This window comes from Lathamus discolor, chromosome 12 (assembly GCF_037157495.1).
Source record: "Lathamus discolor isolate bLatDis1 chromosome 12, bLatDis1.hap1, whole genome shotgun sequence".
Taxonomy (NCBI): domain Eukaryota; kingdom Metazoa; phylum Chordata; class Aves; order Psittaciformes; family Psittacidae; genus Lathamus; species Lathamus discolor.
The window spans coordinates 280,808-557,280 of record NC_088895.1 but is presented as its reverse complement, the minus strand read 5'-3'; the positions used below and the strand labels follow the sequence as shown (position 1 = coordinate 557,280).

At 53.0% G+C, this 276,473-nt stretch overlaps 9 protein-coding genes and 1 long non-coding RNA gene across 28 annotated transcripts; 7 read left to right on the top strand and 3 right to left on the bottom strand.

Moving 5' to 3' along the window:
- Positions 1-11,234: 11,234 nt before the first annotated feature.
- LOC136021081 (uncharacterized) lies at positions 11,235-12,677 on the bottom strand. Its single transcript, XR_010615667.1, has 3 exons — positions 12,561-12,677; positions 11,933-12,317; positions 11,235-11,388 (listed from the first exon to the last, which is right to left on the bottom strand). It is a non-coding gene; the product is annotated as an uncharacterized LOC136021081 (long non-coding RNA).
- Positions 12,678-57,183: 44,506 nt separating this feature from the next.
- On the top strand, positions 57,184-68,399 carry PRODH (proline dehydrogenase 1). 4 transcript variants are annotated; one of them, XM_065692498.1, is made up of 15 exons: positions 57,346-57,430; positions 57,662-57,870; positions 62,928-62,962; positions 63,287-63,436; positions 63,566-63,630; positions 64,012-64,128; positions 64,248-64,327; positions 64,570-64,651; positions 64,903-64,995; positions 65,227-65,373; positions 65,535-65,710; positions 65,801-65,899; positions 66,047-66,135; positions 67,200-67,375; positions 67,495-68,399. In XM_065692498.1, the coding sequence occupies exons 2-15, from the start codon at positions 57,713-57,715 to the stop codon at positions 67,921-67,923; spliced, it is 1,896 nt and encodes a 631-aa protein (XP_065548570.1). In that variant the 5' UTR covers positions 57,346-57,430; positions 57,662-57,712; the 3' UTR covers positions 67,924-68,399. The 4 variants fall into 4 exon arrangements, with proteins under 4 accessions (XP_065548571.1, XP_065548570.1, XP_065548568.1 ...); XM_065692496.1 differs by having other exon boundaries at positions 65,984-66,135; XM_065692499.1 differs by lacking the exon at positions 67,200-67,375 and having other exon boundaries at positions 57,184-57,430; positions 67,495-67,775.
- Positions 68,400-70,665: 2,266 nt separating this feature from the next.
- SCARF2 (scavenger receptor class F member 2) lies at positions 70,666-87,951 on the top strand. Of its 2 annotated transcripts, none has more exons than XM_065692670.1 (11): positions 70,666-70,874; positions 75,935-75,993; positions 77,642-77,743; positions 78,024-78,543; positions 78,861-79,079; positions 79,458-79,586; positions 80,955-81,058; positions 81,141-81,258; positions 82,533-82,654; positions 85,545-85,697; positions 86,043-87,951. In XM_065692670.1, the coding sequence occupies exons 1-11, from the start codon at positions 70,693-70,695 to the stop codon at positions 87,245-87,247; spliced, it is 2,913 nt and encodes a 970-aa protein (XP_065548742.1). In that variant the 5' UTR covers positions 70,666-70,692; the 3' UTR covers positions 87,248-87,951. The 2 variants fall into 2 exon arrangements, with proteins under 2 accessions (XP_065548742.1, XP_065548743.1); XM_065692671.1 differs by lacking the exon at positions 70,666-70,874 and adding an exon at positions 77,005-77,047 and having other exon boundaries at positions 75,942-75,993.
- A 4,683-nt stretch (positions 87,952-92,634) lies between these two features.
- On the top strand, positions 92,635-97,024 carry LOC136020821 (protein DGCR6). The gene is made up of 5 exons (XM_065692359.1): positions 92,635-92,798; positions 92,924-93,084; positions 93,595-93,695; positions 94,954-95,094; positions 96,495-97,024. Exons 1-5 carry the CDS (start codon positions 92,674-92,676, stop codon positions 96,576-96,578), a joined length of 612 nt encoding a protein of 203 aa, XP_065548431.1. The 5' UTR covers positions 92,635-92,673; the 3' UTR covers positions 96,579-97,024.
- Positions 97,025-99,462: 2,438 nt separating this feature from the next.
- On the top strand, positions 99,463-110,820 carry SLC7A4 (solute carrier family 7 member 4). Of its 5 annotated transcripts, none has more exons than XM_065692310.1 (6): positions 99,463-99,500; positions 100,642-101,669; positions 101,768-102,444; positions 102,938-103,046; positions 103,185-103,238; positions 103,488-105,020. In XM_065692310.1, the coding sequence occupies exons 2-6, from the start codon at positions 100,685-100,687 to the stop codon at positions 103,682-103,684; spliced, it is 2,022 nt and encodes a 673-aa protein (XP_065548382.1). In that variant the 5' UTR covers positions 99,463-99,500; positions 100,642-100,684; the 3' UTR covers positions 103,685-105,020. The 5 variants fall into 5 exon arrangements, with proteins under 5 accessions (XP_065548382.1, XP_065548379.1, XP_065548383.1 ...); XM_065692307.1 differs by having other exon boundaries at positions 103,185-103,265; XM_065692308.1 differs by lacking the exon at positions 99,463-99,500 and adding an exon at positions 100,202-100,290 and having other exon boundaries at positions 103,185-103,265.
- A 1,262-nt stretch (positions 110,821-112,082) lies between these two features.
- On the top strand, positions 112,083-121,801 carry P2RX6 (purinergic receptor P2X 6). Of its 6 annotated transcripts, XM_065692702.1 has the most exons (12): positions 112,083-112,276; positions 112,369-112,519; positions 112,593-112,664; positions 114,709-114,784; positions 115,268-115,361; positions 115,624-115,704; positions 116,742-116,883; positions 117,065-117,174; positions 117,637-117,730; positions 119,854-119,919; positions 120,603-120,680; positions 121,388-121,519. In XM_065692702.1, the coding sequence occupies exons 1-12, from the start codon at positions 112,152-112,154 to the stop codon at positions 121,424-121,426; spliced, it is 1,128 nt and encodes a 375-aa protein (XP_065548774.1). In that variant the 5' UTR covers positions 112,083-112,151; the 3' UTR covers positions 121,427-121,519. The 6 variants fall into 6 exon arrangements, with proteins under 6 accessions (XP_065548774.1, XP_065548777.1, XP_065548776.1 ...); XM_065692705.1 differs by lacking the exon at positions 112,593-112,664; XM_065692704.1 differs by lacking the exon at positions 119,854-119,919.
- A 402-nt stretch (positions 121,802-122,203) lies between these two features.
- Positions 122,204-123,764, bottom strand: LOC136021076 (transmembrane protein 17B-like). The gene is made up of 4 exons (XM_065692885.1): positions 123,647-123,764; positions 123,310-123,413; positions 122,888-123,001; positions 122,204-122,518 (listed from the first exon to the last, which is right to left on the bottom strand). The coding sequence occupies exons 1-4, from the start codon at positions 123,762-123,764 to the stop codon at positions 122,204-122,206; spliced, it is 651 nt and encodes a 216-aa protein (XP_065548957.1).
- A 2,692-nt stretch (positions 123,765-126,456) lies between these two features.
- Positions 126,457-160,874, bottom strand: AIFM3 (apoptosis inducing factor mitochondria associated 3). 2 transcript variants are annotated; one of them, XM_065692411.1, is made up of 20 exons: positions 160,816-160,874; positions 152,284-152,424; positions 147,377-147,590; positions 144,585-144,694; positions 142,736-142,845; positions 141,902-141,946; positions 140,630-140,726; positions 139,889-140,001; positions 138,261-138,347; positions 135,781-135,872; positions 134,051-134,181; positions 133,311-133,426; positions 132,892-132,963; positions 132,508-132,571; positions 132,169-132,245; positions 131,425-131,542; positions 130,050-130,148; positions 129,587-129,662; positions 127,134-127,238; positions 126,457-126,575 (listed from the first exon to the last, which is right to left on the bottom strand). In XM_065692411.1, the coding sequence occupies exons 2-20, from the start codon at positions 152,312-152,314 to the stop codon at positions 126,536-126,538; spliced, it is 1,797 nt and encodes a 598-aa protein (XP_065548483.1). In that variant the 5' UTR covers positions 152,315-152,424; positions 160,816-160,874; the 3' UTR covers positions 126,457-126,535. The 2 variants fall into 2 exon arrangements, with proteins under 2 accessions (XP_065548483.1, XP_065548484.1); XM_065692412.1 differs by lacking the exons at positions 147,377-147,590; positions 152,284-152,424; positions 160,816-160,874 and adding an exon at positions 146,190-146,277.
- Positions 160,875-162,836: 1,962 nt separating this feature from the next.
- LOC136020735 (caspase recruitment domain-containing protein 8-like) lies at positions 162,837-171,115 on the top strand. Of its 3 annotated transcripts, none has more exons than XM_065692127.1 (10): positions 162,837-162,963; positions 163,485-163,549; positions 163,914-163,991; positions 164,755-164,816; positions 164,899-165,119; positions 166,068-166,327; positions 166,910-167,035; positions 167,673-167,817; positions 169,580-169,621; positions 170,179-171,115. In XM_065692127.1, exons 1-10 carry the CDS (start codon positions 162,912-162,914, stop codon positions 170,436-170,438), a joined length of 1,311 nt encoding a protein of 436 aa, XP_065548199.1. In that variant the 5' UTR covers positions 162,837-162,911; the 3' UTR covers positions 170,439-171,115. The 3 variants fall into 3 exon arrangements, with proteins under 3 accessions (XP_065548199.1, XP_065548200.1, XP_065548201.1); XM_065692128.1 differs by having other exon boundaries at positions 170,169-170,375; XM_065692129.1 differs by lacking the exons at positions 167,673-167,817; positions 169,580-169,621; positions 170,179-171,115 and adding an exon at positions 167,152-167,658.
- Positions 171,116-172,290: 1,175 nt separating this feature from the next.
- Positions 172,291-200,461, top strand: POLE (DNA polymerase epsilon, catalytic subunit). Of its 3 annotated transcripts, none has more exons than XM_065692125.1 (48): positions 172,291-172,568; positions 172,702-172,782; positions 172,863-172,907; positions 173,052-173,144; positions 173,815-173,969; positions 174,866-175,007; positions 175,318-175,398; positions 175,694-175,801; positions 176,214-176,324; positions 176,601-176,686; positions 177,217-177,336; positions 178,121-178,253; positions 178,896-179,009; positions 179,637-179,849; positions 180,709-180,816; positions 181,433-181,561; positions 182,406-182,508; positions 182,603-182,749; positions 183,335-183,480; positions 184,161-184,309; positions 184,695-184,787; positions 185,033-185,177; positions 185,672-185,829; positions 186,947-187,142; positions 187,856-188,070; positions 188,346-188,448; positions 188,641-188,721; positions 188,802-188,924; positions 189,010-189,228; positions 189,568-189,777; positions 191,053-191,196; positions 191,490-191,630; positions 193,615-193,768; positions 193,851-193,957; positions 194,730-194,906; positions 195,278-195,501; positions 195,650-195,870; positions 196,229-196,433; positions 196,910-197,083; positions 197,249-197,374; positions 197,939-198,071; positions 198,188-198,371; positions 198,481-198,612; positions 198,709-198,902; positions 199,077-199,277; positions 199,565-199,690; positions 199,815-199,904; positions 200,089-200,461. In XM_065692125.1, exons 1-48 carry the CDS (start codon positions 172,329-172,331, stop codon positions 200,200-200,202), a joined length of 6,894 nt encoding a protein of 2,297 aa, XP_065548197.1. In that variant the 5' UTR covers positions 172,291-172,328; the 3' UTR covers positions 200,203-200,461. The 3 variants fall into 3 exon arrangements, with proteins under 3 accessions (XP_065548197.1, XP_065548196.1, XP_065548198.1); XM_065692124.1 differs by having other exon boundaries at positions 198,185-198,371; XM_065692126.1 differs by lacking the exons at positions 199,077-199,277; positions 199,565-199,690; positions 199,815-199,904; positions 200,089-200,461 and having other exon boundaries at positions 198,185-198,371; positions 198,686-198,774.
- The last annotated feature ends 76,012 nt before the right edge of the window (positions 200,462-276,473 follow it).

Here is a 276,473-nt window from a genome sequence, read left to right as displayed (position 1 = left end):
ATGCTGATGACCCATGGGATTAGATTTTGCACTGCAGAGGGCAATGTTTTGCCAGAAGAGGAATTTGGAAGAGGCCAAGGAAGTATTTCATGTTTATAGACAAACTTTGCTGGATGCCTTTCATTGCACACATGCCAAATGTCAGAGGCAGGGAAGCTGCAGGAGGTGAGCTCACAGCTTTGTTTCCTTGTCAAACTGGCACATCTGCAAATCTGAGAAAGGGAGGCCACAGGAACCTTGTCTCCAAGACGAACCCAAGGAGCCTCATGGCACTCCCTGATGGCAGAACACTCCCACAGCTCCGATGGATTACCAGGCTTTCTCTTCTCCCTGGGTTATGCACCCATGTGCTGTCATTCTTGAGAGCATCAATTGCATGAGGGCAGTTCAGGACATTGGTCACTCGAGACCAATCTCCTGGTCAAGGTCGCCCAGGAGATGACAGTCCTGTTCGGAAACATCCTGAATGCCTAAGCAGCCTTTTTTCCAGACAGATTTGCCTATCCCACGTTGCCTTTAGTCATCGTGCTTGTAGTAAACATGGTTAAACCCCTTCTTAAATCTTCGCTCGCGGAGCCAAGCCATCAATCCTCTTGTCTGGTCTTGGCATCTTTCTCCCTTGGGTACCATTCACCAGCATTGATGGTCATCAGCCTCCGACAATGCAACCAAATCCAGGTTGTGGAGCCATGTTGCACCATGGCCAGCACTGAGTGCAAACCCCACAAGAAGTGAGCTGCAAGCTCTATGCTCATCCCCTTATTTTTCAAGCCAATGTGAAGCCGAAACATAAATATGAGGCCTCTTTAACAGAAACACAACTTTTCACATGGATGCTATTTCCCACTGGTCCATAGCTGGCAGAATCAGGAATTGACTAAACACACCAGACAGCAGAGATGCACAAGCACCATGGAGCCACAACACGCACAAGAGGTTAAGCCTGCTGCAACCAATTATGTTTGGGTGGTAGCAACCTTCACCAGTGGAGTGATATAGGACTCTGGGAGACAGGGTTTGCTAGAGTCTAACTACTGGATGATGTTACACAAGGCAGAGTGTAGCCCACATCCTGAGGGTACACCCACAGGACAATACCTCCCCAGGCTCACCAGCTAGCCCATGTTTAGTATGCAGGCTGTATTTACTAGAAGGGTTCTGAAGCTGAGATGCCTGACACCATAAACCAGAATGTGAATACTGACAGTGACCAGACCTGGCCCTTAATTCACTCCTCACCCGCTGTGCTGTCTCCCAAGTGCCTGCACTTGGTTTAACCAAGTGACCTCTGGTGGAATTCACAATCTTCCTATTTCCCTGATTTATTTCTTGCAGCCTCTGTGCCTGATGCTGGGATGGTCTGAGCCCAGCTCTGTCGCCTTTGTTCTACATCTATGGCAGGTTATTTGTTTATGACAATGGCTGATAATAAAAACCACACTGTCACACTTACCCAGATCTTATCACCATGGCAACAGTGATCAAAGGTGTAAGGTTTTCCTCAAAAGAGTTTGCTGGGTTTGGCTGTTTATGGAGAGCTCCGTGTGTGCCTGGAGTGAGGTTTCTGGTGATGTATCAGCACAGAGTTTGTCAGTGGAGTGCATTCATTGGTGGAACTCAGCTGCTCTCGTCTGCATCTCTGCCCATCTCTCTCAGCCTCTGTTCTTCCCCACTCTCCTGCACAGCTCCCTGGACACAGACACCTCTTCTCTCCCCACCCGGCTCCTGATCTCAGGTCACAGCTTCCCTTCCAGCCCTGGGCTGGACTATAGACACAGTGACATCCATCCACCCCCAGCAGAGCCACCTCCCTCCGGAGGTGAGGGCAGTGCCTGGGTGTCTCACAGTGAGATCTGGGATGTGCTTCAAGCTACATGAATGGTGCATGGGGCTGGGCACTGCAGATGCTGCAGGAGGGGGCTGGAGTGCAGGGTCTGAGAGGCATGGAGGGAGGCAGAAGCTGTTCTGCGGGTTGTCTCACCCGACGTGCTGTCAGTGTCTGCATAGCATGAGACTTCTTGCACCCCTGTCCTCACTCTGGTGTCTCTGGGCACACAGTGAGGGATGCTGCACTGTGGATGTAGTCTCAGGTACGATGGACTTCACCCTCGGTCTCAGGTCCCTGTAGGCAGGTCTGCAGCATGAGGGAGTTTGTCACCTAAGATCACATCAAGTGTTGCCAGTCCAGAATAACTTACTCTTTAAGCACCATTTGTTTTGGCAGTGAAGTTTTGGAGTCTCACCTCTTGATTTCTCTTCCTTATTATTATCACTGCTCACTTTACACTGGTGCTTTATCTTATGAATATTGATTATTTTGTCTCACTGGTTAGCAATTGTTTATTCTAGACTAACATTTTCTATTCTTACATTTCTGCACACTGTGGTGATTTATAAAGGCAGTAAAACAAAAAGCGCTTGTTGCAGGTAACTCAGAAAGCTTTCCTGGGAATAATAAATCAAAACTAACCTTGAGTCAGAGTGCAATCCCTGCTGCATTTGCCCTCAGATGGAGTCATCCAACCACACCATCCAGAGCACACACAATCCACAGGACAGCTCTGTCTGCCCTAAGCCTGCAAGCCAGCAGGTTCCCCCAGTGTCAAGGTTTAAACCCAGCCACACAGCCCGTCCACTCATTCCCCCACTTTCTTGCCCTCTCCCTACACCTGGAGGGATGGAGAGGAGAATCGAAAAGAATACAGCTCCCACGGGTTGAGATAAGAACAGTTCAGTAACTAAGGTATAACACAAACCACTGCTGCTACCACCAATGATAATGATAAAGGAAATAACAAGGGGAAAGAATAGAGCACCTCAGCACCAGCCGACTGATAACTCCCCCACCCCATCTGACTGAGCACCGATCGATACCTAGTCCACAGTCCTCGCCATTCCGGGTAACTCCCCGTTACATCCTGGGCATGACGTGCTGTGTTATGGAATACCTCTTTGGCTAGCTTGGGTCAGGTGTCCTGTCTCTGCTTCCTCCCAGCTTTCCTTCCTCCCTGGCAGAGCATGAGGCTCAGAAAGTCCTTGGTCAGACTAAAACATCTGTGTTATCCGCTCTGTTCCCAGGCCAAAAGTCAAAACACAGCGCTGCACCAGCTACTAAGAAGGAGAAAAAGAGACTGCTACTGCTGAACCCAGGACACCCAGGTATCTTGTGGTCAGACTCTCCAGGGTGATTTCCTTCTCTGCGCATGTCATTCACCACTGGAAAAGCAAAGGAGGGGCCGGACCTCCTGCAGAGGAGCCACAGCTGCATGGCTGTGACCTCAGAAGCATCCGTTGCTGCCTTCACACCGTGCAAAGACATCCTGTCAACTCCTGCAGACGTGCCCTGTCTGCGCACTCATTGCCCAGGGCTCAGGAACTACAGGCAATGGCTGCTGGAATAGAGGTGCGCCCCGCTCAGGGCAGGACCCAGCCTCTCTGTGCACCACAGTGGGCTCCCAGAGCTCTCTGCTTTTTGAGAACCTCCACGTTCTGGTCTGTAGTGTGCATGCACCTACCCACGTTTGCATTCAGCAGCCAGGGCAGTGCTGTGACTGCTGAGGAACAGGAAAGTAAATGCTGCTGCTGAAGACACAGTTCCCACTGCCTGTCAGAGCCACGCTGCATCCTCTAAGGTCACCAGACCTTTGCTTGCTTGAAGTCCTCTGCACTCAGAAACCCTCTGCCTTACTCAAGCCAGTGGTGTGCATTATGTCCATCCATCAGCTGCGGAAGTCTCTATCTACATCAGAAGCTGCTGTTCTCCTGAAGGCTGATGTCGCGCACAGCCAAGAAGGGCTCTGGCCGAAGGGCTCTGGCCAAAGGGCAGGTGAGAGCTCCCAGCCCCGTTCCAGCGCAGCTTGGTGTATGGGATACAAACCGAGCCTGGGGCAGAGCGCAGAGAGCGCCACAGCCTGGAAGGAAGCTGCCTCCTCTTTGTAGGGACCAGGCTGGCTTGAGGCACAGCTGCAGTTAAGTGGTGGGATGTGCAGGGGCTGCAGGAGCTGTGTGCACAAGCACAGGAGGCCACACAGCCACAATAACAACATTCCTAAAGCTGAAGCATCAGGGAGAAGCAGGGGGAATGATGTGGTTCCGCAGCTGATGTAGAACTGGAGCGCAGCCCAGCTCGCTGCAGCGCCTCCGAGGTGTGACAGCAGGGTCCAGGTACCTGCTGCACCAGAAGGAACATAAACACCTTCATTGCCTTTTCTGTGCCTTTATCTCTGCGGGTGCTGACCCGAGGGGCGAGCCAGCCACTCTTTAACCTCCAGGTACCAGCATCCAGGTGTCAGAGCGCCGTGTGTGTGAGTGCCAGGGGATTCAATGCATTGATCAAGAACAGTGAAGGGCATGGCTGCATAGAAACCAGTACAGCTGTGCTGTGTCGCACGGTATTGTCTCTTCGATCCCAGATACACGTTCACCTGCATGCACACTTGTAAAGCAGTGGTGATGGTAGGAGTCGAGAGTAGCTGCCAAAGCTGGCATCCCGGCTAGAACAGGCTGGTGGCTGTGATAAATGAAGGGTGATTCAGCCTTCGCTATCAAAACCTTTCCTCAGTGAAAAACCCAAAAGATTTTGGAAGAAGAATAACTGGAGGTGGGAAACATGCACTGTCCTTGAAACGCTGTCACTGTAGACAAGAAAACCCAAGAAAATCATCAGCTGAGTTGGTTCTTTGAAGCTTTCTGGAGATTTTTTTATCCCAACGAGCAGAGATCCAGGGAATTCTTACTTGTACAAAATGTTGAATTTGGAAAATTAGTCCCATTCTCACTGCTGATGGCACAGGAAGCAGCAGACACTCGTCCCACGAGAGCTCCCCCCAGGGTTGCTGCCAACAATAGCAATGGCTCTTCGAAGGAGGGGGTATCACTCCCAGCTTCCAAAGCTGGGAATGACTCATCTCTACCTCATTGAAGCAACCAGGCTCACGCTGTAAGCCTGGTGTCCGGAGTTGCTGAGCCTGTTCCATGAACAGGCAGGCTGCAAAGCTCCTTCTCATCTCCCCTTTGCAACAAGAACGCCCCTGAGGATCTCCCCTGGCTGAAGGGAGGAGTAATGGCAGAGAGGGCAAAAATCAGGACCACGGATAAAATGCAGAAAGCTGTGTCCTTTCCCTGGGCTCTGCAGATGTTATTGAACCATCACCTGAGGCAGGGTCCTTCCTGCTCACACCTACACAGCTTCTAGTCCCAAGCATGCAAGTAGAGCCCGAGGGTTTTGTTTCCATGCAGGCATTAGAAGCAAACCAACTCCAGTCTCTGGAGCTGCTGTGGAACAAAGTCACTGTCCTGTGGCTTTGCCAAGGAACCTACCAGAAGGCCCAACCCTGCCTTAAGTGTATGCATCTCTCCCCTCACTGCAAAACCCAAAGGACATGTCATCACTGCACCAGGTAATGGTGGTGCTACCCTAGGACCAAGCAGCAACTATAGATGGACCCATATAGTGGGCTGAACATGGAGCTGCAAGGACACAGTGAGCAGCCCTGACACACCTGAAACGAGGTGCTCTCAATTACTATCACATCATCCCCATCAGACAGGCACATCTCCTGTTTCTCTAAATGCCCCACTCTTTTCCTTGCTTGTCTGAGCTCCCAGTGTGTAGTTCCTGGCAGCCTCACAAAGGAGACAAGCCCTGGTGGGAGCAGAATGAATATTCATGGTCACTGTGTCTGGAGGCTCTCAGCACATCCACAGGTGAGCAAGACATCCATCATACGATTTACATTCAGGGTCTTATTCCTCCGCCAGCATGAAATATTTAACAACAGAAACTTTCAACTGTCTTCACAACGTAATTACGGTGCCAGGAGGAGCATCTTCATCTGATCAGCCCCAGCCCAGCACCAGGATCAGAACCTCCAGCAGCAGCACTAGGGTGACCCCGAGTCTCATCTGCAGTTCCCAAGTACTTGCAAGGATAGGCTTGACAAAGGATAAATTGTTGTAATATGGAGAGAGACCGCAGAAGCAGCACAGATGTCTGGGAGATTTAAATGGAAGGAAAGAAAATTCCTCTTGCACTAATATAACAAACCCTATGGTGATTTGAAGATGGGGAATCTGGAAAGAGGATGTGTACAGTTTCTCAAGGACAGTGAATCTAAGAGAAGAAGGAGCTGGACCCAGAGAAGTGCATTCAGTGCCATGGTCCCCCACAAGCAGTCAGATACACACCTGGACTCGAGAGCAAGATAAGGAGAGAGGCACTAGACCATCTTTAAGGTCTCTTTCAACCCTAACCCTAAAATGAATCTGTGATTCCCATGGCTTTGTAGTGGACTTTAATTTTAGTAGCCATCAAGAGGTGAACACAGTGTGTGGCTAATTCCCTTTGGCATCCCAGAAGGGAAACAGATTCCACAGTCCATGCATCAGAACTGCAATGACCATCATCCAAGAGAGAGAGCTTCTCAGGAAACACTGGTTACACACTCCAGCAATGACATAAGACCAGTTACACCCTTGGATGCTAACAAAAATGGACAAAGAGGGTCAGATTCAGTATGTCACTGGGTGAGTGAAGGAAAGCAGGGGTTTGCTTAGTATAAATCAGTGTGTCACAGCTGCATTTGAAGGGTACCCGTCTCCAGAGATGTTGGTCATTGGCAGAGAAACAGCAAAGCTGATACAGGATCTAATTAAGAAAGAATTGAAGGCTAGGAATATTATCACGTCCAGCCAGCATGGTTTTATGGGAAGCAGCCCTTGCTCAACAAGACTGTTCTCATTTGCAGAGGACAGCACACATGTGGCTGATAGGATAAAGTGCCCAGGCACAATCAGGCTTTACAGCTTTGGATTAAAACCAGTTCTAGCCAACACTGGTAAAGCCCATGTGTAAATATGCTGAGTGTTGGACAGAGGTGGCAGATCTCAAAACAAGGAGGGAATTCTCATCAGACAAGAGTGTGATGAAAAGAGCTGGCCTTGCTAAAATCCTAACCCTGGGACCACAGGTCTGCCTCATGGTCTCCATGTTTCTCTTGCATGGATCAGCAGCTGAGGTGAGCTGGTATCTGTATAAATACGAGGCCTGGTTTTGCCTCATCATTAACAATCCTGCTCAAGTCAGTGAAATAAAAGCTGATGAGAAAGACAAATCCTTCTCCATTGCCCAGACTCAGCTCCTGGCAGCAGCTGCCTTGCTCTGCTCTCACCCCTTGACAGCCCTGGTTGCATATTATTGCTTAATTATCATCACCTTACATCAGCCCTGGAACATTTAATATGGGCTGTGCTCTGCCTGACATTACTGTAAAGCAGCTAACAAATGTATCTGCATGTCTCACTAACCGTACTAAACACACCATCACTATTCTGTTAAGAATCCTGCTAATGAATAGGCGTGAACTGCAGCTCCTGAGGATCCAATGTGTCCGTCTCTCCTACCCCACCTGAACTCAGACCACAGCAAAGCTGTTTCAGGAGGACAAGGAGGAATATTTGACATACAGCAGCCTCTGAGGCACTCAGCAGAGTTCATCCTCTTGACAGATCACCCACTGGAAACTGTGCCATTCTACAGCCAAGGTGTACATCACAGGGTTTGCAGATTCACTGCTGGCAGAGGTGAGGATGCAGAAACACAGCTCACATAGGTGTACACAGCACGAAAACACATCAGGTACATTCCTTCTTGCGGACATGGTCTGAACCTGGCCCTGCAAACCTGCCTGAAGTGGAAGTGTCTGTCCCATACAAATCCCCACAAGTGCTTTGCTGCCAAGTTCCTCCATGCACAGATCCTGAGTGAAGCAGGCAGCATGTGAATAGGAACCTGCCATCCAAGTCGGATCCAGCTTCTCCAACCTTTCACACCTCTACTGGGAAAGCTGCTCTTCCTAGGATGTGTGCGAGGAATCATAGAATTATAGAATAGTTACAGTTGGAAAGGACCTCAAGATCATCCAGTTCCAACCCCCCTGCCATGGGCAGGGACACCTCACACTAAACCATCCCACCCAAGGCTTCGTCCAACCTGGCCTTGAACACCGCCAGGGATGGAGCACTCACAACCTCCCTGGGCAACCCATTCCAGTGCCTCACCACCCTAACAGGAAAGAATTTCCTCCTTAGATCCAATCTAAACTTCCCCTGTTTAAGTTTTAACCCGTTACCCCTTGTCCTGTCACTACAGTCCCTGACAAAGAGTCCCTCCCCAGCATCCCTAGAGGCCCCCTTCAGGTACTGGAAGGCTGCTATGAGGTCTCCACGCAGCCTTCTCTTCTCCAGGCTGAACAGCCCCAACTTCCTCAGCCTGTCTTCATACGGGAGGTGCTCCAGTCCCCTGATCATCCTCGTGGCCTCCTCTGGACTTGTTCCAACAGTTCCATGTCCTTTTTATGCTGAGGACACCAGAACTGCACACAATGCTCCAGGTGAGGTCTCACAAGAGCAGAGCAGAGGGGCAGGATCACCTCCTTCGACCTGCTGGTCATGCTCTTTTTGATGCAGCCCAGGATACGGTTGGCTTTCTGGGCTGCGAGCGCACACTGCAGCCGGCTCATGTTCATTTTCTCATCGACCAGCACCCCCAAGTCCTTCTCTGCAGGGCCGCTCTGAATCTCTTCTCTGCCCAATCTGTAGCTGTGCCTGGAATTGCTCCGACCCAGGTGTAGGACCCTGCACTTGTCATGGTTAAACTTCATAAGGTTGGCATCAGCCCACCTCACAAGCGTGTCAAGGTCCCTCTGGATGGCATCCCTTCCCTCCAGCGTATCAACCGGACCACACAGCTTGGTGTCATCGGCAAACTTGCTGAGGGCGCACACAATCCCACTGTCCATGTCAGCGATGAAGATGTTGAACAAGACTGGTCCCAACACCGATCCCTAAGGGACACCACTCGTTACTGGTCTCCAGCCGGACATCGAGCCATTGATCACAACTCTTTGTGTGCGGCCATCCAGCCAGTTCTTTATCCACCGAGTGGTCCATCCATCAAATTGATATCTCTCCAATTTAGAGAGAAGGATGTCGTGTGGGACAGTGTCAAACGCTTTGCACAAGTCCAGGTAGATGACATCAACTGCTTTACCCTTGTCCATCAGTTCTGTAGACCAAATCGGTCAGGCAGGATTTTCCCCATGCTGGCTGAGGAACAAGATGAGGTCCTTCTGTAATGGAGCAAAGGGCTACAGTTGCTAAGCCTTATTCTTGCTCCACTTGGGTTCGCTCTTTTAAAGTCCTCACAACCTGGTTTTTCCCATTTCCCCTTCTGCTCCATTGTATCTCTCCTTTTCCATAGTGCAAAGGAAGTTTGCACTATGAGAGGTGCTCACATCCACATGCTTGCCAGTGCAAGATGACATCAAGTTTATCCTCTCCATGCTAGTTTCTGACTGCACCATCCTGAAGCGGATATGCTGTGTGATCCACAGAAAAACATATCAAACTATTGATAGCTCTCCCACAAGAAAAAACAAGACTGCTATTGAAAACAGGGAGTAAGTTACTTCCTAATGCCCAAGTAAATGACAGCAGAAACAGAAATGTTGCTTAAATATATCTAAAACTTGTATTCATTGATGGATATTACACAATAGCAATGGGTTTGACACAAAGATAAAACACCACTGATATGACAGCACTGCGCAGTTTTATGTTTGCAGTTTAATTTCAAACCCTTTCTTGTCTCTGCAGACAAGACGCCCCTTCCTCAGCTGTCTGGAGGCTGCACAGAGCATCCTTGTCATGGGATTGGTTTTCTCAGCCCTGGCCTGCAACAGAGGCACAAGAAACACGAGCCCCTGCATGTTCAATGAAGTACAGCAGGGTCTGTGATATAAAGCTGCAGGACCTGAGCTGCGTGATGCTGCTCAACACAGCGCTTCAGCCTGTGCAGAAGCCTAGAGCAGTGCTCAGGTCACTGGTACTGAACATCAGGGCTGGCAGTGAGGTCCGGAATGAGATGTTACATCAGGATGCTCAGGGAGGGCTGACCTGCAGCTCATGGCTGCTGCTCCTCTGGGTTTTGCACAACCACAGTGAAAGCAGATTGGTTTTTCTTTCCTAATTCAATCTCCACCTCAAGCTTATCACTCAGTGTCAGCTCCCATATTAACGCACCTCATGTTCCACACACAGGCAGCAGCTTGGTGCTGGAGGTGTTAATTCCACATGTGAGTTTGCCCGCATGTTGTGAAACTGCAGGAAGGTAAATGATACTGTGAAACAAATGACAAACAGCAAAGCCTGTGGGTGATGCCAGACCCACTGGGCAGTGACCAGAGTGCAGATTTCAGGTATTCAGATGTGCCATGAAGCCAAGTCCTCACCCAGCTCAGCTAAAACCCCTTTCTCACCCATGCAGAGCTGGGCTGGGGGTGCTCTGGGCTGGCTTTTCCAGGCTCTTCACTCTCCTGTAAGGCCAGGTTGGATGTAGCTTGGAGCAACCTGCTCCAGTGGAAGGTGTCCCTGCTCATGGCAGGGTGTTGGAACTGGGTGAGCTCTAAGGTCCCTTCAGCCCAAACCATTCCATGAGTTTATGATCCTGTGATTCTCCACTGTTTTGGTTATTCTCTATTGAAGGAAGCTCCTCCTGCCTAAAGAGCCCCAGCCCTGCCCTGGAGGGGTCTGTGAGGTCCCACAGGGAAGATGGAATGATGCAGTCTGGCCCCACAGAGGGTCATTGTTCTCAGACTTCATGTGGGGACAGGTTGAAGACAGCAGTAAAGGGGAGATTTCAGCTGCCAGTTAAGGAAGAATGAGGATCAATGCAAACCCACTGTATCAGTGTCTCCTGGGTGGAGCTCAGTCACGACCCACAGCCTTGCTGGGCCGTGGAGCAGCCCAGTATCCCGTGTTCCCTGCACAGCCTTGGTTCTGGCTTTTCCTAAATCTAAGTGCCTCACTCTGCAGCTCCCAGTGCATGCTGTGCCCAGGGAGAATGAGCACAGACTTGCTCTACAGCCATACCGCATGGGGCTACGCTTGAGCAGGGGTCAATTGTGCTGCTTCTGAGCCTCCACCTGGGATGTGCCTGGGTTCAGCTGTAACAAGAACAATGTGTGCAGCCCTGACCCAGACCCTGAGTTACTCTTCACCCATCAGTGTGATGGGACATGGTGTTAAGGAATTGCCAGGCAAACCTTTCAACCATTCTGCTGAAGAAACTGCCCCTGGAAGGGCTGTTATCATTTCTGGCTAAGCAGAGCTGTCTCAAAAATCCTTTACCCTCATGGCTCTATTGTTAAGCTGCTAACCCACAAGAAGAGCTGCAATAACGATGAGAAAGAAGCATAACAAGGCAAAGTGCGCTGCAAGAGCATGCTCAGTCCCATGCTTAAAGATTGTGTTATTTATGGCATGATTTTCTTCAGACGTGGCAGTGGTTCATGACCCGTTTGAAGCTACGTGCAGGGCAGACTGAAAGTCCTGAAATGGAGGGTTTAAATTACACATCACAACAGAAGGCTGCAATCTTCTTCAAAACAAACCAGAAACTGTGCATTTGTTCATTGTTACAAAGCCAAAACCTGCTGGACAGGGGGGTTTGCAGAGCTTTTCAACACTCTCTGTTAGGAGAAAACTGAGGGCAAGAAATCTCAGCCCAAGAGGACATCTAGAGATATATAGAGATAGAGATAGAGATGGGCTGGAAGGAGAGATCACTACAGAATTGCACCTGCAACCTCAAGTCCCATCCATCAACTGTACATGCTGTTGGTCTTGGCCGAGTGGCTGCACATAACAGTGGGATCAGAGCTCCACAGAGAAGCACAGTGGCAATGGGGAGGAGGAACCACGTCCCTTCGGGCTCCCAAAAGTCCAGGTGACCTCGATCCCTCTGCCTGCCCAGGAGGTGTTTGGAAACAGTTCACTCCAGTTCACCTCTCACTGATGGGCTGGCAGGGATGGCTCCTGCCACTCAGCTCCCCATTAGGGCTCTGCAAAATGCCCTCAGGGTAATCTCATTTACCTGTCTGCTCTTTTTACGATGCAGAAGATTCACAGGAATGTGTCTACAACTCGGATGTGCCCTGGTCAGAGTGGGGGCTCTGCCATCCACACCCTGGCTTCTCTGAACACCTCTTGAATGTTACAGGCATCGAAAAGAGCAAGCCAGGGAGGAACATGGGCATGACCATCTCAGCCGGAGCAGCCTTCCCAGCAGGCTCACAGGCTGCATCCTGGTGAGGAGTTTGCTGTCTAGAGAGTTTTAACATCATTTTTATGAGCAATGCACATCCTACGGGCTGCTGCAGACTGCTCTCACTGCCCCCCGCTGCGTGCTGTACTCCATCCACAGAGGGCTGGACAAGCCCAGCCATATAATCCTGCTCCTGGCACATATCAGCTTCAGCCTGTGTGAGGGGGCAGATGTAGAAATGCATGAAGTTTATGGGACTTTAGAGTTTATTCCTCAAACATCCGGCACCCTTCACAACATCCTTCAATCCCATGGTTCTGTGAACAGTAACAACCCTGGAGTATCCTGTGTTACTTGCAGGCCAGAGTGTTCCCATTTGGCAGGTGCACCTCACCCTCTCCCACACCGAAGCTGTGGCCATGTCCCAGCTACTAGAAGTCAAGGAGAAAATCCTTACCCCATCCTGGCTGGGGAAGCCCACAAGAGGAGAAAGAAGGCACCACCTCCTGCCATGAGAAGCATCACGACCCAAGCACATTGCAGACAGAGATGCAAATTGCACCCAGTGCATGAAGCTTCCTATGCACAAACACCCCTGGGACAAATCAGCAGGCTTTTCAGTGCTCTTCCTTACCCATCACCTCAGTCCCTGCTGTGATTCCTGCTGGCAAACAGCACAGATCTGGTATTTGTTGCAGCTGTCAATATGCAGGTGCGAGTGTTTAGGGTGATGATGGGCAGATTATCCAAGGGGAACAGGGCAGATCACAAGCCATTTTTTCCTGCGGCTCCCTGGGAGCATGATGCAGGAGGCATATCCTCCTCTCTGTAATGTGACATGCAGCTGGCTTGCTCCCCTCATCTGCTCTTTCCTGCCTTTCAGGAGGCTGGAGCTGTCCTGCTCTGGAAGTACAACAAAGGGGGCATTTCATTCATCTGTGATGCTTGCAGTGTGGGGATAAAAGCATTGGCTGAAACTTGGGAAGCTCTCAGTAGTGAAAGGAGCTGAACTCTTGGGACCACAGAGATCCTGGACCCAGTCGTGTCTGGAGGAAGCTGTGATAACGATGGCAGTGACTGATGGAAGGAGGCACTGCTGGTGGACGTGGTGGGTCGGGCTGCAGAGCAGCAGCTGCTCTGCCCTGGCCCTCCAGAGACATCGTGATAAATGGCACTGGGAGTGTTTGTCATCTGCAGGCACCAGTTCCACTCCAAGCAAAGGAGCAGCCTCTCCTTTGCCAGCCCAGAGGATGGGTCTGGGAAGAGAAGTGGCTCACTGGGGTCTGCTAAAGAAAATACATCCTGCACCAGAGCCTGGAGAGCCCGCAAGGAGTCCGCCTGTGGCAGATAAGTGCAGGGAAGAGTTAAAGCCCAGCACCAGGCTTCAGCACAAAGGAAAAGTTGCTCTTTCCTTTCTTTGCTTTATTATTTCTTTTCCCCTCACTCACAAAAATTGCTTCATTTTCACTTCAGTGAAGCCGGAGAGGCAGGAAATAACACAAAGGCTCCTCACAAAGATGGGTTCTTTCTTCTGTGGCATCTGTGCTGGTAACAGCCTCTGCTCTCTCTTCACAAGACTCAGCTTCATCAAATATTCTCTCTCTTGAGGCCGTTTGATTGTGGGATTCCCTCTCCCCGCCCCATTGCGTTTCCAGTCCCACGGAGCTGCTTCCAGAGCTCAGGCAAACAGGAAGAGCAATTCTGCTTTGTTTCTCCCAGGGACTGAAGGACGGGGCTGTGGCTGCAGGTTTGCTCCCTCCTGTCCACTGTGCCCCTGGGAGGCCACGCGTGAGCAGATCATGAACACAGGGGCCCCAGCCCAGAGGGCCCTGGTGACAGCCCCATTTCCCACCCGTACACTCATCAGGTCACCATTTCCAGGGATGCTTTAAACCCCTTTGGATTGTTCTCATACAAACAATAAATCAGCTCCAGGTCCTCTCTTACTTGTGCCAGGCACATATGCGGGGGTGGGTTTGTCCCAGGGCAGCTCCTGCTCCCCTTCTGCCCTGCAGGCACAGCTCCCTGCTGGTCCCAGCATATCCCACCAGCAGCTCACCAGCCATGCCTTGCTTTAGGAGCTCATCCCGGGTCTGGCAGAGGTGAGGGCTCTGCCTGTGTCTCCCCACTGCTCCCCAGTACCCCCCACTCCAGACACGGTTGCAGCTCTGCTCCCGTGAGCACAGTGACATCCCTTTGTATGGCAGGTGATGATGAGTCCAGAGCCATAGAATCACAGAGTCACAGCACGGTTTGGGCTGAAGGGACCATCCCACAGCCTCCATGGGGTCCTGCACCCAGCTCTGCCATCGAGGTGACACAGCCAGAGCACAGGCACAAACCAGCTCAGGTGGGAGAAGTGGGTGCAAAAGGTGCAGCACAGGAAAAAGTGTCTCAGGTGTCCTTCAAGGCACCAGACACTGGGGAGCCAATACAAGGAGCAGCCACAGCCACATGCCGAGAGCGCATCCACTCCTGCCTCATCTGTATCACAAGCTGCGTCCTCCTGCAATTACCTAATGCAACAACATCACCAATTATTTACGTATTTATGGAGTATTTACCCCAAACCTCATAATACCACAAAAACTTGCTCCTACAGCTTGTAATTGAAAAGAAAAATGGTTATTCATCCATTCTCATTGTAATGTCACATGCCACAAAACATTACGGGTTCAGGAAGCAGGCAGAGCTCTGCTAATAATTAGAATACATTACCACTTTGATGAGGCACTTACACAACAGTGCAGAACTGCCTCAGAACTGCGCGATGCTCCCAGCACCCCAATTAGAATATGTCAGAGGCTTTTGTTTATGCAGTAGATTGTGCAGCATAAATTGCAACTTCTGCCTAATTCCAGATACTTTAGACACCACTAGACATACGTGCTGTCACCTCCTGGTCCCCATTGAATGCCTGAAGGTGCTTTGAGCTCACTCAGCACAGCCAGTGTCTTCATGGGCACGATGCGTTACCGAGTTTCACAGGGCCTCTGCTCAGAGGGTGTGTAGAGACAACAAGCTATGCAAGTACCTGTGATGGGCCATGGCGGGTGCAGAGGGTCTGGGTGTGACTGAGGACCGAGGGTGATGGATGGGCAGAGGGCCAAGGTCTGCAGAGAGCAACGCTCCCAGGGTTAGACAGGTCCACACTTCCTCTCTCACCTTTGCTTCTTCTATCCCTCCTGCACAGCCCTATTTCCACCTTGTTTCCCTGCTACAGTCTCTGCTACTAGTACTGACTTCCCTCATATATCACTTTCTACTGCCCACTGATCCCTTCACAAAGGCCCTCCACCAGGCATCCCATCTTCTTCTATCCCACAATCAGGCTTCCATCCCACTCAGCCCTATCCCAGCTGTATGTCCCCCAACACTCAGCATCAGACCAAGTAGCAGAGAGTCATGGCTGCTCTGCTCCCCAGGCAGACCTCATCTCTCCTGGGATGGCCAGATACCAGCAAAGTCAATAGGAACATCCCCTCACCCTGTTCCCACCTCCCACAGTGCCCTTGGGCCTCTCTCAAGTGCCTGTGTGGAAAGTGGAGATCCAGGATCATAGAACTATAGAATAGTTTGGGTTGGAAGGGACCTTCAAAGCTCATCTAGCCCACACACACGCACCACACCCTGCACACCCACACCCCCCACACCCCCCCCCCCCAGTGAGCAGGGACATCTTCAACTATCTAGGGTCCAGTCTTGCCTGGCCTCTCAGTGATGTGAGCAATACAATGGGGCTTTCCCCCTGAGAGCTGGTGTGGTCAGGGCACCCCATGACACTCTTGCTCTCTGCTGACTAATCAGGTATTGCTATACCCACCACAAGTAAAGCCTTACAGCCCTCCTATTTACTTGATCACTTATCTCGAAGGCTGGGAAATAACTCTGTCTCTGCACAGGCTGCTGCTGAACCCAGCTTTTGGGTCAGCCCAAAGTTGCCCACCTTCTGCACCAAAGGGTGTCAAATACAACACCCCACAGCCTGCATCCCAGATCATCTCAGCAAGGCCTTGCAAGAGCACTGTGCAGGAAGTGAGACTTTGGGTGGAGAAATGGATTTCAGTGTTGTCACTCCTTGAAGGAGCAATTATAGATGACAGGCACTGCAGCAATGAGCTGTGAAGTTATGACAAATACCCCAGCAGCACCCCCCTAACAAATAACCGGGAGGTGAGAATGCAGCAGGGAAACCAGCAGAACAGGGAAGCGTGCCTGTGCCTCTGGAAAACACCTTTCCTGCCACTGGACTCATTACGGCCCTGGCTTTTCTTAATGCTGTTGGAAGCCAATAGCACTGGCTCTCGGGAGCTGCGCATCTCAGCTAACCAGCTGGCAGCACCACCTGGCTCTGCTCCTCTCCATGTGCCAAGCTCATGCCCCCAGCAGCACCAGGACACCCAGGCAGAAGGAGCTGATGGTGCCCAGGGGAAGGGATCACTGGTGATACAGGGAGTAAAACAGGGAAGCAACAAATGGCCAGCGCAGGACGGAGCTCGGGGATGCCCAGGGCAGCAAAGCCAGGAGATCCCACGGGCGGTTTGAACTCAGCTGGTGGCTCCACGCTGCTGGAGATGCAGCCTGCGGATGTGCTGCTGCTGCTGCTGGTGCGGAGGAGCAGGGGGCTCCTGATGCTGTGCAGAGAATGGGCTGAGAGCCCAAACCCCCATCTCACAGGGGAACAGCACATCCCCTGTGCAACTGCTCTCCAAGAGAAGGGCTGGTGCTGGAGGCAGTGGGGTGAGAGACAAGGACATAACAAAGCACACCCTTGAGCAGCCCTGGGTTGTAGAACCATAGAATCATGGAATCAGAGGGGCTGGGAAAGACCTTTAAGACTGCCAAAGCCACCACAACCTTTAAGCCTGGCAGGTCTTGTGGACCACAGCGAGGGTCCAGCACCCTTTTGCTGCTCCCACAGCATGATGTGGCAGTTCCCAAAGGTCTGCCTGCTCCTGCAGCCTCATGAGAACACTTCACGCCACAGTCAGAGGAGATGGCAGCCATAGGGCTGTGACCCAGCAGCAGTGACAGTGGGCAGGGCAGGAGCTATGGGAGGGCTCACACAGGACCCATTGCCTGCCTGAATTGTGGAAAGGTCAGGACTAAAATAAACGTTATAGGAAATACCTGAAAGGAAACAGGAGCTTAGCACTGAGTCCTGCAGTGTAACTTTGCAGGGACAAGTCTCTTCAAGGGGTGGGATCTGTGCAGGCAGGTCTGCCACAGGACAGGCAGTGCACCCTCAGTTTCTATTACGTGCCATTTCCCTCCCGTACCCACACAGTGTCTGTAGCTCTGCATTTTGCACCTCTGCTTTGCAGAAGCCACATCTCCAACTGCCTTTTGTGCTATAGTGTGAAAGCAAACCATGCAGCATTGTCATTAGGGGCTGTGCCTCATGTAGGAGTTTTTTATCAGGGTCTTTAATTGCACATTGTAAATGTTCCGCATGGGACTAATGACTCCACAAGAAATCTCAGGTCAGAAGGAAACAATGGCACTGGTGCCCTCTTAAAAGCCACACTCCTCAGACACAGGAGAAGCACTATACCAAGAGAAAAAAAAGATTAGAAGACATTTAAGGTTTCTAAAAGCCTATCTTTAGAAAGAGAGAAAAGCTTTATTTAGGCTCCAAAGGATGACCCCAAGGATCCTCACCCGAAGCTGTAAACTACATCATGAAAGACAAATAACTTTTACCTAGGCTTGCAATGAAATAAAAAAGCCTTCCTCTTCCTTTCAGGAATGTTCCATGCAGTGTAAAAATGACTTATTGAAATGAATTCCTTTCAGAAGCATCAAACATCTTCATGCCTCAAATGTTAAGTCGAACATTTAGAACTGGAGAATGTATTGCGCAAGGCCTTTCTTATGCCTAACTTCATGTTTCTGCTTAAAGGTCAACACCTTTCTGGGTGGTTTTTTTCTTGATAAGCTCCTTCAGAGGTGTTTATTTACAAATGATCTTGTTCCATATGTGAGCCTCCTATAATAACTCCTATTGCTTCCATTCACTGTGAAGGACATGAATGTGTGCAAGTGTAGCAAGGTCATTTGGTGTCATCATTGGGTCTCAAAGCAGCCACTGAGTACAGAACAAGGCAGAGGTGGGCCCAGCCCTGACCAGAGCGGTGCTGTCTCACCTGGCACAGACCTGTGCCACTGGGGCAGCCTTGGCGGGGTGCCAGAGTCCATTGGCTATTTGGGGACATGAATGCGCACAAGTCCATGGGACCTGATGGAATCCATCCGCGGGTCCTGAAGGAGCTGGCGAATGAAGCTGCTATGCCACTGGCCATCATATTTGAAAAATCATGGCAGTCAGGTGAAGTTCCCCATGGCTGGAAAAAGGGAAATATAACCCTCATTTTCAAGAGGGGGAAAATGGAAGACCTGGGGAATTACAGACCAGTCAGTCTCACCTCTGTGCCTGGCAAAATCTTGGAGCACATTCTCCTGGACAGCATGCTAAGGCACATGGAAAACAACAAGGTGCTTGGTGACAGCCAGCATGGCTTAACTAAGGAGAAACCCTGCCTGACCAATTTGGTGGCCTTCTATGATGGGGCTACAGAATTGATGGACAAGGGTAAAGCAGTTGATGTCATCTACCGGACTTGTGCAAAGCGTTTGACACTGTCCCACACAACATCCTTCTCTCTAAATTGGAGAGACATCAATTTGATGGGTGGACCACTTGGTGGATAAAGAACTGGCTGGATGGCTGCACACAAAGAGTTGTGGTCAATGGCTCGATGTCTGGCTGGAGACCAGTAACGAGTGGTGTCCCTCAGGGATCGGTGTTGGGACCGGTGTTGTTTAACATCTTCATCGCTGACATGGACAGTGGGATTGAATGCGCCCTCAGCAAGTTTGCCGATGACACCAAGCTGTGTGGTTCGGTTGATACGCTGGAGGGAAGGGATGCCATCCAGAGGGACCTTGACACGCTTGTGAGGTGGGCTGATGCCAACCTCATGAAGTTCAACCATGACAAGTGCAAGGTCCTACACCTGGGTCGGAGCAATCCCAGGCACAGCTACAGATTGGGCAAAGAAGAGATTCAGAGCGGCCCTGCAGAGAAGCACTTGGGGGTGCTGGTCGATGAGAAAATGAACATGAGCCGGCTTCAGTGTGCGCTCGCAGCCCAGAAAGCCAACCGTATCCTGGGCTGCATCAAAAGGAGCATGACCAGCAGGTCGAAGGAGGTGATCCTGCCCCTCTGCTCTGCTCTTGTGAGACCTCACCTGGAGTACTGTGTGCAGTTCTGGTGTCCTCAGCATAAAAAGGACATGGAACTGCTGGAACAAGTCCAGAGGAGGCCACGAGGATGATCAGGGGACTGGAGCACCTCCCGTATGAAGACAGGCTGAGGAAGTTGGGGCTGTTCAGCCTGGAGAAGAGAAGGCTGCGTGGAGACCTCATAGCAGCCTTCCAGTACCTGAAGGGGGCCTCTAGGGATGCTGGGGAGGGACTCTTTGTCAGGGACTGTAGTGACAGGACAAGGGGTAACGGGTTAAAACTTAAACAGGGGAAGTTTAGATTGGATCTAAGGAGGAAATTCTTTCCTGTTAGGGTGGTGAGACACTGGAATGGGTTGCCCAGGGAGGTTGTGAGTGCTCCGTCCCTGGCAGTGTTCAAGGCCAGGTTGGATGAAGCCTTGTGTGGGATGGTTTAGTGTGAGGTGTCCCTGCCCATGACAGGGGGGTTGGAACTGGATGATCTTGAGGTCCTTTCCAGGCCTAACTATTCTATGATTCTATGATTCTATGACCTTCCTCTACTGGTCTCTGATGTTCTTATGCAGGAGTGTGTGATTGCAGCAGGACAAAAGTCACACCCAAAGATTTGAACAGAGAAGACAGCAATGTCTGTTAATGGGTGATGAGCATTCTGCTTCATAACACTCTGAAAATTGTCTCAAAAAGAGTAGTTACATTGAAGAATCATAGAACAGAGTCTCCAAGCAAAGCAAAATCATAGAATCACAGAGTGGTTTGGGTTTGATTGGACCTGAAAGCTCCTCCAGCCCCAACCCCTGCCACGGGCAGGGACCCCTTCCACTGGAGCAGCTTGCTCCAAGCCCCTGTGTCCAACCTGGCCTTGAGCACTGCCAGGGATGGGGCAGCCACAGCTTCTCTGTGAGAGAAGAGCTCAGAGGGTGCGCCTCAGCACCCTCACAGGGAAGAAGAAATGTCAACTCCTTTTAACTCCTGATGAGCTCAGGGGGTATTTTAGAAAGGGGACAAACCAGAGAAGCGAACTCTCTGAAGATGCTGTGGGACTGTCCCAGCACAGCTCCAGAAGCTAACAGGGGTTTACACTGCACACAGAGGTTCCCCTTATCCTTGACCATTGCAGGAGAAAGCATCCAGCCAGGGGAAGGATGACAACTACATTTTTATTGTAGCTGATGCAGTTGGGTTTTTTTCAGTTAAGCAGTGACCAGACAGCTAAAGCGGAGATCAGTGAACAAAGAGGAGTCATGACACACCAGGTTTTTAACGTGACACACCACATTATTTCTTCAGCACTGGGAGCAATAGGAAGTTGTCAATGTTCTGGCAAGGAATCAGAGTTAATGTATTCTCATAATGAATGTAATGGGATAATGAGATGCTGTTGTAATTGAAGGTATTAACAGCTTCTCCTGTTAAATACCAACTTGCTTAAATCATGTGTTCTTTGAGAAAAGACATGAGCTAATCTTGGTAAACAGAGCAAAATAGTGGGATTTAGTTCAGTTTTAGGACTCTCAGTATCCAGACATTTGCTGGTTTCCAAGACTCCTTTGAGTGACTTCTTTTAAGTAGTTGATTTAAATGCTTTCTTTGGCTGCATTGGATTTAGGAGAGATTGTTCAACTTTGCATATGCAGATACCATTTAGACGATGTGAGGTATGCAAAGAGGATTTTCCAGCCCTTGAATTCAGCTATTGCGCCCTTCTTTAAGCTCCTATAATTGTCTACAAAGCATAAGGGAGAGCTCACCAGCAGCTCCAGGGAAGGATGTGCTTGATCCTCTGCTTGCAGGAGGAGAGGGACCCACCAGGCACACATGCTCTTGTCCCACACATCTCTATTATCAGCTCCCAGCAGAGGTAACAGCTATACTCACTGTTTGACATTCATGTTCTTTCATATTCTCTCCTTCCCTTAACAATCAAATAGTCATGCTTTCCAACTCTCACTGGGTGCCTGAAGGCTGATTGCTCTGAGAACTGCAAGTGTTAGAGGTCATGCCTGCTTTTGGGAAGAGTGGGAGTTCTGGTCTTCTGAGGGAGGCTGCTCTACAGTCCATGGAACATCACCAGCTGGCTGGAACAGCCGTACTTTGCTCTTCCAGTTTCCTGCCATGAGTGGGACGAGGTGGTATTAGATTTCCATGAGGACAGGTTTGACATGCTTTTGTTGGAAGTGTGAGTTGAAGCAACTGGGTTTGTATCTCCAAGTGACAGTTTCTATAGGGGATCATTTGGAGGCATGGACAAGGCTGAGCCAGGGCAAGATTTACTTGCAAGTTGAGCAGGCAGTTGAAGACCTTTAGGAGACTGGATTTCTCAGTTTCACCATAGGAAGATGACTTCCTTCCCGAGGTGATTTCCAGCTCAGAGCAGTCTGGGTGAAGAGGATGTCCCTGGCAAGTGAAAATACAAAACCAACAGGTTCTGTAAAAGCCTATAAAAGTGAAGAGCAAGCATTGGCACTGTGTGTATGCAGGCCTCACAGGGACACTCAGGCTCCTTATGGGGAGTCGCTAGCAGAGAGCTCACAGCAGAGTCCCATGACAGTGTCTTCTCCATGAGCCAACAGCAGGAGCCTGGGAGGAGAGTGGAGCGGCTCCATGTGCTCCGGTGGGCTCCCTTGGTCCCTTCCAGCTCAACCAGTCTCCTGGCAACCAGGAGCTGCTGAGGGAGCTCCAGGATAAATGAGCTGCCTGAACCTCATTTACAGCTCTGCAATTAGTTGTTTGGGTGGCAAGCACACAGGCCATTCACTAGAGCCTGGGACTGGTCTATTACTCTCTCTTCAGTTTAACACCATGTTCTGCTGAATTACGGTACTTCTGTAGGTCTTTGCTCAAAAGGAGAGAGTTGGAAGAGCAGGGAGATGTGGGGAAAAGCTGCAAAGTTGATTTAAGGGCCAGGAAGAACACCTCCCATGCAGAGATTTAAAGGCTTCAAGCTGGTTAGCTTTTAAAAAAAAGAAGACTGAGAGGTGACTTCCTCATTGCATCTAAATGCCTTCAGGGGGAGAAAATACTGCGCAATAAAGGCTCTGTGACTCCACTGAGAAAGGCAGAACAAGAGCTGGAAGCTGAAGCCAGCACCATTCCAATTATAAATTAGACACTTTGTGAGCAGGAAAGCGTCTAAGCACCTCTGAAAGTGGCCTGAAGAGATCTTCCTGAAAGATGTGTTTCAGTCAAATCCGAGTCAGTAGATGCACTACATGATGAACTCGGCACAAGGTAACGGCCTGTGATTTACAGGAAATCAAGTGTGATGATCTAATGCATCTCTCCAGTTTTACACCCTATGAATCTATTAAATAAAAGCATCACACAAGCTGCAAACCAGCAGCAAATCCCTTCCTCTTAACACACACCTGAACATGAGGATGTGACTGGAGCTCTCCTGAAGGCATACACTGCTCCTGGGAGAGACAGACAGATCCCTGCAATGCCTGGAGTAGGAGACGGGGGGCGGAAAAGTCTTTTCCGACTTGCGTCAGCTCAGTGCAGTTTAGGCCTGATGAATACATGGCTGAGATCAAAGATCCTCGGCAGGTTTTGGAGGTTTCACAGCCATGGAGCTTGGTCCAGAAAGAAGAGCTGTGGACGGAGAGTGACTCGGCAATGCCACAATCCCACTTGGGAGCTGTTCTATGGGCAGAGACAGGGTGGAAGGACACAGATAAGGCATCCAGGAATGCTCTTCGCTTTGGGCTAACCTCAGTGTGTAGTGGTGGTCTCTCTGGAGACAGCTGAGCTGGAAGGCTGGTGCACACTCCACAGCTCCCAGGTTGAGCGAGCTCCAAGACCAATGCCAGAAACACAACCTGAAGCAGTGGCTCAGTGTCTCCTGGTAACCCGAGATCGGGTCCAGAGTTTGGCAAAGCCCGACCCGCATCCCCACTGCCCCCCGAGCGAAGCGGGTAAGCTCACCAAGAAAGCCACTTCCATGGGTAGGAGGCAGAGGACGGCTGTTAACCCAGCCACTGAAATCCACTGGTGTGATCAGTATTCACAGCACAGCCCAGGTATTTATAACAGAAATTTTTCATTTTGAGTTCCAAGGTGTAACAAGGTGGTTATAAAACTGATTTAGGGATGGGAAAGTTTGATTATAAAGGGAAATTATTCGAAGGTTTCAATGAAAGGAATAAGTTGCTATGAAATAATGGTCCTGTTACAGGGAAGATATGCATCGAATAAAAAGCTATTTAACTGTTCCCTTGCCCTGTGCTCAGCCGTCACACAGCCCTCATGCTGCAGCAGGAGCACAGAGGCGCTCCCACTGTCTCTGAGCTTACTGCAGGGCGGGGAGGGGGGGCAGAAATGAGCTTGGCTCCCAGCAAAGGCAGGATCTGAAGCGTGGGTGAGCATGAGGGAGACAATAATTATATGAACTTTATGATACAATGCCTCGGAAATGGATATAAAAGTGATGGAGTGGCCCCTGGAAGCAGGCAGCAGAGCAGACAGAGCTCAGCCGCCTGACGGGATGGGATGGGAAGGGATGGGATGGGAAGAGGGGGGGATAGTTTGCAAGCCAGGAAAACTCTGATCTCTCACTGTGTCAGAACCTGTTTTTTCACACCCCGGTGCACAGCCCTGGGTGCCCTTCCTGAAGGGCAGAGGTTGCAAAAAAACTGTCCCCACCCCTCTTCACACCAAGGGTCCCTCTGCTCATACCCAGCTGGAAGCACTGGGACATGACTCAGTGCTCGGGCTGGCAGGGTCAGTGAGACACAGTCCCCAGTCACAGGATCATAGAATGATGAAATGGTTTGGGTTAAAGAGACCTTAAACTCCTCCAGTTTCAACCACACGCCATGGGCAGGGACACCTTCCACTAGAGCAGGTTGCTCCAGCAAGTACACAAATTGATCCCTGCTGTCCCATGCCCATCTCCCTGCCTGAAACCACCTGTGCCTCATTCCAGCTACACCAGTGCTGCAGGGTTTTTGCAAGTGACAGATCAGGCTTGGTTTCCTCCAGAAATGAAGTTTGCAAGATTTGTCGTTAAATAAATACTCCTTTTAACAAAAAACACTGCCTGCACTATGCAAGGGATCAACACGCCATTTCATTGATACCTTCCTGACATGGACAAAGTCCTGGATAGAGGACACTTCTGCCCTTCTGCTGGGAGAAGCCTTGTGGTACTCAAAGCCCTCAGCCACATTGCATTCGCTCCACAAGGCTACAAGGGAAGTGCGCAGCTGTATCCCTGTCTCTTCCCAGTCTGTGGCCATGCAGACGCTGTTTGAATGCATCCAAGAATGTGAAGAGGCTCCCCAGGGCTGGGCACAGAACCGGGTGAAGACACACCGTCTCACATCCCCAGACCCAAGCTGCCTTTTCTTAGCCATGGGCACCTGCCAGGAAGAAAAGCAGCTTGGCTCAGCTCAGCTGCTGTGAACCCCAATTCCTTCAGCAGCAGCTCCTCTGTGCAGAGCACCCCAGCTTCAGATGTGGACAAGGGTTTATTTCAGCAGTCTGGTCTCTGGCGAGCAGCTTCTGCAGCCACATGTGCCGGGATGAGACAGAGCTGCAACAAAGGACAGGAGGATGGGAGTCCATGGTTGTGCCAGAGGAGACAGTGGGGAGCATTCAGGGATTCCAGACCCCTGATAGTGTCCATCAAAGGACTCTGGGCTCCAGAGAGAAGAGCAGGAGTGGGTGCAGGGCTGGACCACAAACTGGGAAGCACCACTAACCAGGAGCAGCCCTACATCTCTTTGGAATGGAGATAGGAACAGATAGTGAGTTCCCACTGGAAAAGGAGATAGAGGATTCATCAAAGAATACAGATCAGCAGGACAGTTATTAGAAAGAGCTGATAAAAATTGCTAATAATGAGGCAGGAGCAGAAACATTCATGTGCTGTGTGGGAAGGAATCTGAGGATGTGCTGGTGCACCACAAGAGCTGTGCAAAGTTTCCCCTTGCTGCTGTGGAGGTTTAAACTCAATGTCTTTCTAAGGAGCACTCCTAAACTAATCACACCAGACAAGGTTCCCAGCACCCCATGGGCTGACAAGTTGATACCTGGCCTTTATTAATTCTGACTACATCAGAGACAATAGGGAGCTGAAGAAGCTGGTGAGAACACTGGCGTTTTATTTCATCGCACCCTGGGAAGGAAAGCAAGGCTTTAATCCCAAGTCAGGCACAGAAATAATAGGAAAACTAGCATGAGTTTCAGCTGATAGAGAATTAAATCATAGCATTAACAGCAATCATCGTAATTGCTCTCAGGTAACTCGTTCATGGCAGGCTGCATGGGAAAGGGCAGGAGTTATACCATTGCTTTGCAGATTAGAGACACAGACAGCACCAGAAGCCAGCATGAGGTCTCTTTGCTTCAAGGCAAGCAGTAGGTGACCTGGGCTTGCTGTGAGCTGATGTGGCCAGCAAATGGCGTGTGTGCATGGATGGCTGCAGCAGGAGCAGCTCCTCACCCTGCCTGTACTGGGTTCATCGGGGGGGAAAGCACTGGAGGGCATCGAGACAAACATCAGAGCTGGCTCTTCATGCAAGGCAAAAATTAAGGACATGATAAATTCACTTTTTAAGACAATCAAATCTCCAATTCCCACCATTAGACTCGATTGCAGATGATGAGGACTTGGGTTAATGTGACAGATCAGCCACTGTAAGGAAATGAACACATTTATTTTAGCTGTGCTGACAGGTAAAATTCACTTTAAATCACATAACAGGCAATTTGTCTTCATCATCCATTACCTGGGAGTTCGCAACTGAAAAGCTGTCAGCAGAGATGCAGCCTACACTTGTCGAAAAGTTCAGGACACCCCATGGTTTTGTGCCACAGGCGCAAATGTGCTCTGTGTCCAGCAAAGCAGCACGAGTGCTGCTCTGTGCAAAGCACACGATGAGGGAAGACAGCTTGTCCTGCTCACCTTCTGCCCCCATGGAGCCAGGCTGAGAGAGCTGGGCTGGGTCAGCCTGGAGAAGAGAAGGCTCCTGAAGGGGAGACCTGAGAGCAGCTCCAGTGCCTGAAGGGGCTGCAGGAAACCTGGAGAGGGGCTTGGGACAAGGGCCTGTAGGGACAGGCCAAGGGGAATGGCTTGAACCTGCCAGAGGGGAGACTGAGCTGAGCTCTTAGGCAGAAGCTCTTCCCTGTGAGGGTGCTGAGGCGCTGGCCCAGGGTGCCCAGAGAAGCTGTGGCTGCCCCATCCCTGGCAGTGCTCAAGGCACAGGGGCTTGGAGCAAGCTGCTCCAGTGGAAGGGGTCCCTGCCCGTGGCAGGGGTTGGGGTTGGATGAGCTTTAAATCCCTTCCAACCCAAACCAGGCTGGGATTCCATGATCATCTCTGCTGTACTATCTCCCATGCCCTCTGGATTCTCAACCACATGGCTCAGAGCTGACATCCTGTCCACAGTGTGATCGTCAGCTTTGCAAGCACCATCTTGCCAGACCCTGTCCCTGTGTGCTACGAGGTCAGGAAGGAGCCATCCTTGGCATGTACCAGATGCTGGTGACATCAGGCAATTTTCCAAATAGCCATTGTATTCCAAATTTCAGGAAGATTCCTTCCATGGCGCAAGCCCCTTCTGTCAGCATCTGGACTCCCTCCTTCTCCTCCCAGTGACCAAATTCTCCAGTCCTGGAGATCTTTTTGTGAGCTGTGGCTGTTTTGTCAAGAATTACAGCTGGGGCTTCTCACACAGCATTTCTTGCTTCCTTTCTCCCTGTATTTCCTCCTCTTCAGATCTCAGTTGCAGACTTGTCTTTTATCAGAGCCTCAGCAAGCCCCCAAAATTGCAAGATTGGCTGCTCTCTCAAGATCAATCGCAAGTAATCCTATGATTTTGTCTTATTTGTGCGCCCTCGGCTAAAAAGCATATTGCTCATGGGTTTATTTTCTACATGGACTGCAGCACACCCCAATTTTCTGTACTACAGCTGGGTGCACTTAGCCTCTTCCACTTGACTTGCCTGAAAAATGTGAATCTCTTCAGAAGCTTCAGAGGAAGAAATTGCCAAGAAAAGCTGCCTTCAAACTCTTCTTTTTTCCCTAGTAGCTGTTTCTCGAAGCAAAATGAGCAGTGAAAGATGCCGCAGCATCCTCCATTTGTTTTGAACTTGTTCATGCAGCTTCAGTTCTTGTGACGCTCTGAATTGCACGTGATTTACAATATTCAGGATGATCCTGATACAACAGGAGATCAAAGCTGGTGAGGACAGGAAACTGTAAGTCCAAAAAGGTCTAAGCCTTAAGTTCAGCAGAGGCTATATATCCACTGCCTGGTGTCTGCAGAAACCTGCTCTGAAGAGCAGAGCACTGGAATAGGTGGTCAGGAAAATCCTCCCAAGCAGGGATTTGTTAACACTTTGTTAGGTGAGTTTCTGTCAAGCTGATGTGCTGTGGAGGGAACATGGATAGATGGGCTCATTTCACCTTTATTCTATATTCTATTTCAGCTGCCAAAAGAGGTTTATAGAGTCCCCTTCAGATATATGCACTCAGTGGCAGGGTACTTCAGCTTCACATCTATTTTTACTGAACAAGTGTGAGCGCCGACAGTACTGAAGCAAGTCCAAGATGCTCCATCACTTCCACATCATGTACTATGGCTATTTCATTTGAGCCAAAGGGGTGGAGGATGGTACCGTCACTCTCTGTGTGCTAGAACTGGTCCCCGGGGGCTGAGCATGTTGTAGGGATCAGGAAGGAGAGAAGTGGTTGCTCCCTGGCTGAACAGCCATAGTTGTATTCACAGGCTGTATCCCACTGCCAGACAGCATCTCCCCTTGTGCACACAATTGGCACACCCAGCCTTGCTCCCACACTTTGTTCCAGATATGAGTTATTCAGTGAAGTCACCCTCAGAGGGTCCCATAATCTAAACTTTCATTGGAAATAAAAGTCTGTAGGATTGATCTTTGCTGGAGAAGCTTGCAAATGTGAATTAAATGCAGCAGTCTCTTCCCTTCACCTGAAAGCAGCCTAAACTAATAGGTCCAAAAGAGCCATGAGCTGCCTATTAATTGGACAGGGCATTAATTGCAAAAGAAAACAGTCTGACTCGTTTTCCAGCTGATTTATTCATCACAAATGGAGAATATGCCTGCCTCAGGACCAACAGTTGCAAACGTAGGTGACAAAAACATCAAGTATTTCCCATTGCTCTGTGCTCCCGAAAGAAAATTCTCTCATGGATCCTTCAAAGTAAATACAAATAAATGTCTCTTTCTGGTAGGTTGTTTTTCTGCTTCCTTTAATACATTGCAGTAAATATTTCCCAAGTCTTTGCATTTCGCAGCCCTTATTGCCCTGAGTCCATTAATGATATTTCTCTTGCCCTCTTGGGGACGTCCGAGAATTTTCCTATTTGCATGACCTTTAATTGCAGTAACTCCGTTGGCACTCATTTACAGGTGCTTCCACCTTCATTGCTAAGAGAGATTTCTTTCATTTGGACAAGCAGACATTTTGTTTTAGCTTTTAAAATGAAGCTTCGCTACAACCCTACTGCAGAACCAATAGAAATCTCTTCCAAAGTTCACAACACCCGGCTTCCCACGGCTGGGGAATTAGGGGCATCCTGATGTGTTCAAAATGAAACACAGACACCTATTGGAGCAGAATGCTTTCAGGTGCCAGCAGTAAATACTCTTTTATCCTGCTGGTTGCAAAAGCAGACCTGCTAGAAAAGCAGAATCAAAGAATAAATAGGAAGAAAGTGGCTCATCGCCTGCATCAGATTAAGGGGTGACCTATTTGAGGAAAGCCAGGCCAAAAGGGATGCACTGATTTGAAACAATGCATTGACAGAATGTCTACGAAATCAGCCTGGTTTCCCCTGGATCACATTAGAAGATCTGAGCTTGGCTTCTTTCCTTTCCAGGCTGTGTTTGTTTACTGAGTGCTTGGTGGGTACCAGCCCTTCTGCTTTATCTTTAGGTAGAAAGGCCTCATCTTTAATTTCTAACGAACAAGGCTCATTACTATGTGCCCAATACCCAATGACCATGCACTGTCATAAAGCCCTGGGCCACTTAAGATGGATCATTTTGAAGTGCCTTTTCATACCTCACCTCTGAAGCCCACACACAGCTTTGCCTTGGCATCCTGTGTCTTTCAGTTCTCATGCCAGTCTGGATTGAGCCAAAATGGCATCACATTATTTGGGCTCTCAGGGCTGTTCAGCCCTTCCTAAATTCCCACTCCAAATTCCCAGTGTTGGGATAATCATCAACCCCAGTGACATGCCACACTGGAGCTGTGCCAGGGATCACAGCCCTTGTACTGGTCCACACTGGTTGTGTCCTCCCCAGCCTTGGACCAAGCAACTCGTCTTCTCTAGCCATTCTTGGCTCTTGCCCCCTGATGGCTATTGTCCACCTCCTCCCATAGTAGCCCTACCACATTTGTGCTCTCTTGAGTTCTAAAGTCCCTCCACTGAGTCCTTTCGGCATGCTGTGCTTGTCACACACTGAGTCCTTCTTCCCTGTTAGGTGTTTTGAACTTCCCAGGTGCTTGTGCCCTACTTTTGAAGGGAAGGAGAAGGATGATGTTTGCCACCACATCCATTTGCCTCAGAGTCTCCCAGTCCCCCTCCTATGGCACGTGCACAGGGACTGAGGTCTGCTCTCAGACAGCACCGAAATTCAAGAGCTGCTGGCACATGGTCTCTGCCCAGCTCGGGGTTTGTGACAGCTTTTGTGCATCAGCCCCATCCATGGGTCCACCTTCCAAATGCAGACTGTCTCTTAAGGATCAGTCCCAAACCAGCCCTGTGGCCTGGCAAGCATATCCACAACACCTCACACCCCAGTCCCAATGGTTCTGTAGCACAAATAAACTCTGGAATAATCACTTATGAGGCTGGCGCTCATCAAGTGCCGAGTGAAATCCAGGCTGCACCCATCCCCATGCAGAGCCCATCCGGCTGGTCCTTGGCTCTGAAACACTCTCCCTCTTTATGGACCACTGCTCCATCTCCAGCTGCCTGCACAGTGCTCAGACTCATCAAAGCGAAGGACATCTGAGGCTTCACCAGGAAGGTTTTGTGAGCCTTTCCATCAAGTGTTTTATCCAGGCTAAGACAAAGTGCATGTGCTGCAGTCCCTCTGCCTCCTGACTTCGTAATGGTGCCAGGGAAGGAGAGGAGACCCGGGCTGATTTAGCAAGAGAGTGAAGGGCTACAGGGGGGTGTGATAAGGACAAGGCTCCCTGGCAGCAGCAGGACGCATGCCATCAGGGTCAGGGTGAGAAGAAACAAGGGGAATCTCTGGGGAAAACTGCTTATAACGTACACTGCTTGTGAGTGACAGGCTCACTGTATAAAGATGTTTTAAAAGCGCAATGTGTGTATCACTGTCAGATCAGCCACAGAGATTGTCCATCACAGACATCGAGTCATACATTGCCCTTTATTGTCTTCATATAGGAGATGTGTTAGCAAATAATGGGGTTTACACATACTTGTGAAGGCTCCCAAGCATGTTGACGTGAGGGGGGCAACTCTGGAAGAGCAGAAATGCTTTGCCGTGCACTTTGTGATCCTGTCACAACTGGCAATAAAGGAATTGGCTGCATCTGGCAGGCTTTGTTCCATGGGCAGCCATCTGCTTCCTGCCTTGGATTTCATTATGATAATGGGATATTGATATGATAATAATGCCTCGCTCCATCATGGAGCCATATGTCTGCCTGGTGTTTGGCACACACGAAAGGGGACAGTTCCTGTACTGGGCAGTGCAGCATCGAAAGGAGACAAGAGGCATAAGCCGATGGTTCCTCTGGATGCAACAGGGTGGCCTGAAAATTGTTCTGGGGCTGGCAGAGAGCCTTACCCTCTGACAAAGTCCCTTGTAGCTCACACATGGGGCCAGAAGGACCTGGGTGGAGGAATCTAAGGATGCCTCAATTGTGCTATGGCATGCAGGAGCTGTGCAACAGACACCACCATTGCAGGAGTAACTGTGACAGGCACTGGGAGTTACACAAACAGCAGAGAAATGACACAGGAGCGGGGCCATGTGCAGTCACAGGATGGCTGCTTCCTGCTCCACTGGGCACTTTGGGAAGCCACAAACCCACACAGTAACTTAAGCTGCTGCAAAGGTCTATGGGATCACCCCAACAATTTATCATACGGCTTAGATGCATGAAGCAAAGCTGAAGTGCTTGTCAGGGAAGGGTAAGAAGAGGCAGCATGACTGCAATCACCCAGCAGAAAGAAAACACAGGCTCAGCTCCTTCTTGCTACTCTAATCCCTCAGGAGGCAGCGATAAATCCCAGGATTTGGTTGCCATGTAAGTTTGCAGCATTTCTTCTTATTTTCTTAGGAAACAGGGATGCCAGAGGTTTTGGACAGGCTCCTGGTGCCAGGGTGCTCACTGTGTCCTGTTCAGACACAGTCCATTCAGTGCAGCAGCCCAGACCCAGTAAGCTGCTTTCCTGCACGTTAGCTGCCAAAGGGAATGCAGGCACTGAGGATGACCCCCTCTGTGAACACTGCAGCCACGGAAGGACTTGAGGAGAAGTCCTTAAAGCAGCAAAGAAAACAGATTCCCTGCTCTGCAAGCCCCAGAGCATCCAGCAGAGCTGCAGGCTCCCCTGAAGGCAGGAGCCAGAGATGCCTCCCTAAGTCTGCTTTTAGTTACTTCCAACTGTACCCATCCCACCAGCCTCCCGTTTCAACCCATGCTCTCTGCCTAGGGGTGTATGCACTGTTAAAAACAACACAGCCATGTTTGAAACAGCCTAGGAGACAAGATTGTGAATAATTTAGCTGCTGTCCTTCCATCCCTTTGAACAACAGTAATGTCAGATGCACCCAGTATGAACCTGAAAGGTAATACGATGGTAGACGGTCTGTAAGGGAAATGTTATTTTGTGTCTCAGCCGATGTCTAAACAAATTTTCCATAAATCATGAACTCCGAAAAAAGATATGAAGCTACAAAAAATGAGTGAAGTGTGGAACTGCAGTGATGGCTGGGGCTGGAGGGGATTTCCTGACTCAGAAGCACCAGGAAAATTTCTTATTCCCCATGCAGCCCTAATTCCAGCATCCCCTGTTTATAGAGTGTTGGACACCTCAGCCAAGGCAAGCAGTGCATTGTATGGAGCACAGCTCCACAGGGTAGCAAAACTCCACGTGAAGAAGCAGCTGGGGTGAGCAATTGGCTTTGCACTGCGCTCCTCTAGAAGCCAAGGGGTCTGACTTATAAGACCCGTGAGAGATATGTGATTTATTTCAAACCCATTTATAGCTCACATAAAGCTGTAAGATGGAATTGAGCTTAGGATTTTGTTTCTATTTCATTTTATTATGTCTGTACATTGTAAATGTAAAGGTCTGGCCTTAGTGCAGTGGGTGGAAATCAGGGTAGCCCCTTGGAAGCTGGCGATGCCACACTGACTTACACCCACTGAGGATTTAGCCAATCACTACTAATGTATGTCCTGTTACACACAGATTTATTTGTGGTTATACTACTTGGGCTTTGCAAGGCTGCCAAATGAAGAAATTCCATCCAGAGGACAGCAAAATACTGCCTTGGCATGATGGTTTTCAGCCCCCAAAACCACTTTGAGCAAGCACATAGAGCCCATCTCATCCTCTGAGAAGTCTTGCCAGTAAATATCTCTCCTCACGCAAGGCAAGATGTGGACCTTGACTATGCTGAAAACCCTGGGATGGTTTGGAGGACTCATAGGGAAGTAAAAGGTCTCAGAGGAGCAGCAACCCTACCAAAATCCCCCCAGTAAGGTTTTTGGAGATGCTGATAAAATGTGCAGCCAGCAGCAGAACGCTCCTGTCATATCAACACTGGCAAAGTGAGCTGGTTGTGCACCACTGCAGGCACCAGGATGAGGTTTCTCTCCTTGGTGTGGGCACTGCAGCATGTTAAGCTGCCTGGTTGAATAGGAGGTGCTGTCTTTCAAATAAAAGCTGAAAAAGAGGCCCTGATTCCTCATGGATATTAAAATAATCAGGAGTTGGGGGGGGAGTTTGTGAGAACAAAACTGCTGTTTCTGGTTACTGCCCCTTTTCTAGGCCCATTATTAAATGCTGCCTGTCTAAATTCCCTCTGTCTTTCAGCTGGATGTGGTGTTCTTCATCTGCCCTTCCAGACGCGAAGGTGCAGAATGGCTCTGTGTCTTGCCTGGGAACACTCAGCCACCTGATGAATGGTGAGGTGATGTGCATTGCTGTTGTACAGCAGAGTATATGCATGTGGCAAACGTAGAAATAAATGCTGCTCATAGGATGCTGGAAAATCAATGGCACAATTTCTGCTACAAGGATCTCAGTAGGGAAAGCCTGTTGGAGATCACTTGTGCGTGCGGTTCTGTAAGTGGCTACACGGTATGTGCACATTCCAGCAATCTGTCACTGTTCCATTACAGGAAAGAAACCAGACCTGTCAAGAAACAATAAACAAGCTGGGAAAAGTGGACATAGATGTGGAATCCACCATGTTTTTGTTTCAAACAAAACCCCTGCCTGACACAGAAGTGCACCTGAAGCTGTACGTCCCATGATCCGAGCACGTTCCATCCCAGCCAATGCGGAGACGGAGTGGAGATGAGGGGATGGTGGAGTCTTCTGCAGGGCTGGGTTTTGCAAAGGAGCTCAAAAGAACCAGGCACAGAAATCATACTGCAACGCATAGTACCTACAGGGACATGTAGAGATAGGATAGATGAGCTATATGGTCCCTTCCAACCCAAACCAGTCTGATTCTGTAAATAACCACTCAGCCTATGGAAACACAGGCAGAGTGACTGTGTATTGCTGCCATGGCGCAGTACAGCAACAGAGTGGCAGAAATGCTGGTGCTGGAGACCTGGGCAGCAGAACTCGGCAGCAAACCTCCTGCCAGGTTTCTCCCTATGGAAAGGTTTCCTGGTGTCTATGGGGAATCCTCACACACAAGAGATCTTTTCGTATTCCTAAACGAAAACCAATCATGAGAGTGTATCACAAGCTGTGACCTATAAATTCCAGGTGGATGTATAAAACCTCCTGTAAAAGGTGAAGAATTACTGCCTGCATTGTTGCATCTTTCCTGGGATGACACAGCATAAAATTGCTGGTGGCATGAACATCTCTCACTTGATAACCTGACCGTGCTCACTCCTGCTGAGCTGCTGGGGCATGACGTTTGCACAACACTGTGCTTAACTCTCAGTAGAAGGAACTGAGGGCTCTTCCTTACCTCGGCATTTCCTCACCCCTCTTGCTGCTCCCTGACGGACCAATGCGTTAGCCCAAGGTTCAGACACTTTACATGTGTCCCCTACTGAAACCATGGATGAGCTGCCCAGACCCAACCAGTCACACACAGCATCCTTTACAGAACCGGGGACTGTGACCGCACTGTACTGCACTGGAGGGCAATGAGGCTTCTGTGTGTAGTAACAGTCAGACACACACCAGCAAGGAACAACATGGGTTAGCAGTCCTCTTCTGACACATTTTAGAGAGGAAGGGTCCCCAGGGGAAGTGCAGCCTGCACCTTCTCCCATTGCCCTGACATCTCCACAGTCCCTTTTCCTACAGAGACTTTAAAAAGAGATCAAATACAGCAGGAAGGAATATCAATTGCTATTGAAACTATAGTCCAATACTCTGTGCAGAGGCACGGCTGTCCTGGAACATGGCTCTGGGAGAGCAGGAGGCTCTGCAGGGAGTTCCGTCGTTGGGATGTTCCTTTTCCCTTGCACTTTTGAGGGAGTCTCAGTGAGTCCCAAGGGTGCAGGATCATGGTGCCAGGTCCTTCAGACTCCATTTTGCCTGTTCCATGGCCCCGGGACAGGTTGGTGCTCACAGCCCATGCTGCCAGGCTCCCAGCAGGGCTGGTGAATCCACCAGTGGTTCCCATCAGCATGGAATTCTCTGCTGAAGAGCAATGACTGCAGGAGGCAGCGCGCCCTGCCTGGGCTGAGATAGAGCTCCCATGCTCTATAAACCAGGCACTCCGCACTCCCAGATAGCTCTGCTGGGAGATTTACAGGCAGCTGAATGGTTGCAACCAGGCCTGTGGTCTGATGAGGAGATGCTGGGTTACCTGTTGGACAATCACCTCTCACAGATCACAACATGCACGGGTGGACTGGGCAGCCCTGGCTTGGAGGTGATGGTTGCAGTGCGTGCATGTGCGTGCACAGCAGTAATTCAGTGTGTGAACAGATGCAGCATGTGTATACGTGTAAATCAGTCTCTGCGTGTGTTTGCATGAGCATCCTCCGTGAGGAGCGGGAGCAAGCAGAACACTGTAAATCCCGAGAGTTCACACAGTTAATGCTTGTCATGAGATGTAATTTTCAGACCTCTCCCTTGATGTTTTAGGAGGGTGTAAATATAGGAAAGCAGCCCATAACTTAGAGGCAGGAATGTGCTAATTAAGTGTGCAAAAGGAATGATAATGAGGAGATAGTGAGCGGGAAGGGCACAGGAACTGTGTAATCCCAGGAAGGGCCCATGAGTCACTCCATCTCTGCCTGGGGTAGCTCCAGGGGGGCTCCAAGGTCGGTTTACCTACGGGCTGCTCCAGTCCTACCCAGGAGCAGTCGGGAGGTGACGGGATGCAGGGCACAGCCATGGAGCCTGGCAGCCTGGTCTGGCAATGGCCAGGCAAGTTACCATCATTAGAGCAGCCTCTGGGTACCGCAGCCAGAGGCTGCCTCATCAGGGAAGCTCAAAACCAAATCTGTCACTGGAAGTTGAGGCAGAAAAGAAGGATTCTGCCGCTCTGCTGTGCTCTGGGGAGACCCCCTGCAGTCCTGATCCAGCTCTGGGGCAGCCGCACAAGAAGGACATGGAGCTGTTGGAGCAAGTGCAGAGGAGGCCACAGAGATGCTGCAAGGGCTGGAACAGCTCTGCTCTGGAGCCAGGCTGAGAGAGCTGGGCTGGGTCAGCCTGGAGAAGAGAAGGCTCCTGAAGGGGAGACCTGAGAGCAGCTCCAGTGCCTAAAGGGGCTGCAGGAAACCTGGAGAGGGGCTTGGGACAAGGGCCTGTAGGGACAGGCCAAGGGGAATGGCTTGAACCTGCCAGAGGGGAGACTGAGCTGAGCTCTTAGGCAGAAGCTCTTCCCTGTGAGGGTGCTGAGGCGCTGGCACAGGGTGCCCAGAGAAGCTGTGGCTGCCCCATCCCTGGCAGTGCTCAAGGCCAGGTTGGACACAGGGGCTTGGAGCAAGCTGCTCCAGTGGAAGGGGTCCCTGCCTGTGGCAGCGGTTGGAGCTGGAGGAGCTTTCAGGTCCCTTTAACCCAAACCTGTCCATGATTCTCTGATTAAGTTCAGCCCTTTCCTCTCCAGAGAGAGGAGATGTGAGCAGGAGCAGCACCGCAGCCATCCTAAGAGACAGAAGCTCAGAGCTGCCTGAGCGCCTGGTGCCCACTGATTGCACCAGGCTCCTGTCCCCAGGTGAAGCTGGCGCTGAGAGGCATCCCCACACTGAGCAGCAGAGGCTGATCGCAGCCTGGCTCTGATAACAGGGCAGGAACAAGTGAGGGAGGGAGCTGCAGTTCCCCAGGGTTGCAGAAGTGCTGTTTTCCCTTTCAGTGTGTGAACAATGGTCAAGAGTCTCACATCTCCATGCGCCGGCCTCCCAAACGAAAGGGATTATGAGTGTATCATTAATATCACAGTGACCTGGCAGCAAGTCGACAGATTTAATTTGGTGACAAGATGAGTGGCACCAGAATTCTCCCATCTCCCCAGCAAATGAGAAATAGGCTCTGCCTGCTACTAGTAAATATTGCTGGTAAGTGAATCAAAATTCAAAAGGGAAAAAGCAATTTTCCTTCTGCTCATATTGTGCTTAGTTCTCAATACACTTCATACAAGAGGCTTCCCCGGCTGATGGATTCCTCCTAGATTATATCATGCCTTTAAATTTATATGCCCTGGCTCTTTAAAAGACTGTTTGCTAAGGCCTTTGCATTCTGTGTTAGTCTGGTAACTGCTGACATTTGAAAGATGCCACAAAAACAAATCCAACCTGGTTTTCTAAGTAAGAAAAGGAGACAGACCTGGCAGGTGAAAGGAGATTAAAGATTTTGTCAACAGCTGAAATCAAAGTTTTCATGAAGTGGTAATGTCAGGAAAAGTTTACAAGGCCCAATAGAGGGCTCACGTGTCATGAAAACCCAAATCAGGTTTGGGTTGGGGTTTTTTCCTCCTAGAACATCGCATGAATTGTTCAGGGCTCTGGAACAGCAGAGCAGCATCACAACACAGCCTGGAGAGAGCTGGCAAAGGCAGTGAGCCACAGCAGTCGGGAAGAAGCTGCTTTGAGCTCAGATCCACATCCCTCCAACAAACAAAGGAATGGCCCATATGTGGCCACTGAATTTGTATTAATTTTCTGCTTAGAAGGCTGTTATCTGCCATCAAACCCTGGAAAAGTACAGCAAATTTTCAGCCCTGCTTTGAGTTAATGTCTTTGTAGCCCAAGGCATCACTGTAGTTCTGCCAGCCACCTTTTGGGTAGTCCTCTCCAGTGTGGGGCTTCAGCACTGAAATCAGGTTAAGCTTCATCCCTAGAGGCTTTATGTTAAAGGGTGGAGACAACAAACTGGGGCTCAACACCACTCCCTCCATCTCCCCTGAGCCTGCGGGCCTGAGCAGACAGAAAGCAGGGACAGATGCGAGGGATGGTGGATGTCCCCTGGCACAGCGCGCATGGCTTTGCAGGCAAGGCAACAACGTGAGACTCCACACATGGAGAGCTCCCAGGGAAATGTGTCCCCCCATTCCTTGGAGACTCTAGCATTCCACCCACCCACCTAAGCCATGGTCTTCACTGCCCAACCCTCGTATGGCCAAGGCAGACCCCAAGTTTGGCTCATTCCTCAACTCTGCAGCAAAGCTCTGCCTTCCTAACACATCATTCCCTTCCTGGTCACCTCTCTCTCCTACTCCATCCAGCTCACTGGCCCCACAGCAAGAGGAGTCAGCAGAAGAATCAAGAGTCAATGACTGGCACCAGGTTGTGCGGTGTCATGGGACTGCCATATGAACATCCCCCTACACTGAAAGTTGCCACCACCACAAGGTATATTTTTAATGCTTAACTAAAAGCCTCATTACTAGCAGTGCTCTACTCCTATCTCTCTCCTGCCTTGGCCTGGGCTGTCCAGTGGAAAATGTAAAGGTTTTTCTACTTAAGATGAATTAACCCTCTCCAAACACTATGATTCAAGGAACAATTCCAAACCTGAGTGATGCTCCTGACCTAGAACTCCATAACAATTTGACCAATTTTAGTCAAACTTTGCAAGAAACCCCTAAATAGCTTCCAGAGCACACTCAACAGTCTCTAGAGCAATGGAGCTGTGTGAAAGGCTGAAAACAGGACCTTGAGGGAGACCTCTTTTAGGCCTTACAGTGAAGGGACGTGACACTGGTGTTGCAATACATGCTGCTTCATGGGGTCTGTGGGGCAGGACAGTGGATGTCATAGTGAAACTGGTGTGAGATAATATCCTAAACAAAAGGTTACCTGAGCCCATCATGGGGTCTGTCTGACCATCCAAAGGGTCTGATCCCTGCAAAGCCGGGTCCCACCTGAAGCCCTGGCAAGAGTCCTGCATATCCTCTTCTCCAGAGGGGAACATCTGCCCTTTATGTATCGTGGCTCTTGTCTCTGATGTGTGCTAAGTCCCTCTTGGGTCTGGGGGTGAGCATGGGCACTGCTCCACGTGTGGAGACCATGCTGCCTCTCTCCCAAATGCAGTCACAGGCTTCCTCCCACCGTCCTGCACCCATCCCCACCACACAATGAATTCACTCGGAGAAGTTATTGCCCTCTTGGGTCTTTATTCAAAAGCAAAAGACTAACTGAACAGCTATCTGCCAGCATGGAGAGATGAGTGCTGCCCTGCTCTAAGCAAATGCATCAGCCAGCCAGGACATTCGACATGACAGGGGCTGTGAATTGTCTTTAATTTCTGTATTCATTTAATGGCATTTGTTTCAGAAGAGAAATAATTGTGTTACTTGGCTGGAGTCAGAGGGCGGCAGACCCGTGTCTGCCATGGCCACGAGACAGCCGAGGCACTGCAAAGCAGGGCCTGATCCTAACTGCTTTTAACAGAGCTATTAGTTCTAAAACTCAGCCAGCCTATTCATGTAATTCCCTATTATGCTCAAAGAGCTGACACCATAAGCACTTCCATGCTTAAATGATGTCCAATGAGGGCTGCTGCCTGTTCAACACTTGTCTTCCTCAGTATCAGAATGATAGGAAACTCTTGGTACGGCCTTTGGGGTGAGCAGCTTGCCCTCCCCACCTTCCCCAGACCTCTGGCATAGCGGCCTCCATGTCCAGGGACTTTCGGAGCGCTGATTTACTGCAAGCTGTGGAAGTTTATTCATCACTTGTGTTCCAGCCCCTTGAATCACTTGTTTCCTGATGATCATTTTCCTGCTCTCAGCCTGTGGTATTTAAACCAGTGGCAATGTTCATTGCAGACATGGGGATCCAGCCAAAGGACTACACTGGCCTTTCCCCCAAGCTCTTTATCTAGTCTTTGCCCTCCAGAGACTCAATTTGCAAAAGACTCCCTATCTTTGATGTGTAAATATCCCCAGCCTGCTGACCCGCTGGCTATGCAGAGGGAAGGTGATGTACCAGGTTTATACACAATCAGATGGCCTCCAGCTGCTGCCTACAGCCCCTGAACCTGCTGCTTCCACCAGGCCCATGAAGAGGAAGGACCTTGCCACACCATGGCAGTGCCGTGCAGCTGAGGTTGTGCTGGCCCAGCTTCTCACCCGTGATTTCTGGTGCCTGCTTCTCTACTGGTGACGCCCTCACTCCTCCTCCTGGTTCCGCTGGGGCAGGTGAGATGGAGCTGCCCCACTGCCGTTCCTTCCCTGCTGCAGCTGGGTAATTGCCAACGACACTTTTCAAATCACTCTGGGGAGGTCTGATGAAACAAACTGGATGGAAAATCAAATTCCAAGTAACAGGTAGGAAATTGCAAAGAAAGATGTTTATGGAACAATTTTCTTTGCTTCCTTGAATGGTGGAAACTGTTACTGTCACTCATGAATTATTAATTTCAGCCGGTCCTGTTCTCTTTGCAGGCTCCCGAAGAGCAGGGGCCCAAGAAGTGCTCCAGCTTGCTGGAGATGGCAGTGACTCTCCCCAGCTCCAGAATGGTGTGGGGGTGTCTCTGCTTTTTGGAGGGGGCCAGTTCTTCCATATCAGTCCCGTGGGGGCTTTTATCTGTCCACTCTGATGTCAGTCCTGGGAAAAGCAAACAGCTTATATCGATGGCAAAACCACACACAAGGTGGGAACAGGTTGTCCCTGGCACCTGTTGTGACTGGAAATCTGCTTCTAGATTAGTTAATTTGGCTGAGAGGTACCAGCAGGAAGGTGGTAGGAAAAGTCATTGCCAGGGTGAAAGTGGCTCAAGGACTCCTGTAATAATCATGTTTGTACAATTACTGGGAATGGAGCTAGAAGGGACTCTGGAGAAGCAGAGCCGTGCTCCTCCCTAGCTCTGTGGCAGACAGAAGGACCCACAACCAGGAGTGTCTCCCCTGGTGTTACCAAAGGAGAGCACCTCAGCAGGCAGGTGACCTGCAAACAGAACTGAGTGGGAACCACAAACCACTGACAGAAAAATGGGAGTGAAAACAGGGACTTTTTTCTTAGAGGGCAAGAGCCATAAGTGCAGAATCAGATAAGAGGCCGTGTTTGGCCAAATGCCATCATGTTCAGTGGTGAAATGGAGGCAGCTACTAGAAATAAATAACACAAAAAGGACTATATAACAAAAAGCAGCATAGGGGGAAAATAGAGAACCATTGATTTTGAATTAAAAGTTATGAAGTACAGAAAATTGATACAAGACACTACACTCATCCATTAGAAATGCACAACTCGGTGACTGAATGGCAGTGAGAATGCAATTGAAACACTCTGTGAACAGAAAGAAGCAGTGCAGAGACTTTCTTTACAGAGATGACCAAACTTTTGACAGGGCAGAAATGCAACAAATGTTTGTGGGCTGCCTTTGTGTTAGTATTACAAGAGGATGCTGAAAAACTGAGCAGCAGTTTAAAGATCCAGAATGGTGTTAAACAGCACGAATGGCACAATGGGCAGGTCTGGAGAAGGCTGATCGGGAGCATCCCCCATAAATCTTGGGCCAGTGGGGAAGCTGCCGTCCCAAGGGAGACCCCAGGCTCTGCGAACTTGCCTCTGAGCACCAGAGATGGTCAAAGCCAAGGGGAAGTGATGCAGGAGTCAGTTGAAAGGAAGCTGGAGAATTAATGCAAATCTATATGGTTTTATGGAAAAGTGTTCTTGTCAGCCTTTATTGCATTCACAGAGGAGATTACATGTGCAGTTGATAGAAGTAACTGAATAGATATGATAATGATTCTATGAGGTACTTCAGCTTGGGGAATGTGCCTGACTTAGTGCCTCATGGTTGATTAAAAATGAGCACTCGACCGCGTCAGGGCGGAACACATGAGACAGGCTGAGACTCAGGCAAGAGCTCACACAGAGTCATGATGAAGAGATGTCATCAAATCTGTTTTTCTTACAATATTTTGTAGCAGAAGGCTTTAAGTAGTCAATATTCTCATCGATGACTCGAACATACATATTAAAAACTCATTCTTAAGTTTGTGGCTGACACAAAGGATGCAGAGATTGATAAATCACATCGAGCTCTTGGCAGGGCTGGGGAGGTGCTGGGATCACCCAGAGAACTCGGCCCTTTCCATAAGTGGATTGTTACAGCTCAGTGCTTCCCCAAGGAGCCCTACAGGTCTGACCCACTGCAGATTGCCTGTGGGTCACTGTGAGTGCTCCATTCCTGTGCTGCTGAGCACAGCAGTGATTCTGGCAGAAACTCTTCACTAGTACCCTGGGAAGAAGCCAGGCTCTAGCTCTCAGAATCCAGAATTATCCTACACATGCAGCCCCTGGTGCTGCACCTTCTACTGCAGCATCTGGTGGTACCCCACCATCCCTGGAGCTGCTGAGGCTGGGAGGTCCCTGCTCTGACACATGCTATAGCCTGCAGTCAGCACACTGACCATATACTGCAACATCTGTCCCAATGGTTCTCACTGCTCCCTCCATTGCTCAGAAAATGTCACTGGGATGCAAAAGTGCTTCCAGACATCAGAGCTCTGCAGAAAGCTGCCAACAAGTGCCCCTTACTGGTTAGTCACTGCGTGGCTGCCTTCCTAACCAGTGTGTGGAAGACAGCACTGTCACCCTGGTGTTCTGGGTGATGTGGGTGACAGCCCCTGGGTCTGCTCACATCCCGTCTGCAGGCGCTGAGCCTCACAGGTTTGCTCCAGCCTGGCCAGGAGAAGCAGGAGGAGCACATAACTGTTACCAGCATCCCCCAAGCACTGCATCCTGAGCACCACAGCTCCAGGGCTGTGACAGACAAGTCAATAAACTCAAATTAAATGACAAATAGCAGGGTCAGTGCCTCCTCTCACAGGCAATGGGCAGGTTAATGGAGGTTCCCAACCCACAGCCCTGCGGCAAGGACACTTGCCACCAACTGGTGCTACCTTTCAGAAAGAAATGGGGGAGCCAAATCCAATGCACCATGGGCTGGAGCACAGAGCACTGAAATGCCCTTCAGGCTCCTGAGGAGCAGAGATGGCATCTGCAGGAGAGGTAAGCTCAAAGGCCTGTCACACGAAGCAGGTTGGAGCTGGAGAGCACCTACAGCTCCTACAGCACAACCCACCCTGTGAGGGCTAACCACAGTGCAAAGGGCTCAGAAGAGGGGATGGAGAGAGGTCCCCCTCCTGCTCCACTCCCGTCTCATCCATGGAGACCAGGGAGATTCTCTGGTAAAAAAAACCTTTTCTGAGAAGAAGGCACTTTGATGCTCCTCCTGGGCTGTCTTTGATTTGTTTCTCTAGTCAATCCTGCCCAAAAATGTTTGCTCTTGGTCTTGACTGATCTCATTTTCCCTGCTAGCATTAAGCCCCCAGCAGCGCTGGCCAGATGGCTGCTGATGAGGTCTAACTCTCCGAGCTGGTCTGTGCCCAAGGTTATATTTGTTCCTGCTGACGTCCAGTGTGAGGAGTTCCTGAGTCCATTAGAACTCCTGGGGAGCAGCTGACCTGTGTCTGCTCAGCCCCAGCTCTCAGGTGGGTTTCCCAGCCAGGCTGGGCCATGACAATGCAGAAGTCTCCAGGCATGGGTAACCCCTTTGTGTGGCAGTCTGGAACAAATGCCGATTTCATCCGTCTGCCTGCAGTTATGGCTCCTACAGTCATGGTTATGGCTCCCACGGTCACGGTTATGGAACATTTCGGGTCTCCTCCACCTCCCTTAGCCATTCCTCCCACTCCTTCCTCGCTTCCAGCCCAGCTCCATCATGACCTTCAAATGTCAGTCCCATTTCTGTCATCCTGCACTGTCCCCCTTTCTGCTCCTCATCTCTCACGTGGTTCCAGAGCTGCATGTTGACAATTCAATGCTCAGTGGTGCCTTGCCTGGGAAGTGTCCAAACCCAGCAGATGCCATAAGACATCTGGAGTAGGCTCATTGCTGGTTGAGTGGGGCTTTGGTTTTTCATCTCTGTTTGCCAGCCCCATCTGAATCCCACACACTGGTGTCCTTCATGGACAGGAGGTGAAGTTACTCCGGAGTCATGGACTAGTGGCTCCCAGGCTGGGTGCAGGATACTGCTGAGCACATTCCCTCTGCTCCTCCACTGGGTGGTAAAATTAATCCTTGTTTAATACAACACCCCTTCTTCAGTACTCACTGAAGGAGCAAACCCATCATCACAATAATGCACTGACCTGTGTATTTACTTCTGATATCTGACCTATCAGGCAGCTGCTGAATTACTTCCCCAATTAATTTTCCCATTCATGAAGGATATGACCTTCCTCTCCAGAGAGAAATACAAATGAGCAACTATTTCTTGAAGGTAACTAGTCATATGGAGAATAAACAGGGACACAAAGTTCTGCTGTTATAGCAGAAATAAAAACATTTTTCTTCAAGGCTTAACAAATTTTCTACATTTTGAAAATAGGGAGAAAATATAAAGAGAAATATGAACATATCCTGCTCTTACTACCAGTCTGGGCTGTGTAAATCAGTGTGGCCAAGAAGGAATGTCTGACTCCAGTTTCTTTCTCAGCTGTGGTTATTAACTCCAAAGACAGCCCCAGAACAAATGCCCACCTCACACCTTCCTGCTCACAGAAGCTGTGGCAGGGCCATGCCAGCACCAGCAGTTGTCCAGAGCCCCACAATCACCCCCTGCTGCTCCTGGCCATGCCGCTTGCATTGATGGCTGCTGTGGCTGACCTCCATGGACAACCAAGAAAAGCTCTTGAAGGTAAAGGCTCAGCCAGGTTGCTTTTTCTTTTTCCTTCTTCAGCATTGAATATGTGGCCTCCCAGGCCTGCTGAGCCTCCACAGCTTGTGGCACCAGGTCTTCCACTCTGAACACAGGCAGGATCCTGACTTATGCATGAGGGACACCTGCCTGAAGCCATTGCCCGCACCACAGAGGTACCGCATGTGACAAGGCAGCACTTCTCCCACCCCTGCCCTGGAACCATCCACAGATGAGGCGTTCTTTTGTTCAGGGCAGCAAAGCACTGCAGTGAGAATGGCACCTGGGAGGATGGAGACCAGGGCACCACACCTGCCTCCTTTGTTACCTTTTGTCACGGCTTCATCAAGGAGTCTCCAAACAGTCTCCATCCCATCCCTTACCCAAGCTGTCCTGTGGCACTAAGCACTCTTGAAACAAGGATGGGGAAGCATTGCCCCTGCAGCCCCCAACTACCGTCTGGGCCATGCTGTCACCCAGCCCCAGTCAGGGACTGGACATTCGTAGAGCCATAGAATCACAGAATGGTTTGTGGGGGAAGGGAGCTCGATATCATCCAGTTCCAACCCACTGCCATGGGCAGGGACAGCTTCCACTAGAGCAGGTTGCTCCAAGCCCTATTCAACCTTGCCTTGAGCACTGCAGGAGATGGGACAGATACATGCTCAGACATGCCCACGTCTGGTGTGTGTTGTGTCGTGTCATGTCATGTTGTGGCATGTGTCTCCCATGTCAGTAGCAAAGGTACTGTCTCTGGGACAACCTGCAGGTGCCACAGGAGATGAGGACCCAGCGCAGCTCTGGTGTGCAGGGCTCACTGTGCTCTCTGATTGCACCAGCTCTGACATCCCTCCTGGGTAATTTTTTATTAAGATGTAAATAAAACCACCCCTGCAGCCTGGAGACACGGCTTGTCGAGAGCACCTTTGACCCTTTCTTAGTGGCATGGCCTGATCGCCCCTGTTACCATTGGGAAGATATCACATGGACTGGAACATGTTCCAAGCACTGTAATTGCCCAATAAAACCATGTTTCTTCACCATCCAGTTGAATTAGTGTCTGCAATATGTTTGAAAGCTTTATAGCCCAGTTAATTGTAAGGCAGTAACTGGAAGGGGCATTATGGCTTCAGAGAACACAAGTTGCATCTGTATTTAATGATATTAAACCATAAGAAGCCTCCATTCGAATAAAGTGATGACTGCTGTAGTGCCTATAAAAGCAACGATCTCTGTGCTCAGCAGAGAGGCTCAGCCATGGTGCAGCAGGAGCAGGGACACTGGTGCTTGGGGCAAGGACCTTGCACAGCTCCTGTGGCCATTCCTGGTGTATGTGGCTGAGTCCATACATCCCTGCACCCCAAAGACCTGCTGGGTGATGATGTACCCTGTGCCTGCTCCAGCAGCCTGCCTCACACACTGGCTGTTATTCACAGTTCCCCCAGGCAACACGTCCCACATCCCTGTGAAGGGAAGCATCACCATCCCCATCCTGGCCACTAGACAGCTCCCACCTTCCCTGCGGGCTCTTGCCACTGCCAGGTACCTCCCCGTCCAGGGACATCCTCTCACAGAGTCACAGAATCAATTGGGTTGAAAAAGACCTTTTAGCTCATCAAGTCCAACCTCTACCACAAAGAAGGTCCTGGCCAGAGGCACTTCTCCATTCCAAGCAAGAGAATAATCCTCCTCCTTTAGAAGCCCCACTATCCCTGGAGCAAGCACGAGGCTATGGACACCAGCAGGTTGCTGTGGTGGGACACCAGCTCCCAGAAACCCACACATGCTGATGGTGGCTGTTTGTGACAAGCCTGGCACTAATCATGAGCTTTCCTCTAGCAGGGCTTCAGTGAGCAGAGGACCAAGAGCCATGAATGGAAACCCTTGAAAGCATCATCCTCTGCAGAGCAGAAGTGTTGTCCCCTTTGTGTGCAAGGGGTGAGTACTCAGCACTGCACTAAAGGGGTGACACACAGGTGACGAGCCGGTGACTCCATCAGCTTTTATGTTTGCAGTATGTGGACTGTTGAGGTGAACTCAACGCGCAGGCAGGGGAGCAAGGTGCCCGGGGCTCATTCACAATTAGGTGTGCAACCAATGGAAAATTCACACACTCAAGTTTCAATAAAGGTGTTTAATAAAAACACCTTTGTGCAAGTGGAACATGAAGTGCAGCTCGGATGTGCTGCTCGAACGTGCTGTTCTCAGCCAGGGAGGTGTCTGTGCCCGGGCACCGTGCACGCACCCACCTCCGTCACCGCAGTTCATTAGCAGACTCTAATTGTGCATTTATAGTTTACAGAACTTTCAGCTAATTACAGCAGGCCTCTCGAAAGCTGCTACAAGGCCTCGCTGGCTGTTAATGGGGCACTGGTTATTACTGAGTTACCCATAGCTGTGTTTCAGAGAGCAGTTAGCAGATCTGCTGAGGAGCACAAGCCTCAAATCTCCTTGCCTGACATGTTAACTGCATGCAGGGACATTTCTGCTTATAGTGCAGTCAGGAAGTGGAATGGAAAGGACCCCAACTGTTGGTTTATGGCATGGATTTGGACAGAAACTGCCCTGATTTCCCAAAGCGATGTGTACAGCCTGAGCCTGGGACCCAGCCACGAGAGAACAGTGATAGGACACCAGCAGCTGCTCCCAAAACCGCCTCATGACCCATTCCCAGGAAGTGTCCTCGGGCCATGGGGTAAGCACCGGTGTTCTGAGAGAGCAGGACTATGAGCGATGTGCCGGAGGAGAGTGGAGGTGCATGGGGACATGCGGCTCCAAAATGACATGGACACGGGTGCAGGCAAGGGGAAGGGATGTGGAGGAACAGCTCCACCACCTCCATGCACCCCAAACACACAGGGTTTAGCTCACACCATCTCTCACCCTCTCTCCCCACTGACCTCAGAAGACTGATGCAGAGACCCAAGGCTCCTTGACAGCTCTCCAGGAGATTTCAGTGACACCAAATCTGACACAACCTCACTTGAGCTGTTCATGCTCTTTGTTTCTGGTCTGACCCATCTTAGTGTCTGTTTCCACTTCAGGCTCTTCTCTCTGTGCTGTCCTGTTCATCCAGATGAGCATCTGTCCCTACCCAGCACTGCTCTCCCAAAGCGAGGAACCCTGCACTGCGGGCAGCCCACCTCGCAGCCAGCCCCTTCACCTCCCAGGTCAAGGCACGTTTTCCAACCCCTCTGCCCTTCCTGCAGCTTTTCTGTGGTCATCTCCAGTTTGTCATGCCCATGCCAAAGGGGGGATGCCATCCTTGGCAGGCAGATGCAGCCACCGCCTTGTTGGAGCTGAGTGCGGCCACACCACGGTGCAGGTGGTCAGTGGCAGAGTGAGGAGGTGAAGTTAAGATGAACATTGATATGACGCTAATGAATTGCTTGCTGGGGAAAAACAGCACTGGCTGTCACTTGCAGAGCCTGTGCATGGCCCTGAGCTGGCAGGATGCTCCTTGGTGTGAGGAGGAGAATAAACCCATACAGGGCTTGGAGGAGGGGGGTCGGCATCGTAATGCATTCAGTGTTCCTGAGCTAAGTGATAAAAAGCCCTACTCAGCGCCCATCTGAGCATCAGACATCGCAGGGACCGGGCAGCAGGACCTGGGCCCTCAGTAGCTTCCAAAAGGGCAATAAAAACAGAACTGAGAGTGTTGCTGTGGGTTTATTGCACAGATCCCAGCATGAGCTGCAAATAAACATAGTATTAGGTTAAATAAAAATAAAATGCATTCTAGAAAATGTTTGGAAATGTATCACATAATTAAGATATTAATTTAATGGTCTTCATTATTTGCGTTGGAAATGCATGTGGGTCTTCATCTCATTCCCTTCATTGAACAACAAGCTCATCAGGCACAGTCATTATGCATTTTCATAAACATTTGATGAACAATAACTGTGAGAAACATAAAATATTGGGTTTGTCCTTCAACTGTAATGACCATATGGAGATGCGTTTGCATTGGAGTCAGCAGCTGTGTCACATCCTCATTAATAACATCTCCTGATATTTTTACTGTTCCAGCACAATGAAGCCCTTTATGGTGGGGGAAGAAGGATTTAATCCGTGGGGTCTTTGCATTGATTTGTAAGAGGTGCTGTGCCCATATCCCTCTGTGACTCTGTGGAAGCTGTGATTACTCACTATTCTGGACAGCTCTCTCACAATATGTTAATTCACGGGTAATGGGAGTAAAGGTGGCGGCTGGGGATGGCTCAGGCCTCTCCCCTGAACACACGCATGGAGCTTCCTTAGGTTTGCAAAGGCAGTATTTCACAGGGCATTGGAGTGAGGTCTCGCACTGGCAGCAGGGATGCTGGAGCGCTGGTGCCCAAGGTATCCTTGACATCCGTTGCTGGTTTTCATGGGCACCTCGTTCTGCTTGTGCTCACCAGGATGGGGATCGAGCCCTTCCCTCAGGCTCCCCTCACCCCAACTGAGCCATGTTTATTCTTGGACAGGGGTTGACATGGAAAAGACCCTGGTGGGGCACAGGACAGGAGGCTTGGTGCCTGCCCTTCCCTCCCAACAGCCCCGCTCTTCTGCCCATAGGGTTCTCTGGAGCAGAAAATGATCCGGTTGGAGCAGGCAGGAGAGCCTGCAAAACCAGATCTGGGTGTCCCAGGACTCAGATGTACCGGGCTCACCATGCGGAGCATGAATGAAGCTTCTCCCAGGGCAGGACACAGATTCAGACACAACATTTCCCCTTCAGCACCGAGTCCCGGGCCGCCGTCAGCCCCGCATGGATTTATGGCTCCACCCGCTCATAAATGCCGGCACTGCAGGTGATGAATGCAGGAGTTGGGAAGCGCTTCCCCACCATCACCTTCAGGAGATGTCTTGATTTTTTTCTGTTCTTTTACAGCAGCCATAAAGCAGCTGCTGATTAGTGACGGGGCTTAAAACTTTAGGCAAAAGCTGTTGGAATCAGCTTTAAGTACTAAGCTTCTCCTGAAGCAGAGCAGCTTAGAGCTGCCCTTTTGAGGTCACATCTGTGACGTGTGGCCCTCCGAGCTCTGGACGTTGCAGCACCAGGTCAGGGACCTGCTCCGCCCCATGTCCTGCCCCTAGTGCACATCAGCACATGTCCCCAAAGAAGACCAGTAGCCCTGGGCCATAGAATCATAGAATCCCAGACTGGTTTTGGTTGGAAGGGACCTTAAAGCTCATCCAGTTCCACCCCCCTGCCATGGGCAGGAGAACCTTCCACTAGAGCAGCTTGTTCCAAGGGCTTCCTTATACCTTCCTTATACCTAACCTGAATTTCCCCTGTTTCAGCTTACAACTTCCTTGTACCTAACCTGAATTTCCCCTGTTTCAGTTTGATCCCATCACCACTTGTCGTATCCCTGCAGTCCCTAATGAAGAGTCCCTTTCCAGCATCCTTGTAGCCCCCTTCAGACACTGGAAGGCTGCAGGTGGAATCTGCTCAACTGTGGACCTCCATGGGCTGCAGGGCACAGCCTGCCTCACCATAGGCTGCACCATGGACTACGGGGGAATCTCTGCTCTGGCACATGGAGCAGCTCCTCACATCCTGCACTGACCATGGTGTCTGCCATGCTGCTGCGCTCACATTTTCTCACTCCTCTCTCTGGCTGCAATTGCACAAGGGGTTTGCCCTCCTTCAATACATTATCCCAGAGGTGTTGCCACCATCACTAATGGGATCAGTCTTGGCCAGCAGCAGGTCTGTCTAAGAGCTGGCTGGCGTCAGCTCCACCAAACACAGCTTCTGGCAGCTTCCCACAGCGACCACCCCTGTAGACCACCCACTACCATAACCTTCCCATGCACACCCAGTACACAGATGGAGGGATGAAAGGATGGAAGGATGAAAGGACAGAGGGAGGGAGGGATGGAGGGATGGAGGGATGGGTGGACAGACTGACTCTGGCAGAGCAGTTGTATCGTTTTGGGCACACATCCTCCTGGTGATGACTAATCTTTGACCCATCTCTATTGCGTTCCCACCCCATGACCCTCAGGGCTGTCAGACCTCAGTGTGCCCATGCTCAGCCCTGGCAGTTCCCATCACTCCCCTGGCAGGAGGAGGCTCTGTTTTCCTGCAGGATTTCTGCATGGACCATCTGTCCCGCACCAGGGCTGGGCACGTTCCCTCCCTGTCTGCTGCTTCTCTCAGGAACAGAAGTTAGTGAAGATTTATCATAGCACTAAACTTCCAATTGAGCACATTTGAAAGAAGAACAATTTATTCATCAAAAATATAGCTTCATTTTATCTGCAATTATTCTCAAGTTAAGGCCTCATTCAGCAAGCATTTGGCGGAATAAACAGCAACTTTTTATATCTAAACCATCTCATTTTGACATTCCATCACAAGGAACCAATGCAGGAGGACACAGCCTTACCCAGACAGCATTTGGAATGTTCCCTGGCCATTCTTCCCTTTCCAGAGTGCTGGGACTGGGGAGGTGGATGCAGGCAGCTCTTCCAGTCATGCAGCTGAGCAGTATGGAAGGACCAGCAGGGCATCATGTGGGGCACAGCTATCACTGACAGCATCGTTCACTGGGTTTGACAGTAAAAGAAATAGAGCATCCCGAAACAAGACAGTATCTGCACAAACACAAACTTAACAAACCTGTGGGGATGCTCCACCAGCAGCAACAGCCCCTGGAGGGGGGGGGGGGAGGGGGCATCCTGGAGGGAAAAGACATCCAGGACTGAGGGAAGTTACTAAAAGAGAGTCTATCAGGTTCACAGCAGCTAAACATTCCTGGTGCAGGGGAAGCACAGGACAACAGTAAAAGGCCAATATTGCTGCATCAGGAGCACTTTAGTGTCCTGAAAATCAAAAGAAATCCTGTAAACATGGGAATGAGGGTCTAAGGATGGGTGTAAAGGGAAAGCTCAAGCGCATGGGGGTTGATTGAGAAAGGCTGAGGAGCCAAGTGAGTTATAGCCAGTGAGGAACATAAAAAACCAACAGAAGTTCCTGGAAGTGTAATGGAGAGAAAAGAGAGGCAGCACTCGTGTCTTGCGATGGAGAGAAGCAGCAAAGAGGTCAAATAGAGAAGGAACCAGTGCTTTCCACACCATGGTTTTCACAGCATAAGGCTGTAACCAGTATCTAGAACTATTTCATTACCAAGGGGGTAGGAGATGAGGTCAATGTCAGGAAGGAAGTAGTTACAGGATGCCAAGATCAAGGTATACAAATAGTCAGGGGTCAAGAAAAGCTACCCTGAGAAATGTAAGCAGTATGGGAACAGTGAGCAGCAGCTTGTGACAGATTCTGAAAGCTCAGGAGGTCCCAGAGAAGTGCAGAAGTGTCTGTAAGGGAGAACCAGGAAGCTGGAGACGTTGGGGAGTTCCAGATCAGCAGCTCCTCAGTACTCTGGGAACAAATTATTGAAGGATGCATTTGTAAACACCAAGAGGACAATAATGGGATAAAAGCAGAGTAAAAACCTGCCAGCACCGTTTACCAGAACAAATCATGTCAGGGTCATCTGGTTTCCCTCCTCACCAGGGTAATTGGTGTAGTGGAGGAAGCGGCAGCAGTGCATGGATATATCTTGGGCAAAGCCCCCCATGCTCCTCTAGAAGGTGCTCCTGTTCACTCCCATAAACAAGGTAGGGAAATACAACCTGAGTGAAAGCTCAGGAGATGGGTACAAGTGGGAGCTCAAAGCCAACACCACAGGCTTGGAGCAGGCTGGGGGGCTCCAAGGGTCCATCTCGGGCTGGAGGGATGCCTCTTATCTCCTCGGGGCTGAGCAGGGGACAGCAGGGCTAGTGGGCACATCAAATATGGGGTGACACCTGGGGGATCCACAAAGCACCAGGGATGGGGTTTGGAGCACCCTGGTCTAGTGGAAGGTGTCCCTGCCCGTGGCAGGGGGCTGGAACTGGAAGTTTTAAGGTCCCTCCGAGCCCGAACCAGTCTGGGATTCTATGATTCACTGGATATTTCAGGTGTTTGATCCACCTCTGCTTCCTTGTTTCCCCCAGGACCAGAGAAAATTCCCCATTCTCTGAATGAAATATCACAGAAAACCAAAATGACACAACTTTAGAGCTCAGCACTCTGCATAGAATCGTAGAATCAGAGAACGATACGGGTTGGAAGGTACCGTAAAGCTCATCTAGTCCCATGCAGCCCGTCTGCCTGAGGAGCGCTGCCGGTTTGGACAGGAGGAAGGTGCAATGCTGTGGTGTTTCTTTGGAGAGGAGATTAAAAACAAGGAAGAGCTTTTATTTTTAGCAGCTTTAGCAGCCAAATTGCTGTCAGGACGCCTGTGCTGAGCTGAGCACCAGCACTGCTGGCCACTGCCAGTGAGAGCTTTCTTACCGAGCGAATGTCATGACAAAAGCAGGTTTATCCCAGCCCCTTCCCGAGAAAAATGTCAAACTTTGGACCATTTGTGTATTGTTTATCGTCTGGTTTGGGACTGCGATCCAGGAATGGGGGAAGAAATGTGGCACCAGGCCCCAACTGTTGTCTCTGTGGGAACATTCTGTGTTTGCTGTTGATGCCCTCTGGTGATGCTGAGCAGCAAAAAGGAGGTCTGGGAGATGAGTTCTTCTCATCCATCTCCCACCACCCCCAGCCTGGCCCTTCATTGCTGTCCATCCTCTGCAATCAGAGATGCTTCCAAGAGAAACAGGAACAAGTGAGGACTGTCTTTTGGGCACACAGCATGTGCTGAGGCTTTGCTGAGCCCGTCCTTGACACCGACTCCCAGGCACATCACAGGGAGAATTTATTACTTCAGATCCCTCATAAATGCCAAGTCAGTGTGTGATAGATGGGCTGGAGCTCATCTCAGGATGCTCTCCGCAGCAACTCCAGCCACTCTCCCTTGGAGCAGCAATAAAATGCCATTGATAGGATGGACAAGCCCTTGAGCAAGCTGCTCTAGTGGAAGGTGTCCCCGCCGGTGGAAGGGGTTGGAACTGGATGAGCTTTAATGTCCTTCCCAACACAAACGAGGCTGGGATTCAAAGGAGAGCTTCAGGGTGTCCCAGAAGCGGAGCTGGGGATGGAGACAACCCAGACAAAGCGAACACAAAGCAGGACAAGCGCCTCCTAGGCTGCCTGAGCTTGGGCCCACGGCAGCACAGCCACTCCAAGGCTGCTGCGGGCTGACACTTTGGTGAGACACCCCGCTCTGCCCTGCCCTGTACCGGGAGGTGCGGCGGGGGCACCGGGGGCTGTGCGGGGCCGTGACCAGAGCAGGGGATACTGCGGGAACCGAGCAGCGCTCACGCACACCGCAGCCCGGTACCGGCACCACCGGCACCACCGGCGGCACCGGCACTGGTGGAGCCGCAGCGACGCCCAGCGGCAGCAAGACGCTATCGCCTCCTCATCTTCCTCCATGCCCATGTCAAGCGCAGACCATCCCCGGCCCCATCCCTGGCAGTGCTCAAGGCCAGGTTGGACACAGGGGCTTGGAGCAAGCTGCTCCAGTGGAAGGGGTCCCTGCCCGTGGCAGGGGTTGGAACTGGAGGAGCTTTAAAGTCCCTTCCAACACAGACCAGCCTGGGATTCCATGTGACCTGAGGAGCAGCAGGAACACCTATGGACCATCCCACCCACAGGTGGTTGCATCACCTCTGCTCCCTGACATGGGTGCGTTAACCTCCTGAGCGATGGGCAGCTCTGACCAGCCCCTTCCTGACTGCACAAGGGTTCTGGTGCATGCCCTGGAGCACAGAATTATAGAATATCAGCTTGGAAGGGACCTCAAGGATCATCTGATCCAACTTTTCTTGTAAAACCATGACTTAGACCAGATGTCCCAGCACCCTCTCTAGCCAATCTTGAAAAGGCTGGGAAAAAAAGGAGTAGAGGGGCCCCTTACTAGTGTTATAGAATCATAGAATCAATCAGGTTGGAAAAGACCTTTAAAATCATCAAGTCCAACCATGCCTCAGCACTGCCAAGGCCACCACTAACCCATGCCACCACATCCCATCAGCTGGGAGGAAGGTGGAGGTTGGTGAGCTGTCCTTGGAGGCACACACCTCCAACACCTCCTGCTGTCCCTGCCCAGGGCTGCCCCTTTGCTCCCACCCCTCTCTCAGGGGGCCATGGCCATGCTCTGTGGGGATGCAGAGCTCAGCAGCCCCTTCCCTTCACCCAGCCCCTGCCTCCGCCTCCAAGTGCTCCTCTCCCTCGAGGCTCCTCTCCCTCACTGATTTCCCAGGAATGCTGGCCAGGCACGAGGTGTTTAATCCTTTACAAAGGGCTGAAGCCGCGCTGGCTCTGTGCGGCACTCTGGCATCCCAGCTTCATGAACAACCACTGCTGAGGCAGCCAGCTCGGAGAAAAGGCTTTTTGTGCCTGTTCCCGGACCTCATTTGCACAGAAACCTTTCAGCACAATCATTCCTCAGCTCTAAGTGCAGCAAAACTCTTCCAGGCATTCACTGCCCTTCCCTTTCCACCAGGCACACTCGTGGACATCTCAGATGAGCCACTTCTAGTTGCAGATGGAAAACCAGGACGACCTTCTGCAAAAGAAACAATTACCCAATGTGGGAACACTGATGGGGTTTTCTCTGCCCGGGATATTTCCCAGGTGCCATTTCAGAGGCAGCCTTTTTTATTACGCTGAGCTAGGTACCAGCTGAGGGTCTGCACTGCTCCCCAGTCCCTGCCTGCTTGCTGCCGGGGGAGAGATGTCCCTCCCAACATGCTGGCCTGAGGTGGAAGCACTTTGGTGCTGGACATGAGTCAGGCACATGATCAGCATGAGAAACACCCGGCACAGGAGGATCTGAATCAGCATTCTCCAGTGAAACTGCAGAGGATGGGTGCTGGGAGTGGGGCACGCAGCTTGGCAGGGGTTGCTGCAGGGCAGAGCTATGGACGGCGAGGATCCAGCCCTGGTCCCAAGGATGGGGCAGGATTGGCCTTTCCTGAGCACTGGGCTGGAGGAAGATGAGAGAGAGGAAGGTTCTGCAGAGGGGTCTGAACAGGCTGGATCCATGGGCTGTGCCATTGGGATGAGGTTCAACAGGCAAAGTGCCAGGTCCAGCATTTGAGCCACAACAACTCCCTGCAACGCTCCAGGCATGGGAAAGAGTGGCTGGAAACTGCTCATGGAGAAGGACCTGGGGGTGCTGATTGATGGAGTTGAGCACAAGCAGCTTGTGCCCAGACAGCCAAGAAGTCCCCAGCATCCTGGCCTGGATCAGCACCAGTGCAGCAGCAGGGCCAGGGCAGGGACTGTGGCCCTGCACTGGGCACTGGTGAGGCCGCACCTCGAATCCTGTGTTCAGCTCTGGGCCCCTCACTGCAAGAGAGACATCGAGGGGCTGGAGCGGGGCCAGAGAAGGGAATGGAGCTGGTGCAGGGCCTGGAGCCCAAGTGTGATGGGGAATGGCTGAGGGACCGGGGGGGTTCAGTCTGGAGAAGCGAAGGCTCAGGGGGGACCTTATCGGTCCCTACAAGTGCCTGATAGGAGGATGGAGCCTGAGACTTCGTGCACATAACCTTGTTGCAGCAAGGAGCTGAAGCAGAATCATTTTGCTCTCAGTAGCATGAAAGAGTTAATGCAGCACACGGAATATGTTGAAAGAAATAGATGCTTTCCCATAGCGGGCTTGTCACACAGTTCTGTGAGGGGTCAATGCCACTAGCTGGCTCTAGCCATGGGAGGATGGGACATCTCGAAAGGAAACCTTTCAAATGAGTTCAGGGAACCTCCATGTTTTCACTGCTAATTACAGCAATGCCAGTGCTGGGCATGGAGGAAAAAAACATTTACTGTAACTATTCATGTGCTGCTGACCCTGAAGTAGCTGTTGCTCACCCAGACAGGGACTGACGTTCAGTGGTTGCCGTTTGCTGGCCTGGGTGTTGATTCGGGACAGGTAAGTTTCACATCACAACTGCTGGAGGTGCTCAAAGCTTCGGGCTCTTCCTCCGCCCCGCTCAGTACATGGTTTCCCACCCCAGCAAAGCTCGCAGGTTGCTGCCTGGCGCTGCTTCTGCCTGCGCTGAGCATCCTCAGGCACAAGGTGTCACTGAGGAGCTGGGCTCGGGCCCCTTTTGGGGACCCTATGGTCCTCCAGCAGTCAGGAGCCCCTTATCCCTGCAGGGTTGGCCCCAGTACTCACTTCGGGCCCCTTCAGTGGGATGGGGACCACTTCAGGTTCCCCCTCGGAACCTCCATAGCACTCCCTGGGGCTCCTCAAGGGCACGGGTCTCTCTTTGCCCCCCCCCAGTCCCCCCCAAGGGCATGGGGCTTCCTTCAGCCCCACCCAGGGCACCCTGGGGTCCCCTCCTGCCCCTCTGTGCCCTGCTCGGGAGGGATGGAGCTGACCGAGGGGATGAGGAACCGGGCGCGCGGGGCCGCGCGGTCCCGGTGCCGGGCGGCGGGGCGGGGCGGGGCGGGGCGGGGCTGGCGCTACTTAAGGCTGTGGCGCGGGGCGGGCGGGCCCGCCGTGCCCATGGCTCCGCCGCTCCGCGCCCGGGCGCTCTGCGCTGCCGCCCGCCTGCGCGTGCCCCGCCGCCCGCGCTCCGCACCTGCCGCCGCGCCCCGCGGAGCCGCTCCGCTGCCGACTGCGGGCAGCGGGACCCGGCGGGAGCTGCCGCTGCCGCCTCCCCCGCCGTGGGGCGCGGGGCGGGACCCGCCGCCTGCCGTGGATTTCGGGGACACGCGGGAGGCGTTCCGCAGCAAGAGCAGCGCCGAGCTGCTGCGCGGGCTCGTGGTGCTGGGGCTCTGCGCCGTGGGGCCGCTGGTGGAGCACAACCGGGAGGTGAGTGGCTGGCGCTGGTCCCCGGACACGCGGGGCGGAGGGAGACTGCCGGCCCTGGACCGGCGGAGAGGGTGCCGGTCCCGGAACGTCCCCGGAGGGAGAGTGCACGCTCCGGGATGTCTCGGGCCCGGAGAGTTCTCGTCCTCGGGGTTGCGCGCTCCGGGAGGTGCTGGTCCCGGGGGGCTGTCGGTGCGGGGCTCTCCCGGTCGCTGATCTGCCGTTGCTCCGCAGCTGCTGCGGCTGTGCCAGCGGGTGCTAGGGCGGGCGCTGTTCGAGCGGCTGATGAAGATGACCTTCTACGGGCAGTTCGTGGGCGGGGAGGACCAGGAGGCCATCAAGCCGCTCATCCGGCGGAACCAGGCGTTCGGCGTGGGCGCCGTGCTGGACTACAGCGTGGAGGAGGACCTGAGCGCAGAGGAGGCCGAGCGCCAGGAGCTGGAGTGAGCGAGCGCGGGGACCCGGGAGGAGGCGGTGGCGGGACAGCGCGCGCGGGGCGCGGGACTTGGCCGAGCCGCTATTGGCTGCACCCGCCCATCCCCCCCGCTCCTATTGGCTGCGGGATGCTGTGCGTCACGGCCACGCCGCCCGGGGCGAGCTCCCCACCGCCAGCACCCCCCGGGTGCCGCCAACCGCCCCCCCAGCACCCTCCTGGGGTTCTGCCCCCCCCATTGCCCCTTCACTCCTGGGGTTCTGCCCCCCCCCATTGCCCCTTCATTCCTGGGGTTCTGCCCCCCCCCATTGCCCCTTCACTCCTGGGGTTCTGCCCCCCCCATTGCCCCTTCACTCCTGGGGTTCTGCCCCCCCCCATTGCCCCTTCACTCCTGGGGTTCTGCCCCCCCCCATTGCCCCTTCACTCCTGGGGTTCTGCCCCCCCCCATTGCCCCTTCACTCCTGGGGTTCTGCCCCCCCCCATTGCCCCTTCACTCCTGGGGTTCTGCCCCCCCCCATTGCCCCTTCACTCCTGGGGTTCTGCGCCCCCCATTGCCCCTTCACTCCTGGGTGCTGCCCCCCTATTGCCCATTCCCTCCTGGGTGCTGCCCTGCCGTGAATGCTTCCCCCCTGTGCACCCCAGGCAGCATTCCTGGCCTCCCACCCTCTGCCAAGGGCAGGCTCCAGCCCAAAGCCGTTGGCAGTTTTCCACACCTCGGGCTCCACTTGATGCAGCTCCACCCACGGGATGGCTGTGTCACGGTCACTGGGATGATGCAGCACTCCCTGGGCAAGGCTGCAGCAGTCCCGTGTCCCTGTGTGCAGCGGGGGCACCATCCGGCTGCCATACTCTTGTCACCCGTTAACAATACAGCACAAAGGCTTTTGGGGTGCCTGGCAAGTGGGGTTTGGGTCAGTGTGGGGGTGCAGATGCTGCTGTGTCTTCCCAGACACTGCTGGGAACCTTATCTCTGCTCCCCACCTGGGTGCTGCTTATCAGTGGCTCTCTTCTTGCCGCTGCTTGCCAGTAATCCCCATCTGTGTGAGCATCCTGCTTACCCATGGTGGGAGCAGTGCGCAGGCCGCTCGTGAGGGCAGCACTGGAGTGGGAGGTGCAGGGGATGCAGGGCTGCACCCATTCAGCCACTTCTTGCAGATTGTGCTTTGGGAGTTTAATACTTAAATGCTTCCAAATACATTGCTGCAGCCTGCGGGCGAGTCTTTGGAAGGTGACGAGCTGTGGTGTGTTCAGGAGCAACTGCTTCTTCCCCACAGATGTTGTCCATCACCATGGGGCTCAGCTGGTCGCAGTGAGCTGGTGCTGCCCTCCCTTGCCTGGCTGTGCCTATGGTTAATCACCAAGGGCATCTGCATCCTGCCCAGGGATGTCAGTGGTCTGGGAGGTGCTGGTCCTCCTCCTGGAGCAGGTTTGGGGGTTGCATGTGTGGGGCTCCTTGCCAGGTGAGCTTTGCCTGTGCTGTGTGGATCATTCCCACCCTTGGTGGGAATTGGACCCCATTCCCTCTGATGCTGCCCTGCCTAAGCCCCAGTAGGGGTTACTCCAACAGATGGTCAGTAAGGAATGAAAAATGCTGTCCTGGAGATCGTCCAGAGATGTCATGGAGAAGGGATGAGCAGTGGGTGGCATTGGAAAGGCTGTTGGACCTTGGCCCATGCCAAGCATCACTCTGGGTCCTGCTTGGCTGTGTTCAGGGGCAACACCCCAAACTCTGTCAGTGCTGCTGAGCTGGGCTGTGGGAGGCTGAGAAGGATGCGCAGCCCCAGTTCATGGGTGCGGGGCTCTGGAGCTGCACCCTTCCCTCCTGCCAGCACTTGGGGTTTCACTCTGTGGCAGAGGCAGAAACCAGATGCAGCCAGCAGGCTTTTTGGCCTCCTGGTGCTGTCTGCTGTTGTTTCCAGCAGGCAGAGCCATGCTGCGTTTCCCAGCTCTTGTGGAGCAAGCTGGAGATGGCAGCAGGGAAATGCCCTTCTCCTGCCCCCAGCACTGGCAGGTGCCCTGAGTGGCTCTGCCATGCAGTGTGTGGACTTTGCTCCCTCTAGAGAGTTCTTGTGTGGAGAGCTGATATCTGTCCCATGGGATTACAATCCTGCCTGGCAACCAGCCTCCTGGAGCTGACACCTCCCCTCCTTGTGCTCCCAGCACTGCTGTCATCTGTGCCCAAGCACACTCATGTGTGTGCTGTGGGTCCCCAGGATCACAGGGTGGTTTCTGCTTAGTCTGAAGCTGTGCAAGGAGGTTCTCGGCTGGTGCATGCTGGCAGCTCATGCATGGACAGGCTTGAAGCACTCTTCTGCCAAGAGCTTTGCTTCATTCCTAGCTGCACAGTTTCACCCATAGCCCCAGCCTGGGCTTCATGTGACCAGGGGGTTTTCCTTGGATGTGGTAATTGAGGGACAACTTCTCCCTGGTGTGCCCTCATCTGCTTTGCCAGACCGGTTTGCTGATGAGCAAAGCAAATGCACTGTTCTCATGGCACCCATGGGTGAAATGGACTATTCCTGCTTAGTTCTGACAGAAGGATCTTTGTGCTTCTCCTGAGACTCTTTATTGGCGCCTGATCAGAAACTTCCCAACAGCTGCATTCTGCTGTGTCAGCTGGATCACGCCCCCCCCCCCCCCCCCCCCGCAACCCCATGGGCTGCATCAAGTCTTCATCACCTGCTTTACAGCACTTGCTTTGTGCATGGTTTGGGTGACTGTGAACTCCTGGGTCCTGAATGTGGCTCCTTCCTGGTCACAGCCTGCCAGGAGCATTTGGGCAGTGCCTGGAGATGTGCCTGCTCTCAGTGTGCAGGAGGGACGGGCAGGTATGAGCTGGGTTATGTGGCACTTGGCTAGTGCAGGAATAGCTTTGTTGGCCAAGACTAACACTGCAAAGAAAGCAGATGATCTCAAGGAATAGCTGTTTCTGCAGCTGGAAGGAGCTTCCTTCATTCTGCTTGATGCAGAACAATAAAGCAAGCACCATGGCACTGCCTCGAATGCCCCCTTCGGGGAGCAAGGGCTCCATGCAGTCATGCCGCAGGAATGCTGCTGGAAAGGGTGTGTTTGGCTTCAGGAGCAGAAACCACTTCAAATTCAAGGGTGATGTTTGCTGATCCTGTGGCCAGCGTTCACCCCGGCTAGGCCAGAGGAGGTTTTACTCACTGCAGCTTGTCCGCAGCATCTTGGATGCTGCACACAAGGTGTGCTTTGGGGTTCACAGCTGCTGTGCTGCAGATGGGACCTGCCTGCAGGACCCATCTCTCTTGGCATGTTCTCAGTCACAGCAGTGTGTCCAGCTGAAGCCTTCCCCTGTGCCATGCTGCTGGCTTCACAGGGACCCTCCATCCCTCTGCTCTGCTCTCATGAGGCCCCATGTATAGCACTGGGTGCAGCTCTGGTGTCCTCAACATAAGAAGGACATGGAGCTGTTGGAGTGTACAGAGAAGGCCAGGATGATCAGGGGCTGGAGCACCTCCCATATGGAGGCAGGCTGAGAACATTAGGGCTGTTCAGCCTGGAGAAGAGAAGCTGCGTGGAGACCTCAGAGCAGCTTCCAGTGTCTGAGAGAGGCTACAAGGATGCTGGAGAGGGACTCTTCATCAGGAACTGTAGGGACAGGACAAGGGGTGATGGGTTCAGACTGAAACAGAGGAAGTTCAGGTTGGATCTAAGGCAGAAGCTCTTCCCTGAGGGTGCTGAGGCACTGGCACAAGGTGCCCAGAGAAGCTGTGGCTGCCCCATCCCTGGCAGTGCTCAAGGCCAGGTTGGACACAGGGGCTTGGAGCAAGCTGCTCCAGTGGAAGGGGTCCCTGCCCGTGGCAGGGGTTGGAGCTGGAGGAGCTTTAAGGTCTCTTCCAACCTAAACCATTCAATGATTCACATGGACTTCACTGTCTCTTCTTCCACCCTCTGTATTTGGGGGCAGAAAGCTTCTCGGCCTGTCTCCGGGGAGCAGAGCCTGCTGGACACGGTGCCTACTGCTCCCCACAAGCTCCAGCTGCTCCTGCCCCAGTTCACACCAGGCTTTGCTGCGCTTTGAGCGATGTGGGGATGTTCCTGGCTCCAGGGAGCAGAAGGAAAGGGCTTGTCTCCACTTGTTTATGCTTCCAGCAGCCCCTAATCCCTGTCACAGGGTTTCCATGTGGGAGAACACGTTCTGAGACCACGTCATGCGCCTCTGCTCTCTTGTGCAAGTCCTCTGGCTCCAGATGGGTGGCTTTGCTCGCTGTGTTCTTTCCCACTGTTGGGTATAAGCAGTTTTGGGACAGTGACTCCAAGGTAGAGATGTCTTGGAGGAGATGGCTCTGCTGTCACCCAGGGCTGCCGTCCAGGGGCTGGCAGTGCTCCTGGGTGAGACCCAGGGTCTGTGGGCTGGATGAGGGTGTCATCAAGAAGGCTTTGCCGCCTAAGGAGGATCTCATGACTTGGCCAATATCCCCCAGGCTGTCAGAGCCCTGTTATCGCTGTGGCAAAGAGCTTGGGCTTGAAATTACATCTGAGGTCAGCTGAAGTTGAAGCTGAGTCTGTGACTGGCTACTGCCAAGGCACAGAGGAGCATGGGGCAGCTGAGCTGAAGCACAGGATCCACAGCTTGATGGGCCCTGCATCAAGCTCCCTGCTCCTGGTCTGGATGCTGCTGCCTGCAAAGTGGGAGGTGTCAAGTTGAGTTTGGTGCCACTCAGTGAGTGGTTTGCTGGAGATGAGCCCTTGGCCCCACTGAGGCTGACCTTGTCCTTGCCACGGGATGGGCTGTTTGAGAGCAGCTCTGGACCCTGGGACAGAGCATCCTCCCTGTGCTGCCTCAGCGCCTCCAGGTAACACTTGCCTGGATGGTGAAACCCCCTTGCTTTCCACGAGTTTGTGGCATCTGATGGCATTTGTGCCATCTGACCTGGCAGTAGGGCTCAGGCTGAGCATCACTTGACCCATTGGTGATGGGATGGTGAGGGAAATGCAAGGTCCAGGGCAGCAGCTGGCGAGCCTCAGAGCTGCCCTGGCCACCAGTGTGGGGTTGCAGGGAGTTGCTAACCTGGTCCTTATCTTCCCTGTTTCTCTTCTTAGCTCCTGCACCTCTGCAGCGGAGAAGGAGATGGGAGGTGAGTGACCCAGCCTCTCTTGCTGATAGGAGATAGCCTGAAGGCCCAGCTGACAGGGCAGGGCATGAGTGGTGTGGGGGAAGGACCCAGCTCCTGCAGCCTCAAAACATGAGCTGGATGAGGAGCATCGTGGTCCTTGGCCAGATGAGCAGACGCTCATCCTGTGCTTGGGTAGCAGGGCAGGGCGGGTGCTCTGCAGCCTGCAGGGGCTCTGCCGAGGTCCAAGCCAGAGCCTCTCTCCCCAGCACCCACGGCAGAAGTCCCTGGGAGGTTCCAGGAGCTCGGTAGGGCTGTGGAGCCCATCTCCATCCTTTTCCCCTCCAGGAGCAGAGCAAAGGGAGAAGCAATACCGAGCCCATCCGGGATTTGGGGACCGCCGTGGTGGGGTCATCAGCGCCCGCACTTATTTCTATGCTGATGAAGCCAAGTGTGACCAGCACATGGAGACCTTCCTCCGCTGCATCGATGCCTCAAGTAAGTGCTCCACATGTCCTGAGGAGCCCTGCTGGCCCTGGGGACTGCAGGGACCCTGCAGCCTGCCGCCATACTGTGGTGCCCCAGCACCCTGCCTCGGGTCAGCTCTGCTGCTGTGACTCCATGCAGGTGGCAGCTCTGAGGACGGCTTCTCGGCCATAAAGCTGACAGCACTGGGCAGACCTCAGTTCCTGGTGAGTGCCAGGGCTCTGAGCAAGGTGATGTGGGGCAGAGCCAAGGCCATGGGTGATGCTTCTGTGGGGCAGGTACTTTGGGACACCAGGCTTGCTGCAGCGGCATCTCTACAGATAGCAGAGGGCAGTGGACATCAACAGACTGTCCCCCGTGTGCCCAAGACCACCCTGAAGACCCTGCCTCAGCTTTTGGGGACACAAGAAAATCTCGGAAGTGTAAAGTTCTGAGGGCATGGGGGTCCTGTACTGCTGGGCTTGGCACCTGCTTGGCCAAGGTGTGCTGCTGTAGGGTCAGGGTCTGCCTTCAGGGTATGGTCTGGCAAAGCTGTGGCAGGATGGGGTGCTCCAGGCCAGGTGCCTCAGCTCAGGCTCCCTCCACAGCTGCAGTTCTCAGAGGTGCTGGTCAAGTGGCGGAGGTTCTTCCATCAGATGGCTGCGGAGCAGGGCCAGGCCGGGCGGGCAGCGCTGGAAGTGCGGCTGGAGGCAGAGAAGCTGCGGGTGAGGCGGGTGTTGCCCGAGGGAGGTGGATGTGCTGCCGCAGAGACCTGCACCATCCCTGAGCCTGGAGCAGTAAGAACACTGCAGCCCCATGGCACTGATGTTCCTTCTGGTGGCAGGAGGCCCTGGCCAACCTCGGCATCGCGACCAAGGCAGAGACCCAGTGCTGGTTCACAGGCGAGAACCTGGGCATAAGTGGGTAAGCTGCCTGTGACCTGGGGACCCTGGGGGCCCTTGTCTCTGTTCCTCAGGCTGTGGTGCAGCAGCAAAGGGAGGTCTCCAAAGGGCAGCACTGGGCTCAGCGGCCAAGCATAGAGGAAGTCTGGGTGTAGGTGACAAGACAGGTCAGGGTGGCACCTCACTTGCTGGAGGGGTTGGGAGCTCGTAAAGACTTCCCTACCCCTGCAAGACACCAGCACGGAGCCAGCTCTCTGCTCCCAGCACCGTGGACCTACTGGACTGGAACAGCCTGATTGACAGCCGCACCAAGCTCTCCAAGCTGCTGCTTGTGCCCAACATGCAGGTGGGTGTCCATCAGTGGTACCCTGGAGCAGCCGCAGTGGGAGCAGGGTGCAGGTGCATGGGCTGGTGGCTGTGGTGCTGGCTGCTCTCTGTGCTAGCAGAGCCTGGTCACACCATTGACCCACTGTGTGCAGCCACCAATCTGGCAGGGTGGGTGCTGGGAGCTGGGGTGGCAGCAGCCCCTGGGGGCTGTTTCTGCCCCATGGGCAAGGCTGGATGCAGGCAGGGTGCCACAACCTGTTCTGCTTTCAGACTGGGCAGCTTGAGCCTCTGCTCTCGTGCTTCACTGAAGAGGAGGATCTGCAGATGAAGAGGATGCTGCAGCGGATGGATGTCCTTGCCAAGGTAAGGGGGAGCTGGGGTAGGGGAAGGTGGGCACAAGCCCTGACACAGAGGGAGTGACACAGAATCAGAATCCTTTGTGTTAGAAGGGACCTTAAAGCTCATCCAGCGCCAACCTCCTGTCATGGACAGGGACACCTTCCACTAGAGCAGATTGCTCCAAGCCCCATCTAACCTGGCCGCAGGTACCAGGTGCCCCCATGAACACATCCCACATGTCACTCACCCCCCCAGAGAGCCACCGAGATGGGCGTGAGGCTGATGGTGGACGCGGAGCAGAGCTACTTCCAGCCCGCCATCAGCCGCCTCACCCTGGAGATGCAGCGCCGCTTCAACAGGGACCGGGCCATCATCTTCAACACCTACCAGTGCTACCTGAAGGTAAGGTCCAGCTGCAGGCTGGGCAGGAAGGACCTGCCTCATGGAGACCTTTGGTTACTGAAGCCACGGTGATGCATAGCTCAGGGCTGGTTGCCTGCAGGCACAGGGCAGAGGTGGCACTGGTGCCATGACCTTGTGCCACCTCTTCCCCCTGGTCCCAGGAGGCTTATGACAACGTGACGGTGGACGTGGAGCTGTCGCGCCGGGAGGGCTGGCACTTTGGTACCAAGCTGGTTCGTGGTGCCTACATGGAGCAGGAGCGGGAGCGGGCAGCCCAGATCGGCTATGAGGATCCCATCAACCCCACCTATGAGAAGACCAACGAGATGTACCACAGGTAGGGGCAGCCCTAGCCATGGTCCTCCCACTCATCCCACCAGGTACAGGCTCCAGCGGCCTCACCATGAGCCCCTGTACTGCCTTGCAGGTGCCTGGACTATATCCTGGAGGAGATCAAGCACAGCCGGAAAGCCAGTGTGATGGTGGCATCTCACAATGAGGACACAGTGAAGTTCACCCTGCGCAGGTGACTGCTGGGCAGGCATGGCAGGGACTGGGGTCCAGCAGAGCTGTAGTGAGATGTTTTGTCAAGTCTCCTGTGCTCACCCAGTGGGATGCTGCCCCGTGTGCTCTGCTGTCTCTGCTGTTCCTCATGCCGGGGCTTGGCTTGCAGGATGATGGAGCTTGGCATCCACCCCTCGGAGAAGAAGGTGTACTTTGGGCAGCTGTTGGGCATGTGTGACCAGATCACCTTCCCCCTGGGTGAGTGCCGCAAGGGCACGGCAGTCGTGTTCCTGCCCCATGGAGTCACCCCTGGGGTCTGCAGGATGGACAGAGCCAGGATGTGCCTGTGAGAGCACCACTGACTGAGAACAGTGCCCTGTGGCCTCTATCATAGAATCAGAATGGTTGGGGTTGGAAGGGAGCTTCAAGCTCACCCAGCTCCAACCCCTGCCACGGGCAGGGACCCCTTCCACTGGAGCAGCTTGCTCCAAGCCCCTGTGTCCAACCTGGCCTTGAGCACTGCCAGGGATGGGGCAGCCACAGCTTCTCTGGGCACCCTGTGCCAGTGCCTCAGCACTCTCAGAGCTCAAGCACACACTGAAGCTGGGTCATTAAGGAGCTTCTCCTACCAGCACCCCCAAGTCCTTCTCAGGGTTGCTCCATCCAGTCTCCCTCAGCCTGCATCTGTGCTGGGGCTGGCCCTGACCCAGGGCAGGACCTTGCACTTGGCCTCATTGAACTCCATGAGGCTTGCACGTCCCATCTCTCCAGCTTGCCCCTTCTCTTTCCCAGCTGTGTGGAATGCTGTGACTCCTGCATGGGGTTTGGGCAGGATGTAGGTGGAGAATCACATCTGTCTTTTGGAGGTCCCATAAGACCATGATGGCTGTGCAGGGAGATTCCCACTTTGGTCTATGAGCAGAGATTGGGTTGTCTTGAGGCAGGGCAGAGGCTGGTCCTGGCAGGCACAAACCTCCCTTGTACCTTCTGGCTCTGATGGAGCTGCACACCAAGAACTGGGCAACCTCCTCTTGTGTGACCTTGTCCACTGCTGGGGCCAGGACCCAGGGACGCGCAAGGGTCCAGGTCAGGGAATGATCCCCCTGCCCGCACTGGTGGCCAGAGCAGAGCCCTGCACCCAGGGGAGCTGTGAGAGGCAGAGGGGCCATTGTCCAGCCTGGCCACGGCTCTGCCCCAGAGCTCCCATCGCCAGCGGGGTTTGGCTGCAGCCTCCTCTGCTCATGCTGCAAAAATGTGTTAACTTGATGTTTCTGGTTGAACGCTTCTTGCCTTGGCCCGGCCCCGGCTCCCAACATTCCCAGGGCTCCTGGTGACCTCGGCGCCTTTCCAAGCTCCCTGTGCTGAGCAGGCTTGGCCTCATCCGGCTGCTCCCAAGCTCCCCTCCCCAGTGCTGGACCACAGCCTTCAGCCGCTGCATCCCTCCCACCTGCATCCTTCGTTCATTGGCACAGCCCGAGGGGCACGGGAGGGAGGGGAGGTGAGGGGGGAGGCTTTAGGCTTCCTTCTCCCCTTCTTTCATCTTTATTTTTTCTCTTTTTTTCCTTCCTTCCCTCTTTTTTGGTTTTCTTGGTCCTTTCCAACCTCTCTCTCCTACAGGTCAGGCTGGCTTCCCTGTCTACAAGTATGTGCCCTATGGGCCGGTGCAGGAGGTGCTGCCCTACCTCTCCCGCCGTGCCCAGGAAAACAGGGGTTTCATGGAGCGGGCAAACCGGGAGCGGGACCTTCTCTGGAGGGAGGTCAAGCGGCGGCTCCTTGATGGCACCTTCTTTAGTTCCAGCCACTAACCCCAACTGTGCCTCCAGCCCAGCACCTCTTGTGCCTTCACCCATGACCACTACTGCCATTCCCCAGCCCAGTCCTGCTGCAGTTGCCCTCCCAGCACCCTTTTCCAGAGGAGGGGACATGTCCTTGTTGCTCTTTGAACTGAAACACCTCCTGGAGGTCACTACTGTAGGACTGCCCCAAGGGATGTCCCCCCTATCCCAGGGCCTTGATCTGGGCTGTCTCAGGGGCCGTGTTGTGTGAGCGCTGCCCTGGGGTTTCCCATAGCAGCACCAGGTTTGGCTGCCTGCTGCCTGCCCTGGGCTTGGGGACAAGCTGGTCTCCAGCCTTGGCCAGGGCTGGGGCTTGTTTTCTTCCAGCTCTGTAGAGGCAGTGCCACAGTGAACTGGGCAGGGGCACGCTTGGTCCTTGCTGCCTGACCCAGGGCAGCTGCTACCTGGCTGCTCCCCAGCTTTGCACAGCCCAGCCTACTGCGCTCAGCAGAGCCTGGGCTTGTCCAGTGGGGCAGGAGGAGCGGGGAGAGGCAGCCAGCCCCTGCCCTGCGCTGTCTGTGCTCCATCCCTGAGCCATCCCTACCCTGCTCACAGTCCGCAGCTCCAGTCCAGGGTCAGGTCTGTGTTGCAGGCAGGGGGGAGCACCCAGAGCTTGGAGCACAGCTCAGCTGTGCTGTACACTGGATTGGTGGAGAATGGTGATGATTAAATCGCAGCTGTTCTTGCTCTTCTCTTCTGTTCTTCACAAAATCCCAGCCTGGTTTGGGTTGGAAGGGATTTAAAGCTCCTCCAGCTCCAACCCCTGCCACGGGCAGGGACCCCTTCCACTGGAGCAGCTTGCTCCAAGCCCCTGTGTCCAACCTGACCTTGAGCACTGCCAGGGATGGGGCAGCCACCCCTGGAAGTTACTGGGAACCATCTGTCCCTGGGCTGTGCATCACTGCCCGGGGCCTGGAGGGGGGGTTTGTGCCTGCTCTCAGCCCCCTCCAGCTGCACACTTTGGCCAGGGCCAGGGCTTGAGGAATGGAGCCAGAGACAGGATCTACTGAGTGAGGCCAAACTTCCTGGGAATGAGAAGCTGTGGAGCTCTGCAATGGGCTTGGAGGGGACCAGGAGCCCTGGAGCATCCCCCAGGCTGCGGAGTGGGGATGGGAGCTGCGGGAGAGCCTCTCCCCACCCTGAACTCTGCTCCTGGGGCCATTCACACTGAGGCCACCACTGCCTCGAGCTAGGAGCAGCTTTCCCTGGGCTTGGCTGGAGCTCTGCAGGACCACAGGCAGCTCTGGGCTTCCCTGCCAGGCAGGCAGGGCAGCAGCTCAGTTCTTCCACTTCTGGTGAGCCACCCCCAAGCCAAGGGGGGGAGTTCAGGCTCTCCAGAGGTGCTCCTCTGCTGTTTCTCCAACTGGGACTCCCCTGACTTAAGAACAGGCTCAGGGGGCTGCCTCCCATTCACCTGTGCCACTGGCTGCCCTGCCACCCCACAACCTCCATGTTCCCAGCAGCCTTGATCCATGCTCAGCCACAAAAGAGCAACTGCCCTTTCTATATCTGGGTGCGCTGACCCAGCTGAACCCTCGCTGTACCCCAGCCTTTTCCCTCCCTGCTCGGTTTGAGCTCTTGCTGCTGGAAGCTGCTTTCTCCTTGTCCTGAAGGAAGAGGAGGTGTCAAGTGGTGGCAGCTCTGCCGGTAGCCCCACACTGAAGCACATGTGCTCGAAAGGCCTGAGGCCTTCAGAAGGGACTGCAGATGGTATGTAATGGATGACATCAACCACGCTCATGGGGCACTTTCAGTGTTGCTGCACTGCTGGACTGAGGAGAGTCACTGAGCAGGCTGGAGCTGCTGGGGGTGCCCCATGTGTCCCCCAGGTCCACAGATGTGTCCTTATGGTGGATTAACCAGTGACTGCTCTGAAGCTTTCCTGTCCCTGTTCAGGGTAAAGGTCCCTTGGTTTCACTATTGTGAGTACCACTTGGCTTCCACAGGACCCTTTGTGGGTCTCAGCAGGCTGAGCCCAGCACTGCCAGATGCATGGAGATGTCAGACACCAGGAGATGGACCCTGGGACAGCAGGGCACACAGAGCACAGAATCCCAGCCTTGTTTGGGTTGGGAGGGACCTTAAAGCTCATTCAGCTCCAGACCTCTCCCACGGGCAGGGACCCCTTCCACTGGAGCAGCTTGCTCCAAGCCCCTGTGTCCAACCTGGCCTTGAGCACTGCCAGGGATGGGGCAGCCACAGCTTCTCTGGGCACCCTGTGCCAGCGCCTCAGCACCCTCAGGGAAGAGCTTCTGCCCCAGAGCTCATCTCAGTCTCCCCTTTGGCAGGTTCAAGCCATTCCGCTTGTATTGCCCCTACAGGCCTTTGTCCAAAGCCCCTCTCCAGGTTTCCTGTAGCCCCTTTAGGCCCTGGAGCTGCTCTAAGGTCTCCCCGGAGCACAGCTGGAGCTGCCACATCCCAGGGCAGATGGATCCTGGGGTTGTTGGCTACCTGAGAGAGCCCAACCCCCGGGCACTTGGACACCAGGGCTGCCGGAACCCCGGGTCGGCTGGGTCCCGGTGCTGCCGCACTTCTAGGGCTGCCACATCGCAGGGGCTGCCGGACCCCGGGACCATCCCCACGCCGCGGCCGCGGGGACTCCCAGGAGCTATCGGATCCCCCGGCTGAGCTGGGCGCCAGAGCTCCGCATCCTTCCCTCGGGGATCCCTCCGCACATTCCTCGGCGCTGCCCACCCCGGGGGACCCGTGGGCCCGTCGGGGCGGCGCTGCCCGCGGTGGGGGACGCGGCCCCCGGAGCCTGGCCCGCCGTCACGGGAACCAATGCGGAATTTCCTGGCTGGCGGCGGGGTCTCTCCCGCTGCTGCCGGCGGGGGGGGCGGGAGGTGGCGGCGGCGGAGCGCTCGCTCTCGCTCTGCGGCTTCCGCCCGCCGAGCAGCGGCCGGGGCAGGGCGGGCACCGGGCACGGCGGAGCCGGGGCGGGCGGCGGAGCGAAGGGCGGGGGGGAAGCGCCCCGTATGGGATGGGCCGGGTCGGGCCGGGCCCCGCCGCTCCGACGGTGATGGCGGCCCGCGGGCTGCGACCGCCCCGCCGCGCCCGAGCCGGAGCCGCGGAGCTGCCGCTGGTGCTGGTGCTGGTGGTGCTGAGCCGCGGAGCCGCGCAGGAGCTGAGCCCCCGCGGCAGGAACGTCTGCAGGGCCGGAGGGTAGGAGCTGCGGGACGGGACGGGATGGGACCCTGCGAGCGGCGGGCCCGGGACGCGGGGTGCGGCGGGATGGGGAGGGGGGGACACGGACACACACACACAGACCCGCCGCTGGGCGCCTGCTAGGGTGAAATCCAGCTTGTGAGGAGCTGAGACGGGGGAGCCGGGCACCGGGAAGGGGCGAGGAGCTCGGCCCGAGCGGGGCCGGGGATGGGGGTCTGGTCCTGACCGCCAGGAGAGCTGCGGGGACCCGGTTCTGGGCACACCGGGGCCGGTCCTGCTCGCCTTTGGGGCAGTCCTGCTTCGCGGAGCCGGTTCTGAGTGCTCCGGAGCCGGTCCTGCACTTCGCGGCTTCTGGGAGTGCTGTGAAGACCCGGTCCTGCAGCCCCCGGTGCCAGTTCTCCACCCCCCAGGGCCGATCCTGCTGCGGGAACCTTTTCTTGGATGCCTCTGGTGATCATCGAATCGTGCTGTGGGGGACCAATCCTGCACCCCTGGGGCCGGTTCTACTGTGGGGAGCCGATCCTGGGTGCCTCCAGACATCGGGTTGCATGGGGGGCGCGGCCCTGCAACCCCCACAGCCAGTTCCATGGCCTAGCAAGATGCAGGATGCTTTGGGTATGCTGGTGGAGCTCGAGGGCTGCTCGAGGTGGTGGACTTGGCAGCTCCAGCACCCTCGGGTTTGGCTTCAGCAAGTGAGTGCTGGCACTACCTGGCTGCCCCCGGGGGTCACATCCTGCCTGCCTGATCGGGGTGGTGACAGAGCCCTGGGAGGTGGCACTGCCTTGTCGCCACTCTCTGTGCTCTGCCTCTGCCACAGGTCACTGCAGAGCATCGCCTCGGGCCAAGCTTCTCTGCAGTGCTGGAGCTTGGTGCTGGCCAGGCTGGCCCCAGTCAAGGGGGGAGAGTGCCCACAGGCACTGCCTCCTGGCTGGGAGAGCTCCAGCCCCTGCCCTTGCTGGGGGGCCCAGGCCATAAATGCACCTTTACATCTCGCCTGTGAGGTCAGATGAGTCCACAAGGAAAACATGTGCGGAGAGCGAGAGGGGCCGCATAATGGCTCCATTCAGCAGGGCCGCAGAGGCTGGTGCCCCCTCCTCAAGTTACAGCCTGAGTTTCCTAAGGAGGCATTTCAGGAGCCAGAGCAGTGGCTGCTCTGGATGTGGGATGCAGGAAGTGGTTCCTCCTCGCTGCCCATCATCTGTCCCAGCAAAACTGCCACCATGTCCTGGGGTGGCAGTGGGAATGTGAAGCAATGTCCCCCCTACCCTGTCCTGTTCCCGGCATCCAGCCCCACGTGCTGGGGATGGGGTGTCTGAGTGCTCCCCCTTGCACCATTCCTGCTGGAGGGATGCTACACCCAGTGCTGCGGGGCTTGGACACTAGGCATTTGCCAGCAAGCAGACAGGATGCAGGGGGTGATGTCCATCCTACCATGGGGCCTGGAGACAGCCTGGGTGCCAGACAAGGTGGGGAGGGGACAGCCCCTGAGATGTCCTCCTTGGCATGGAGGATGCCCCATGTGTTACCATCCAAACCCACCTTGGTGGCCCCAAGAACAGGGGTGTTGTGGGTCCTTCCCTGGCCCTGGGGCTTTGGGGCTGGTCACAGTGTCCCCCACCCAAGCTGGGTGAAGCTGCTGGTTGGATCTGTGGTTACGAGGCTCTTCCAGGCACCTCCATGCCTCGAGGATGCCAGTTGTGAGTTTGGGGGGGCTTGAGAGGAGGATTCTGCTTCAGCTTCTTCTGTGACCTCCTTAGACCTGGCTAGTGAGCAACAATCCAAGGAACTATGTGGGGTAGAAAAAAGGGATGTGCAGGGGCAATTTGGTGTTAAAGATTTCTTCCCTAATTTTGAAGTTCTTTTATAACCAAGTTACAAGCTGGGGTGCCACTCTCCGACGCTGGTGTTTGGGTGAAGGCCTGTACCCGGGCGCTGCTTTGTCCCCGTCCTGCTCTCACCAACACTTTCTTTTGGTGAGCGTTGCTTTAAAACTTTTTTTTCTTTGCTTTCTCTGCCTGAAGAGTTTCCACAATCCTGTTCCAGGGAATCTCTGCCTTGCACCCAAGGGTTGGGGTTGGGTCGGGGACCTGGAGCTGCCATCATCCAGGGGGGATGCTGCTGGCTGGGACTCCGTGGTCCCTGTGTGCCACATGGGGGGAGCTGGGTGGCACCCAGTGATGGGTGATACGGAGAAGGAAAGAGCTCAGTGCCAGGGTGATCCTTGGGAGACGCAGTGGGGTGGGGAGGACTCAGGATGGCCACAGGCCTGGGGAGGGGACAGCAGTGCTGTGGGCTGTGGGGACACGCCGTGTGCCCGCGGGCTGAGAGCAGGAGGTCTCACATGGGACTGTCTGACATGGGACCATGGCAGTGGCTCCCACCAGAGCCCCACGGTCTCTCTTCTGCTCTGGGGGTGTGAGCTCACTCCTCACTGTTTTAGAGGGGCTCTCTCTAGCTGTCCCTCCAGCCTCAGGAGCCCCCTCCATAGCTGTGGGTGAAGGGGATGTGCTTCAGGGAGCAATTCATCCACAAGAAAAATATTCTGCCTCCATAGAAGCCCCCAGAGCATCCATGGAGGTGCTGCTGGTGCTTAGCACGAGCAGGATGTGGCCATGCGCTGGGCATTGAGCGATTGTCCCTGCAGGTCACAGCCCTGGCTGTCCCCACATCCCTGCTCCTTTCTTCCACATCAGCAGAGCTCCCGCACCCTGGACAGGTCTTAGAGGCAGCTTTTCTTTCTTCTTTGCCCAGCATTTGAAGTGCTTTGGAGAAGAGGGAGTAGAAGGTGGATTTGCACCCGGCATGTCTGCAGTGGCAGGTCCCTGTAAGGCACGAGCAACCTTTTAAACGTATCTCCCGATTACCCCAGTTCCACTGGCCATGGGATGTATGGAGCAAGCCCTTTTTGCAGGAGCTGAGACCACAAGATGTGTTTTAGACCCATGTCCCATGGGTCATGCTGCAGCCAGCACCACCCCTACCTGGGGCTGGCTGTGCTCAGGGACCAGTCCGTGTGCCACACTGGGGGCACCAGTGACCCCGTGCTGTGTCCCAGCCGCCTCTGCTTACAATGGGAGCGAGTTTATTTGCTATCAAACTCAACGATGGAGGAGATCGGGGCTGAGCAGAGGGGTGCCAGATGCCAGCAGCAGGCATGGGGAAGCAGGGATTAGCTATCAGCCACAAGGTAAACACAATCCCAGTGCTGTGGGTGGGCTGGTGGTGGTCACGGTGCTGCTCACCTCCTCCAGCTCACGGCCAGGGAGGGGTTTCTCCTGCCTGCCACTGTTTCAGCAGCTCCCCACCGTCAACCGCAGGGCTTTCATCACAGGTGATGCTTTGTGGTGCCTCCCCTGTAATGCCCATTTTGGCAGCCAAGCAAAGCTCTTTGAGGGAGGAGGTTTCCCAAGCAGAAGGGTTTCCCCTTGCAGACCTGCTGTGGTTTCATTGAAAAACCACCAAATGCTAAATTTCCAGAGGGGGGAGCAATGAAAGCAGGCCAGGTGGGACAGTGGCTGCTTTGAGAGGGTCAGGACACCACAGACCCTTCCTACTGCACCCCAGCACGGCGGGCACATAGGGGAGGGCAGCCTGAAGCCTCGTGCAGAGAAGAACCTTGTCTTCAGCCCACCCAGTCTCTGGGGAGGTGGTTTAGGGGTTGACCCCCCTTTGCCCTTAACACCCTGCATCCCCTTCTGTGCTTGCCGAGGGCAGAGCCCCCTCACTTGAGCCCCACAGTCCCCACACAGGGGATTTCTCCGGCTGCCATCGCAGCATCTTGCAGCCACTTCGGCAGCTGAAGGATGGAGCTATTTTGGGCTCCGTCTGCGAGGCATTCTTTCCAGGCCTTGAATCATTTTTGTGGTTCTTTTCTGCCTCTTTTCCAACTTTTCCCCATCCGCTGTGAGCAGGGGACGCACTGCTCCTGGCGGGGCCGGGCGGGTGCTGGGACCTACCTCCAGTGCCCCCAGTACCAGTGCTGGGCCAGGGGCTGCTGGCAGCTCCCTCGTTCCCTCCCCGGCCCCAGGACAAGGCTGTCTGGCAGCCAGACGCGGTCCTGTGACTGCACTGGGTTTGAGCGGATACTTCCTCACTGTCTCCTCCTCTTCTGCATTTGTTACTTATAAAGAGGAAAAGGGAAAAAAAAAAAAAAAAAAAAGAAAGAGCAAAACGCATTCCAGGCTACGCCGCAGAATGAGCGGCCCTGGATTGACTGCAGCACCCACTTGGGTCCCTTATAGCTCTCAGCATCGCTCCTGGGGCTGGCCGGGACCAGGCAGTATGGTACCACCAGGGATGAGCAGGGTCCATGCAGAAATGTGCAGGTCCCCCCAGGGATGAGGGGGTTTCCTGCAGTGTCCCGGAACAGGGAGCATGTTCCCTACACCTTGGTTGCAGCATTAGGAGCCCACAGCCTGTCACTTGGGGGGTCACTGAACAAGTGTGGGTGAGGTGTCCCCAGGTGTCCCATCCCAGTAAGGAACTGAGCAACTCTGGCTGAGCCTCCAAGGGGCTCTGAGACCCCTTCCTCGTGCTGGCCAGTGTCAGGCTTGTGCTAAAAATGCTTTGAGTGATGGTCTTGTGCGTGGTGCTCCCTGGAGGTGGTGGCACTCCTGGGCACTCAAGGGCTCAGGGGTACATCCCAGCCACATGCAGTTTGCATCATACAGCTTCTATGTGGGGGATATCCCCCATTAGCTGTGCTGGAGACGTTCTTTTCCCAGCTTTTAGGGGTTTGGGGGATTTCTTTTGTCAGCGGTTCCAAACGCACCTTTCCTTGTTTCACCACTCCTGGCTCAAAGAGGAACTGCTCCTGGCCTCACTCCTGGCTGAATCCGGTGCCCATGGGAGCCCCCAGCAGCTCTGTGTGATGAGGAGCAGCCAGTAGCGTTCCTTGTCCCATGGGAGACAAGGGAAGCAGCCTCCAACCAGGCTTCAACTGATCGGGAGTGAGACCTCTCACCATCATGGCACCGGTGTTCTCCATAGAGTTTTGGGAAAGACTAGGGCTTTCTGAGGGTCATAACCGTTCATGGTGTTTTTCTTGCCTTCTGTAGCTCCGCGGTGCTCGTGTGCTGCCCAGGATGGAGGCAACAAGGAAGCGAGTGTTTAATAGGTAAGCACTGGTGTCTTCCTGTGTTGGACACTGCTCATCTGCCCATTCTTTACTAAGCCCTCCTGGCCTCACTGCTGTTGTCAGGGGCCACCCTGATGTGCCCCACAGCGGGAACCTCCTGTCCCAAGGACCTCTGCCTGCAGGCAGGCTCCTTGGGGATGTTGGGGCCTGTCCTGCCTCCCTGTGGTACTTGAAGCCAGCAGCGTGTGGATGGAATGGGTGCTCAGGCCCAGCGCTGGGGTGCTGGGGTATCCCCTGAACCCACAGTAACACCCCGGGGTGCACCAGACGGCTCCTGCATATGGAGCATCACCCCCGCTCCCAGGCTGGTGGGTTTCTCTCCATGCTGGCCAGCTCTGGGAGAGCTGCTCTGGGACCCAAGGGTCAGCCGGGGTTCCCCAGGGTGAAGCATGGGGACAGGGAAGGTGCAGCTGCAGGGATGGGACCCAGAGACTTCCTGCAGCAGCGTGAGGAGCCAAGGCAGAGCCACTGAGACCAGGCACGTGTCCATCATGACCCCAGTGGGGAGAGGCTGCTGGGGCAGCCCCAGCCAGGGCCGCGCCAGGCGTTACCGTTCTTACAGGGGCACGGGTGCTGAGCATGAGGCCCTGGAGCTCTGATCCTCTGCGCTGATCCACAGGCACGGGGCTGTTCCGGGGTTCCTGAGGTATCCTCACAGCCTCGGCTGACCACAGGACTCCCCTTGCCCCAGGAGAGATGGAGGAGCTCAGTGCAGCAGCCTGGGGCACCAGCAGTGTGCAGCCAGCAGCCAGGACACGTAACCAACTAACCCACCGTGCATGAGCCCTTGTAACCGCTCACTGCATGCGTTGGGTGCCTGCACACCAGGAACAGGACATGGTCCCTTTGGCATGAGGGAGAACAGGGTCTGCCAGGACAGTGGGGGGAAGATGGTCCCACCAGCAAGCTTTTCCTGTCTCCTTGCCCCCCCCCAACCTGCTCTAACCCTTAGACTCACTGCTCCTAACCTGTGTAATCTGTCTATTTTAGGGGGTTCTATAGTATCCATCACCGTAGGTCTAACAGCTCCCAGGTAAGGTGAATGGGATGGGTGGTCTGCTCTCCCGTGTGGCTCCTAAGGTGGTTCATCTAGGGCCGTGCAGGACCTGCCTGTGCAAGCCTGCACCACGATGCTGCCTGTCCGCATCCTGCTCCTGCCCCAGCACAGGGACCCCTCAGAGCAGAGGGGCTGGTGGCCCAGCAGGACAGGCAGTGGTGGGGTGGCAGTGACACTACTGTGTCTGTAACGAGTGGAGGGGACAGGGGACTGCCTATGACCCCCCCAACCCATGTCCCTGTTCTCCGGTGCCCACAGGCAGTCCCAGCACAGGCGTGCTTCTGCTGGTGACACGGAGCTGAGCTGCTGCTGGGTGCAGACATGGACAGGGATGGGTTGGGCTCGGTGGCAGGAGGCTGGTACGGGGATGGAGCTGAATGGGGTGGCAGGAGGCTGATGGCCTTTTCTTGGCAAGGGTCCCATCCAGCCTGACAGGCTGCTTGCCAGGATGGTCACCGTGCCACAGCACCTGGAATGCCACCACGCACCCTGCGGGGCCGGGGTGTGTTTGGGAACAGGGATGGGTCCAGTGGCATCGTGCTGCCTCCTGATGCCTGTCCATCCATCCAGCTGTGTGCGAGGGGAACTTCACCTGCAAGGAGAATGAGGTGTGCGTCCGGCCCGGCGAGTGCCGCTGCCGCCATGGCTACTTTGGCGCCAACTGTGACACCAGTGAGTACTGGCATGACACGAGGTGTCCTCGGTGGGGTTCGCTGGGGGTTAGCTCATCCTGGAGTGACTTCCCAGAGGTGGATGCTCTGCTCTGGCTTTGTGGCCAGGGCATTGTCCCTTTGGAGGAGTCTCCTCTGAGACCCAGAGCACTAGAGGAGGGGAGTCACTGCACTAGAGGAGGGGGGTCACTGTGCTTGAGCATCCCATTGGGAGCGGGGGTCTCCCCTGGAGGCGGGGTTGTTTCCTGCAGGCAGTGCCAGGCTGATGGCTCTGCCCGCAGAGTGTCCCCGGCAGTTCTGGGGCCCCGACTGCAAGGAGATGTGCAGCTGCCACCCCAACGGGCAGTGCGAGGACGTGACGGGGCAGTGCACCTGCAACCCCAGCCACTGGGGTCCCAAGTGCGAGAACATCTGCCTCTGCAAGCACGGCAAGTGTGACCAGAAGACAGGCAAGTGCACCTGCGAGCCCAACTGGTGGGGACCGCAGTGCTCCAGCTCCTGCTACTGCAGCCACAACTCCCAGTGCGACCAGCAGACAGGGAACTGCCTGTGCCAGCCTGGCTGGTGGGGCCGCGGCTGCAACAACCAGTGCTCCTGCAACAACTCTCCCTGCGAGCAGTTCACGGGGCGCTGCCAGTGCCGGGAGCGGACGTTCGGGCCCCGCTGCGACCGCTACTGCCAGTGCTACAAGGGCAAGTGCAACCAGGTGGACGGGACGTGCACATGTGAGCCGGGATACCGCGGGAAGTACTGCCGCGAGCCGTGCCCCGCGGGATTCTATGGACAGGGCTGCAGGAGGCGGTGAGTGCCTGGATCCCCTGGGCTCAGTGAGAGGTGGCGGCAGGAAGATTGAGGGATGCTGTGCAGGCTGATGGGCTCCCCCTCACAGTCATAGTCATGTCTAGACTGAATTCAGGACATTCCCGGGGAGGGGAAGGAGGTATTTTGCACTGATACTTCTGAGTGCAATTCCAGAAAATGAGATAGGAAGGGTAGATTATTAATAATTAGAGCCATATTTTCTGTTCTCTGTTATCAAAGCCCCCTCTTTGCTGAAGTAAGGGGCTGAGAAAGATGAGGGAAGGGAGATGTTGAACAAAGGGAAGTTGCCGTTGCAGGTGTGGGCAGTGCAAGAGCCTGCAGCCGTGCACCGTGGCAGATGGGCGCTGCCTGACCTGCGAGGCGGGCTGGAATGGCACCAAATGTGACCAGCCCTGCTCGCCCGGCTTCTATGGAGAGGGCTGTGAGAAGCTCTGCCCCCCCTGCAAGGATGGTCACACCTGCAACCACATCAACGGCAAGTGCTCCCACTGCAACCCTGGCTGGATTGGAGACCGGTGAGTGCTGCAGCCGGGACTGGGCAGGTGATGCCCAGCATCCCTCCTGCTCCCTGCCTGGCCTTCTGCAGACAGGAGAGGGCACGGATGAGCTGAGCCCACTGTCACAGCCATGAGACTGGAGGGAGCCTGTGAGACCCCTGCCTATGCCCCTGTGCAGTGCTGGGTGCTCGTGGCAGGGCTCAGCTCTCAAGCTTGGATGCATGTCCACAAGCTGTTGTGCCCAGGATCAGTTCCAGGGCTTTGAAGCACCCAAACAGGGATGATAACACACAGCCCATCTCCCTGCCTGCAGGCAAAAAGGTCAGGGGGATGGATGCAAACATTCCCCAGGATCTGTGGATGCTCCATTGTCTGCCCTCATCCCTCCCATTTCAGGTGTGAAACCAAGTGCCGGAATGGGACATATGGGGAGAACTGCGCCTTTGTCTGCAGTGACTGCGTCAATGGCCAGTGCCACTTCGAGACAGGCCACTGCCTCTGCCACCCCGGCTCCCATGGCACCTAGTAAGTGAGGCACAGTGGGCGTGCTTGGGGAGCACCCCAGAGCTCCTGGGGTGTGGACTCTCTGGGAGGGGTCTTTCTCACCCCTAGGAAGAGCCCCCCAGCCCTCCTTATGCCCAAGGAGCGGGCACAGCGACATTGGATATCCTGCTTGCATTCCCTGGTGGTTTTGTTCAGTGTGGGACTGTGTGGAAAGGCAGGAAAGCATTTCCTTCTGCCTGGGGCATGCAGACAGCTCCCACAGTGCCCGTGTTGCTCGGATTTTCCCATCATTAACTGCAGGGGTGATGGCAGATGAGGGATATGGAGCTGGCATCCTGCCCATGCCAGTGTTTAGCTCAGAACATATAAACAAGGAGTGTTTGGATTTTGGGTGGGTTTGGGGGGTCTTCACCAACCCCTCGTGCTGCTAAAAGAGCCGGATGGGCACTGGCAGCAGCTCAGGCCAGGGCATCGTGTCCACCTTTGGCAGCAGAGGTGAAGGGAGGTAGGTGCTGGTGTTGTTTTCAGCAGAGTGCTGGACAGCAGCACATGGATTAGACTTCTGCGATGCCGGCACAGCGCCAGGAATACAGGGACCAGGATGCTCAGGATGCAGCTACAGCCCCAGCAGCATCCCCAGCAGCACTGCAGCTGTGGGCTGAGCTGTGCTGTATGGGTGCACTCCAGGCTCAGGCTGCTCCCTGTGACTATGTGCAAACTTACGCATTTTGTCAGTGTATAATTTTGCTAAAAAGGGATGATTTCTGGAAGGAAGGCAGAACGATGTCCTCCCCGTGCAGGGGGTTCTCTCAGCTCTGCACTGGGAGGATGTGCAGAGAGCCGTGTGTCTCCTCCACATCATGCCCAGAGGTGTCGGGACCAGAGGTGACAGGAAAGCAAATTACTGCGCTGTGCTCTCCCAGAGAGTGAGGGAATGCATGTCCAGGTGGTGGGATGAGCAGTTTTGCCAGGGAACTGTCCCTGCTCCCAGCTGCCGGAGCAGCCGCGGGGCTCAGTGTGCGCCCGGCCAGCACCCAGCGCCTGGCAGGCACGAGGCTGGGCTTTGTGAGTTGTCAGTGTGTGAAATGGACTGAGCTGCCTCCAGGCACGGTGCCGAGGGCTGGGATGTTCCCAGGGGAGTGGGTTTGGGCCAGGGCCCGCTGGCTCCTTACGTCTGCAGCCGCTCCGGCTGGGATGCTGCTGCTGGTGAACAGCTGCCAGAGGGTTCAGTGCCCAGCAGTGCCACCAGCATCCCTGAATCCACTGCACCATATAGCCAAGGCCCTCAGTGTCATGGGTTAGTGGTGTCCTTGGCAGTGCTGGGAGCAGTTGGACTGGGTGATCTTAAAGGTCTTTTCCAGCCTCCTCATGATCACTGTTTCCTCCCAGCTGTAACCTCACATGCCCGCCTGGCCGCTATGGAGCCAACTGTGCTGAAGCCTGCGGGTGCCACGATGGTGCCTGCAACCCACTGACGGGCGCCTGCCACATGGGTGAGAGCCGGGAATGGGCACAGAATGGGCACTGGAGGTGCACGGGGCTGGATGGGGCTGAGCCACCTGTTCTGTCTTGCAGAGGCCAACCAGCGCATGGGGGTGATCGGCGCAGGAGCGCTCCTGGCACTGCTGCTCATCCTCTTGCTCTCCTTGCTCTGCTGCTGTTGCATCTGCCGCAAGAAGGACGAAGCTTGTGGGTGAGTACCAGGGCCAGGCGGGCTCCTGCCAGGCTCTGACACAAAGCCTGAGCAGGGAAGGGGAAAGCTGGGGACATCGGTGACCAGTGCATGGCTGGGACCAGGATGGGGATGCAGGGACCGCACTGGGATGGCGGTGCTGCAGGGAAACTGAGGCAGAACAGCACCGTGTGTCCTGCACATCCCAGGGGTATGAGCAGGTCCTGCTGCATCCTCAGGGCAGCACCCAAGCAGCAGGTGATGGAGGGACTCGAGGTGAGCCTCTTCCCTGACTGTTTCCCTCTCATGGGCCACCACTTCATGGAGACCAGTAGGGTCCTCTCCAGTATCTCGGAGGATGGAGCTCCTCTACAAAAGGAAGCCTAAAACATAGTGAGGGCATTGAGATGTGATAAAGACCCCCAAGAACAACCCCCTGGGACATGGCATGAGTCCTGGAGGAGGCGATCGGCTGCAGCACTGCCAGGCTAGGATGTTTATGCTGGCAGCGCCGGGTGACATCCCCATTGCAGAGGGAAAGGCTTGTGCTGCTCAGCATGGGCCAGGCTGTGGGAGTTCCATGGTGAATCCCTTCTCTCATGCTGGCAGCCGCTGCTCTGGAATTTTCCAGCAGCTCCCGTTGCAGCCATGCCAGCTCAGCCCTGTCCCGCACATCTGGCTCAGGAGCCCTGGGAGCTGCAGGCAATTACCCACAGAGAAGAGCACCAGGGCAGCGCCCTGTAGTGAAGTGTTGGACAGGGAGAGGGGAGATCAGTTCACTCTCTCTCATGGTGCCTGGACCTCTGCAGTGTCCCCCAGAAGCCAGGTCACCCCCAGTGCCACCCCCACGTCACTGCCTTGTGGAGCATCCCAAGTGATGGGCACAGCACAGGTTGTCTATCAGCCCGGGAAGCCGCTCGCTCCTGCAGCTGCAGATAGCTGCCTGAAAACACCTCAAAACCAGAGAGCAAATAAAGAGAAGCCACGTGTTAGTTCTGGGGCCTTGGCTGGGCGTTCCCAGTGCTTTGGGCTGCCAACAGCCACGGCCGGCTCCAGCCTTGCCACCACCCCCTGGCACTGATCTGCATCCCGGTGTGGTGTGGGCCGGTGCCACCCTGGCAGCACCCTCTGCAAATCTCCACCCCCCTTTTCACCTGCCCCAATATTTTCCCCTGACGCCCTTTGTCTCTGCAGGCCCCTGAAGCTCTGACTCTCTCCATTGCTCCGTGAACGCTGTCCCCACCACAGGGTGGCTGCTGGTGCCTCTCTGATGGGGCTGTTACCTTCTCTTGCAGCTCTGGCCAGGACCTGGCAGCAGCCAAGAAGCCACCGAGACGCCTGTGCGGGCGGTTCAGCCGCATCGGCATGAAGCTCCCGCGCATCCCCCTGCGCCGCCAGAAGCTGCCCAAGGTCGTGGGTAAGGTGCTGCCATCTGGGGAGGGGGCACAGCGCCACAGCCCAGGGGCTGACCCCTCACAGGACAGAGCAGGACTCGCAGCCCCCAGCCCAGGCAGTGAGCACAGCACAGCGGGGACGGGGACGCGCAGGTCCCCAGCTCCATCAAAGTGCTTGGTGTGAGCGCATGGCTCACAGGTGCTGAGCCCTTTCTGCACCTTCTGGACGTCAGTGGTATCATTTTGCTTTGCAAGGGTGGCTGCCTGGTGACCGGAGCTCTGCTGAGCTGCCCTGTGGGGATCTGAGGTTCCCCAGGTAGGGGAAATGTCCCTGTTGCACCAGGGAATTGCCTTGTTTGGCCTTTTGGTTCTGACCTAACCCTGCCCAAGCTTTGTGTGGAGCCTCATCATCCCAGCTGGGGCCAGAGCCCACGCTGCTGCTGCATGCAGCAGAGGACAGAGGGCAGGGATGTTGGGTGAGCTCCCCCCACTGCCTGGGCACAAACTGCACTTGCAGGGGATGCTCACATGTGGCAAAGGGCCTGACCTAGAGCTGTCAGGGCTGTAGGGGACCCAGGCAGCTGGGGGACAGCATCCCCTGCACCAAACCCTCCCTATGCTCATCCCAGCATGAGGAGCTGGGGATGAGCTACCCCAGAGAGGACCCCATTGAAAACCAGGGGGTGCTGCGCTGCCATGGGGCTCAGCCCCACTTCCCTGGGTGTGCAGTGACAGTGGGATGTCCTGAGCAGCCACATCCCACTGGACAGTGGCTCAGCATGATGCCAAGTCCCCCATTCCAGGTGGTATATGGCCCCATCCCAGCACACAGTTCTTGAGCTCCTTCATCACAGCCTCCTTGCCGTGTGGGGCACAGCAAAGCCCTGCCATGGAGCAGGGTGTGTCGGGGCCGGAGAAACATTCCTACTGCAAGGATAACAGAGGCCGTGTTTGTGGAAGGGGCCGGGCAGGGCTCGGGAAGGACAGAGGGTGCCTGTGTGCGGCAAGGGCAGGGGGAGCTCAAGGAGGGCTGTCTGCACCTTCCCTGCGCCAGCCCAGAGGCAGCTGGAGCCCATTCAGCTTCTCTGTGTAAACAGGACGGCAGTGGGCCCGGGAAGGGGTGAGGACGGTGCCAGAGGGATGCTCGGGATGGCCTCATGTCCTGGCAGGGCTGTGGCTATTCCCAGAGCCTGGTGGTGAGGCTGGGGGTTGTTAGGAAAAGGGAGCAGGCTTTGGTCAGGGCTTGCCTTGCGTTCATCATGTCAGCCCACGCACTGGAGCCAGTGGGTTTTGGCAGCTCTAGTGTATGGTGCAGCAACGCCTCCAGCCCCAGCTGGGTCTGGGGACCCCCCGGGCAAGGGGGAGCTGCTGAGTGCCTGGAGCAGCTTCATCCTGGGTGGTGCCAGTGACCGCGGTGCCACATCAGCACACAGCTCCGCCTGGAAGCCACAGTGGCCACAACACAGTAGCCTGCTGCCATGTTGGTCCTGCCCCAGCAGGCGGGTCCAGGGATGCTGAAATGCCCCATCCCAAAGGCCAGGTCAGAGCTGGAGGTGCTCAGAACCCTGTGGGGATGTCATGGGTAAACTGGTGCTGCCTGAAGCCGTGGATGCCCAGCAGATGGTTGCTCTGGATCCACTCATGTCCTTGCAGAGCTGCTGCCCCAGCTGTCTGTTTGCTGGCACTGAGTGGGTTTCCCCTCTGGGCTCAAACATGATCATGGTCAATAACAGTGAGCACAAGCCCACACATGGTAGAACCTTCCCAGGCGGGATACCAGGTCTTCCTGAAGCTCATCAGGAGCCCCAGGTATCCCTCTGGAAAGTTCCTTCCCAGCCTTGGCATCAGCTTTGGGTCCACATCATCTCCCTGGGGATCGCGCTGAGCTGGCAGCCAGCAAGGCCACAGCTTGGGCTGACCGCTGTGGTCTCACTGCCAAGGTTTGGGCCACTGTGCAGGCAGGGCTGGGGTTGGCACCTTCATGCTGTGGCCCTGGGAGATTTTGGGGAGCAGTGGCAGGAGGGGACTGGCGAGAAGCATCCGTGTTTCTCCCAGCCCCATCAGCCAGGGGCGTATATTGTCCAGGGGAGGTAAATCCCAAGGGACCACGCAGGAGCCCCCAGCCCCCTCTGGGTGTGCTGCACATCCTCTTTGTATCTTCTGGCCATATCCTGGGTCTCATTGAGGTCCCAGAGGCGCCTTGTGGCCGTGGGTCGCAGCCGCTCATCACGCCTCCTCTCAGGAAGCATCTCCCTTCATCTACTTCCAGCCAGCTGCTTTTAATTTTCCCTTTTTGGTTTGTTTAAAAGGAAAGCCATATTGGAACTGCCACCTCCCCTCTGCAGCCGTTTGCTCTTGAAATATCGCTGTATTGGGGTTTTCTTTCCTTTCTCCAAGAAGCCAAACTGGGCAGGGGCAGGTGGGCATTGTTGCCCTTGTTTTAATGCAGTTCTAATAAAGAATCAATGTGCTGGGAGAGGAGGACATCCCAATGACACTGAGCGTTTTTTTATTGTAAAGTAGGGATGTGCAAGAATCCCCCAGTCCAAGCAGGAAATTGCAGTGTGCCTTAGGTGTTGAGATGTGTGGGCAGAGGTGACAAATACCTGGGGGTAATTGTCAACCCCAGAGGGACCCAGACCTGAGCACAGGATTTGAGGTGTGGCCTCACCAGTGCCCAGTGAAGGGAGACAGTCACTGCCCTGGCCCTGATGCCGCACTGGTGCTGATACAGGCCAGGATGCTGGGGGCTTCTTGGTTACCAGAGCATCTGGAAGTGCCTGAGTCTCGGGGTGGGTCGGTCCCCTCCACCGATCTGGGTGCTGCCATGGGCCTGTGATTCTGACCACCCTCCCTAGCTGGGCTGGGGTGTGTGGCAGTCCTGGCACTGACAGCAGTTCTTTGCCCTTGCAGTTGCCCACCATGACCTGGAGAACACCCTGAACTGCAGCTTCATTGAGCCGCCCTCTGTGGTGGAACAGCCTTCCCCATCCTGGTCATCCCGCGGTTCCTTCTCCTCCTTCGACACCACGGATGAGGGGCCAGTGTACTGCGTCCCCCACGAAGGTGAGCAGGGAACAGTGCTTCGCCAGGGCTCCTCAGGGCTATCTCCAGGGACCATCTCCTGCTCAGTGGAGAGACATCACCCTTGCGTGGTGGGGACTATTACACTGGCTCCCCATTCACTGAGAAGGGATGCAGGGGACAATGTTCCCTTCCATTCGGTTTCACAGCTCCCTCCTCTGGGGTCGCTTTAAGAGCCCTGTTGTGACTGGGAGGAGGGAGCTGGGGACGATACCAGGGTGTGGGACTCCAAGGGGGATGCTGTCCCATCGTGCTGCAGGAGCATCTCAGACCTTACCCTCCCCGGGCACAGCTCCTCCTGACGCCCCCCGTGCTCTCTTCCTGCAGAGAGTGTGGGTGACAGCAGGGACCGAGGGACACCTGCCAGCCCCGGGGACAAGCTGGCGGCCCTGGCCATCGGGGAGGAAGCGGGTGAATACACCTTCCTGAAGGAGACAGGCTCAGTCCGAGCCTTTCCGGCTGACAGCAGCGAAACGCCCCTGCTCAAGTCCTCGGACAGCGAGCGCTCGTCCTGCGGCTCGGGCTCAGCCGGTGCCGCGCTCTATGCCCGGGTTGCCCGTCTCTCCAAGCAGTCCAAGGAGGAGGAGGATGGCACCGCAGAGCCACGCGGCCCCGGGAAGCCACCGTCCCCAGAACGGACCAAGCCCCGTCCCCCAGACCCAGCCACAAAGCCCAAAGTCTCCTGGATCCACAGCAGGTACAACTCCAGCCAATCCAACTCACTGCCGGTGTCCAGCTGGTCCCCAGAGCGAGTGGCTGCCCAGTCTGACAGCCCCGAGCAAGGCCAGGGTTTGGCCAAGAGGAAAAGGAGCCCAAGTGAGACATCCGCCAGCGTGCAGGGCAGGGCAGAGGAGAGGGGCAGCGCACGGGGCAAGGAGAAAGCACAGAAGCAACCGAAGGAACCTGGTGTCCCAGAGGGCAAAGCCAGCCTGGCCAGGGAGCCCCAGTCACCCTCCAAGCCCAAGCAGAGGAGCAAAGCCAGCTCAGAGCCCACAGAGAGCATCAATGGGGCGGTGCAGAACGCCTTCCGGAAGATGGGCACCTTCCAGCCAGAGCGGCGGGCTGGGGACACCAGGGATGCTCCGCGCAGCCCCAGTTCTGGCAAACCCCGCTCCGAGCCCCTCCATCCCCAGCTGACCTCCGAGCTGGCTGCCCAGCTGAAGGAAAAGACTCAGAGCCTCAACAAGGGGGACGGAGGCACCCGGGCGAACGGAGTGGGGGTGCTGCGGGAGAAGCCCACTCCTCCGCAGAAAGCCAAGCGCTCGGCGGCCGCCGGCGGCCAGAAGACCAGCAAGCCCCTGCTGCCCACCTCCCCCCCGCTGCAGAAACTGATCCCCGGGGCGGCCGAGCCGGTGGCCGGGGAGCACAAGTGGGTGGAGAAGCCGAGCACCGGCAGCAGCCAGGACCCAGCTCCCCCCGGCGAGCAGGCGGCCAAGAAAACCCCTATCAAAAAGCCCCCCAGGAAGAAGAGCCGAGAAGCCAGCCTGGAGCCGCCCAGAGCCGCCGCTGCGCCCGCTCAGGCCGTGCAGTGACCAGGAGCTGGGCACCAGCCCCACGCCAGCCAGCCCCGCGCCGGATGAAGGACATTTGCCAACACGGCCAGCGGGCATGGGAGCCTGGGCTGGGCAGGGGGCATGGGAGCAGACCTGAGCCTCCAATTCCCCTTCTCTCCATCTCTCTCATCCCCCTCTCTCCTTTAGTCTCCCCTGCTCCAGGACCTGGTCTTCCCCATCCATGCCCTGCTGCCTGCTCCCTGCCAGGACCACAGGGAGTTGGCCTGGTCACCAGCCCCAGGGGGGTCCGTGCTTGGCGTCCCCCCCCTTTTTGTAGCAGTATTATTGACCGCATAAGCAGTGCTTGTACCCAGTGTATTCTGCAGTAACGGAGCCGCTCGCTTCCCACGCCCCATGCTTGGGGTGCAGCGGGGTGCGGGGTCCCTGCACCCATCACTGGCACCGAGTCCCTGCCCCAGCGCCCTGGGCTCCAGGCATGGCTCCATTGCTGGTGCTGCCGCAGCCGTGCCACGCCCGGCGTGGGGTCGAGCTGGTTTCGACCGATGCCACCCTCCCCTCCAGCCCCGGGGTTGCTTCTGGCCTGGAGGAGAGCCCTGGTTATGGCCAGAGCCAATGTCCTTTGGGCTCTCACTCCCACCCAGCGGCGTTGGAGGGATCGTTCGGTACGACAGAGCCTGGCACCTCTGCAGAGCGCTTCCCAATAAAAGTGTATTTCTTCCATAGCCAGGTGCTGTCTCTCTGTGCTCCAGCTGCCCTGGGGGCAGGGATGTGCTGGGCAGCACCCGGCCTCACTGGGGTGCTCAGCCTAGTCCTGAGCCGGATGTGGATGGACTCACAGCAGGTACAGGCAGGGAGGCAAGTCCCTGTTGGGGCTGCAAAGACCAGCCCTAGGGCAGGATGAGGAGCCCCTCATCCAGAGTATCCAGCATCCTCAACGGTCCATGTCCATGCTGGTTGTCCTCCTCCAGCCCCTCTAGTTTCTTCATATCCCTCTTGAACTGGGAGGCCCACACTGGACCCTACTGGGTGGAGCATCAGCAGCTTCCTTCAGGTGGCTGCCTATGACCTTCCCCGCGTCTCCCAGTGCCAGCTTTGCCTTCCTCTGGAGAAGGGCAGCAACAAACCGATGTCACCCTGAGGTCCACCATAGCCTCCAGGTACCTCCAGCAGGGTCTTTCCAGCTCAGGTGGGTCAGATGCTTCTTCGTGTGCTGCCACAGGCCATGAGGGATGTTGCCATCACAAGGGATGAGGCATTGTCACTTCTCAGTATCACGAGGGGCTGGTTTGTCCACATAATGTGGTTGTGATTCTCCTTTCCAAGCATCCTACTGGGGCCTGCAGGATGCACTTTACTCATCTCTGACTGGCAGCACCCTGAGATAGACACTGCTGAAGGGACTTTCTTGAGGGTTCCACAAACGAGCAGAGGCTGACAAACAGAACAGCTTCCTCTGCAGCTGAGTCCCACAGGACTTCCATTTGCTTTTCTAAGCTGCTTTGCTCTGCTCTCCTGGAGGTGCAGAAACCACTGACCTCAAAGGAAAAATAGCAGAACCCAACCACAGGAGGTCATAAGGTGGAGCAGGAGCCACCTTCCCTGACAGACAGGTCACGCCTTTGGTGACAGTGTGATGGCTTCACTAAATGCATTGCATGTGACTAGGGGGCAGCAGTGGCTGAGGCTGGCAGATGATGCTGTGATGGAGCAGAACCTGTCCCACAGCTACCAGCCCTCCTCTCCACCAGCACCTCATCCAGGGGAGCAGAGGAGCACAGTAGCACTTGTGGCCAACCTTCTTCACCAGCACTGCGACACTGATCTGCTTCCCATTCCCTCCCACTTTCCCAACCTGAAGAAGGAACCATTGGGTTGGACAAGAGCACGTTTGGCTTGGCCGGCAAGCAGCGATAAAAGGGAGCCCAATGCCGACAATCCAGATCCTATTTCAGGCCCTACCAAAAATAAACTCAGAAGAGGAACTCCAATGGGAATGAAACCCCTGCTCATGTGGTGGCTGCAGGGGCACAGCGAGATGGACCCTCTGGAGCAGTCCTTGGACAGGACCCACAGGTTTGGGTCAGTGCAAAAGACTGAAACAAAGAGGCAGGGGCAGCCCCGGGACAGGAGGTGGAAGGGGCTGGCTGTGGTCTGCTGCATCCCTTACAGCTCATCACACCTTCTGCATCCCTTACATCCTTTGCACTCTCACAGTCCTTGCAGGCCAAGCCCCCACTTCTTCTCCCACCCCATCTGCCTCCCAGGTATGAAGCACCCTGCAGTGACCTGAGAGCCCCCGTGCAGCTCCCATGCCTGGCTCACCCAGCAGGATCAGGTTATCCATGGAGTGGTAGAGACCTGCCACCCCACATCGAACAGACCTTCTGACAACCCCTCTGCTCTGCAGGGAGGGGAGACATCAGGAGCTCCTGGGTTGCTGAGCTACAGCTAACATGAGTTCACCCTGGCTGAGCATCCCCATCTCCTCCCAGGGACTGGTGTGCAGTCAGGATGTGTGTGTGCAGCATCTCCTTGGGTCCCCATGGTTGCTCAGCTGGACAGCCAAAGCCTGGCCATGTTTGCTAACATGTTTCTAATTATGCAAGCAGGTCAAACCCCACATTTCCATGTCTGTAGCCTTTGCTCTACCAGCTCCACGAGCAGCCATCAGGAAGGGAGCATGAAAGTTTAACCCGGCATCACCAAGCCAGGGACCACCTCAATCCAGATCTTATTTTAGCTGCAGCTCAGGGGTGAAATTCCCTTTCAGATATTCAGCTCCAGAGGCCAGAGTGGGGGAAACACTTTTACTCTGCACTGTTTAAATTGGAATCAATCCGGTGAGCCTGAGGCTGTGAGGCTCTGGCAGCCCTGGCCACACACTCACCCAGGGATGAGCTGTGTGAGGCTGAGGCCAGACACAAGATTCAAGTGGCCCAAAAAAGGCGGAAGGAGGCTGGGGATGGGTGGCAAAGCCACTGTGGTGGGTGACCATGCACCCAGTGCCAAATGGAGTTGGAGGGCTGGTGCTGAAACCCCTTCCCCTGGCTCCCTCTGTGTTGTGGCAAGGAGCATGCTGCTCTCCTGATGACTCCTCATAGCACATGCATGAGGCCTCATCCTGCCTGGGGCTGCAGATTATCCCCAATGGGCAACCAGGCTTCACTTCAGCTCCTTGAGCTTCTTCCCTCAACTCAGAGCCCCATGGCCACTCATGCATGTGTCATCCGAGTGCCCTATCCTTCAGCTCCATCCACCACAGCAAGTCCACCCTGCAATCACCACCAGCATCCCATCCCAACACCAAAGGCAGCATGAGCCCTATACAAACCGGAGCCAGGTGCCTCCTGCCATGCACACCAGCTCACATATCTGCTCCAGGTCCCCCATATCCCCATGCTCTGCAGGCTCCAGCCCACCAGCCTGCAGCAGGCAGCGCCTGGAGCCGGCCAGGGTAATGAGAAGCGCATGGGAACCACATCTGGTAGCGATTGAGCGGGAGCAGTGCTGGGAAGGGAGGAAGCACAGACTTCCTGCAGCACAAAGCAAGGGAGAGGAATGTCCGCAGTGGAGCAGGGGCCCCAGCGGCCCCCTCCCTGCACTCCTCAGCCACGACACCTTCAACAGGAGCGTGAAGGCACCGGATCATGCCTTTGGAGCTGTCCCTGGAGCATGCTCCCTGCTCCATGGCTGAGCCCCTCGGCTGCCTCCCGGGCACCCCACAGCCGAGCCTCATGCATGGTCACTCCTCTCCAGTCCTGTGCTTCTCAGGGTCGAGGTCAAGATGCTGCTGCTGAGGGTCTGGGGTCAAGACAGCCCTCCCATGCCCAGACAGCACAAGGCTTCAACTGACCCTCGAAACAGCCTTGGGAAGAGAGCAGGAGCCCCAGCGAGATGGTGAAGATGGCAAGATCAAGGCAGGGTCTGCTCCATACCGCAGTGATGGGGATGTGACACTGGGAGGGGAAAAGGCATCATTGAATCATAGAATCAACCAGGCTGGAAAAGATTTTTAAGATCAAGTGCCCCAGCACAAGCAGGGGAAAGGAAAAAAAGGAAATGTATATCCAAGGATGTTTGAGGGATGCCCTGCTTGCCTGGGGATGCTCCACGTTCTCCCAGCACAGCCATTTCTACTCCTCTCCAGCACGCTTTGAAGTCATATTAAACCTTCTGCTTCTAAAGCATTTTTAGTACATTTCGGCGGATCTCTCATTGTGCTAATTCAAGCCAGGAACCTCTTGTGCATGCCACTGAAATGAGTTTGCAACTCAGCCTGTGCTGAGCACTGATCTCATCACCTGCACCGAGAGCTCACTGAAAGGAACCATGGCCACCCCAGCAGCGCGATTGAAGTCAAAATGCACTTAATAAACTCCACATGTTTAAGGAATTGGGAAGGGATCCTGGAAGCTGGGGGGAGGGGAGTGTCTCACCCTTCCCAGGGCTCCCCAGTGAACCCACAAACATGGCCTGCCTTGGTGTCCATAGCGAATGGTCCCCAGCTCAGGGGCTGGACTGAAACGATGAGGCTGAGATGTGAATGAATGAAGTTATAAGGCTGGTCAGTGGAATTCCTCTGATGTCAGCAACGCATACAGAAGGGATGGTGTGGAGAGGAACCCCCAGGAGAGCACTGACAACAGCAGTGCTCAGAGACACCCCAGCCATTGGGCATCACCTGCACATAGGTCCCAGGGGCAGGTGGGTGGTGGTGGCTTCTTCTGCTCGTGAAGATGATGATGATCATCATCGTTGTCCCCCTGCACTGGGCACTGGTGAGGCCAAACCTCGAATCCTGTGTTCAGCTCTGGGCCCCTCACAAGAGAGACATTGAGGGGCTGGAGCAGGGCCAGAGAAGGGCATGGAACTGGTGCAGGGCCTGGAGCACAAGTGTGATGGGGAATGGCTGAGGGAGCTGGGGGGTTCAGATGGAGAAGAGAATGCTTGGGGGGACCTGATCGCTCCCTACAAGTGCCTGACAGGAGGATGGAGCCAGGAGGGGCTGGGCTCTGCTCCCAGGGAACAAGGGATGGGGCAAGAGGAACCGGCCTCAAGCTGCACCAGGGCAGGTTTAAGATGGAGCTGAGGAACAATTTCTTCCCCAAAGTGTGCTTGGGCATTGCAACAGGATGCCCAGGGCAGGGCTGGAGTCACAGTCCCTGTAAGTGTTCACACACCGCGGAGACGAGGCCTCAGTGCCATGGGTTAGTGGTGGCCTTGGCAGTGCTGGGGAGCGGCTGGACTGGATGAGCTGAAAGCTCTTTCCCAACCCAGCTGGTTCCATGATTCCACGGTTCCATGTTTCTACGGTTCTACACTGCAGGGGCTGCTGTCCCCGAAAGCGGCTCGAGCGGAGGGCACTAGGACCGCGCACAGGAAGGGGGCGTGGCCGGGCAGAAGGAGGTGTGTCGGTGCGGCGCAGGCGCGGTGCGTGTGGGGCCATGTCGCGGTTCGGTGCTGGAGCCGCGGGCCTGGAGGCCGCGGAGGCGCGGGCGCGGTCCCGGCAGCAGGAGCGGCACTACCGGCTGCTGTCCGAGCTGCAGGCGCTGGTGAAGGCGCTGCCCAGGTGAGCGGGGCGCGGCGGGGCCGGCCGGGGCGGAGAGGAGCGGGGCGCGGCGCGGTGCGGTGCGGTGCGGCGCGGCGCGGCGCGGCGCGTGGCGCTGACCCGCGCCCGCTGACCCGCGCCCGCAGCCCCTGTCAGCAGCGCCTCTCCTACACGACGCTGAGTGACCTGGCGCTGGCGCTGCTGGACGGGACCGTATTCGAGATCGTCCAGGGGCTGCTGGAGATCCAGCACCTCACCGAGAAGAACCTCTACAGCCAGCGGCTGCAGCTGCACAGCGAGCACCGCGGTCCGCGGGGGGCCGGGGGGCAGCGGGGCGGAGAGGAACGGGGAGAGGGAACCGGCGGGGGGCACCGCGGGGAACCGGGAGGCGCGAGGGCGAACCGGGGCGGGCACTGAAGCGCAGCCGGGGGGAAGGCGGCGCAGGGGGAACCGGGCGTGGGGTAACGCGGGGGGGACCTGGGGGAGGCAGAGGGGAGCGGGGGGAGACCGGGGGAGATTGTGGGGAGAGGGAACGTGGGAAGGGCACCGGGGAGGGACACCGGGGGGGTGCAGGGCATGGGGGGTGCTCCCGGGCGCTTGGGGAGGACATGGGGCGGGCACAGACCAGGGGAGGTCCGGGGCACTGGGGAGGGGACGGTACTGGGAGGGGGTCGATGGGTACATGCGGGGGGCCATGGGTCCGGGGCATACGGGAGGCGGGAGTGGTGCTGGGTTGTGGCAGGTTGTGGGGCACATGGCGGGAGGGTGGAGGGGTGCGACGGTGCCATGCCCTGACCCGCTGCCTGTCCCGTTGCAGGGATGAAGCAGGAGCTCTTCCACCGGCACAAGGAGGCGCAGCAGTGCTGCAGGCCCCACAACCTGCCGCTGCTCCGCGCTGCCCAGCAGCGGGAGATGGAGGTGAGGTCCCGCCTGGGCTTGCTGGCATAGAGCCATGGAATGGTTTGTGTTGGAAGGGACCATAAAGCTCATCTAGTTCCAACCCTTGTCTCACCACCCTCGTGATAACAAATGTCTTCCTCGCATCCTGAATCTCCCCCTCGTCGTCACAACCCATCACCCTTTGTCCTGCTGCAACCAGCCCTACTAAAAAGTATCCTCATCTTATATCCCTTCTAGTAACTGAAAGGCTGCAATAAGACTCCCTGGAGTCTTCTCCAGGCTGCACAAGCCCAGCTCTCTCAGCCTTTCCTCATAGCAGAGGTGCTCCAGCCCTCTGACCATTTCTGTGTCACTCCTCTGGACCCTCTTTGGCAGATGCATGTCTTTCCTGTAGATGGGATTTGACACTTCCTAACTTTCCCTGTGGCTTGCATGTGGGTTCTCTTGCTCAGTGCAGCCTGGTAAAGTTGTATTGCCTCCACACACACATGGCTTTTGAGGTGAGCTGGGCTCTTCTCATCCCCTGCAGTCCTCTTCTTTTTTCTTACCTCTCCATCATGTTTGGTTGGTTGAGGTTTCCTCCATGGCTGGGTGGCAGCGCTCCGTTCTGCAGCATGGGAGCGCTCCCAGAGCGTGCTGCCACTCCTGAAGTCCAGGGTAATGTTCTCAGCCTGCCACAAGTAGGGTCCCAGCACACCATATGCCTAAGCCAGGCTTCAGCTTGCTCTTGTCAATACCACATAAGTGGATTCCAGTTCTGAAGTTGGGTTTTTGAGGAGTTCAGCTCCATCAGTGAGTAACCGGGATCTGGGTGTGATTTACAGCCCCAGCTCTGTGTGTTAGCGTCCAGGGAACACAGAGGCTCAGGGAAGTGTCTGAGCTGGCACCTTGATGGGCTTCCGTGGCTTCTGCTCCTCCTCCAAGTCTTTCCGTGAACTTCTCCAGAGCCCATCCTCAGCCATAGCTCAGACCTTGGCTCCTCAGGAAAAGCTATTCAGATACTGATCTGTTGCTCATGGTCTTTTCTGGCCTCCAAACACAGAGAGGAGGATGGGCCCAGAGTTTTCCCTGCATTTTCTGGAGTGGTAGTTTTGCTGAGACATGACAAGTGGAGGAGGCAAGACTTGGGGCCGTAATTGCTGCCTTCTGCTGTCCTTGGGGCAGGAGTGCTTCAGGGTTGAGTTGCTCTTCATTTCCAGTAACAGACTTGGAGGTGACAGAAGGTAGGAGGAAGGCAGATATTCCATGGTTTTCCATTGATTGTCATCTTTGTCAGGCTGTGGAGCAACGAATTCGAGAGGAACAACGGATGATGGATGAGAAGATAGTCCTGGAACTGGACCAAAAAGTGATAGACCAACAGAGCACTCTGGAGAAGGCTGGTGTGTCTGGCTTCTACATCACCACTAACCCACAGGTTGGTGTTTGAGCAGGGAGCGTAAGGTCTGACAGCATACTTGTATCAGCATCTTCATTTGTTTAACAAGATCTTGCTCTTAATGAATTCTGAATCACTGGATTAACTTGCTGGAGATGATGATCTCAGGCTGTGATTAGAACATTGGTTGTGGTTTCCCCAGTGCCTCTGCTCCCAAAACTCATAAGCCGTGGAAATAAAACTTCCAAAGTCTCCTTGGAATGCCGCAGGAGTTTGCAGGGAATGCAGAAGCAGGCTGTTCTTAATAGGGAGGGAGGTGTAGCTGATTAAATTTCACTTCCGTAAAGATGTGATAGTGAGAAAAAGTGGCTTAAACCAAGTTAGTTGAACAGGCACCTTGTAAACCCCACGAGTCTCTGCTCTGCAGCCATGCACAAGCCTTTTGTTTTTCCTGTGCTGCTCTTCCTCACTGGTACAATGAAAGCAGCTCTTTCTCTCCCCTCCTGCCCCTGCCTTTTAGAAGTGATAACTCTTCACAGGGTTCCTGTTTGCTGGGGTTTAAGTTTGCCTTTACAGTAGCTGGCAAAGCAGACGCAGACCTTGGCTTGTACCTGTGAACACCACCTTCGACTAAGAAATCCCTCCTGGAATCTGTTTTCCACATGCTGGGGTGTTTCCTCTATGTTTGTTGCATAAAATACCTGCTTATGCAGGCGATAGGTTTTTACCAAAATAGACTTCTTTTATTTCAATAAGGGAATGTCTGCAAGCCTGAGTCACAGAGCAGCGTTCATGAGATTTGCTGCTCCACTGGGTAGTCTAAGTGGCTTGTGAGCTAAATGTAACTAAAGAACAAGCAGATGGTAAGGAAATCATACGCTGAGTGTGTTGACTATAGAAAACAGTGGTCTTCACTCCTGGAAAAGGGGAGGTTTTGAAGGGGAATGACACACCTATAAGGAGTTTGATGCCCCAGCACAGCAGTGTGCTGCACACAGACTCCAGTTAGGGAGCAAACTGATCCCTCCTGCTTCCTGCCCATCTATACTGGAAAAGGATGGAAAGTGCTGTTGAAGGATGGCATGGGGTGTGGGTGTGCAAGGGGATGCTGCTGCTCCAGAAGGGGAAACCTGCAGAACTGGCTGGTTCCTGCTGCATTTGTCAGGTCAAGAAGAACCTTTCTGAATCCTCAGTGTATCCTAAGGCCCTGGGACTCCCAAGAGCTGTACTTTGCAGCAGATCTCTTAAGAAATTACTGCCCTGTATCTTACAGAAGTACTTGAACCAGAAAAAGGCTTTGGTTGGTACTTCCATGGTTTCTCTTTTGTTCCCTGACGATGAGCAGCTCTTGAGTGGGTGGTTCAAACCTGTGCTTTCTGCTTCCTGCAGCAGGGAATGGGATCATCTTGTTCTTGCAAAATCATCTCTTTCCTTTGCAGGAGCTGACTTTACAAATGAATTTACTGGAGCTGATTCGGAAGCTACAGCAGAAGGAATCCGAGTCCGAGAAGGCTTTTTCCTGAATGAGCAAATCTGCTGGTTTCTTCCTGGAGTTTTCTTCTCATTTCCCTCTAATGAATAGACTGTTCATGCATTTGCTTTTTACTGTGTCAGGAAATCCTCTGGATTTGAGGAGACATTTTGATGTCTCTGGTAAGGAATGGGAGAGGTGAGGAGTTGGGGGCGGACTCACCATCTACGGATGGTAGGCAGCTGGGAAAAATGTCCAAGTTTTCCTACAAGAAGATGGTTCTGTGTGTGCTGAGGCACAAAGAGCCTCTTGAACAGGTTCTTTTGGAGACACTGAGCAGGTATCAGCATCAGGGGAGGATTTTGGGATTCTGCCCAGCATTACTGGGCTGTGTTTGCAGTGTTCCACTCGACTCGGGCAGCAGAGACATCCTGAGGGCTTTTCCTTTTCCTTAAACCAGTTTCCAAATGCATAGAAATAAAATCATTCTGTTCTGTCTCGGGGGCTGCAGCTTTCCGAATGTCCGTGGCTGCGAGTACCTCTGTCCCAGCCCTGCGTGGTGAGTGTGGGGCACTGGATTAAATTGGGGGGGGGGAACTTTGAGTGTCTCTGAGACCTGTCAGGACTGATGACCCCGGGATGCAGTGCATGGGAGAGTGGGGACACTGGCTGGAAACTGGGTAAGGGAGCACTTCAAGTGTGGAGGGACTGTGGTGGGGCCGGGCAGTGTGGGCTGCCCGTAGGGATGGGTTGGTGCAGGGGGAGGCTGTGAGCACTTCTGGTGTTCGCGGGTGAAGTTCAGGTCAGAGAAGCTGTTGGGGGTTGCTTGAAGACCCAAAGCCATTGTGTGCTGAAGAGCTATGATTGTACCTGGGTCACCATTTCAGGGTTTTCTGGCATTCCTAGAGCAAGGCTTGTACAGGGTCATCATAGAATCCCAGACTGGTTTGGGTTGAAGGGACCTCATCGAGTCCCAACCCTGTGCTATGGGCAGGGACACCTTCCACTACAGCAAGTTGCTTCAAGCCCTGTCCAGCTGGAAAGTGGGCTGATGTGGGCCTTGCACCATCACAGGATCCCCATGAACCATTTTGAGCTGTGTTGCCTCTGGACCCTCTGCTGGGAGCCCTGCACTCTACTGCTAAACTGTCAAGCAGCAGAGTGGACAGCATTCCCCTCTGGAGACACCATAGGGCCTGTGAGGGCACGCACAGGCAGGAGCAGTCCCTGGTGCTGAAGTTGTTCCTCTCTGCGTGGCCAGAGCTGTTAGCAAGGAAATTGCTTGCCAAGGGGTGAGGATGAGGAAGTCGGGGATAAGCAATGGCTCCTATTGCAGGAAGGGAGCCTGCCTGATGCCAGGGTTGGAGCAGCTTCTCCTGTAGCAGCAGCAGCAGCAGCAGCAGAGCCGAGGGTGGGGCTGGGGCAGCTCGTGCAGGCCAGGGATGTGCCATGGGGAGCGGAGCCCACCTGGACCCAGAGCTTGCCTGCAGAGCTGGCAGCTGCCATCCCCATTGCTGCCGGGATCCCAGGAGGCTGCTCCAGCACTGCCATGACAACGGCAGCTCTCCCGCCTCCGGCTCCCACCATCTGGCTGTGGATGCTCTGCCAGGCAGCCCATTCCAGCGGGCATTTCTCATGCCTGTGCCTCGGGGTGCGTTTCGGAAAGGTTTTGCGTGTGAGTGTGGGCAGGAGGGGTTCATTGCTGGGAAAGGGAATAAAGCTCCAGGACAGAGCAGGGATACTGGGTAAGCATGATTTCAGCAGAGCTCAGCCCCCCTCAGTTGTGGAGTTGCTGGCGATGGCTGGACTGGGGATGGACCTGGTGACTGACCTGAAGGAGACAGAAGTGCTGCAAAGGATCACTGGCTTTGGGCTATCGGCTCCATGGTTCAACTACCTGTGGAGCTCCCAAGCTCTTGCCCCATGCTGGGGACCCCTTTGGTGGCAGTTCCTGCGTGAGTCTCCATGTCTGCCAGAAGCCAAATGGAGAGGGGATGCATGAGCCAATGGAGCTCCATGGTGTGGTGTGAGGTGGCCAACAAGAGAGCTACATCTCTGTGCCAGCCCTGCAGTCAGCCGTCAGCAGGAGGAGAGGGTGGTAGAAAGGGACAAGTTCTGGTTCCTGCTGCCATTTTGTGTACTTTGGGCTGATGAGGGGGATAGTGAGGTCCCCTCTGCATAAGGAGATGGTCCAGCGTGGATGGGGATGTATTTGTGCAGGTGAGAGCCCTGAGTGCTGCTTGGTGAGCTCTGACTTGGCTTACCACTCAGGAGGGACATTTGGGCTGAAGCATCAGCTTTAGTGCTCAGTAGCCAAGTGACAGGACAAGAAGAACCGGCCTCAAGCTGCCCCAGGGCAGGTTTACATGGAGCTGAGGAACAATTCCTTCCCCAGAGGGTGCTCAGCATTGGAACAGGCTGCCCAGGGCAGGGCTGCAGGCACCATCCCTGCAAGTGCTCACGCACCGTGGAGATAAGGCCCCAGTGCCATGGGTCAGTGGTGGCCTTGGCAGTGCTGGGGAGCGGTTGGACTGGATGAGTTTCAAGGGCTTTTCCAACCTGGTTGATTCTGTGATTCCAGAGCTCACCCTCTGCTGCTTCTCCATGGCGAGAACCTGAGCACGGAGGAGGTACCCTGCTCTCCAGGCCCCACCTGCAGAGCGCAGCAGGGAGAGCCAGGTTCCCCCGTGGGATCGCCGCGGAGCCGGGGCTCAGCCCTTCACCCGCACCTGGGCTCCCACCTCCCTCCCCGCTGTCCCCCCTGCACCCCTCGGTGCCGGGGTCCGGGCCCCTCCGCGGCCCAATGGGGCCCATGCCGGGGGGTCTGCCCCGCTCCGGCCCCCCGCGCCGCTCCCGGCGGAGGCACCGCCGGCTCCCCCCGCCCCGAGGGACTCCCGCGGCCGCCGCGCGGGTCCCGCCCTTCCGCCGGGCCTGGGAGGCGGAGCCGGGCGGCGGCGGCGGCGGCGCGGAGCAGGTGGGGAGCGGGTCCGGGGAGCGGGACCCTGCGGGGCCGCGGGGCCGGGAGCGGGGCGCAGCGCGGGGCGATGGGGAGCGCGGCGGGGCAGGGAGGGGGGCACCGGGGCAGGAATCCCGCCCCTCGGCCAGGGGGGGCCGTGACCGCCCCGTCCAGCATCGTGTCCCCTGTTGGGGGCGTTGGGGTCGGGTACCCCGACACTGACCCCCCCACCCCGTGCACGGGCGTCCGGAGAGCGGCTGCGGGTGCCTGCAGCGCGTTTGGTGCCAACAGGCCCCTTGTCCCAGTGGGCCGGGGTCATGCGGGCAGCTCGCGGCAGCTTTTCCAGGACCTTTTGGCCTCTGGGACCAATGGAGCCAGGGAGCAGAGCTGCACAGAGAGCCCTCTGAGCAGGACCTGGGGCTTGGGGATCTGGGATACACGTATCCCAGCACAGGGAGGAAGGGAGAGCATCCCTGGAATCACTGGCTGCCCCATGGAGCAGCTGTAAAGCAGCACCTGGAGATGCCAGATGCCTCCTCCTGCTCTCCAGGAGCCTGATGTGTTTCCTGGTCTGGCCAGGATCTTCCACGTCCTCGCTTGGAGCTGCTCTGGACTTCCTGCTGCACGCCAAGCCGCACCTGGGCTATCCCTGGGCAAGCAGGGGAGACAGAATCATAGAATCAACCAGGTTGGAAAAGACCTTTCAGATCATCAAGTCCAACCGTTATCCCAAGACTGCCAAGTCCACCACTAAGCAGTGTCACTGAGGATGCTGCATCCCACCCTCCCTGGGCTCCTGGCACACCAGGTCAGGGAGATGTTGAATAAGGTTGGGGGGAAGCAGCAAAGAAACATTCAGCAGGGCCAGGGCAGCCTGGTTTGGGTTTAACGCAGCTCTGGTTAAAAAGAAAAGCCTTGGAGATGCTGCCTTGGAGGTGCTGTGGGTTCCTTCCCTCCTGGCGCACAAGCATGGGTCCCAACGGGTGGTTGGGTGTCCTGAGCCACCAGCCGGGGGGAGGATGCACTCCAGTGCTGAGTTCAGTGCTGGCTGAGGAGTGAGGGACACTTTGAATGTGCCCTGGTGCCTTTTCCACCCTGTCCCCCCCACCCAGTGCGTCCTTGCAGGGGGGATGCTGACACGTTCCTGCTCCTCCGCCAGGTCTCCAGGCAGGGTCTGGCCGAGGGCAGGACCCACTGCCTCCATGATGGCGCGATGGCTGCCCCGCTCCACCGACCTGACCCGCTTCTGCCAGAAACTCAACCGGGTGAAGACCCTGGAGGATGACATGATGGAGACATCCTTCAACAGATGCCTTTCCACCATTGACCTGACGCTGCTGGGTATCGGGGGCATGGTGGGCTCCGGGCTGTACGTCCTCACAGGCACCGTGGCCAAGGAGATGGCCGGCCCTGCCGTCATCGTCTCCTTCATCATTGCCGGCTTTGCCTCGCTTCTGGCTGCTCTGTGCTATGCTGAGTTTGGAGCCCGTGTTCCCAAGACAGGCTCTGCCTACATGTTCACATACGTGTCCGTGGGGGAGATCTGGGCCTTCCTCATCGGCTGGAACGTGCTGCTGGAGTACATGATTGGGGGAGCCGCGGTGGCCAGGGCCTGGAGCGGCTACCTCGACTCCATCTTCAACCACAAGATAAAGAACTTCACCGAGACCCACGTGGGCACCTGGCATGTGCCGTTCCTGGCTCACTACCCTGACTTCCTGGCAGCTGCAATCCTGCTGGTCGCCACCGCCTTCATCTCCTTCGGGGCCAAAGTGTCCTCCTGGCTCAACCACATGTTCTCGGCCATCAGCATGGGTGTCATCCTCTTTATCCTCATCATGGGCTTCATCCTCGCGCAGCCCAAGAACTGGAGTGCCCAGGAGGGTGGCTTTGCCCCGTACGGGCTGTCGGGCATCATGGCCGGCACAGCCACCTGCTTCTATGCCTTCGTGGGCTTCGATGTCATCGCGGCCTCCAGCGAAGAGGCCAGGAACCCACAGAGAGCTGTCCCCAGGGCCATTGCTTTCTCCCTGGGGCTGGCCACCGGCGCCTACATCCTTGTGTCCGTGGTGCTGACGCTGATGGTGCCCTGGCACACACTGGACCCGGACTCTGCCCTGGCAGATGCATTCTACAGGAGGGGTTACGCCTGGGCAGGGTTCCTGGTGGCTGCTGGCTCCATCTGTGGTGAGTACAGGCAGCGGTGGGAGGGCTGCTTGTTACGGGGGCTGGGATCCAGGGTGCTGTGGGTCTGACATGGTCTCCTTCTCCTGCCCACCCCTCAGCAATGAACACGGTCCTGTTGAGCAACCTCTTCTCCCTGCCACGCATTGTCTACGCCATGGCCGAGGACGGGCTCTTCTTCCGTGTCTTCTCCCGAGTGCATCCCCGCACGCAGGTGCCTGTCGTTGGCATCGTGGTCTTTGGGTTGCTCATGGCACTGCTGGCCCTTGTTTTTGACCTGGAGGCCCTGGTGCAGTTCCTGTCCATTGGCACGCTGCTGGCCTACACCTTCGTGGCCGCCAGCATCATTGTCCTGCGCTTCCAGCAGCAGAAGGGGGATGTCCCTGCGCCAGCGGCTGGTGGCCGGCCCAGCCCCGAGCCCCACGAGGGTCCATCCGCCGGTGAGCTGAAGGAGTATGAGTCCTTCTCCGACAAGCTCCAGCTGGTGGGCAGGGACAAGAGCAAAGAGCACCGAGAGCCAGGGCAGCTGAAGGCGAGTTTTGAGCCCTACCTGGAGTTCCTTAGCGACTTCTACCCAGGGGAGGTGGTCACGGTGGCCGTGGTGACCTTAATGGTGTCAGCCATCTGCCTGTGCTCCATCCTGGTGTTTGGCAGCACCCACCTCCACCTGCCCACCTGGAGCTATTCCCTGCTGCTGGTCCTCTTCAGCCTGGGCTTCCTGCTCAGCCTTCTGCTCATCTGGGCACATGAGCAGCAGCACGGCACACAGACCTTCCAGGTATGCTGGGGACCAGGCAGGAACAATCCCTCTGCCAGGGTCGGTGGGGTGGGACCAGCTCCGATGGACCCGCAGGAGGTCCTGGTCACTGAAAGCACTGAGGCTCTTTTCTTCAGCCTCCAAACCACTTTTGTGCCCCTTATGCCCCCCCTCCAGTTCTAGCCTGGGTGCAGCCATGTGGGTGGTGACACCAGTGGTAACTCCACCTCCCTGCCGTGCCCTGGCCTGGCTGCTCCAGCAAGGACCACGCTGGCTCTGGGTTTCACCAGGAAGTTGTTCAGTCCAGAGCCATGCCCACCCCAACAGCCTGGCTCCCAGCTCCTGGCTTCCCAACTGCTGCTGTTCCTTTTGGCTGTCCTTCCTTTCAGGAAGCTCAGCATGACAGTCATTTGTCCCCCACGTTCACCAGTGCCACCTTTTGTGTCTGTAGTTTTCAGGAGGGGGAGCATGGTCTTGCAGCTCTCACTCACCCTCAGCAACTTTCCTCCCGCAGATCCCCCTCGTGCCCCTGTCTCCAGCGCTGAGCATCCTCCTCAACATCTATTTGATGCTGAAGCTCAGCTACATGACGTGGCTCCGCTTTGCCATCTGGCTGCTCCTCGGTGAGTGCTCCTGCGCAGTGTGAGCCAGGGAGTGGGACCGGGCTGGTCCTGGTGGTGAACAAGCCATCTGGTGGCTTTGGCTGCTCTTCCCCCCGGGGATGGGTTTATAAAGCACTTTGTGCCCCTTTCTGCCTCCAGTTCCCCTTTGGAGACACGAGCTGAGATCTCCCAGCACCTCCCTGACTCTCTCAGGTTTACGGAGTGTTTTGCCTTGTCCCTGTGAGGCTTGGATCCTCCCTCAAGCTTTGGGCCAGAACCACCCCCTGCTCCCGCGGCAGCTCCCTGGGGCTCCCCCTCCCTGAGGACGCCTGTGCCCAGGATCTGCAGGATCCTTTCTCTCCCTCAAGCAGCTTTGCAGCCCCCGCCGGGGCCGCGGCTTGTGCTGCTCGCAGGGCTGCCGGCCGCTTCCCGGCGGGCTCTGGAGCCGCTGTCCCCCCGCAGGGCTGCTGGTGTACTTCGGTTACGGCATCTGGCACAGCAAGGAGAACCTGCGGGAGCCGCGGGAGCAGCGCCTCAGCGCCCGCTACGTGGTGTTCCCCAGCGGCAGCCTGGAGGAGAGGGTCCAGCCCGTGCAGCCCAGCGCCCAGCCCGCCAGCCTGCCCGACACCGGCACCGCCACCGCCGACGGCAAGAGATGACCCCCCGGGCCATGGGGGCACCGGGCTGCGGGAGCACCTGAGCCCCTCCCCATGGCAGGGCCAGAGACCCCCCCTCCTCCTGGTCCCTTCGATAGTGGAGCTGCCGGGTCTGCCCCGGGCACGTGGCTCCATGTGGAGATGAGGAGGATGCTCACCCTTCCTGTTCCCCCCAGAGTGTGTGTGTGTGTGGCTGGCTTACTCCCTGCCCATCCCCAGCGCCCGGTGCCTGCCCTACTCACAAGGAGCTGCATCCTCACCACCCTTCCCTGAGCAAACCCAGGCACTGTGCAACAGATCTCCTTTCTGCCAGCCCATCCACACAGCCAGGGATGCTGAGGACTCCTGAGGATTGGGACAGGCACCCCACAACTGCCCATCCTGGGTCTCATCCTGGCTGCAGCCCTGTAGACCCCTCTGCCTGATGCTGCGCCTGCCTGGGGAAGGAGACGGGACAAACATGCTTCCCTGCTGGCATTCCCACTGTCCCTATCCCCAGGGCGAAGCTCCTGAATGTCTAGAGCTGAGGGTGCTGAGGAGCATACGGGGACATGGGATGGAGAAGGAACATGGCTGGAGTGACTGGCTGGGCAGGGACCCCCCAGAAGTATCCCAGCTGCACCTTCCCTGCTGGCATCAGCCATGCCCAGCTGGAAGGTGATGCCAGGGCCAGGCTCCTGCCCCAGCCCTGGGTGTGGGTGCTCAGGACCCTGGTTTTGTTGTCCCCAGAGGTCCCCAACCCTTGGCTGGGCTCCCTCTTTCCCCTGCACCCCAGCAGCACAGCCTGCCCTGCCCTGCTGTGGGGGGCTCAGCTCCCTGTAATGCCCCCCCAGGCTCTCTGTGAGTTGGGACAGGCTCTGTGGGTGCTTTTTGTTGTTGCCCCACCCTGGCTGCTGTGGTGTCGTGGGATGGCCCATGGGGCGACGCTCTGTGGCCACCCCAGGCTCTTTGCCCGTAGGCAGACTCAAGTGGAAGAGTTGGGGTTCGGCACAATTTGGACTGAGGAGACAACCCATCGAGTGGGAGGTTGCTGATTGCCAGGCTCTGCAGCAGGGACACCCTGTCACTGCATCCTGCGAGGAGCCAGGCACCACGGGCAAGATGGTCCCATTGCTTCTTGCTGGCCAGTCCCTGGGCGGGCTGGGGGTCTCTGTAGGATACACCAGCTCCCTGGTGAACCCTCTGCTACCAGTGCTGCTCTGTGTCCTGCCTCATCCTCGTGCTGCCTCTGCAATGGAGCAGTGCGTCCCTGCTGTGCCGTGGCCCTGCTTGGCACCTCTGTGTAGTGGCTTGTGAGCAATGGGCTGCCCGGTCACCCTCATAAATGCTGGTTCTCTGATGGCTCTGGCTGTGTGTGCTCTGTGTCCCCTTCCAGGAGTCAGAAAGTCAGAAAACAGCTTGGGCTGGAAGTGACATTCAAAGCTCATCCAGTCCTACCCCTGCAATGAGCAGGGACACCCTCAACTAGAGCAGGTTCCCAGAACCACATCCAGCCTGGCCTTGAATGTCTCCGGGGATGGGGCATCCACCACCTTTCTGGGCAACCTGCGCCAGTGTTTTACCACTCTCATGGTAACAAATGTCTTCCTCACATCGTCTGCATCTCCTCAGAGCAGAGCAGAGGGGCAGTGTGGGAAAGCTGCTCCCTCAGACGATGCTGAGGAGGGGCCTGCTAAGCCTTGGGGAAAGGGGGAGTCACGCTGCCCTGCAGCCATGCTCCTCCTGAGCTGCCTTCCTTCCTCCAGCGAGAGCTGCACCACGCATGGCCAGGCCTCCAGCACTGCTGAGGGCAGCTTTGCTGTTCTGACACGGGTATTCTGCCATGAAGATGGGCCCCAGCCAGACCCATGGAAACGGGTCTCCAAGGGCCTGGGGCAGCTGTGCAAAGGGGGCCTTTGCAGGTAGGCGTCTGTAACTGCATTCACCCAGGTGGGCCTGCCAGGGATGGGGCAGCCACAGCTTCTCTGGGCACCCTGTGCCAGCGCCTCAGCACCCTCCCAGGGAAGAGCTTCTGCCTAAGAGCTCAGCTCAGTCTCCCCTCGGGCAGGTTCAAGCCATTCCCCTTGGCCTGTCCCTACAGGCCCTTGTCCCAAGCCCCTCTCCAGGTTTCCTGCAGCCCCTTTAGGCACTGGAGCTGCTCTAAGGTCTCCCCTTCAGGAGCCTTCTCTTCTCCAGCCCTCGCAGCAGCTTGTGAACCAGTGCAAATAATGGGAATTAAAGTGTGAGACACTTGAGATAACCCCCAGATAACCCCATCCTCACTGTGGTTGTTCACGAGGGAAGTTTCCTTCCCATGCTAACAGTCATTCCTTATTAAAATAATAAAGCATTCAACAGGTATCTGGGGAGGCAACAGACTTAACTCTTATCTCCTGTTGGCTTTTAATCTCTGCTATAAATCCATTGTCAGCAGGATAAAGGTAAGTAGAAAGAACCACAGTTATCTGTCAGGAGCCCAGTGCAGGGCTGGGAAGAGCAGTCAGTGTCCCAACAGTGCAGGGCAGGCTGAGGTGCAGAACACTTTCATGTTCTCTGCTGGAGGAACTCAGCAGAAGCCACGTCACAAAACCCTGTGGGCTGTGGCTGGGGCCAGGCTTACCCTATGTGGGCTCAGTTGGGCTTTTAAACTGGTGAAGACCCAAGAGTTGTTGAATCTTCCTCGGGGACTGTAGGGACAGGACAAGGCGTGATGGGTTCAGACTGAAACAGGGAGATTGAGATGAGACATTAGGAAGCTTTCCTCTGTGAGGGTGCTGAGGCGCTGGCACAGGGTGCCCAGAGAAGCTGTGGCTGCCCCATCCCTGGCAGTGCTCAAGGCCAGGTTGGACACAGGAGCTTGGAGCAAACTGCTCTAGTGGAAGGGGTCCCTGCCCATGGCAGGGGGTTGGAGGAGCTTTAAGGTTCCTTCCAATCCAAACGAGGCTGGGATGCCATGAATGAGCCTTGCCACCATCCATAGTTAACCTATTTTTCAAATGTAGAGAAATTCCTTTTGTGCTGCACCATAAAAAGCAAGTGTGGGCCCAGTACACCCCAGGAGAGGCAGGGAATGGAAGGATTGAGCTGTGATTAAGGGCAGCAGGGTGGAGAGGAGCCTCCCGAGCACGGCCCTGGCTGCTTTATGAAATAGGATTACAAAATCGGTTGCTTCATGTGTGTCATTCATGTTCCTGCTGCAGCAATGTGCCCTGTGCTGGTGCGGAACATGTCATAATTGGTTTTAAACTGTCTGCCCACTAATGCACACACACAAAAATGGGGTGTCAGTAGCCACTGAGGCAGTACTCCTGCAGTGTTTGGTTCCTGAAAACAGGATCACCAGGAAAAAGCCATCCAAACTAAATGCCACCAGCAGTGCTCTGAGATGGGAGCCTGTGACTGGAGGGAGAAAACCCATCAGTTCCCTACCTGAACCCCTGTATACAGGATCCAGCCACCCCTGCGCAGCTCACAGCCCACGTTCACAGGAAGCTGCTGGTCTCTAGGGGCTGGTGTTACGCTATGTTTCCATGGGAGTATCTTCCTCCAAAGTAGCCTTAAATAAATAAGTAGATTATTTTCTGGGGCTCCCAGAAATGGCCTGGCCAGCCTGGCTGGGTTGCTGAAAACCCATCTAATCGAGATGCATCAGTGCAGTATGTAGGTCAGTGGTGTGATGGCTGGTGCTAGGCTCCGGGAGCCTGGAAGGGCTTTAGGGGCCATGGGGCAGATGCAGCTCCAGCACACGTGCTCCAGTGCTGGGCTAAGAGGCTAATAATCCCCTCACCTCACCAGTGAGGCTGCTGGAATGGGAGGACTGGGAGAGAGGCTGGTTTGCCTGCACTGAGAGGAGAAGAGAAATACAAATTCAGAGGGGGAATAACATGAGATTTGTACTAGAGACAACATTGATGTAGGGATGCTACCCACCATCGTTTACATTGTAGAGACTGCATCAGCCTGAGTCCCCTGACCCCAAGATGCAGCTCAGGGACACAGGGGTACCCAGGCCAGCTCCAGAGATGGCCCAATGGGACTGAGCTGGGTCCTCAGGACAGCAAAGACATGGACCTGTTGGAGAGGGTCCAGAGGAGGAACACAGGAACAATCAGAGGCCTGGAGCAGCTCTGCTCTGGAGCCAGGCTGAGAGAGCTGGGCTGGTTCAGCCTGGAGAAGGCTTCTTAAGGGGAGACCTTACTGCAGGTGCCTCCCAACGCTGTTTCAGAGGGAGTTTAATCGCAGGCGTTATGCTGGACTAAGCAGGCACTGACCCACTTGCAGGCTGAAGCTCTATTCATGCTACAGGGAGACCCAGGCTCTGCAGGAGTGGGCTGTGCCCAGGAGAAAGCAGGTCAGTGCCCACTTCCCAGCCTTATGTTTCTAAATGATCACCCCCAACTCTGGAAGCAGCACAGGGACTGCAGGGCTGGTGGGAGGCTGGCTGTAAGTAATCCTCTCATTATCCCTGCCATGCTCCCCTCCTCCTCCTGCATGTACAGCCAGAGGATGAGGTAACCCTGTGCTGTATCTCTAGGCACCAGCAGCAGCCTCTGCTCCTTCCACAAGCCAGTGAATGTCAGGGCATTGCCAGATGGCACGAACCCTGCGCCCTGCTGTCCCTTCATCCTTCCACAACGCACTGGCGGTCACAGCAGCCACACTGAGCAGAGGGGTTCTCAGCGCATTCCAGGAGCACTTGTGCTCATGCTCCTGCAGTCTGGGTCTCAGTAGCTCCTCCTCTGGGGCCACAGCTTTTCCCTGTTTCTCCACATGGTGCAAACATAGCATCATAGAATGGTTTTGGTTGGAAGGGAGCTTAAAGCTCCTCCAGTTCCACTCCCTGCCATAGGCAGGGACACCTTCCACTACAGCAGCTTGCTCCATCCAACCTGGCCTTGAACACTGACAGGGATGGGACAGCCACAGCTTCCATTCTCTAACCCATGTATAAACCTGTCGGGTGACAATCCTCAGTGCTGTTGGCCTGTGAATAGCTTCAAATCCCACCTGGGGTACAGACCCCCACATGTTCAGAGCTGTAAGTAGGACCTTTAACTACAATGCCCTACAAAGAACTCATAGCCATGAGTAAGTTTTTGCCCTGATAATTCAGTGTATGAGTACAAAAGTGAGGAACCCACCAAACCAGATCCCTCATTAGCTGTGATATCAGAAACACCAGCACCATCCTGCCTGCACCTGGAGCACGCAAGTCCTCAGTGTTGCACAGTCACCTCCTGCTCTCATGAAACCACAGGACAATGGAACATTCGCCACAGATATCCCAGGTTTAGTAGGATTTTACTTTCCATCTTTTCTCTGTAGAGCACAGGAAGGGCTTGGGGCAAAGGACAGAACAGGAGCAATAAATGGTGGCTGCACATTTTCAACTATACATTAATTTGCACGTTTCTAGGACGCTCCATGTGGTAAATTGGAACTTCCCAGAGTTACTTTGAAACAAAGAGGCTAAACCTCATCTTCTGCTGAGCACTAACACCACGTGCAGCTTCCCTGGTGTGAAGTCAGACATCCAGAGCCGTAACCCAGGACAAGGGCTCTACTTTGCAGAGCAAGGGCTCCCTGTAAGGCTGCTGAGGAACTGCGCAAGGCAGCAGTGGATGTGACGGCCAGTTCAACAAAGGAAATCCCACTGTGGAACAGGAGAACAAGCCTAAGGCAGGAAGCATTTGTTCACAGCACATCTCTGGGTAGGACTTTGCTTCCTACATCATCAGTGCACTCCTGGGCTGCAGAGACCCCACTGCAGCAGGCTGTGGCTCCAAGCACCAGCAGCACATACAGCATATGATGTTCCTCCAGACAAATGCCCCTATACACAGAGATGATGGTTAAAAGGAGCCCCTGGCCCTGTGTGTGCTGGCAGAGACTCAGGGCTGGCTGTAGCAGAAAACTTAAAGCAAAAAGACAGGAAACCTGCTAAGTGTTGGCAGTGATGAAGTCACCCGTATCTGCACAGATGCTGCTCCAGCACTGCCTTGCTCATCCTGGTGCCATGGGCTTGGTGTTCCGCAGAGGTGCCACAGGAGCAGTCCCAGAGAGAACCCACTGGGGGGGTCCCAGGCTAAGCCCAAAAAGCTCAGCCCTCAGGTGACTTCTCTGCAACTTCCGGAAGATTCCACCATATCTGAGAAGATTTAGGAGAAGCGTTTTCACAGCATCACATAGCTCTGCAAGCTCTTTGTTCACAGGGATGTCCTAGTGGGGCACATGGCTACAGGTAAGGAGCATGTGGTACGATTTAGCCTTCCCCAGAGAACAGATATTCAAGTATGTGTTCAATTTGAAGGCTGAAACAGCTGCTTTCCTTTTTCTCTCCACCCCTGTTTGCTCACCTCCTGCTGCCTTTGCAGTCAAACAGCTTTTCCAGTCATCTTCAAGCACAGCAATGGTTTCCTCCTGTGCTGGTTGACAACCTCCTTTCTTCCCTGCATCACTGGACGCTCACAAGACATGTGCCCAGGAAACCTGCTCAGGTTTCCAACGGCAGGAGCTCTGGGCAGGGTTAAAGGCGGAGCAGGACTGGTTTCTGTGTTGGCAGTACACACTAGGCTCCGGCTGGCTGGAGGCCGAGGCTGGGGAGGTGAGGCTGTGGGAAGGTACCTGTTTGCTTGGAGCCAGCTTTCAGACTCAGCCCAGGCGCAAGCGGGAGCCGGTGCGGACAGATCCCCACGCAGGAGCAGCAGAGCCTGACTTTGTGATCAGGTCATTGCATTTTCTCTGCTCTGCTGCCTTTGCAGCCTGTGCTCACAGCACACGTGCACTTTGTTGTCCAGCAGCTCCTGCTTTGTGATTATGGTAAATGAGCTGCGAAAGAAGAGATCTGTTGTGGTTTTAATGGCCTGCCTAGAGGTTATACAGAGAAATACCTGAACTAACCTGAGCTGCCTTTGACTTTAACCTTAATCCTTTTAACTGGCGATCTTTTAGAGTGTTTTGCTTCATGTGCTTTTCCTTAGGTGAAATTCTTGGAACAGCAGCAGCAGGAAAGGTTGGATTAAAGGAATTTACAATCAGCTGGAACCATTTCCATAGCCGGGGGGCAGCTGCCTTGGCCAAAGCCTTGGGGGTTGGAGGTGTTTTCACTCCTGTTTTTAAGTTCTGATCTCAACCTGAAGCTTTTTCTGTTGAAAGGAGTGTGAATTCCATGCTGTGCTGTCTGCCTGTGCCCTTGCCTGTCCAGCTGCCACCTATGAGCTGGGATTGTAGAAACCTTGGAACTAAGTAAAATCACCCATTGTCTATGGACATATTGCAGATGCTTTCGTTTCTTTTTCTACTTCTTCCCCTTTTTAGAGTAAAAATTACTACAAGGAGTAGTTTTAATAGCTTTAATTGTTTCATTTCACTCCTGGTTCACAAATCAATACAGGAATTGTTGTAATCTCTGTACAGTTTTTACCAAAAGAAAAAAATCTCTCACTAGAATAAGAAACAGTTTTTCCAGCCTCCGAGGCTGAAAGGGGCCACAGTAGTAATTTCATTTTCCCTCTCGTGTAATGCAAATCCCACGTGCCATCCAGGGACTGGTAGAGCAAGGCTCTTCCTGCCTTTCAGGCACTGGAGGGATGGTGGGTATTTGTCCAAGGTTGATTCAAGTGACAGGAGGCTGTCAGTGGTGTGTTCATGTCACACGATGGGCAAACCTCAATGAGCTTGGAGTTTCCTCAATGACTTTGGCAACAGCAGAGCAGATCATCAACCCATGAGGCTGTGGCTGCCCCATCCCTGGCAGTGCTCAAGGCCAGGTTGGACACAGGTGCTTGGAGCAAGCTGCTCCAGTGGAAGGGGTCCCTGCCCATGGCAGAGGGCTGGGACTTTCAAGGTCCCTTCAACACAAACTATGCTGGGGCTTGATCTGAAACAGTGGTTTTGCTATTGGGAAAGGCAGAGCTGCCGTGCCCGGGTTGGGTGTTTCACTGGTCCGGGTGAGGGACCACAGCCCCGTGTGACCGCAGGGGGATGGAGGCGACAGCCCAGGCTGGCCCCAGCGCCCTGTCCCGGGTGTTCCTCACGCCTCATGCTGCTGCCGCCCCTCCCTCCCCCGCGGGCCAGGCCCCGGTGCCGCAGGAGCCCGGGTCACGCCGCAGGCCCGGCAGCTGGCAGGGCACAGCGATACGGCCACCGCCATCTTCGGCCCAGCGCTGCCGCGCTGCTGCCATGGCGACGGGGCGGGGCGGGGCGGGGCTCCGGGAGGGCGGGGCTCCGGGAGGGCGGGGCTCCGGGAGGGCGGGGCTCCGGGAGGGCGGGGCTCCGGGAGGGCGGGGCTCCGGGAGGGCGGGGCTCCGGGAGGGCGGGGCTCCGGGAGGGCGGGGCTCCGGGAGGGCGGGGCTCCGGGAGGGCGGGGCTCCGGGAGGGCGGGGCTCCGGGAGGGCGGGGCTCCGGGAGGGCGGGGCCAGGCTCCGAGGGGCAGGGCCGCGGTGCGGCGGGAAGCGCGGCCGGGCCGGTGCCGCAGAGCGCCGTGGCCGCAATGGCGGGCGGGTCGTGCCGCGGTCTGCTGGACTACAAGACGGCGAAGTTCGCGCTGACGCGGAACTGGCGGGTCGGGCTGCTGCACCGCCTGCTCCAGCTCGGTGTGCTGGGCTACCTGCTCGGGTAGGGCGGCTCGCGCGGGGCCCGGCCCTGCCGGGGGCGGCGGGGTGGCTGGGGTGTCCCCTCAGCGCGCATCGCCCCGCTGCCCCCCGCAGGTGGGTGCTGCTGGTGCGGAAGGGCTACCAGGACACCGACCGAGCCCCCCGCGCCGCCGTCGTCACCAAGCTGAAGGGGGCGGCGGCCGCCGAGGTGCGGGGCGCGGGCCGGCGGCTGTGGGACGCGGCGGACTACGCCCACCCCGCCCAGGTACTGCGGGAACCTCCGGCGCTGAGCGGGGCGAGAGGCGGGTCCTCGCTGACGGCGCCTCCTTGCTCCCCAGGGAGGAAACGTGCTTTTCCTGGTGACCAACTTCATCGCTACTGCCGGGCAAGCGCAGGGCACCTGCCCCGAGGTGGGTGCGCGGGGCTGCGGGGCTGGGGGCGCTGCTGCTCGGGCGACCCGCACGGACACGGATCCGCGCAGTGCAGCCAGAGCCGTCTGTGGGAGGACAAGGGCCACGCGCTGCTGCAGCTCGCCAGCTCTCTGGGCTTCCTGAGCGGTGGTGGCACTGCGTGGTCGCTGCAGGCTTCCTGCTGCCTTTGAGCAAGGGCCGCTCGGGGCGGCTGAGCTGTTATCCTATTGTTGTTCAATCTCTGCAGTGCAGCTGGCACCAGCGCTGCCGCCCCCAGCTAACGTCTCTATTACCTGTGTTCCTTCTGAGCCTTGCATGTACTCTTGGGTTCTTGACTTGGTGCTGCACTCTCTAATCTCTGTCCTGCCTTTTTTCCCTGATGCTCTTGCACACCTGCCATGGATACTTGGGTCATGTTTCCTTTATAATTTTGCTGCAGGACGGGAATCCTCTCCATCTTGGTGTTCTATTATTAGAAGGAATGGAGCACAAGGTTTGGAGGTTTTCCAGTCAGCCAACACTTAATGGTGTATGTTCTCTGGGAGAAATCTTCCTTTTAAGGCTGGATTCAGGCCAGCTCCTGCACCAAATTCTCTCAGGCTACACTCTGCTTGGCAGACAGAAGCAGATGACTCAAGCTAAGCCACTGCCGGCACCTTGTGCCTGAGCTAAGCATTGTTTGTCCTAATGGACAGAAGTGTCTGTCTGCCAAGTGACACTTGCCATGTGTCTTGTTACCTGGACCTTGGAAGGGGCTGATGTGCAACTATCTGTTGTGTGGATCTCTCTGGAGGCTGAAGCCTTGACATCTGATTTGGATCAGGAAGACAAAGTGCGCTCATAAGTGCTTATTACAGCATTGCAAGGGGGTGTTGCAAGCTATGAGTGGGCCATCAGTGGGGGTGAGGGGCATGAGTCTGGTATCCAGCCCTCTCCAGCAGTCAGGCAGGACTCACTGGTCCCTTCAGTAGTCCTGTGGGCTTTCCTCTGGACAACCTGCAGTGCTGCCAGGCACATGAGCCCCTGTGACCAGTGGTCCCACTCCAGCTGCTGGCACTCGGCCCACCATACACACAACAGGGTAGAGCCCCTCAACCGGGAAAGTAGTTAGGAATGGAGTTGAGTCTGCAACAGGACAGACTGCGCTGGTGAGGTGACCAGCCAGCTCTGTACATGTACACCAGTCCTTTGCATCTTGTATCCCTCTGTTTTCCAATGTTTGTTCCTTCTTAGATTGCCTGGATTCCTGCCTTTTCCATGCCTTTTCTTCCTCTTCTAAATGTCCCATCCCCTCAATGTCCCGTGCAATCCCAAAATGCTCTTCTGTATCCCATGATGATTCCCATACCCTGAGACCCTGACTGTCCCATCCACCCCAAGTCCAAAGGTGCTTCAGAGCAAGGCTGAGGCTGCCTTGGGGAGGGGGTGGGGGCAAACAGACACCCCCACCCCCCTTCTTCTGATTTGATAACTGGGGCTTCCCACTGCTTTGGGGCCTGGGGAGCTGGGTTTGTTGGGCTGGTGACTCTTGAGATGGCCTTGGGAGTAGCTGGGGGAAGCTGTTACCCCCCCCGCCTCTGTCTCTGTATTAGAATAGGAGCTTTTTGTGCCTCCAGCACTCAGGTGGGTCCAGAGTGAGGGTGAAGTTCTATGTGTGTCTCTTTCCATGTGTCCTGCCGTATGTAGGGTCTCTTCCAAGGGGAGCTGTGCTGGTGCTTTACAAGGTGCCTAATGGGCTCTGCCATTAAGGCCTTCTTGAACCTAACTGTGCTTGTTCCTAGTCGCAGCCAAAAGATCCAAGCTAGCTCCTGAGGCTTCCTCTGCTTCCAGCGTGGAGGAGGGAGACAGGAGGGAAGGGTTGTCCCTTGGAGATGCCTCTCTCCTCGCTGCCTGGAGCCTGCCTGGGTTCTGGACATGGCAGATGTCTTCTATAAGTGTTTGGGATGTGGACAGAGGAGCAGGCGCAGCAGCACAGGGATGTGGGTGAGTGATCGTGTGGCCTCTGGTGCTGCGCAGTGACAGTGCTTTTCTCTGTCTCCCTCAGAGCCCCTCTGTTCCCGCTGGGATGTGCACAGAAGATGCAGACTGTCCCATGGGAGAGCCAGTAGTTCATGGCAATGGTACTGGGTATTTTGCTAAATAAAAACCCCAACCATAAAATCATTGAATTCCTCACATTTTATAACAAACAGGAGCATGCACAGAAGTGCTCTGCAGCCATCTGTGCTTGGCACAACCACCCAGTGACCTGTCCTGGCTGCACGAGCAGGCACAAGGTGCTGTCACAGCAAATGCTGAGTGCTTTGTTTCTGACACTGGCTGCTGGAATTGAAACCAATGTACTGTGTGATTGCAGATTTTCCTTTCATAATACAGCCTGGTTGTGGGGCACAGCAGCAAACAGCACCTTGTCTTTGTACAGCAGCAGCCTCAAGGGAAGGTTCCACAGGGAAAGTGTTGGGTGGGTGAAAGGCTGAAGATGATCCTAGGGTTGTCTTTGTGGTTTGGAACGAGCTTGTGGCCAGGGCACTGTCCCAGGAGGGGAGCTGTGGAGATGCTGTTTCAAGAAGGAAAAGCAATTATATATATTGTCTCCTTTCTAGGGATAAAAACTGGGAAATGTGTCATGTTCAACACCACACATTCCACCTGTGAGATCTATGGCTGGTGTCCTGTGGAGAACAACACCCTATCCAGGTAAGGCACAGGCTGAGGAAACAGCAGGCATTGAGAGCTTTAGTTCCTTCCCTCTGTGTAACCAGGAGCCTGATCATACTTGCCCAGTGGGCAGCCAGGCTCAGGGAAACCTTTGGCATTGATCTACCAGTCAGTTAAGATCATTCTTGCAACTGTCTGTTGTAGCCACAGTCCTGGGTTGTGGCAGAGACTGTGGAGTGAGGGGAGCAGGGATGTGCCTTGGCCTCTGCACAATCTGAGTTCACCGGTGGTTGTTTTACAGGAAACCTCTTCTGGCTGAGGCAGAGAATTTCACTCTTTTCATAAGAAATACTGTCCACTTCACCAAATTCAACTTCTCCAGGTAAGTAGAACACCCCTGCAGCCCTCCCCGTGCCCACAGCCTCGCTGGGGTGTCCTGGGAGCCCTGTGCCGTTACACAGGTGGAAAAAAATGGCAGATGTAAAAGCAATGGGATGGGGAGCCTTCAGAGAGAGATCCTGGTGTCTGTCTGCCTGTGCAAAGCACCCAGAGGCCACTCATTCCCAAGGGCTCAGCTGTAATTTACTTTTCTCCTTAGTAGCTACTGCAGTGCTGCATTTTCAACCTTAGCCTGAGAACAAGGCTGATAACACACTGATGATTTAGTTGTTGCTCAGTGGCACTTACTACCATCAAAGACTTTTCAGTGCTCTGCCAGTGAGGAGGGCAATAGGAAGGTGGGAGGAAGCGGAGACAGAACACCTAACCCAAACTAGCTAAAGAGGTATTCCATCCCACAGCACATCATGCTTCGTATAGAAACTGGGGGGAGTTACCTGGGAGGCCCGGATCGCTGCTCAGGTCAGGCTGGGTATCGGTTGGCCAGTGCTGAGCAGTTGTATTCTCTCCCTTTGTTATTTCCTTTCTCATTATTATTACCGGTGGTAGCAGTAGTGGTTTGTGTTATACCTTAGTTACTGGACTGTTCTTATCTCAACCTGTGGGAGTTACGTTCTTTCCATTCTCCTCCCCATCCCTCCCCATGCAGGGATGGAAGTGAGTGTTAAGTAGCACACTTAGTTGCTGCTGTCAGCATTGTTCTCAGGCTGAAGTAAAAAACAGAGCACAGCACCAGCTACTGAGAAGGAGAAAAATAACTGTTACGGCTGAGCCCTGGACAGAGTGGAAGGACCAGGGCAGGTGTGAAGGGTGATAGCTCCATGTGTTTGCTCTGGGCTGGTTTCCCTCCACCCTCTCTTCAGCTGAGGCTTTAGGAGAGGCAATGACTATACCCCCTTGGAGCAGGAGCATTGGCAGTCCCACTCCAGTGGGAGGATCTCCTTTTCAGCCCTGCAGCAGGACTCTCTGCCCTCCCATTCCACCCGTGACGGCTCCCCCCCCGCCTCTTTCCTGTCTCAGGTGCAATGCTCTGCAGACCAATGACCCCTACTATTTCAAGAGCTGCACGTATGACCCATCCCTCAGCCCCTCCTGCCCCATCTTCCGTGTACGTGACATGGTGGAGGCAGCTGGAGAGACCTTTGGAGACCTCGCACTGCTGGTACTTGTTCTCTTTAATATGGAAGATGACTCCAAATCCCCCAAGGATGTGTGCAAGGGACAGGGGACAGGTCTGATGCATTAATTGTTAAGGGAATGTGTGATCTGTGGCTGTTGGAACAGTGAAGAGCTTGTCAAATCTCTGATCCCAAATGAAATCTTTGCTGCAATGTGTTCTGCAGGGAGGGAGCATCGGAGTTCGCATTGAGTGGGACTGTGACCTGGATCGCCCTGCTGCCCACTGCCAGCCTCAGTACTCCTTCAGCCTGCAGGACAGGAGGTACAATTTCAGGTGAGGATGCTGGGTCAGTGGCCACGTGGGCCCATAGGTTGAGCACATGGTGATTGTTTGAGATCTCAGTTTTCCTTATGGGTGCTCTGAAAGGAGCAGAAGGGACAGCGGGATGCAATAACAGTCCTGGGGTGCTGTGATAGTTCCTGCACCCTGTGGCTCTGCTCTGTTTGGAGCTGTGAAGGCATTTCCTGCTGGAGGGGAGGGACATGTGGCAGCTCACGGCTGTGCTGACCCTGAACTAGACACACTGGGACCTGTGTGCTCCCAGTAACTCCAGGCTGGGTGCTGAGTGGACACTGGTGCCCCACTGCTGATGCCAAGCTGGTGCATCACCCGTGTCCCAGCCTGCTGGAGGATGCATGGTGTGCACAGGCACATGGCTCCACCATTCCCTGGCCACTGGATCGCTGCCTGCACAGAGCTGCCCTGGCTTTGAGCCGTGTCCAGTGTCTCCCACAGAACTGCCTCCTACTACTGGGACTCCCAGCAACGGCTCTACCGGACCCTGCTCAAGCTCTATGGGATCCGCTTTGACATCTCCGTGCACGGGCAGGTACTGCTGCCCCCACTGGGCTGACTCCCTCACTGCTCCCGCCTGCCCTCTCGCAGCCTTCCTGGCATGGCTTCTCACCCTGGTGAGCTCTTCCCCTCTTCCTAGAGTTTTCCAAGCAGAGCAGGAGATAATGGTCTCTCCCATTTGAAGGGAAGTTTCTTGATAATGCCCTGAGCAGGGAGGCTTCCCTCACTGATGACACGGGCATTGGGAAGCATTGGGCCCTGTAGGCAAGGTGAGGTTGTCCATGAGATCAGCCTGAACTTTTCTGAATGTGGGCAATTAATCTCTTAGAACCACAGAATGGTTTGGGTTGGGAAGGACCTTAAGATCATCCATCAATGACCTGGATGAGGGAACTGAGTGCACCATCAGCAAGTTTGCTGATGACACAAAACTGGGAGGAGTGGCTGACACACCAGAGGACTGTGCTGCCATTCAGCGAGACCTGGACAGGCTGGAGAGTTGGGCGGGGAGAAACTTGATGAAATTTAACAAGGGCAAGTGTAGAGTCTTGCATCTGGGGAAGAACAACCCCATGTACCAGTACAGGTTGGGGGTTGACCTGCTGGAAAGTAGCGAAGGGGAAAGGGACCTGGGGGTCCTGGTGGATAGGAGGATGACCATGAGCCAGCAATGTGCTCTTGTGGCCAAGAAGGCAAATGGCATCTTAGGGTGCATTAGAAAGGGAGTGGTTAGTAGGTCAAGAGAGGTTCTCCTCCCCCTCTACTCAGCCTTGGTGAGGCCGCATCTGGAATATTGCGTCCAGTTCTGGGCCCCTCTGTTCAAGAAGGACAGGGAATTGCTTGAAGGAGTCCAGCGCAGAGCCACAAAGATGATTAAGGGAGTGGAACATCTCCCTTATGAGGAGAGGCTGAGGGAGCTGGGTCTCTTTAGCTTGGAGAAGAGGAGACTGAGGGGTGACCTCATCAATGTTTACAAATATGTAAAGGGTAGGTGTCAGGATGATGGAGCTAGGCTTTTTTCAGTGATATCCAGTGATAGGACAAGGGGCAATGGGTGTAAACTGGAGCATAGGAAGTTCCACGTTAACATCAGGAAGGACTTCTTTACTGTAAGAGTGACAGAGCACTGGAACAGGTTGCCCAGGGGGGTTGTGGAGTCTCCTACACTGGAGATATTCAAGGCCCGCCTGGACAAGTTCCTGTGTGATGTACTGTAGGTTACCCTGCTCTTGTGGGGGGGTTGGACTAGATGATCTTTTGAGGTCCCTTCCAACCCTTGAGATTCTGTGATTCTGTGATCATCCAGTTCCAATCCCCTGCCACAGGTAGGAGTACCTACTAGACCAGGTTGTTCCAAGCCCCATCCAGCCTGGCCTTGAATACTGCTAGGGATAGCTCTGTTTAAGTTTGAACCCATCACCACTTGTCCTATTGCTACAGTCCCTGATGAAGAGTCCCTCTCCAGCATCCCTGTAGGCCCTTCACATACTGGAGGCAGCTCTGATTTCTTGATTAATTGTACCTGTGGGGAGAAAACCCATGGGCATAATGATGGCTGACACCACAGTGTGCAGCATTACTGACAAACTCAGCACTCAACTGTGCCAGATGAGGACTGTGCTGAGAGAATTTGCCACCTGAGAGATGCAAACAGCTTGTCTGTTATGCTTAGCAGTAGCCTTTCCACCTGAAGAGGGTGAAGCAGATGTTCGAGACAGGGTGCACCACTTCTGGGTTGTGAGATCAGGTCCAGGAGATGTGAAGCAGGACTGAATAGCCACGGATGAGACAGGAGCCTGGAAATCTCTTCTGAGATACCAGACTCACTGAGGAGGGGGGACACATCCCACTAGGGCTGTTTGCTGGTCACTGGGATGTTCTGTGGGTGGCAGCTGCCTGCAGCAAGAGGGAGGCTTCCACTGTGCCTACAGGAGTAGGGGGTCACAGTAACCTCTGCTGCCACCAAGGCATGAGTTGCCTCAGTCCCTTCTTTGGCAGCCAAAGGGGTTTTGAGTCGAGGTGACAGGAGTTGGGTTCATACAGCTAGGCATGGATAACTGACCTTGGTGTCCTCCAGCACCTCCCTGGCTTCAAGCAGTCTGCCCAGCAGGGTTTGTTCCACACCTCTCACCGCTCTCCACCCACTGTTCTTACCAGGCTGGGAAGTTCAGCATAATTCCTGCTGCTGTGAGCTTTGGCACTGGCATTGCATTCTTTGGTGCTGTGAGTATTCTCTATATGCGCTTCTCTGATCCATGGGTTGGGATTTGTCTCTCTCCTGTTGTTACCCCACCTGCCCTGGCACACAGCTCCCTGGTGTCCAGAGCAGGGTGTTAGCTGCCCTTCTCCTGTTGTGCTGCTGGGTCAAGGATCCTGAGCACTGCTGGGATACAGTTCATGGAGGGAGATGTTTGTGTGCCCCTGGGAAGGGGTGTTGCTGGCTGGTCTGTTCTGGCTGTCTCAGCCTGCAGGAGTGAGCACCTCCTCTGTGTGCCTGCCCTGACTAGAGGGAGCCAGTGTCCTGCTCCAGCATGGGCACACTGTTGCGCTCATTGAGGTGAGGCAGCCTCTTGTAGAGCACTTCTGCGGCTCTTCCCTTCCAGCAGAGCCCTGGGGAGCCTGGATCCCCCTGGCCCCTCTTTCCTCACAGATGTGCTCATCCCAGTCCATGTGGCCTTGGCCCTGCTTTCATGCATTGCTGCCCAGGTGATCTCATCTAACCTCATGTGTAGCTCATGGGAGCAGGCTGGGTCAGAGACCTGCCTAGGTGGCTTGTGCTGGAGGCAGGTGTCCTGGGTTTAGCAGTAGCAGTCAGGTTTGCAGGGCTTGGTGGGAGCTGGGGCCTGGTTTTCCTATAGGAAGTGCTGCTGCTGCTGACTACGCTGCTGTGCTTGTCTTGTCTCCAGGCCACGGTGGTCTGTGACCTGGTTCTGCTCTACCTGGATGCAAAGGCTGACTTCTATTGGAAGGAGAAGTTTGAGGAGGTAAGGATGAGGCCACTTTGGAGAGATGAGGTTGGAGGCAAGTTTTGCAAGTAGGTTTAATCATCTACCCCTTGGTTAAAACTCTGTTCATGAGATCTGGGAAAAATCCAGTGGAGCAGTTCTGAGTCTCTGGTAGTTGATGGCTGGTCTGAGCCGAGCCTGACAGACTAAACTCCTCCAAGTTTAATGCCAACAGGTGGCAGTAGAAGAGAGGGACCAGACCAGTGCCCCAGCTGCAGGGAACCCCTAAGGGGACCTTACCACAGAACCTGGCTCAGCTCGACATTATTCACCCTCTTCCAAACTGAATCTGGCCAAACTCCATGTGCCAAGGGCAGCTCTCTCAGGGTGCTGGAGTTGTCAGCTCAGGTGCTGCCCAGCCCTGGAGAACTGGGGAGTCAGAAGGGGTGGGCTGGGATGGGGGCCTGCAGAGCAGGGTTGCTGCCAGCCTTGGCTTGGCTCATCTTCAGCTTTACCTGGCTAAGTGTTAGAAGCTTCTGAGGACACATCTCCTGGTGACCTGCCCCAGGGCTGCACCATTCCACTGAGGGGAAAAAGCTACCCCTAATGCCTGATCTGAGTCAGGAGTGGAGTGGGGGTGTCGAACCAATGGATCTGGCCAATGGGACAGAGCAGAGCACGACCCCCCCCACCTGGGCTTTCCCCTTCTCTCTGGTGCAACTAAGATGCTCCTGTTCATTTTGCAGGCAAACCCCCCCAAAGGTAAGAGTGAAGCTGCAGCTTAGGGCCATCGGGTACACTCCACCAGGCACCCTGTGCTCCAGAGCAACCTGGGGTAGATGTGATGGGGATGTGGCTGCAGGAGGCCTTGACCTGCACTGGTGTGTGTGTGTGTGCTGCTGGGCTGGGGCTCTGCCTGCCCTGGAGCCACATTTGCATCAGCAGAAGTTCTTGGCTCCTGGAGTATGACCCCCATGTGCAGCTCCCAGCCAGGGCTGGAGTGGAGCTGCTGTGGGGCCTCGGGTTTGCTGGGAAGCTGCTGGCCCGTGCTTGGCATGAGAGGCTTGAAGCACTGCGCTTCTTCCCATTCCCCATGGCCGTGGGCCTGGAGTTCCTGTGAAAACCAGGGACCTGACAAAATAAAGCTGCTTGGAAAGTGGGAGGTGGCTCTCTCTATAGCACTGGGGCTGGCTCGAAAGGGTTTGTGGTGCCCCTCTTGCACCTCACAGCACCCTCTGTGATTCCAGCTGAGATGGGTAACCCACATCCTAGGGACCTCTGCAGGGAGCAAGCAGCAGGGTTATCCTCTCCTCTGCTGTGCATGGGAAGGGTTGAGGAGCTGAGCTGAAGCCAGCGGCCCTGGGCCGGGACTTGCTTGCTCTTGGTTCTTGCCCCCTGCCCGGGCTGATGATCTGGAGGACAAGTACAGTATTTTGGGGGTGCTGAACCCCGTGCTCTCCCCTTCCCTAGGCTGTCGGGGGCTGTGCCATGGGCTGCTCGGGACACCCTCGCGCTGCCTGGCTCACAAACACACTGTGGAGCAGCGAGGCTGTGAGCACTGTTTAATGCTCCCTGTTGGGGCTGACAGCGTGGGCTGGGGGAGTCTTGCAGCAGGGTCTTTCCCTGGCTGCCTGCCCTGGGAGGCCCTGGCTGCCCTCCTCCCATCGCCGCAGGTAGAACTGTGCCGCCAGCTGCTTGCTCATGGTGCGCAGCGCCAGGAAGGCAGCCACGATCTCAGCGAGGAGGAAGGCCAGCAGCAGGCTGTGCACTGCCAGCTCCAGCGGCAGGCACAGGACCTGGCTGTCTGTCAGTAGGAAGAGCAGGAGTGGGAGCTGGATCAGGAAGGAGAGCAGGAGGAACCCGGCCAGCTCAGGCACCTGCAGGAGCAGAGCTGGTGACATGGGTGCAGAAGCCATCACTGGGGTATGGAGACCACTATCCCACTCTGCTGGCTGTGGCACCTTGGCCACTGGGCCATGCCTGTGTGTGTTCAGACTCTGTGAAGCCCAGTGCTGGAACATCGCACCCATGGCACAGGGAGGGGTACAGCGGGAGTGTGAGTGGGTCCCTTGTACCCTGTCTCCAGGTCTGGCCTGCCCCTGCGCTTCCCTCCAGGCAAGACTCCAGGAGGAATGGGCTGTGATGGGTGCTCAGGTCCTGAGTGAGGGGACATCCACCAAAGCCACAGCAACACCACCCCTCACCAGGAATAGGGGACTAGAGGCCAGGGCAGAGGTGGTGCTTACCTTCTCCTGTAGGTTCCCCAGGTAGCCCAGGTAGAGGCGGGAGCCCTCAACCAGCAAGAGGATGAGGAAAGTGGTGACCAGCAGGAACTGGTAGTGCCCAGGCAGGAGGTGATACTGGAACAGGGGCACAGCCTAAGCCCAGCCAGCCCTGACACCTGCCTTCCATGCCCAGTGTTGTGTCCCATGTGCGCCATTCCTTGTCCCCCATGCTGAGATCCGTGCTGCCCATTCTGCCCTCCCACTTTAACTTTCTCTTGCCTAGAGTTCAGTGGTGGTTCTCATTTCTGAGAGCCAGAGGTGAGCCATTGTGCCTTGTGGGGGACCCATTAAGCTTGAGGAGGGTCCCCTCTCCCCTGCTCAGTGTGGCCCAGGCAGGTTGGGCAGGAGCAGGCTCAACCCACATGTGCTCCCTGGGATGGTACCTTCAGCTGCAGCATCATCCCCTCCGCCAGGCACCACACCGGGAAGTAGCAGGCGTTGAAGTAGAGCATCATCTGGAGGGGCAGGCTGGCCAGCAGGTCGTGGGCTAGGCAGGGCAGACAGGGGTGGGCAGAGCTGCTCAGCACCCGCAGGGCCCTGCTGCCCCGAGGGTGCCCCTGCCATACTCAGGGGGACTGGGGGTCAGCTGCTAGCAGTAAATGCGCTTATCGGTGGGTGGGTGCAGGTACCCCGCTTAGCAGCACCCGGGTGCACAGTGAGGTGCTGGGCAGGCCCACAGGGATGAAGCGACACCGAGCCCCGCTGAGCCCTGCTGCGTACCTGGGCTGCACCTCTGGGCAGCGCCGCTGTCCTGCGTCTTGTTGTCGATGAAGAGGGAGCCGCTGAAGGCCACCAAGCCCCGGCGGAGGTTGGGGGGCAGCGGCGTGTGTGCAGCCATGGCAGCACCGAGCCCTGCTCGCCCCAGCGTGGCTCAGTCGGGATTAGCCGGGAGGGATTAACGGGATGACAGGTTGGGCTCATGCGCGGGGCCACCGGCTCCCAGGGACAGCGCAGCATTCCCCTGGGACGCCAGGCCTCCAGGGGAGCCACAAGGATACAGCATCTCCCCTCCATCACCGTGGTACTGACCACCGTGTCCCCGGCCCATGCTCCCTGGGGGCAGCACCGGCTCTGCTGCATACCCTCCAGCCAGGCCATATAAACAGTTCCTGCTGAGAACGCCCTGGCAATGATTTGCCCCAGAAGGGGATGATGCTTTTTGCCAGAAATGCTTCCTCAAAGCATCTCATCTCAGTCTCCCCTCGGGCAGGTTCAAGCCATTCCCCTTGGCCTGTCCCTACAGGCCCTTGTCCAAAGCCCCTCTCCAGTGCTCTTGTAGCCAAGTCCCACAGCCCCTTTCTACAGAAGAGCTGTTTCAGCTGGGCTAGGAACATCACCCCATGACATGAGAAACCACAGTCACCACCATGGCTTTCCTTAGGACATGTGCTGGATCCTGTCCAGCACCTTGGCTAATGCTTACCAGTGGTGAGTATGTCCTGGAGCTGGGCAAAGCTGCGTTGTCTTCTCTGCCACCTCTTCTGGGACACCCCTCAACTCCCCATGCCAGGAGAGAAAGTTTCCATCTCTTAACAAACCCCCTGTTCCCACTGGCAATGAGCACCAGTCTCTAAACCCAGCTGGCGCTCAGGAAGCTTGTTCACAATCCCCAGTTGCATGGCACCATCACATGTGGCTTCACCACATCACCCAGCTGCCTTCCAGGATGCTCACCTGTGTTGCCCCCACAGATGTGACCCCCCCCCCCGCCCTGACCCACAGCTGGCGCTGTTCTGATGCTGGGTTTTTGTCTGTTCCCCTGCCCACATCTCACTCCATGTGCTGGCAGGACCCAGAAGCCGCATGTTGGGGACAGTACCCCTTCCCTTCCTGCACACCCGGGACCCTTTGGTGGTACCACACCAGGAGACAGGGTGTTCTTAGTTCCCTCATGCCCTAAGCCTTCATTTAAAACAAAATCTCTGCTCCTCACTAGTTTCCCAGATACTGGAACTGGATGACCTTCAGGTCATTTTCAACCCTAACTTCTGAGGCAGTTTGTCCCTGTGAGGGTGCTGAGGGGCTGGCACAGGGTGCCCAGAGAAGCTGTGCCTGCCCCATGGGCCTAGGATGAGACTTGCACACTCACATCCCTTTGTGGATCCCACATATATGTAACCGTTCAAGAAGAGGCCTCTGTTGGCTGCTGAGTGCTGGAGCATGCACACCCCCGTCTGCTGTCCCCTCTGATCACACCGCCCGGGGAAAAGCCTTGCAATGAAACCAGAAGAGCCCAAGCACAGACGACTGGTGCTATTTCTACCCAGCAAAAAGCAGGAAGTCTGGAAGTAAATCCAGGTCACCTGGACACAGGTGGGAAGCCTCCATAGTAGTGATTGCACCAGCAGGCCAACCTGCAGGGATGACCCAAGGCCTTGGAAGGAACCGGAGATGATCCAGATCCCAAGAATAGCACTACTTTAATCCACAGGGGGGCATCCAATTAAAAATAGAAATCATCTTGCTTTGGGCTTAGAGTAAACCACTGCCTGTGGGGGAGACACCTGGGCAGAGCACTGGGGGCTCTCCAAGGGGGGTTCTTGACCCCCGGCTCTGCTGAGCTGTTTGGCACAGGGCTGGGGGCTGGCCAGGTCCGCTCCTGAGCTGGAGATAAGGCTCTTCTTCAGCAAGTGGCAAAGAACACAACAGCAGAGCACCGGCATGGGAAGCCAAGATGAGAAATGCCACCTTGTCAGGAGGCAGCAGGAGGGCAGGAGCAAGGAGTGATGGAGGCTGGAGGATCCCCTCCAGCTACTTGTCATTGAGGAACATCCCATCAGCAGCACCAATCCTTCAGTGGCTCAGGACAGATGGCCAAGGGCTGAGGCACTGCTCCAGGCTGGGGCCTGCCCTCCCACCTCTGCAGGGAGACCCCGCTCCGCACCGTACTCACACTGACACTGACTGAGAGCTGCCCCAAAAGCTGGGAGCAGCTCCAGCCCCTCGGCTGTGCTGGCAAGGAGGTGCTGCCGGTGCTGGAGACGATGGGCTCTAGAGCCCTCAGCCTGGGCAGGGCCCACCTCTGCCAGGGCTGGACGGGGAGACCAGCTTGGGGAAGGGGCAGGACACCAGCGTGGGCTGTACAGAGACACCCTCCGGTGCAACCCCATCCCCTGCCCGTCCCCACGCCCCCTGAGCTGGGTGGGCACGGGACAGCCACGGCAGTGCTGAGCCATGTGGAGGGTGAGCAGAGGTCTGGCTCTGTGGGGATGCACATCAGAACTCTGCGGGAACAAAGGGGATTGGGGATGGGGCCACATGCTTGAAAGCACAGGAAACAACAAAAGGCACTCACGCTGCTTACGGGGGCAAGGGTCTTGCTGGGGACTCCCAGTCTGTTGTCAGCATCTGCAGCACCTGTGCCCACCACCAGCGCCGAACCCTGCTCTCTGTGGGGGCTGCTTTTCCAGCATCCCATGGGAACTGCAGCAGCAGAGCCCCAGCCCAGGAGGCAGAGGGGCAGGTAGTGAGTGCGCAGTGGCTGGGGCCAGGCTCATCTGCATCTGAAGGGGAAGTGACTCAGCCGCGGTGTTCCCACTCCTCTTTGGAGCTGCCAGGCCATCTCCCCACAGGGAGCGCAGCACCAGGAGGGCACAGCCACCAGCAGTGTTAGGAGCCTTTTCCTGTCAGCCAGGACATGTCTCCAGTTCTAAAAGAGAGAACAAACCAGCAGCACTGTGAGATGCTTCCCAGCACGTGCAAGACTGCTCCTGATGCGCCTGGGCACTGCCCTCAGCGCTGGACACCTGTCCTCATGGCTGTGCCCCATCCTCCACCCTCATATGTCACTACACCTATCCAAAACATCATGTGCAGATCCTCAATTCCAGCTCAAACTGAGCTCAAACAGTGGTGTTTGGGGTGGGTTTCACCAAAAACAAGCCCTTCCTGCATTTAGCTGGGAGTTCCTGTGGAAGCCACCCAAGGGCAGGCATCTCCCTCTCCAAGCAGCATCCCAGCCAAAAGGCAGCTGCAAAGGGGATGTGGCAGCCATCCCCACCAGCTCCAGCCACCCGCAGCCCCACACCCAGTGCACCCGGGATCCCAAACCAAACGTACTTGCCGTGACGAACAAACAGCCTGAAAGCAGCGAAAGCAGCAGGAGACAGAGAGAGAGAAGACATTCAGGTTTAGGTGACTCAGCCCTGCCCTGCACCCCCTGGGCTCCTGCCCTAGCGCTGCCAGTTCCCACAACACCACTACTTACTCCACATCACGCTTCCGGATGGTCCTGCCGGCAGCCAGGACCTCGGCCACCTTGGACACAATGGGGTCGTAGTTCATGCTGGCCACGGCCACCACCTCGTCACTCCTAGGGCCGGGCAGAGCATGGGGTTAGAGCAGCCCTGCACAAGCACAGCTCCAGCACCCAGGAAGCAAGAAGCGGAGAAACATCCCAGACCCGTCCCAAGGTGTTAACACCATGGGGCCCATGCTAATGGGGTGGGACGAGGGGCAAGAAAAAGCTGGGAGCTGGCACAGCAGGCTGGCCCCACCGTGTTCTCACACATGCTGGCGTGGTGAGCATCACTAGGGTGTCCAGGGGATGGAGACAGCTTGGGGCACCCTGAAATCTGTGGGAAAACACCAGCAAAGGTGGATAAAGCCCTGGACATCAGCAGGGATACCCAGTGGTTGCTGCCAGCCAGGGAGGTGATGCTGGTGCTGCTGCCTGTGCTGAGAGAGGGGAGAGGCAGGAGGTCAGGATTTCCCTGACAGTGTGCACCAGGAGGAGGAGAGTCTGAACCATTGGGTGGGCACAGCAGAAGGAAGCACGAGGGGATTGTCCATTTGGGGCAGCATCCTCAATCAAAAAGCATTAGCACCAACCAGAAGAACTGACACCAAATGAGAAAAGAGGAAGAAATGCTTTCACAGAAGCAGGGGCTGGGATTGCAGCCAAGCAAAGCAGTGCGGATGAGCTGGCCAGCAACCCCAGGCGCCTCTGGCTCTCAGGGGAGGATGCCCTCCCTGGTACCCAAAAGCCATCTCCAGAGCCCCTCCCGGGTGGCAGAACATCAGACCACCCGGCAGCACCCCAGTGTGCCGGTGGGGCTGCCCAGGCACGCTGAGCTGGGCTGCACAGAGCAGGGATTATGCACCTGGTATGGGGCTCTCCTTTGAACAGGCTCTACAGATGTTTAATTAAAGCAACTTCACATTTCCTCTCTAATCAGGGCTGGAATAAATGGCTGAAAGCTCTGGTATGGAAAGGGGGAATCAAGGCTTCAAAGAAGATGATATGCTGGAAAGAAATGTGTACCAGGGCAGGTCAAGGGTGCCTGGCCCTGTGATGCTGCAGCAGACAGGAAATGGGACAGTGCAATGGCTGTGCGGTGGCTTCACAAGGATGCAGTGCACACAGTGCTGCAACCCCTCCGGCAAAGCTGCCAAACCCGGGTCTGATCGCCCCTGACTGACACCCACGGAACAAACGGTGCATTTTAAAACGCTGCTTTGGCATTGTGTGATTTAAATGAACTTCAGAACATTGAGAGGATGAGGCTGGAGAAGGGGGATGTTCCCCTGCAGCAGCTATCCCCAGCATGGGCACAAACCCACCCTGTCAGGAGGTTTTGTCCAAGGGGAGCTCAGAGGTGAACCACGTGCAAAGGGCGGCGGATGGTGGAGCCCTGTTGCCAGCAGCAGGTTTCTATCCGAGGCACCAGAAGCAGGAGGGTGAGTGCTGGGGACCTGGCTGCTCCTGCCATGGCCTGATAAAGGGAGCCCTGTGTCTCTCCAAACCTGATGGCCACATCCAACTGCAGGCAATGGGAGCAAGTGGCTGCTCTTGGAGAGGGGGACATAGAGGGGATGCTGTGAGGGACAGTGGGCAGGGGACAGAGGGGCAGAGAGCCCTGGTGAGATGAGCTCTGCCTGATACTGCCACAGGTGGTTTGATCACTGGGCCCTGCAGACCTTCGCTTCCCTGGTTTGTCTCCCCATCCCCACATTAGAAAGCACTTAAGAAATCTCACCCGTCTCCAGGCATGAGGAGGCCCCGTGGCCACAGATTTCAGTCTGGGACGGGACAGGGGCAGCACAAGAACAAAGAGCAGCAGATATCTTGGGATAAATCCACAGTGCACAGTCTTGCCGTGGCTCTCGTGGCTCAGGAACACCGGGGCAGCACATCCCGGCTGTCAGCACATCCCTGGCATGTATTCCCAGCCAGGCTCCCAGCCGAGGGGAGAGCTGAGTTCCACACAGGTGTAACAGAAGCTCCTGAACTCTTTCTGACCTTCACAGCTTGTCAGAAGAGGGGTTTTGAGCTTAATTTGTCAACCCATAACAGGAGCAGCGATAGCCGTGCTCCCAGCCCAGCCCTGGCCACAAAGCATTAACACAGTGATGAGAGGGGAGGAAAACTTCGATGGGAATTTCCAGCAACCCATTAACAGAAGCTGTTATCTGCTCTCAGACACTTTGTGAACAGATCAAGTGCTTATATCTGGCAGAGACATTAGGTCCAAAGACCAGATTAACTTGCTTTACTCTTAGCACATTGTTTCTCTGCGGCCCTTTATTAATGTCCTGCAGCTTCAGCGTCCAGAGAGGAACAAAACCTCAGGCAGAAGCTCTGGCAAAAATACTTTTCAGCCTAACAGAACAAGCTTAGACGAACATCTGTGGATGAATGTGGAGAAGAGAAACACTTACTTGGTATAAAATGCCACAAACTTCAGTTCATCTAAATCTCCCTGAATGACAACATCATCGAATCCTTCCCCATGACCTTGAATGCAGAGAAGAGGTGGATTCAGGAACAATTGCCCTAGATCCAGCCCTAGTCCCTAAAACAGGATGTTTCAATCCAGAGCTACAAGAAGAGCATCCTGCAGTCACCAAGAGACCGGCACTAGATGAGGGTACTGAAAAGCACCCCTTCTTCTTCAGAGCTGAGGGACACTGTTCATGCTTGGGCCACCCCCCGTGACCACAGCTATCCCTCTGGCCTGCACACGTGGCCATGAACAGTCCAGGTTTTGGAGGCAGGAAGGGAAGCAGACCTGACGCAGAGGCTGGCACGAAGGGTCCGCAGCAAGGGAGGTGGCTGTGGCTGCTCTATCCCAGCACACCTCCACCAGCACAAACTCTTCAGCAGGCTCAGGGAGCTCCTTACCCGCATATCGGATGCTCTTCCCAAACATCGCAGTCCACAGGTATGGGACTGTGCTGAGCTCCACGCCATGGGCCAGCATGTTCAGTGCAGCGACACGGCCTGAAAGAGAAAAGCAGCAGAGTAAGCAGGGCAGCTCTGTGCTGGGGTAGGTGTTGTGCTCTGCCCTCAGCCACAGGACAGCATTGACATCTCCAGTCCCAGAGTACAGGGAGACCAGGACCTTCTGCTTAGGGGAAATAAAAGACTACACAGCAACAAGCAAGAGTACCAACAAGAAGGCGCAGCGCATCACCCAGGGCTGGGCTTGGACTCCTCCCCAGCACTGCAGCTCCTACTGACTCGTCACCTCCACTGACATGAGCCATGTGCTACTGAGCCTGGTTCAACACAGCTTCTGTAACAGTGGCAGGGCTGAGAGCTCGCCGAGTTCCCACCACAAACAGGGATAGGATGGATATAACCACCCCCAGCCTCCACCCCCGAGGGCATGGAGGCTGTTAGGGGACAGTCCTTACCTACAGAGGCATAGAACCATAGAATCACAGAATGGTTTGGGGATTGAAAAGGAACTTAGGATCATCCAGGTCCAACCCCTGCCATGAGCAGGGACACCTTTCACTAGAGGAGGTTGCTCCAAGCCCCGTCCAACCTGGCCTTGAACACTGTCAGAGATGGGGCAGTGGGCACCCTGGGCACCTTCCCTGGGCACCCTGTGCCAGCGCCTCAGCACCCTCACAGGGAAGAACTTCTTCCTTATCTCCAACCTGAACTTCCCCTGTTCCAGTTTGAACCCATCACCCCTTGTCCTGTCACTCCAGTCCCTGATTGAGAGTCCCTCTCCAGTGTCCCTGTAGCCCCTCTTGGACTCTGGAAGCTGCTCTGAGGTCTCACGCAGCTTCTCCAGGTTGAACAGCCCCAATATTCTCAGCCTGGCTCCATACAGGAGGTGCTCCAGTTCCTGATCATCCTCATGGCATGTCTGGGCCAGCGTTAAAGGGGGCTGTGTCCAAAGGCTAATGTTGGAGGTGTGGTTCTCACCCAGGACACCCTCACAGAGGTCAGCCTCCTCATGGGGTTGTGGCTTTGGAAAGCTTGAGGGCAGACGATCACACCAGGGTTTCCAGGCTTGCTGGCACGGAGGGGAGAAAGGTCTCAGGCATTGTCAGGCAATGCACGTCAAGAGGCTGACAAATGAAGGCATAGAACAGCACCAGATACACACACTTCAAAGTGTTAAACACAACTATCCAGCTCCTCTGCTGGCAGTTGCCTCATTCTTTTGCCAGTGGGTTTGGAAATCTCCTGGGGGTATGGAAAAGGCTCTTTCCCACAAGCAATTTGCTGTTGTGAAGCCAAGGGGCTGTGAAGCACCTACCGTGCATGTGGGCCATCTGCCAGTGAGGGACGTTCACTTTCTTATTATTCCTCAAGGACAGTGGGAATGTGACGGCGTCACCGGCCGCGAACACTCCAGGGATGTTGGTCTGCATCATCTGCAGGAGGAAGCAGAAGTGGGCATCAGTGGGGTCTGCACCCTCCATGAAGAGACACAGGGAACTGCTCCAGAGCTGCAAGGTCCCCAGGAACACCAGGCAGCCTCTGCTCAGCTCTGGGAGCCCACGGTGGGATTTGATCCACCACTTCCCAAGCAGACCACAGAGATGACTTGCCAGTGGGTTACGCAGTAAAGAGAGATATGGATTGGTGTCCTGGAGCCCCTCTTAGAAGGCTGGGGTCTCTCAGGGTTTGAAACAGAGCCTGGCTCATTGCACATATGAGCAAGGAGCCCCAGCACCCCAACACACTCTTCCCTTATAGCACACACCATCCATCAGCACCAACATCACTTGTATTGGAGTCACTGGTGGTGATGAGGAAAGATAAGATCCTCTCAGATGCTTGAAATGATTTTCCCCCCCACACCACCCCAGGGCAGCTCAGGGCTGGACCCAAGCCACAGCGCCCAGGGCTGGAGGGGAGGTCCCGGGCGCTCCAGCATTATGCATCTTGGATAAAAACCCCCTGCAGCACCAGTTTGGAGCTGCAAAGAAGCTCATCTTGGAGGAGAGCACTCAGCTCTTCCTGCTCCTCCCTGGCAGGGGCTGCCCTCCAGGCTCACCTTGTTGACCATGATGAAGCCTTTGGAGTCGATGTTTATGCCGCTCTGCTTGAGGAAGCCCGTTGCTGGGACTGCGCCTGTGGGAGTAGGGAAGAGCTGCTTGCAAGGCAGCCGGGCACCCCCACAGCCTTGGGGTGACCCCCAGGCCACACATCTGCCCGCTGCCTGGACAACCTGTCTATCGCAAGGGAGAGGGGCCCTACGGAGCCCCACCACTCCCACTGTGCAGGGCTGGCACATCACCACCGCCCCCCCAGGACACATTACTGCCATGGCCCCTCCACCAAGCAGAGCCCCAGCAGCCCCATGGGCTCTGCACCTGCAGGCACAGCCCCTTACCAATGCCAACAACACACACGTCAGCACGGAGCACCTTCCCGCTCTTCAGCACCACCTCCTTCAGCTGCGTGAGACACGGGGGGACAGCACGGTTATTTTAAGGACAAAAAACCCCCCAAAACCTGTAATAGGAACAAGCCAAACTGACGGCTTGCTCCACTTCTGACCTGCAGTGTGACCATAACCTCTGCCAATGGCAGCAGGAGCGTGGGAGCAATGGCACCACCCTGCGTGCCACACTGGAGCATGATGCTCCTGGGGGACAATCCCCAGAAATATGAATTTCAGGGGCTAGGAAAGCTCAGAAACTCAGCAGTGAAGAGAGCAGCGTCCCGGGGGGGAGGCTGTGGTGGTGACCCCGGGTTGCCCCTGCCCACACCATACCTTGCTCTCCTGCTCCCGCAGCTCCGACACCTCTGTCTGCATGTAGAACTTCACCCTGTTGCTCTCAAACATCTGGAGGGGTAATATGGGACAAAGCAGGGGACATTAGGACCCCAAAGCACCACTGCTCCCTGTGTTCCTGGGCCCCCTGCACTGCCCTGACCACCCTCTGGGCTCTCCTCAACCTGCGTTGCAAACAGGTGTCAGCACCAGCTCCATGCCCAACGTGTCCAGAAGAAGGTGCTCTACAGCACACATGGATCAAGAGAGGGGAAGGCACAGCCTGTTCTTCCTGTCTAGTCACTGCTGCCATCCCAGCTTAATCAATAAACATCAAATAACAATAAATTAGTGCACCAAGTGAGACAAGCAGAACCCACTGTCACCAAAACCACCCTCCGGTGGGAAAGCAAGGTCACCTTCATGACAGCGCGGCCAACCCTCTCCCCAAAGAACTTCTTGAAGGGCACTTCCTCGAGCTCCACCACGGACACCGAGTGTGCCCTCTCCGTGAGGTAGGCGGCCACCTCCATCCCTGGGGAACAGAAGCAGGTCCAAGCACCAGTGGGGACAGCAGCAGAGGAGCAGCCTCGTCCTATCCCACCTCAGGAGGCTGAAGCTGCTCTACAGGGAGATCTGGGGTTCCAACCACCCGGCTGGTTTGGGTTGAAGGGATCTTGAAGCTCATCCAGTCCCAACCCCTGCCACGGGCAGGGACACCTTCCATTAGAGCAGGCTGCTCCAAACCCCTGTGTCCAACCTGGGCTTGAACACTGCCAGGGATGGGGCAGCCACAGCTTCTCTGGGCACCCAATGCCAGTGCCTCAGCACCCTCACAGGGAAGAGCTTCTTCCTTATATCTAACCTAAATCTCCCCTTTTTATGTTTGAACCCATTCCCCCTTGTCCTAGCACTACAGTCCCTGATGAAGAGTCCCTCTCCAGCATCCTCGTAGCCCCCTTCAAATACTGGAAGATTGCTCTGAGGTCTCTGCACAACTTCTCTTCTCCACCTGGGGCTGGAAGCTGGACAACCCTAAGGTCCACTTTGGGCAAGGGGCTACCTCTAACCAAGCAGTGACAAACTGGGCAAGGGACTGGATGAAGTCTGCAGGGAGATGTGGACAGCGAGACATGGACACTGTAGAATGAATGCTCACCCAGGAAGGATGCTCCCACAATAACCACATTCTTGCTCGTGGCTAGCTTCACCACACGGCTGGCATCTTCAGGTGTACGGATGTTGAAAACATTTTCCACCTCCTTGCCTTTGCAGCTGAGAGCTTTGGGCCTGAAAAACACACATTGAGGGCAATACAGGTGCTCTTCTTGACCCCATGATGGCAGCTGGGACTGCAGACCCTTTTTCCAGGACTCCAGCAGCATCTCAGATCTTCCCTTTTTTCACCTTTCTCTGGGCTGGAGACATAACATGGAAGCCCCCAAATGCTGGTGGGCCATGGGCAGAGCTGCCCTGACCCCATCCATGGGCCAGTTAGCCCTCAAGGCTGGGGTGAGCTTAATTCTGGGCAGTGCAGCACAACACAGGCTGGGCACGGCTTTGCAAGCAATGAAGGTGGTGAGACACTGACTCAGGCTGCCCTGTGCCAGAGAGCGGATGAATGCTCCATCTCTGGAGACATTCCAGGCCAGGCTTGATGTGGTTCTAGGAACCTGCTCCAGGTGAGGATGTGCCTACATCATTGCAGGGGGTTGGACGGGATGAGCTTTGAAAGTCCCTTCCAACCCAAACTGTTCCGCGTTTCTAAGCCTGTATTTCACTGCTGGCATGCTGTAAAAATTTCCAGAGCTTAATGGGACACAGAAATGTCAGTGTGTGACCCAGCAGACACTTTGGAGCCAGACACTGAACGCTTCATAACCCTCTGCAGATGCAGGTTCCAATATCTGCTCATAGGAGCATGCTGCTGATGCTGTAGCAGTTTATTCTTGTCCTCCCCATGCACTTAGTGGAGCCTATGTATTTTTAAACATCTGCCCCCTGCATCCTCAACTCACACCTGGAAATGGGACAGATGATCCTAAATAATTCAGCTACCTAAAACATTTACCCAGTGTACCTAGAGCTTGTGCGTAAGGATTTTGACATTACCGCTGAAGGCTTAATCCTCCTAAGCCCAATCAGGCGACTAGTGCAGAAGCCAGCACCAGCCCTTAGCATTTAGTGGGACTGTTGCTGTTACTGGTGGCACAGCAGGTGGCAATGGGAGCCCCTGCTCTGGCTGTTCCACAGCATCCCTTTACCAGATTAAATTCTGCAGAGGCTGCACTTCTCCTACTTTGTTTGTGCCCTGGTGTTGGGAGCACAAGGAAAGGGCACCAGGGTGCCTCACTTTTGTCTTAAAGTGCCAGTTTTGACAAATCCCTTATAGAGAACAAGTCAACCCACTACTTCCAGGGTGGTGCTCTTGGGTGGCACAGAGGTGATACAAAGGTTTTTCAGCTTTAGCTGAGCAGGCATACCCAGCGCAGATTTATATAGAGATATATATTATATCGATCATGTAGATGTGGATATATCATAAAATCATAGAATAGTTTGGGCTGGACAGGATCTTCAAAGGTCATCTAGTCCAACCCCCCTGCATAGATAGATAGAGAGATAGAGATAGAGATGATAGAGATACAGGTTATGTAGATATACAGATAGATATATAGATAAAGATGGAATAGATATATCTAGCTAGAGATACAGATAGATAGAGATATATACAGATATATCCGATAGTTACTCCTTGCTTTCCGTGCAAGCAAACACTCTTTGTAAACAAATTCAACCACTACATTTGAACCCTCATCCCCAGGCACAAGCTCCTCACATTCTCAGATATGTTTCCCTCGCTCCTTAAAATGTTTGTGCATAGCTTACGTGTTTCCAGTTGCTATCAGCAGCTTGTTGTATTCCATCTTAAATCCATCCTTGAACACAGCTGTCTTGTTCTTGACATCCACAGCCACAACCTGAAATCATTCCTAAAGTATGTTAAGGGATGAAACCCCAGCCATTCACTCAGCTCCCAGCCCAACCATAGAATCACAGAATCATAGAATAGTTCTGGTTGGAAAGGACCTTAAGATCACCCAGTTCCAATCCCCCTGCCATGGGCAGGGACACTTCACACTAAACCATCCCACCCAAGGCTCTGTCCAACCTGGCCTTGAACACTGCCAGGGATGAAGCATTCACAATTTCTTTGGGCAGCCCATTCCAGTGCCTCACCACCCTTACAGTAAAGAACTTCCTCTTTATATCCAATCTAAACTTCCCCTGTTTAAGTTTGAACCCATTACCCCTTGTCCTGTCTCTACAGCCCCTAATGAAGAGTCCCTCCCCAGCATCCCTATTGCCACCCTTTAGATACTGGAAGGCTGCTATGAGGTCTCCACACAGCTTCTCTTCTCCAGGCTGAACAGCCCCAACTTCCTCAGCCTGTCTTCATACGGGAGGTGCTCCAGCCCCTGATCATCCTCGTGGCCTCCTCTGGACTTGTTCCAAGAGTTCCATGTCCTTTTTATGCTAAGGACACCAGAACTGCACACAATGCTCCAGGTGAGGTCTCACAAGAGCAGAGCAGAGGGGCAGGATCACCTCCTTCGACCTGCTGGTCACGCTCCTTTTGATGCAGCCCAGGATACGGTTGGCTTCTGAGCTGCAAGCTCACACTGCAGCCGGCTCATGTTCATTTTCTCATCGACCAGCACCCCCAAGTCCTTCTCTGCAGGGCCGCTCTGAATCTCTTCTCTGCCCAGTCTGTAGCTGTGCCTGGGATTGCTCCGACCCAGGTGTAGGACCTTGCACTTGTCATGGCTGAACTTCATAAGGTTGGCATCTGCCCACCTCATAAGCGTGTCGAGGTCCCTGTGGATCCCATTCCTTCCCTCCAGGATATCAACCGGACCACACAGCTTGGTGTCATCAGCAAACTTGCTGAGGGTGCACTCAATCCCACTGTCCATGTCAGCAACGAAGATGTTAAACAAGACTGGTCCCAACACCGATCCCTGAGGGACACCACTGGTCTCCAGCCGGACATCGAGCCATTGACCACGACTCTTTGTGTGCGGCCATCCAGCCAGTTCTTTATCCACCGAGTGTTCCATCCATCAAATTGGTATCTCTCCAATTTAGAGACAAGGATGTTGTGTGGGACAGTGTCAAATGCTTTGCACAAGTCCAGGTAGATGACATCAGCTGCTCTACCCCTCTCCATCAGTTCCATAGTCCCATCATAGAACGCCACCAAATTGGTCAGGCAGGATTTCCCCTTAGTGAAGCCATGCTGGCTGTCACCAAGCACCTTGTTGTTTTCCATGTGCCTTAGCATGCTGTCCAGGAGAATGTGCTCCAAGATTTTGCCAGGCACAGAGGTGAGACTGACTGGTCTGTAATTCCCCGGGTCTTCCATTCTCCCCTTCTTGAAAATGGGGGTTGTATTTCCCTTTTTCCAGTCGTGGGGAACTTCACCTGACTGCCATGATTTTTCAAATATGATGGCCAGTGGCTTAGCAGCTTCATTCGCCAGCTCCTTCAGGACCCACGGATGGATTTCATCAGGTCCCATGGACTTGTGCATGTTCAGATTTTTAAGATGGTCTCAAACCAGATCCTCTCCTACAGCAGGCCCAAGGTCTTCATTCTCACAGTCCCTGCATCTGCCTTCCAAGACTTGGGTGGTGTGGTCAGAGCATTTCCCAGTGAAGACTGAAGTAAAGAAGTCATTGAGAACCTCAGCCTTCTCCAAATCCAGGGTAGCCAGTTCTGATGATAGCTTCTGGAGAGGGCCCATGTTGTCCCTAGTCTCTTTTATTTGCAATGTACCTATAGAATCCCTTCCTGTTATCTTTCACATCCCTAGCCAAGTTTAATTCTAACTGGGCCAAACCAACCTATCAGTTCTTAGTCCCCTGTGTTCTTGTGCACTGCTTAGCCAACCCAGACCTTAAATATTCCTGTTTACCTTTTCACAGACCTTTGAAGATCTCACAGTATAAATAAAATACTGGGGAGGAATGTTCAAGCCATCACAGTCTGCACTGCTTGCAGGCTGGTTATCCTCATCAGAGGACACTTGATCACCCCAGATCCATGTGAGGAAGTTCCCAAATGGCAGGTAAGGAATGATGGTCACTGCAGAGTTTGCACAGGGTGTCCTTCCTGCCACATGAGGAACTGCATTAACTGTAGTCTGGAACAACCACAGGCAACCTCTATGCTGTGGGAGACCCAACATTTCTGCAACACAACCAGTGAGCTATGAACAGAGCCAGCTGCCACATCTCCTAAACACAGCCCTTGTGTGTCAGCACCTGCAGAAGGTGGCCTGCAGGTACACACAGCACTCTCCTTACCGGCATTTCGGTCAGGACTTCAATGTCGTAGCTGCGGAAGAACTCCTTGGGGCGCAGGGCGATCTGCTCCGGGTGGGAATCCATCGACTGCAAAAAAGCCATTCTCCTGTCAGTCACTGTGGTTGAACAGGCAAGGGGAGAAATGCCTATTATGAACCCCAGTCAGTAGCCTGAAGTCAGTCCTTATGGCATGGGCTAAAAGAGTTGATGCACAGTGGCTGGAATCAAAGCCTGGTCAAGTAAAAGTCATCACAAGATGCCGGACTGGTTCCTTCTTCCTGCTTGACACTGCGGTGGCACTGACTGGCCAAGGAAGGACCACAGCAAACACTTTTGGGTGCAAAGAGGCTCTCACTGCAGCTACTCATAGTCCATGGGGGACAAAAGAAAACCCCCATTATTTGGAAGACAACCAGCTGGAAAACAGCAAGGTCCTTATCCCTGGAGTTGAGTGGAGAGTTTAACAGACCATGCAGAACATCTCTGCTGTGTGAGATGTTCTTACCATTTAATGGCAAGTGGAAAAGGCAGTCAGAGACTCACATGGTGGGGATGAATGTAGGGAGAGCTGCCTGCCTGGGACATGCACTGTGAGCTTCCCTGAGCTCCCCGGCACATCCCTGTGACTCCTGGATGCAGGTTTCAGGCAGCTGCTCCTCACCCCAAGTGGGTCCTGTCCAAGCACAGGAACGGATCAAATGTTCTCAAAAAGTCACGTGTATATTTGCCTTCCCTTGAAAATGACTTTGCCTTGGGTCTGGAAGCAGAGTCAGAGCAACCAAGACAGAAAGGGTAATACATATACCTCCTGTTCTGAGGTTATCTCCAGTCTTTGAGACCAAGTGCTGCTGTCCAACCTGAGCTGCTCTCTGGTATCATGTAAAACTTAAGAATCAATAATGAAAAATGCAATTAGAAGATCATCTTGTGTCTACAATAGAATGCAAAATGAAATGATTGACAGAAAAAGTGATCTTTGCACTGCAGTCAAGTTATCCAGTTGTGATAGTGACTGATAATCCCAATAATCAGGGCATGGAGCACCACTGGGCAGGAAGAACTGTGCAGTCATTAAAGACCTGGCAGACTACACATTTTTTCCACATGTCCCATTTCATTGCCCTAAAGATTTTGATCCAGAAACACGATAAAAGGATCCATCTAGGTGCAAGCTGCCCAAGTCAGCTATAGATAGGCCTGTGACGAATCATAGGCTCATAGAATGGCTTGGGTTGGAAGGGACCTTCAAGCTCCTCCAGTTCCAACCCCCTGTCATGGGCAGGGACCCCTTCCATTGGAGCAGCTTGCTCCAAGCCCCTGTGTCCAACCTGGCCTTGAGCACTGCCAGGGATGGAGCAGCCACAGCTTCTCTGGGCACCCTGTGCCAGCGCCTCAGCACCCTCACAAGGAAGAACTCCCTTGTTCCTGTGCTGGAGCACTCAGCTCAGAGATTTAACAATTCCTGTTATGTTTCATGTTTCAGTCACCAATAGAAAATGAAATTCAAGGGAGAACCACAGTTGGGATGAACAAGGAAGAAGAAATGTGCTGCTACAGTACATGGGGAAAGGTCCTACAGCAAGTTTTAAAACAGGGAAGGAATGTGAGATTCCCAAAGTGATACAAACCTTACTGAGCTTTGGTCTGTCATAGGGGAGGTGTCTGTCCATCGTGCACATCACAATCCTGTCTGAGAAACCCTCCTGGCGCAAGGTCTCTGCACAGAGCAGTCCAGCTGCCCCTAAGGGAGAAGGAAGACTGGTGGCAGCAGTGCAGTGGGCATCTGAAGGTCTGAACCCTTTGATCCTAAACCCCAGCAGCTCTGCCGCATGCCAGGACAGCTCAGCTGACCTCGGGGACACAGCGTCACACCCTGGCTCTCAGTCAACCAGCTTCGTTTCCAACCCATTCCAGAAATAGGCAAACTCAGTAGATGGGATTCACTCCACCAAACTCCATCCACCCCAGCTTTCTACAAAAACTGCATTACACAACTGGAGCTGGGACAAGAGGGAAGGAAAGAAGTCAGCAGTTTTGCTATTTCATGCAGGAATTTGATATTTTCTGGGAAGATGGAAGAATTTATCTTCAGAGAAGCATCTTGGGGTGAGAGGTTTGGAGCTGCAGGCAGCTGCAGTGGGCTGAGACAGAGATGTGCAAGCTCCAAGAGGAAAAGGTATATCCACATCACAAGATCACCTCAGAGGGCTTTACACTTATCAGCTGTGGAAATCGGGGGTTACTGATGTATGTGGGGAGGGTGCAGAGGGAAGAGGGTTCAGGGCACCCACTAGACAGGACTGTGACTACAAAGCTCCACAGAGCAGGTGGGGACATACATGGTGGTTCCAGCATGTGCCATGCAATACCTGCGCCGACGATCAGCACATTGGTGCTGCTCAGGTTATAGTTGCTCAAGGAGATGCACTTTGCCATCACCTTTGTCCTCCTCTGTGTCTGAAGAGCCTATGCCACCAACAACAGGAAGAAAAGTCATTATCTTTTCTCAGCTTTAACCTGGGTAGCCACATTATTGTCATAAAGCAGACTGGATGAACAGGAAACCGCACCTCTGTAGCCAGTGAGGACTGCAAACCCAAGCACGTCCAAATACCCTTCCACCACCCGGTGTATCACCCCTTTAGAAGGTGTAAAAGAAAAATTCATCCATTGCCTTCTGCAGGTTGATCCAGGTACACAGAGCTGGAGATGGGGGACAGAAGCAGCCCAGGTGTGTTCTTATGCACCTCTGCAACCAACAGGCAAGACGGAAATGCAGAAGTCCTGTCAGGAACTTTATTCTGCACCTGAGCAGAATCTGTACACCTCTGATACCCACAGATGCTGATGGACTTCTCCAGTCTAGCAGAGCACACCCAAAGACCTATGCCACTATAGCCCTGCTCACAGACCCTCTGTTCCCAGCCATTGGAGGCCAAACTCCATTTCTCGTAGAGGAAATAGGCTCAGTCTTCCTCATCATATCCCACTCAAATCAGCTGCTGTAGGAGTGCTGCCATTCAGGTGACCTCTCCGGACCTAACCCAAGTGCTGTATGGGTGCATGTTGTTCTGAGCCACTGGACTCACACACGTGTATGTGCAAATATGCATCAAAAGAAGGCTTCTAGTGGAAAGAAAGGTGGCAGTGGCTTGAATGGGCTTCACATCTGGGGGGATGAGAGCCCTCCCTGTTCACACACCAGAGGGAGCATAGATGACCTCTGTCATTGCCCTGTCACATTCAGACCCAGCAAGACTGCTAGAAGAGTCCTGTTTCCATGGGCCAACTAAATTAAACGTTGCTGTGAGCATGAAGAAACACGAACAAATTCAGGACGAACACGCAGTAAGAGCTGGATCCGTGGACACCCCAGCTCAGGCTTCGGCAGCTGCAGGGGGCTGGGAGGGGGACGCACCACCTCTGCCCTGCTCTACTTGTGCCTCTGTACAAGCTGCTGCTTGAGACAGGACCAGGCTGGGTGGGCCTTTGGTTTACCCATGTTGGATGCTCATGCATCCTCCTGTTCAGGCACTGTTTCCCCTGCCACAGGACCAGAAGAAAAGCATTTCCATCCACCCTGACACACAGCAGAAACTAAAAGCATGGGGCTTGATTCTGGGGTGCCAGTGGCCCCTTACCTGCTTGCTTGCTCGGATGTACACCTTCTCCTTCTCGATCTTCACCTGAGGGTGACAGAACAGCAGCGGTTTGCAGGGCAGTGCATGCCTCTGGCATGAGGAGGGTGATTGCTCCCTCTGTGAACAGCTCATGAACAGTGCAGTGGTCCCACCAGTCTCCTGTGAGAGCAGCTCAGGCCATGGCAGGGTTCGGCCCAGCTCAAGGCTGTGGGATGTTTCCTGTCTTGTGTCAACTGTGCACTGATGGTCAGTCTGAAAACTGATTTCTACCTCTGGCTTATGGCTGGTTCCTCAGTCCCACCCCACTCCTTATCAAAGGCCTCCCAGACAGTGCACCTTCACCTCCGGGTTCCCAGGAGGTGCCCAGTGCCCACGGGTGGAAGCAAGGGGAGCACCTCTACTATGAGGAAAGGCTGAGTTCGTGTTATTCAGCCTGGAGAAGGCTCCAGGGAGACCTTATTGCAACCTTTCAATACGTAAAGGGGGCTTACAGAAAAGATGGGGACAGACTTTTTAAAAAGGCCTGTAGTGATGGGACAAGGGGTGATGGTTTTAAACTGAAAGAGGGGAGATCTGGATTGAACATAGGGAAGAAACATTTTACTGTGAGGGTGCTGAGGCGCTGGCACAGGGTGCCCAGAGAAGCTGTGGCTGCCCCACCCCTGGCAGTGCTCAAGGCCAGGTTGGACACAGGGGCTTGGAGCAAACTGCTCCAGTGGAAGGGGTCCCTGCCCGTGGCAGGGGTTGGAGTTGGAGGAACTTTAAGGTCCCTTCCAACCCAAACCAGGCTGGGATTCTGCGATTTCCTCTGCTTCTGCAGAACGAAGGTCTCACCTGGAACCTGGGTAAGCTGTCCAAGCCAGGGAAGTCCTCTATGTCACCTGTGCTGATGTTGAAGCAAGCTCCATGCCAGGGACAGCGGACTCTTCCTTTGGACAAAACCCCTGCAGGGAACATGGCGATGCAGAGTTGGTGCTGCCCTGAAGCTGTCTCCAGTCCCTGCCTGCAGCCCATGGAGATGAAGCTGCTGTGACATGGCCAGGGCAGGGTGGCAGAGGGAGGTCTCCCTCTGACTGTCCTCGTGGTGGTGGACTCCTTGCTTTCTACTGAAGCAGGGCTGACCTCCCGACAGCTGAAGGTTGGTGCCCAGGGCCTCCTGCAGTGGCAGGAGCTGTCCTCCTCAAGGTTCACCCTCTGCGACATGTCCCCATGACACTCCTTTACCCAGGGGTGTGATCTTTCCTACAGGACATGTGGCAGCTGTTGTGGACCTGGATGCTCAACAGTATCTTGGCTACTTGATGTGGAGTTATCTTCCCTCACACATGGGACTGCAATAGAGGCTGAACAGTTATGAACTGAGATCCTGAATAAGCTATCCCAGCTGGAATGCCCTCACTGACAGTGCCCTTCCAGCACATCAGAGCACAGCTCCAGAGCTGTCTGCTCTGCCTGGAATATAACCTTGCTCTGTGGCAGGGCCTGGGGCTGCAGCCTCCCGGCTCTTGTCGTTGCCTCCACAAGCCCCATGAGCATCCAGAGCAAGCAGCACCTCAAGCAGACCATCACTTGTTTAGAGCAGGCATGTTTCAGAAGAGATCCTGACACAGCATGGGACCTTCCCCCAGCCAAGGAAGCACAGGACATGCCGGAGCCACGAGCTCGCTCCTCACAAGTGCTTGCTCAGAGGCTGCTACCTTGGACCTAGGCTTTTCCTGCCTTAAAGCTCTGGTTCACAGCCCTGTAACCCAGTCAGTCCTGTGCTTGCACCTTCCGTTGCCAAGGCACAGCAGTGCCACATCTCACCACCCACATGCTGGGATGCAGGAGCATTACTTCTGCAGCAAGTCCTGTATTCCCCAGTGAGATCCCTGTGTGAGCAGCCAGCCTGCAGTGTCAGGGCTGTGACTGCAGGTCTCTGAAAGGCAGATGGGCTCCTCTGCCCCGAGAGGGGCTAAGAGCATCCCCTCCTGCACCCAGCACTGTGCAACATGGGAACCCACTTCAACACCCCACCATCCCACTTCAACACCCTATCATCCCACAGCAACATCTCACTATTCCACAAAATTCCACCAGCAACATTTCTTTTTGCGACTGAAAGGATCCCATCAGCCCAAAGAGCTCCCCCCCCCACCCCCGTCAGGATGTGATTTACAGGAGCTGTGGGTTTGTGGGATTTTTTTATGGAACAACATAAGGGGACGATTTTTCCCCTTTAAGACATTTTTTAAATTCAGTGGCTGGAACTGGTGAACAGAATGTGAAAAGCCCCATAAAGCCAGGCTTTGTGTAGGGACAGCGAGCTGCAGCTCTTTCAAACCATCCAGAAAGGCTCAGCTCCAGCTGAAGAATGAAGCAGAAGCTGAATTTAATGGTGCCCATGCTAGTTTTTAACTCAAAGTCACCCAAGGAATGCACAGCCCTGTGACAGGCTGTGACAAGCTGAGACAGGCAAGCGGGGCTCACCAGCAAACCAGACCTGTGGCAAAGTGCTCCCAGGAGGTTTGTGCACCCCCAGCTCCCTGTACATGCTTTCCCTCAGTGAGAACATACCAAGGTGATGCTGAGTGAGGGCACAGCACTGCCCTGTGCCCAGCAGCGCAGCCAGATGGACACTGGCAGATTGGCTCCTGCCAATATTCCGACACTCTCAGTCTCCGAGGAAGTGACACAGACTGACCTTTGACCAGTGGAGCCCCATAGTGGGGACACTTGTGTCCCACGGCGTGGAACTCGCCGTTCTCCTTGATGAGCAGAGCCTTCCCGCAGCCCAGGTCCACTTCCCGCATCCTGGGGAGGAGGAGCATGGAAAACACATAGCAGAGCATCCACCACGCCCTGGCCCAGCCCTGGTCCCACCAGGCTCCCCCTCCCCTTCAGCCTGCTCACCACCAGCTCTAGCGGAAGTACAGGCCTGGGTCACTCCTGTCACCAAGCCAGCTTTGGAGCTGGCTCTACTGCTCCCAGCCTGGGCACATCCAAGCTGGGCCATTGAAGGGCAGCTTCTCATCCATCACCATGTTGGGCGGTGGCCCAAAGCACCACCTCAGTTGCTCAGGAAGTGACTTGATGTCTCCACCCAAGTGCAGGGGGTCAGAATAAAGCTTTCCAGCATGTAGTGGGAGCAAGAAACCAAACTGGTTCCACTGTGACACCTCCCCTCCTCACCCTAGTGGCGCTGCCAGGCTGGTGTTCACTTGCTCAAAGCAAACACAACATTTCTCAGCCTTGAAATCCAGGACAGGCGGTTCTGACCCCTGGTGTATTCCAGCCTTGGGGTCATGCTCGGGGCCTGGCTACATCCCAGGTCACCAAGGTGGGTCACCTTTTCCCCAGAACTCCAGGCATCTCCATGTACCCTTCTCACTACCTCCTGGAAATCTCTGCATCCTGGAGGGGCTTTGCCTCTGTGCTGCTGCTGGCAGAGCCTTCCAGCTAACCATGGAGGAAAGCCGGGAGACATGGAGTGAGACCTCATTCTGCAGACAGCTGGAACACAGAGCTGCTGTTCCCTGGAAACTTTCCCTCTTCCAGCCAGAAAGCCTGTCCCTGCTTGGTCTTGATCTGGAAATCCTGGTTGTTCCCATTGCACAAAATGTACCATCTCTACAGCAAGCCTGGCATGTTGCATTTCATGTACCGAGTACCTCACTGCGCACACAGCAAATCCCATGTGCTTAGGAAAGCTATTGGCCATGTGTGAGCCCTAAATGCTGTTCATGTACTACAGGTCTCAGGGTCTCAGAAGAATGGGGCTCACTTTGCATGCTCATTCCTATTTTGGTAACATCTCAGCAGAGCCCTGTCACTTGCACCCAGGCTAGAGACACTTGCCCTGCTCTCTGCTTCACAGCCATGGAGATGAGACCAGGGCTCAATGTACCAGCACCCCTGTGCAACTTTCAAAACCATCCTGGGCAAGTCTTTGTGCAGGTGCATGCTCCACCTGCATCAACTGTCCCACTGGAGTAACAGCAAACGCTCCCGTCCTTGCCACCACAGGTGAGAGCAGCAGCAGAGCTCGCCAGGAGGAGAGCTCCTGCCCCTGGAAGCTGTTTTGTCCCAGTAAATTGGCAGCCGCACTCCGGAGCAATGCAGCTCTGCTCCCTCCCTGTGCAGGACATTTGGCACTTGGAAGCCCCTTGGTCAGCACAAGGGGAATAGAGCAGTACAAGTCCTGCTGCATTCCTCAGCTGTGCAGTACTTCAGATAAACCCTGTGGTTAAATGACAACCATAACTCTATGGGAAGATAGATAAGATAAGTGAAAGAGTTTACAACTTACCCAAGGACCTGTGTGACCTGAGGGAGTCAAAAAGAAGACCTGGTGTCTTCAAGGCAACACACAGCCACCTGCATGCTCCTGATCCCACCCTCACTGCAGAGGATGATTTGTGCTGTGCTGCTCCCTGCTGAGCTATTTACACAAGTTGGGAATTTGCCCTGTTGCCCCATTCCACCCCACACCTGGGAAGCACCAGCTAAAACTCATCTCTGAGCTTTGCTCAGAGGACCTTTGCTCAGAGGGAGCACTGAGGCTTCTTTCTGTCTGTAGCTCACTGATGTCCCTGCAGTAAGCCTGCTGGGAGGCTGTCTGGGCACAGCAGCAGCAGAGTTTATCATCCAGTATCTTTTATGGTTACGCTGAGACCATCTTGGTACCAGAAAGACAGAAATGATGGCATGAAAGAGTATGTTGAATGCTTGCAGACTCCACCAGCACAAGGTAGAGGTGCCCAAACATTTGTGCAGTGCTCTATGTTGCTGCTGTGCCTATGTACCCCCTGCCCAGCATGCCCCTTGAGAGGAGGGATTGAGAGGCTTTACCAGGATGGAAAATCCCTCTGGTTACCAGAGTCAGAAGGGGTTCCTTTGGCCTGGCCCATTGCTTACATGAGCTATGGGACCTTCTTGCAGCACCTCTGTTTTCAGCTAAACTTAGCCTGCTCGGAAAAAAGCTGTTGCCACCTTGAACTGCAAATGGTGCAAGCCCATACTGCACTTGGTGGCGTGTTCCAGTACCTGGGTGCACACACAGCTGAAGTGTGAGCTTTGTTTCTAGACCGGTGGCTGTTTTAGCTGCAGAGCTCCCTGCTACAACCATCTGCAGCCAGGTAGGTTTTCACAGACTGCAGCCAGCTCCCTCCTCACCATCCCTGTGACCAGCAGAGCTTTTTAAATCATTGAATCATTGAACGGTTTCAGTTGGAAAGGATCTTAGGATCAACCTGTTGAGAAATTCTGCTACAGAACATCCCATCTTTTGAAGACAAGGCCCAGTGCAGATCGTGCAGGGAGCAGCAGACTGTCTGGTTAAAGAAAAGTTGTCACTTGTCCGTGACGTCATTTTTTTAAGATGAAGAAGCTTATTTTACCAAGTCATCATCTCTAGAACCTCTGAAGAACAGACACGGGGTTCAGTTTGGGGTAGAAGGTCTCTCAGTTCTACCTGTAAAAATTGTAGGCACTTACTGTCCATTCTCCAGGTCCTTCACGTGGCACACGGATGCTTCCACCATGTCCTTTGGGTTGTGGTAGGGGTTGCTGGTAATGGGATGCTCCTCAAGATGATAATGCCGGGCAGTCCCATTGACTTTGTAGATCAGGGGGCTGGTTTTCCCATTGGGTGACATCTCCTCCTTGCTTCTCTCCTTCTCAGGTATCACAACTTCAATTTTTACTTCAACTGCAGGAGCAAAGAGACAACTTTATTCAAATGAAGCCAGAGGTTTTGTGGCCATTCTCCCTCCTTCCCTGGGCTACAAAAGGGGCTGACACACACCAGAATATTCCTTTGTTGGCTTGCTTGGGAAGATAGAACATTTAGTATCAAACTCAGCTTGATTACCCCAGCCCATTATTCCACTGTTCTTTCTCCGTCAAGCACATTTGCATGCATAAAGTACATATTCTTGCAAGCAAACGTCAGTCATCAGTGCAAAACAAGCCCTCAGTCACAGTTCCTGTCCTGTTTAGTGGAAAACAGCTTCAGGCATCTAAATGTGAGGCCATGGGGCTCAGACTTCAGAAAACCCTTGAACTGTTGGTAGGTTACACTAACTGAAAGAGAAAGGCGGAACTGTGTGGTTGGTAAAGCTGCTTCAGTAGATGGAAACCATTTAATAAGGCACTAGAAATATCCAAAATTATTTTGCATGGGGTTTCCAGCATGGAGTGAAACTTCAGCATCAAGTGAGAAAATCCACTGGTGAGGCGCTGGCACAGGGTGCCCAGAGAAGCTGTGGCTGCCCCATCCCTGGCAGTGCTCAAGGCCAGGTTGGACACAGGGGCTTGGAGCAAGCTGCTCCAGTGGAAGAGGTCCCTGCCCGTGGCAGGGGTTGGAGCTGGAGGAGCTTTAAGGTCCCTTCAACCCAAACCAGGCTGGGATTCTGTGATGCCAAGGCAGTCCCTTTGCTGGGTACCTGCTGGCAGCTGTGCTGCTGCTGTGGAGCTCCAAGAATAAATCTGCTCACAGCAATATTTTATCTTCATGTTTTTTAATGCGTATTTGAACATTTGCAGGAGCTCCTGCAGGTGCCACACTGCAACAGAGGTTCACACTGTCTGCTGGTTCAGTGTGGATACACAGAAAATGGCTTTACTGGATCTGTTCATCAGACCCCCTGGTTAATCTTGCCCCTGGTGGGTCTGGCACTTGGATCAACCTCCCCCTTGACCTTTTATTCCATTGTCCTCTCCAGGGACTTGAAACAAGCAGCGTGAGGCAACAGGGAAACCTGGGAAGACCCAGCACCCTTCTCTTGCTGCAGGGCTTGTCTTGCTCTTCTGAGGCATGTTGTTCCCTCCCTTTGCTTTTCCTTAACCTGTTTATGTCATGAGCTTTAGTTTTTATCTTCTGCACAGCTTCTCCTGTTCATGACATTTCTAAGATGAGGAAAGCTCAACAACCTCCATTTTGCTTGAGATGCTTCCTCAGTCTCTGGCACTTACCCCCTGCATCTCTATAGAACTCCCTGGGGTATATTATGAATATTAATGGCTTTAGTTCTATGAAATCCCTGGGAGCTGAGGTGATGGGTTTGACTTTATAATGTGAGAGCTCATCACTGGTTTCCTCTGGTGCTCCTGTAGCCAGCTCACCCCAGGCACGGGGGTGCGAGCATGTGTGCTCCCCTCTGGGGAGCTTGGATGAACATCTGCGCATCTTCACCTGGGGGGCTGAGGAGAGCCCCTGGGCTCCCTCACCACTGCGTGGGGATGGGGGGACTGACAGCACATCCTTGTCTAGCAGGAAGACACAAAGGGGCAGCCCCCGCTGTGCCTTGCTCCATCACTGCTGGTGGCAGCGCGCAGGGTGGCTGGTAGGGCTGAGGGGTCCCACTGGCTCTGGTGTCCCTTCTGATGGTCAGGGGCAGTTCCTGCTTGTCCCTGGGTCCCCTGGTCCACAGTAAGGGATGATTTTATTGTCAAACCTGTTCAGTGGTGTACACCGAAGTAAAACGGCTATCCTTGCTTTTCATAGAATCCCAGACTGGTTTGGCTTGCAAGGGACCAGCTCCAACCCCTGCCACAGGCAGGGATACCTTCCACTAGAGCAGCTTGCTCCAGGTTGCTGGGCTTAAACCATGACATCTTCCCACAGCCAACACAGAGTAAACCCACTACCATGGGACAGGTCTGGGGGCTCACTGTCCCCCCCAGAGCTGAGCTCTCCAGGCACCCCCCAGGCTCAAGCATGCTGCCTCTGAACTGCAAACCTCGATGACAACAACCTCAGGTGATCTCAAAGAGACTCCAAACCCAAATTGCTATTAACAATAGCAGAGCTATCAACAAAGCAATTATGTCAGACATGCCCAGTTCTACCTTCCTCCTCCAGATGCCCTGCTCAGCACATGCCACACTCCCAAAACACAGGAGGTAGGAGTTGCCAGCCAAACCTGGGGGCACCTCAGAGCAAAGCGTCCCCTCCAGCAGTGGGCAGCATCCCTGTGAAGGGGACACATCCCCTGCTCAGACCCAAAGGCCCCTCTGTACGAGGACGAAGCACCCCGCAGACACGATGTGCCATGCTGGAACTGCCTCCCCATCACGAGCTGAGCCCAGCAGAGTGCAAAGGAAAATACCCACCACCTCACAGGGTTTGGAAGCTGCTCTCCCATGCACGGTGAAGCAATGGTGCTGCTGCAGCTCACACCAGCCAGCCCCTGCCCCACCACAGGTCCCTTCACTCTCACCCTGAGCTGGCTGCCTCTCCCAGAGCAGGCGTTGGGATCCCATACAGGCTGCCAGCTGGCAGCTACTGCGGATGCACCACACTTGCACAGGGAAAAGCAGGGCAAAAATGATGCAGAGACTGAGACTGGGGCCAGCAGCAGAGGATCCGGCTGCACAGGGCTCTGCAGCACCAGAGGGAACAGCAGATGACGTCACTGCTTGAATATGATAAATACTTGAATATAATGAATATAATTAAACACTTCAGTACCAGGACGGGCTCAGGCGCTGCTGCAGCACCTCAGGGCTTGTCTCCAGAACAGCCAGCACAGCTATTTACTGTTGCAGGACTCCACTCCCCAAAGCTCTGGTACTTGTGATCTGCTCATCAGGAGTTCTTCGTGTGCGCAGTGTCAAGGTTATCTCGAGATACACTGAGGATACCCAGGGAGGGGACCGAGGGTCTCTCTCAGATAGAAGATGGAACAGACAAGGACCTCCTGTACATATTTCAAAAGCACCTAAATAAATTCTGATGACTTCAGGCTGCATCTGAAATAGTCCCCTCACGTTGCGACAGCACTGGTGGAGAAAACAGCCCTGCTCTGTCCCTGCATGGTTTGCTTCTCCTGCATACAGGGGGTATGGGGTTTTCAGAAAGTAGGAAGCCCACTGCTCTGCTCTGGTGGTGCAGGGGAGTGACAAACAGCACTGAAAGCTGTGAAACCTCTTTGCCAGAACAATCAGCATCTGCAAACGCATGTTTACCTCACTGGTTGTATAACCACCCTGATGAGGCTCCGCAGGCAGCAGTGTGCTAACCAGGGATGGGGAAAGGCTTGTCAAAAGCCTTTGAAGTCTGCTAATGAAAAGCAGAGCTGCAGAGAAAGCCTTACATTGCAGGGTGGCATTTTCAGTCATTCAGTCCTGCTATGCAAATAACAGCTCTCTCTGAAAATCTGCCCTTCAGGAAATGTGCCTGCAGAGCGCTGTTATCCATCCACTGGCCCAAGACTAAACACAACTTTGCTGATGGTACATGAAATAAAGTGGAGCTGCCAGCAGAGTTTGTCTCAAGTTTAGTGAACAAAGACATTTATTCTCGGATGCATTTTCACTCCTTAAATGTTTCAAGGAAGGCTATAACCAGTAAGGGTTTTCGCAAAAGAAGACTTAGAGCTCACAGTGTCCAATGCTGTTACCTTGGCTCTGCAGTGACCCATAAAGTCATCACAGTGCAGGTCTAGGGCAGAAAACCACCTTAACATTGTGGATGCTGAGTGAAACCCCTCACAATTGGGCATAAGCACATAACAAGGACAAGGTTGTCCTTCAGCTCCCTCTTAGGTGGCCAAAATAAGCTGCAAGATGACAGCTCTCCTTGTAGGGAGCTTTGGTAACACTGACTGCACCAGCATCCATTTCCAGGGGACTAGCACTGGGGTTATGTGGGTGCTGCTGGGTATGATGAGCTTGCCCTGTCCACCCTGGCCTTGATCACTGACAGAGATGGGGCAGCCACAGCTTCTCTGGGCACCCTGTGCCAGCGCCTCAGCACCCTCACAGGGAAGAGCTTCTGCCTAAGAGCTCAGCTCAGTCTCTGTTCTTTCAGTCAGATTTATCCAGGAGAGGGTTTTGACCAAACTGTGTCACAGCATCACTGGTAAAGGAGAGTGCAAGGGCACACACTCATGGCACATGGGAAATCCAGAGAGTGGAGCAGCCCCAGGATCTGGCCTGGTTGGTGGGACTGAGAAAGCACCAGGAAATCAAGCAGTAGGTGGTCCTGCTTCTTCCCTGGTCATTTTCTTCCAGCAGGGACAAAACTAAGGGCTGCCCAGTGAGTGCCAAAGCTGGGGCAGTAAGGAAGGTGCTGGAGCCATGTACGAGGACTATAGGGGGACAGACAAACCCACCCTGGGGCATGAGGGGGCAGAAATAGTGAGGGTAGTGGGAGCATGAGGAGACAGGACAGGGAAGACCTGGCAGGGGGTGCTTGGATGGGTTGGAGGGTGCAATCCACCCCCAGCAGCCCCCAGCACCTTTGCAGCCCCAGCACAGCTTCCTGCAGGAGGGAGAGTATAGAGGAATGTGGGGGGATTAAGGGGCTGGTAATCCTCCCTGCAGGAGTGAAGAATTAACATTCCCGGTGGCAGCGGCTGCCTCTGACCTACTTCTCCCCATGGGATGGAAGCAGTCACCTGGTTTGGGTTTGGAGAAGCATCCTCCCATGGCGCTGGGTGAGGCGGGGTTAGCGGGCAGGTCAGCACAGCTGCAGGCACATCTCGGCTGATACACCACTGCTCACTGCTCACCGGCCTGAGCTCCACGTTGGTCACAACCTGCACCGGGCAGAAAAGCTCCATGAGCACTGGCAGCAGGGAATGCGGGGGCTGCAGGGAGCGGAACTCAAGCCAGCGCCTGCGCCAAGCCACAGGTGATGGAGCACAGGGGCATGTCACACGGCGCCCCAGGCACCCTGATGATGCGAGTGACAGGGGGAGATGTGACGCTGGGGTCGCCGTGCTGGAGTCGCAATGAATTCGGGTGTGAAGTTCAAAACTTCAATCATCCTTTCGAAGTTCCAAAACCCCTCCGATCCTTCACATTTAGCCTTTAATCACTTTCCAAAGCCCTGCCTTTGGGAATTAAATCTCTAAGCACGCAGGTCACTGCCCAAATACAATGGTTAAACCATAAAAACATCTCTGGTCAGGTTTGTTTCTTTCATTAGTAGGTGATGGAAAAAGAAATCTATTTCATTGCCCAGTGCTGTAAGTTCCTCCTTTCCAGTAATGCTCATTCCTGCAGAAAACTCATTCACTTTGAAACAATTCTTTGGGAAAGGGGGTTCAATATGAGGCAATATTGCACCAAAACACAATTTTTTGTATTATTAAGACAAGATTTTCTGATGTTCAAGCAGGGCAGGCAAAGAGTCCCCTTCAAGTTGTGTTTATCTCATTAACTGATGGTGCTCTCAGGTAATCACAGGCTAATCATGGAATCAGAGAATGGTCTGGGTAGGAAGGGACCTTCAAAGGTCACCTGGTCCAATCCTCAAAGGCTAAGAATCAGGACAAACCTTTTCAGTTATACTCCTTGCCTGAAAACAGCGATATTCACACAACAAAACTGGCAATAAAACAGAACATTGAATTCTTTTTGCCCATTCACACCTGCACTTGCACTGATTTGCTCTGGGCTTGCCATGTATTTCCCACAAAGCTTTCTGATCTGGGTAGGAAGTTAAAAATGTTTCCGAGGGATATTTTAACACAGGTGAAGAGAGTGTTCAAGATCTCTCCAGTGAGAAGACAACACAGCAGTGCCAGGAGGCAGCACCAAGCACTGTGATTTCTCTCATTTACTTAAGCACCAACTCAAAATATCCAGACTCATGCCTTTGTTTTCAGCTATATCTTTCTAAAACAGACACACTCCTTCCCACAGACCTTCAAACTCCACTTCAGCCGTGCATGGTGTGAGTTCCACCAAGTCCTCGGTGCGTTGCAGGAGCACCCTGAAAGCCTAACGCATGCTGAGTAAGTAATCCAGGCTATAAGAAGGAGAGATGGGTGCCCTGTGTGCCGGGCAAAGCAGACACTGAGGAGTGCCAGGACAGAACCAGGACAAACCAGAACAAAGCCCACACAAGCTTGCCTGCAGACTACAGAGAGTGATGAAATGTGTTGGGAGCCACCAAATGAGCTCATTTGCAAAGGGGGGGAACACGAAATAGAGCAGGGAAGAGCCAAGACCTCTTCTTGCAAGAGCAGCAGCATCCAAGGAAAGCAGCACACCAATATTTATGCAAATGCAAGAAAATGCCATGTAAGAAAGTGCATAAACACAGAGGAAGTTTTGGGAGAACCAGGGAAAAACTGAGGAGTCCCATGCAGTAAGTGCTGTACCAAAACTGGCAGGAAGAAAGGAAAAAAAGTCTTTGTACCAGAGAGACTCAAGCCATTAATGTATCAGTGAGACAGGAAAATAAATTAGTGTAAAACAGAATAAAATGGCATGAAGAGGCTGGCAAAACTGGAGGCAGGAGGTGGGTGCCGAAGAGGAGCCAGTGACCAGGATAAGCTGGGGGTGGGGGTGGGGGTGGGGGTGGGGGGTGCAGGAATCCAGAACGTCTCCAGCATTAATCCAGAAGGGAAAGTAAAACTGCACTTGAGTTCTCACCGAAGTAAGATGCTGCTGTGAGCAGAACTTGAGCCATGAACAGGAGAGCAAAGAGAAAGCTGAAATGAAGATCCTGTCACCTGCACAGATCCTACTCCGAGGTCTGCCACAGCCCAGTTCCCACAACCAAACCCCTGCTGACCCGGAGCAGCCACTTCCTGCAGCAGAAAGTAGACGCTGAGCCAGCAGGACAGGGTTGTCCAGTTGCCCAGGCAGCACTGGAACAAGCCCTTGGGATGCTGCACACGTGGGGGAGCACAGCGGGGACACACAACCATCCACCCCAATCTGCCAGATGTGATGGATGACACAAGAGTGACCCCCAAATGTGCCTCACCTCGATCTTCTCCAAACTCCCCAGAGATATCGATGTGATCTGATGGCTGTGGGACTGGTTTCCAGCTGGTCTGGCCGGTTTCAAAGGGACTTTGGGGGGATGTCAGAGCTCCTGTCCCTAAGTGTCAGCCATGAGTCTGAGATGCCTCTGCTTTGTTTCACCTTAAGGACAGCAATCTGCAGCCATCCCCCCAGGCTTGCATCACAACTGATTTCCCCACTTATGGTACCCCTGGGCCCTTTGGAGACATAAACTGTGCTCAGGGTGACTAAGCCACCCCAACCTCCTACAGCAGAGCACGGTGCATCTCTAGGGGTCCCTCCTCCATTCCTGGAGTTAACCAGGCAAAAGCAAAATGGTTCTTGTAGGATTCCAGCTGATGCTAACAGAGAAGGAGTCAGGCTGCCCACAGCCTCAGTCCCAGCTAGCACAGAGAAATGCTTCAGAAAGTCACCCAAGAGCCAGCTGGTTGCAAGAAGGCATCAGCCTGCCCTGTCAGACCAACATGAAACACAATGGGACCATATCTCTGCTAGCAGCATTCAGAGGTACGGATCTGGAGCTGGATCCTGCAGGAGTCATGGGAAAATCTCCTCTCTGTTAGGAAAGGGAAATAAGCTCATATCTGTAGAGCCTTGCTAGCTCTTAAAGGGTAATGCACTGACCTATACAAAGTCAGGGAGCTGATGTCCATGCCTCAGTAAACTAGTTCATAATCTGTTCCCTGAGCAAAACAGCACTTTGTGCTTCACAGTTGTACAGGAACAGCTTCAGCATCTGCTCCAAGAGGGCAACAAGAAGGCAGGTATCAAAAATAAGTGGTTATTGTTGTGGTGCTGAGGAACATACTCTAAAAACTCCCTCATGAATGGTGAATCAGCCCTGCAACAGGCTGTCTGCAGAACAGGACTCCAGCATCACCCACAGAGAGCACTGCCCAGAACCAGAGAAACCACCCTGCTCCCAGACAGAAGAAAGATGAAAAACAATCCAACAGGAAAAAGGCAGAAACCAATCCAGCGCTACTAACCCCAAGCATTTCCACTGCACAGCAGTAAAGCTGCAACACTGCAACAAGTTTTTACTGCAGGTAAGGGATATACATCTGCTGTGACCCCAAAATCCTTCCCAAGTGCTAGTGTGTTAAGTTTGTACATTGCAGATAGAATTAGTATTTTTCCCTTGAGCATCAGTTTGTGTCTATTGAAACACTGTCATTTCATCACCTGGGCACCGAGGTCCACCCCATCCAGCTACACCATCTCACAATCAGCATCTGTTCTGCTGCCGTGGCTATTCCTGGATCCCTGCCTGGAAGCCTCACACCCGCCCAAGCACTGAGCCATGAACAGGGACATGGGCACCTGCCAGTGTGCCACCCAAGCTCACTGCAGCTGGGGATGTCATCCAGAGACCACTCCATGGGGAGCAAGAGCACTGCTCAGGGAGTGAACAGCCATGATTCCCTTGGTGTGGAAGGGGTGCTGGTGCACACGGACACTGGCTGTGGCCTCTCCTGGCTCCTCCAGATCCCCTCGCTGAGCTCTTGGCTGCACCCTCCCCTTTTCACAGGCATCATCCTGACCCGAGCTGCCCCTTGCCTGGTCCTGACCAGGTCAGCCCCGGGTGCCACCAGAGGGAGAAGCAGGGAGGGCTCTTCCTGTCCCCTCCCTCTTGCCCAGCACAAGTTCCCTGTTGTTTTTGTTGAACAAAAGAGGGTTTTCACCTCCCTCTGCAGCGCTGAGCACGGGCCCTGGCCAGGCTCCTGGGGCCATTTCTGGCCAGCGATGTTCTGCTGCTCCTCAGGACCAGGGCTCCCGCTGTGTCTGTGATGTCTCCACCTTCCTTCCCTGCAGCAGCTTTGTTTTTCTAGTTTTCAGTGATTTGTAGTAGAGGTCACCTCAGGCAATGTCCCACAGCTCCATATTCAAAAGGAGCTGCTGGTTTATAACTGCCCCTGCATACAATAAAATTAAATCTTTACTGTATCTTAGTTCCGTTGCCTGCAAATACGCCTGCTTCTGCTCCAGAACTTTGACCTTCAGAAGCATTATCTGTTACTGCAGATAATTTTTGGACTCACAGCGATGTTACCACCATTTGCAGAACTCAGCATTTTCCTCTCAGGACATCTTTTGTGGATGTCTCTGAAGAGTCCATGTTACAACACGAGTCATTTCTTTCCTGCTCAGTGTAAGGACACCCTTGTGCTCTGCACACGTGAATCTAACCAGATGCCACAGTCTACCCAGGTCTGAGAGAAGGCCCTAGGGCTAGGAGAAGGAAGTCAATGCAGGTATCTGTACTCTGGGATAGCATCTCAATGGACACCTAGAGTCTTAGGAAGGCCTCTGATGTCCATCAGTAATGTCTTTTTCTACCACAAATGTCTTTTTCTACCACACTTGCTGCTCAAGTGCGAGATTCTCTCCAGTTGTCACACATAGCTTGTTTTCCACCTGAACTCTTTATTCTGGATAGAATTGATCTTCAAAGACAAGAAAGCAAAACTATCCAGGTTGGACAGGACTTGGAGCAAGCTGCTCTAGTGGAAGGTGTCCCTGCCTGTGGCAGGGGATTGGAAATGGATGAGCTTTAAGGTCCCTTCCTACACAAACCAGGCTGGGATTCTATGATTCTATCCTATCTACAAGCCTGGTCACAGGACACACATGGCCCTGTGACCCTGGCTTCCTCCCTTACCGGCACACGATGCCATGCACACCAGAGGACACAAGGTAGCTCCCCATCTCCTGGAAAACTTGCTTGTATGCAAACAAACAGCCTTGCCTGCTCTGCAGAACAAGGACTGTGCCTTTGCCAGCCAGTGATACCCAGCTCTGCAGGCTGCAATCCCAAAGCAGGAGCACAGGAGGAGTGCACCGCTGGAGGCTCAGAGCATCAGGTGGCATTCTCCGTACTTGCGGGGCAGAGCTGCCCCTGGCTCTGGTCCCGCTGTGTCAAATAACTATCCCTGACCCCCAGACCGTCCCCTTTACCGCAGCGCCTCCTCTGTGCCGCTTCTCATACATGCAAATATTGTCTTTAACGCAAGGCCCCGCAGGGAGCGGGGAGCAGCCCCAGCAGCTGACCCGCTTCAGACACACCCTGCACACAGCAAGCAGAGCCCAGCACGCAGTGCAGCCCGTCCCGCGAGCAGCCCAGGCTCTGTGCCTTGGGTACAGAGCACCACCACTGCCCATCAGGTCCTGAACCTCACAGCAAACCAGGGCCCCCTTTTCCCACCCAGCTCCTCATCCCATGCAGTGGCACCGAGCAGTAGACCCCATCTCCCAGCCCCACCATCACCCTGTGTAGCTCCATCCCAGCCGGGTTTGGACCCACCCTGACCCACCACACACCAGGCTCATACTCCCGGTGCCCTCCTAAGACAAGGGCTGCCTGCTCCTCTTCCTGCTCTGGGGATTTGCTCTCATTGGACTTGCAGTGTGATTGCCGGAGCTCTGCGATGGGTCACCACCACCCTCCTGGGCCTCCATTGCCCCCATCTCTGACAAGTACACCCAGACCATCCTTCTCCATCTCATCCTCAAGGTCAATGCCTGTTTCACCTTGGTCCCCCTGTGCACAGCTTTATGCCCCACTTCTTCTCCATCTCTGCTCAGTGGGGCACCTCCAGCCATCAGTGGTGCTTCTTACTTCCACCTCCTCAGCAATTCTCAGCAGTTTCTGCTGCTCTGTGAGCAGACAACACTAATGAAAGTATCTAAGTATCCCAAGGGTGCAGCCCCACTGGCCAGCATGCCTACCTGTGGGCACACTGAATGGCTGCTCCATAGCTCTCTGTGCTGCCTCCACAGTCCTGCAGAGAGCAACTCCACCAACAACCACGGTCGCTGCTGGCACAAGGTCCTGCTGACCCCCCGAGCTGCCCACAGCCTCCCTCTGCCCATGCAGGGGTCCGTCCCCCTCGAGTTCTGACACCAAGGGCACAGCCAAGCTGCCACAGCCCACAGCCATGAAGAGAAGCTCCGCAGTTCCGTATTAGGAGCAAGAACTGGCTCAGCAGAGCCAAACCGCCTCATCCCCGGCAGAGGCTGGGCTCTGGTGCCAAGGAAAGCAGTCTCTCTGGATGTGGGACACAGCATAAGCCAGGCACGGCCAGAGAACAGCGCCCCACGGAGCATGCTGTGTGCTCTGTGTTATCCACGCAGCGCGCAGCAGCCCGGCTCTGACCCCGGGGAGGTGCACAGGCTTTGCCTGCCACAAGAAAAGCTGGAAAAAGCCGGTGGGAAGACAATCAAGTCACACAAGAGCGTGATGGGGGACAATGGGTTCAGGGCAGGGAGAATTTGTATTGTAAAATCATTTGGGGGTGAAAACAGACTGTCTCCATCCTGAAGCTGTCAATTCTTTCCAGGAATTGCACTACAGAGGATGAACACAAGGCTCCCACAACACTCCAGCCTGGCACCTGCACAGACATGGGGAAACATCCTCATTAGTGTGACTGCCTCTGGTCACTCCACCTTGAGGATTTTGCACCCAGGACATGGTCACACTGCTCGCAAGGACATGCTGTGCACTGATGCCCATACCCTGCAAAAAACAAGGGGGCTGGTGCCCTGGAACGCCCTTCTCCCTTCCCTCCTGCCCCTGGCACCCCAACCTCCCCTTGACCTCTGCAGCTCTATGCCCCCTTTCTTTCCCTCGCACAGCCCTCCAGCCAGTTCCCTTCCCTCTGCCCAGCTCTCCTGCTACCAGTCTCGTGCTATTTCCATACCAGTCCTGACTCTGCTCCAGGCGTCCCTCAGTTGCTGACCCCCAGCACCAGCAGAGCCCCACTGGTCTCCTCCTTCCCCTCATGCCCCTCCACCACCGTGCCACCCCAGGGCCCCCTGCCCCTGCCACCTCCTCAGCACAGCCCTTCCCACCGAACCTTCACCTCTCCAGCTGCGTCCTGGTGGGCACTGAGAGTTGCTTTGCACTGCCCTGGAGCAAAGATGGGTTTGACTTTCCCAGGTTAATTTGCTTTGTGATGGCCCCAAGAAACCGAAGCAAAACTCATGCTGCAAAGTGCCAGGACTGCCTCACAGCCCCACGCATGCCCACGTCCTGGCACACTTCACCTTGTCTCCTTGTCACAGGCAGTTTGTGTCAGCAGCAGCAGCATAGGGAGTTCTGAAGCTGCCGTTTACCGTGCCCTGCCAGCTCCCAGAGCAGTGCAGCGGGAGCACTGTGACACTACAATTAACCACAATTGTTTTACTGGCTGCTGCTTCAGCAGTTTATACGCTCCAGGTTAAAGGCTCATTCAGCAGCACTGTCATTACAACCCCTCCGAACACGTCCTCTGCAAGCTGGATTGGAAGTAATTAAACATGGTGTTTCGTTCAGATCTCAAAGAGATGCCCGCAGAAAGTGCAAGGGCTGAACATGCTCCCCAGGTGTAGACTGCCTAATGAAAAAATCAAAACACTTCACAACACAGAGGAGTTTTAATTCTCCATCTGTTCCAAGCAGCCAAGTCCTCTCGCTGCTATTGCCGCCCGTTCAGGATTGCACAAGAAAAAGCCGTGCTCTCACAGAAACTGCAAGCAGTGCAAGAGGACTTTATCGCGGCAGTGTTTTCCAAGACTAACAGCTAAGGCACACCACCAAATTCCAGCTTCCATCCATAGCACTGGGAACTGGATGTTCCCTCTCAAAGGAGACCATACCATCACCCACACTTCTGCTAATGCCGTTTCCCCACTACTCAAGCAAGGCACCTGCAAGTAGCATCCTGCCAGTGCCCCAGAGCTGCTGTGACACCCAGGCTCTTTTTGCTCAGACGGAATCACAGCCCCCAAATTAGCGACAAGCAAGCTTGGAGAACACGCTGGGGAGAGGGGAAGACCCCAATTCGGGGCTCGGGTGATCCGCGGCTTTTCCCCGACACCAATCGCAGACCGTTCTTTTCTGCATTGATGCCTTAAGCCGTTGCTGCATCTCGAGAAATGCGAACATCACCGGCTCAGCCTCACGGCTGCGGCGCCGCCGGCTGCCCATGCCCCAGCCCCAGCCCCGGCCCCGGCCCCGCAGAGAAGCCTCCAGGTCCGGTGCAGTCCCCTCCAACCCCCGGTATCCAGGCTCCCACCGCCCGCTCCCCACCCCCCACCGGATGCGGCAGCGGCCCCGCACCAGCATTTTCCCCATCAAGGATTCCACCACCGCCGGGACGGGGCCCACCGCTCCCGGCGCTTACCCGGACAGCAGCGGCGAGGCCGGGGCCGGTGCGGAGGACAGGAGCGCGGCCGCCCCAGGGGCGGGCCGGGGTGGGGCGGGGAGGGGCCTCTGCCCGGGACACGGGACCGGCTCCTGTCCCAGGGCTCGGGGCTCCCGCTGGCCCGGCTCCCAGCGCACGCGATGCTTTCACAAAGCGGCGCGGGGCTCCGCCACCCGCAGCCGGGGCCGCTCCCGGGTAACGTCCCCGTCCCGTCCCGCACAGCGTGTTCCACGTTTTCTTCCTGAATTCCCGTTTCTCTGGTCTCCCTCGGACACAGCGGTCTCCTCCCGCTCCTGACTGACTGGCATGTCACTGTTCTCCCTGGTAGATTGTTTTCTTGCCCTGTCATACCCCGTCTGGAGCGGTGTCAGCATTCCAGGTCTTATAACCTGAAAGTGCCCAAAGCCAGGCTGGACAGGGCTTGGAACAACCTGCTCTAGTGGAAGATGTCCCTATCCATAGCAGGGGGTTGGGACTGAATGAGCTTTAATGTCCTTTCCAACATGAACCATTCAATGATCCCTGTGTGCCTTTTCTTTTGTCTCCATGACTTTGAGACCACTCTGGATACAGAGAAAGGTTTTGTCTCACCTGGCTACAGATTGTCTTGTGTTACTGCTGTCTAACACCCTGATAATATAACTCCTCGAGGTTGTCTGGGTGGGTCACTGCCCTCTGATGCACAGCTTTAGTTACTTGCTCACTGCTCCAAATAAGCAAGAGGCCTAACTGGGCTGCTCAGCTGCGATGCTCACTGAAGGTAAAAAACACTACCCATGGGTGGAGCTTGTGGACACAGGGGCTCCATGTGCCTCCATGGCCTTGCAACAGGGACTGTGGAGCACTGGGCATGTGCACAAGCAGCAGGGCAAGAGCATCCCTGTACATGGTGGAGCCAGGCTGAGAGAGCTGGGCTGGTTCAGCCTGGAGAAGAGAAGGCTCCTGAAGGGGAGACCTGAGAGCAGCTCCAGTGCCTACAGGGGCTGCAGGAAACCTGGAGAGGGGCTTTGGACAAACGCCTGTAGGGACAGGCCAAGGGGAATGGCTTTATCCTGCCCGAGGGGAGACTGAGATGAGCTCTTAGGTAGAAGCTCTTCCCTGTGAGGGTGCTGAGGCGCTGGCACAGGGTGCCCAGAGAAGCTGTGGCTGCCCCATCCCTGGCAGTGCTCAAGGCCAGGTTGGACACAGGGGCTTGGAGTAAGCTGCTGCAGTGGAAGGTGTCCCTGCCCGTGGCAGGGATTGGAACTGGATGAGCTTTAAGGTCCCTTCAACACAAACCAGGCTGGGATTCCATGATAAATACACAGAGCTACTGGGCAGTGCATACCCCTGTTACTGCTCTCTTGCGGTACAACCTTAGGCTCTAGGCACTGACTCCACCACTCCCACATTGGGCACTGCCAGGACCACAGCATCTGTCACTGAAATATCCTTGTTCCCCCTTTGCTAGGGCAGAGGGAGCTCTGGATGTCACTGGCATTTATAGCCCCTCCTGCCTGGCCCCTGGGCTGCCCAGTATGCTGCTGACCCTGCCAGGTCCGCAGAGGTGCAGCCCTGCACCATTACCCCCTCACACACACCCCACTGCCTCAGGGACAGGACGGGCTGGACTCCTGCAGCCTGGGACAGGCAGAGCCAGATCCTGCCCAGCCCAGGCACACTCACAGCTGGCAGAAAAGGGAGGGCTGGGAGGAAGGGCAGGTGTTGGGGTGACCCAACTCAGTGGGGACCCTCTGGCATCCCCAGACCTGCTTTCTAGGCTGGATCAAGGCCTCTGCTGCACCATTCCCTTGGGAAAATGCTCTACCCATGCCACGAAAGGAAATCCCAGAAGAGGAGCTCGTAGGGGAGAAGGGGAAAAGGAAGGTAATAAGGGAGAGGTTGTGTGAATGGAGCAGCCCAGGGAGAAAAGCCAGTGCAGGCAGGGAGGCAGCAAGGTGCAGCTGGAGGAGGAGGGCTCAGCTGACGTATGATGCTGCTTTGGTCAGCCCTGACGTCACCCGGCACTTTCGGTTTTGTAGGGAAGCAAGGAAGCCAGGATCTTGTGAGGAAGCAAGGAGCCTTGGATTTTTGTGATGGCTGAAAGAGACCCCAAGGAGGGTGATGGGCCCTTCACCCGCAGTGCTGGTGAGTTCAACGAGTTTAGTGTCTTCATTAAGACTTTGTGGGGCAAAACACTTTCAGTGCCAGTGTCTCTCTCTGGATGACTCTGTAGGAGCTTATGGTCAAGATGAACGCATAGAACTCCATCATGTCCCCAAAATTTTAGAAGTTGTTCTATAATTACAAACAGATGGAGGACAACCTGACACTGTGAAATCAAACCCAACTGCCTTCTGTACTGTAACCTAAGGTGTAAGTGCAGGGTGGACTGGGGATGTAGATGATCTGTCTGGAGGCAGTGGAGGGGCAAGCAGGTACAGACTGAGGTGTTTCCAGGGGAGGAACTCACTGCCTTGTGCTGAGCATGTCCCTGCCATGGTTTGTGGAGGAGGATGTGAAAGATGCAGTAGATGTGGGAGCATGTGATGGTACATGAGAGGATCAGTGTGGCTGATGGGTTTTGGAAGGCAGGGTGAAGGCTACTTGAGGATGCCTTCTTCTCCCAAACATGAGGCAAAACTGACAATGTCTTCCTGTTTTTCCAGTCCTAAGGACGCGCGTGGCAAGCCGTTACAAACCTCTGAGAGGTGAAGCCTTGGGGAGCTCAGAGGTGAGGTCCTGCAAGACACGATGCCCAAGGCTGGGTGAGGAGCATGCGGGGATGGGGAGGAAGGCACAGGCTCTTGGCTAGGGGCTCTGGGGCTGCCCATCACTACTCCCCTGGGTGTCAGGAGCTGGTGGGTGCTGCCCTCGGGCCCCAGAGACGGAGCTCACGGGCCAGGCGGACACAGCTCAGGTATCAGCCTGTTGCCTTCCTGCAGGAGGTGGGAGCAGGGCTAACTGGGGCTGGCAAAACAGGGCTAGCTGGCACTGGGGATGTTGCTCATGTCCTCAGACCTCTCCTTCAGCAGCAAGCACAGCTGGAGGAGACAAATACAATGTGCAAGTACTTTTCTCTGTGTTTCCCTCTGCAGGAGAGTGATGAGGAGCTGGAGCCAGATCCAGACGCAGACCCACGACTGCAGGGAAACTGCTGCAGCTGCACCAGAGAGGTAAGGGCTTTGTAGGTTACACCGGCAGGAAGCGGCACAGAAGGAGCCAGGCACTGACCTGCCAGGTGCACCTTCACAACCCGTTACTCACAGCAATTCCTCATCCTCCAGGAGAGTCTGGCCCCTTTTGCTGTGCTAACCCACCACGCACTGCCCCAGTTTCCAAGTTTACAGGAAGACAATTCCCACTTGCTTACATCCTGTATTTATTCTCACTGCTAAACATTCCATCTGCCTGTGGCCACAGTCCCCTCTGCTGATATGTGATGGCAGAGAGGGAATAGCCCAGGTTTACTCACAAGGGAGTCAGCAGCACACATTTTCTCTCAGGAAACAGCAGCTTTCCTATCCTGAAGTTCCATTTGCAAAACGCTTCCTAAAACTCAGTGGATGAAACACGTCATCTGGAGCTCTGGGAGCTGTGTGTCCTATTACTGCATGGGGGATGCATGGACTAGCCAATGCCTTCCTCAGCCTAATGGCATCTACCCAGGTGGGGCTGTGATCTCTCTTGGGCACTGCTGCAGGGATCTGCATGCATTAAAGGGTTCACACAGCTCAGAAATGGCCAGTGCTTCTTTTGGATCCCAGAGCAGAGGGGTTGCCAGTTACTGATTTTTCAGGACTTGTCGCTGATGAGAGCTATGACTTTCTGGGCACCAGGCACAGGCACTGAGCTCCCACTCCAAGCTGCATCATGCTTCACTGTCAATCCCAGCACAACACCCCATTCAGACCCAAACTGGCCACACTTGTATTGCAGGATCTTCCACAAGTGATGCCAGAGATAATCCGAGAAGCTTTGAAGCACCGCACCACGTACCAGTAAGTGCTATGGCGGAAAGAGGGAGCATTTCTAAAAGCTCCATCCCTGGTGGCATGATCCTGTCATCCCTTCCACCCACAGAGCTCACCTCCCTGGTGCAGGCATCTTCCAGTGCTCCATCACAGGCCTTGGCTTTAAGGTGAAGTCAGCAGTGACCATCACTTACAGATATGCCACCTGGAGCAGACACCTCAGCAAGGTCGATGAGGAAATGTGGGTTCCTGCTGGACCCCTCTTCCACATCAAGGTGCAGCCCAGGGTCGTGCAGGAGGTGCATCTCCCCCATTTCATCTGCCTCGCAGGTACAGCAGCCACAGGGACCTGGGCATCCCAATGTACCCCCCCTGGCCTGTGTCCCCCAGGACATCTCTTCCCTCTGAGATTCCCGGTACTCCTTTGTATTCATCTGCTTTGCTTTGGAGTCCTTCCTCCTTCTCTCATCTTCTACCAAGCCTTTCCCCAGTGGACCTTCACCAGCTCCGGCCCCTCACCACCAGTGTCTCCTCACCCACCCTTTCCTCCCACTGATGACCCCCCAGGGCACTATCACAGGCTCCCCCAGGGAGTTCCTCAGCTCTTTGCATTATGGCAGCTGTGGATGGCAATGGTTGCCCCTGCTCTGCTCACCGGGGAGGAGAGCCTGGGCCACTCCAGGGTGGGATGCAGTAGGTCAGACCTGGCCCAGGCAGAAGAGGAAGTGGAATGGAATTGTCCATTTTCCCCTGGGCAACATGAGGAGTCACAAGGCTTGGATCTGGATCCTCTGCCCTCCAGTGCTCTTACGAAGGCACTACTAATGAGTGGAGAAGGAGCATCAGCACCTGAGTGTGTAGAGGAGTCCCAGTTCCCATGCTGTGGCCCTGACAGGCACTGGGTGTGCTGGATGAGACTCCTGTGGCAAATCCATGTCCTCTTCTGAAAAAGAGCAAGCTGCAGAAAGAGCTTCTTGTCTGGCTCCATCTCCCAGCCAGCGCCTGCAGGCACAGTCGTGTCAGCCAGGCAGTGGCTCTATGCACTCCTCACTGACACAGCCGTGCAGAGCAAAGAGCTGTTGTTAGAGTTCAGATTTGCGGGTTTCTGGGCCTGCAGTTCCCTGCCAAAGCCCAAAAGCCCAGGGCACACCTGGGACTAAAAGCAGAGCATGCCATCATGTGTGGGTGCATGTCCCCTTTCTGTTGCTCAAGCCTGACAGCCTAAGAGGGTGCCAGAACAACTAAACAGAACCTTTCTGCCTTTGCTGTCTCTCGCAGAAGATGTAGACACCAGCCTATGCTCCATTGCCCATTTCAAATCTGAGAAGATGATCCTGGAGAGACCAACCAGGGTGGCTGCACTCTCTGCTGTCCTGAGGAATCCCAGCTTCTCACTGCTTGGGGTGCTTTGGAGGAAGTTACGTTCAACCTTAAATTCATTTCCTATGCATTCTTTGGTGCTGATCTACCATCAGCTCAGGTCTGCAAATGCAACTTTTCACCTCTACCTGATCCCAGATGACAACTCTGTGAAGCAGGTAAGACAGAGGGAGCTTGACCGGGTTACAAAAGGATGACATCTGTATGGCTGCAGTAGTAGGGGCTGGATTTGATAAGCAGAGATGCCTCCCAGGTTTGCTGCCTCTGATTTACACACAGCCCTGCAGGACAGCATCCTTGCTCCTGCCTACCCCACTCTCTTTCACAAACGCCTCCAGGAATCACTGTCCATGCTTTTGGCTGGGGCAGCATGTCCTAGCACAAGCAAAGCCATGGCACAGGATGCTCTGCAACACAGAGCAGATGTAGGACTTGGGGCCACTGCCAGGCACAGCAGTAGGTGGCTGCTTACCAGTTCTTCTGCTGCCTGCAAGCCCCTACCCTGTGTCACAGAGACATTGCATCACCCTGCCCATGTTCCTGCCTGCACACGGGAGCTTCCTGCCTGCATGGAGCGGGAGCTGCCTGGCTCCTGAAGCACAGCACTGCCCGTGACACACACCTGCTGGTCTGTTCTGACTTGGCCAATCTCTTCTTGGATTCCCCAGGACCAGCTCCAGGTCACAGCCCTTCTGGCGTTTTTTCTTTTCTCTCTCAAAAGCCATGCTTGATGTTTACAGGCCATAGAAAACCAAGAAAAGGATTGGAATTCAAAGCTTATTCCCAAGCCTCCTCCATTCAGCCCTCTGTTCTTTGGCTGCATTTACCGGGTGACCAGTACAGATTTGGTGGTGATAACACCTGAAGTAAGTGGGATTGTTCCCTCCCCCCCCCCCTTTTTTCCCCCAGTGAATTAGAAGATGCCAGAAGGCTCTGTCTTCAGCTATACTCTGCTGCCAGAACCTGTCTTGCTTGGTCTCAGAGGCAGGGGCGCAGTGGGCTGTACTGCTACCAAGTGGCGAAGATACTTCATGATATACATCCCCAGAAAGACTGCAGAGCACATCCCAAAGCCCCAGAGAGCAGTTTTAAAGATGACAGAGCCAAGCTCTTGGCAGTGTCAGGTAAAAGCAGTAGAAGCCATAACTTGCAACCTGGGAAGTTCAGGCTGAATGTTGGGAAAAATGTATTGCCCGGTGGAGATGCAGCCATCAGAGCAGGTTAGAAGGTGCTACATCCCTGCATCCTGGGGTTTTCAGTGCTCAGCTAGACAAAGCCCTTTCTCAGCACATCTAGACTGGACATCAGTCCATCTTTGGGAGGTAGGTCAGGTAAGATGCTTTTCCAACCAAAATTAGTGCTATTGACAGCATAGCAGAGCCCTGACATGTGCATCTTCCCTTCTCTTTTCTCTTGCTGGTGTAGCCAGGAAACACAGGATGATGTCTGTGAATTCACTGCAGCTCCCCACAATGAGATTCAACTTGCTAATTGTCTTTACAGGCACACTTGCCGTTTTGTTACAAGAGTCCTAAGGAACAGCAGCTCTTTGTCGAGATCTACATCAACAACATGGCAGAGGAAATTGGGCTCATTATGACAAACACACGTGATAATACCGAGGTCTGGAGGGCGTCGCTGAGACTAGGTAGGAACAGCAGGTCCATCTAGGAACTCTTTTAGCAAAAGCAGAGGTGCATCACCCAAGAGACCTTATGTATTTTGTGGTCTCAGTCGTCCACACATCCTTCAGGAAAAGCAAACGCTGTCTATGTGTGCAAAAACAGGCCACTAAGGATATAAGGATGTGAAAGGACACCCCAATATACATCAGACCAGAGCTTCAAGTTTAATGTGAGATTTCATATTCCTGGGGCTTGGGAGAGCATGACAGCTCTATCAGTCTCTCTTTTCTTGGCTACTGTTTATGTAGAAGGCTGACTTATTTTTATAAGTCCATGAAAGTAAGGAACACCCGGTGATCTCCCAGTGCAACCACAGTGCGATGCAGAGGAGGTAAACATCAGTGAAAATCAGCATCTTGAACCTCATGAGGTTCAACAAGGCCAAATGCAGGGTCCTGGCCCCTGGGTCAGGGCAACCCCTGGTATCAATACAGGCTGGGGGATGGAGGGATTGAGAGTAGCCCTGAGGAGAAAGACTTGGAGGCACTGGGGGATGAACGGTTGGACAAGAGCCAGCACTGTGCGCTTGCAGCCCAGAGGCCAATTGTATCATGGGCTGCAGCCAGAGGAGTGTAAGCGACAGGTCAATGGAGGTGATTCTGCCTCTCTGCTCTGCTCTGGGGAGACCTCACCTGGGGTCTACACCCAGCTCTAGAGTCCTCAGTACAGCAAAGCCTTGGGCCTGCTGGAGAGGGTCCAGAGGTTGGACACACAAATCATCAAAGGGCTGGAGCACCTCTCCTATGAGGAAAGGCTAAAGCAGTTGGGGTTGTCCAGCCTGGAGAGAAGACTCTGGGGAGACCGTATCGTGGCCTTTCAATACTTAAAAGGAGCATATAAGAAAGATGAGGAGAGACTTTTTAGCAGGGTCTGTTGTGATAGTATGGGGGGTGACGGTTTTAAACTGAAAGAGGGGAGATTGAGGATGAACGAGAGGAAGACATTTGTTACCATGAGGGTGGTGAGACACTGGCACAGGCTGCCCAGAGAGGTGGTGGATGACCAGTCCCTGGAGACGTTCAAGGCCAGGCTGTATGTGGTTCTGAGAACTTGATCTAGTTGAAGATGTCCCTGCTCCTTGTAGGGGGGTTGGACTGGATGAGCTTTGAAGGTCCCTTCCAACCCAAACTATTCTGTGATTCTATCTTTAAAAGCTGCATGTTCAGCCAGCGCTTCTCTTCCACATTGCCTGGGTGTGACACCAGTGTGTGGCACAATGCCCAGAGCACACCGGGTTAAGGCAAGGCCAGATGGACCAGAGCCTGCCTTCTCCATGCACCTCTGCATGGCTGGGTCAGCTCTGCAGCTGCCGCGTACACCATCAACATCACGCAGAACACCCACCCCTGGGTCCCCTGTGGAGAACTGTGGCAGCGGAGCTGCGAGAGGCAGCCCCTCTCAGGCACAGGGTACAGTACTGCTCCTCATGCCTTGAGACCCCCCTCTCTGCTGCTCTGATCCAGGACCCCCAAGAGTAACACCTACAACTGAGTACTGCACAGATGGGCAGGAACAGTAGGAGAAATGGCCAAGAGCTTTGTGGAGGAATGTGTACCTCAGGAAGATGTTGTGGAGGACTGGGCACCTGAGGAAGATGTTGTGGAGGAATGGGTACCTCAGGAAGATGTTGTGGAGGACTGGGCACCTGAGGAAGATGTAGTGGAGGACTGGGCACCATAATTTCAGTGAGGGCATTTTCAGTGATCTCTCTCTTTTCACTTTCAGGTGATATTAATCCTCCTTCCTTTGCCTTCATGAACATGTCAGGTCAGTACAGTGTTTCAGAGCTACCTTTCTAGAGTCAAAATCTATTTCTCGAAATCTATTTCTTTGGAGCTCACCAGTCTCTGGTTTAAAGCAGATATCAACCTTTCTTCGCATCCTTATGATAGTTTCTAGACAAAAAGCCTTCAAAACTGCAACCTCAAAGTGTTGTTCCCACATTGCTGGCAGTACACTCTGTGCCATGCTGATAAGTGGCATGGTGCAGGTGACCCTCCAGACTGGTCCTCTCTCCTTGCCTTGCTTTCAGCACTCCCACCACTGGTTCCTCCTTCCTTGCCTTGCTTCCAGTGTTCCCACTGATGGTTCTTCCTTGCTTGCCCCGCTTCCAGTGTTGCCACTGCTGGTTCCTCCTTCCTTGCCCTGCTTCCAGTGCTCCCACTGCTGTTGCAGCTGGCGCCCATCCTAATTGGTGGAGGGATGGAGCCACATGGCTGTGGGACAGAGTGCACAGCCGTGGTGTCCGCTGGCTTTGGATGCCACATGCAGCAGCACAGCACTCCGATGCTGCAGCACAGTAATGGAGGCTCAGTCTTTGCTAGGTGGAGCATTCCTGAAGAAGCACAAGGCCAAACTTTGCTCCAGGATGAGGCAGCTCACCATTCTGCCGCACTTGCGGAATGCAAACGTCATCAATAGTGATGAAGAAGAGGAGCTGCAAAGTCAAAAGAAGAGTGTAACAAGGAACCTAATTTTGCTGGATCTAATTGAGAAGAAGGGTCTGGAGGCCCAGGAACAGTTCTACCAGATCCTCCGTTTGAAAGACCCGTATCTCGTTGCAGATCTGGAGAATTCCAGCTAGGCCTGGGAAAGCAGAACTGCTTTTGTTCCCGTTGCTCAGCTTATGGGAGCAATGGAGGGGCAGTTAAAGTGAGCAATCCCAATGTTACAATGGAAAATGCAATAATCCCTCTAAGCCTCCTGGTCCCAGGCCTGCATTACTTGGCTGATCCTATTGTCAGCAGTGGACAGTGTCACAACAGGTACTGGTGAGAAGCTGCTGGAACAAGAGACCTTGGTTCCAAATCCAGTGCCAATACTTTGGATCTGTCTGCTCCCCTGAGTCAGGGCCCTACCTCTCCTCTGTGGTGGCAGGTGAAGGAGCCCCTCTCAAAGGAGCCACAGGAAATAAGAGAGATTCTTGAGCAACCTCCTCTAGTGGAAGGTGTCCCTGCCCATGGCAGGGCGTTGGGACTGGATGAGCTTTAAGGTCTGTCCCAACCCAAACCATTCCATGATTCTATGATTCAGGTTCATGCATCTTCAGGGAAAGTCTGACTCAACACTTGGACACGGGCTGGGAGGGATGTAGGAATAGACCCATGCAGATGGGAAGGGGAACCAGGAAGAACAAAGCGGGGTAAAGCAGAAAGGTGTTTTAAAAGGGGCCATTTGGTTATAAACCAGGCTGAGCCCTGTGCCAGTCACCACGGTCTGTCCTGGCTTTTTATATTTTCGTATTAAACGTTTTTGTAATAATTTCTCTGCATCATTTCACTCTGAGATCTGAGTTTGAGCGGATGGTGCAAGGCCCAGGTGCCACCTACTGGGGAGACCTGGGTGTGCATCAGGGGATTTGGTGTCACCTGCTGCAGCGAGAAGGGGGTCTTTTACCTCCGACCACAGGATGGGAATGGTATCCCCAAAACTCGCTACTGGAGGGGACCAGCGTGATGCAAATGAGTGGTTCTGTGCAGCTGGAGCTGGATCGCGTGTCACAGCTCGTGTGTCTGGTTGGGAAGAGGAGTATCCCCCCCAAAACTGGGTGCGGGGGAAGTTGTGCATTCACCATGGAAATTCAAGCTAGACCAAGGTGGTGAGACCAGGACCCCTGGCGGGTGGGAGGGCTGGGATGCAGGCAGGGGTGCCAGGAAAACTGAGGAGCTGTGCTGGTGCTCAGGGGAACCCCAAGTGTGCGCGTGCTTGTGAACCCTGAATGTGTGCATACCTGCACTCACACAGTGCCTGGTCAGGCATTGGAACAGGCTGCCCAGGGCAGGGCTGGAGTCACCGTCCCTGCAAGTGTTCACACACCGTGGAGACGAGGCCTCAGTGCCATGGGGCAGTGGTGGCCCTGGCAGTGCTGGGGAACGGTTGGATTGGATGAGCTTAAAGGGGTTTTCCAGCCTGGTTGATTCTGTGACACTTCTATGACACCAGTGACCTCCTGCCTCTGCCACCCCACAGGAGGAGGGCGCGGTACTGGTGAGTGAGGTGAGTCGAGTGCGTGGGTGCTGACAGCAGCAGCCGGCGGCCGCCCGTGTGTCCGTGCGTGTGTCCTGTGTCCTTTGTGCGCGTGTCCCCGGGGCAAGCGCTCAGCTCTGCTGCAGGTGAATCCACAGCGGGGAAAGCGGCAGCCGCGGCCCCCGGCCTGGGCAGGATCGAGATTCCCTGGGCTCCAGCGGCCGGGCACGGCTGGGCCCGGCGGGAGCCCTGCGAAGGAGGCGAGCACGACCTCCCCGTTACCCCTCCCGCCCGGGCAACGCCAGCACCGGGGGCGTGGCGGGGCGCACCACCCGGCATTGGCGGGAGGTGCCCGGGGGAGGCGGGGCCTCTTTCTGATTGGTTCTCTCTCCACGGGGTGGGGCGGAGCGTGGGGCGGGGCGTGGGGGAGTTCTCTCTCGCGGGAACAGGGGATAGCGCGGGAGATTTTTCCCGCGGTGGCGGTTGTGGTTGGTGGGGTCGGGCCGGGATGGTCCTGCGGGGTGGCGGAGACCCCGAGGCAGCGCGGCGGGGACGGCGGCCCGGTGGGCCGTGGGGGCCTGCGGCGGGGGCTGATGTCGCGGCGGCTGGCAGGGATGATGGCCCCGCACTGTCCGCTCTCAAGCGCCTGGAGCGATCGCAGCGCACCGATCGGCTGGACGCGCTGTTCGGCTTCGAGCGACCAGCGGAGCCCGGCGAGCGGACGGGCTGGCTCATCAACATGCACCCGGTATGGATCGGCGGGGCGTGGGACGAGCAGCCAACCCGTGGGGCATGGGGAGGAGGCCCCCGTAGGGTCCGCTGGGGGGAGTCGGGGAGGCCTCACGGAGGCACCTTGCTGAGTCCGTGGTGTCCCTGGGCAGACGGAGGTGCTGGATGAGGACCGGCGGTCGGTGAGCGCTGTGGACTATTACTTCATCCAGGAGGACGGGAGCCGCTTCAAGGTGAGTTCCCCGGGGGTCCGGGTGCGACACGGGATCTCGTGAGTGGGACTTGTTGCCGTCACCAGTCTCGTCTCTCCTAGGTGGCCCTGCCCTACAAGCCTTACTTCTACATCGCCACTCAGAAGGTGAGGAGGGGACCCTGGGAGGGCTGAGGTATCCAGGGAAGGGGACAGCAGGCCCCTGGGGAGCTCGAGACGTCCTGGACATCCTACTTTGGGACGATCTCCCAAGGGACAGTGGACTGCTCAGCCTTGGGGGTCTCTCTGCAGGGCTGTGAGCAAGAAGTGTCCTCCTTCCTCTCCAAGAAGTTCCAAGGGAAGATTGCAAAGCTGGAAACTGTCCCCAAAGAAGACTTGGACCTGGTCTGTATTCCTCTGCCCTCTGTAGTAGTGGGGTTATTTGGACATTGCACAGCTCTAGTGAAGTAGGAAGGGACTGAGTAAAGGGAAACAGCATGCTTCAGTCTCCTAGTGCTGCTGTGGTGCCTATCAGTAATGGGTAGCTATGGCTAATTGCATTCTTCTCCTTGAGCACATCAGCCGTTTTACAGCATCTTAAAGGTGTTCAGTTTTGGGAATTAATTGGAGGAGGAGGGGTTACGGTGGGAGGGAGCTGCCCTTCATACTTGACCTGCTCTTATTCCTTTTCCCTGGGTGGATCCTATGTGGTCCTGCTTGCATGGCCAGCAGGGCTGGCTGTGTCCTTGCTCTTGCAGCTCCTGCACTCTTCCCTGATGTCTCTTCTCAATGCTTGACTCTCCCACCCATTGGCACCTCTTTTTTTTTTTTTTTTTTTTGCCAATTCTGCCACCTGTGTCAGTCTAGTATGCCTACCCCACCCTCTTATATAGAAGCATAGAAGAGTTTGGGTTGGAAAGGACTTTCAGAGGTCATCTGGTCCAAACCCCTGCAATGAGCAGGGACATCTTCAACTAGATTAGGTTGCTCAGAACCACATCCAGCCTGGCCTTGAATGTCTCCAAGGATGGCAGTACTCATCCCCCTGAGCTGGCATTGTCTTGCTGCTTTGCAGCCAAACCACTTGGTGGGCCTGAAGAGGAACTACATCAAGCTGTCCTTCAACACAGTGGATGACTTGGTAAAGGTGCGTAAGGAGATCTCTCCTGCTGTGAGGAAAAACAGAGAGCGGGACCAGGCGAGTGATGTCTACACGGCCATGCTGTCAAGGTGGGAGCTCTCCTGACGCCCTCTCATGTTAATAACTAGGCTTCCTTAATTATTTCTTTGCCGTCCCCAGAGAGCTGTTGTCCTGCCTGAGTCTGTGCCCAGTTATACCACCCTTCTCTGAGGTGGTTCTTCGACCTCAGTGCTGCACATTAAGAGGCCCCCGAGCCTCAGGGATGTGATGTGCTGTGGTGGTACCTCTGCCTGCCAGGCACATAGATACTCTGTCTCCTGAGAAAGAATACTCAGAGGCATTGGGCAACCTTACTTCTGGCAGTGACTAAAGGGAAGAAAGCCCCAACCAACATGTTCTATCTGAATGAAAAGCAGGAGCTTGTTTGCAAGGTTGGGAGCACAGTTGCAGGCAGAAAGAAACCCCCAAAACTTTTTTTTTTTTTTTTTTTTTTTTAAAGCCACCTAGTATAGAAATATGAAAACTTCACCCTCTCTTTGGGCTCCTGCCCCTGAAGTCTGATCTTAGTTGAAACTTGAGGAAGATTCAGGTGAGATGAGTGACCCCTGCTCACCTGGAAGGCATACCATCCCTCATTCAGGTCCTTGCCATGTTGCCTCATTATTCTTAGACTCATTATCTTACTTAAAAACCCAGTGCCATAAGAACTGTTCTTTCTACAGGCACACGTGGGGTTTGGCTGCCTATACCTGTGAGCAGACACAGCTCAGAAATGTGAAGAAAAGTGAATTTAGATGGGAGGAATGGGGCTGTGCTTGCTCCTGTCCTGCAAGCAGAGGGGGCTGCATAGTGCAGAAGTGTTTCCTGTTCTCTCCTGTCTCTGATTCCTGCTGGGTGTCACCACTGCCATGTAGCTGTCACCTGAGACCAAGGCTGTGGAGATGTGCACTCAGGTAAAGCAGCTGCTTCGCTCTGCTCCTTGCAGCGCTCTGAGCGGAGGCATCCTGACCATGGATGAAGATGGAGCTTCCAGAAAGGTGGCCAACCAGATGGACAACATCCTGGATATGCGGGAGTATGATGTACCCTACCATGTTCGCCTGTCCATTGACCTGAAGATCCATGTGGTGAGTAAGGAATAGGGAAGCTGGAAGTGCTTCTGTACTCCTGAAGTCTGTGCCAGGGAGAAACATTTTCCCTCCAGGACCTTTGCAAAGGTGTTGGGGACCACAATTTCATGTGTAAAGCTTAGTCCCCTACTGCTGGGCCTCTTCCTTAGTGACATGCAGCAGAGTTAAATGACTGATGCACAGCCACAGTTTGAGCCTTTCTGCTGAGCTGCATTTAAACTCGTGCAGGTCTGTCCCCAGCAGCTGAACAGCAGTGACCCAAGGAGCTGGCCCCATGTTCACACTGCTTGCCCTCTTCTTCCAACAGGCTCACTGGTACAACGTGCGGTACCGGGGCAGCACCTACCCCCCTGAAATCACCCGCCGAGACGACCTCGTGGAGCGCCCGGTGAGAGCGGGTTGGGCTGAGATGGGTTGGGGTAGGATGGGTTTGGTTTGGCAAGCATCTGTCTGTCAGGTGCACAGCCAGGCCTGCCCTGTGGAGCTGGTTTCTGAAGAGCTGCAGGTGTCATGCTGTGGTGGCAGGGGGAAAGCCCCGTTTCTGATGTTGGGTAGTGATTTTGGGGTTGTTAAAGCAGTAAAATGATTACTGGGGAGAGTCTGGTTCACTTGCTGGAATGGGAATTGTGCTGAACTTCAAGGCAGCTTTAGAATGTTTTTCTAATGGATTTGGTCCTGCTCAGGATCCTGTCGTTCTTGCCTTTGACATTGAAACTACCAAACTCCCTTTGAAGTTTCCTGATGCAGAGACAGACCAGATCATGATGATCTCCTACATGACTGATGGGCAGGTAAGGGACAGCAGAGTGGTTTCCTCCGTGCTCCAGCAGCAGAGCTGGGGTATAGGCCAATGCTTCCCCTTCTAACCCAGCCCGCTCCAGGCTTGTCTTGTTGCTGGCTGTTTGGTGTGTGGCTGTGGAGATGAAATTAACGTCTGAATGATGCATGAGATATTTAGTTTTGTGGTACCCAGGTCAGGTTGCTGGTGCTCCTCTGGGGGACCTGGAGAGCGCAGGAACAACTCTGCTGTCCCATGTTGTCTCCCTGCGGCCAGCGATGGTTCAGCAGATAACTCCCAAACAGTTGTTCACCCTTGACAGAAGCTCTGTCTTTCAATAGGCAAAATGTCCCATCATTTGGACAGGATTTTTGGCTTGTCTGCAAGCCAGGTTGTCCTGACTACCACTTCTGTCACCTCCCCAGGGCTACCTTATCACAAACAGGGAGATCGTCTCTGAGGATATTGAAGACTTTGAGTTTACACCCAAGCCAGAGTATGAGGGGCAGTTTCGTGTCTTTAATGAACCAGATGAAGTAAGTCAGTTCTACCCAGCTAATATTTTACGTGCCTGGGGCTCTTGTTCAAGAAGAGCTAAGAGCTTGGTGGGCTGCTTCTCTGGGGAACATGGTTGGTTGAGTGGGGCTGGTCATGCTTTGATTTCTTGGCAAAAAGGATGAGTTCAGGTTTGGGCTATGTGGGAAAGAGAGGGGATGGGTGGGAGTAGCTGGAAGGAATTCACCACCTCTCCATGGAGGAGATGAAGTTACTTTATATGTATATATCTTTTCTACTCTTCTGTTGTATCCTAGGCTCATTTAATCCAGAGATGGTTTGAACATATCCAGGAGACCAAACCAAACATCATTGTCACATACAATGGAGACTTCTTTGACTGGTAAGATGAGGAGTGAAAACTAAGCTGGTAGGGTGTCACCTGAGCTGTGGGGCAGGCTTGACATCCTTCCGTAGCTCACACAGTAGTTGGTGATAGTGTGTGATCCATGCCAACTCTGGCTAGTTTGAACACCTCACGAAATCCTGTGGCTGCTGGCTTGGAAGTACGAGCTTTCGTAGAGTCCCATCTGCTCGGTTTTGCTTCTTTAAAGCCCGTGTCCATGTGGCAGTGTTGGTGTATGCATGAGCTCGGTCTTGGGAGAGCAGGGAGAGGACACTGGGGAGAGGAGTGCAGGCAAGCTGTTGGGAAGCAAGGGGAAAGGTCCTGGTGTAGGATGCAAGGAGCAGCGTTTGCCTTTTGGGTCAGCAGTAGTTCTGCCCTGGGGGAAGTTTTCCCCATAACCAGATACCACAGATAATTGTAAGAAAAATTCTTCAGGTAGTTGGTAACAAAGCATCTGTGAAACTGTTGTTAAAGCTGAAGGGAAATGATTGTTCTGTTCCTACTCTTTGTGTTGCTTCTTTACCCAGGCCCTTTGTGGAAGCAAGAGCAACAGTTCATGGAATTAATATGTACCAGGAAATCGGGTTTCAGAAGGACAGCCAGGGAGAATACAAAGCATCCCAGTGCATCCACATGGACTGTCTAAGGTATCAAATGCTGCCCCTCTACCACATACACTGCATCTTTCTCTTGAATTTATATAAAAAACCTACAGTTGCATATGAATACTGTCCTCCTGCCTGTTGGAAGCTCTCATCTGTTGCACCTCCCAAGGCTGATGTGATAATCCATTTCTTTGTGCTGCTTCCCCTTGGCACTCTGCATACCACAGAAGCTGCCAAGCCTTCCCCATGAAGGGGCTGTCTCTCTCCCTGCAGCCTGCTGGTGACTGTCCTTGGTTGTTTGAGTTCTGATTTGAGGGAGCAGGGAAAGGATGGGATAGGATCAGGCCATTGGAGTGGGGAAGGGGCCATGTCCTAACCCAGTAGCCTCCAGGCAGAGACAGAAGAGAAAAGGACGTGCATGCATGTGGGAGAAGTTGGGGTTTATGTGGGTTTCTTCCTCTGGAGCAGTGTTTGGACTTCGGAGAGTGGCTGCTTGTTCTGCAGGCATCTCCAGTTGCAGTTCTGGTGACATCTCCAGTGGTTAAATGTTTAGTATAAAGGCACCTGAGGGAGTTGGAAGCTGGTAATTTTGAGCAGTGGTGATGGTATGGATAGTGGAGTTTGCCCTGGTTGGAACTCAAGTGCATTGGTGGAGGTGCAGGATAGCTAAAGCTGGGCAGCCTCTCACGCTTGGATGCTTGGCTCTTGGCTGTCCTTGGTGAGAGGTCCCCTTTGCAGTCAAGATCCCATTTAGAGGCTTGAGGCCCTTTCTGAAGGGCAGAGTTGGTTCCTCTGCACAAACTGCCATTTTCATAATTCTGTCCAGGTGGGTGAAGAGGGACAGTTACCTCCCGGTGGGAAGTCACAACCTGAAAGCAGCAGCTAAAGCAAAACTGGGTTATGATCCAGTGGAGCTGGACCCTGAAGAGATGTGCCGGATGGCTACAGAGGAGCCTCAGGTATTCCCTCTGTGCTGTATCTCCTCTGAGCAATTGGAAAACAAGTGTGGAGTAACTGCAATATGATTGAATCTAACTTAAAGTGTTTCAAAATGTTCTTGCTTAATGCAGTCAGAGAAATGACTCGCTCTATCTCTACAGATTGCTGATGCCTCAGAAGTACTTGAGTTTGTAGGGAGAAAGAACAGGGTTTCTTTGAAGTGGTTGTAGCACTGGCATTGCACAGTGCATTCTCTGTGTTTATGCCAATGGGAGGTGTCACAAACACAGGCACCACAAAGGGCCATGACTTGCTGAGGGAGGACAAGAACTAGGCTTAATGTCTGGGTGTTGTGGGCAGGGGATTTCTGCTGAAGTTCTGGTGCAGCCTCCTGATTCCCAAACAGGGCAGCGTCTGTGTCATGGGCTCATCCTCCTCATTTCTTGTCATTTGAAGCTGCCATATGATGGTCTAACTAGAGCTAGAGCAGGATGTCCTCAGAAGTGAACAGATTATTCCTCACAACCTAAGAGATGGGGAAATAGACCTTTCCCCTCTCCCACTCATACAAGTGTGTCCAGCAGGAAGCAGCGAAAGATACTGTCACTGAGCTGCTCTATCACGTAATTGTGGTTAATTTGCCTGTCACCCTTCTTTGACAGACCCTGGCCACCTATTCAGTGTCCGATGCAGTTGCCACCTATTACATGTATATGAAGTATGTGCATCCTTTTATTTTTGCCTTGTGCACCATCATTCCCATGGAGCCGGATGAGGTAGGTGCATTCCTGAAATGCGGCTCTTCACCCAGCCAAGCAAACATCTCCCATGCTGCAGGGATGCTCTGGCTATGGACCTGATTGCCTCTGCCAGGGCACTTTCCCATCTGTGTCAGGGAGGGAGGGAGAGTGGAATTGAAGGCTACTCCTTTGTCTCCACAGCCCTGGGGGGTTTTGAGAGAGGTGCCAAAAACCAAAAGATCTTAGGGTTGGCAGTACAGGTCTGGAGCAAGAAAGTGTGGGTGGTGCTCCATGCTCAGCCAAGTTTACTTGCAGTTGTAGTCATGCAAAGTTGGGTCTCCTGATGACTACTGTCAGCTGTAGGGGGGATGGTTAGGAAGCTGTTAGTGCTAAGCATGTAGGAAGTGTCCCTCTGTCCCTTCTTGCTGAATCACAGTATGATCTGGATTGGAAGGGACCTTCCAAGATCACGTAGTCCAGCACTCCTGTCATAGGGAAGGCAGATCAGGTTGCTGAAAGCTGCATCTAACCTGGCCTTGAACTGGAAGGGATGGGGCATCCGCATCTTCTCTGTGCAACTTATTCCACCCTGATAAGTAAATAATTTATTCCTTACTTAAATCCATTCTTTCTGAGTTTAAAACTGGCTTTAATATCCTTTAGGTGTTAAGAAAAGGATCTGGGACACTGTGTGAGGCACTGCTGATGGTTCAGGCCTATCATGCCAACATCATCTTCCCCAACAAGCAGGAGCAGGAATTCAACAAACTTACAGAAGATGGGCATGTGCTGGACTCAGAGACATACGTGGGAGGCCACGTGGAAGCTCTGGAGTCGGGGGTCTTCCGCAGTGACATCCCCTGCCGCTTCAGAATGGTAAGGGGCTGTGCTGCCCACCCGTGTCCTCGCAGATGGTGGTGGTGAGGAATAACCCTCTGCTGGTGTTAACGTCTCCTGTGTGTCCCTGGGCAGTGCCTATCATACTTCAGGAAACCTTAAGCACCTGAAGCTGTATGGAGCTGGGCTGGGAAGGGATGGGAAGAGGCCTCCAACAGGCCATTTGTGCTTCAGTGGGAGAGGAAGTGTCATATGTGTCACATGCTGGAAGCAAGCCAAACCTTGTTGACAGCAAGGAAAAATGGTGAAGTGGGGCTTTGGGTTTGTTTTTGAGCCAGTGGTTCTTGAAAGTCATGCATCTGCTCCCTTTGGGGTCCTGTCCTCTGTCCTTCTCCCACCCAGAGTTTCTTCTGAGCCCTTCCTGGGCATCGTTCACCTGTTTGTGGTTCACCCTGTTATCACCATCACCTCCCCCTGCCCTGCTTCATGTCTATATTGTGCTCATGGGTTCCAGAGGCAGCTTCACTCTGCCATGTGATGCATCACACTTAGTGCAGGACATTTTGATGGGTATCATGTAGTGAATGATCACAGGGGATCATACACTGTGTGTAAAAGGATCTGGTCTAAGTCTGACTATTTGGAGCATGTGACCATGTCAGCATGTGACCAAGAGAGGTGCTGCACAACCAAATGCAACTGGCTGCAGTTGTCCTTGTCTCTTCCCTTCATTCCTTTTTTGCACCTACCCGTGTCTCAATATGCTGCCCTGTGCTGCAGGGCCAACCCTGGAGCTGCTCAGGTCAGGCAGGGACACAAGCAGCAGGGCAGGAGCTGCCAGGCTGCTGCAGCCAGGGATGGCTGCCTATGGTCTCAGTGTGGTCCCACGCTCCTGCAGAATCCTGCTGCCTTCGACTTCCTGGTGCAGCACGTGGAGAAGACGCTGCGGCACGCCATCGAGGATGAGGAGGGTCTGCCACTGGATCAGGTCACCAACTTCCAGGAGGTCTGTCACCAGTGGCACGCTGGGCTTAGCAACTTGAAAGTGCTGGTTTAGGGTCATTTTATGCTCTACAGGGAGACACCAAGAAGTCCATCTATGGTCAGAGTAGATGGTGTTAAGGGATGTGATAAGCAGCCACAACCTTCAGCAGCCCCAGCCAGGAATTCCCTTGCCCAGCTGCTGGAGCCCAGCCTGGGGATCCAGGGTCTCCACCCCAGCTGGAGGACACAGTTCCTGCACAGTCCCTTTGCAGGTCAAAAAGGAGCAAAGCTCTGAGAGAGCTGGGAAGGGATTTAGTGAGAGTGACCTGCTCAGATAGCCCAGATACTTGTGCTCCTCTTGTTCCCTGCTTTTTTTTTTTTTTTATCAGCTACAGAGTACAGGTCACCCCTCTCCAAAGCTGGGTCTGCAGTTTCTTGGAGGACATCATCAGTTAGTTACTGGGGACTTCTGATCTTTGCTGTTTTCTGCATTAACCCATTTGCACTGTAAAGGTCCTTGGCCAAGTAACCTTTAGGAAATAGTTGCTTTCACCTTCCACATACCCCTACCGACAAAGCCTACCTTGGAGATCCAACCCAAAACCTGCAGTACAGGTGGTCTTTTTGTCTTGCCACAGGTTTGTGATGAAATCAAGGTAAAACTGAATTCCTTGAAGGATGTTCCAAACAGAATTGAGTGTCCCCTTATCTACCATCTAGATGTGGGGGCCATGTACCCCAACATCATTCTGACCAACAGGTTGCAGGTGGGTAGCATCAATCTTGTCTTTCATAATGTATCTTTCAGATGACCTTGATGGTCCCTGTTGTTGAATCTACTTAACATCAAAGGCTGAACTTGCTGCTCAGGCTGCTCAGGCTGCTCAGGGCAGGGGGATCAGATGAGACTGAGTGAAATTCAGGCAGGCTGCCATGGCTGCCAGGTCTTCAAAGGCTGAGCTACAACTCAGTCTGAGGACTCTTCCCAAAGAAACAACACTGGTTTTGTGGGGTTTGTGTTCCCAAAAGGCCCTGGAAAGGAGAACTCTCTGTGTGCAGTTCTGGCGTCCCAGCGTAAGGACATGAGATATTGGAGCAAATCTAGAGAAGTCCATGAGGATGATTGGGGTCTGGAGCACCTCCTATAGGTAGACAGGCTGAGAACATTGGGGCTGTTCAGCCTGGAGAAGCACCTTCTGGTCTCTGAAGGGGTCTACAAGGATTCTGGAGAGGGACTCTTCATCAGGGACTGTAGTGATAGGACAAGGGGTGATGGGTTCAAACTGAAAAGGGAGATTTAAGTTGGATATAAGGAAGAAGTTCTTTACTGTGAGAGTGGTGAGACCCTGGCACAGGTTATTGTGGCTGCCCCATCCCTGGCAGTGTTTTAGGCCAGGTTGGATGGGACTTGGAGCAACCTGCTCTGGTAGGTGTCCCTGCCCATGGCAGGGAGTTGGAACTGGATAAGCTTTAAGGTTCTTTCCAACCCAAACCAGTCTGGGATTCTGTGATGTTCACATCTATGCTCTTTGGCCACCTAATACCTGTTCTGGCATGAGTTGTCCTTTGGAGAGGTGTCCCCTAAGACCTGTGTCTCTTCCTTGCATCCAGCCCTCAGCCATGGTGGATGAGGCCACATGTGCTGCCTGTGACTTCAACAAGCCAGGTGCCAACTGCCAGCGCCGGATGACTTGGCAGTGGAGAGGAGAGTTCAGTAAGTGCAGTGCAGACCATGCAGTCCAACCCACAGGGAGGGAGATGAATTCCTGCTTCTCCGCTGGGAAGCTGATGGGTGCCCTTCTCCGCAGTGCCTGCCAGCCGCAGCGAGTACCACCGCATCCAGCAGCAGCTGGAGTCAGAGAAGTTCCCTGCTCTGGCCCCTGACGCAGCACCCCGCGCCTTCCATGAACTCTCCCGGGAGGAGCAGGCCAAGTACGAGAAAAAGCGGTTGGCAGGTAAAAACACAACAAAAGGAATGAAAAGTGACCGTGGTGATGTGGTTGGTGTCTGCAGTCCAGCCCCTGCACAGCACTCACCAGCACTTGGCTCTTAAGCTGTGGGGTTGGTCCAGCCTGAGTCTGGTCTCGAGCTATGACAGACCTGCTCCAGGACCTCAGCAGGCTCCTGTGCTTTCCACAGAGGGGCCAGGCACTGGTGCCTGTGTCAGTGTTTCTCCTTTTGTCTGCCGAGAGCTGGGAATTTGAGCTGAAATGTGAAAGGCTCCATGTCTGAAGGCTGCTACTTAAAGCCTGTTAAAGAAACATAACATTATCCCGTCACTGAGTGATGCAGAACCAGCCAGCTGGCAGGGGGCAGAGCCTGGGTTTGTGGATGGGCCCAGTGTGCATCAGGATGAGTTTATTTCCTGCACCTGCCTCTGCATCTCCATAAGGAGGTACTGCTTCTCTCCATGCTGGTATCTTGCTTTGCAGTAGGACTATGCCTGATACTTAGATGTCTCCCTGTTCATACTGTGCCCATCCCTCTGCAGTACAGCACCCATCCCTGAGAAGCTCCCCTCTGCTTCTTCCCTTGACTAGATTACTGCCGCAAGGCATACAAGAAGATCCATGTCACCAAGGTGGAGGAACGAGTCACCACCATCTGCCAGCGAGAGAACTCTTTCTATGTGGACACGGTGCGAGCTTTCAGGGACCGCCGCTACGAGTTCAAGGGGCTGCACAAGGTACCAAGCTCAGCTTCTGGTTTAACTGGTCTTGCCAAGGGCAGGACCTCTTGTCTCTCACTGAAAACTTAGGGATTGCTCTCTTCACCCTTGGTACTCAAGAAGAACGTGGTGGAGCTCCTGACAGCTGTGGCTGCTTGCTGCTGAACCTTCAGTGGCTTCTGCCAGGGCATTTAGTGCCTCTGTGATGCTGTCAGAAACAATCCTGCACCTCCAGTTCTCACTGGCATTAGCAAATCCTCAGCTACTCTCTGTTCTGCTGTATCTGATTCATCTGAGTTCAGCCTGAGGCATGGAGAAAAGAGACAAGCTGAGAAGCAAGGCCTAGACCTCAGGTTAAGGAAGAGTTGATTCCAGGAGGATGTTCTAGTTCTCTTCTGGTTGAGGTTTGTGCTAGAGGGGATGAAGGCAAGTTGTTCTTGGAGTGTGCTGAAGGCAACAGTGAGGTCCTGGGACTCTCCTTATGGCAGAGTTAATTAATGAGCCATTTGTGATTCCTCCCAGCTGCTCTGGCCAACTCCTCCTCTGCTGCACAAGAAAAAGGAAAGTTCAGCTGATGCTGATCTTTAGCAAAAATCCTGTTCTAGAGCTGTAATGCTCTGCTGAGGCTGGGGAGGGAGCAGCTGACTACCACCAGTAATGATGTGTGGGGTTGTCATGACCCTGCCTGTGGCTTGCAGGTGTGGAAAAAAAAGCTGTCTGCAGCAGTGGAGGCAGGAGATGCCTCTGAAGTCAAGCGCTGCAAGAACATGGAAATCCTGTATGACTCCCTGCAGCTGGCCCACAAGTGCATCCTCAATTCTTTCTATGGCTATGTCATGCGGAAGGGGTGAGTCTTCTCCCTGGGCAATGCTGGTGCCCTCTGGAAACCAGGATTGCCCTGGGGAGGCTGTCAATTGCTTCCCCTGCTTCTGAAGCACCAGGATGAAGGTAGGTGCTGCCTGTAACACTCTCCTCTTGCTTCTACCAGTGACTTCTCCTCCTGGAGACCCCTGTCAGACATTAAGTGTTGGGCATAAGTGACAGGAATCTTGTCTGTTAGTGGGTTTCCAGCTTTTCTGAAGCATCGAAATTAGGGCAAGGAAAACGATCTACCAAGAGTCCCTGTTTATGTATTTCTTGCCCTTCTTCCTCTGGAGATCCTCCTGCCCTTTCCATAGCTGGGGTTGGCAGGGAGCACTTCATGCTCTTTACTTTGACTGCTCTGCTCACAGAGCTCGCTGGTACTCCATGGAAATGGCTGGCATCGTCTGCTTCACAGGAGCAAATATCATCACCCAGGCCAGGGAACTGATTGAGCAGATTGGGTGAGTATGTGCTGACTTGGGGAAGAGGTCTGCCAGCAGCTGGGACAGATGTGGGAGCATGTTAAAAATCTGAGCTTTCAGCAGTTAATGTTGAACATTCAGACTGCTGACACTGCTGTGGTTATTGTTGGATTGTCAGGGTTTGTTTTGCAGAAGGGACCTCTGCAACAGGCTGCCTCTGCTTTATGGAGGACACAGAGTATCAGCCACTTTCCTCCTGACAGCAACCTTCCTTCCTTGTTTAGGAGACCTCTGGAACTGGATACCGATGGAATTTGGTGTGTCCTCCCCAACAGCTTCCCAGAGAACTTTGTCATCAAGTCAACCAATGCCAAGAAACCAAAGGTGACAATCTCCTACCCAGGTGCCATGCTGAACATCCTGGTGAAGGTGAGTCTTGCTCCCATCCAGGCCAGCTCTGCAGTCTGGTCAAAAGGAAGTGGAGGACTGAAAAGGGAAGAAGACCTCTCTTCCATCTCCGCTCCTGAAGCGGGACGCTGGGGCTGATGGCCCTAATTTGCTGCACAGCTCTCCGCCCCAGAGAGCATCTGGGCAGAGGGAGAGGCTCTGATATCCTTGCAGCAGAGTGGTGTGAGAGAGGCCAGGGCTGGTGTGGGCTCGCTTGTGCCGGCTGGCGCAGTCCAAGCTACAGCAAGGTCCAAATCCACCCTCTGCTGTTCCAGCTTCTGTAAGACAAAATAATGTAACTTTAGGGTCCAAAGCATTTCTCACCTCAACAGCAGGTTGAATGTTCTGATTCTTGACATTGTGCTGTAGCTTTCAGAGGGATCAGTGATCCCTTTGGGCAGTGGGTGCTCGAGGGGCATGTGGTGTCACCAGCCCGGCGGTTGAGTAAAGCTGTTCTCCTGGGGCTGTGCCCATAGGAAGGCTTCACAAATGATCAGTACCAGGAGCTGCAGGACCCGGCCTCCCTCACCTACACCACACGCTCAGAGAACAGCATCTTTTTTGAAGTGGATGGGCCATACCTGGCCATGATCCTCCCTGCATCCAAGGAGGAGGGCAAGAAGCTGAAGAAAAGGTGAGTTTCTAAAGCTTGAAATATTTTCACTTTCGCCCAGAAACACATCAAGCATCTCTTTCCCTTCATGCATGTGGGGCACACTGGTCTTTGGCCCTGGAGCTGTCAGCATGCTTGATTTGCTGGCTTTAAATGGCAAGTTCCTTACATCAAATCATCTTTGAATCAAGTCTCCAGTGCCGTACTATGGCAGTAGTTTAGAAGATAACAGCAAAACAACATTTGTCCAGCTTGGTGACCAGCCTGATCTCTGTCTTCTGCTCTGAGGTGTGCAGGAGAACTTTGTCTTATCTTCTGAGGACTGCTTATATTCAACCTAATCTGTTTAACCAGTTCCTGCCTTCTCATCTCTTTGGACTTCACAAACCTCCAGAAACATCTAGATGTTTCCCTGTCCTTCTCCATCTGCAAGAATAGGTCCTGCCATTACTGTTGCATTACAGGATAGTAGTACTCAGACTCCACTGATTTCTCTGCAGGCTCCCAATCAGGAACATGAGCTGGAGCAGTAGTAACTGCTAGCTAGAGGGGTGCCCACAGACCTGGGTCTGGCTCCAAACAATGCTGTCACTGCCCTTCAGCACCCTCTTTTTACAGCTTGTGCTGCTGTATACTTAATGCCCCATTGGATGAGCTTCAGCATTCACTTTCTCCTGTCAGTGTCCTTCTGCAAGCAGTAAGTCCCTGTCACAGAGGTCAGGGTGATGCTAAGCACTGAGCAGGCTCTGCTCGTAGAACTCTTATCTCGGGGCCTCTTGGTATATTGTAGTTTGGGGATGTTACAAGTGCATTTATTTCTTGGTCACTCTTCAGCCTCGAGCTGGCTGGCAGGCACCATTGTTGGTGGAGGAAACAAAGGCTGCGCCCACAGGAACGTGGTCGGGTGGGAGAAGAGCTGGCCAAGTGATGTGGCTTCTTGTAGCTGATGTTCCCCATAAGGCTTCTGTAGACCAAGTTGAAGCAGTTGGTAGAGCAGCTGTAGATATTCTGAGTTCATTAGTGCTGAGCACCAGCTGCAATGCTGAACACATGCCCTGGCAGAGGAGGGACACCAGCAGGATCCTGGAGGCCATGTCCCTTGGCACAGGCCAGGCTCTGCCCATGCAGTGTCTCCTAGGTACGCAGTGTTTAATGAGGATGGGTCCCTGGCCGAGCTGAAGGGGTTTGAGGTGAAGCGCCGGGGAGAGCTCCAGCTGGTGAAGATATTCCAGTCTTCAGTGTTTGAAGCCTTTCTGAAGGGCAGCACCCTGGAGGAGGTCTACGCTTCTGTGGCTAAGGTGGCAGATTACTGGCTGGATGTGCTCTACAGCAAGGTAAGTGCACTTGTCTGTGCTCCCCGGGCAATCAGGGGAAGAAGCATCAGATCTGGTTGGGCACTGTGGAGAGGCTTGCACAGAGTAGGTGGTTTGCTATTCTTCTGATTGTCTCTTCCATTTTATTTCTGCTGCTTTGGTTCTCTAGGGCTGCTGTTTAGTGTATTTTAGTGCAAGTGCTATGCATTCAGCTGTAGCTATGGGTGTGGTGTCCTTCTCCAGTCATCTCTTTCACGGAGCTGGTCTGATGGCCCTCATCACCTCAGGGACGTTAGCTAGGGGCAGAGAATTACAGTTCCTGGCCTCTGCCGAGTGTTGTAAGAGAAGCACAGAGACATCAGATACACAATAACTGGGGCAGAACAGAGAAAATGGAATAAAGTGGGGGGGCCTGCTGCCAAGATGGGGGTGTCCAAGAGCCTAGTTGGGTCCTCGCATTTTGCGGTGACCTTAGCCAACAATTTCTTGGTGAACCTAACTACTCTGCAGCACAAAGCAGCATTGCCATAGCCCAGCACTGCCAAAACCAATGCAAGTCTCAAACCTACACACTCATTTTCATAAGTCATGTTGGCAGCTGCCACAGGGAGTAATTTTGCAGGCTCCCTGTAGAGAGCCAGACCAACTGGGGGTTGGCACTCCCCATATCTGACAGCAGCAAGGTTTGATCATGAGGTTCTTGATAGGTTTGGGTTTTTCCCCCTCTCTTTCAGGCTGCCAACATGCCTGATTCAGAGCTGTTTGAGCTGATCTCGGAGAACCGGTCCATGTCACGCAAGCTGGAGGACTACGGGGAGCAGAAGTCTACGTCCATCAGCACTGCCAAGCGCCTGGCAGAGTTCCTGGGGGACCAGATGGTGAAGGATGCAGGGCTGAGCTGCCGGTTCATCATTTCCAAGAAACCAGAAGGATCTCCAGTGACAGAGAGGTAACCCCACCTTGAGGGGGGCTTTTGATGGTGCTGGGGGCAACCAAGAGGGGAAGGAAAGGGTAGCAGGAGGTGAGTGAGCTGGTGTGGTGTGGCCAAGGGGCCCCACATCTGCTGGCTCAGCCCATGAGCAAGACAAGTGATGGGTAACCCCATACAACTACTGCGTAGTGGCCTTGCGGCAGGGGGAGAGGAAGCCTGGAGGGTCTCCACAGGCTGGGAAAGGGGGTGGTGTGCTGCCAGGTGGGTAATAGGTGCTTCCCTGCCATCCCCAGAGCCATCCCTCTCGCCATCTTCCAAGCTGAGCCCAGCGTGCGCAAACACTACCTCCGAAAGTGGCTGAAGAGCCCTTCACTGCAGGACTTCAACATCCGTGCGGTGAGTAGGGCACCTCTGCAGGTGGGACCAGGCTCTTGGACAAGGGCTCATCCCTTTGAAGGAATGACCCGACCAGCGGCTGCTTGCACTTACAAAGTGTAGTACTGGGGGTCCTGAGGAGACGCTTGGTCCTGCATCTGGTGGTCTTCGACTCAGCTTTCTTTGCTACCTGCTGCTCTTCCTTCTTCACAGATCCTGGACTGGGACTACTACATTGAGAGACTGGGAAGCACCATCCAGAAAATCATCACCATTCCCGCAGCCCTGCAGCAGGTATGGCTCGGGGGATGGACATGGGGCAGGAGAGGGCTTTGGCCAGGGGACTCAGTGTGATTTGGGGATATGTTCTTCAGGTAAAGAACCCAGTGCCACGGGTCCGGCACCCAGACTGGCTCCACAAGAAACTCCTGGAGAAGAATGATGTGTACAAACAGAAAAAAATCAATGAGCTCTTCACTTCGGAAGGCAAGAGACAGGTGAAGAGCATGAGGGGAAGGTACTGGCTGTGGTGGTGAGTGTTCTCCTGCAACCCACCTCCTGCTGCTGTCCTTGCTCCCTCAGGTCCTCACCAACCAGCCCCCAGAGGGGAAGCCCAACTCACAGATTGGTGACATAGAGGATTTTGGGGCTGCCAAGACCCGTCAGCCAGCAGTTCCTATTGCAAACAAGCGGAAGAGAGTCCCTGCAGCAGAGGAAAGCCAACAGATGTCTCAGTACCTTGAGCTATCCCAGTCCTGGCGAGAGATCCTGGGTCCACCACCGCCCTTAGGTACCACCAAGGTAGGTGAAGCAGACTGGGCATAAGATGACCTGGGGTTGTGCTTGTCCACCTAAACGGCTTGAGTGCTTGAGGAGCTTGAGTGCTTGAGTTGCTTGAGGAGCAAGCTGTAGGTCTCCTGAAACCCTCTGCATGCCCATGGCTCACAGCTACAGCGAGAAATAGAACCAGGAGATGGAGAGTACACCCACTGATGGGGAAAAGGGGGGCGATGGCTTCACAGCGGGGGCAGGAGCATGCTGTGGGGCTGGGGAATGGAGGGTTGGGTGCATGGCAGGGTGCTGGGGGCTGGGCAGCCAGTGCTGGTGTCTGCCTCGACTCAGGGCGCTGTCCCTCCACAGGAGCAGCGCCTGGTCTGGCTGCGCTACCACCAGAAGAAGTGGGAGCTGCAGGCACGGCAGCGGCGGGAGCGACGCAAGAGGCGGCGCCTGGAGGATGGTGGGGAGGCAGCAGTGGGAGGAGGCGCCCGCCAGGCGCTCTCCAAAGGGCTGGGCAGTTACCTGCGCCGGGCAGCACGCAGCATCCTGGACCTGCCCTGGCAGATCGTGCAGGTACTGGGGACAGGCCCTGCCATGGGGACAACCTCGGGCTTGAGCCTCACGTTTTATATTGCTTGTGGTCAAATGGTGATGTTCAAGGACTGCTGACCCTAACGCCACTCTGTGTTAACCTTGGGGAGGCTGGTGGGGCTGCAGAGCCTCAGGCTCATGCATGCCTATGTGGAAACAGGGGCCCACAGACTCATTCTTGATGGGGAATCTAGGATGTGTGTAGCTCTGCCAGTGGGGCAGTTCCAGTTCATCCCATGAACTGCTCCAGTTCATCCCAGGAACAGCACTGTGCAGTAGTCACAGAACCTCAGAAACACTGGCTGAGAGTGAAGGCAGCTTTGGGGTCTGTCTGGTCCAACCCCCTGCTGAAGCTTAGTGCACCGAGAGCCAGTTGTCCAGGACAGTGTCCAGAAGGCTTTGGAGTGTGTCTGAAGTGGAAGACTGCACAACTTGCCCAGACAGCCCGTGGCAGGGCTTTGTCACCTCACAGGGAAAAAGTGTTTCCTGACATGCAGAGAACCTCCTGTGTTCAGGTTTGTGCCCATGGCCTCTGGTCCTGCTGCTGGGCACTACTGAGAAGAGCCAGGTTCTATCCTCTGCACTTCTCTTCAGATATTTATATACACTGATGAGAGTTCCTGCAGCTTTCCCTTCTCCAGGCTCAACAGTCCCAGCAATCCCAGCCTTTCTTTATATGAAAAATGCTTCAGTCCTTCCATCATTGTGGCCCTTTGTTGGACTCTCTCCAGAATGTGTCTTTCCTGTACTGGAGATCCCACAACTGGGCACAGCATGCCTGTGGTAATCACAGGATTCCAATGATGTCTGGAATCAGCCAGTGTACAAATGCAGAGGTGGAGTGGTGCCATCCAGGCATTTTCACAAATCCTCATTACCTGTGGCCATCTGAGCCTGGCCCCTTGTCACCCACTTCATCTTTCAGAAGGGCCTTCAGAGCTGCAGGCAGTCTTCGTGCAAAGCATGAGCTTGAGATGAGACGGCTGGTCCAGGATGTCAGAGTGACTTGGCTGACATCAGTGGTCAGCTTGAGCTAGTTGGCCAGCCTTACTTAGCCAGAGGGTTTTCTGCATAGTGCCCTAAGATGGTGGTAAGACTTAAGGGCTCCAGTGCTGCCAGTGTTAACTCTTTAAGCCCCCTGCTTTCTTTGTGGCCACCAGTGGGCCATATAGATCCTCAAAGGGCTGCACAGCTTAGATATAAGCACTGATAACATGTTGGATCTCCCAACATTAACTGTACCATTGTGTCCTGCAGATTGCTGAGACCAGTCAGCCTGGACTTTTCAGGCTGTGGGCAGTCATTGGAAGTGACCTGCACTGCATCAGGGTGAGCATTCCTCGGGTCTTCTATGTCAACCAGCGTGTCCCAAAGCCAGAGGAGGGAGCAGCCTACAGGAAGGTGAGGACCTGACCCTTCTGGAAGGGGAAACAAGCATCTGCCTTGCAGGCCTTTGCTCTCTCATGCCATGGGTGTATCTCATCCAGTACCCAGTCCTGCTAATCCCAGCCTTCCCAGAAAGCAGGTTCTCTGTTATGGGAATTTGTAACAAGCATGAGTATAAACCAGATTTCTTTAGGAGAGAAGAACACCAGGAGCTGGGCTGGCTCCTGTCCCAGTTCCCTGCAGCCCTTACAAGTGCCCCACTACTGGCAATGGTACCATGTGGTGTGATGTGTCCCTTGCCTTGGCAGGTGAACAGGATCCTGCCCCGCTCAAACTTAGTTTACAACCTGTATGAATACTCGGTCCCTGAAGACATGTACCAAGAGCACATCAATGAAATCAATGCAGACCTCTCTGCTCCGGACATTGAGGGGGTGTATGAGACACAGGTAACTTCTTTGGGTACTCGTTTAGAAGGGTTGCTGGGTAGCAGCTCGTTGGTCTGAATGCCAGTGGAGCAGGAGGATACCTGCCTCTTAGAAATTCAACACCTTGGTGAGACACCAAAAATCAAAGACCCTCTACAGCAGAATCCTGGGCAATACACCCGTGTTCATCTGGGCAGAGACACTGAGCATCAGCACACGTCAGGGAAAGGGGGTTTGGTTTATTTGGAGTTAGGAAACTTTGAAGAAGAAAGGCATCATTTAAGGAGAAAGGATGATCTTCCTCCAAACCAGGGCCAGCCTGCTGTTGTTTGAACCAGAAAAGATAAGGGATATTGAAAGATGGGTGAGAACCCAGCGTGTGTGGAGTTGTACACAGGTTTGAGTGCCTTGTCTTCTGAAACAAGGTAAAAGCTTTAGAGAGAAGAATAGGATACAGCTTGAAAGTTTAGGGAAGAGCAAGAACAGACTAAACAGTTTAGTACAAAGCAATCAAGCCAAAATTAAATTTACCAGTGCTGAAAGCCTGAAAATGAGGAAGGGAAACTGGGATGCTTCTAATGAGGACATTGGTTTGTTCAGCAGCATAAAACCTGGTGACAGGAATTTCATGAAGAAGACATTGAAGTTTCAGGACCTGACCTACATGGAAGTAGGAGAGAAGGTTTCACAATTGTAAGAGCATCATAGAGTGGGGAGAGTTCAATTCTTGAAGTTGTTACAACCTGGGACGTGTTACAGTGAGGCATGATAAAAGAAACCATTTTTAGTCACCTCAAATTTCTGCTTGTAGAAAATATGGATAAAGGTCCAGGCACAAGGCAAGGTACAACTCTTAGTAAGCAGCACCCAAAACTCATTTCACATTACTCTGCCAATGTGACTAGGGTGTACACAAATTCATCATATCTGTAGGAGATCTTCTAGAAGCCAACCTGAGCCCTCTCTGCAACCACAGTGTTTAATAAGTGGTACTAGGTAAGATTTTCAAGAAATCTGAAGAAGAAATTAAAGTTAGCAACTGTAGTAAAACAAGGGGTATGGAGATGTTTTAAAGGTATAAAAAGAAGTGAAATGATCAAGGGGTTGCAGCATCTGTCTTGCAGGGGGAGGCTGAGTGAGCTGGGACTTTTCAGCCTTGGGGAGAAGAGGCTCAGGGGACCTCCTTGGTGGAAGGACTGAATGAGAGGAGCCAGGCTTTTCTCAGGCGTGCCCAGGGAGAGAATGGGAGGCAATGGGCACAAACTGAAAAGTGGGAAATTCTGTGTAGCCATCAAAAAGCAGCAAAGGGTGTTTGAGGAGGTTGCCCAGAGGGTTATGGAGATACAGAGGACCCAGGTGGACAGTCTCCCAAAAAATGTAGCAGGACTAACACAGAAGAATAATGAGGAAGATGCAAGGAAGATTTCCTTGCCGGGATGGGATTTAGGTGCATGGGGATGCTTCGGTTTGCTAAAGGGATCTGAAAATGGGATATTCTACAGCATCTATGAACTCAAAACTGGCATGAGGAAAATATGAGTAGCCAAGAAATATTTATTATTACTTGTCATTGTTTCGGGACTTGGTCCCACAGCAAGTCATCCAGGAGCAATCTTCTGCAGCTGTGGAGTTCACAGCTGCAGGGTTAATAAAGCAGGGCAAATCAGTGGTGGATGTCCCATCACGCTGGTTATCTGGTGGTTCAGCTGAAGCCTTTGTCTTGAGGGAGTGCCAAACCACAAGTTGCAGACTTGCAAGATTGCCCAGATACCGTTCCACACATCCTCCACAGTATCTGCTGCTGCCCTTGATGGTGGATAAGAACACGTGTAAATTAAAATACATGTTCTGTATCTCCAGCACTGGCAGGGAGATACCAAACTCATATGGAGGCACCTCAGTTATGTCCTGCCCGTGTTTTTTAAGCCAGGTTCTAGGTCTGAAAGCCCAGACAGTAGCTTGGTAGTGGAATGTGGTCCCACCACATCTCTCCTCATTGTTACAGGTGCCGCTGCTCCTCCGCGCCCTGATGCAACTGGGCTGTGTGTGCATGGTCAGCAGACAGCTTGTTGGGCACCTGGCAGGGCGGGAAGCTGAAACCTTCAATATCGAGCACCTAGAGATGTGCTCACTGGCCCAGTTCACATACCTGGAGCCAGGTGAGGTGCTTGGGAGAGGGCTTGGGAGCACCCAGGACCAGGTGCCTGCAGGTACCAGTCATGATCTGTGCTCTGTTCCTAGGAAGCATTCGCCACATCTACCTCTACCACTGCTCCCAGGGCAGCAAGGCGCTCTTGGGCCTTTTCATCCCCTCACAGCGCAAAGCTGCCGTCTTTGTGCTGGACAAGGTAAGGTGGGACTTTGGGGGTTGGAGGGTTGGGGTGCTGGGGATGAAAACCTAGACATGTCCCAGCAGTGTGCACTTAAGCCCAGAAGCCCGCCCTGTGTGCTGGGCTGCATCCCCAGAATGTGAGTGACAGGTCAGGGAGGGGATTCTGCCCCTCCACTGCGCTCTGGGGAGACCCTGATCCAGCTCTGGGGCAACAACACAGGAGGGATGTGAAGCTGTTGGAGCCAGGCCAGAGGAGGCCACAAAAAAGAGGGAGGAGCACCTCTGCTATGAGGAAAGGCTGAGTGGGGATTTTTCAGCATGGAGAAGGCTCTGGGGAGACCATATTGTGGCCCTTCAATACTTAAAGGGGACCTATAAGAAAAACGGGGAGAGACTTATTAGTAGGGCCTGTTGTGATAGTTTAAACCCATCACCCCTTATTCTAAAAGAGGGGAGACTCAGGCTGAACATGAGGAAGAAACTTGTTACCATGAGAAACATTAGCACAGGTTGCCCAGAGTGGTGGTGGATGCACCCTGGGCAACCTGATCTAGTTGAAGATGTCCCTGTTTATTGCAGGGGGATTGGACTAGATGACCTTTGAATGTCTCTTCTAACCCAGACTAACCTGTGATTCTGTGATGGGGATCAGACAGTGGGAGGTTTCTGCCACGTTTTGAAGGGCTTGGTGAAAGGCACCTCATGATGCATGGAGGGAAGAACCCTGTGGCACCATGGAGTGCAGGGTCCTCTCCCCCTGGCTCTGACCCAGTTCTGCTTGGGTGCAGGTCCGCAGCAACCAGATGCCAAATCTCACCACCCTCTTCTCGGCGGAGCGCAGTTCACTGCTGGAGAAGGTGGGTGAAGAGCTACTGCCCCCAGACAAGCACACCTTTGAAGTGCGTGCTGAGACCGACCGCAAGACCATTTACAGAGCCATCCAGCGGCTGCTGCTGGGCTACAAGGTGAGATGAAGGTGTCAGGTCTCTGCAGGACCTTGTCCTTGCAGGCATGTGGGAAGGGGAGGATGCTGGGGAAGGCACTGGTCAGCTGTTGGCCCACAGGTGAAGGTAGAAAGTGAGTGTTGCTCAAGGGCTTTGTTTCGCTTGGGGTGGCTTGCCTAGGGCAGTGCCAGCACTGAGGCCATCTCAGTATTTCCTCCCATCTCTGTGCTCAGCTAGAAAGCTGGTTTCACAGAGGTGGGTAGTTCAGGAGCACTGGTGTGTGCTGTCCCCACCATGGGGACCTGCTGTGGGACAGGGTATCTGGCACTGCAGGTGTCCTGAGTGAAGGCACTTCCTGGAGAGGTGCATCAGGACATGTTCTCTTCATGCAGGATGAGCACCGAGGCCCCACACTGGTGGCTGTGCAGTCTAACTGGGAGCTGAAACGGCTGTTGAGCGGGATCCCCATCATTGAAGAGTTCCCTTTGGTTCCCATCCAGCTGGTAGATGACATCAGCTACTCGGTCCTGGACTGGCAGCGCCACGCTGCCTGCCGCATGATCCGCCACTACCTCAACCTGGACACATGCCTCTCCCAGGCGTTCGAGATGAGCAGGTGCCTGAGGCAGCCTTGTCCCCCGGGGATGCCATGCCCTTGCTGGGACTATGGGAAGCTGCCTCATCCCTTGAGGGCAGGAACAGGGGGTCCCTGTTTCCTCTACAGCTGTGCTCACCCCATGACTATTCACCTCTCTGTGCCCCAGGTACTACCATATCCCAATTGGGAACCTCCCCAGTGACATCTCTACCTTTGGCTCCGACCTGTTCTTCTCCCGCCACCTCCGTCGTCACAACCACTTGCTGTGGCTGTCACCCACAGCCCGCCCAGACCTGGGGGGTAAGGAGGCTGATGACAACCGCCTTGTCATGGAGTTTGATGAGAGAGCCTCTGTGGAGATCAACAACCCTGGTTGCTACTCCACAGGTGAGGAGGGAGAAGGGTAGTAGCACTGTAACAGACTAGCTGAACTGTTCATCCCTGGTGACCCTAGGACAGGCCTTTCTTGGAGGCAGGAGCTGCTCCAGTAGTAGTAAGGTCTGAGCTCCTCTGCTGCAGCTTCCAAAAAAATTAGTGTTGTCCAGAGGATGAGTAGATCCAAGTCTTGCTGGAAGACTTGGCCAGTCAAGACAGTCACACCTAGGAAAGTGTCTTCCCACTCAGTGTGACAACACATATAGATCATCTTTTAACTGTGAAAAGCTTTTGTGGCAGAGGGGCAAGGGGGAGTGTCCTGCTTGGTCCTTTGCCCTCCCTGCCTCTGAGAGGTTGTGTTTGCTGTTAGTGTGTCTGGAGCTGGACATCCAGAGCCTGGCTGTAAACACGGTGTTGCAGTCCCACCACATAAACGACATGGAAGGAGGCTCCAGCATGAGCGTCAGCTTTGATGTGATTCAGCAGGCATCCCTAGAAGACATGGTGACAGGGAACCAAGCTGCCAACATCCCAGCCAGCTATGATGAAACTGCCCTCTGCTCCAACACTTTCAGGTATGGCTGTAGGAGCCAGCAGGAGGTGGATCACCTGGTCTCCATCCTGGCAGGTCTCTGTGAGGGTCCTACCTCTCATTCCATCCTTTATTGTTTCCTAGACTTGTGCCAGAAGTGGGGCTTGTGGGGTACTCTAAATACAAATTCAGGTCTTAAGAGCAGGGTAGACATCTTCTCCAACAGACTTTTGAAGATCCTGGCTCAGAACTGCCTGGTGGTTCAGACAGCAGATGTTTGGATGTTGGTGAAGATCCAACCTTTTCCTGTTGGCTTTTCCTGTTTCTGATTTCTTCAGGCTCCACCAAGTTAGAGAGGCACATATTTAACCTGTGGCTCATGTGTTGAGGGCTCGCATGTCTCTGCTCTGGCAGAGTTCCCACTTTGAATCCTCCAGTGTATCTGGAAGGGGAAAGGGGTCTCTCATGGCTTGTGGGGTCTTTCATGGCCGGTGGAGTGATGCCTCTGCTCCCTGGCAGGATCCTGAAGAGCATGGTGGTGAGCTGGGTGAAGGAGATCACGCAGTATCACAATGTCTACGCAGACAACCAGGTCATTCACTTCTACCGGTGGCTCCGCTCTCCTTCCTCTCTGCTTTATGACCCAGCACTGCACCGCATGCTCCACAACATGATGAAGAAGCTTTTCCTGCAGTAAGTGAGACCTGGAATGTGCCAGTCTAGTGAATGGGGAGGGGACAGGCACGACTGCTGCAGCCTCCAGAGAGGTGGGCAGTAAGTTGGACCTCCTGTCTTCCATGGGTTGCATCTGCCCCTTGGGCTTTGCTTTCCTGCCCACTGCCTCTTGTTCCTGTGCAGGCTGGTGGCAGAGTTCAAGCGTTTGGGCTCCTCAGTGGTTTATGCCAACTTCAACCGGATCATTCTGTGCACCAAAAAGCGGCGCATTGAGGATGCCATCAGCTACATGGAGTACATCATCAACAGGTGGGGGCTTGCCAAGCCAGGCTTGGAGATCCATCCTGTGGATGATGGAGCAGGGCTCGGGGCCAGGGTGGAGGATGCTGATTCTTTGCCTTTCAATGGACCTGGGCACTTAATTTCTGTTTCTGGTGGGGTTTTTTTTTTTTTATTATTTTTTTTTTTTTTTTTTTCATTTTTGGCAAAGCTATGAAAGGGCTGAGGTTTTCCAGCCCTTGTTCTCTTGCTGTCATCCCTGGAGTAGGGATCTGCCCCTTAGCTGTCCTCTATAGGTAATATTTCAAGAGTACTCATAGGTTTCAATCCGGAAGAGACTTTCAGGAGGAACTTGCGGTGCCCAGCATCTTATCCTCTGGCTGGCTTTCAGGTCCCATGTTACAGCTACCTTGACACAAGAATAGGGAGCCAAGACTTCTTGGGCATGACTTCCCCTGGGGTCTCTGCTAGTGGTTGGATGGGATAGGGGAACTCTTTCCTTGCCAGCACCACCTCCTCATGGAGTCCCACGGAGAAGGCTCTGAGTTAGGGAAGATGCCAGCGGTGTGGCTGACTGCAGTTTCTTCCTTCCAGCATCCACTCCAAGGAGATCTTCCATTCCCTGACCATCTCTTTCTCCCGCTGCTGGGAATTCCTACTCTGGATGGATCCAGCAAATTATGGAGGTATCAAGGGAAAAGTGGATTCTCGCATCCACTATGGAGAGGTAAGAGACTGGAAGTGTGCAGGACTCCAGAGGCAGGGTGCTGGGGGGCTGAGATGAGTGGGGAGGTGTTGGCTGGGCATGAGGAACTGCTGTGATATCACTGGGTCCTCCAGAAGGACACCAGCAAGAGTCAAGTGTTGGAGGAGGAGGAGGACAGTGAGGAGGAGGAGGAGGTGGCAGTGGGGGAAGAAGAGGAAGGGGAGCTGAATGTAGAGGAGCTGCTGGAGAACAGCTGGAACATCGCGCAGTTCCTGCCTCAGGCCGCCTCCTGCCAGAGTTACTTCCTGATGATTGTGTCAGGTGAGCTGTCCCAGGGTGGGATGGGGCCACTTGTACCTCCCCAGTGGCAGGGAGAGCCTGCAGTGGGGCAGCTGCTGGCACAGCTGGAGCCTTGCCGATGTCTCCCCAGCCTACATCGTGGCCGTGTACCACAGCATGAAGGAGGAGCTGCGGCGCAGTGCCCCTGGGAGCACCCCTATCAAGAGGAGGAGCACCAGCCAGGTGCCCCAGGAGGCACTGGGAGAGATGGGGGCCATGCCTGGTGAGTGCTGAGCCATGGGGCAGCCCTGGAGCCACCCACCTTGCGGTCCCCATATGCCACCGTATGGGTCAAGTGCTCTCTGCTCCATCTCTCTAGGCATGATCACCTTCTCACAGGATTATGTGGCCAATGAGCTCACCCAGAACTTTTTCACCATCACCCAGAAGATCCAGAAGAAGGTGTCTGGTTCTCGAAATGCCTCTCAGCCTTCGGACATGTTCCCAGTGCTGCCTGGTTCCTACTTGCCACTCAACAACCCAGCTTTGGAGTTCATCAAATATGTTTGCAAGGTCAGCTGTGTGAGCCAGGCCCCATTTCTGAAGGCTTGTGATCAGGGCTCAAATTCTGGTCCTTGTCCACTTTGTCTTGCCCTGCGCCCGTATGAGGTCATGAGGATATGAGCTGCCCTGGTGAGGACACTGTCTTCTTCTCTGCAGGTAGACTCACCTGGCTTATTCTTGTAGGTCCTTTCCCTGGATGCCAACATAACCAACCAGGTGAACAAACTGCGCCGGGACCTGCTGCGTCTCATTGAGGTGGGCGAGTTCTCAGAAGCTGCCCAGTTCCGGGACCCTTGCCGCTCCTACGTGCTCCCTGAAGTCATCTGCAGGAGCTGTAACTTCTGCAGGGACCTGGACCTGTGCAAGGACCCTGCCCTCTCCCAGGTGCAGCTTCATTTGTAGGGACACCAGATACCCCAGCATGGCAATGCTGCAGGCCGGTTCATCACATTACCTATTTTCTCTCTCAACCCCTTTGCTTTTTGGTCTACTTGCTGCTGGTGACTAATCTCCCCTAAAGGCCATTCTCTGTTCACCCCTTTTTCTAGCTGCTTGTGACAGGTCTGAGCATCCCTTGGCTTTGGCTGGTGCTCTGTCCTATCCAGAAACCAGTTACCACCTCCCCATGTTTGGGACTCCTGCTGCTCACCTCCTATCTCTTTTGCGCCTAGGATGGGTCAGCGGTGCCTGGCTGGGTCTGCTCCAACTGCCAAATGCAGTACGACTCCAATGCCATTGAAGCAGCACTGGTGGAAGGCCTGCAGAAGAAGCTGATGGCCTTTGTGCTGCAGGATCTGGTGAGTGTGGGACTCCCTGGCTCTGCCCATCCCCCTGGCTGGCTGAGGCTAGACACATTCACTCTGCCCAGGCAGAGAGGTGAGCAAGGAGACAAGCTCAAGCCCAAAACTCTTTGACCTCAAGGTGTGCAAGAAGTGTCATGGCGTGAAGGAGAAACACATGCCGGTGTACTGCAGCTGTGCTGGAGACTTTGCCCTCACCATCTCCTCCCAGGTATGCCTGCACCCTCCTGCCAAGCGCAGTCCTATGCTAGCAGCTCCAGCAAGGACCCCTGCAGTGCCCTGTTCCTTCTCTGTCTCCTCTAACTTCTTGTCCTTGGGGGACAAGTCCTGCCCAGCCACCTCCTGGAGCCCCCAGGAGTGCTGAGTTGCTCCTCTCCGTCTTGCCTTCTCCCCAGACCTTTATGGACCATGTCAAAGTCTTCCAGAACATCGCCCGGCACTACAGCATGGCCTATCTGCTGGAAACCATTGAGTGGCTGCTGTGCACCAATCCGCAGCCCCAGCAATGAGGTGTTGGGGGGGGGGTCTGCTCCTCCTGCTTGCACCGGGGCTGTGTCCTGGCCACGGGAGCGTGGTCACGGACAAGAGAAGCTGTGCCCTGCTCCTGCCCCAAGGAGCCGTGCCGGGGCTGGGGCTGTCTTGGCCCCGTTCCCCTGCAGGGGGCGCTGGTGAAACAAGGGACGACCTGTGCTCCCCAGCTTGCTGCTGGCCCCCAGCTCTACTTTTAATAATATTTCTATAAATAAATGGACTGTAGAATCCAAGGAATATACCCGAGATCTGTTTCCTGTTTTGCATAACGATCTCTCCTCAAGGATGTCCCTGTCTCTATTACAAAGCATTTCTGTTAGCCATTTAGCCTATCCTTTACCAACTTGAGATCCCAGGTAGGAGCCACAAACTCCTCCAGCCAAGGTAATTGAGATGTGCTTCATTTTTTGTCTGGAGATCTCTCCTACATGATGTTCATGCCTCTCCTGAATAATATTCCCTGGAATCATTCAGTCAATTCTTTAGGAATTTTAGCTCCCAGATAGCAGCCCCGACTCCTCCAGGGAAGATAACCAAGATGTGTTTCCCCTTTTGCTTAAATATCCCTCCTTCAGGATGCTCCTGGCTCTATTACAAAGCATTTCCAAGAGTCATTTAAAATACTCATAAACATCCTGAAATCCCAGATAGCAGCCTGAGACACCTCCAGGGAAAATGCCCAAGTGGAGTTTGCTCCATTCCAAGACTATCGCTCCCTTGAGATAAACGCAACGCTCCTACAAGCCATCTCCCAAAGACTTCTGAGATCTTCAACAAACTAAGATCCCAGGTAGCAGCCCCAGACTCCTCCAGAGAAGATATCTGTGATGTATTTCCTCTTTTGCTTAAAGATCTCTGCTCCAGGATGCTCCCGGCCCTAATGCATAGCATTTCCAGAGTCATTTGGACTACTCCATAGGAATCTGAGATCCCGGATGCCAACCACAGACTCCTCAAGGGAAGATACCCGATATACTTATCCTGTTTTGGAGGAAGATATCTTATCTGGGATTCAGCCAAGGCTCCTCTAAGGCATATTGCAGAGTATACTTGGAGCTTCTTTGACAACCTAAGATCCCAGGTAGCAGCCCCAGACTCCTCCAGGGAAGGTGCCTGAGATCTATTTCCTCTTTTGCTTAAAGATCTCTCCCCTAGGGAGCTCCTGGCTCTATAGCAAAGCAATTCCCTGGCTCAGGTAGCCTACATTTTAACAAAGCGAGTTCCCAGGTAACAGCCCCGGACTCCTGCAGGGAGGGTACCTGAGTGAAGTTTCCTCTCTTCAAAGAGGATCTCTTCCCTGGAATTCACCCAAGACTCCTCCAAGGCATCTCCCAGAGTCTTTTGAGATCTTCTCTAAGAAGCTGATATCCCAGGTAGCAGCCCCAGACTCCTCCAGGGAAGGTGCCTGAGATCTATTTCCTCTTTTGCTTAAAGATCTCTCCTGCAGGGAGCTCCTGGCTCTATTGCAAAGCAATTCCCAGGCTCAGGTAGCCTACGTTTTAACAAAGGGAGTTCCCACGTAACAGTCCTGGACTCCTCCAGGGAAGGTACCTGAGTGAAGTTTCCTCTCTTCAAAGAGGATCTCTTCCCCTGGGATTCACCCAAGACTCCTCCAAGGCATCTCCCAGAGTCTTTTGAGATCTTCTTTGACAACCTAAGATCCCAGGTAGCAGCCCCAGACTCCTCCAGGGAAGGTACCTGAGTCAAGTTTCCTCTCTTCAAAGAGGATCTCTTCCCTGGGATTCACCCAAGACTCCTCCAAGGCAACTCCCAGAGTCTTTTCAGATCTTCTTTAGCAATCTCAGATGCCAGATAGCAACCCCAGACTCCTCCAGGGAAGATACCCGTGATGTATTACCTCTTTTGCTTAAAGATCTCTCGTGCAGGGAGCTCCTGGCTCTATTGCAAAGCAATTCCCAGGCTCAGGTGGCCTACGTTTTAACAAAGCGAGTTCCCAGGTAACAGTCCTGGACTCCTCCAGGGAAGGTACCTGAGTGAAGTTTCCTCTCTTCAAAGAGGATCTCTTCCCCTGGGATTCACCCAAGACTCCTCCAAGGCTTCTCCCAGAGTCTTTTGAGATCTTCTTTGACAACCTAAGATCCCAGGTAGCTGCCCCAGACTCCTCCAGGGAAGGTACCTGAGTCAGGTTTCCTCTCTTCAGAGAGGATCTCTTCCCTGGGATTCACCCAAGACTCCTCCAAGGCATCTCCCAGAGTCTTTTGAGATCTTCTCTAAGAAGCTGAGATCCCAGGTAGCAGCCCCAGACTCCTCCAGGGAAGGTACCTGAGTCAAGTTTCCTCTCTTCAGAGAGGATCTCTTCCCTGGGATTCACCCAAGACTCCTCCAAGGCAACTCCCAGAGTCTTTTCAGATATTCTTTAGCAATCTCAGATGCCAGAGAGCAACCCCAGACTCCTCCAGGGAAGATACCCGTGATGTATTTCCTCTTTTGCTTAAAGATCTCTCGTGCAGGGAGCTCCTGGCTCTATTGCAAAGCAATTCCCAGGCTCAGGTAGCCTACGTTTTAACAAAGCGAGTTCCCAGGTAACAGTCCTGGACTCCTCCAGGGAAGGTACCTGATTCAAGTTTCCTCTCTTCAAAGAGGATCTTTCTCCTGGGATTCACCCAAGACTCCTCCAAGGCATCTCCCAGAGTCTTTTGAGATCTTCTCTAAGAAGCTGAGATCCCAGGTAGCAGCCCCAGACTCCTCCAGGGAAGGTGCCTGAGATCTATTTCCTCTTTTGCTTATAGATCTCTCCTGCAGGGAGCTCCTGGCTCTATTGCAAAGCAATTCCCAGGCTCAGGTAGCCTACGTTTTAGCAAAGCGAGTTCCCAGATAACAGTCCTGGACTCCTCCAGGGAAGGTACCTGAGTCAAGTTTCCTCTCTTCAAAGAGGATCTCTTCCCTGGAATTCACCCAAGACTCCTCCAAGGCATCTCCCAGAGTCTTTTGAGATCTTCTCTAAGAAGCTGAGATCCCAGGTAGCAGCCCCAGACTCCTCCAGGGAAGATAGCAGAGAGGTATTTCCTCTTTTGCTGAAAGACCTCTTCTCCAGGATGCTCCTGGCTCTATTTCAAAGCATTTCCCAGAGTCATTTAGTCCATTCTTTTGGAGTCGGAGATCAGGGGTTGCAGCCCCACACTCCTCCCGGGCAAGTACCTGGGATGTGCTTCCTTTTGTCGCTGAAGACCTCTCTTCCTGGATACTACGGGATCTCCAGCATAGTATTTCCTGGAATGGCTCACCCTATTCTTCAGGAATCTGAGATGACAGGTAGCAGCCCCAGACTCCTCCAGGGAAGATACCTGAGATGTGCTTCCTCTTTTTCTTTAAGATCTCTCCTCCAGGATGGTCCTGGCTCTTCTGCATGGTATTTCCCGGAATCATTCAGCATATTCAGGAATCTGAGACCCTGGGTGTCAGCCTCACGCTCCTCAAGGGAAAGTTCTTGAGATGTGCTTCATCTTTTGGTTGAAGATCTCTCCTCCAGGATGGTCCTGCCTCTCCTGCATAGTATTTCCTGGAATCATTCAGCCTGTTCTTTAGGAATTTTAGCTCCCAGGTAGCAGCCCCAGACTCCTCCAGGGAAGATACCCGAGATGTACTTCCTCTTTTCCCTGAAGGTCTCTCCTCCAGCATGCTCGTGGCTCTGTTGCAAAACACTTTTCAGAATCATTTAGCCTATTTCTTAGGAATCTGAGATGACAGGTAACAGCCCCAGACTCTTCCAAGAAAAATTCCCGAGTGGAGATTTTTCTCTGCAAAGAGGATCTCTTCCCCTGGGATTCACCCAAGACTCCTCCAAGGCTTCTCCCAGAGTCTTTTGAGATCTTCTTTGACAACCTAAGATCCCAGGTAGCAGCCCCAGACTCCTCCAGGGAAGGTACCTGAGTCAGGTTTCCTCTTTTCAGAGTGGATCTCTCTCCTGGGATTCACCCAAGACACGTCCAAGTCTTCTCCCAGAGTCTTTTGAGATCTTCTTTGACAACCTAAGATCCCAGGTAGCTGCCCCAGACTCCTCCAGGGAAGGTACCTGAGTCAAGTTTCCTCTCTTCAGAGAGGATCTCTTCCCTGGGATTCACCCAAGACTCCTCCAAGGCATCTCCCAGAGTCTTTTGAGATCTTCTCTAAGAAGCTGAGATCCCAGGTAGCAGCCCCAGACTCCTCCAGGGAAGGTACCTGAGTCAAGTTTCCTCTCTTCAAAGAGGATCTCTTCCCTGGGATTCACCCAAGACTCCTCCAAGGCAACTCCCAGAGTCTTTTCAGATATTCTTTAGCAATCTCAGATGCCAGAGAGCAACCCCAGACTCCTCCAGGGAAGATACCCGTGATGTATTTCCTCTTTTGCTTAAAGATCTCTCGTGCAGGGAGCTCCTGGCTCTATTGCAAAGCAATTCCCAGGCTCAGGTAGCCTACGTTTTAACAAAGCGAGTTCCCAGGTAACAGTCCTGGACTCCTCCAGGGAAGGTACCTGATTCAAGTTTCCTCTCTTCAAAGAGGATCTTTCTCCTGGGATTCACCCAAGACTCCTCCAAGGCATCTCCCAGAGTCTTTTGAGATCTTCTCTAAGAAGCTGAGATCCCAGGTAGCAGCCCCAGACTCCTCCAGGGAAGGTGCCTGAGATCTATTTCCTCTTTTGCTTATAGATCTCTCCTGCAGGGAGCTCCTGGCTCTATTGCAAAGCAATTCCCAGGCTCAGGTAGCCTACGTTTTAGCAAAGCGAGTTCCCAGATAACAGTCCTGGACTCCTCCAGGAAAGGTACCTGAGTCAAGTTTCCTCTCTTCAAAGAGGATCTCTTCCCTGGAATTCACCCAAGACTCCTCCAAGGCATCTCCCAGAGTCTTTTGAGATCTTCTCTAAGAAGCTGAGATCCCAGGTAGCAGCCCCAGACTCCTCCAGGGAAGATAGCAGAGAGGTATTTCCTCTTTTGCTGAAAGACCTCTTCTCCAGGATGCTCCTGGCTCTATTTCAAAGCATTTCCCAGAGTCATTTAGTCCATTCTTTTGGAGTCGGAGATCAGGGGTTGCAGCCCCACACTCCTCCCGGGCAAGTACCTGGGATGTGCTTCCTTTTGTCGCTGAAGACCTCTCTTCCTGGATACTACGGGATCTCCAGCATAGTATTTCCTGGAATGGCTCACCCTATTCTTCAGGAATCTGAGATGACAGGTAGCAGCCCCAGACTCCTCCAGGGAAGATACCTGAGATGTGCTTCCTCTTTTTCTTTAAGATCTCTCCTCCAGGATGGTCCTGGCTCTTCTGCATGGTATTTGCTGGAATCATTCAGCATATTCAGGAATCTGAGACCCTGGGTGTCAGCCCCACGCTCCTCAAGGGAAAGTTCTTGAGATGTGCTTCATCTTTTGGTTGAAGATCTCTCCTCCAGGATGGTCCTGCCTCTCCTGCATAGTATTTCCTGGAATCATTCAGCCTGTTCTTTAGGAATTTTAGCTCCCAGGTAGCAGCCCCAGACTTCTCCAGGGAAGATACCCAAGATGTACTTCCTCTTTTCCCTGAAGGTCTCTCCTCCATCATGCTCGTGGCTCTGTTGCAAAACACTTTTCAGAATCATTTAGCCTATTTCTTAGGAATCTGAGATGACAGGTAACAGCCCCAGACTCTTCCAAGAAAAATTCCCGAGTGGAGATTTTTCTCTGCAAAGAGGATCTCTTCCCTGGGATTCACCCAAGACTCCTCCAAGGCTTCTCCCAGAGTCTTTTGAGGTCTTCTTTGACAACCTAAGATCCCAGGTAGCAGCCCCAGACTCCTCCAGGGAAGGTACCTGAGTCAAGTTTCCTCTCTTCAAAGAGGATCTCTTCCCTGGGATTCACCCAAGACTCCTACAAGGCACCTCCCAGAGTCTTTTCAGATCTTCTTTAGCAATCTCAGATGCCAGATAGCAACCCCAGACTCCTCCAGGGAAGATACCCGTGATGTATTTCCTCTTTTGCTTAAAGATCTCTCGTGCAGGGAGCTCCTGGCTCTATAGCAAAGCAATTCCCAGGCTCAGGTAGCCTACGTTTTAACAAAGCGAGTTCCCAGGTAACAGTCCTGGACTCCTCCAGGGAAGGTACCTGAGTCAAGTTTCCTCTCTTCAAAGAGGATCTTTCTCCTGGGATTCACCCAAGACTCCTCCAAGGCATCTCCCAGAGTCTTTTGAGATCTTCTCTAAGAAGCTGAGATCCCAGGTAGCAGCCCCAGACTCCTCCAGGGAAGGTGACTGAGATCTATTTCCTCTTTTGCTTAAAGATCTCTCGTGTAGGGAGCTCCTGGCTCTATTGCAAAGCAATTCCCAGGCTCAGGTAGCCTACGTTTTAACAAAGCGAGTTCCCAGGTAACAGCCCCGGACTCCTGCAGGGAGGGTACCTGAGTCAAGTTTCCTCTCTTCAAAGAGGATCTCTTCCCTGGAATTCACCCAAGACTCCTCCAAGGCATCTCCCAGAGTCTTTTGAGATCTTCTCTAAGAAGCTGAGATCCCAGGTAGCAGCCCCAGACTCCTCCAGGGAAGATAGCAGAGAGGTATTTCCTCTTTTGCTGAAAGACCTCTTCTGCAGGATGCTCCTGGCTCTATTTCAAAGCATTTCCCAGAGTCATTTAGTCCATTCTTTCGGAGTCGGAGATCAGAGGTTGCAGCCCCACACTCCTCCCGGGCAGGTACCTGGGATGTGCTTCCTTTTGTCGCTGAAGACCTCTCTTCCTGGATACTACGGGATCTCCAGCATAGTATTTCCTGGAATGGCTCACCCTATTCTTCAGGAATCTGAGATGACAGGTAGCAGCCCCAGACTCCTCCAGGGAAGATACATGAGATGTGCTTCCTCTTTTTCTTTAAGATCTCTCCTCCAGGATGGTCCTGGCTCTTCTGCATGGTATTTCCCGGAATCATTCAGCATATTCAGGTATCTGAGACCCTGGGTGTCAGCCCCACGCTCCTCAAGGGAAAGTTCTTGAGATGTGCTTCATCTTTTGGTTGAAGATCTCTCCTCCAGGATGGTCCTGCCTCTCCTGCATAGTATTTCCTGGAATCATTCAGCCTGTTCTTTAGGAATTTTAGCTCCCAGGTAGCAGCCCCAGACTCCTCCAGGGAAGATACCCGAGATGTACTTCCTCTTTTCCCTGAAGGTCTCTCCTCCATCATGCTCGTGGCTCTGTTGCAAAACACTTTTCAGAATCATTTAGCCTATTTCTTAGGAATCTGAGATCACAGGTAACAGCCCCAGACTCTTCCAAGAAAAATTCCCGAGTGGAGATTTTTCTCTGCAAAGAGGATCTCTTCCCCTGGGATTCACCCAAGACTCCTCCAAGGCTTCTCCCAGAGTCTTTTGAGATCTTCTTTGACAACCTAAGATCCCAGGTAGCAGCCCCAGACTCCTCCAGGGAAGGTACCTGAGTCAGGTTTCCTCTTTTCAGAGTGGATCTCTCTCCTGGGATTCACCGAAGACACGTCCAAGTCTTCTCCCAGAGTCTTTTGAGATCTTCTTTGACAACCTAAGATCCCAGGTAGCTGCCCCAGACTCCTCCAGGGAAGGTACCTGAGTCAAGTTTCCTCTCTTCAAAGAGGATCTCTTCCCTGGGATTCACCCAAGACTCCTCCAAGGCAACTCCCAGAGTCTTTTCAGATCTTCTTTAGCAATCTCAGATGCTAGATAGCAACCCCAGACTCCTCCAGGGAAGATACCCGTGATGTGTTTCCTCTTTTGCTTAAAGATCTCTCGTGCAGGGAGCTCCTGGCTCTATAGCAAAGCAATTCCCAGGCTCAGGTAGCCTACGTTTTAACAAAGCGAGTTCCCAGGTAACAGTCCTGGACTCCTCCAGGGAAGGTACCTGAGTCAAGTTTCCTCTCTTCAAAGAGGATCTTTCTCCTGGGATTCACCCAAGACTCCTCCAAGGCATCTCCCAGAGTCTTTTGAGATCTTCTCTAAGAAGCTGAGATCCCAGGTAGCAGCCCCAGACTCCTCCAGGGAAGGTGACTGAGATCTATTTCCTCTTTTGCTTAAAGATCTCTCGTGCAGGGAGCTCCTGGCTCTATTGCAAAGCAATTCCCAGGCTCAGGTAGCCTACGTTTTAACAAAGCGAGTTCCCAGGTAACAGCCCCGGACTCCTGCAGGGAGGGTACCTGAGTCAAGTTTCCTCTCTTCAAAGAGGATCTCTTCCCTGGAATTCACCCAAGACTCCTCCAAGGCATCTCCCAGAGTCTTTTGAGATCTTCTCTAAGAAGCTGAGATCCCAGGTAGCAGCCCCAGACTCCTCCAGGGAAGATACCACAGAGGTATTTCCTCTTTTGCTGAAAGACCTCTTCTGCAGGATGCTCCCGGCTCTATTTCAAAGCATTTCCCAGAGTCATTTAGTCCATTCTTTCGGAGTCGGAGATCAGAGGTTGCAGCCCCACACTCCTCCCGGGGAGGTACCTGGGATGTGCTTCCTTTTGTCGCTGAAGACATCTCTTCCAGGATACTACGGGATCTCCAGCATAGTATTTCCTGGAATGGCTCACCCTATTCTTCAGGAATCTGAGATGACAGGTAGCAGCCCCAGACTCCTCCAGGGAAGATACATGAGATATGCTTCCTCTTTTTCTTTAAGATCTCTCCTCCAGGATGGTCCTGGCTCTTCTGCATGGTATTTCCCGGAATCATTCAGCATATTCAGGTATCTGAGACCCTGGGTGTCAGCCCCACGCTCCTCAAGGGAAAGTTCTTGAGATGTGCTTCATCTTTTGGTTGAAGATCTCTCCTCCAGGATGGTCCTGCCTCTCCTGCATAGTATTTCCTGGAATCATTCAGCCTGTTCTTTAGGAATTTTAGCTCCCAGGTAGCAGCCCCAGACTCCTCCAGGGAAGATACCCGAGATGTACTTCCTCTTTTCCCTGAAGGTCTCTCCTCCATCATGCTCGTGGCTCTGTTGCAAAACACTTTTCAGAATCATTTAGCCTATTTCTTAGGAATCTGAGATCACAGGTAACAGCCCCAGACTCTTCCAAGAAAAATTCCCGAGTGGAGATTTTTCTCTGCAAAGAGGATCTCTTCCCCTGGGATTCACCCAAGACTCCTCCAAGGCTTCTCCCAGAGTCCTTTGAGATCTTCTTTGACAACCTAAGATCCCAGGTAGCAGCCCCAGACTCCTCCAGGGAAGGTACCTGAGTCAGGTTTCCTCTTTTCAGAGTGGATCTCTCTCCTGGGATTCACCCAAGACACGTCCAAGTCTTCTCCCAGAGTCTTTTGAGATCTTCTTTGACAACCTAAGATCCCAGGTAGCTGCCCCAGACTCGTCCAGGGAAGGTACCTGAGTCAAGTTTCCTCTCTTCAAAGAGGATCTCTTCCCTGGGATTCACCCAAGACTCCTCCAAGGCAACTCCCAGAGTCTTTTCAGATCTTCTTTAGCAATCTCAGATGCTAGATAGCAACCCCAGACTCCTCCAGGGAAGATACCCGTGATGTGTTTCCTCTTTTGCTTAAAGATCTCTCGTGCAGGGAGCTCCTGGCTCTATTGCAAAGCAATTCCCAGGCTCAGGTAGCCTACGTTTTAACAAAGCGAGTTCCCAGGTAACAGTCCTGGACTCCTCCAGGGAAGGTACCTGAGTCAAGTTTCCTCTCTTCAAAGAGGATCTTTCTCCTGGGATTCACCCAAGACTCCTCCAAGGCATCTCCCAGAGTCTTTTGAGATCTTCTCTAAGAAGCTGAGATCCCAGGTAGCAGCCCCAGACTCCTCCAGGGAAGATATCAGAGAGGTATTTCCTCTTTTGCAGAAAGACCTCTTCTCCAGGATGCTCCTGGCTCTATTTCAAAGCATTTCCCAGAGTCATTTAGTCCATTCTTTTGGAGTCGGAGATTAGAGGTTGCAGCCCCACACTCCTCCAGGGAAGATACCTGGGATGTGCTTCCTTTTGTTGCTGAAGACCTCTCTTCCAGGATACTACGGGATCTCCAGCATAGTATTTCCTGGAATGGCTCACCCTATTCTTCAGGAATCTGAGATGACAGGTAACAGCCCCAGACTCTTCCAAGAAAAATTCCCGAGTGGAGATTTTTCTCTGCAAAGAGGATCTCTTCCCCTGGGATTCACCCAAGACTCCTCCAAGGCTTCTCCCAGAGTCTTTTGAGATCTTCTTTGACAACCTAAGATCCCAGGTAGCAGCCTCATACTCCTCCAGGGAAGGTACCTGAGTCAAGTTTCCTCTTTTCAGAGTGGATCTCTCTCCTGGGATTCACCCAAGACACGTCCAAGTCTTCTCCCAGAGTCTTTTGAGATCTTCTTTGACAACCTAAGATCCCAGGTAGCAGCCCCAGACTCCTCCAGGGAAGGTACCTGAGTCAAGTTTCCTCTCTTCAAAGAGGATCTCTTCCCTGGAATTCACCCAAGACTCCTCCAAGGCATCTCCCAGAGTCTTTTGAGATCTTCTCTAAGAAGCTGAGATCCCAGGTAGCAGCCCCAGACTCCTCCAGGGAAGATAGCAGAGAGGTATTTCCTCTTTTGCTGAAAGACCTCTTCTCCAGGATGCTCCTGGCTCTATTTCAAAGCATTTCCCAGAGTCATTTAGTCCATTCTTTTGGAGTCGGAGATCAGAGGTTGCAGCCCCACACTCCTCCCGGGCAGGTACCTGGGATGTGCTTCCTTTTGTCGCTGAAGACCTCTCTTCCTGGATACTACGGGATCTCCAGCATAGTATTTCCTGGAATGGCTCACCCTATTCTTCAGGAATCTGAGATGACAGGTAGCAGCCCCAGACTCCTCCAGGGAAGATACATGAGATGTGCTTCCTCTTTTTCTTTAAGATCTCTCCTCCAGGATGGTCCTGGCTCTTCTGCATGGTATTTCCCGGAATCATTCAGCATATTCAGGAATCTGAGACCCTGGGTGTCAGCCCCACGCTCCTCAAGGGAAAGTTCTTGAGATGTGCTTTATCTTTTGGTTGAAGATCTCTCCTCCAGGATGGTCCTGCCTCTCCTGCATAGTATTTCCTGGAATCATTCAGCCTGTTCTTTAGGAATTTTAGGTCCCAGGTAGCAGCCCCAGACTCCTCCAGGGAAGATACCCGAGATGTACTTCCTCTTTTCCCTGAAGGTCTCTCCTCCAGCATGCTCGTGGCTCTGTTGCAAAACACTTTCCAGAATCATTTAGCCTATTTCTTAGGAATCTGAGATCACAGGTAACAGCCCCAGACTCTTCCAAGAAAAATTCCCGAGTGGAGATTTTTCTCTGCAAAGAGGATCTCTTCCCCTGGGATTCACCCAAGACTCCTCCAGGGCTTCTCCCAGAGTCTTTTGAGATCTTCTTTGACAACCTAAGATCCCAGGTAGCGGCCCCAGACTCCTCCAGGGAAGGTAACTGAGTCAAGTTTCCTCTCTTCAGAGAGGATCTCTTCCCTGGGATTCACCCAAGACTCCTCCAAGGCATCTCCCAGAGTCTTTTGAGATCTTCTCTAAGAAGCTGAGATCCCAGGTAGCAGCCCCAGACTCCTCCAGGGAAGGTGCCTGAGATCTATTTCCTCTTTTGCTTAAAGATCTCTCGTGCAGGGAGCTCCTGGCTCTATTGCAAAGCAATTCCCAGGCTCAGGTAGCCTACGTTTTAACAAAGCGAGTTCCCAGGTAACAGTCCTGGACTCCTCCAGGGAAGGTACCTGAGTCAAGTTTCCTCTCTTCAAAGAGGATCTTTCTCCTGGGATTCACCCAAGACTCCTCCAAGGCATCTCCCAGAGTCTTTTGAGATCTTCTCTAAGAAGCTGAGATCCCAGGTAGCAGCCCCAGACTCCTCCAGGGAAGATACCAGAGAGGTATTTCCTCTTTTGCTGAAAGACCTCTTCTCCAGGATGCTCCTGGCTCTATTTCAAAGCATTTCCCAGAGTCATTTAGTCCATTCTTTTAGAGTCGGAAATCAGGGGTTGCAGCCCCACACTCCTCCAGGGAAGATACCTGGGATGTGCTTCCTTTTGTTGCTGAAGACCTCTCTTCCAGGATACTACGGGATCTCCAGCATAGTATTTCCTGGAATGGCTCACCCTATTCTTCAGGAATCTGAGATGACAGGTAGGAGCCCCAGACTCCTCCAGGGAAGATACATGAGATGTGCTTCCTCTTTTTCTTTAAGATCTCTCCTTCAGGGTGGTCCTGGCTCTTCTGCATGTTATTTCCCGGAATCATTCAGCATATTCAGGAATCTGAGACCCTGGGTGTCAGCCCCACGCTCCTCAAGGGAAAGTTCTTGAGATGTGCTTCATCTTTTGGTTGAAGATCTCTCCTCCAGGATGGTCCTGCCTCTCCTGCATAGTATTTCCTGGAATCATTCAGCCTGTTCTTTAGGAATTTTAGCTCCCAGGTAGCAGCCCCAGACTCCTCCAGGGAAGATACCCGAGATGTACTTCCTCTTTTCCCTGAAGGTCTCTCCTCCAGCATGCTCGTGGCTCTGTTGCAAAACACTTTTCAGAATCATTTAGCCTATTTCTTAGGAATCTGAGATCACAGGTAACAGCCCCAGACTCTTCCAAGAAAAATTCCCGAGTGGAGATTTTTCTCTGCAAAGAGGATCTCTTCCCCTGGGATTCACCCAAGACTCCTCCAAGGCTTCTCCCAGAGTCTTTTGAGATCTTCTTTGACAACCTAAGATCCCAGGTAGCAGCCCCAGACTCCTCCAGGGAAGGTACCTGAGTCAAGTTTCCTCTCTTCAAAGAGGATCTCTTCCCTGGAATTCACCCAAGACTCCTCCAAGTCTTCTCCCAGAGTCTTTTGAGATCTTCTTTGACAACCTAAGATCCCAGGTAGCTGCCCCAGACTCCTCCAGGGAAAGTACCTGAGTCAAGTTTCCTCTCTTCAAAGAGGATCTCTTCCCTGGGATTCACCCAAGACTCCTCCAAGGCAACTCCCAGAGTCTTTTCAGATCTTCTTTAGCAATCTCAGATGCTAGATAGCAACCCCAGACTCCTCCAGGGAAGATACCCGTGATGTATTTCCTCTTTTGCTTAAAGATCTCTCGTGCAGGGAGCTCCTGGCTCTATTGCAAAGCAATTCCCAGGCTCAGGTAGCCTACGTTTTAACAAAGCGAGTTCCCAGGTAACAGTCCTGGACTCCTCCAGGAAAGGTACCTGAGTCAAGTTTCCTCTCTTCAAAGAGGATCTTTCTCCTGGGATTCACCCAAGACTCCTCCAAGGCATCTCCCAGAGTCTTTTGAGATCTTCTCTAAGAAGCTGAGATCCCAGGTAGCAGCCCCAGACTCCTCCAGGAAAGATAGCAGAGAGGTATTTCCTCTTTTGCTGAAAGACCTCTTCTCCAGGATGCTCCTGGCTCTATTTCAAAGCATTTCCCAGAGTCATTTAGTCCATTCTTTTGGAGTCGGAGATCAGAGGTTGCAGCCCCACACTCCTCCAGGGAAGATACCTGGGATGTGCTTCCTTTTGTTGCTGAAGACCTCTCTTCCAGGATACTACGGGATCTCCAGCATAGTATTTCCTGGAATGGCTCACCCTATTCTTCAGGAATCTGAGATGACAGGTAGGAGCCCCAGACTCCTCCAGGGAAGATACATGAGATGTGCTTCCTCTTTTTCTTTAAGATCTCTCCTTCAGGATGGTCCTGGCTCTTCTGCATGTTATTTCCCGGAATCATTCAGCATATTCAGGAATCTGAGACCCTGGGTGTCAGCCCCACGCTCCTCAAGGGAAAGTTCTTGAGATGTGCTTCATCTTTTGGTTGAAGATCTCTCCTCCAGGATGGTCCTGCCTCTCCTGCATAGTATTTCCTGGAATCATTCAGCCTGTTCTTTAGGAATTTTAGCTCCCAGGTAGCAGCCCCAGACTCCTCCAGGGAAGATACCCGAGATGTACTTCCTCTTTTCCCTGAAGGTCTCTCCTCCAGCATGCTCGTGGCTCTGTTGCAAAACACTTTTCAGAATCATTTAGCCTATTTCTTAGGAATCTGAGATCACAGGTAACAGCCCCAGACTCTTCCAAGAAAAATTCCCGAGTGGAGATTTTTCTCTGCAAAGAGGATCTCTTCCCCTGGGATTCACCCAAGACTCCTCCAGGGCTTCTCCCAGAGTCTTTTGAGATCTTCTTTGACAACCTAAGATCCCAGGTAGCGGCCCCAGACTCCTCCAGGGAAGGTAACTGAGTCAAATTTCCTCTCTTCAGAGAGGATCTCTTCCCTGGGATTCACCCAAGACTCCTCCAAGGCATCTCCCAGAGTCTTTTGAGATCTTCTCTAAGAAGCTGAGATCCCAGGTAGCAGTCCCAGACTCCTCCAGGGAAGGTGCCTGAGATCTATTTCCTCTTTTGCTTAAAGATCTCTCGTGCAGGGAGCTCCTGGCTCTATTGCAAAGCAATTCCCAGGCTCAGGTAGCCTACGTTTTAACAAAGCGAGTTCCCAGGTAACAGTCCTGGACTCCTCCAGGGAAGGTACCTGAGTCAAGTTTCCTCTCTTCAAAGAGGATCTTTCTCCTGGGATTCACCCAAGACTCCTCCAAGGCATCTCCCAGAGTCTTTTGAGATCTTCTCTAAGAAGCTGAGATCCCAGGTAGCAGCCCCAGACTCCTCCAGGAAAGATAGCAGAGAGGTATTTCCTCTTTTGCTGAAAGACCTCTTCTCCAGGATGCTCCTGGCTCTATTTCAAAGCATTTCCCAGAGTCATTTAGTCCATTCTTTTGGAGTCGGAGATCAGAGGTTGCAGCCCCACACTCCTCCAGGGAAGATACCTGGGATGTGCTTCCTTTTGTTGCTGAAGACCTCTCTTCCAGGATACTACGGGATCTCCAGCATAGTATTTCCTGGAATGGCTCACCCTATTCTTCAGGAATCTGAGATGACAGGTAACAGCCCCAGACTCTTCCAAGAAAAATTCCCGAGTGGAGATTTTTCTCTGCAAAGAGGATCTCTTCCCCTGGGATTCACCCAAGACTCCTCCAAGGCTTCTCCCAGAGTCTTTTGAGATCTTCTTTGACAACCTAAGATCCCAGGTAGCAGCCTCATACTCCTCCAGGGAAGGTACCTGAGTCAAGTTTCCTCTTTTCAGAGTGGATCTCTCTCCTGGGATTCACCCAAGACACGTCCAAGTCTTCTCCCAGAGTCTTTTGAGATCTTCTTTGACAACCTAAGATCCCAGGTAGCAGCCCCAGACTCCTCCAGGGAAGGTACCTGAGTCAAGTTTCCTCTCTTCAAAGAGGATCTCTTCCCTGGAATTCACCCAAGACTCCTCCAAGGCATCTCCCAGAGTCTTTTGAGATCTTCTCTAAGAAGCTGAGATCCCAGGTAGCAGCCCCAGACTCCTCCAGGGAAGATACCAGAGAGGTATTTCCTCTTTTGCTGAAAGACCTCTTCTCCAGGATGCTCCTGGCTCTATTTCAAAGCATTTCCCAGAGTCATTTAGTTCATTCTTTTGGAGTCGGAGATCAGAGGTTGCAGCCCCACACTCCTCCCGGGCAGGTACCTGGGATGTGCTTCCTTTTGTCGCTGAAGACCTCTCTTCCTGGATACTACGGGATCTCCAGCATAGTATTTCCTGGAATGGCTCACCCTATTCTTCAGGAATCTGAGATGACAGGTAGCAGCCCCAGACTCCTCCAGGGAAGATACATGAGATGTGCTTCCTCTTTTTCTTTAAGATCTCTCCTCCAGGATGGTCCTGGCTCTTCTGCATGGTATTTCCCGGAATCATTCAGCATATTCAGGAATCTGAGACCCTGGGTGTCAGCCCCACGCTCCTCAAGGGAAAGTTCTTGAGATGTGCTTTATCTTTTGGTTGAAGATCTCTCCTCCAGGATGGTCCTGCCTCTCCTGCATAGTATTTCCTGGAATCATTCAGCCTGTTCTTTAGGAATTTTAGCTCCCAGGTAGCAGCCCCAGACTCCTCCAGGGAAGATACCCGAGATGTACTTCCTCTTTTCCCTGAAGGTCTCTCCTCCAGCATGCTCGTGGCTCTGTTGCAAAACACTTTCCAGAATCATTTAGCCTATTTCTTAGGAATCTGAGATGACAGGTAACAGCCCCAGACTCTTCCAAGAAAAATTCCCGAGTGGAGATTTTTCTCTGCAAAGAGGATCTCTTCCCCTGGGATTCACCCAAGACTCCTCCAGGGCTTCTCCCAGAGTCTTTTGAGATCTTCTTTGACAACCTAAGATCCCAGGTAGCGGCCCCAGACTCCTCCAGGGAAGGTAACTGAGTCAAGTTTCCTCTCTTCAGAGAGGATCTCTTCCCTGGGATTCACCCAAGACTCCTCCAAGGCATCTCCCAGAGTCTTTTGAGATCTTCTCTAAGAAGCTGAGATCCCAGGTAGCAGCCCCAGACTCCTCCAGGGAAGGTGCCTGAGATCTATTTCCTCTTTTGCTTAAAGATCTCTCGTGCAGGGAGCTCCTGGCTCTATTGCAAAGCAATTCCCAGGCTCAGGTAGCCTACGTTTTAACAAAGCGAGTTCCCAGGTAACAGTCCTGGACTCCTCCAGGGAAGGTACCTGAGTCAAGTTTCCTCTCTTCAAAGAGGATCTTTCTCCTGGGATTCACCCAAGACTCCTCCAAGGCATCTCCCAGAGTCTTTTGAGATCTTCTCTAAGAAGCTGAGATCCCAGGTAGCAGCCCCAGACTCCTCCAGGGAAGATAGCAGAGAGGTATTTCCTCTTTTGCTGAAAGACCTCTTCTCCAGGATGCTCCTGGCTCTATTTCAAAGCATTTCCCAGAGTCATTTAGTCCATTCTTTTGGAGTCGGAGATCAGAGGTTGCAGCCCCACACTCCTCCAGGGAAGATACCTGGGATGTGCTTCCTTTTGTTGCTGAAGACCTCTCTTCCAGGATACTACGGGATCTCCAGCATAGTATTTCCTGGAATGGCTCACCCTATTCTTCAGGAATCTGAGATGACAGGTAGGAGCCCCAGACTCCTCCAGGGAAGATACATGAGATGTGCTTCCTCTTTTTCTTTAAGATCTCTCCTTCAGGATGGTCCTGGCTCTTCTGCATGTTATTTCCCGGAATCATTCAGCATATTCAGGAATCTGAGACCCTGGGTGTCAGCCCCACGCTCCTCAAGGGAAAGTTCTTGAGATGTGCTTCATCTTTTGGTTGAAGATCTCTCCTCCAGGATGGTCCTGCCTCTCCTGCATAGTATTTCCTGGAATCATTCAGCCTGTTCTTTAGGAATTTTAGCTCCCAGGTAGCAGCCCCAGACTCCTCCAGGGAAGATACCCGAGATGTACTTCCTCTTTTCCCTGAAGGTCTCTCCTCCAGCATGCTCGTGGCTCTGTTGCAAAACACTTTTCAGAATCATTTAGCCTATTTCTTAGGAATCTGAGATCACAGGTAACAGCCCCAGACTCTTCCAAGAAAAATTCCCGAGTGGAGATTTTTCTCTGCAAAGAGGATCTCTTCCCCTGGGATTCACCCAAGACTCCTCCAAGGCTTCTCCCAGAGTCTTTTGAGATCTTCTTTGACAACCTAAGATCCCAGGTAGCAGCCCCAGACTCCTCCAGGGAAGGTACCTGAGTCAAGTTTCCTCTCTTCAAAGAGGATCTCTTCCCTGGGATTCACCCAAGACTCCTCCAAGGCAACTCCCAGAGTCTTTTCAGATCTTCTTTAGCAATCTCAGATGCTAGATAGCAACCCCAGACTCCTCCAGGGAAGATACCCGTGATGTGTTTCCTCTTTTGCTTAAAGATCTCTCGTGCAGGGAGCTCCTGGCTCTATTGCAAAGCAATTCCCAGGCTCAGGTAGCCTACGTTTTAACAAAGCGAGTTCCCAGGTAACAGTCCTGGACTCCTCCAGGGAAGGTACCTGAGTCAAGTTTCCTCTCTTCAAAGAGGATCTTTCTCCTGGGATTCACCCAAGACTCCTCCAAGGCATCTCCCAGAGTCTTTTGAGATCTTCTCTAAGAAGCTGAGATCCCAGGTAGCAGCCCCAGACTCCTCCAGGGAAGATAGCAGAGAGGTATTTCCTCTTTTGCTGAAAGACCTCTTCTCCAGGATGCTCCTGGCACTATTTCAAAGCATTTCCCATAGTCATTTAGTCCATTCTTTTAGAGTCGGAGATCAGGGGTTGCAGCCCCACACTCCTCCCGGGCAGGTACCTGGGATGTGCTTCCTTTTGTCGCTGAAGACCTCTCTTCCTGGATACTACGGGATCTCCAGCATAGTATTTCCTGGAATGGCTCACCCTATTCTTCAGGAATCTGAGATGACAGGTAGCAGCCCCAGACTCCTCCAAGGAAGATACATGAGATGTGCTTCCTCTTTTTCTTTAAGATCTCTCCTCCAGGATGGTCCTGGCTCTTCTGCATGGTATTTCCCGGAATCATTCAGCATATTCAGGAATCTGAGACCCTGGGTGTCAGCCCCACGCTCCTCAAGGGAAAGTTCTTGAGATGTGCTTCATCTTTTGGTTGAAGATCTCTCCTCCAGGATGGTCCTGCCTCTCCTGCATAGTATTTCCTGGAATCATTCAGCCTGTTCTTTAGGAATTTTAGCTCCCAGGTAGCAGCCCCAGACTCCTCCAGGGAAGATACCCGAGATGTACTTCCTCTTTTCCCTGAAGGTCTCTCCTCCAGCATGCTCGTGGCTCTGTTGCAAAACACTTTTCAGAATCATTTAGCCTATTTCTTAGGAATCTGAGATCACAGGTAACAGCCCCAGACTCTTCCAAGAAAAATTCCCGAGTGGAGATTTTTCTCTGCAAAGAGGATCTCTTCCCCTGGGATTCACCCAAGACTCCTCCAAGGCTTCTCCCAGAGTCTTTTGAGATCTTCTTTGACAACCTAAGATCCCAGGTAGCAGCCCCAGACTCCTCCAGGGAAGGTACCTGAGTCAGGTTTCCTCTTTTCAGAGTGGATCTCTCTCCTGGGATTCACCCAAGACACGTCCAAGTCTTCTCCCAGAGTCTTTTGAGATCTTCTTTGACAACCTAAGATCCCAGGTAGCTGCCCCAGACTCCTCCAGGGAAAGTACCTGAGTCAAGTTTCCTCTCTTCAAAGAGGATCTCTTCCCTGGGATTCACCCAAGACTCCTCCAAGGCAACTCCCAGAGTCTTTTCAGATCTTCTTTAGCAATCTCAGATGCTAGATAGCAACCCCAGACTCCTCCAGGGAAGATACCCGTGATGTATTTCCTCTTTTGCTTAAAGATCTCTCGTGCAGGGAGCTCCTGGCTCTATTGCAAAGCAATTCCCAGGCTCAGGTAGCCTACGTTTTAACAAAGCAAGTTCCCAGGTAACAGTCCTGGACTCCTCCAGGAAAGGTACCTGAGTCAAGTTTCCTCTCTTCAAAGAGGATCTTTCTCCTGGGATTCACCCAAGACTCCTCCAAGGCATCTCCCAGAGTCTTTTGAGATCTTCTCTAAGAAGCTGAGATCCCAGGTAGCAGCCCCAGACTCCTCCAGGAAAGATAGCAGAGAGGTATTTCCTCTTTTGCTGAAAGACCTCTTCTCCAGGATGCTCCTGGCTCTATTTCAAAGCATTTCCCAGAGTCATTTAGTCCATTCTTTTAGAGTCGGAGATCAGAGGTTGCAGCCCCACACTCCTCCCGGGCAGGTACCTGGGATGTGCTTCCTTTTGTCGCTGAAGACCTCTCTTCCTGGATACTACGGGATCTCCAGCATAGTATTTCCTGGAATGGCTCACCCTATTCTTCAGGAATCTGAGATGACAGGTAGCAGCCCCAGACTCCTCCAAGGAAGTTACATGAGATGTGCTTCCTCTTTTTCTTTAAGATCTCTCCTCCAGGATGGTCCTGGCTCTTCTGCATGGTATTTCCCGGAATCATTCAGCATATTCAGGAATCTGAGACCCTGGGTGTCAGCCCCACGCTCCTCAAGGGAAAGTTCTTGAGATGTGCTTCATCTTTTGGTTGAAGATCTCTCCTCCAGGATGGTCCTGCCTCTCCTGCATAGTATTTCCTGGAATCATTCAGCCTGTTCTTTAGGAATTTTAGCTCCCAGGTAGCAGCCCCAGACTCCTCCAGGGAAGATACCCGAGATGTACTTCCTCTTTTCCCTGAAGGTCTCTCCTCCAGCATGCTCGTGGCTCTGTTGCAAAACACTTTTCAGAATCATTTAGCCTATTTCTTAGGAATCTGAGATCACAGCTAACAGCCCCAGACTCTTCCAAGAAAAATTCCCGAGTGGAGATTTTTCTCTGCAAAGAGGATCTCTTCCCCTGGGATTCACCCAAGACTCCTCCAAGGCTTCTCCCAGAGTCTTTTGAGATCTTCTTTGACAACCTAAGATCCCAGGTAGCAGCCCCAGACTCCTCCAGGGAAGGTACCTGAGTCAGGTTTCCTCTTTTCAGAGTGGATCTCTCTCCTGGGATTCACCCAAGACACGTCCAAGTCTTCTCCCAGAGTCTTTTGAGATCTTCTTTGACAACCTAAGATCCCAGGTAGCAGCACCAGACTCCTCCAGGGAAGGTACCTGAGTCAAGTTTCCTCTCTTCAAAGAGGATCTCTTCCCTGGGATTCACCCAAGACTCCTCCAAGGCAACTCCCAGAGTCTTTTCAGATCTTCTTTAGCAATCTCAGATGCTAGATAGCAACCCCAGACTCCTCCAGGGAAGATACCCGTGATGTATTTCCTCTTTTGCTTAAAGATCTCTCGTGCAGGGAGCTCCTGGCTCTATTGCAAAGCAATTCCCAGGCTCAGGTAGCCTACGTTTTAACAAAGCGAGTTCCCAGGTAACAGTCCTGGACTCCTCCAGGAAAGGTACCTGAGTCAAGTTTCCTCTCTTCAAAGAGGATCTTTCTCCTGGGATTCACCCAAGACTCCTCCAAGGCATCTCCCAGAGTCTTTTGAGATCTTCTCTAAGAAGCTGAGATCCCAGGTAGCAGCCCCAGACTCCTCCAGGAAAGATAGCAGAGAGGTATTTCCTCTTTTGCTGAAAGACCTCTTCTCCAGGATGCTCCTGGCTCTATTTCAAAGCATTTCCCAGAGTCATTTAGTCCATTCTTTTGGAGTCGGAGATCAGAGGTTGCAGCCCCACACTCCTCCAGGGAAGATACCTGGGATGTGCTTCCTTTTGTTGCTGAAGACCTCTCTTCCAGGATACTACGGGATCTCCAGCATAGTATTTCCTGGAATGGCTCACCCTATTCTTCAGGAATCTGAGATGACAGGTAGGAGCCCCAGACTCCTCCAGGGAAGATACATGAGATGTGCTTCCTCTTTTTCTTTAAGATCTCTCCTTCAGGATGGTCCTGGCTCTTCTGCATGGTATTTCCCGGAATCATTCAGCATATTCAGGAATCTGAGACCCTGGGTGTCAGCCCCACGCTCCTCAAGGGAAAGTTCTTGAGATGTGCTTCATCTTTTGGTTGAAGATCTCTCCTCCAGGATGGTCCTGCCTCTCCTGCATAGTATTTCCTGGAATCATTCAGCCTGTTCTTTAGGAATTTTAGCTCCCAGGTAGCAGCCCCAGACTCCTCCAGGGAAGATACCCGAGATGTACTTCCTCTTTTCCCTGAAGGTCTCTCCTCCAGCATGCTCGTGGCTCTGTTGCAAAACACTTTTCAGAATCATTTAGCCTATTTCTTAGGAATCTGAGATCACAGGTAACAGCCCCAGACTCTTCCAAGAAAAATTCCCGAGTGGAGATTTTTCTCTGCAAAGAGGATCTCTTCCCCTGGGATTCACCCAAGACTCCTCCAAGGCTTCTCCCAGAGTCTTTTGAGATCTTCTTTGACAACCTAAGATCCCAGGTAGCAGCCCCAGACTCCTCCAGGGAAGGTACCTGAGTCAAGTTTCCTCTCTTCAAAGAGGATCTCTTCCCTGGGATTCACCCAAGACTCCTCCAAGGCAACTCCCAGAGTCTTTTCAGATCTTCTTTAGCAATCTCAGATGCTAGATAGCAACCCCAGACTCCTCCAGGGAAGATACCCGTGATGTATTTCCTCTTTTGCTTAAAGATCTCTCGTGCAGGGAGCTCCTGGCTCTATTGCAAAGCAATTCCCAGGCTCAGGTAGCCTACGTTTTAACAAAGCAAGTTCCCAGGTAACAGTCCTGGACTCCTCCAGGAAAGGTACCTGAGTCAAGTTTCCTCTCTTCAAAGAGGATCTTTCTCCTGGGATTCACCCAAGACTCCTCCAAGGCATCTCCCAGAGTCTTTTGAGATCTTCTCTAAGAAGCTGAGATCCCAGGTAGCAGCCCCAGACTCCTCCAGGAAAGATAGCAGAGAGGTATTTCCTCTTTTGCTGAAAGACCTCTTCTCCAGGATGCTCCTGGCTCTATTTCAAAGCATTTCCCAGAGTCATTTAGTCCATTCTTTTGGAGTCGGAGATCAGAGGTTGCAGCCCCACACTCCTCCAGGGAAGATACCTGGGATGTGCTTCCTTTTGTTGCTGAAGACCTCTCTTCCAGGATACTACGGGATCTCCAGCATAGTATTTCCTGGAATGGCTCACCCTATTCTTCAGGAATCTGAGATGACAGGTAACAGCCCCAGACTCTTCCAAGAAAAATTCCCGAGTGGAGATTTTTCTCTGCAAAGAGGATCTCTTCCCCTGGGATTCACCCAAGACTCCTCCAAGGCTTCTCCCAGAGTCTTTTGAGATCTTCTTTGACAACCTAAGATCCCAGGTAGCGGCCCCAGACTCCTCCAGGGAAGGTACCTGAGTCAAGTTTCCTCTCTTCAGAGTGGATCTCTCTCCTGGGATTCACCCAAGACTCCTCCAAGGCATCTCCCAGAGTCTTTTGAGATCTTCTCTAAGAAGCTGAGATCCCAGGTAGCAGCCCCAGACTCCTCCAGGGAAGGTGCCTGAGATCTATTTCCTCTTTTGCTTAAAGATCTCTCGTGCAGGGAGCTCCTGGCTCTATTGCAAAGCAATTCCCAGGCTCAGGTAGCCTACGTTTTAACAAAGCGAGTTCCCAGGTAACAGTCCTGGACTCCTCCAGGGAAGGTACCTGAGTCAAGTTTCCTCTCTTCAAAGAGGATCTTTCTCCTGGGATTCACCCAAGACTCCTCCAAGGCATCTCCCAGAGTCTTTTGAGATCTTCTCTAAGAAGCTGAGATCCCAGGTAGCAGCCCCAGACTCCTCCAGGGAAGATAGCAGAGAGGTATTTCCTCTTTTGCTGAAAGACCTCTTCTCCAGGATGCTCCTGGCTCTATTTCAAAGCATTTCCCATAGTCATTTAGTCCATTCTTTTAGAGTCGGAGATCAGGGGTTGCAGCCCCACACTCCTCCCGGGCAGGTACCTGGGATGTGCTTCCTTTTGTCGCTGAAGACCTCTCTTCCTGGATACTACGGGATCTCCAGCATAGTATTTCCTGGAATGGCTCACCCTATTCTTCAGGAATCTGAGATGACAGGTAGCAGCCCCAGACTCCTCCAAGGAAGATACATGAGATGTGCTTCCTCTTTTTCTTTAAGATCTCTCCTCCAGGATGGTCCTGGCTCTTCTGCATGGTATTTCCCGGAATCATTCAGCATATTCAGGAATCTGAGACCCTGGGTGTCAGCCCCACGCTCCTCAAGGGAAAGTTCTTGAGATGTGCTTCATCTTTTGGTTGAAGATCTCTCCTCCAGGATGGTCCTGCCTCTCCTGCATAGTATTTCCTGGAATCATTCAGCCTGTTCTTTAGGAATTTTAGCTCCCAGGTAGCAGCCCCAGACTCCTCCAGGGAAGATACCCGAGATGTACTTCCTCTTTTCCCTGAAGGTCTCTCCTCCAGCATGCTCGTGGCTCTGTTGCAAAACACTTTTCAGAATCATTTAGCCTATTTCTTAGGAATCTGAGATCACAGCTAACAGCCCCAGACTCTTCCAAGAAAAATTCCCGAGTGGAGATTTTTCTCTGCAAAGAGGATCTCTTCCCCTGGGATTCACCCAAGACTCCTCCAAGGCTTCTCCCAGAGTCTTTTGAGATCTTCTTTGACAACCTAAGATCCCAGGTAGCAGCCCCAGACTCCTCCAGGGAAGGTACCTGAGTCAGGTTTCCTCTTTTCAGAGTGGATCTCTCTCCTGGGATTCACCCAAGACACGTCCAAGTCTTCTCCCAGAGTCTTTTGAGATCTTCTTTGACAACCTAAGATCCCAGGTAGCAGCCCCAGACTCCTCCAGGGAAGGTACCTGAGTCAAGTTTCCTCTCTTCAAAGAGGATCTCTTCCCTGGGATTCACCCAAGACTCCTACAAGGCACCTCCCAGAGTCTTTTCAGATCTTCTTTAGCAATCTCAGATGCTAGATAGCAACCCCAGACTCCTCCAGGGAAGATACCCGTGATGTATTTCCTCTTTTGCTTAAAGATCTCTCGTGCAGGGAGCTCCTGGCTCTATTGCAAAGCAATTCCCAGGCTCAGGTAGCCTACGTTTTAACAAAGCGAGTTCCCAGATAACAGTCCTGGACTCCTCCAGGAAAGGTACCTGAGTCAAGTTTCCTCTCTTCAAAGAGGATCTTTCTCCTGGGATTCACCCAAGACTCCTCCAAGGCATCTCCCAGAGTCTTTTGAGATCTTCTCTAAGAAGCTGAGATCCCAGGTAGCAGCCCCAGACTCCTCCAGGAAAGATAGCAGAGAGGTATTTCCTCTTTTGCTGAAAGACCTCTTCTCCAGGATGCTCCTGGCTCTATTTCAAAGCATTTCCCAGAGTCATTTAGTCCATTCTTTTGGAGTCGGAGATCAGAGGTTGCAGCCCCACACTCCTCCAGGGAAGATACCTGGGATGTGCTTCCTTTTGTTGCTGAAGACCTCTCTTCCAGGATACTACGGGATCTCCAGCATAGTATTTCCTGGAATGGCTCACCCTATTCTTCAGGAATCTGAGATGACAGGTAGGAGCCCCAGACTCCTCCAGGGAAGATACATGAGATGTGCTTCCTCTTTTTCTTTAAGATCTCTCCTTCAGGATGGTCCTGGCTCTTCTGCATGTTATTTCCCGGAATCATTCAGCATATTCAGGAATCTGAGACCCTGGGTGTCAGCCCCACGCTCCTCAAGGGAAAGTTCTTGAGATGTGCTTCATCTTTTGGTTGAAGATCTCTCCTCCAGGATGGTCCTGCCTCTCCTGCATAGTATTTCCTGGAATCATTCAGCCTGTTCTTTAGGAATTTTAGCTCCCAGGTAGCAGCCCCAGACTCCTCCAGGGAAGATACCCGAGATGTACTTCCTCTTTTCCCTGAAGGTCTCTCCTCCAGCATGCTCGTGGCTCTGTTGCAAAACACTTTTCAGAATCATTTAGCCTATTTCTTAGGAATCTGAGATCACAGGTAACAGCCCCAGACTCTTCCAAGAAAAATTCCCGAGTGGAGATTTTTCTCTGCAAAGAGGATCTCTTCCCCTGGGATTCACCCAAGACTCCTCCAAGGCTTCTCCCAGAGTCTTTTGAGATCTTCTTTGACAACCTAAGATCCCAGGTAGTAGCCCCAGACTCCTCCAGGGAAGGTACCTGAGTCAAGTTTCCTCTCTTCAAAGAGGATCTCTTCCCTGGAATTCACCCAAGACTCCTCCAAGTCTTCTCCCAGAGTCTTTTGAGATCTTCTTTGACAACCTAAGATCCCAGGTAGCTGCCCCAGACTCCTCCAGGGAAGGTACCTGAGTCAAGTTTCCTCTCTTCAAAGAGGATCTCTTCCCTGGGATTCACCCAAGACTCCTCCAAGGCAACTCCCAGAGTCTTTTCAGATCTTCTTTAGCAATCTCAGATGCTAGATAGCAACCCCAGACTCCTCCAGGGAAGATAACCGTGATGTGTTTCCTCTTTTGCTTAAAGATCTCTCGTGCAGGGAGCTCCTGGCTCTATTGCAAAGCAATTCCCAGGCTCAGGTAGCCTACGTTTTAACAAAGCGAGTTCCCAGGTAACAGTCCTGGACTCCTCCAGGGAAGGTACCTGAGTCAAGTTTCCTCTCTTCAAAGAGGATCTCTTCCCTGGAATTCACCCAAGACTCCTCCAAGGCATCTCCCAGAGTCTTTTGAGATCTTCTCTAAGAAGCTGAGATCCCAGGTAGCAGCCCCAGACTCCTCCAGGGAAGATAGCAGAGAGGTATTTCCTCTTTTGCTGAAAGACCTCTTCTCCAGGATGCTCCTGGCTCTATTTCAAAGCATTTCCCAGAGTCATTTAGTCCATTCTTTTGGAGTCGGAGATCAGAGGTTGCAGCCCCACACTCCTCCAGGGAAGATACCTGGGATGTGCTTCCTTTTGTTGCTGAAGACCTCTCTTCCAGGATACTACGGGATCTCCAGCATAGTATTTCCTGGAATGGCTCACCCTATTCTTCAGGAATCTGAGATGACAGGTAGGAGCCCCAGACTCCTCCAGGGAAGATACATGAGATGTGCTTCCTCTTTTTCTTTAAGATCTCTCCTTCAGGATGGTCCTGGCTCTTCTGCATGTTATTTCCCGGAATCATTCAGCATATTCAGGAATCTGAGACCCTGGGTGTCAGCCCCACGCTCCTCAAGGGAAAGTTCTTGAGATGTGCTTCATCTTTTGGTTGAAGATCTCTCCTCCAGGATGGTCCTGCCTCTCCTGCATAGTATTTCCTGGAATCATTCAGCCTGTTCTTTAGGAATTTTAGCTCCCAGGTAGCAGCCCCAGACTCCTCCAGGGAAGATACCCGAGATGTACTTCCTCTTTTCCCTGAAGGTCTCTCCTCCAGCATGCTCGTGGCTCTGTTGCAAAACACTTTTCAGAATCATTTAGCCTATTTCTTAGGAATCTGAGATCACAGGTAACAGCCCCAGACTCTTCCAAGAAAAATTCCCGAGTGGAGATTTTTCTCTGCAAAGAGGATCTCTTCCCCTGGGATTCACCCAAGACTCCTCCAAGGCTTCTCCCAGAGTCTTTTGAGATCTTCTTTGACAACCTAAGATCCCAGGTAGCAGCCCCAGACTCCTCCAGGGAAGGTACCTGAGTCAGGTTTCCTCTTTTCAGAGTGGATCTCTCTCCTGGGATTCACCCAAGACACGTCCAAGTCTTCTCCCAGAGTCTTTTGAGATCTTCTTTGACAACCTAAGATCCCAGGTAGCAGCCCCAGACTCCTCCAGGGAAGGTACCTGAGTCAAGTTTCCTCTCTTCAAAGAGGATCTCTTCCCTGGGATTCACCCAAGACTCCTACAAGGCACCTCCCAGAGTCTTTTCAGATCTTCTTTAGCAATCTCAGATGCTAGATAGCAACCCCAGACTCCTCCAGGGAAGATACCCGTGATGTATTTCCTCTTTTGCTTAAAGATCTCTCGTGCAGGGAGCTCCTGGCTCTATTGCAAAGCAATTCCCAGGCTCAGGTAGCCTACGTTTTAACAAAGCGAGTTCCCAGGTAACAGTCCTGGACTCCTCCAGGGAAGGTACCTGAGTCAAGTTTCCTCTCTTCAAAGAGGATCTCTTCCCTGGAATTCACCCAAGACTCCTCCAAGGCATCTCCCAGAGTCTTTTGAGATCTTCTCTAAGAAGCTGAGATCCCAGGTAGCAGCCCCAGACTCCTCCAGGGAAGATAGCAGAGAGGTATTTCCTCTTTTGCTGAAAGACCTCTTCTCCAGGATGCTCCTGGCTCTATTTCAAAGCATTTCCCAGAGTCATTTAGTCCATTCTTTTGGAGTCGGAGATCAGAGGTTGCAGCCCCACACTCCTCCAGGGAAGATACCTGGGATGTGCTTCCTTTTGTTGCTGAAGACCTCTCTTCCAGGATACTACGGGATCTCCAGCATAGTATTTCCTGGAATGGCTCACCCTATTCTTCAGGAATCTGAGATGACAGGTAGGAGCCCCAGACTCCTCCAGGGAAGATACATGAGATGTGCTTCCTCTTTTTCTTTAAGATCTCTCCTTCAGGATGGTCCTGGCTCTTCTGCATGTTATTTCCCGGAATCATTCAGCATATTCAGGAATCTGAGACCCTGGGTGTCAGCCCCACGCTCCTCAAGGGAAAGTTCTTGAGATGTGCTTCATCTTTTGGTTGAAGATCTCTCCTCCAGGATGGTCCTGCCTCTCCTGCATAGTATTTCCTGGAATCATTCAGCCTGTTCTTTAGGAATTTTAGCTCCCAGGTAGCAGCCCCAGACTCCTCCAGGGAAGATACCCGAGATGTACTTCCTCTTTTCCCTGAAGGTCTCTCCTCCAGCATGCTCGTGGCTCTGTTGCAAAACACTTTTCAGAATCATTTAGCCTATTTCTTAGGAATCTGAGATCACAGGTAACAGCCCCAGACTCTTCCAAGAAAAATTCCCGAGTGGAGATTTTTCTCTGCAAAGAGGATCTCTTCCCCTGGGATTCACCCAAGACTCCTCCAAGGCTTCTCCCAGAGTCTTTTGAGATCTTCTTTGACAACCTAAGATCCCAGGTAGCAGCCCCAGACTCCTCCAGGGAAGGTACCTGAGTCAAGTTTCCTCTCTTCAAAGAGGATCTCTTCCCTGGAATTCACCCAAGACTCCTCCAAGTCTTCTCCCAGAGTCTTTTGAGATCTTCTTTGACAACCTAAGATCCCAGGTAGCTGCCCCAGACTCCTCCAGGGAAGGTACCTGAGTCAAGTTTCCTCTCTTCAAAGAGGATCTCTTCCCTGGGATTCACCCAAGACTCCTCCAAGGCAACTCCCAGAGTCTTTTCAGATCTTCTTTAGCAATCTCAGATGCTAGATAGCAACCCCAGACTCCTCCAGGGAAGATACCCGTGATGTGTTTCCTCTTTTGCTTAAAGATCTCTCGTGCAGGGAGCTCCTGGCTCTATTGCAAAGCAATTCCCAGGCTCAGGTAGCCTACGTTTTAACAAAGCGAGTTCCCAGGTAACAGTCCTGGACTCCTCCAGGGAAGGTACCTGAGTCAAGTTTCCTCTCTTCAAAGAGGATCTTTCTCCTGGGATTCACCCAAGACTCCTCCAAGGCATCTCCCAGAGTCTTTTGAGATCTTCTCTAAGAAGCTGAGATCCCAGGTAGCAGCCCCAGACTCCTCCAGGGAAGATAGCAGAGAGGTATTTCCTCTTTTGCAGAAAGACCTCTTCTCCAGGATGCTCCTGGCTCTATTTCAAAGCATTTCCCAGAGTCATTTAGTCCATTCTTTTGGAGTCGGAGATCAGAGGTTGCAGCCCCACACTCCTCCAGGGAAGATACCTGGGATGTGCTTCCTTTTGTTGCTGAAGACCTCTCTTCCAGGATACTACGGGATCTCCAGCATAGTATTTCCTGGAATGGCTCACCCTATTCTTCAGGAATCTGAGATGACAGGTAGGAGCCCCAGACTCCTCCAGGGAAGATACATGAGATGTGCTTCCTCTTTTTCTTTAAGATCTCTCCTTCAGGATGGTCCTGGCTCTTCTGCATGTTATTTCCCGGAATCATTCAGCATATTCAGGAATCTGAGACCCTGGGTGTCAGCCCCACGCTCCTCAAGGGAAAGTTCTTGAGATGTGCTTCATCTTTTGGTTGAAGATCTCTCCTCCAGGATGGTCCTGCCTCTCCTGCATAGTATTTCCTGGAATCATTCAGCCTGTTCTTTAGGAATTTTAGCTCCCAGGTAGCAGCCCCAGACTCCTCCAGGGAAGATACCCGAGATGTACTTCCTCTTTTCCCTGAAGGTCTCTCCTCCAGCATGCTCGTGGCTCTGTTGCAAAACACTTTTCAGAATCATTTAGCCTATTTCTTAGGAATCTGAGATCACAGCTAACAGCCCCAGACTCTTCCAAGAAAAATTCCCGAGTGGAGATTTTTCTCTGCAAAGAGGATCTCTTCCCCTGGGATTCACCCAAGACTCCTCCAAGGCTTCTCCCAGAGTCTTTTGAGATCTTCTTTGACAACCTAAGATCCCAGGTAGCAGCCCCAGACTCCTCCAGGGAAGGTACCTGAGTCAAGTTTCCTCTTTTCAGAGTGGATCTCTCTCCTGGGATTCACCCAAGACACGTCCAAGTCTTCTCCCAGAGTCTTTTGAGATCTTCTTTGACAACCTAAGATCCCAAGTAGCAGCCCCAGACTCCTCCAGGGAAGGTACCTGAGTCAAGTTTCCTCTCTTCAAAGAGGATCTCTTCCCTGGAATTCACCCAAGACTCCTCCAAGGCATCTCCCAGAGTCTTTTGAGATCTTCTCTAAGAAGCTGAGATCCCAGGTAGCAGCCCCAGACTCCTCCAGGGAAGATAGCAGAGAGGTATTTCCTCTTTTGCTGAAAGACCTCTTCTCCAGGATGCTCCTGGCTCTATTTCAAAGCATTTCCCAGAGTCATTTAGTCCATTCTTTTGGAGTCGGAGATCAGAGGTTGCAGCCCCACACTCCTCCCGGGCAGGTACCTGGGATGTGCTTCCTTTTGTCGCTGAAGACCTCTCTTCCTGGATACTACGGGATCTCCAGCATAGTATTTCCTGGAATGGCTCACCCTATTCTTCAGGAATCTGAGATGACAGGTAGGAGCCCCAGACTCCTCCAGGGAAGATACCCGAGATGTACTTCCTCTTTTCCCTGAAGGTCTCTCCTCCAGCATGCTCGTGGCTCTGTTGCAAAACACTTTTCAGAATCATTTAGCCTATTTCTTAGGAATCTGAGATCACAGGTAACAGCCCCAGACTCTTCCAAGAAAAATTCCCGAGTGGAGATTTTTCTCTGCAAAGAGGATCTCTTCCCCTGGGATTCACCCAAGACTCCTCCAGGGCTTCTCCCAGAGTCTTTTGAGATCTTCTTTGACAACCTAAGATCCCAGGTAGCGGCCCCAGACTCCTCCAGGGAAGGTAACTGAGTCAAGTTTCCTCTCTTCAGAGAGGATCTCTTCCCTGGGATTCACCCAAGACTCCTCCAAGGCATCTCCCAGAGTCTTTTGAGATCTTCTCTAAGAAGCTGAGATCCCAGGTAGCAGCCCCAGACTCCTCCAGGGAAGGTGCCTGAGATCTATTTCCTCTTTTGCTTAAAGATCTCTCGTGCAGGGAGCTCCTGGCTCTATTGCAAAGCAATTCCCAGGCTCAGGTAGCCTACGTTTTAACAAAGCGAGTTCCCAGGTAACAGTCCTGGACTCCTCCAGGGAAGGTACCTGAGTCAAGTTTCCTCTCTTCAAAGAGGATCTTTCTCCTGGGATTCACCCAAGACTCCTCCAAGGCATCTCCCAGAGTCTTTTGAGATCTTCTCTAAGAAGCTGAGATCCCAGGTAGCAGCCCCAGACTCCTCCAGGGAAGATACCAGAGAGGTATTTCCTCTTTTGCTGAAAGACCTCTTCTCCAGGATGCTCCTGGCTCTATTTCAAAGCATTTCCCAGAGTCATTTAGTCCATTCTTTTAGAGTCGGAGATCAGGGGTTGCAGCCCCACACTCCTCCAGGGAAGATACCTGGGATGTGCTTCCTTTTGTTGCTGAAGACCTCTCTTCCAGGATACTACGGGATCTCCAGCATAGTATTTCCTGGAATGGCTCACCCTATTCTTCAGGAATCTGAGATGACAGGTAGGAGCCCCAGACTCCTCCAGGGAAGATACATGAGATGTGCTTCCTCTTTTTCTTTAAGATCTCTCCTTCAGGATGGTCCTGGCTCTTCTGCATGTTATTTCCCGGAATCATTCAGCATATTCAGGAATCTGAGACCCTGGGTGTCAGCCCCAAGCTCCTCAAGGGAAAGTTCTTGAGATGTGCTTCATCTTTTGGTTGAAGATCTCTCCTCCAGGATGGTCCTGCCTCTCCTGCATAGTATTTCCTGGAATCATTCAGCCTGTTCTTTAGGAATTTTAGCTCCCAGGTAGCAGCCCCAGACTCCTCCAGGGAAGATACCCGAGATGTACTTCCTCTTTTCCCTGAAGGTCTCTCCTCCAGCATGCTCGTGGCTCTGTTGCAAAACACTTTTCAGAATCATTTAGCCTATTTCTTAGGAATCTGAGATCACAGGTAACAGCCCCAGACTCTTCCAAGAAAAATTCCCGAGTGGAGATTTTTCTCTGCAAAGAGGATCTCTTCCCCTGGGATTCACCCAAGACTCCTCCAAGGCTTCTCCGAGAGTCTTTTGAGATCTTCTTTGACAACCTAAGATCCCAGGTAGCAGCCCCAGACTCCTCCAGGGAAGGTACCTGAGTCAAGTTTCCTCTCTTCAAAGAGGATCTCTTCCCTGGAATTCACCCAAGACTCCTCCAAGTCTTCTCCCAGAGTCTTTTGAGATCTTCTTTGACAACCTAAGATCCCAGGTAGCTGCCCCAGACTCCTCCAGGGAAAGTACCTGAGTCAAGTTTCCTCTCTTCAAAGAGGATCTCTTCCCTGGGATTCACCCAAGACTCCTCCAAGGCAACTCCCTGAGTCTTTTCAGATCTTCTTTAGCAATCTCAGATGCTAGATAGCAACCCCAGACTCCTCCAGGGAAGATACCCGTGATGTATTTCCTCTTTTGCTTAAAGATCTCTCGTGCAGGGAGCTCCTGGCTCTATTGCAAAGCAATTCCCAGGCTCAGGTAGCCTACGTTTTAACAAAGCGAGTTCCCAGATAACAGTCCTGGACTCCTCCAGGAAAGGTACCTGAGTCAAGTTTCCTCTCTTCAAAGAGGATCTTTCTCCTGGGATTCACCCAAGACTCCTCCAAGGCATCTCCCAGAGTCTTTTGAGATCTTCTCTAAGAAGCTGAGATCCCAGGTAGCAGCCCCAGACTCCTCCAGGAAAGATAGCAGAGAGGTATTTCCTCTTTTGCTGAAAGACCTCTTCTCCAGGATGCTCCTGGCTCTATTTCAAAGCATTTCCCAGAGTCATTTAGTCCATTCTTTTGGAGTCGGAGATCAGAGGTTGCAGCCCCACACTCCTCCAGGGAAGATACCTGGGATGTGCTTCCTTTTGTTGCTGAAGACCTCTCTTCCAGGATACTACGGGATCTCCAGCATAGTATTTCCTGGAATGGCTCACCCTATTCTTCAGGAATCTGAGATGACAGGTAACAGCCCCAGACTCTTCCAAGAAAAATTCCCGAGTGGAGATTTTTCTCTGCAAAGAGGATCTCTTCCTCTGGGATTCAGCCAAGACTCCTCCAAGGCTTCTCCCAGAGTCTTTTGAGATCTTCTTTGACAACCTAAGATCCCAGGTAGCGGCCCCAGACTCCTCCAGGGAAGGTACCTGAGTCAAGTTTCCTCTCTTCAGAGAGGATCTCTTCCCTGGGATTCACCCAAGACTCCTCCAAGGCATCTCCCAGAGTCTTTTGAGATCTTCTCTAAGAAGCTGAGATCCCAGGTAGCAGCCCCAGACTCCTCCAGGGAAGGTGCCTGAGATCTATTTCCTCTTTTGCTTAAAGATCTCTCGTGCAGGGAGCTCCTGGCTCTATTGCAAAGCAATTCCCAGGCTCAGGTAGCCTACGTTTTAACAAAGCGAGTTCCCAGGTAACAGTCCTGGACTCCTCCAGGGAAGGTACCTGAGTCAAGTTTCCTCTCTTCAAAGAGGATCTTTCTCCTGGGATTCACCCAAGACTCCTCCAAGGCATCTCCCAGAGTCTTTTGAGATCTTCTCTAAGAAGCTGAGATCCCAGGTAGCAGCCCCAGACTCCTCCAGGGAAGATAGCAGAGAGGTATTTCCTCTTTTGCTGAAAGACCTCTTCTCCAGGATGCTCCTGGCTCTATTTCAAAGCATTTCCCAGAGTCATTTAGTCCATTCTTTTAGAGTCGGAGATCAGGGGTTGCAGCCCCACACTCCTCCCGGGCAGGTACCTGGGATGTGCTTCCTTTTGTCGCTGAAGACCTCTCTTCCTGGATACTACGGGATCTCCAGCATAGTATTTCCTGGAATGGCTCACCCTATTCTTCAGGAATCTGAGATGACAGGTAGCAGCCCCAGACTCCTCCAAGGAAGATACATGAGATGTGCTTCCTCTTTTTCTTTAAGATCTCTCCTCCAGGATGGTCCTGGCTCTTCTGCATGGTATTTCCCGGAATCATTCAGCATATTCAGGAATCTGAGACCCTGGGTGTCAGCCCCACGCTCCTCAAGGGAAAGTTCTTGAGATGTGCTTCATCTTTTGGTTGAAGATCTCTCCTCCAGGATGGTCCTGCCTCTCCTGCATAGTATTTCCTGGAATCATTCAGCCTGTTCTTTAGGAATTTTAGCTCCCAGGTAGCAGCCCCAGACTCCTCCAGGGAAGATACCCGAGATGTACTTCCTCTTTTCCCTGAAGGTCTCTCCTCCAGCATGCTCGTGGCTCTGTTGCAAAACACTTTTCAGAATCATTTAGCCTATTTCTTAGGAATCTGAGATCACAGCTAACAGCCCCAGACTCTTCCAAGAAAAATTCCCGAGTGGAGATTTTTCTCTGCAAAGAGGATCTCTTCCCCTGGGATTCACCCAAGACTCCTCCAAGGCTTCTCCCAGAGTCTTTTGAGATCTTCTTTGACAACCTAAGATCCCAGGTAGCAGCCCCAGACTCCTCCAGGGAAGGTACCTGAGTCAGGTTTCCTCTTTTCAGAGTGGATCTCTCTCCTGGGATTCACCCAAGACTCCTCCAAGTCTTCTCCCAGAGTCTTTTGAGATCTTCTTTGACAACCTAAGATCCCAGGTAGCAGCCCCAGACTCCTCCAGGGAAGGTACCTGAGTCAAGTTTCCTCTCTTCAAAGAGGATCTCTTCCCTGGGATTCACCCAAGACTCCTACAAGGCACCTCCCAGAGTCTTTTCAGATCTTCTTTAGCAATCTCAGATGCCAGATAGCAACCCCAGACTCCTCCAGGGAAGATACCCGTGATGTATTTCCTCTTTTGCTTAAAGATCTCTCGTGCAGGGAGCTCCTGGCTCTATTGCAAATCAATTCCCAGGCTCAGGTAGCCTACGTTTTAACAAAGCGAGTTCCCAGGTAACAGTCCTGGACTCCTCCAGGGAAGGTACCTGAGTCAAGTTTCCTCTCTTCAAAGAGGATCTTTCTCCTGGGATTCACCCAAGACTCCTCCAAGGCATCTCCCAGAGTCTTTTGAGATCTTCTCTAAGAAGCTGAGATCCCAGGTAGCAGCCCCAGACTCCTCCAGGGAAGGTGACTGAGATCTATTTCCTCTTTTGCTTAAAGATCTCTCGTGCAGGGAGCTCCTGGCTCTATTGCAAAGCAATTCCCAGGCTCAGGTAGCCTACGTTTTAACAAAGCGAGTTCCCAGGTAACAGTCCTGGACTCCTCCAGGAAAGGTACCTGAGTCAAGTTTCCTCTCTTCAAAGAGGATCTTTCTCCTGGGATTCACCCAAGACTCCTCCAAGGCATCTCCCAGAGTCTTTTGAGATCTTCTCTAAGAAGCTGAGATCCCAGGTAGCAGCCCCAGACTCCTCCAGGGAAGATAGCAGAGAGGTATTTCCTCTTTTGCTGAAAGACCTCTTCTCCAGGATGCTCCTGGCTCTATTTCAAAGCATTTCCCAGAGTCATTTAGTCCATTCTTTTGGAGTCGGAGATCAGAGGTTGCAGCCCCACACTCCTCCAGGGAAGATACCTGGGATGTGCTTCCTTTTGTTGCTGAAGACCTCTCTTCCAGGATACTACGGGATCTCCAGCATAGTATTTCCTGGAATGGCTCACCCTATTCTTCAGGAATCTGAGATGACAGGTAACAGCCCCAGACTCTTCCAAGAAAAATTCCCGAGTGGAGATTTTTCTCTGCAATGAGGATCTCTTCCCCTGGGATTCACCCAAGACTCCTCCAAGGCTTCTCCCAGAGTCTTTTGAGATCTTCTTTGACAACCTAAGATCCCAGGTAGCGGCCCCAGACTCCTCCAGGGAAGGTACCTGAGTCAAGTTTCCTCTCTTCAGAGAGGATCTCTTCCCTGGGATTCACCCAAGACTCCTCCAAGGCATCTCCCAGAGTCTTTTGAGATCTTCTCTAAGAAGCTGAGATCCCAGGTAGCAGCCCCAGACTCCTCCAGGGAAGGTACCTGAGTCAAGTTTCCTCTCTTCAAAGAGGATCTCTTCCCTGGGATTCACCCAAGACTCCTCCAAGGCAACTCCCAGAGTCTTTTCAGATCTTCTTTAGCAATCTCAGATGCCAGATAGCAACCCCAGACTCCTCCAGGGAAGATACCCGTGATGTATTTCCTCTTTTGCTTAAAGATCTCTCGTGCAGGGAGCTCCTGGCTCTATTGCAAAGCAATTCCCAGGCTCAGGTAGCCTACGTTTTAACAAAGCGAGTTCCCAGGTAACAGTCCTGGACTCCTCCAGGGAAGGTACCTGAGTCATGTTTCCTCTCTTCAAAGAGGATCTCTTCCCTGGAATTCACCCAAGACTCCTCCAAGGCATCTCCCAGAGTCTTTTGAGATCTTCTCTAAGAAGCTGAGATCCCAGGTAGCAGCCCCAGACTCCTCCAGGGAAGATAGCAGAGAGGTATTTCCTCTTTTGCTGAAAGACCTCTTCTCCAGGATGCTCCTGGCTCTATTTCAAAGCATTTCCCAGAGTCATTTAGTCCATTCTTTTGGAGTCGGAGATCAGAGGTTGCAGCCCCACACTCCTCCCGGGCAGGTACCTGGGATGTGCTTCCTTTTGTTGCTGAAGACCTCTCTTCCTGGATACTACGGGATCTCCAGCATAGTATTTCCTGGAATGGCTCACCCTATTCTTCAGGAATCTGAGATGACAGGTAGCAGCCCCAGACTCCTCCAAGGAAGATACATGAGATGTGCTTCGTCTTTTTCTTTAAGATCTCTCCTCCAGGATGGTCCTGGCTCTTCTGCATGGTATTTCCCGGAATCATTCAGCATATTCAGGAATCTGAGACCCTGGGTGTCAGCCCCACGCTCCTCAAGGGAAAGTTCTTGAGATGTGCTTCATCTTTTGGTTGAAGATCTCTCCTCCAGGATGGTCCTGCCTCTCCTGCATAGTATTTCCTGGAATCATTCAGCCTGTTCTTTAGGAATTTTAGCTCCCAGGTAGCAGCCCCAGACTCCTCCAGGGAAGATACCCGAGATGTACTTCCTCTTTTCCCTGAAGGTCTCTCCTCCAGCATGCTCGTGGCTCTGTTGCAAAACACTTTTCAGAATCATTTAGCCTATTTCTTAGGAATCTGAGATGACAGGTAACAGCCCCAGACTCTTCCAAGAAAAATTCCCGAGTGGAGATTTTTCTCTGCAAAGAGGATCTCTTCCCCTGGGATTCACCCAAGACTCCTCCAAGGCTTCTCCGAGAGTCTTTTGAGATCTTCTTTGACAACCTAAGATCCCAGGTAGCAGCCCCAGACTCCTCCAGGGAAGGTACCTGAGTCGAGTTTCCTCTCTTCAAAGAGGATCTCTTCCCTGGAATTCACCCAAGACTCCTCCAAGTCTTCTCCCAGAGTCTTTTGAGATCTTCTTTGACAACCTAAGATCCCAGGTAGCTGCCCCAGACTCCTCCAGGGAAAGTACCTGAGTCAAGTTTCCTCTCTTCAAAGAGGATCTCTTCCCTGGGATTCACCCAAGACTCCTCCAAGGCAACTCCCTGAGTCTTTTCAGATCTTCTTTAGCAATCTCAGATGCTAGATAGCAACCCCAGACTCCTCCAGGGAAGATACCCGTGATGTATTTCCTCTTTTGCTTAAAGATCTCTCGTGCAGGGAGCTCCTGGCTCTATTGCAAAGCAATTCCCAGGCTCAGGTAGCCTACGTTTTAACAAAGCGAGTTCCCAGATAACAGTCCTGGACTCCTCCAGGAAAGGTACCTGAGTCAAGTTTCCTCTCTTCAAAGAGGATCTTTCTCCTGGGATTCACCCAAGACTCCTCCAAGGCATCTCCCAGAGTCTTTTGAGATCTTCTCTAAGAAGCTGAGATCCCAGGTAGCAGCCCCAGACTCCTCCAGGAAAGATAGCAGAGAGGTATTTCCTCTTTTGCTGAAAGACCTCTTCTCCAGGATGCTCCTGGCTCTATTTCAAAGCATTTCCCAGAGTCATTTAGTCCATTCTTTTGGAGTCGGAGATCAGAGGTTGCAGCCCCACACTCCTCCAGGGAAGATACCTGGGATGTGCTTCCTTTTGTTGCTGAAGACCTCTCTTCCAGGATACTACGGGATCTCCAGCATAGTATTTCCTGGAATGGCTCACCCTATTCTTCAGGAATCTGAGATGACAGGTAACAGCCCCAGACTCTTCCAAGAAAAATTCCCGAGTGGAGATTTTTCTCTGCAAAGAGGATCTCTTCCTCTGGGATTCAGCCAAGACTCCTCCAAGGCTTCTCCCAGAGTCTTTTGAGATCTTCTTTGACAACCTAAGATCCCAGGTAGCGGCCCCAGACTCCTCCAGGGAAGGTACCTGAGTCAAGTTTCCTCTCTTCAGAGAGGATCTCTTCCCTGGGATTCACCCAAGACTCCTCCAAGGCATCTCCCAGAGTCTTTTGAGATCTTCTCTAAGAAGCTGAGATCCCAGGTAGCAGCCCCAGACTCCTCCAGGGAAGGTGCCTGAGATCTATTTCCTCTTTTGCTTAAAGATCTCTCGTGCAGGGAGCTCCTGGCTCTATTGCAAAGCAATTCCCAGGCTCAGGTAGCCTACGTTTTAACAAAGCGAGTTCCCAGGTAACAGTCCTGGACTCCTCCAGGGAAGGTACCTGAGTCAAGTTTCCTCTCTTCAAAGAGGATCTTTCTCCTGGGATTCACCCAAGACTCCTCCAAGGCATCTCCCAGAGTCTTTTGAGATCTTCTCTAAGAAGCTGAGATCCCAGGTAGCAGCCCCAGACTCCTCCAGGGAAGATAGCAGAGAGGTATTTCCTCTTTTGCTGAAAGACCTCTTCTCCAGGATGCTCCTGGCTCTATTTCAAAGCATTTCCCAGAGTCATTTAGTCCATTCTTTTAGAGTCGGAGATCAGGGGTTGCAGCCCCACACTCCTCCCGGGCAGGTACCTGGGATGTGCTTCCTTTTGTCGCTGAAGACCTCTCTTCCTGGATACTACGGGATCTCCAGCATAGTATTTCCTGGAAGGGCTCACCCTATTCTTCAGGAATCTGAGATGACAGGTAGCAGCCCCAGACTCCTCCAAGGAAGATACATGAGATGTGCTTCCTCTTTTTCTTTAAGATCTCTCCTCCAGGATGGTCCTGGCTCTTCTGCATGGTATTTCCCGGAATCATTCAGCATATTCAGGAATCTGAGACCCTGGGTGTCAGCCCCACGCTCCTCAAGGGAAAGTTCTTGAGATGTGCTTCATCTTTTGGTTGAAGATCTCTCCTCCAGGATGGTCCTGCCTCTCCTGCATAGTATTTCCTGGAATCATTCAGCCTGTTCTTTAGGAATTTTAGCTCCCAGGTAGCAGCCCCAGACTCCTCCAGGAAAGATACCCGAGATGTACTTCCTCTTTTCCCTGAAGGTCTCTCCTCCAGCATGCTCGTGGCTCTGTTGCAAAACACTTTTCAGAATCATTTAGCCTATTTCTTAGGAATCTGAGATCACAGGTAACAGCCCCAGACTCTTCCAAGAAAAATTCCCGAGTGGAGATTTTTCTCTGCAAAGAGGATCTCTTCCCCTGGGATTCACCCAAGACTCCTCCAAGGCTTCTCCCAGAGTCTTTTGAGATCTTCTTTGACAACCTAAGATCCCAGGTAGCAGCCCCAGACTCCTCCAGGGAAGGTACCTGAGTCAGGTTTCCTCTTTTCAGAGTGGATCTCTCTCCTGGGATTCACCCAAGACACGTCCAAGTCTTCTCCCAGAGTCTTTTGAGATCTTCTTTGACAACCTAAGATCCCAGGTAGCTGCCCCAGACTCCTCCAGGGAAAGTACCTGAGTCAAGTTTCCTCTCTTCAAAGAGGATCTCTTCCCTGGGATTCACCCAAGACTCCTCCAAGGCAACTCCCAGAGTCTTTTCAGATCTTCATTAGCAATCTCAGATGCTAGATAGCAACCCCAGACTCCTCCAGGGAAGATACCCGTGATGTATTTCCTCTTTTGCTTAAAGATCTCTCGTGCAGGGAGCTCCTGGCTCTATTGCAAAGCAATTCCCAGGCTCAGGTAGCCTACGTTTTAACAAAGCGAGTTCCCAGGTAACAGTCCTGGACTCCTCCAGGAAAGGTACCTGAGTCAAGTTTCCTCTCTTCAAAGAGGATCTTTCTCCTGGGATTCACCCAAGACTCCTCCAAGGCATCTCCCAGAGTCTTTTGAGATCTTCTCTAAGAAGCTGAGATCCCAGGTAGCAGCCCCAGACTCCTCCAGGAAAGATAGCAGAGAGGTATTTCCTCTTTTGCTGAAAGACCTCTTCTCCAGGATGCTCCTGGCTCTATTTCAAAGCATTTCCCAGAGTCATTTAGTCCATTCTTTTGGAGTCGGAGATCAGAGGTTGCAGCCCCACACTCCTCCAGGGAAGATACCTGGGATGTGCTTCCTTTTGTTGCTGAAGACCTCTCTTCCAGGATACTACGGGATCTCCAGCATAGTATTTCCTGGAATGGCTCACCCTATTCTTCAGGAATCTGAGATGACAGGTAACAGCCCCAGACTCTTCCAAGAAAAATTCCTGAGTGGAGATTTTTCTCTGCAAAGAGGATCTCTTCCCCTGGGATTCACCCAAGACTCCTCCAAGGCTTCTCCCAGAGTCTTTTGAGATCTTCTTTGACAACCTAAGATCCCAGGTAGCGGCCCCAGACTCCTCCAGGGAAGGTACCTGAGTCAAGTTTCCTCTCTTCAGAGAGGATCTCTTCCCTGGGATTCACCCAAGACTCCTCCAAGGCATCTCCCAGAGTCTTTTGAGATCTTCTCTAAGAAGCTGAGATCCCAGGTAGCAGCCCCAGACTCCTCCAGGGAAGGTGCCTGAGATCTATTTCCTCTTTTGCTTAAAGATCTCTCGTGCAGGGAGCTCCTGGCTCTATTGCAAAGCAATTCCCAGGCTCAGGTAGCCTACGTTTTAACAAAGCGAATTCCCAGGTAACAGTCCTGGACTCCTCCAGGGAAGGTACCTGAGTCAAGTTTCCTCTCTTCAAAGAGGATCTTTCTCCTGGGATTCACCCAAGACTCCTCCAAGGCATCTCCCAGAGTCTTTTGAGATCTTCTCTAAGAAGCTGAGATCCCAGGTAGCAGCCCCAGACTCCTCCAGGGAAGATAGCAGAGAGGTATTTCCTCTTTTGCTGAAAGACCTCTTCTCCAGGATGCTCCTGGCTCTATTTCAAAGCATTTCCCATAGTCATTTAGTCCATTCTTTTAGAGTCGGAGATCAGGGGTTGCAGCCCCACACTCCTCCCGGGCAGGTACCTGGGATGTGCTTCCTTTTGTCGCTGAAGACCTCTCTTCCTGGATACTACGGGATCTCCAGCATAGTATTTCCTGGAATGGCTCACCCTATTCTTCAGGAATCTGAGATGACAGGTAGCAGCCCCAGACTCCTCCAAGGAAGATACATGAGATGTGCTTCCTCTTTTTCTTTAAGATCTCTCCTCCAGGATGGTCCTGGCTCTTCTGCATGGTATTTCCCGGAATCATTCAGCATATTCAGGAATCTGAGACCCTGGGTGTCAGCCCCACGCTCCTCAAGGGAAAGTTCTTGAGATGTGCTTCATCTTTTGGTTGAAGATCTCTCCTCCAGGATGGTCCTGCCTCTCCTGCATAGTATTTCCTGGAATCATTCAGCCTGTTCTTTAGGAATTTTAGCTCCCAGGTAGCAGCCCCAGACTCCTCCAGGGAAGATACCCGAGATGTACTTCCTCTTTTCCCTGAAGGTCTCTCCTCCAGCATGCTCGTGGCTCTGTTGCAAAACACTTTTCAGAATCATTTAGCCTATTTCTTAGGAATCTGAGATCACAGGTAACAGCCCCAGACTCTTCCAAGAAAAATTCCCGAGTGGAGATTTTTCTCTGCAAAGAGGATCTCTTCCCCTGGGATTCACCCAAGACTCCTCCAAGGCTTCTCCCAGAGTCTTTTGAGATCTTCTTTGACAACCTAAGATCCCAGGTAGCAGCCCCAGACTCCTCCAGGGAAGGTACCTGAGTCAGGTTTCCTCTTTTCAGAGTGGATCTCTCTCCTGGGATTCACCCAAGACACGTCCAAGTCTTCTCCCAGAGTCTTTTGAGATCTTCTTTTACAACCTAAGATCCCAGGTAGCAGCCCCAGACTCCTCCAGGGAAGGTACCTGAGTCAAGTTTCCTCTCTTCAAAGAGGATCTCTTCCCTGGGATTCACCCAAGACTCCTCCAAGGCATCTCCCAGAGTCTTTTGAGATCTTCTCTAAGAAGCTGAGATCCCAGGTAGCAGTCCCAGACTCCTCCAGGGAAGGTGCCTGAGATCTATTTCCTCTTTTGCTTAAAGATCTCTCGTGCAGGGAGCTCCTGGCTCTATTGCAAAGCAATTCCCAGGCTCAGGTAGCCTACGTTTTAACAAAGCGAGTTCCCAGGTAACAGTCCTGGACTCCTCCAGGGAAGGTACCTGAGTCAAGTTTCCTCTCTTAAAAGAGGATCTTTCTCCTGGGATTCACCCAAGACTCCTCCAAGGCATCTCCCAGAGTCTTTTGAGATCTTCTCTAAGAAGCTGAGATCCCAGGTAGCAGCCCCAGACTCCTCCAGGGAAGATAGCAGAGAGGTATTTCCTCTTTTGCTGAAAGACCTCTTCTCCAGGATGCTCCTGGCTCTATTTCAAAGCATTTCCCATAGTCATTTAGTCCATTCTTTTAGAGTCGGAGATCAGGGGTTGCAGCCCCACACTCCTCCCGGGCAGGTACCTGGGATGTGCTTCCTTTTGTCGCTGAAGACCTCTCTTCCTGGATACTACGGGATCTCCAGCATAGTATTTCCTGGAATGGCTCACCCTATTCTTCAGGAATCTGAGATGACAGGTAGCAGCCCCAGACTCCTCCAAGGAAGATACATGAGATGTGCTTCCTCTTTTTCTTTAAGATCTCTCCTCCAGGATGGTCCTGGCTCTTCTGCATGGTATTTCCCGGAATCATTCAGCATATTCAGGAATCTGAGACCCTGGGTGTCAGCCCCACGCTCCTCAAGGGAAAGTTCTTGAGATGTGCTTCATCTTTTGGTTGAAGATCTCTCCTCCAGGATGGTCCTGCCTCTCCTGCATAGTATTTCCTGGAATCATTCAGCCTGTTCTTTAGGAATTTTAGCTCCCAGGTAGCAGCCCCAGACTCCTCCAGGGAAGATACCCGAGATGTACTTCCTCTTTTCCCTGAAGGTCTCTCCTCCAGCATGCTCGTGGCTCTGTTGCAAAACACTTTTCAGAATCATTTAGCCTATTTCTTAGGAATCTGAGATGACAGGTAACAGCCCCAGACTCTTCCAAGAAAAATTCCCGAGTGGAGATTTTTCTCTGCAAAGAGGATCTCTTCCCCTGGGATTCACCCAAGACTCCTCCAAGGCTTCTCCCAGAGTCTTTTGAGATCTTCTTTGACAACCTAAGATCCCAGGTAGCAGCCCCAGACTCCTCCAGGGAAGGTACCTGAGTCAGGTTTCCTCTTTTCAGAGTGGATCTCTCTCCTGGGATTCACCCAAGACACGTCCAAGTCTTCTCCCAGAGTCTTTTGAGATCTTCTTTGACAACCTAAGATCCCAGGTAGCAGCCCCAGACTCCTCCAGGGAAGGTACCTGAGTCAAGTTTCCTCTCTTCAAAGAGGATCTCTTCCCTGGGATTCACCCAAGACTCCTACAAGGCACCTCCCAGAGTCTTTTCAGATCTTCTTTAGCAATCTCAGATGCCAGATAGCAACCCCAGACTCCTCCAGGGAAGATACCCGTGATGTATTTCCTCTTTTGCTTAAAGATCTCTCGTGCAGGGAGCTCCTGGCTCTATTGCAAATCAATTCCCAGGCTCAGGTAGCCTACGTTTTAACAAAGCGAGTTCCCAGGTAACAGTCCTGGACTCCTCCAGGGAAGGTACCTGAGTCAAGTTTCCTCTCTTCAAAGAGGATCTTTCTCCTGGGATTCACCCAAGACTCCTCCAAGGCATCTCCCAGAGTCTTTTGAGATCTTCTCTAAGAAGCTGAGATCCCAGGTAGCAGCCCCAGACTCCTCCAGGGAAGGTGACTGAGATCTATTTCCTCTTTTGCTTAAAGATCTCTCGTGCAGGGAGCTCCTGGCTCTATTGCAAAGCAATTCCCAGGCTCAGGTAGCCTACGTTTTAACAAAGCGAGTTCCCAGGTAACAGTCCTGGACTCCTCCAGGGAAGGTACCTGAGTCAAGTTTCCTCTCTTCAAAGAGGATCTCTTCCCTGGAATTCACCCAAGACTCCTCCAAGTCTTCTCCCAGAGTCTTTTGAGATCTTCTTTGACAACCTAAGATCCCAGGTAGCTGCCCCAGACTCCTCCAGGGAAAGTACCTGAGTCAAGTTTCCTCTCTTCAAAGAGGATCTCTTCCCTGGGATTCACCCAAGACTCCTCCAAGGCAACTCCCAGAGTCTTTTCAGATCTTCTTTAGCAATCTCAGATGCTAGATAGCAACCCCAGACTCCTCCAGGGAAGATACCCGTGATGTATTTCCTCTTTTGCTTAAAGATCTCTCGTGCAGGGAGCTCCTGGCTCTATTGCAAAGCAATTCCCAGGCTCAGGTAGCCTACGTTTTAACAAAGCGAGTTCCCAGATAACAGTCCTGGACTCCTCCAGGAAAGGTACCTGAGTCAAGTTTCCTCTCTTCAAAGAGGATCTTTCTCCTGGGATTCACCCAAGACTCCTCCAAGGCATCTCCCAGAGTCTTTTGAGATCTTCTCTAAGAAGCTGAGATCCCAGGTAGCAGCCCCAGACTCCTCCAGGAAAGATAGCAGAGAGGTATTTCCTCTTTTGCTGAAAGACCTCTTCTCCAGGATGCTCCTGGCTCTATTTCAAAGCATTTCCCATAGTCATTTAGTCCATTCTTTTGGAGTCGGAGATCAGAGGTTGCAGCCCCACACTCCTCCAGGGAAGATACCTGGGATGTGCTTCCTTTTGTTGCTGAAGACCTCTCTTCCAGGATACTACGGGATCTCCAGCATAGTATTTCCTGGAATGGCTCACCCTATTCTTCAGGAATCTGAGATGACAGGTAACAGCCCCAGACTCTTCCAAGAAAAATTCCCGAGTGGAGATTTTTCTCTGCAAAGAGGATCTCTTCCCCTGGGATTCAGCCAAGACTCCTCCAAGGCTTCTCCCAGAGTCTTTTGAGATCTTCTTTGACAACCTAAGATCCCAGGTAGCGGCCCCAGACTCCTCCAGGGAAGGTACCTGAGTCAAGTTTCCTCTCTTCAGAGAGGATCTCTTCCCTGGGATTCACCCAAGACTCCTCCAAGGCATCTCCCAGAGTCTTTTGAGATCTTCTCTAAGAAGCTGAGATCCCAGGTAGCAGCCCCAGACTCCTCCAGGGAAGGTGCCTGAGATCTATTTCCTCTTTTGCTTAAAGATCTCTCGTGCAGGGAGCTCCTGGCTCTATTGCAAAGCAATTCCCAGGCTCAGGTAGCCTACGTTTTAACAAAGCGAGTTCCCAGGTAACAGTCCTGGACTCCTCCAGGGAAGGTACCTGAGTCAAGTTTCCTCTCTTCAAAGAGGATCTTTCTCCTGGGATTCACCCAAGACTCCTCCAAGGCATCTCCCAGAGTCTTTTGAGATCTTCTCTAAGAAGCTGAGATCCCAGGTAGCAGCCCCAGACTCCTCCAGGGAAGATAGCAGAGAGGTATTTCCTCTTTTGCTGAAAGACCTCTTCTCCAGGATGCTCCTGGCTCTATTTCAAAGCATTTCCCAGAGTCATTTAGTCCATTCTTTTAGAGTCGGAGATCAGGGGTTGCAGCCCCACACTCCTCCCGGGCAGGTACCTGGGATGTGCTTCCTTTTGTCGCTGAAGACCTCTCTTCCTGGATACTACGGGATCTCCAGCATAGTATTTCCTGGAAGGGCTCACCCTATTCTTCAGGAATCTGAGATGACAGGTAGCAGCCCCAGACTCCTCCAAGGAAGATACATGAGATGTGCTTCCTCTTTTTCTTTAAGATCTCTCCTCCAGGATGGTCCTGGCTCTTCTGCATGGTATTTCCCGGAATCATTCAGCATATTCAGGAATCTGAGACCCTGGGTGTCAGCCCCACGCTCCTCAAGGGAAAGTTCTTGAGATGTGCTTCATCTTTTGGTTGAAGATCTCTCCTCCAGGATGGTCCTGCCTCTCCTGCATAGTATTTCCTGGAATCATTCAGCCTGTTCTTTAGGAATTTTAGCTCCCAGGTAGCAGCCCCAGACTCCTCCAGGGAAGATACCCGAGATGTACTTCCTCTTTTCCCTGAAGGTCTCTCCTCCAGCATGCTCGTGGCTCTGTTGCAAAACACTTTTCAGAATCATTTAGCCTATTTCTTAGGAATCTGAGATCACAGGTAACAGCCCCAGACTCTTCCAAGAAAAATTCCCGAGTGGAGATTTTTCTCTGCAAAGAGGATCTCTTCCCCTGGGATTCACCCAAGACTCCTCCAAGGCTTCTCCCAGAGTCTTTTGAGATCTTCTTTGACAACCTAAGATCCCAGGTAGCAGCCCCAGACTCCTCCAGGGAAGGTACCTGAGTCAGGTTTCCTCTTTTCAGAGTGGATCTCTCTCCTGGGATTCACCCAAGACACGTCCAAGTCTTCTCCCAGAGTCTTTTGAGATCTTCTTTGACAACCTAAGATCCCAGGTAGCTGCCCCAGACTCCTCCAGGGAAAGTACCTGAGTCAAGTTTCCTCTCTTCAAAGAGGATCTCTTCCCTGGGATTCACCCAAGACTCCTCCAAGGCAACTCCCAGAGTCTTTTCAGATCTTCATTAGCAATCTCAGATGCTAGATAGCAACCCCAGACTCCTCCAGGGAAGATACCCGTGATGTATTTCCTCTTTTGCTTAAAGATCTCTCGTGCAGGGAGCTCCTGGCTCTATTGCAAAGCAATTCCCAGGCTCAGGTAGCCTACGTTTTAACAAAGCGAGTTCCCAGGTAACAGTCCTGGACTCCTCCAGGAAAGGTACCTGAGTCAAGTTTCCTCTCTTCAAAGAGGATCTTTCTCCTGGGATTCACCCAAGACTCCTCCAAGGCATCTCCCAGAGTCTTTTGAGATCTTCTCTAAGAAGCTGAGATCCCAGGTAGCAGCCCCAGACTCCTCCAGGAAAGATAGCAGAGAGGTATTTCCTCTTTTGCTGAAAGACCTCTTCTCCAGGATGCTCCTGGCTCTATTTCAAAGCATTTCCCAGAGTCATTTAGTCCATTCTTTTGGAGTCGGAGATCAGAGGTTGCAGCCCCACACTCCTCCAGGGAAGATACCTGGGATGTGCTTCCTTTTGTTGCTGAAGACCTCTCTTCCAGGATACTACGGGATCTCCAGCATAGTATTTCCTGGAATGGCTCACCCTATTCTTCAGGAATCTGAGATGACAGGTAACAGCCCCAGACTCTTCCAAGAAAAATTCCCGAGTGGAGATTTTTCTCTGCAAAGAGGATCTCTTCCCCTGGGATTCACCCAAGACTCCTCCAAGGCTTCTCCCAGAGTCTTTTGAGATCTTCTTTGACAACCTAAGATCCCAGGTAGCGGCCCCAGACTCCTCCAGGGAAGGTACCTGAGTCAAGTTTCCTCTCTTCAGAGAGGATCTCTTCCCTGGGATTCACCCAAGACTCCTCCAAGGCATCTCCCAGAGTCTTTTGAGATCTTCTCTAAGAAGCTGAGATCCCAGGTAGCAGCCCCAGACTCCTCCAGGGAAGGTGCCTGAGATCTATTTCCTCTTTTGCTTAAAGATCTCTCGTGCAGGGAGCTCCTGGCTCTATTGCAAAGCAATTCCCAGGCTCAGGTAGCCTACGTTTTAACAAAGCGAATTCCCAGGTAACAGTCCTGGACTCCTCCAGGGAAGGTACCTGAGTCAAGTTTCCTCTCTTCAAAGAGGATCTTTCTCCTGGGATTCACCCAAGACTCCTCCAAGGCATCTCCCAGAGTCTTTTGAGATCTTCTCTAAGAAGCTGAGATCCCAGGTAGCAGCCCCAGACTCCTCCAGGGAAGATAGCAGAGAGGTATTTCCTCTTTTGCTGAAAGACCTCTTCTCCAGGATGCTCCTGGCACTATTTCAAAGCATTTCCCAGAGTCATTTAGTCCATTCTTTTAGAGTCGGAGATCAGGGGTTGCAGCCCCACACTCCTCCCGGGCAGGTACCTGGGATGTGCTTCCTTTTGTCGCTGAAGACCTCTCTTCCTGGATACTACGGGATCTCCAGCATAGTATTTCCTGGAATGGCTCACCCTATTCTTCAGGAATCTGAGATGACAGGTAGAAGCCCCAGACTCCTCCAAGGAAGATACATGAGATGTGCTTCCTCTTTTTCTTTAAGATCTCTCCTCCAGGATGGTCCTGGCTCTTCTGCATGGTATTTCCCGGAATCATTCAGCATATTCAGGAATCTGAGACCCTGGGTGTCAGCCCCACGCTCCTCAAGGGAAAGTTCTTGAGATGTGCTTCATCTTTTGGTTGAAGATCTCTCCTCCAGGATGGTCCTGCCTCTCCTGCATAGTATTTCCTGGAATCATTCAGCCTGTTCTTTAGGAATTTTAGCTCCCAGGTAGCAGCCCCAGACTCCTCCAGGGAAGATACCCGAGATGTACTTCCTCTTTTCCCTGAAGGTCTCTCCTCCAGCATGCTCGTGGCTCTGTTGCAAAACACTTTTCAGAATCATTTAGCCTATTTCTTAGGAATCTGAGATCACAGGTAACAGCCCCAGACTCTTCCAAGAAAAATTCCCGAGTGGAGATTTTTCTCTGCAAAGAGGATCTCTTCCCCTGGGATTCACCCAAGACTCCTCCAAGGCTTCTCCCAGAGTCTTTTGAGATCTTCTTTGACAACCTAAGATCCCAGGTAGCAGCCCCAGACTCCTCCAGGGAAGGTACCTGAGTCAGGTTTCCTCTTTTCAGAGTGGATCTCTCTCCTGGGATTCACCCAAGACACGTCCAAGTCTTCTCCCAGAGTCTTTTGAGATCTTCTTTTACAACCTAAGATCCCAGGTAGCAGCCCCAGACTCCTCCAGGGAAGGTACCTGAGTCAAGTTTCCTCTCTTCAAAGAGGATCTCTTCCCTGGGATTCACCCAAGACTCCTCCAAGGCATCTCCCAGAGTCTTTTGAGATCTTCTCTAAGAAGCTGAGATCCCAGGTAGCAGCCCCAGACTCCTCCAGGGAAGGTGCCTGAGATCTATTTCCTCTTTTGCTTAAAGATCTCTCGTGCAGGGAGCTCCTGGCTCTATTGCAAAGCAATTCCCAGGCTCAGGTAGCCTACGTTTTAACAAAGCGAGTTCCCAGGTAACAGTCCTGGACTCCTCCAGGGAAGGTACCTGAGTCAAGTTTCCTCTCTTAAAAGAGGATCTTTCTCCTGGGATTCACCCAAGACTCCTCCAAGGCATCTCCCAGAGTCTTTTGAGATCTTCTCTAAGAAGCTGAGATCCCAGGTAGCAGCCCCAGACTCCTCCAGGGAAGATAGCAGAGAGGTATTTCCTCTTTTGCTGAAAGACCTCTTCTCCAGGATGCTCCTGGCTCTATTTCAAAGCATTTCCCATAGTCATTTAGTCCATTCTTTTAGAGTCGGAGATCAGGGGTTGCAGCCCCACACTCCTCCCGGGCAGGTACCTGGGATGTGCTTCCTTTTGTCGCTGAAGACCTCTCTTCCTGGATACTACGGGATCTCCAGCATAGTATTTCCTGGAATGGCTCACCCTATTCTTCAGGAATCTGAGATGACAGGTAGCAGCCCCAGACTCCTCCAAGGAAGATACATGAGATGTGCTTCCTCTTTTTCTTTAAGATCTCTCCTCCAGGATGGTCCTGGCTCTTCTGCATGGTATTTCCCGGAATCATTCAGCATATTCAGGAATCTGAGACCCTGGGTGTCAGCCCCACGCTCCTCAAGGGAAAGTTCTTGAGATGTGCTTCATCTTTTGGTTGAAGATCTCTCCTCCAGGATGGTCCTGCCTCTCCTGCATAGTATTTCCTGGAATCATTCAGCCTGTTCTTTAGGAATTTTAGCTCCCAGGTAGCAGCCCCAGACTCCTCCAGGAAAGATACCCGAGATGTACTTCCTCTTTTCCCTGAAGGTCTCTCCTCCAGCATGCTCGTGGCTCTGTTGCAAAACACTTTTCAGAATCATTTAGCCTATTTCTTAGGAATCTGAGATCACAGGTAACAGCCCCAGACTCTTCCAAGAAAAATTCCCGAGTGGAGATTTTTCTCTGCAAAGAGGATCTCTTCCCCTGGGATTCACCCAAGACTCCTCCAAGGCTTCTCCCAGAGTCTTTTGAGATCTTCTTTGACAACCTAAGATCCCAGGTAGCAGCCCCAGACTCCTCCAGGGAAGGTACCTGAGTCAGGTTTCCTCTTTTCAGAGTGGATCTCTCTCCTGGGATTCACCCAAGACACGTCCAAGTCTTCTCCCAGAGTCTTTTGAGATCTTCTTTGACAACCTAAGATCCCAGGTAGCAGCCCCAGACTCCTCCAGGGAAGGTACCTGAGTCAAGTTTCCTCTCTTCAAAGAGGATCTCTTCCCTGGGATTCACCCAAGACTCCTACAAGGCACCTCCCAGAGTCTTTTCAGATCTTCTTTAGCAATCTCAGATGCCAGATAGCAACCCCAGACTCCTCCAGGGAAGATACCCGTGATGTATTTCCTCTTTTGCTTAAAGATCTCTCGTGCAGGGAGCTCCTGGCTCTATTGCAAATCAATTCCCAGGCTCAGGTAGCCTACGTTTTAACAAAGCGAGTTCCCAGGTAACAGTCCTGGACTCCTCCAGGGAAGGTACCTGAGTCAAGTTTCCTCTCTTCAAAGAGGATCTTTCTCCTGGGATTCACCCAAGACTCCTCCAAGGCATCTCCCAGAGTCTTTTGAGATCTTCTCTAAGAAGCTGAGATCCCAGGTAGCAGCCCCAGACTCCTCCAGGGAAGGTGCCTGAGATCTATTTCCTCTTTTGCTTAAAGATCTCTCGTGCAGGGAGCTCCTGGCTCTATTGCAAAGCAATTCCCAGGCTCAGGTAGCCTACGTTTTAACAAAGCGAGTTCCCAGGTAACAGTCCTGGACTCCTCCAGGGAAGGTACCTGAGTCAAGTTTCCTCTCTTAAAAGAGGATCTTTCTCCTGGGATTCACCCAAGACTCCTCCAAGGCATCTCCCAGAGTCTTTTGAGATCTTCTCTAAGAAGCTGAGATCCCAGGTAGCAGCCCCAGACTCCTCCAGGGAAGATAGCAGAGAGGTATTTCCTCTTTTGCTGAAAGACCTCTTCTCCAGGATGCTCCTGGCTCTATTTCAAAGCATTTCCCATAGTCATTTAGTCCATTCTTTTAGAGTCGGAGATCAGGGGTTGCAGCCCCACACTCCTCCCGGGCAGGTACCTGGGATGTGCTTCCTTTTGTCGCTGAAGACCTCTCTTCCTGGATACTACGGGATCTCCAGCATAGTATTTCCTGGAATGGCTCACCCTATTCTTCAGGAATCTGAGATGACAGGTAGCAGCCCCAGACTCCTCCAAGGAAGATACATGAGATGTGCTTCCTCTTTTTCTTTAAGATCTCTCCTCCAGGATGGTCCTGGCTCTTCTGCATGGTATTTCCCGGAATCATTCAGCATATTCAGGAATCTGAGACCCTGGGTGTCAGCCCCACGCTCCTCAAGGGAAAGTTCTTGAGATGTGCTTCATCTTTTGGTTGAAGATCTCTCCTCCAGGATGGTCCTGCCTCTCCTGCATAGTATTTCCTGGAATCATTCAGCCTGTTCTTTAGGAATTTTAGCTCCCAGGTAGCAGCCCCAGACTCCTCCAGGGAAGATACCCGAGATGTACTTCCTCTTTTCCCTGAAGGTCTCTCCTCCAGCATGCTCGTGGCTCTGTTGCAAAACACTTTTCAGAATCATTTAGCCTATTTCTTAGGAATCTGAGATCACAGGTAACAGCCCCAGACTCTTCCAAGAAAAATTCCCGAGTGGAGATTTTTCTCTGCAAAGAGGATCTCTTCCCCTGGGATTCACCCAAGACTCCTCCAAGGCTTCTCCCAGAGTCTTTTGAGATCTTCTTTGACAACCTAAGATCCCAGGTAGCAGCCCCAGACTCCTCCAGGGAAGGTACCTGAGTCAGGTTTCCTCTTTTCAGAGTGGATCTCTCTCCTGGGATTCACCCAAGACACGTCCAAGTCTTCTCCCAGAGTCTTTTGAGATCTTCTTTGACAACCTAAGATCCCAGGTAGCAGCCCCAGACTCCTCCAGGGAAGGTACCTGAGTCAAGTTTCCTCTCTTCAAAGAGGATCTCTTCCCTGGGATTCACCCAAGACTCCTACAAGGCACCTCCCAGAGTCTTTTCAGATCTTCTTTAGCAATCTCAGATGCCAGATAGCAACCCCAGACTCCTCCAGGGAAGATACCCGTGATGTATTTCCTCTTTTGCTTAAAGATCTCTCGTGCAGGGAGCTCCTGGCTCTATTGCAAATCAATTCCCAGGCTCAGGTAGCCTACGTTTTAACAAAGCGAGTTCCCAGGTAACAGTCCTGGACTCCTCCAGGGAAGGTACCTGAGTCAAGTTTCCTCTCTTCAAAGAGGATCTTTCTCCTGGGATTCACCCAAGACTCCTCCAAGGCATCTCCCAGAGTCTTTTGAGATCTTCTCTAAGAAGCTGAGATCCCAGGTAGCAGCCCCAGACTCCTCCAGGGAAGGTGACTGAGATCTATTTCCTCTTTTGCTTAAAGATCTCTCGTGCAGGGAGCTCCTGGCTCTATTGCAAAGCAATTCCCAGGCTCAGGTAGCCTACGTTTTAACAAAGCGAGTTCCCAGGTAACAGTCCTGGACTCCTCCAGGGAAGGTACCTGAGTCAAGTTTCCTCTCTTCAAAGAGGATCTCTTCCCTGGAATTCACCCAAGACTCCTCCAAGTCTTCTCCCAGAGTCTTTTGAGATCTTCTTTGACAACCTAAGATCCCAGGTAGCTGCCCCAGACTCCTCCAGGGAAAGTACCTGAGTCAAGTTTCCTCTCTTCAAAGAGGATCTCTTCCCTGGGATTCACCCAAGACTCCTCCAAGGCAACTCCCAGAGTCTTTTCAGATCTTCTTTAGCAATCTCAGATGCTAGATAGCAACCCCAGACTCCTCCAGGGAAGATACCCGTGATGTATTTCCTCTTTTGCTTAAAGATCTCTCGTGCAGGGAGCTCCTGGCTCTATTGCAAAGCAATTCCCAGGCTCAGGTAGCCTACGTTTTAACAAAGCGAGTTCCCAGATAACAGTCCTGGACTCCTCCAGGAAAGGTACCTGAGTCAAGTTTCCTCTCTTCAAAGAGGATCTTTCTCCTGGGATTCACCCAAGACTCCTCCAAGGCATCTCCCAGAGTCTTTTGAGATCTTCTCTAAGAAGCTGAGATCCCAGGTAGCAGCCCCAGACTCCTCCAGGAAAGATAGCAGAGAGGTATTTCCTCTTTTGCTGAAAGACCTCTTCTCCAGGATGCTCCTGGCTCTATTTCAAAGCATTTCCCAGAGTCATTTAGTCCATTCTTTTGGAGTCGGAGATCAGAGGTTGCAGCCCCACACTCCTCCAGGGAAGATACCTGGGATGTGCTTCCTTTTGTTGCTGAAGACCTCTCTTCCAGGATACTACGGGATCTCCAGCATAGTATTTCCTGGAATGGCTCACCCTATTCTTCAGGAATCTGAGATGACAGGTAACAGCCCCAGACTCTTCCAAGAAAAATTCCCGAGTGGAGATTTTTCTCTGCAAAGAGGATCTCTTCCTCTGGGATTCAGCCAAGACTCCTCCAAGGCTTCTCCCAGAGTCTTTTGAGATCTTCTTTGACAACCTAAGATCCCAGGTAGCGGCCCCAGACTCCTCCAGGGAAGGTACCTGAGTCAAGTTTCCTCTCTTCAGAGAGGATCTCTTCCCTGGGATTCACCCAAGACTCCTCCAAGGCATCTCCCAGAGTCTTTTGAGATCTTCTCTAAGAAGCTGAGATCCCAGGTAGCAGCCCCAGACTCCTCCAGGGAAGGTGCCTGAGATCTATTTCCTCTTTTGCTTAAAGATCTCTCGTGCAGGGAGCTCCTGGCTCTATTGCAAAGCAATTCCCAGGCTCAGGTAGCCTACGTTTTAACAAAGCGAGTTCCCAGGTAACAGTCCTGGACTCCTCCAGGGAAGGTACCTGAGTCAAGTTTCCTCTCTTCAAAGAGGATCTTTCTCCTGGGATTCACCCAAGACTCCTCCAAGGCATCTCCCAGAGTCTTTTGAGATCTTCTCTAAGAAGCTGAGATCCCAGGTAGCAGCCCCAGACTCCTCCAGGGAAGATAGCAGAGAGGTATTTCCTCTTTTGCTGAAAGACCTCTTCTCCAGGATGCTCCTGGCTCTATTTCAAAGCATTTCCCAGAGTCATTTAGTCCATTCTTTTAGAGTCGGAGATCAGGGGTTGCAGCCCCACACTCCTCCCGGGCAGGTACCTGGGATGTGCTTCCTTTTGTCGCTGAAGACCTCTCTTCCTGGATACTACGGGATCTCCAGCATAGTATTTCCTGGAAGGGCTCACCCTATTCTTCAGGAATCTGAGATGACAGGTAGCAGCCCCAGACTCCTCCAAGGAAGATACATGAGATGTGCTTCCTCTTTTTCTTTAAGATCTCTCCTCCAGGATGGTCCTGGCTCTTCTGCATGGTATTTCCCGGAATCATTCAGCATATTCAGGAATCTGAGACCCTGGGTGTCAGCCCCACGCTCCTCAAGGGAAAGTTCTTGAGATGTGCTTCATCTTTTGGTTGAAGATCTCTCCTCCAGGATGGTCCTGCCTCTCCTGCATAGTATTTCCTGGAATCATTCAGCCTGTTCTTTAGGAATTTTAGCTCCCAGGTAGCAGCCCCAGACTCCTCCAGGGAAGATACCCGAGATGTACTTCCTCTTTTCCCTGAAGGTCTCTCCTCCAGCATGCTCGTGGCTCTGTTGCAAAACACTTTTCAGAATCATTTAGCCTATTTCTTAGGAATCTGAGATCACAGGTAACAGCCCCAGACTCTTCCAAGAAAAATTCCCGAGTGGAGATTTTTCTCTGCAAAGAGGATCTCTTCCCCTGGGATTCACCCAAGACTCCTCCAAGGCTTCTCCCAGAGTCTTTTGAGATCTTCTTTGACAACCTAAGATCCCAGGTAGCAGCCCCAGACTCCTCCAGGGAAGGTACCTGAGTCAGGTTTCCTCTTTTCAGAGTGGATCTCTCTCCTGGGATTCACCCAAGACACGTCCAAGTCTTCTCCCAGAGTCTTTTGAGATCTTCTTTGACAACCTAAGATCCCAGGTAGCTGCCCCAGACTCCTCCAGGGAAAGTACCTGAGTCAAGTTTCCTCTCTTCAAAGAGGATCTCTTCCCTGGGATTCACCCAAGACTCCTCCAAGGCAACTCCCAGAGTCTTTTCAGATCTTCATTAGCAATCTCAGATGCTAGATAGCAACCCCAGACTCCTCCAGGGAAGATACCCGTGATGTATTTCCTCTTTTGCTTAAAGATCTCTCGTGCAGGGAGCTCCTGGCTCTATTGCAAAGCAATTCCCAGGCTCAGGTAGCCTACGTTTTAACAAAGCGAGTTCCCAGGTAACAGTCCTGGACTCCTCCAGGAAAGGTACCTGAGTCAAGTTTCCTCTCTTCAAAGAGGATCTTTCTCCTGGGATTCACCCAAGACTCCTCCAAGGCATCTCCCAGAGTCTTTTGAGATCTTCTCTAAGAAGCTGAGATCCCAGGTAGCAGCCCCAGACTCCTCCAGGAAAGATAGCAGAGAGGTATTTCCTCTTTTGCTGAAAGACCTCTTCTCCAGGATGCTCCTGGCTCTATTTCAAAGCATTTCCCAGAGTCATTTAGTCCATTCTTTTGGAGTCGGAGATCAGAGGTTGCAGCCCCACACTCCTCCAGGGAAGATACCTGGGATGTGCTTCCTTTTGTTGCTGAAGACCTCTCTTCCAGGATACTACGGGATCTCCAGCATAGTATTTCCTGGAATGGCTCACCCTATTCTTCAGGAATCTGAGATGACAGGTAACAGCCCCAGACTCTTCCAAGAAAAATTCCCGAGTGGAGATTTTTCTCTGCAAAGAGGATCTCTTCCCCTGGGATTCACCCAAGACTCCTCCAAGGCTTCTCCCAGAGTCTTTTGAGATCTTCTTTGACAACCTAAGATCCCAGGTAGCGGCCCCAGACTCCTCCAGGGAAGGTACCTGAGTCAAGTTTCCTCTCTTCAGAGAGGATCTCTTCCCTGGGATTCACCCAAGACTCCTCCAAGGCATCTCCCAGAGTCTTTTGAGATCTTCTCTAAGAAGCTGAGATCCCAGGTAGCAGCCCCAGACTCCTCCAGGGAAGGTGCCTGAGATCTATTTCCTCTTTTGCTTAAAGATCTCTCGTGCAGGGAGCTCCTGGCTCTATTGCAAAGCAATTCCCAGGCTCAGGTAGCCTACGTTTTAACAAAGCGAATTCCCAGGTAACAGTCCTGGACTCCTCCAGGGAAGGTACCTGAGTCAAGTTTCCTCTCTTCAAAGAGGATCTTTCTCCTGGGATTCACCCAAGACTCCTCCAAGGCATCTCCCAGAGTCTTTTGAGATCTTCTCTAAGAAGCTGAGATCCCAGGTAGCAGCCCCAGACTCCTCCAGGGAAGATAGCAGAGAGGTATTTCCTCTTTTGCTGAAAGACCTCTTCTCCAGGATGCTCCTGGCTCTATTTCAAAGCATTTCCCATAGTCATTTAGTCCATTCTTTTAGAGTCGGAGATCAGGGGTTGCAGCCCCACACTCCTCCCGGGCAGGTACCTGGGATGTGCTTCCTTTTGTCGCTGAAGACCTCTCTTCCTGGATACTACGGGATCTCCAGCATAGTATTTCCTGGAATGGCTCACCCTATTCTTCAGGAATCTGAGATGACAGGTAGCAGCCCCAGACTCCTCCAAGGAAGATACATGAGATGTGCTTCCTCTTTTTCTTTAAGATCTCTCCTCCAGGATGGTCCTGGCTCTTCTGCATGGTATTTCCCGGAATCATTCAGCATATTCAGGAATCTGAGACCCTGGGTGTCAGCCCCACGCTCCTCAAGGGAAAGTTCTTGAGATGTGCTTCATCTTTTGGTTGAAGATCTCTCCTCCAGGATGGTCCTGCCTCTCCTGCATAGTATTTCCTGGAATCATTCAGCCTGTTCTTTAGGAATTTTAGCTCCCAGGTAGCAGCCCCAGACTCCTCCAGGGAAGATACCCGAGATGTACTTCCTCTTTTCCCTGAAGGTCTCTCCTCCAGCATGCTCGTGGCTCTGTTGCAAAACACTTTTCAGAATCATTTAGCCTATTTCTTAGGAATCTGAGATCACAGGTAACAGCCCCAGACTCTTCCAAGAAAAATTCCCGAGTGGAGATTTTTCTCTGCAAAGAGGATCTCTTCCCCTGGGATTCACCCAAGACTCCTCCAAGGCTTCTCCCAGAGTCTTTTGAGATCTTCTTTGACAACCTAAGATCCCAGGTAGCAGCCCCAGACTCCTCCAGGGAAGGTACCTGAGTCAGGTTTCCTCTTTTCAGAGTGGATCTCTCTCCTGGGATTCACCCAAGACACGTCCAAGTCTTCTCCCAGAGTCTTTTGAGATCTTCTTTTACAACCTAAGATCCCAGGTAGCAGCCCCAGACTCCTCCAGGGAAGGTACCTGAGTCAAGTTTCCTCTCTTCAAAGAGGATCTCTTCCCTGGGATTCACCCAAGACTCCTCCAAGGCATCTCCCAGAGTCTTTTGAGATCTTCTCTAAGAAGCTGAGATCCCAGGTAGCAGCCCCAGACTCCTCCAGGGAAGGTGCCTGAGATCTATTTCCTCTTTTGCTTAAAGATCTCTCGTGCAGGGAGCTCCTGGCTCTATTGCAAAGCAATTCCCAGGCTCAGGTAGCCTACGTTTTAACAAAGCGAGTTCCCAGGTAACAGTCCTGGACTCCTCCAGGGAAGGTACCTGAGTCAAGTTTCCTCTCTTCAAAGAGGATCTTTCTCCTGGGATTCACCCAAGACTCCTCCAAGGCATCTCCCAGAGTCTTTTGAGATCTTCTCTAAGAAGCTGAGATCCCAGGTAGCAGCCCCAGACTCCTCCAGGGAAGGTGACTGAGATCTATTTCCTCTTTTGCTTAAAGATCTCTCGTGCAGGGAGCTCCTGGCTCTATTGCAAAGCAATTCCCAGGCTCAGGTAGCCTACGTTTTAACAAAGCGAGTTCCCAGGTAACAGTCCTGGACTCCTCCAGGGAAGGTACCTGAGTCAAGTTTCCTCTCTTCAAAGAGGATCTCTTCCCTGGAATTCACCCAAGACTCCTCCAAGTCTTCTCCCAGAGTCTTTTGAGATCTTCTTTGACAACCTAAGATCCCAGGTAGCTGCCCCAGACTCCTCCAGGGAAAGTACCTGAGTCAAGTTTCCTCTCTTCAAAGAGGATCTCTTCCCTGGGATTCACCCAAGACTCCTCCAAGGCAACTCCCAGAGTCTTTTCAGATCTTCTTTAGCAATCTCAGATGCTAGATAGCAACCCCAGACTCCTCCAGGGAAGATACCCGTGATGTATTTCCTCTTTTGCTTAAAGATCTCTCGTGCAGGGAGCTCCTGGCTCTATTGCAAAGCAATTCCCAGGCTCAGGTAGCCTACGTTTTAACAAAGCGAGTTCCCAGATAACAGTCCTGGACTCCTCCAGGAAAGGTACCTGAGTCAAGTTTCCTCTCTTCAAAGAGGATCTTTCTCCTGGGATTCACCCAAGACTCCTCCAAGGCATCTCCCAGAGTCTTTTGAGATCTTCTCTAAGAAGCTGAGATCCCAGGTAGCAGCCCCAGACTCCTCCAGGAAAGATAGCAGAGAGGTATTTCCTCTTTTGCTGAAAGACCTCTTCTCCAGGATGCTCCTGGCTCTATTTCAAAGCATTTCCCAGAGTCATTTAGTCCATTCTTTTGGAGTCGGAGATCAGAGGTTGCAGCCCCACACTCCTCCAGGGAAGATACCTGGGATGTGCTTCCTTTTGTTGCTGAAGACCTCTCTTCCAGGATACTACGGGATCTCCAGCATAGTATTTCCTGGAATGGCTCACCCTATTCTTCAGGAATCTGAGATGACAGGTAACAGCCCCAGACTCTTCCAAGAAAAATTCCCGAGTGGAGATTTTTCTCTGCAAAGAGGATCTCTTCCTCTGGGATTCAGCCAAGACTCCTCCAAGGCTTCTCCCAGAGTCTTTTGAGATCTTCTTTGACAACCTAAGATCCCAGGTAGCGGCCCCAGACTCCTCCAGGGAAGGTACCTGAGTCAAGTTTCCTCTCTTCAGAGAGGATCTCTTCCCTGGGATTCACCCAAGACTCCTCCAAGGCATCTCCCAGAGTCTTTTGAGATCTTCTCTAAGAAGCTGAGATCCCAGGTAGCAGCCCCAGACTCCTCCAGGGAAGGTGCCTGAGATCTATTTCCTCTTTTGCTTAAAGATCTCTCGTGCAGGGAGCTCCTGGCTCTATTGCAAAGCAATTCCCAGGCTCAGGTAGCCTACGTTTTAACAAAGCGAGTTCCCAGGTAACAGTCCTGGACTCCTCCAGGGAAGGTACCTGAGTCAAGTTTCCTCTCTTCAAAGAGGATCTTTCTCCTGGGATTCACCCAAGACTCCTCCAAGGCATCTCCCAGAGTCTTTTGAGATCTTCTCTAAGAAGCTGAGATCCCAGGTAGCAGCCCCAGACTCCTCCAGGGAAGATAGCAGAGAGGTATTTCCTCTTTTGCTGAAAGACCTCTTCTCCAGGATGCTCCTGGCTCTATTTCAAAGCATTTCCCAGAGTCATTTAGTCCATTCTTTTAGAGTCGGAGATCAGGGGTTGCAGCCCCACACTCCTCCCGGGCAGGTACCTGGGATGTGCTTCCTTTTGTCGCTGAAGACCTCTCTTCCTGGATACTACGGGATCTCCAGCATAGTATTTCCTGGAAGGGCTCACCCTATTCTTCAGGAATCTGAGATGACAGGTAGCAGCCCCAGACTCCTCCAAGGAAGATACATGAGATGTGCTTCCTCTTTTTCTTTAAGATCTCTCCTCCAGGATGGTCCTGGCTCTTCTGCATGGTATTTCCCGGAATCATTCAGCATATTCAGGAATCTGAGACCCTGGGTGTCAGCCCCACGCTCCTCAAGGGAAAGTTCTTGAGATGTGCTTCATCTTTTGGTTGAAGATCTCTCCTCCAGGATGGTCCTGCCTCTCCTGCATAGTATTTCCTGGAATCATTCAGCCTGTTCTTTAGGAATTTTAGCTCCCAGGTAGCAGCCCCAGACTCCTCCAGGGAAGATACCCGAGATGTACTTCCTCTTTTCCCTGAAGGTCTCTCCTCCAGCATGCTCGTGGCTCTGTTGCAAAACACTTTTCAGAATCATTTAGCCTATTTCTTAGGAATCTGAGATCACAGGTAACAGCCCCAGACTCTTCCAAGAAAAATTCCCGAGTGGAGATTTTTCTCTGCAAAGAGGATCTCTTCCCCTGGGATTCACCCAAGACTCCTCCAAGGCTTCTCCCAGAGTCTTTTGAGATCTTCTTTGACAACCTAAGATCCCAGGTAGCAGCCCCAGACTCCTCCAGGGAAGGTACCTGAGTCAGGTTTCCTCTTTTCAGAGTGGATCTCTCTCCTGGGATTCACCCAAGACACGTCCAAGTCTTCTCCCAGAGTCTTTTGAGATCTTCTTTGACAACCTAAGATCCCAGGTAGCTGCCCCAGACTCCTCCAGGGAAAGTACCTGAGTCAAGTTTCCTCTCTTCAAAGAGGATCTCTTCCCTGGGATTCACCCAAGACTCCTCCAAGGCAACTCCCAGAGTCTTTTCAGATCTTCATTAGCAATCTCAGATGCTAGATAGCAACCCCAGACTCCTCCAGGGAAGATACCCGTGATGTATTTCCTCTTTTGCTTAAAGATCTCTCGTGCAGGGAGCTCCTGGCTCTATTGCAAAGCAATTCCCAGGCTCAGGTAGCCTACGTTTTAACAAAGCGAGTTCCCAGGTAACAGTCCTGGACTCCTCCAGGAAAGGTACCTGAGTCAAGTTTCCTCTCTTCAAAGAGGATCTTTCTCCTGGGATTCACCCAAGACTCCTCCAAGGCATCTCCCAGAGTCTTTTGAGATCTTCTCTAAGAAGCTGAGATCCCAGGTAGCAGCCCCAGACTCCTCCAGGAAAGATAGCAGAGAGGTATTTCCTCTTTTGCTGAAAGACCTCTTCTCCAGGATGCTCCTGGCTCTATTTCAAAGCATTTCCCAGAGTCATTTAGTCCATTCTTTTGGAGTCGGAGATCAGAGGTTGCAGCCCCACACTCCTCCAGGGAAGATACCTGGGATGTGCTTCCTTTTGTTGCTGAAGACCTCTCTTCCAGGATACTACGGGATCTCCAGCATAGTATTTCCTGGAATGGCTCACCCTATTCTTCAGGAATCTGAGATGACAGGTAACAGCCCCAGACTCTTCCAAGAAAAATTCCCGAGTGGAGATTTTTCTCTGCAAAGAGGATCTCTTCCCCTGGGATTCACCCAAGACTCCTCCAAGGCTTCTCCCAGAGTCTTTTGAGATCTTCTTTGACAACCTAAGATCCCAGGTAGCGGCCCCAGACTCCTCCAGGGAAGGTACCTGAGTCAAGTTTCCTCTCTTCAGAGAGGATCTCTTCCCTGGGATTCACCCAAGACTCCTCCAAGGCATCTCCCAGAGTCTTTTGAGATCTTCTCTAAGAAGCTGAGATCCCAGGTAGCAGCCCCAGACTCCTCCAGGGAAGGTGCCTGAGATCTATTTCCTCTTTTGCTTAAAGATCTCTCGTGCAGGGAGCTCCTGGCTCTATTGCAAAGCAATTCCCAGGCTCAGGTAGCCTACGTTTTAACAAAGCGAATTCCCAGGTAACAGTCCTGGACTCCTCCAGGGAAGGTACCTGAGTCAAGTTTCCTCTCTTCAAAGAGGATCTTTCTCCTGGGATTCACCCAAGACTCCTCCAAGGCATCTCCCAGAGTCTTTTGAGATCTTCTCTAAGAAGCTGAGATCCCAGGTAGCAGCCCCAGACTCCTCCAGGGAAGATAGCAGAGAGGTATTTCCTCTTTTGCTGAAAGACCTCTTCTCCAGGATGCTCCTGGCTCTATTTCAAAGCATTTCCCATAGTCATTTAGTCCATTCTTTTAGAGTCGGAGATCAGGGGTTGCAGCCCCACACTCCTCCCGGGCAGGTACCTGGGATGTGCTTCCTTTTGTCGCTGAAGACCTCTCTTCCTGGATACTACGGGATCTCCAGCATAGTATTTCCTGGAATGGCTCACCCTATTCTTCAGGAATCTGAGATGACAGGTAGCAGCCCCAGACTCCTCCAAGGAAGATACATGAGATGTGCTTCCTCTTTTTCTTTAAGATCTCTCCTCCAGGATGGTCCTGGCTCTTCTGCATGGTATTTCCCGGAATCATTCAGCATATTCAGGAATCTGAGACCCTGGGTGTCAGCCCCACGCTCCTCAAGGGAAAGTTCTTGAGATGTGCTTCATCTTTTGGTTGAAGATCTCTCCTCCAGGATGGTCCTGCCTCTCCTGCATAGTATTTCCTGGAATCATTCAGCCTGTTCTTTAGGAATTTTAGCTCCCAGGTAGCAGCCCCAGACTCCTCCAGGGAAGATACCCGAGATGTACTTCCTCTTTTCCCTGAAGGTCTCTCCTCCAGCATGCTCGTGGCTCTGTTGCAAAACACTTTTCAGAATCATTTAGCCTATTTCTTAGGAATCTGAGATCACAGGTAACAGCCCCAGACTCTTCCAAGAAAAATTCCCGAGTGGAGATTTTTCTCTGCAAAGAGGATCTCTTCCCCTGGGATTCACCCAAGACTCCTCCAAGGCTTCTCCCAGAGTCTTTTGAGATCTTCTTTGACAACCTAAGATCCCAGGTAGCAGCCCCAGACTCCTCCAGGGAAGGTACCTGAGTCAGGTTTCCTCTTTTCAGAGTGGATCTCTCTCCTGGGATTCACCCAAGACACGTCCAAGTCTTCTCCCAGAGTCTTTTGAGATCTTCTTTTACAACCTAAGATCCCAGGTAGCAGCCCCAGACTCCTCCAGGGAAGGTACCTGAGTCAAGTTTCCTCTCTTCAAAGAGGATCTCTTCCCTGGGATTCACCCAAGACTCCTCCAAGGCATCTCCCAGAGTCTTTTGAGATCTTCTCTAAGAAGCTGAGATCCCAGGTAGCAGCCCCAGACTCCTCCAGGGAAGGTGCCTGAGATCTATTTCCTCTTTTGCTTAAAGATCTCTCGTGCAGGGAGCTCCTGGCTCTATTGCAAAGCAATTCCCAGGCTCAGGTAGCCTACGTTTTAACAAAGCGAGTTCCCAGGTAACAGTCCTGGACTCCTCCAGGGAAGGTACCTGAGTCAAGTTTCCTCTCTTCAAAGAGGATCTTTCTCCTGGGATTCACCCAAGACTCCTCCAAGGCATCTCCCAGAGTCTTTTGAGATCTTCTCTAAGAAGCTGAGATCCCAGGTAGCAGCCCCAGACTCCTCCAGGGAAGGTGACTGAGATCTATTTCCTCTTTTGCTTAAAGATCTCTCGTGCAGGGAGCTCCTGGCTCTATTGCAAAGCAATTCCCAGGCTCAGGTAGCCTACGTTTTAACAAAGCGAGTTCCCAGGTAACAGTCCTGGACTCCTCCAGGGAAGGTACCTGAGTCAAGTTTCCTCTCTTCAAAGAGGATCTCTTCCCTGGAATTCACCCAAGACTCCTCCAAGTCTTCTCCCAGAGTCTTTTGAGATCTTCTTTGACAACCTAAGATCCCAGGTAGCTGCCCCAGACTCCTCCAGGGAAAGTACCTGAGTCAAGTTTCCTCTCTTCAAAGAGGATCTCTTCCCTGGGATTCACCCAAGACTCCTCCAAGGCAACTCCCAGAGTCTTTTCAGATCTTCTTTAGCAATCTCAGATGCTAGATAGCAACCCCAGACTCCTCCAGGGAAGATACCCGTGATGTATTTCCTCTTTTGCTTAAAGATCTCTCGTGCAGGGAGCTCCTGGCTCTATTGCAAAGCAATTCCCAGGCTCAGGTAGCCTACGTTTTAACAAAGCGAGTTCCCAGATAACAGTCCTGGACTCCTCCAGGAAAGGTACCTGAGTCAAGTTTCCTCTCTTCAAAGAGGATCTTTCTCCTGGGATTCACCCAAGACTCCTCCAAGGCATCTCCCAGAGTCTTTTGAGATCTTCTCTAAGAAGCTGAGATCCCAGGTAGCAGCCCCAGACTCCTCCAGGAAAGATAGCAGAGAGGTATTTCCTCTTTTGCTGAAAGACCTCTTCTCCAGGATGCTCCTGGCTCTATTTCAAAGCATTTCCCAGAGTCATTTAGTCCATTCTTTTGGAGTCGGAGATCAGAGGTTGCAGCCCCACACTCCTCCAGGGAAGATACCTGGGATGTGCTTCCTTTTGTTGCTGAAGACCTCTCTTCCAGGATACTACGGGATCTCCAGCATAGTATTTCCTGGAATGGCTCACCCTATTCTTCAGGAATCTGAGATGACAGGTAACAGCCCCAGACTCTTCCAAGAAAAATTCCCGAGTGGAGATTTTTCTCTGCAAAGAGGATCTCTTCCTCTGGGATTCAGCCAAGACTCCTCCAAGGCTTCTCCCAGAGTCTTTTGAGATCTTCTTTGACAACCTAAGATCCCAGGTAGCGGCCCCAGACTCCTCCAGGGAAGGTACCTGAGTCAAGTTTCCTCTCTTCAGAGAGGATCTCTTCCCTGGGATTCACCCAAGACTCCTCCAAGGCATCTCCCAGAGTCTTTTGAGATCTTCTCTAAGAAGCTGAGATCCCAGGTAGCAGCCCCAGACTCCTCCAGGGAAGGTGCCTGAGATCTATTTCCTCTTTTGCTTAAAGATCTCTCGTGCAGGGAGCTCCTGGCTCTATTGCAAAGCAATTCCCAGGCTCAGGTAGCCTACGTTTTAACAAAGCGAGTTCCCAGGTAACAGTCCTGGACTCCTCCAGGGAAGGTACCTGAGTCAAGTTTCCTCTCTTCAAAGAGGATCTTTCTCCTGGGATTCACCCAAGACTCCTCCAAGGCATCTCCCAGAGTCTTTTGAGATCTTCTCTAAGAAGCTGAGATCCCAGGTAGCAGCCCCAGACTCCTCCAGGGAAGATAGCAGAGAGGTATTTCCTCTTTTGCTGAAAGACCTCTTCTCCAGGATGCTCCTGGCTCTATTTCAAAGCATTTCCCAGAGTCATTTAGTCCATTCTTTTAGAGTCGGAGATCAGGGGTTGCAGCCCCACACTCCTCCCGGGCAGGTACCTGGGATGTGCTTCCTTTTGTCGCTGAAGACCTCTCTTCCTGGATACTACGGGATCTCCAGCATAGTATTTCCTGGAAGGGCTCACCCTATTCTTCAGGAATCTGAGATGACAGGTAGCAGCCCCAGACTCCTCCAAGGAAGATACATGAGATGTGCTTCCTCTTTTTCTTTAAGATCTCTCCTCCAGGATGGTCCTGGCTCTTCTGCATGGTATTTCCCGGAATCATTCAGCATATTCAGGAATCTGAGACCCTGGGTGTCAGCCCCACGCTCCTCAAGGGAAAGTTCTTGAGATGTGCTTCATCTTTTGGTTGAAGATCTCTCCTCCAGGATGGTCCTGCCTCTCCTGCATAGTATTTCCTGGAATCATTCAGCCTGTTCTTTAGGAATTTTAGCTCCCAGGTAGCAGCCCCAGACTCCTCCAGGGAAGATACCCGAGATGTACTTCCTCTTTTCCCTGAAGGTCTCTCCTCCAGCATGCTCGTGGCTCTGTTGCAAAACACTTTTCAGAATCATTTAGCCTATTTCTTAGGAATCTGAGATCACAGGTAACAGCCCCAGACTCTTCCAAGAAAAATTCCCGAGTGGAGATTTTTCTCTGCAAAGAGGATCTCTTCCCCTGGGATTCACCCAAGACTCCTCCAAGGCTTCTCCCAGAGTCTTTTGAGATCTTCTTTGACAACCTAAGATCCCAGGTAGCAGCCCCAGACTCCTCCAGGGAAGGTACCTGAGTCAGGTTTCCTCTTTTCAGAGTGGATCTCTCTCCTGGGATTCACCCAAGACACGTCCAAGTCTTCTCCCAGAGTCTTTTGAGATCTTCTTTGACAACCTAAGATCCCAGGTAGCTGCCCCAGACTCCTCCAGGGAAAGTACCTGAGTCAAGTTTCCTCTCTTCAAAGAGGATCTCTTCCCTGGGATTCACCCAAGACTCCTCCAAGGCAACTCCCAGAGTCTTTTCAGATCTTCATTAGCAATCTCAGATGCTAGATAGCAACCCCAGACTCCTCCAGGGAAGATACCCGTGATGTATTTCCTCTTTTGCTTAAAGATCTCTCGTGCAGGGAGCTCCTGGCTCTATTGCAAAGCAATTCCCAGGCTCAGGTAGCCTACGTTTTAACAAAGCGAGTTCCCAGGTAACAGTCCTGGACTCCTCCAGGAAAGGTACCTGAGTCAAGTTTCCTCTCTTCAAAGAGGATCTTTCTCCTGGGATTCACCCAAGACTCCTCCAAGGCATCTCCCAGAGTCTTTTGAGATCTTCTCTAAGAAGCTGAGATCCCAGGTAGCAGCCCCAGACTCCTCCAGGAAAGATAGCAGAGAGGTATTTCCTCTTTTGCTGAAAGACCTCTTCTCCAGGATGCTCCTGGCTCTATTTCAAAGCATTTCCCAGAGTCATTTAGTCCATTCTTTTGGAGTCGGAGATCAGAGGTTGCAGCCCCACACTCCTCCAGGGAAGATACCTGGGATGTGCTTCCTTTTGTTGCTGAAGACCTCTCTTCCAGGATACTACGGGATCTCCAGCATAGTATTTCCTGGAATGGCTCACCCTATTCTTCAGGAATCTGAGATGACAGGTAACAGCCCCAGACTCTTCCAAGAAAAATTCCCGAGTGGAGATTTTTCTCTGCAAAGAGGATCTCTTCCCCTGGGATTCACCCAAGACTCCTCCAAGGCTTCTCCCAGAGTCTTTTGAGATCTTCTTTGACAACCTAAGATCCCAGGTAGCGGCCCCAGACTCCTCCAGGGAAGGTACCTGAGTCAAGTTTCCTCTCTTCAGAGAGGATCTCTTCCCTGGGATTCACCCAAGACTCCTCCAAGGCATCTCCCAGAGTCTTTTGAGATCTTCTCTAAGAAGCTGAGATCCCAGGTAGCAGCCCCAGACTCCTCCAGGGAAGGTGCCTGAGATCTATTTCCTCTTTTGCTTAAAGATCTCTCGTGCAGGGAGCTCCTGGCTCTATTGCAAAGCAATTCCCAGGCTCAGGTAGCCTACGTTTTAACAAAGCGAGTTCCCAGGTAACAGTCCTGGACTCCTCCAGGGAAGGTACCTGAGTCAAGTTTCCTCTCTTCAAAGAGGATCTTTCTCCTGGGATTCACCCAAGACTCCTCCAAGGCATCTCCCAGAGTCTTTTGAGATCTTCTCTAAGAAGCTGAGATCCCAGGTAGCAGCCCCAGACTCCTCCAGGGAAGATAGCAGAGAGGTATTTCCTCTTTTGCTGAAAGACCTCTTCTCCAGGATGCTCCTGGCTCTATTTCAAAGCATTTCCCAGAGTCATTTAGTCCATTCTTTTAGAGTCGGAGATCAGGGGTTGCAGCCCCACACTCCTCCCGGGCAGGTACCTGGGATGTGCTTCCTTTTGTCGCTGAAGACCTCTCTTCCTGGATACTACGGGATCTCCAGCATAGTATTTCCTGGAAGGGCTCACCCTATTCTTCAGGAATCTGAGATGACAGGTAGCAGCCCCAGACTCCTCCAAGGAAGATACATGAGATGTGCTTCCTCTTTTTCTTTAAGATCTCTCCTCCAGGATGGTCCTGGCTCTTCTGCATGGTATTTCCCGGAATCATTCAGCATATTCAGGAATCTGAGACCCTGGGTGTCAGCCCCACGCTCCTCAAGGGAAAGTTCTTGAGATGTGCTTCATCTTTTGGTTGAAGATCTCTCCTCCAGGATGGTCCTGCCTCTCCTGCATAGTATTTCCTGGAATCATTCAGCCTGTTCTTTAGGAATTTTAGCTCCCAGGTAGCAGCCCCAGACTCCTCCAGGGAAGATACCCGAGATGTACTTCCTCTTTTCCCTGAAGGTCTCTCCTCCAGCATGCTCGTGGCTCTGTTGCAAAACACTTTTCAGAATCATTTAGCCTATTTCTTAGGAATCTGAGATCACAGGTAACAGCCCCAGACTCTTCCAAGAAAAATTCCCGAGTGGAGATTTTTCTCTGCAAAGAGGATCTCTTCCCCTGGGATTCACCCAAGACTCCTCCAAGGCTTCTCCCAGAGTCTTTTGAGATCTTCTTTGACAACCTAAGATCCCAGGTAGCAGCCCCAGACTCCTCCAGGGAAGGTACCTGAGTCAGGTTTCCTCTTTTCAGAGTGGATCTCTCTCCTGGGATTCACCCAAGACACGTCCAAGTCTTCTCCCAGAGTCTTTTGAGATCTTCTTTGACAACCTAAGATCCCAGGTAGCTGCCCCAGACTCCTCCAGGGAAAGTACCTGAGTCAAGTTTCCTCTCTTCAAAGAGGATCTCTTCCCTGGGATTCACCCAAGACTCCTCCAAGGCAACTCCCAGAGTCTTTTCAGATCTTCATTAGCAATCTCAGATGCTAGATAGCAACCCCAGACTCCTCCAGGGAAGATACCCGTGATGTATTTCCTCTTTTGCTTAAAGATCTCTCGTGCAGGGAGCTCCTGGCTCTATTGCAAAGCAATTCCCAGGCTCAGGTAGCCTACGTTTTAACAAAGCGAGTTCCCAGGTAACAGTCCTGGACTCCTCCAGGAAAGGTACCTGAGTCAAGTTTCCTCTCTTCAAAGAGGATCTTTCTCCTGGGATTCACCCAAGACTCCTCCAAGGCATCTCCCAGAGTCTTTTGAGATCTTCTCTAAGAAGCTGAGATCCCAGGTAGCAGCCCCAGACTCCTCCAGGAAAGATAGCAGAGAGGTATTTCCTCTTTTGCTGAAAGACCTCTTCTCCAGGATGCTCCTGGCTCTATTTCAAAGCATTTCCCAGAGTCATTTAGTCCATTCTTTTGGAGTCGGAGATCAGAGGTTGCAGCCCCACACTCCTCCAGGGAAGATACCTGGGATGTGCTTCCTTTTGTTGCTGAAGACCTCTCTTCCAGGATACTACGGGATCTCCAGCATAGTATTTCCTGGAATGGCTCACCCTATTCTTCAGGAATCTGAGATGACAGGTAACAGCCCCAGACTCTTCCAAGAAAAATTCCCGAGTGGAGATTTTTCTCTGCAAAGAGGATCTCTTCCCCTGGGATTCACCCAAGACTCCTCCAAGGCTTCTCCCAGAGTCTTTTGAGATCTTCTTTGACAACCTAAGATCCCAGGTAGCGGCCCCAGACTCCTCCAGGGAAGGTACCTGAGTCAAGTTTCCTCTCTTCAGAGAGGATCTCTTCCCTGGGATTCACCCAAGACTCCTCCAAGGCATCTCCCAGAGTCTTTTGAGATCTTCTCTAAGAAGCTGAGATCCCAGGTAGCAGCCCCAGACTCCTCCAGGGAAGGTGCCTGAGATCTATTTCCTCTTTTGCTTAAAGATCTCTCGTGCAGGGAGCTCCTGGCTCTATTGCAAAGCAATTCCCAGGCTCAGGTAGCCTACGTTTTAACAAAGCGAATTCCCAGGTAACAGTCCTGGACTCCTCCAGGGAAGGTACCTGAGTCAAGTTTCCTCTCTTCAAAGAGGATCTTTCTCCTGGGATTCACCCAAGACTCCTCCAAGGCATCTCCCAGAGTCTTTTGAGATCTTCTCTAAGAAGCTGAGATCCCAGGTAGCAGCCCCAGACTCCTCCAGGGAAGATAGCAGAGAGGTATTTCCTCTTTTGCTGAAAGACCTCTTCTCCAGGATGCTCCTGGCTCTATTTCAAAGCATTTCCCATAGTCATTTAGTCCATTCTTTTAGAGTCGGAGATCAGGGGTTGCAGCCCCACACTCCTCCCGGGCAGGTACCTGGGATGTGCTTCCTTTTGTCGCTGAAGACCTCTCTTCCTGGATACTACGGGATCTCCAGCATAGTATTTCCTGGAAGGGCTCACCCTATTCTTCAGGAATCTGAGATGACAGGTAGCAGCCCCAGACTCCTCCAAGGAAGATACATGAGATGTGCTTCCTCTTTTTCTTTAAGATCTCTCCTCCAGGATGGTCCTGGCTCTTCTGCATGGTATTTCCCGGAATCATTCAGCATATTCAGGAATCTGAGACCCTGGGTGTCAGCCCCACGCTCCTCAAGGGAAAGTTCTTGAGATGTGCTTCATCTTTTGGTTGAAGATCTCTCCTCCAGGATGGTCCTGCCTCTCCTGCATAGTATTTCCTGGAATCATTCAGCCTGTTCTTTAGGAATTTTAGCTCCCAGGTAGCAGCCCCAGACTCCTCCAGGGAAGATACCCGAGATGTACTTCCTCTTTTCCCTGAAGGTCTCTCCTCCAGCATGCTCGTGGCTCTGTTGCAAAACACTTTTCAGAATCATTTAGCCTATTTCTTAGGAATCTGAGATCACAGGTAACAGCCCCAGACTCTTCCAAGAAAAATTCCCGAGTGGAGATTTTTCTCTGCAAAGAGGATCTCTTCCCCTGGGATTCACCCAAGACTCCTCCAAGGCTTCTCCCAGAGTCTTTTGAGATCTTCTTTGACAACCTAAGATCCCAGGTAGCAGCCCCAGACTCCTCCAGGGAAGGTACCTGAGTCAGGTTTCCTCTTTTCAGAGTGGATCTCTCTCCTGGGATTCACCCAAGACACGTCCAAGTCTTCTCCCAGAGTCTTTTGAGATCTTCTTTTACAACCTAAGATCCCAGGTAGCAGCCCCAGACTCCTCCAGGGAAGGTACCTGAGTCAAGTTTCCTCTCTTCAAAGAGGATCTCTTCCCTGGGATTCACCCAAGACTCCTCCAAGGCATCTCTCAGAGTCTTTTGAGATCTTCTCTAAGAAGCTGAGATCCCAGGTAGCAGCCCCAGACTCCTCCAGGGAAGGTGCCTGAGATCTATTTCCTCTTTTGCTTAAAGATCTCTCGTGCAGGGAGCTCCTGGCTCTATTGCAAAGCAATTCCCAGGCTCAGGTAGCCTACGTTTTAACAAAGCGAGTTCCCAGGTAACAGTCCTGGACTCCTCCAGGGAAGGTACCTGAGTCAAGTTTCCTCTCTTCAAAGAGGATCTTTCTCCTGGGATTCACCCAAGACTCCTCCAAGGCATCTCCCAGAGTCTTTTGAGATCTTCTCTAAGAAGCTGAGATCCCAGGTAGCAGCCCCAGACTCCTCCAGGGAAGATAGCAGAGAGGTATTTCCTCTTTTGCTGAAAGACCTCTTCTCCAGGATGCTCCTGGCTCTATTTCAAAGCATTTCCCATAGTCATTTAGTCCATTCTTTTAGAGTCGGAGATCAGGGGTTGCAGCCCCACACTCCTCCCGGGCAGGTACCTGGGATGTGCTTCCTTTTGTCGCTGAAGACCTCTCTTCCTGGATACTACGGGATCTCCAGCATAGTATTTCCTGGAATGGCTCACCCTATTCTTCAGGAATCTGAGATGACAGGTAGCAGCCCCAGACTCCTCCAAGGAAGATACATGAGATGTGCTTCCTCTTTTTCTTTAAGATCTCTCCTCCAGGATGGTCCTGGCTCTTCTGCATGGTATTTCCCGGAATCATTCAGCATATTCAGGAATCTGAGACCCTGGGTGTCAGCCCCACGCTCCTCAAGGGAAAGTTCTTGAGATGTGCTTCATCTTTTGGTTGAAGATCTCTCCTCCAGGATGGTCCTGCCTCTCCTGCATAGTATTTCCTGGAATCATTCAGCCTGTTCTTTAGGAATTTTAGCTCCCAGGTAGCAGCCCCAGACTCCTCCAGGGAAGATACCCGAGATGTACTTCCTCTTTTCCCTGAAGGTCTCTCCTCCAGCATGCTCGTGGCTCTGTTGCAAAACACTTTTCAGAATCATTTAGCCTATTTCTTAGGAATCTGAGATCACAGGTAACAGCCCCAGACTCTTCCAAGAAAAATTCCCGAGTGGAGATTTTTCTCTGCAAAGAGGATCTCTTCCCCTGGGATTCACCCAAGACTCCTCCAAGGCTTCTCCCAGAGTCTTTTGAGATCTTCTTTGACAACCTAAGATCCCAGGTAGCAGCCCCAGACTCCTCCAGGGAAGGTACCTGAGTCAGGTTTCCTCTTTTCAGAGTGGATCTCTCTCCTGGGATTCACCCAAGACACGTCCAAGTCTTCTCCCAGAGTCTTTTGAGATCTTCTTTTACAACCTAAGATCCCAGGTAGCAGCCCCAGACTCCTCCAGGGAAGGTACCTGAGTCAAGTTTCCTCTCTTCAAAGAGGATCTCTTCCCTGGGATTCACCCAAGACTCCTACAAGGCACCTCCCAGAGTCTTTTCAGATCTTCTTTAGCAATCTCAGATGCCAGATAGCAACCCCAGACTCCTCCAGGGAAGGTGCCTGAGATCTATTTCCTCTTTTGCTTAAAGATCTCTCGTGCAGGGAGCTCCTGGCTCTATTGCAAATCAATTCCCAGGCTCAGGTAGCCTACGTTTTAACAAAGCGAGTTCCCAGGTAACAGTCCTGGACTCCTCCAGGGAAGGTACCTGAGTCAAGTTTCCTCTCTTCAAAGAGGATCTTTCTCCTGGGATTCACCCAAGACTCCTCCAAGGCATCTCCCAGAGTCTTTTGAGATCTTCTCTAAGAAGCTGAGATCCCAGGTAGCAGCCCCAGACTCCTCCAGGGAAGGTGACTGAGATCTATTTCCTCTTTTGCTTAAAGATCTCTCGTGCAGGGAGCTCCTGGCTCTATTGCAAAGCAATTCCCAGGCTCAGGTAGCCTACGTTTTAACAAAGCGAGTTCCCAGGTAACAGTCCTGGACTCCTCCAGGGAAGGTACCTGAGTCAAGTTTCCTCTCTTCAAAGAGGATCTCTTCCCTGGAATTCACCCAAGACTCCTCCAAGGCATCTCCCAGAGTCTTTTGAGATCTTCTCTAAGAAGCTGAGATCCCAGGTAGCAGCCCCAGACTCCTCCAGGGAAGATAGCAGAGAGGTATTTCCTCTTTTGCTGAAAGACCTCTTCTCCAGGATGCTCCTGGCTCTATTTCAAAGCATTTCCCAGAGTCATTTAGTCCATTCTTTTGGAGTCGGAGATCAGAGGTTGCAGCCCCACACTCCTCCAGGGAAGATACCTGGGATGTGCTTCCTTTTGTTGCTGAAGACCTCTCTTCCAGGATACTACGGGATCTCCAGCATAGTATTTCCTGGAATGGCTCACCCTATTCTTCAGGAATCTGAGATGACAGGTAACAGCCCCAGACTCTTCCAAGAAAAATTCCCGAGTGGAGATTTTTCTCTGCAATGAGGATCTCTTCCCCTGGGATTCACCCAAGACTCCTCCAAGGCTTCTCCCAGAGTCTTTTGAGATCTTCTTTGACAACCTAAGATCCCAGGTAGCAGCCTCATACTCCTCCAGGGAAGGTACCTGAGTCAAGTTTCCTCTTTTCAGAGTGGATCTCTCTCCTGGGATTCACCCAAGACACGTCCAAGTCTTCTCCCAGAGTCTTTTGAGATCTTCTTTGACAACCTAAGATCCCAGGTAGCAGCCCCAGACTCCTCCAGGGAAGGTACCTGAGTCAAGTTTCCTCTCTTCAAAGAGGATCTCTTCCCTGGGATTCACCCAAGACTCCTCCAAGGCAACTCCCAGAGTCTTTTCAGATCTTCTTTAGCAATCTCAGATGCCAGATAGCAACCCCAGACTCCTCCAGGGAAGATACCCGTGATGTATTTCCTCTTTTGCTTAAAGATCTCTCGTGCAGGGAGCTCCTGGCTCTATTGCAAAGCAATTCCCAGGCTCAGGTAGCCTACGTTTTAACAAAGCGAGTTCCCAGATAACAGTCCTGGACTCCTCCAGGGAAGGTACCTGAGTCAAGTTTCCTCTCTTCAAAGAGGATCTCTTCCCTGGAATTCACCCAAGACTCCTCCAAGGCATCTCCCAGAGTCTTTTGAGATCTTCTCTAAGAAGCTGAGATCCCAGGTAGCAGCCCCAGACTCCTCCAGGGAAGATAGCAGAGAGGTATTTCCTCTTTTGCTGAAAGACCTCTTCTCCAGGATGCTCCTGGCTCTATTTCAAAGCATTTCCCAGAGTCATTTAGTCCATTCTTTTGGAGTCGGAGATCAGAGGTTGCAGCCCCACACTCCTCCCGGGCAGGTACCTGGGATGTGCTTCCTTTTGTCGCTGAAGACCTCTCTTCCTGGATACTACGGGATCTCCAGCATAGTATTTCCTGGAATGGCTCACCCTATTCTTCAGGAATCTGAGATGACAGGTAGCAGCCCCAGACTCCTCCAGGGAAGATACATGAGATGTGCTTCCTCTTTTTCTTTAAGATCTCTCCTCCAGGATGGTCCTGGCTCTTCTGCATGGTATTTCCCGGAATCATTCAGCATATTCAGGAATCTGAGACCCTGGGTGTCAGCCCCACGCTCCTCAAGGGAAAGTTCTTGAGATGTGCTTCATCTTTTGGTTGAAGATCTCTCCTCCAGGATGGTCCTGCCTCTCCTGCATAGTATTTCCTGGAATCATTCAGCCTGTTCTTTAGGAATTTTAGCTCCCAGGTAGCAGCCCCAGACTCCTCCAGGAAAGATACCCGAGATGTACTTCCTCTTTTCCCTGAAGGTCTCTCCTCCAGCATGCTCGTGGCTCTGTTGCAAAACACTTTCCAGAATCATTTAGCCTATTTCTTAGGAATCTGAGATCACAGGTAACAGCCCCAGACTCTTCCAAGAAAAATTCCCGAGTGGAGATTTTTCTCTGCAAAGAGGATCTCTTCCCCTGGGATTCACCCAAGACTCCTCCAAGGCTTCTCCCAGAGTCTTTTGAGATCTTCTTTGACAACCTAAGATCCCAGGTAGCGGCCCCAGACTCCTCCAGGGAAGGTACCTGAGTCAAGTTTCCTCTCTTCAGAGAGGATCTCTTCCCTGGGATTCACCCAAGACTCCTCCAAGGCATCTCCCAGAGTCTTTTGAGATCTTCTCTAAGAAGCTGAGATCCCAGGTAGCAGCCCCAGACTCCTCCAGGGAAGGTGCCTGAGATCTATTTCCTCTTTTGCTTAAAGATCTCTCGTGCAGGGAGCTCCTGGCTCTATTGCAAAGCAATTCCCAGGCTCAGGTAGCCTACGTTTTAACAAAGCGAGTTCCCAGGTAACAGTCCTGGACTCCTCCAGGGAAGGTACCTGAGTCAAGTTTCCTCTCTTCAAAGAGGATCTTTCTCCTGGGATTCACCCAAGACTCCTCCAAGGCATCTCCCAGAGTCTTTTGAGATCTTCTCTAAGAAGCTGAGATCCCAGGTAGCAGCCCCAGACTCCTCCAGGGAAGATAGCAGAGAGGTATTTCCTCTTTTGCTGAAAGACCTCTTCTCCAGGATGCTCCTGGCTCTATTTCAAAGCATTTCCCAGAGTCATTTAGTCCATTCTTTTGGAGTCGGAGATCAGAGGTTGCAGCCCCACACTCCTCCCGGGCAGGTACCTGGGATGTGCTTCCTTTTGTCGCTGAAGACCTCTCTTCCTGGATACTACGGGATCTCCAGCATAGTATTTCCTGGAATGGCTCACCCTATTCTTCAGGAATCTGAGATGACAGGTAGCAGCCCCAGACTCCTCCAGGGAAGATACATGAGATGTGCTTCCTCTTTTTCTTTAAGATCTCTCCTCCAGGATGGTCCTGGCTCTTCTGCATGGTATTTCCCGGAATCATTCAGCATATTCAGGAATCTGAGACCCTGGGTGTCAGCCCCACGCTCCTCAAGGGAAAGTTCTTGAGATGTGCTTCATCTTTTGGTTGAAGATCTCTCCTCCAGGATGGTCCTGCCTCTCCTGCATAGTATTTCCTGGAATCATTCAGCCTGTTCTTTAGGAATTTTAGCTCCCAGGTAGCAGCCCCAGACTCCTCCAGGAAAGATACCCGAGATGTACTTCCTCTTTTCCCTGAAGGTCTCTCCTCCAGCATGCTCGTGGCTCTGTTGCAAAACACTTTCCAGAATCATTTAGCCTATTTCTTAGGAATCTGAGATCACAGGTAACAGCCCCAGACTCTTCCAAGAAAAATTCCCGAGTGGAGATTTTTCTCTGCAAAGAGGATCTCTTCCCCTGGGATTCACCCAAGACTCCTCCAAGGCTTCTCCCAGAGTCTTTTGAGATCTTCTTTGACAACCTAAGATCCCAGGTAGCGGCCCCAGACTCCTCCAGGGAAGGTACCTGAGTCAAGTTTCCTCTCTTCAGAGAGGATCTCTTCCCTGGGATTCACCCAAGACTCCTCCAAGGCATCTCCCAGAGTCTTTTGAGATCTTCTCTAAGAAGCTGAGATCCCAGGTAGCAGCCCCAGACTCCTCCAGGGAAGGTGCCTGAGATCTATTTCCTCTTTTGCTTATAGATCTCTCGTGCAGGGAGCTCCTGGCTCTATTGCAAAGCAATTCCCAGGCTCAGGTAGCCTACGTTTTAACAAAGCGAGTTCCCAGGTAACAGTCCTGGACTCCTCCAGGGAAGGTACCTGAGTCAAGTTTCCTCTCTTCAAAGAGGATCTTTCTCCTGGGATTCACCCAAGACTCCTCCAAGGCATCTCCCAGAGTCTTTTGAGATCTTCTCTAAGAAGCTGAGATCCCAGGTAGCAGCCCCAGACTCCTCCAGGGAAGATAGC

Bases quoted from the DNA above. Each gene is read 5' to 3' on its own strand.
- PRODH (XM_065692496.1), top strand. From the start codon at position 57,713: ATGAAGATGACCTTCTACGGGCAGTTCGTGGGCGGGGAGGACCAGGAG. The intron at 64,328-64,569 runs GTAAGCTGCCTG...CTCTGCTCCCAG, and splicing joins GAGAACCTGGGCATAAGTGG to CACCGTGGACCTACTGGACT. The intron at 66,136-67,199 runs GTGAGTGCCGCA...CAACATTCCCAG, and splicing joins CCAGATCACCTTCCCCCTGG to GGCTCCTGGTGACCTCGGCG.
- SCARF2 (XM_065692670.1), top strand. From the start codon at position 70,693: ATGGGCCGGGTCGGGCCGGGCCCCGCCGCTCCGACGGTGATGGCGGCC. The intron at 70,875-75,934 runs GTAGGAGCTGCG...TGCCTTCTGTAG, and splicing joins AACGTCTGCAGGGCCGGAGG to CTCCGCGGTGCTCGTGTGCT. The intron at 77,744-78,023 runs GTGAGTACTGGC...CTCTGCCCGCAG, and splicing joins TGGCGCCAACTGTGACACCA to AGTGTCCCCGGCAGTTCTGG.
- LOC136020821 (XM_065692359.1), top strand. From the start codon at position 92,674: ATGTCGCGGTTCGGTGCTGGAGCCGCGGGCCTGGAGGCCGCGGAGGCG. The intron at 93,085-93,594 runs GTCCGCGGGGGG...GTCCCGTTGCAG, and splicing joins GCTGCACAGCGAGCACCGCG to GGATGAAGCAGGAGCTCTTC. The intron at 95,095-96,494 runs GTTGGTGTTTGA...TTTCCTTTGCAG, and splicing joins ACATCACCACTAACCCACAG to GAGCTGACTTTACAAATGAA.
- SLC7A4 (XM_065692307.1), top strand. From the start codon at position 100,685: ATGATGGCGCGATGGCTGCCCCGCTCCACCGACCTGACCCGCTTCTGC. The intron at 102,445-102,937 runs GTATGCTGGGGA...TTCCTCCCGCAG, and splicing joins ACGGCACACAGACCTTCCAG to ATCCCCCTCGTGCCCCTGTC. The intron at 103,047-103,184 runs GTGAGTGCTCCT...TTCTGCCTCCAG, and splicing joins TGCCATCTGGCTGCTCCTCG to TTCCCCTTTGGAGACACGAG.
- P2RX6 (XM_065692702.1), top strand. From the start codon at position 112,152: ATGGCGGGCGGGTCGTGCCGCGGTCTGCTGGACTACAAGACGGCGAAG. The intron at 112,277-112,368 runs GTAGGGCGGCTC...TGCCCCCCGCAG, and splicing joins GTGCTGGGCTACCTGCTCGG to GTGGGTGCTGCTGGTGCGGA. The intron at 120,681-121,387 runs GTAAGGATGAGG...TTCATTTTGCAG, and splicing joins GGAAGGAGAAGTTTGAGGAG to GCAAACCCCCCCAAAGGTAA.
- LOC136021076 (XM_065692885.1), bottom strand. From the start codon at position 123,764: ATGGCTGCACACACGCCGCTGCCCCCCAACCTCCGCCGGGGCTTGGTG. The intron at 123,002-123,309 runs GTACCATCCCAG...CCCCTGTTCCAG, and splicing joins GGATGATGCTGCAGCTGAAG to TATCACCTCCTGCCTGGGCA. The intron at 122,519-122,887 runs GTAAGCACCACC...CTGCTCCTGCAG, and splicing joins TGGGGAACCTACAGGAGAAG to GTGCCTGAGCTGGCCGGGTT.
- AIFM3 (XM_065692411.1), bottom strand. From the start codon at position 152,314: ATGGGAGGATGCTTCTCCAAACCCAAACCAG. The intron at 135,873-138,260 runs GTAAGGAGAGTG...GAATGATTTCAG, and splicing joins AAGTCCTGACCGAAATGCCG to GTTGTGGCTGTGGATGTCAA. The intron at 132,964-133,310 runs GTGACCTTGCTT...TTACCCCTCCAG, and splicing joins TTGGCCGCGCTGTCATGAAG to ATGTTTGAGAGCAACAGGGT.
- LOC136020735 (XM_065692127.1), top strand. From the start codon at position 162,912: ATGGCTGAAAGAGACCCCAAGGAGGGTGATGGGCCCTTCACCCGCAGT. The intron at 165,120-166,067 runs GTACAGCAGCCA...TGTCTCTCGCAG, and splicing joins CCATTTCATCTGCCTCGCAG to AAGATGTAGACACCAGCCTA. The intron at 167,818-169,579 runs GTAGGAACAGCA...TTTCACTTTCAG, and splicing joins GAGGGCGTCGCTGAGACTAG to GTGATATTAATCCTCCTTCC.
- POLE (XM_065692124.1), top strand. From the start codon at position 172,329: ATGGTCCTGCGGGGTGGCGGAGACCCCGAGGCAGCGCGGCGGGGACGG. The intron at 172,908-173,051 runs GTGAGGAGGGGA...GTCTCTCTGCAG, and splicing joins TCTACATCGCCACTCAGAAG to GGCTGTGAGCAAGAAGTGTC. The intron at 175,399-175,693 runs GTGAGAGCGGGT...GGTCCTGCTCAG, and splicing joins ACGACCTCGTGGAGCGCCCG to GATCCTGTCGTTCTTGCCTT.